A 277,673-nucleotide genomic window follows, 5' to 3' on the forward strand; every position below is an offset into this window, starting at 1 on the left:
ATTTCTCTTTTTTCTTTTTTTCCCTCTAAATTTTACTATAATTTTATACAGTGCCCAACAAAACTCTTAATCCATGGTTTCAGTTTCCAAGATCTATTATAAATCAATTATGACTGATAACTATGTTTCATAACATTATGTTGAAGCTGATGGAGTTATAATCCTCTTCAAACAAGAGCATATAAAAACTAGTTTTCAATTACTATGAAAGGAATTATTTGTTGAGCAGAACTGAACACAGGAATCTAAATTTCTCACCTGTTTTCAAAAACCCAAAGCCCACAGTCTCTTCTTCTCATGGTCACCTAGCATGTTACCTGTCCTGTGATCAGAGAGAGATCAATAACACACGGCAACATTACAAATAAGAAAAATATACAATGCTAAATGTGGGAGGAAAAACTGGAAAACTGTCCAGTGTCAGCATTCCTTTAGAAGTATGTTAATGTCTCCTGCTAACACGTCTTACACTGCAGTTTGCAACAAAGGAGGCAGTTTACCATTTAGAATATGGCAGGGGGGAAGAAAAAGTGGGAAAAAAACCCCAAACAAACCAACTTGGAAAAAAGATTTGTTGCCTGTTGCAGTCAGATTCTTAAGGATCCCTAAATATCTCCATGGAATTTTCATTTACTATAAATCAGGCAAATAAAGAAATACATATATGTACACAAGTACGCATATACATAAGCCCTCAGGAGGATATTTTAAGATTTTTTTGTCTTGGCTGAGACTATCAAGACATGTATTTTTAGAAAACATGAAAGTATTTGGTAAGAATGTCAGAACAGCAGTGAAATTTTAAGGTACTTTCCAAATGTGACTCTAACATATGTGAAGATGTAGCACTATTCTGTACAGATTGTAACAGTAGCCAAAAAGACAGAAACATCTCTGCTCTTCTCAAAGGAGCTAGACTATTAGAGGCTGAACAAAACAGTTTACATTAATTTATATTTTAATACTGAACACCTACGCAGAAAAAAATAAAGGTTAGAAGGCTTTGGGATAATACCTGAAATATTAAAAAATATCACCACCACTTTTTCACATTCCATTCAAATATAGAAACATAAGTTTCTCTATTACCGCACCTTTTGCAAATAAAGGTTTTACTCTTTCTGGCAGAGCTCATATAACATACTCAACAGATATTATACATAAATTAAGGCCAAGTTTCAGATCTTAAGTTCTGGTCATTTAAGAAGCATTTCTGGTTATGTAGAAGATACACATTTGGCACTAATATTTCCAGGAGTTGGATGAGACAAACTCAGAGCTTGGCAAGAGTTTTGGCCCTTCGTCCTGTCCAGTTGATCTATGGAAAGATTTTAATGTTCTAACTTCTAATCATTGTCTCAGCCAAATGGCATGATAGTTGCCAAGAATAAGTAAAGTCTATGAAAAGTAAAACTTTGTAAAAAAAAAAAAAAAAAAAAAAAAAGAAAAAAGGAAAGGACTTGAAAGTTTGGGCTATTATAAAACTTACCAGGCTGTTTATTTGGAAGCATATTAAGTTGCTAGGTGACATAATGGAGAACAAATCCTTGAACTGCCAGCTCCAGTATATAATAAGAGCCGTATTACTTCTTTAATTGGAAGAAAACTAAAACGGTAGAGGCAGACAATGAGTTGTAATGTTGTAACTACTAATTCAGAATGCAATGGCTGACCTTTTTGAATCATGCAATTGCCAGATCCTGTAACTCATATAGCCACATAATTGTTTGAAGACCATAGGTTGCTCTTGTTCTATTGTGCACTTTTTCAAGTACTGGAGCTGAAGGAAGTTTAACACTTATCTCTGAAGTTTATCATAAATACAACAGCTGAAAATTCTTAAAGTGCAAGGCAATTTCCCAGGCAAGACAGAAAGAAGATCTTAAACACAATAGATTCAAAGCTAACAAAAACTTTTCAGGCCTTCAACATAAGATGCAATCTCTAGACCAGTACATTATTTGGCATGGTTAGCTGTCATCTTCAGACTCCATTTTCCAAAACTTTCTTCAAGCCTCTAGGAAATAAAAATGGTGAAAATGGTTCTGTTTCTTTGGTAAACACAGAAAGATGTCCTACTGTTCCTGCCCCTTTGTATTCAGATCTTCTCCTCTGAAAACAGGCCTCTTTCCAAATCTTAAGAAAATTTTTAAACCCAATTTAGTTCTTTAGCGAGGCCTTGAGAGGATTTCTGTTAATCAGCAGCTCTGTAATTGTAGATTTAAAAAATTGCTTTTAGTCATCAAATTTCTATCTTTCTACTTTTTTTTTCTCTTTGAGGTCAGAAAGCTGCTGTTCCATAAAGGAACTCTAAGTCTTCTTTTTTTTCTCCTTTTTTTCTTTTTTTTTTTCAAGTGTGAAAAAACAAACTAGCACTAGCAAGCACTGGAGGACATGATCTGTACATGTCACAGTGGGGGCTCTAATTAAAGTCCCTGTTCATATGAAACTTATGTTACATCATGAAACACTGAATAGATTGGGACAGATGTCAATCTCCCTTGGCTAGTGAAAGTTCTGTGCTATTTTGGATATTTTTTTTTAATTAGTTATTTGTGTTATTTGTACAGCTTCAAATAAAAGAATTAACACTTTAACTAGCTTTTAAATGTACAGAATTATTTCTGTCCTCATATACATATTTGTACATGCTACTTTGATCATTTATGTAACTTTTATGGAAAAAACACGAGTTCAGAGAAAATTCCCCTGGGACATGCCTATGAAAATATAGCAGTCATATTAATACCTACATTACTTCAGCAAATAAAATAGTAGAAGACAGTAAGTATCATGAAAAGTTATTAGGATATGAGGTATTTTAATAGGTCTCCCTATTTCTTCATTCTCAAATGTGTATCACCTAATAGTTGCAAAAATGGGAGCCTACTACACTTTCATTTTCCACAATGGCACAAATTTTCCCTGACTTGACACTTTACAAATCCTATAAAAAAATGTTCACATATAAGCTAGTTATAACGCAAGGCTACAAAAAGCAGAGGTTATCTAGCTAGAAACTGGAAGTATCTGTCAAGCTTCTGTACTGGACATGCTGAATTAGACAAATATCTTAGAGACTACAAAAATTACAGTCAATAAAATAAAAGGAGAAAGGCTGATTTCCCATAGATAAAATTAAGAATTATAGATGCACAAAAAGATAAATAATCAAGCTGCAGAAATTCTATGACTTGGTGATTTTTATTTTCTATTTTCTGCAAAATGTACAGCTGTTCACTGATCTAATTAGGAGCAGTGTATGCCTTGTAGTTTTTCAAGCTGTATAGGTGACTGAAGGTTGCCTACAGCCTAAAAATTACAACTGAAAGTGTAATTTTTTAAAATAATTCCACATTGTTCACTGATAGTGACCTTAAACAGAAGATAGATACACATTAGGCCCAGGCAGAGAGCATGGTTAAGATGATACAACAGTGTGAATGTTTTGTTTCCTTTGTAGGACACATTCCCAATTCACTGAAAAACCATAGCTTCTTTTTTTCATTGACAGTTCACATCTGAACTTCCACAACCAGAAAATCTTGTGACACTTCTACCTGAATGAACTCCAAATTGTAGCAGAATGTGTTGTCAGTAGAGCTCAGTCCAACAGGTCTGCCTGATTTTGCAACTTACACTACATTTAATGGTTATCCATATCTCCTCCCTAATCTGCATGGTCATGTATCTTCTCCTAAACATCTTTATCTTCTTCAGCACATATGACTCTCAGCCACCTCATCAGATATGCTCCTATTTTTGGCTCAGTTATTAATTAAAATATTACATAAGATCTGCCTCCTCACAAAAGTCTAAAAATATTAATTCCCTTGCAACTCAAGAATGCCCTTGTTGCAGCTTTTGTTTTGCAGAAGGACCTGTATGTCCAGAGTGCTAATTCTGAGCTGGGTGCCACTGAGCTAACACACCGTTCTTAAAGGCAGTATATTGCGGAGCACAACACAGAAGTACTCTAACATTTCTCTATGTGCAGCTGTTTAATGAAAGGCGTATTCGAGCAGGTAACTGCATGCACTTTCTGTTATCTTTGCTCTTCTCTTGCTGTGCAAGTTACCATTCTGCAGGTGGCCCAGGTTTCCTTCTCCCCTTTCAGACTATGCTTTTATGCTGGAAGCAGCCTGAGATAGCTCCTTGGCTTCTCCAGGCAGGCCAGATCATATTCAGACTAGTCCTATGCAAAGCCAGTTGGGTGTCCCTTCACTGAGCCATTGGTTCAGAGCTTCCAACTTAGACTTCATGTCAAAGGGCACCTAAACCCTTTGGAGATCAGACTTCATCCCAAAAACAAAAGTCTCACTCACCCAAATCTATATTCCAGCTACCAAACACCAGCAGACAGAAAATGGCTTTCCACACAGTAAATTGCAGTGCTTCAATGTTCACTGCCCAGTTAATTCACAATCCAGCTAAGCTGCTAAATAATACAGTTGCCTAATACATTTGCTGTCTGAGAATACTGTAGTCTCCTGCATCTGTTTCAATATAAAAATAAACACAGTTCCTGGACCTTCAATTAAAAACCCCAGTTCTTTCAGAATTCTGGGACTGAAATGATCTACTTTTCCAAATCCCTATTTCCCAGTCTAAACTGATTGAACTCATCCTTCCTGTTAGTCACTTCTGCCTCCAACATCACATTCAGCATACTCATACTCCCTACCGACAACAGGCAAAAATTTTTTGTAGTTTTAGAGCAATGTTGAGATGATACAACAGTATTTATTTCATTATCCCATTCCAATGTCTTGTTTTCCCCTCACTCTCTATTTAATCATCAAGTAATATTTTCCATTTGTTTTCATTTTTACCCTTTTGACTTTTGAATTTGACTTAAGTTGGTGATTAGTCCTCTTCCATTTCATTCCCTGAAGGCTCACTATTTATGCCTCATATGCTTTCTGAGACAGTTGTTTGTTCAGTTGGGACAGGAAACCTTTCCCCTACTGTGGTTTGGTTTTGGTTTTTGTTTGTTTGTTTGTTTGCTTGCTACATTGATTTTTGTTTGTTTTTTTGTTTGTTTGTCTTGTCTTGTTTTTTTGTTTGCTTTGTTTGTTTGTTGTTGTTTTGTTTGCTTGTATTAAAAAAAAACCCACACCAAAAAATAACAAGTTCAACATACTTTTACCATATCTGAGTTAAAGACATTTCTATCCTTGTCCATAATCGAGTCCCTGATTTTCCACTCAATTTGTACCAGTGGCCTTGTAATCATTGTTATCCTACCTTTACCACTATGTCTCACCAAGACCAAGGGCAAAAGACGATCATGTTGTTCGTATGACCGGTAAACACGTCACACAAGAATGGGGTCCTACTATTACTTCTGTGTAACTTTAGCTCTCATAACAAGACACCACCTTCTGATTCCCACCGGTAGGATTTTTCAGAGTGTTTTCTAAATATACTTTTTTTTTTTTTAAGTGTATCTTCATTTAGTGCAATCTATGCGTTTTCCCCAGTTCCCCTTCCAGGGGTTTCAGCTGGTTAACCAAGCACACTCCTCTGGAACCAAGCGGCCTTGAAGGGGGGGGGGGTTCAGCTAGTGGAGGGCTGAGTGAACACACAGGTAACCCGCAACCCCACAGATCTGCTGAGGGATTTCTGGAGTGTCAGCGGCCTGATCCACACGCGATACGAACACCGCACCTCCCGGCCGGGCACTGTTTCTCACAACCTCCCTTTTCTCACCGCAAAGCCTCCCTGGCCTCGGGATAAACAGCTCGCTGGGAGCTCCCGTGACGGGCCCGCCCGCCGCGGTGCAGGCTGGGTAGCGTGGCGCAGTTACCGTTGCTAGGCGGGCGGCGCCGCCGGCCGCGATGGCCAAGGAAGCCATCCGGGTGTACGCGCGGGTGAAGCCGCTGGGCAGGCGGCAGCCGGCGGGGGTAGGACGGGGATGCAGCCGCTGTTCTGCCGGGGGGGGGGGGGGGTGGAGTGGGGCGGCTGGGGCGAGCCAAAAAGGCGTTCCGTGGGGCCGCCGGAGGACGGGAGGGAGCAGGCGGTGACCGCGCCCCGCACCTTCCCCCGCGCTGGAGGCCCTGCTGGCGCGTGCCGCCTGCCGGGTCTGTAGGGGATGCGGTGCGGAGCAGAAAGCCACAGCCCCGCGCTGCTCTCCGAAGCCTTGAGAAGTGAATAAAACCGCGGAGTACAGGAGGTTTAGACTCTTTAACTGTTGGCGGAGGGGGTGAGGAACTTCTTCCTTGCGCGGTTGTTAAGAGAAAAGCTCCTCAGGTGAAACATTTAACGCTGGTCACTGGGTTTGTGCAGTTCAGTCTTAACTTGGGAGGGGGAATGTGTAACCCCAGTATTCAGCTGTCCTTGCCCATAATAAAGATAAATAAATATAAATGAAGGTAATGAAAGCAATCCTCAGAAATCATGTGTTCAGGTCTCTCCGTTGTGCTGTCGCTTTGAACCAGCTCTACTCATTCTGTCACAGACTTCCCGAATGTATTCTTCCAAGTGTTTGTTTTGGAGGGGGTTGCAATGGGGTCTATGTGTTGTTTTTTAGAACAGCTCAGATGTTAAAGTGGTGTAGTTAGTAAATTATGTCGAAGAGGCCATGTTTCTGTTTCAAATCTTAGGGTAGTGGTGACATGGTTTTGTTGTATGATAGCTGAAGAAGGATGTGCTCATGTATTAAGGGCTTTTGAAGTAGCCAGAACTACTCTGATTTCCTATGTTGTTTTGACATACTGATTAAACATGGTGCATACACACTGCAATTCTGAAATGTGTGTGAAGTTTTTCTTCAGGCAGTTACAGGTGCTAGGCTTATGTAAGTGCTATACCTAAGGGCCATGCTATTCTTTGTAAAATCACTTTGTTAATTCATATCTGTGTTTTTTAGATTTATTCAGTTGATGATTATGAGAAATCCCTGTCTGCTCTGGAGATTACTGTGCCACATGATTTAGCAGAGGGGTTCGTCAATAATAAACAGGAGAGCTATAAGTTCAAGTAAGTGGAAGCCTTACCTTTATATCTTCTACCTTTAGTGATGGATATCACTGTGTCAATAGAACCTGGAAAAGCCTATTCCTAAGATCAAGCCTCAGTATAAATAGATTTTTCTACTACTCCATTAATAAGAGGAATACTCTAGCATATTATGCTCTGCACCTGAACAAGTTTGCTTGCATTTGATAAAGTTGTGGGGTTTTTATTTATCATTTCTGGAATTCATTCATTTCTGCAAGTCATTCATTTCAAACTTTCATCTCAAAGACTGCATCTTCATTTATCAGATCTTCCATCTTTGCAGCTTCATTTGAGTTTACATATGAAAACTGAATGCAGGACTGAATGTTCTCCTGTGATCTACTGATTTGACATCAGCTGGCTAAAGATGTCTTGATGTAAAACACTGTTTAGAAACTGCTTCAGACAAAACCCAAATACTTCAGAGAAAACCAGAGATTGTTGAAAGAAGCAAAACCACGGTTGTAGAATTTAAATAGTTTTTAGAAGTGAAAAGTACGTACCAGTAATATCAATAAAATATTTTTATCTTTCCAGTAGAAGTCTTGGAGGCAACATTTTAAAATTTCGGTTACGAAGAAAGCTAGATGTGTAACCACCTCATGTGACTGGATTGAGATTGTCTTTTTTCCGAGTTGAATGTTTGAGGTTTTTTATGATACTAAATCAAGTAAATTTGTTGCTCTATGCTATTCTAGAAGAGAGCCCCGCTTAAACATCTGCATCTCAGACTGATGTCATTTTATATCAGCTAAGGACATCTGTTCCGCTTGGGAAGAGAGTGGCTGACCTCTTCAACTAGGTTAATATGTGAAACTAGCTTAGGCTGCAGATGCCCAAGCCAGCTGTAATGAATGCAGATTTTTTTTTAGATTTTTAAATTTATTAAAAGTCTGTAGAGATGGATTTTTAGAAATACTATTATTCTCAAGGCAATGCAAAAACAATGCTTTGGAGCAAGCATTCATTTTTCCACCATAAAACTCACAGTTTCATGCCGTTTGTCTGTCCTGGTCACCCCCAACGTTATTATCCTTTGTTCTTACTTTCTTATATGGAAATCAAACACAATTATTTGAATGACTTGGCTGTTTAAGGGTTAACAGGATAGAATATATGCCTCAATACTTTGTGTGTCACATTTCTCTGTGATGATGTACACACTGTATAACCCCTTGCAGTCTATGGTGCCTTTCTACATACCTGGTGTCCATAGTGCCTGTCTATATACCTGGTGAAGTTCTGTGTGAGTATACAGACTCAGACAGGAGGGACAACACAGCAGGGCACAAGAAGTCCAGGAGGTTTCTGGGCTGTGTGAATCACAGCTTCCTACACATATAGTTAGAGTCTTTGAGGGGAGAAGCTCAGCAGCAGCTCTTTGAAAACTTGGAAGAACTGATTAGGGATATGAAACCTGGGGGTATTCTTGGCTGCTGTGGCTATGAGATAGTGAAATTCAGTATCCTGAGAGAACAAGGCAAAAAGCAAAATTGCAACCCTGGAGTTCAGGAGAGCAGACCTTGGCCTGTTCAGGGAGGTAGCTGGAAAAATCCTGGGAGACACAGACCTGTAGAGAAGCCTAGGAGACCTTGCTGATTTTCAAGGATCACCTCGTCCAAGCTCAGTCCATCCTGAGGAGAAAATGACAAAAAGGCAACAGGAGGCTTACGTGGATGAGAAAGAAGCTCCTGACTAAACACAAACGTAACAAAGAAGTGTCCAAGAGATGGGAGCAGGGTCAGGTGACCCCGGGAAAGCTGAGTAATGGGATCAGGAAAACACAGATAATACACAGTGAACAGTGTTAAAAATTAGCTGAGCTGCTTGGCTCAGAGGATTGTCATCAGGAGTACAAAGCCCAGCTGGAGGACCGTCACTAGTGCAGTAATCAATACTGTGATCCAGTACTGTTTAGCATTAATGACTTGGGTGGTGGGACCTAGTGAAGCTGCAGCAAGTATGAAAGTAGGAGGGATGGTTGGTGCACCAGATGGTTGTGCTGCCATTCAGAGGGACCTCAAGAGGCTGGAGAAATGGGTCAATAGGAATTTCATGAAGTTCAACAAAGTGAAATGCCAAGTCCTGCTCCTGGTGAGGAATAAACAGGACAGGCTCAGGGTTAACAGGAAGCAGGTTTGCAGAAAAAGACCTGGAGTCCTGGGTAACAAAAATGTGAACATTAAGTCAGCAATACAGCATTTGCAGCAAAGAAGGCCAACAGCCTCTGGGCTACATTGGGCAGAGCATTGCCAGCAGGTCATGTGAGTTGATCCTTCCTTTCTGTTCATCACCAGTGCAATCATATCTGGAGTTCTGTGTCCACTTCTGGGCAGCAGCAAAGGGACACAAAGATGGTTAAGGGACTGGAGCATCTGACATGTAAGGAGAGACTGAGTGACGTGGGACTGTTTAACCTGGAGAAGAGAAGGCTCAAGGGGATCTTATCAATGAGTATAAACACCTGATGGGGAGCGGGAGAATAAAATGGAGCCAAATGCTTTTTAGTGGTGCCCAGTGACAGCACAAGAGTTAAAGGGCACAAATTGAAGTACAGGGAATACAAAATATATTTTTTTTTTTTCTGTGGGGTAATCAAATACTGGAAGAGGTTGCCCAGAGAGGCTGTGGAGCTCCCACACATTAAGATACTCAAAACCTGACTGTACGGATCCCTGCTCTAGCTGACCCTCCTTTGAGCAGGGGGTTTGGAGCAGATGGTCCCTTCCAACCTAAAATACTCTGTTTTTCTGAGGCAACTGCAGATATTTTATATAGAAAGTGACAAAACCTTGATCAAATTAAATATCCCCTTGTGACTTACAGTAACTGCAGCAGAATGAAGGAAGTAGTTACAAAAAATGTGAGCCTGGCTATACTGGTGGGATGCTGTATTTGGTTGTAGTGTAATCTATTTATCCAGGTTTCAGCATGGTGCCAGTTGCAAACACTGATTCTCTTGATGGATTTCAAATACAGTTTATTTTTTTCTAAGCCACATCGTTTTATCAGAGGATTTTATTGTACAGATCTCATCAAAGCAGCACTGTGTACAGCGTATTTATGTACAACAGCACAACAGCACGCTGTGGTTAAGACTACAGGGAAAACATTGTGCTAAGTTATGTAAGCCTGGTGATGTAAACATTGACCATTGCAAACAAAAACAAAAATGTATGAATCAAGTAGTGTTTTAAGATTCTGAGCAATTACTATTTGCTTCATATTTTCAGATTTCAGAAAATTTTTGATCAAGAGGCAAAGCAAGATGTGGTTTTTGACAGCGTTGCCAAGCCAGTAGCAGAATGGTACGTTGTTGATCTTGCAAGTAATAGGGGTAACACAGGGTCAAAAATATTCTTTGTATTCCTTGGAGGAGAACTGGCAAGTGTTTGTCTCACTGTTGTAAAAGTGGATTGATGTTTTAATTTTCTAAATACATTTCTGAAAATAGGAGATATGCAACAAGCCCCTGATATTTATATATATGTATGATAAGGTGCCATTATGAACTCCTAAAATATCTCTACTACTGTTGCCTCTTTTGTTGCATAGGCTTAGAATTCCATGTCTAAGTAGTTTTTTGTCTGTAATATGAGCTCACTTGATTGCATTAGAAAAATATTCCCTTTATAGTTCCATGAAGGGGAAAACCTAACAAAAATATAATTCACTTGTTTAGTTTCCTTTAAGTTAGGGGCACTCATGAATTAATACCTGTGAAGACATTCTCAAATTATGCCCTCAATATTTTTGTGTGAATGAGTAGGGCAGGAATTTTGGCAGTTTTTGTTTTTTCACCCCCATATAATAATCAAACAATCTTCATTTTTTAGAGCTTGCAAAGGCAAGCATTTCCGACTGATGTAGAAACCCCCTTCATTCATTGTGTGGATTGAATTCCACTCTGGACTGGGTGGATTCCAATACACTGTTGACTCTGCTCAGCTTGTGCCTACATTGCTGAGATTAGTACTGGTTTTAGTGGGGGAGAAAATCCCACACTAGAGGAAGCAGAATTTCTGCATAATGTTTGTTTATCAAACTCACTGCTCAGAATCCAAACTTGTATTGAGTTGGGAAGTATTGCTTTGGGTACCAACTTTTCTCATTCATTGTCTGACCCACCTGTTGATTTGATCTATGACTCTGCAAGTTACTCTTCAGCCTATTGCACTACCATGTGTTTTGCACTGGAGAAAAACTGACATCCTCAGTTGGACACCAAAGCTCTTTACAATTTCATTTTCTTCATTTTCCCCCTCTATTTTCTTCTTCAAAGTCCCACCTAAAGCAGGAGGGTATTTGACAGTGAAAATGAAGACACAGTGAATTTGAAGCTTTACTAGAATAAGTTAAATATGTGCTTTATAAAATTTTGTTATATTCTTTCACCCAAAAGGGATTTCTTTGCTTATCTGACTTTATAACATATACCTTCAGATTAATTCATTTACTCAATTTAAAATATTTCTGAGTTTAATAGTGACTACAGACAAAAAATTCTGTATCTTTTTTGACTGTACTTGGAGAGAGAAGTGTTGTAACTCTTATTGTTACATGCCATGGATTGAATTAACTCTCAACTCCAGAGTATCGAAGCTAACTAGCAACAAACTGACATGTTTTTCCTTTGGTGTGTGGTGTAGTCCTTTGCTAGAATATGGAAAGGTTTTCCGGTTGAATAATTCACCTATAGAGTGTTCTACTAACCAGGAAGTGGTATTGTTTTCCTTTTTTTCAGTGTTGGCTGATACAAAATTTTTATACATTGATTTGCTCAATTACATAGAGTTTAGCTTTCATTTTTAAAGATTTTTTAGTGCTTAAATGCTATCAAAATCAGTTGTTTCCACATATAATTATCTCCAAATAGTGCAGTTTTTAATGCTAGAACTGATTTATGAAATCATTCTTAACTGTTTTTGCCCTGAGTGTTATAACATGTTAAAACTTGTATTGATGTTTTTATTGTTACTGATAATATGGAAGGATAATTTTGCTTGTGTTTTTATAGGAGAGTAGGTAATACCTGAAGTATGTTCCTTTTTGGCTTCCTCTTCCTTCATTTTTACCTTTTATTAGACAAAAAGATGTATTTCAAAATGTCTTCAGAATCCTGAGGTTCCCTGGCTAAACTGTGCCAGAAAATTATTTCACTTTATAGTTAATGAATCAATTTTCCTTACCATTGTGGGACAGTAAGAATTGCCCTGTTACTCTAAAATGCCACAGTCTTTCATAGCAACATGTTCTTCACTATTTGTTTCTTTCTAAGTCAATGTTCTCTTGCATGGAAGAACCATTAAAAATGCACTCGTTTCTGTTCCTGGAGCCACTTTGCTAAAAGAACAGTATTTGTCTGTGTATTGCCAAGGAAAAGGAATTATCAATTAAATCGTTCAGTAACATATTGAGGCTCTTTGCCATGCTTACTTAGCAGTTGTGAGAAAATTCACTTAGTCTTGAACACTCAGAAAAAAAATCCTGGGTTTTGTTTAAACTAAGAACAGCAATACAGTGTTAAGAATTATAAAACCTTTTGCATTTGTTCTTGGGTGGATGTAACTTGGATGCAACTTTCTTTTTTCTTTTTCTTTTTTTTTTTTTCTTTTAAAGTGTGCTTTCTTTGATGTTGGGCCACTAGTTTTCTCTCTCTAAGTCCAGTTACATTGTCATCTTGCCTGCGGTTTCCGAGGCACCAGACATTAGTTCATTTAATTTGCTTCTTCAGTCAAAAGTGCCAGCCTCTGCAAACCATTATAAGCATGTGTTTTACTTGATTATTTTTTTGTGTGTGTGAATTTGTTAATGTTTGAGTCATCCCTTACTTTGTTTCTTTTTATTATTTGTGCATGCTTTCTTCTTTTCCTTTTAATTTTAAATATATATTCTTGATTATTTTTTTTTGTGCAGAGCCAACTTGATCTTTAAGCACTAACTCTATTACTCTACCATAAAAACAGAGAAATTAAATAATGTCCTTCTTTTACTGTTTCCCAACAATTATGCAATGCTTAATTCTAATAATAGAACAAAGTTACTCTTACAATGCTTCAAATATTAGTGTTATGACAATTTGTGCAATCAGAAATTGAGCAGAAAATCTTAGTGCCTTAGAATTAGTTCTGTTTTCAGTTCTAATATGGCCAATGCTTTGTCTTGATTTAAAGGATAACATTAAAAATATATTCTCTTCAGAAGTATCATGCAAATAAGAAACAGCTCAGCTGTTTATAAACCTAATGGCAATCACCTATAGTTTTTTGAAAGATCTGATAAGTCTCCAGGATCACCCTCCCCTTTCCACTGATTTTAGTTTCTTCTCATGTGCTCTGTTGTCATGGTTTTGCGCCGAACATGACAAAAAAGGAGTAGCCCCATGGCCACTCACTTAACTCCCCACATATACACACTCTGGGATGAGGAGGACAAAGCTCCTGGGAGCTTGGAGGACAAGGAGGATTCTTCACCGATTAGGGTCCCAGGCAAAACAGACTCAACTGGGGAAAAAATAATAATCTGATTTCACACTAATCAAGCACACGCAGGACACAGACAACACACGGAGCAGGGCTTGCATATGTTACCCCACCGCTCCCTTCTTCCCAGGCCCAAATCACTTTGTTCCCGGTTTCTCTCCCTCCTTCCCCCCAGTGGCACAGGGGGACAGGGGATGGGGCTTAGAGTCAGTTCACAGCCTGGTGGTTCTTGCCACTCCTTCCTCCTCAGAAAGGATTCCTTACAGTCCTTCCCTGTTTCCCCATGGGGTCCTTCCCATGGGAGAGGGTCCTCCACGAACTTCTCCTTCATGAGTCCTTCCCATGAGGTCCAGAGCAAGCTGCCCCAGCGTGGGCTTCCCACAGAGTCACGGGCTGCTTTGGAAACAAACTCCCCTGGCGCCAGGGTCTTCCAAAGCTGTGCAATCCTCTGGCCGCAAAATCCAAGTCCACTGGCCAAGTTCACCCCTCCTGGTGAACTTTCCCCTTCAGGGAATGTTCCACCACGTTCCTCCACGAGTACAGAGGGACAGCCTGCCATCTTGCCATGGGTTGCAGGGAAACTTCTAAGGCACCTTCTTTCCCTTCTTCCTCACCTACCACCAGCACCGCTCTCCTCCTCCTGCACAGGTCTTCTCCCCCCATGTGCCTCTCTGCTCAGGTGTTATAGCTGTTCTTTCGTGTGTTAATCTCTGAGGCACATCTGTTGTCCCTCTAATGGAACTTTGGCTGGTTTTGGAAGCACGGGGAGCGTCTCATCTTCTTACTGGAGCCATTCCTGTGGCCCTTCCCCCGCTGCCAAAAAAATACCAAACCAAACCAGAACATCTGTTTATCCTAAGAATTAACATCAGTAATATACAAACTAGTTCCCAGTACTCTATTCTGGTGTTTTTTGGTGGGTTTTTTTTTTGCTGCATATTCTTTCAGAAGATGTAGACAAAATATTTTGCAGAACGTTATAATGTTGACTGTATTTTGTAAAGTCCCTCTTACCAGTTTTAGAAAATATTTCACCAGTAATTGAAAATGTTTGGAAAACATATTTACATCATTAGATTGCCTTGTAATACAAATCCACAGGATGTAGACTAAACATCCTAGTAGGGCATTTCTAACTTTAGTGAATATACTCATAGAAATGTAGTGACCATCCATTGCTTTGCTTGTATTGTGTTTTTTTTTCTCTTCCTGTTTAATTCTGTGAATAAGTTGATACAATAAAAGTATTTGGACCTGCTGTTTTGTGGTTTGTTTGGATTTAGGTGGGGTTTTTTTCTTCTCTCAATAACAGTGCAGGGATTTGTGTTTTACTATGTATTCAAGGAAATTTTTTTAAAAAGAACTTTCTTAAAACTAATGAAATTTCAATAGTTTGTGAAGAGATGATCTTGTTATCTCAAATTGTGCTCTCTTTTTGACCATCTATGCTAGAGTAATACAGCCTGTGCTTTACTTTAACTGACTTCAATAGAGATGTAGATTAGTAATCAGTCTGAAGTTTGAATTATTAGATAAGAAATTGCTTGAAACAAGAAATCTGACTCTACAAGGTTTTGTCATAAAAGTAGATCTTTATTTCAAATAAATGGCTCCAAATAAATTATGACCTCTGTTGTTGAATACCATAGAGTAAAAAAAATGAAGACATTCTAAAAAACTTTAGATTTTTGTTACTGATTTTTTAAATGGTGCTTCATTACTTTTAAAGCTAATTATTTGGGATAGGTAAAAGACATACCTTTACATCTTTTTACAGCAAAAGGAAAATTTTCTCTTTTCATTTGGTTGGAAGACCTTACCATATACAATATCTCAGCATTAATTTCTCCTAACAGAAAGAATGTGAAATTTGTGAGGCTTTTCCTTTGATAGTACTTAAGGTGTATTTTCCCTGTGATTTAGACCTTAAACTGTAAAAAATTAAAAATCAAATCCACATACCTGAAATCTTACAGTAATTTTTTTTTTTCATATGGAAATATGTAGCTCTTTTAGCTTTGTCATGGGGGTATCAGAAACTCTGTAATTTCAATTCTTGTATGAAGTTATGCAAATTTTGGCTTCATGCAGATGTTTGTTTTTTGAGGAAAAAATCCTTATTGCACAACTGAAATACCAGTTTATTTTTTTACTTGGCTTTATTTTTACTTTCATCTAATTTGAAATACAAGATTTTCTTTTTTTCCAGTGTTTAACAGTATAATTATACATATGTAATGTTAGATGTTTAAAATAGTTTTAATAACATTAGTTGTAAGAGTACAAACTGTCTTCAGGAAAACTTCAACCTGCAAAAGCAGAAAATAAATGTGACAGATGAACGGAAAAGTTCAAGTCAGTCATGGTAATTTATTACCTAATAGACAGAACCTACCATTTAATTGGTTATTGGTTGTTTTGCATCTCAAAAAAACTTAATAAGAGCTATTTTCCACTCTACAGAAATTAAATCTCAAAAGAAGTGTAATCCTTTTGAGGGGTTAAATAAAGCAGGGTTTTTTTATGAGATCTGAAAGAGGTACATGTTCCTTACCTGTATCTCACTGCTTCAGTGATAATCTGAATTAAGTTCCTTAGAAGATGCATTAAACTTTCATTCTTATTTGGACTCATTTAAGAATTCCAAAAGTTTTGCTTATACCTATGTATCTTCCTATAAATATGTGACATACAGGAAGCTATTTCTCCACACTATCTATATTCACTTCCTCTCTGCCTCTCTGTTCTTTTTAGGCTTGTTTCATCGAACAGCAGCAAATTGCCTCTGTATTTGTCCGTATTGTTGGCTGATACAGGAGGCTGCTGCATGCCCCAATAGGAAGAATTGTTTCCAATGCAGTGAGCTCAGTGATGACATGTACAGTTTTGGTACTGCAATGGCAATGTAAATGTCAGCTTACTGAAGTTTTCATACAAAAGGATTGAATGATTAAAATGTTCTAAGATGCTTGTGATACAAGTCAATTGGTTTGCTTTATAGTCCGGACACAGTGACTCCCCAGCCAGGTTAAAATCTCTTAGTATTGTCAGCGTGATACAATATTAGCTACCATGATGAAAGCTGGCCTTTCTATAAAGACTTTCTAAACCTTCATGCTCATATGATTAAAATGAATAACACATAGCAAAACAACTACACTCTTGTAGTGGATGCTGTTGTTTGTTGTTTGTTTTTTTTTTCTGAATTGTTAAATTATAAACATCAGGCCTGTAAGCATGTGAATTTTCCAGAAAATAGTCCTTGTTAACTAATTAAATGATAGGCTTGTGTGAACAATTATCTATTCTGAGCCAGGTATATTTGTGACAGTGTGGGAAGTAGTGGCTTGGCTCACCTGCAGGCAACCTTGCATGACAGCTGTATTATTGCTAATGTGGGTGATTTAGATACAAAAGACATGTAGAATCTATATATGTTAAAGGACACTTTTTTTTTTTTTTTTTTTTTTTTTTTATGTGACCTTGATATAAATGTAGCTTAAAATTTCCTCTAAACTGATATATTCGAGCAGTAATGCTAGCAGTTCTTCCTGGAACTGTATACAATTATGAGGCAATAGAAAGTGAGAAACATCATAAGTGTTTCATCTCAAGTGATTATTACTTGCTCATGTTTATTTAGACAAAAGTTACACCGTTTGGAATTGCTTAAGGCTTCTCATAGGTTAGTTTGATAGCTTTGCTTCAGAGTATCCTTGTGTCACATCTGCAGTGCTTATGGTGAAATTCTAGAGACATTTAGATATTTTAGTTGAAATGAGAAATTGTAATGCGCTTTTTTGTTCTTGTTTTGTTTTGTGTTTGGTTTTTTTTTGGAAAGCCTTTTTGAAATTTCAAAGGAAACTTGCTTGCTCTAAGTTCTCAAAAACAGTTACATGTACCTTTGGAAACTGGTAGTGTTTTTGAAAGATGAGGCATTACCAAGTTAGAGTTGTTCCATAAATCTGGAAAAGTCATAAAGAAAAAATGTCACACCGAGATACTTTGTTTATTTTAGTTAAAAGAAACTTTAATCTGAGCTCCAAGTGACAGAAGATGCCTAAACACGTGATCTCTGTAAAGACAAATCCTTCCAGAAAACTTGTTTTCCATATCCTGCAAATGAAGTTCTTCCTTCTTTTTATCCTAAATATCATGCCTGGGGCCTGGTTTTGCCAGGACAGTGTTGAATATTTTTATTTTTTTTCCATAAAATATCAATTGAGGTTTTCTGAGATAGAAAGAAAGTGAGGAACATTGGCAAAATATTTCAGGTCAGGAAGAACTGAGATGAGGAGAGGACTGACAGTATCCCAAGATCAAAGATATTGGTGTTTCATTAGACTGTTATTTTATTAGCTGCTGAATATTTGTTCCAACCACATGCCGTTATGTTACTAGTCATTTAAATTGAGGATGTCAGAACTTAGGTTAAAATAATAATATGAAATATACTACCAAAATCAAAGCAATTAATCTTTAAATATTGAATTTCTTTCTTGTTCCCAGGATTTTCTCTTATCTATATATAAATACTCAAGGAATTTAGTCCCTACTTAGTAAGACCTTTTTTTCTATTTAAAAATTATTAAATTTATTGAATAATATTATTCGTATTATAAACTTAGTAAAAACCTTTTGCTTTTACCTTTTCATTTTAAAACAATAGTAAATATTATAGATGGTTTAAATGCATCTCATTAATTGAACTTTTAAATCCTTTTGAAGACTGAGAAGTATGTCTTGCAACAGGAATTATGTGTCAGAACAAGAAAATCTTTTTGCTTAGACTCATATTCGTCATTGCAGTGATGGCTGTTGGTGTTCTGGATAGGCTTCATTTACCAATTGCTGAGACAAAATTTCCACACCTGTCTATAATACCTGCCAATGTCAAAAATAATGTTGTTACTGTTTCCTTGTCTTTTTTTTTTTATAATCAAATTTAGAGTGACACAGAATGAATCCAAACATTCTGACTTCCTTGAGGAAGACTGTCATGGTGGTGGTTATAAAACTGATGCATTGAGATTAGTCTGAATTAGAGCTGAATTTGTAGCAGTTTGTAGCCTGTTTTCAGGAACTGAAAAGGATTGTTCACTTTTTCTGTGTTCTGCTGATTATTCTGTGGGAATTGTGTCTGCTGCTAACAAATTACATCAGAAGATGTGTATGTTTGTCATCTGGTCCAACCTCTTCAACAAAGCATCTCTAGCTTCAATTTTAGTTCAGGTTGCTAAGGCACTTGTCCAGCAGAGCTTTGAAAATGTCCAAAGATGGGGATCCCACAACCCATCTAGACACCTGTTCCAGAGCTTAACTGCTCTCACTGTGAAAAATATTTTCCTTATCGCCACTTGGAATTTCCCATCTTGCAACTTGTGACCACTGCCTCTTGTCCTATCACTGTAAGCCTCTAAGGAGAGTCTGAGGCCAGCTCTGTGACATTCCATTGCATAATGGAAGGTGGTAATGTATAGCTTTCTTTTGTCCAGGTTGACAGAAAACAGCTCCATTGGCATCCCCTTGTCCAGGAAGTGATCTAGCCTGCACCAGGTTGATTCTGTCAGACTCACTCCAGTGTCTTTATAGCATCCTTCTACTTGGGAGTCTGAGACTGGATACAGAACTCAAGGCAAAGAGTTTGTTTTATTTGTTGCAAATGTTGATGGTAACTGTTCTATTTGATGAAGCAAAACCAGTGTAGCAGCAGAGGAAGCAGAGTTCTTCGTTATTCTTAGACACAAGACTGCCTGAATTCTCATTAACAATGAACACAGAAACAAATGAAAAGTTCTGTGTCCATAAAGTTTAAAAAGAACAAATGATCTTCACTGGAAATTAAAACAAAATGTAGTCAGAAAAATCAACCACAATAAAACAACCTCAGTCTGCTTTCAACCTCTGTCTGCTGTCACTGGGCTTTATACCACTATTTATATTGTCTCAAATATTCAAGGACAAAGTACTGAATGCTATTTTAAACTGTGGTAACTACCCATAAATTGTCTAGCTCTCACATGAACAATTTCTCACTTGAGGAATGTTAAGTAGATGTAAGCATAACATATCTAGCGATTTAAATGGCATTACTTGCATGAGTTGAGACTTCTGTATCACACCCTTTATTTAGGAATTAGACATCTTTCAGGCATGAGGTATTTGGGTGACAGAAAATGCCAATACACAACTCTCTGATAGCCATTTATTTAAATAGGAGTCTAAAATTAAATTTTAAATGCAAAGTTAATTTCTCATTGTGCATGTTTTTAAATCACCACTAATTATGAGTAACTTAGAAAGTGCAAGTTAACTGATAACTGAATAAGAAAATTTGAGGGGAGGAAACCACATAGCTTTGGCCTCCTTTAAATACTTCCATATAAGAGTCTAGACTAGAAAGACTTGTCCAGTTTCTTCTAATTGATACAAAATTGTGCTGACAGCTTTTGTTTAGAAAGAATATAAGGGAAAAGGCAGGGTCTTTCTAAAGTAGCCCAAAAACCTGATAATCCTCTGAAGCCCCAAGCCTAATGTTGCTTCCTCCCATAATATTAGCATGTCTAAGACCTCACTCTAAATACCTATTTTTCCTTATACTTCTAGACCATCATAGCTGCAGCTCCAGTGTTGCAGCATTTGTTTTTCCACGGCGGTGAAGTCCTTACATGTAATGACCATTTCTTATTAACAATTTTTTTAACCTGAAGTCTGAGGACTTTTTAATTACTGTCTTACCATGGATAAGAGAACTTTTAAAATATTTACCCCTTGATATTTTAAAAAATGAGTGACTTTTTTAAAATCAGTTTCTCCAGGTCTGAAGGACAGAAGAGAAATCATGTTCTAATTAATTTGTCATAAAGCCAAAACTTTTTGTCTTGATCATCTTACATCATCATGTAATCTTTTGTTTAACAGTACTTGGGTTATGAAGCAGCTTTAAGTTTGTGCTGCAAGTCGTCTAATTAAGGAATATTTACTTCAGCTGGCTGCCTTTTTTTTTAATGTGTCTTCTTCCAAAACAAGAGGAATAGTAAAATTAAGAGTATTTCAACTTAATTGGAAAATATAATTTGTAGAATGTATGTTGGGAGTTCATAAAGTATTAGAAGTACTTTTGATACATGCATGTATATTTTAATACTGTAGTGTGTTTAAGCATTTACTCCAGCAAAAAATCTGCATGTAGTTGTCCCACACTTTAGATCTCACCTAAACTTCAGAGAATATTGTAAAAAGTGGTCACTGACTTGAACAAGCTTCGTCTTACTGATATGTTGCAGGTGGAGAACTCTTTCTCAATGTGTTTTCTAAATTTCTGCTGATTATTTAAATATTCTGGTTAGAAAAGTACTAAAATTAGTGTAATTTCTGTCTCCATGATTGTCATTGCAGGAGGTTTCTTGGTAGTACTGTCACAATTATTAATTATGCTACAAAATCTGGGAAATCCCAGATTTCTGGCTTCATGAGCTAAAACTGAAATATTAAGATTCAATTTGTGTAGTTCTGATCCATTTGAATTTGCTGAGTGTGACGTTTTTAGGCCTTTTTTGGCAGTCATGTAACAGAGATCTCCTTCATGTTAGTAACAAGACATGAAGATGGCTCAATATATTAAATGAGATTGAAATATGATTGTTTAGAGAACTACTATATGTGTGTGTTTTCCCAAAAATATAATCTTTTTCTGGAAAACTTGTCTTCACAGAATTTGATGTCTTGGGCAATTTTTTTGAGACTTCTTCACGTTCTCAAGTTCAAGCCAATGACACTTGTCCATACTCAATGGATTTTGTTGTTCACACGTGTGAAGTCCAACATATTGGACTTGCTGCTCATGCACACAACAACTTAGTTTTTTACTTTACACATTTAGATTGATCCATATTTTCCAGATGGGAACATGGCATACCTGGTTTTAAAACAGTAACTGAAACAACAAATTATTTTTTAGAAACTGACTTTTTATATATTTTTCTGCATTTTGTTTGTTTTAAAGCTAAACTGAAATAGCTTTGCAGGTAAAATTGATGCACATTTTACTGTGTAAAGATTCCTTTATGTGGCTTGTGATGAGTACCATTGTCTCATCTTTTTATAAAAGCTACATCTGTCACAAAGTCTTACAAATGCACGCCTGCATGTTTTAGCTGTAAAGAAAAAGAGCTCTCTGAATTTCCTAACCTAATGAAACAAATGTACAAATTTGGACAAGTTTTAGTCTTGATATTTTTAAAACTTATTTTTCTCCATCGTAAGCTTTGCAGCCCTGAGCTTGGTAGTATTAAAAAAAAAGAAGGCCCTCCAGGAGCTCTGACAATCATAACAGGAGTAACTTTGCGAAAATATACCAGAGACAGATTTCTCCAGCAACATTTTAGCTAATCTGTCTGGAAGTAGTCCATGAACTTCTGAACAGGGAGCTATACAACATTGCATAAGTTAATGAAATATCTTTTCAGCAAACCCTGTCCTTGAATTATGTGTCTTTGATGTGTTTTGTTTGAAGTAGTAAAAGAGACAATTTATTCAACAGTCTCTCCTTAGTTATGCCACAACTCAGCTTCCTGGGAGAAAAAAAAAAACACCACAAAATTCTACATATTTTGACAATATTGAGGGGCATGACTGAACCTACCATTTTAGTGTATGATTTTTATATATGCATATTTTAAAGTGTATACCAGACTACCAGCACTAACCAAGTCAACCTCTGTGCTTTCAGATTCTAAATTTAACAAAGGCTTGGGATTTCTGTTCAGGGACTTTGAAGAGCAAAGATGCAGACTTTGCCTGCATGAACTGACATCTTGTGAAGTAGATTCTGCGGAATAGGCAGAAAAGAGCTGCTGATTCTCTAACGCCTTTTCCTGTAGAGAATCAGTTCTGCTTATGTTAGGAACAGCTTTAATTTGCAGATGACAATCTTCAAGGATCCTTTTGCTGGGCACTGTTTAGAAAATACACTCTCTTCTTGTCATCTCATAAATGGTGTTGCCAGCTTTTTTTAGATACCTGATGCAATTATGTGTTGTGATGAAAGGGAGAATGTGTGTGTTTTCTGCTCACTATATGAATTAGTAGCATCTGAGAGACCCTTCAGTTTGTCAAGGGTAATTCTGCAGTGTAGTTTGTTGTTGTTTTTTAAATAACATTTTACAGATGGATAAAGGATTATAAATCTTTCTGTGTTTTTGTTTTTCAAAGGAGTTTGAGCATCATAGGTTGAAAAAGTGCGTATCTTACATTTTCTGAATATTTTGTAAGAAGATATTAATTTAAATTATTTATGATTGATAAAATATTGGTCCACCTACATATTCTTTTACCATTTCAGTGTAAAACTCCTTGGAGCAATGAACAAGAATTAGATTGATAAAGTTTGGTATTTATTTTGGACTTGAAGTTCTTATAAGTGGAAAATGAGCAAAGTATACTTTTAGCAAGTAACATCCTGTAATCCTATTGATTCCAAGAGAACTTCCTTAAAAGAAATGTGAATTAGTAACATCAGTCATAGATTTTATATTATTTAATCAATGTAGACTTTATCACATACAGAAAACTTCAAAATTTTTGCTAACATTCAGAATATTATACCCAGATTGGTGGTTACACATTTTCAGATTAGAAATTTGTTCTTTCATAAGCATATAGGTGTACACATAAGCTTTAATTCTGTTTAGTTCACAAGTTAATTCTTTGCAAACAAGCTGTTCCCATAAAAACTTTTCCTTTTCAGTGTGTATTCCCGCTATCCTTTTCAGGAGATGAGATGACAGCCTTCAGATTGTTTCAAAGCCAAAGGAGCCCTGTCAGTCCTGCTTGAATTCCTAGTCCCTTGTCTTTTATAAAGGTGGCTTTCTTCTTAGATTTAGAAAGGGAATTAATTCTCTATCCTGTCTTTGTGGGGTTGCAATTCACACTTAGAAGGCTGTGCGAGCAGTTTCGCTGATAATATTGATAGTCCTCTTTCTTTACAGTAGGCTTCCTTAGCATTTCAAGGAGGCTTTCCTTAAATTGGCTTGGTTGTATATAAAAAAGATATTTACTTTCATCTAGGATTTCAAAGAACTCAACTGTGGAACCATGATCAGCACTTTCACAGCACATCTATGCAATGAAATATTAATATTACCTACTATTACATTGAACTATGAGAATACATTATTGACATTAAGATGTTCACATTTTCTGAACTTTAAAAGATTTCTGGAACTACTATGCACTGCCAAAAATGTAAGAAATATAGGAATCGAATAACGAAGGAAACTCACTGATTTTTGTAGCTGTTTTGACAATGTATGGTATGTTACATTTTATCCTATGTTCACATGTATGGTAATCCTAATAAACAGTTTTTTGTGAAGGACAGGGACCTCTAGTTAATACTTTGCAGGCACAGTAATTGAAAATATATACCTTTAACAACTTTAAAGAAGAGAAGGAAGAAGAAAACTTAACAACCCAAAAATGCTATATCTGGAGGAGCCAAAGAACAGAGATATACAAAGGAGCAACTGTATTGGGCCCGACCAAAGTTCCATCTAGTTGGATCTAGAGGATGTTATCTCTAACAGAGACTAACAGCTCAGGGTGAATAAACACAACAGTGAGCATGTAGAGCTACTTTCACAGAATTATAGAATCTTAGGAGTTGGAAGGGACCTCTGGAGATCATCTAGTCCAACCCCCCTGACAGAGCAGGATCACCTAGAGTACATCACTCAGGAATGCGTCCAGGTGGGTTTTGAATGTCTCCAGAGAAGGAGACTCCACAACCTCTCTGGGCAGCCTCTTCCAGTGCTCTTGTCACTTTCAGAGTAAAGAAGATTTTTTCTGATGTTTATGCAAAACATCCTATGTTCCAGTTTGCACCCATTGCCCCTTGTCCTATCACTGGTCATCACTGAAAAAAGCTTAACTCCATCTTCTTGACACTCACCCTTTACGTATTTGTAAACGTTGATGAGGTCACCCCTCAGCCTCCCCTTCTGCAAGCTAAAGAGATCCGGCTCCCTCAGCCTTTCCTCATAAGGGAGATGTTTCACTCCCTTAATCACCTTTGTGGCTCTGCGCTGGACTCTTTCAAGCGGTTCCCTGTCCTTCTTGAACTGAGGGGCCCAGAACTGGAAACAATATTCCAGATGCAGCCTCACCAAGGCAGAATAGAGGGGGAGGAGAACCTCCCTTGACCTACTAACCCTTTCTAATACACCCCAGGATGTCACTGGCCTTCTTGGCTTACAAGGGCACATTTCCTACTTTTCCTAGGTATTGTGTTAGCCTCTAGTCATTTGTAGTTTAGGCACTTTCCAATTTCTCTGTTTTTAGTAGTTCTGAGAAATTTTTATTTTCATTAGTTAGTCTAGTCTCTTCTGAAGCCTGTGTGAAATTTTAGTATCGAAAACATCCCATTGCAAAGAGGTTCACAGCTTAACTACGTTTTTAATTAATAATAATTGCTTGTTTTGAACCTGCCATCTCTGAGCTTCTTTTGATATCCTGTACCTTCTGACAACTCATTACTGTCTTCAGTATTCAGAAACTGAGACCCTGGGCACTAGAAATTCCTAAGATAGATAAATGAGGTGTTTTATAATAATAATTGTTTTGATTTTTAACATCTGGAAACAAAAATCTCTATATAATCTGTCTTTGGGCGTTTTGGTCTTTGGGAGCAGATGTTCACTGTAGTTCCTTTCAGCATGTTTCTCTTTTTGTCTCTGACATCCAACTGTAATGGATTAAAATAAGCAATTTGGCAACGACTCAAGCTTTTCAATAAACTTTAGTAAGTTGGAGAACCTTTGCATCTCTGGTGGCGCCAGACCAGCAGCTATCTATACATAGTTGTTTTCCTCTTAAGCAAGGTTTGTTTCCCCCTTTTTTATTTTTTTTTAAATCTTAGCTTATTTATCACTTTTTAAATAAATAAAATGCAGAAGAATAATATTAGCTTTTCTTTAGAAAAATTAGTAGATCCTTAAGCATAGTAAATAAAAAGCAAAGTAAATTTTGCTTCTGATAAATTGCATCAGGAAAATAATTATTTCTTGATTACTTTATTTGTTTTCAAGTACTCTCTTCATATATTTTGTCAGGCAATGCTGTAATTGTAGAACAATTCTGAGAAGGATGAATCCAGGAAACATCTTATAATTGACAGCTGATGAAAGAAAAGAAAAAAGCCTGATAGTCTAATTTGATTTCTTGATTCTATATTCTGCCAGCTGTAGACTCTCATGAGTCTGGTTTGTTGGACATCTGAATATTACAGTCAGTAACTGATTTCACCACTATTTCATTTGTGACTCTAATAGTATTTTATAGTTTTCTTCCATCTTTGTTTGCTATGACAGACAAGTGAATAGTCAAAATAATTTTTATCTCGTTTATAATCAGTCAGTATGAATCATAAAATCTTAGAGCACTTAAAATATTTTTCAAGTTCAGGGCAGTTCATGATAATTAACACAAAATGGAATTGGAAATGTGGAAATAGATTTTTAGTTTCTAACTGTGATATAGTATTTTCTGATAGCAATTAGTAAAGGTATATGTGCAATATTTCTAGATTCTTTAGCTGTAATGTGTTAATGGTCACTATTCCTGACATCTACAGTCTTTCAAGACCCTAAATATCATCCTTGCAAAAAGTTATTAGCCAAAGAAAAAAACCATATTGAATCTAGAATATCTTGCAGTGTATTACGGAATCACTGAAGACAGCTGCTATATATTTAAGAATTAGTGTTAATTATATTTTGTTTCTATATAAAGTTGATAATGGAAAATATGTTATGCCTTATATATTAATTATCTCCCTGATTTTTTTATTCTGTAGTGTTTTGGCAGGATATAATGGTACTATCTTTGCATATGGTCAGACAGGTAGTGGCAAAACTTTTACCATCACAGGAGGAGCAGAACGTTACAGCGATAGAGGCATCATTCCCAGGACTCTATCTTATATTTTTGGTCAATTGCAGAAGGTATGGGACATTGTTTTGTGTTTATTTTTAGTGTCTGGTTTACAAATACTTAACTATATTGCAAAAGACTGCCTTTATAATATTGTTAGAAGAAGCCCTAATAATAATGTTGAAAAAAATATTTAACTGGACATGATACATTATGCAAGATGTTGCCAGTAGTTACAGTGACTTGGTTTGTTGCAGTAGACTGAAAATAATGAACTTCATTGGAGGTTTTTTTGTAGTTTTACAAACCATCCTATATTTAGTTGATGCAACATAGATGCAGATCATGTAGTTGTTTTTTCTTGTCTTAACACTTATATTACCTACACTGTTTTTTTACTGCATGTGTTGCATCTCATTCCTCTGTTGTCTGATTCCTATATAAACCAACATTTTATGAAAGATGGAATGTTACTTTCAGTCTACATAAGTTACTTTATTTCTTTGTGCTTGAGTGGTGCTTAGGAAAAAAAACCACAACACAACAAATGACAAAATAGTCAAATTAATGTGATGCATTATAAAATATTCAGGTAATTATTTTACCTGATGCCTTTATTGTACCTAATGTTACTCATCAGCTAGGGTATATTATAGAATGATTATGCCAAGTACATCTAATTATGATGAAAAGCAATTTTTAAAGTCAGTAATACAAATCCTTGAAAGTATTTGAAAGACAAGAGGTATCCATATTCATTTTCCTTCTCTACTGTTTTCCTTTTAACTCCAGTTATGCATTTGTATGGAATGTTTTTATATGTATATGGTATTAGTAAAAGTCTGATTTACTGAATACGCTTGGATAGAAACATTGTTAGGTAAATTTCTTAACATAATTATGTGTGTATAACATATGAACAAGTAAAGATGTAAATAGTGAAATGACACAGATGATGATGATGATAACTATTATTATTATTATTGTTGTTGCTATTATTGCTTTTATTAATGCATCATTTTCAAAATGAAGAAAAAAGAAAAAATAAAGCACCCTTTGATCTGTTTTTAAAACAGTATCAGGACCTAAGCAGTAGTTAACAATGACTAGAAAAACACTTTAAAACCAAGTAAACTGTATTCTGAAAACCAGTTTTGCATGTGCTTTACATCTGAAACCTCTAGTGGAGAAATAGTCACTACACCCAAATAAGTACTGATTTGGCTTAACCAAAAAGTTGGCCAGTAGTAAATACTTTAAATAGTTATATGATTTCTCTGTCACTTTCCTTTTTCCTCGTCTTTTAGTATTTCTGAATCTTACAGTTCTGTCCCAGCTATTTCTTAATACTGTTCTGTTCATACTTTAAATACTGTGTGGAAGATTTTCCTGCCACAAACAGCAACTGTTGTTTGCATATTGAATTTTATATCGCTTGTAGGGCAAAACGCATCACTTCAGTGTGGTAACTGACCTGAACCAAAGAGCTATAAAATTACTTTTTAGATGAATCCAGTGATGTAAAAATGAATTCTATATTTCAACAATTCTAGCTGAGCCTTCAGAGGTAGGGAGGCAAACAATGCAAACAATGCAAAGTCTCAAAATAGCTTTGTGATTATGAAAAAAAAAAACAAACCCTTGCAGAATTAATAAGCATAATTGTTGCACTTACAAGTTAATCAAGTTGATTGACTGATCTCTGACAGTACCACACTAAATTTGAAGTCTTTTAATCTTACTTTGAATCAAAAAGCCTGCCACGTAGCCTCCTGTGCAAAAAAACCCTGCAAAAACACCAAACAAACAAACAAACAAAGAGAAGTATCATGCGGGCAGAAAGAGAATTGGCAGAATTTGGGAGAAAAGCTGACTGTGATTTAATTGTATGTTTCTTGTGTATATACTGTGCCCCCCGAAAAGATACTCAGAACTTAATTTGCTATCTTATTTTTTTTATTTTATGTACAGAAAACTTGTCATCAGTTCAGTTTTACAGAAGGTAATAGTGACATTTAAAATACTACACCATACTGACACAGTACACCATACTGTCTTAACATCTAAGACCAATAATAGAAACAGAATAAATGCCTATTATTAAAATCCCAAAACTTTAAATTAGCTTGCCTGAAATATTCCTTATTATATCCTTTCATTAATTTTTCTAAGAAGTTAATGATAATTGTCAACTGAAATGCTTCAGAAAATCAAATAAGATGTCAGCAACAAACTTTCGCATTGAATAGAGAAGTTACTTTTAAGTTAGTCCTTCCAGATCTTAAGTCTTCCGATTCATCTGAGAAACAACACTAGCCATCTGATGATATTATGACTAGTGTTCAAGGTATAAGAACTTTCTTCTAAAGGAGGATGTGGGAAGGTGTGTATGTATGTTAGTTTATAACCAAAATATTATATCTTTTTTTCAATTTTATGTCTGTATGCAGTGAAATGATTGAGTAAGGGAAAGAATGTGCCACAAGTAAGCACAATGATGACTATTCATTTTGTTTACAAGAAATTTCATTTTCTTTTACTGTTTGTAATACTGGTATGAGTGAACACAGTCAAGTGTTTTGGTGCTTTTGTAGCTATAGGAGACAAAAGTGAAGAAAGGAAAAGAGGAGTCTAGTGTACTGTTTTTTTCTCATCATTTACTCCACCAAACCTATAACCCAATTAAAATTAATTGTCACATTTTAACAAAGCTCTTTAATTAAACAAATTTAAATGTTATTTGATGTTAACATCAAGTTGTTAAATTGTACTTTTATACTCAGTCATTCAGCTAATACAGGGTACCAATTTTTATTCATAAGGATTTATGTCTCAGCCACATGAACATGATATGGCCAGAGTAAGGGTTAACAGATATTAAGTAATTATCTTGGATCTTTCAAAGTATGGCTTTTAGCTGGTAAATGTACACAGTGTATTGCAGGTGCACAAAAGCTTGCTCTTGTGGGAGTGGAAATTAAATAAATGTCACATTCTCATGTTGCTTTAGACCTTCTACTGCACTCACACAACCTCATGGAGGACACTTGTAGTGGAAAGTTAAGAGATTGATCTTGCAGTTGCCAGCAATGTACAGAGTTAACACTTCAGCATTGTTTTCTGTTACTACTATGTAATAAAACCAAAACAGGATTAAAAATTAGTTTATTTGCTGCCTTCTCAACAGGTAATTTCTGTAAAGATAAAAACATTTGTGTTTCTGTTTTTAGACTGGGTTTTGGATCAAAAGCTCTACTTAATTATGCTGCTCTTGGTGTTTCATCTTTCCGCTTGCCTTTCTTTTCACACCTTTCCCTCGTTTAATTTATTTTTATCTACAGCTGTGCTTTGGAAAGTGCTGAGATAGTGGAGAAGAGTCATTTGACTCTTAACTCTAAGTAGGAGAAAGGAAATTCAGGGACACAAAATATAAGACACTTTTACTTGCAGTGAGACAGTGCAATTTCAAACCAAAGAAACAAAACTTTATACTCAAAATGAGAAACAAATCAACCCCTTTGTTTTTAATAACATCTTCTTTTAACTTATTGTTCAGAAATTCTCCTATTTCCACAGCTTCCTGTTTGAACTGTTCCTTACTACATTCTTTCCATCCATCTGTAGTGTATCTTTTTAAATGGTGTGCCTTGAAGCAGTGAACTGCCATTATCAGTAAAATAAAATAAAACAAACAAACAAACAAACAAACAAAAAACAAGGGAAATAACTATTCATTGAAGATGAGAAGTTAATATCTCAAAGTAGTTTGCAAAGCAACTGCAGTGCATTGGATTATTAAATTGCTACTGTGAGTGTGATATGAGTGCTTTCACAGTGGCTTCATCTACTGAAAAGAAGTGACTAGTTTTCTTTTATTTTGGAAATCGTAGCCCATTATATTGAGGTTTGTGTTGTTTGGATTTGGCTTTGGGGCAGAAGAAAATTCTGTCTGCAAAAAACAGTTGTGTTAAGTTACATTTTGGCAATGTATTATACAGAAAAAATAAGGATTACGGAGAACAGCCAACATCATATACAGTGCTTAAATGTTATGATAAAGAGAGTGGAAAGCAGTCTGTCACTGATGTTTCTAAATGAAGTAGATTTTTTATTATTTTGGGGTTTGTTCCTTGGGGTTTTTTTAAGCATAATCTTCATAATATGAGGGTTTACCTCTTCATCATGACATGATTTTTTTTTTTTTTTTTGTCATAGAAGTGAAAAATGGCATATTGCATGATTCTGCAAGCAGGCTGCCACATCTAAGTGTATGCAGACTTTTCTAGATACAAGGAACCAATAAAAAACCCCAGACTAAACTCACGAGCATGGTGGGGTTTTGGAGGGATTTTTGCTTTGGGGTTTTGTGTGTGTGTGTGTGTGTTTTTGTGGTGGTTTTTTGTTTGCTTGTTTGTTTTCCTTTTTCTTCTTGACCTTTTATGCATGTGGTAACAGAAGACATAAAAGTATCATGAGTTGAAAATGTAAGCCATACCCAAGAAAAGAAGAGACAGAGTAAAGGAGCTATATGAAACATGTAGTGATAAATGTCTCTTCTGGTCTGGCTCTGGCTTCTCATTATAGCTCTTATTTTTTCCTTTTTTTTTTTTTTTTTTTTTTTCCTTTTCTTTTCTTATCCAGGATAGCAGTAAAGTGTATACAACTCATGTTTCCTACTTAGAAATCTACAATGAATGTGGTTATGATTTGCTGGTCCAAAGAGACAAGGCCTCCAGTCTGGAAGATTTACCGTGAGTAACAAAGCTTCTGAGAATCAACAAGAACAATAAAAATACATATACATATTTAACAGGAAGTATTTCCTTGGAACAGTAGAACTCCCTGCTTCTACTTGGACCTCTTCCTGAAATGATAATTATTTTTTGCAGAGTAATCAATTATGAAATAAGGTAAATAACAGATAAAAAAGGCCACAGGGTACTCCAAAGGACACAGAATGGATGATTGGTACTATTGTTTCATTGCTGAGTTGCTGGCACCTGCTAACACTTGGAGAAGGGTAGTAAATAAAGGTTTGCATGTCATGAACATATAAGCCTGGTCAAGTTTTAAACATCTTATGATTTATGGGAAATTAAACCCCTAGTTTATAAGGTCCTTCTGAAAACATAGTTTATAGCCTGTGTTATTATTAAAATAACTTAGCAAAGAGTAAATGTGTGTAACTAAGTAAGTTGTTGAATGCTTGGATTTGCAAAAGCCCTGAAATAATACTGGGAATCATAAACTTTCTCACTTAATATGATGGTGACTGAAACATGTAAATAGCAAGTAAATCACTGCTGATACAAGAGCAGGAAATGTACTGAGAACTGCCAATAGAGAATGAGCACAGAAAATCAATAGAAGTGTATATCAAAATAGCTAATTATATTATTAACATATGAAGCCTATTCTATTAAAAAAAAAAAAAAAGAATTCTTCCAGGTTATGGTAAAAGCTTTAGTTTTATACACAATATGTGGTATCTAGGACGCTTCTCTACAGAAAACTTTCTAGGCTTATCTTTATAAAACAAGCTACTCCTGAGGTAACAAGGGCAACAGATAAAGTAAGACTGGGCTGTAAGCTGGTCTTGTTGCTTCACTTTCTGTATCTGTAAAACTGAACTAAGTTTTATCACTTTATGGCACATTGACACTATAAAGACTATATGTATTTATTGATGTCTTTCATGGTAAAGTTTAGGAATTTAATTTATTTTATTATCTGCTTCCTCTACTATGCAAATAAAAATTTTGAATGAGAGACTGATTTGGCTAATTATTTCATTTTTGTGCCCATTTTTACAGGTGCAGATTTTTTTGCAGTTGTGTGTAAAAAATAGTATGATATTTGCAGTTTTATTCACTTTATTAAAGTTAATGCTCTGAAACTATTCAAGGTTATTTAGTTATTAATGTAATTTATTAAGTTATTTGCAATATATTATTTGAACTCATTCCATTTATGCATTTATATAAATTTAATTTATTCAATTGATCTAAATTGAATTTGATTGCAGCTTTTTTTGAAACAGTTACTTGGGGGTCATAGGCACTGGAAAATGTGTCGCTTTTTAAGACTAGATTCTAAATGTTTACTAATAATTGAGAATTTTATAACCTTGAAATTTGTTTATGTATGATAATTCAATTAAGCTAATTAATAGCTCCTTATTAGGTCTAAGTCTATTTTTAAAAAGCAAAAGTTATCAGATAATTTGATTGTGAATTAGGGATGAAACACACTTTGGTAATCCTAATTACCTGTAAACCTCTGGAGTGTGTAAAAGTATTTAATTAATAAAATATTTTTTGCTTGATTTTGAAAATAATAATTTACAGATGCAAAATTTAAAAATATATATAGTGACACTGAGCTAAAAAGGGAGTACAAATTGCAGGACAGGGTAGTTATTACAATTAACCATACTTTAGTTACTTGTTTTATTTTTACAAATGACAAAGTATTAACTACACATAAAGTAAATAGTAGTCACATATTTTAAAATGTATCAACTGTTTATTACCTAATATATATTTCATTTTTCTAAGAATTTTATGTGCTTAAGACTTTTTAAGATTGCTGATACTCTCCCAAGTATGTAAGGTGGACAAGAAAAGTGTTAAAGAAATGTCTCATTTTAGAAGAGTAAACAAAAGATTTGTTAGCCTCATAAAGTATGCAGATTGATTCAGAACAATATTGTTATTCATACTTCTGCGAAAGAAAGGGGATGCAGTTTTAATCAGAGATATACTTCTGCCCAGCAAACTCTGTGTTAATGGCTTTACGTTATCAGTACTCAGTGGAAAGAATAAGCACAGAGTGATGACATTCAAGTGGTAGAAGTTATGAAAAGCACACAACAGACACTTCTTGATAGTACTTGAAAAATGAGACATTAACATCGTATTTAATGTTTAAAGCAAAGTGAATAACAATAATTTTTTAGACAGTTGCCCACTGCATCTAGTCACTGCATGATTAGGTATGGAAGCCCAGATCCTGAAGTCTGTGTTTTGTATGTAGCCATCCTTTGCATACCATAGAATCATAGAATCATAGGGGTTGGAAGGGACCTCTGAAGATCATTGAGTCCAGCCTCCCTGCTGAAGCAGGAACACCTAGGGCAGATCACACAAGGACACATCCAGATGGTCTTGAAAGTCTCCTGAGAAAGAGACTCCACAGCCTCTCTGGGCAGCCTGTTGCAGTGCTCCATCACCCTCACAGTAAAGAAGGTTTTCCTCATGTTGAGGTGGAACTTCCTGTGTTGTAGCTTGGTGCCATTTCACCTCATCTTATCACAGGGCACAACTGAAAATGCACTGACAATACACTCTTGACATCCACCCTTCAGATATTTATAGACATTAATAACGTCCCCTCTTTGTCTAGTCTTCTCCAGACTAAAAAGCCCCAGGTCTCTTAGCCATTCCTCATGAGCAGGTGTTCCAGTCCCTTAGTCATCCCTGTAGCTCTCCATTGGACTCTTTCCAGCATATCCCTATCCCTCTTGAACTGGGGAGCTCAGAACTGGACACGATACTCTAGGTGGGATCTCACCAGGGCAGAGTAGAGGGGAAGGAGAACCTCCCTTGACCTGATGGCCACTTTGTTCTTAATACATCCTGAGATACTATTGGCTCTCTTGGCCAAAAGGGCACATTGCTGTCCCATGGATAACTTGTTGTCCACCAGGACCCCAAGGTCCATCTCCATGGGGCTGCTTTCTAGCAGGTCAATCCCTAATCTCTACTGGTGCATGGTGTTTTTTCTCCCCAGGTGCAGGACTCTACACATATTCTCATTGAACCTCATTAAATGCATCTTTGCCCAGCTCTCCAGTCTTGTCTAGATCTCACTGAGTGGCCGTGCAACCTTCAGGTGTATCAGCCAATCCTCTCAGCTTTGTATCATCAGCAAACTTGCTGAGGATACACTATGTCCCCTCATCCAGGATACTGATGAAGATTTTGAGTAAGACTGGGCCTAGTATTGACCCCTGGTAAACATATTCTCTAGGCTATTAAATTTTCATCTTAATACTGCTAAACCATTTCATTAGAGTCTGCCAGATGAGAAGGAAAGAGGCTCTCACAAAAAAATCTCTAATTTTCTGGAAATAAATTACTGACAAATATGTGAATGCAGTTCATGTATGTATGTCTACCTATATGTATATGTATGTAGATTCACATAGAAAATTACATAATTATTTATGTATGCGTATTTAGTTACCATTTGTTTATAAATCTATACATAAATGTGTATCATGTTTCTAAGAGGTACAAATACTTATGTATCAACTAAATTTGATTTTGGAAATGCACTGAACTTTTATTTTCACAGGAAAAACACATTTATCATAGTATTTATTTGTAATTATATTACACGTTAGCCCATAAAAAATATTATTTGATATACCTTAATGTTTCATATGCATTATGTATAAGTTTACAATTGTAACTTGTTTTGCTTATGCAGAACTGATTGTCTCAATGATGTGACACTGTAGCTGAAACACAGCACATGCAGATGCAAAGACATTCAAAGAATGAAGAACTATTGTTATAAAATATAGCTGGTACAAGGCTATTTGAATTCTTACTGCCATCTCTTGTTTTTATAAAAGATTTGCAGGACTGTTCAAATTAGCAAAATTTTACTGATGCTTTTCATGTGTTATGAAGTTGTGCAAGATGCTTTCTCCTCTAGCAGGTTCTGTCTACAGTCTATGTGTAATTTATGGCTCCATTATACTGAATCAAATCAATTTAATGTAGTTATAGTCTATCCGTGCAAAGTCTTCCTAATTAGTTTAATTTATTAAGATATTATTTATTTATTAACTAGTATTCTTTACTAAGAACTAAGCATTTTCTTGGCATTAGACAATAACACAAAAATAAAGACTGAGGTTATAGAACCATTAGCCATAGATTAAGTCAGGACAGGCGTTAAGTTACTGCATTACCCGTCCAAACTACAGCAGGTGACACTCTTGCATGTAGAGGCGAACTAAAATTAGTGGGGTTTTACCTCAAAATGGCAGTTTTTAAAGAGCAGTAGTTGAGGAGCTACTTGACAAAGAGCTCAGACAACCATTAATCAGGAGTGATATGTTCGGGGGAAAATGTAAACTAGACTGCCAGCTAACATAAGTGATTCCGTCATTTTATGTAAAGATTCTTTAAAGTTCTCTTTGGTAGGGAAATGTATAGGATTTAGTATCATGTTGGCTGACTTAAAAAAACAACCAACCAAAAAAACCCCAAAAAAACCCCAACCAACCAAACATAAACAGCTTATAATCCAGACATGTGAAGTTTATTTAAGAACAAGAAGGAAGACACTTTAAGCTAAGAGCCAATTAATTTCAAATGTCAACAATGATACCTATATCAATATATATTAGTTATGTCCATAACTGTTACGTTCCATGGTGTCAGGGTAAATATATGTATATATTTTTTTTTTAATCTGTAAATTAATATTGGTTAACTATCTCAAATTAGTTTATATTCTAAACCAACTAATATGGTAATTCCTGTGCTGCATATCAAAAAAGAAGAAAAACAAGCAAAACAAAACCAAACTTGAAGTAATCTAAAGGAATAATTTTCAATATATAGGAAATATATTTTACGGTCTGATTTTTTTTAATACAAATGCACCTGTTGTCCATCTCCAGGCTCAGCAGTGTTAATGTCAGCCCTTCCCCCTTTCAATGGCTGAACTGTTTCCCACAATAGATTACATATTTGGTTCAGCCATTGAAAAGGGGAAGGGCTGACATTAACACTGGCCACCATCCACAGATCTTCAGAACTAAATTTTCAGTGTTCTGAGAACTACCAGTATTTTAAAATTTCTAAGTCTAATAATAATAGCTCACTCTTTCATGTGAAATGCATCCTTTCAAAATGAAGTTTTCGGTGTGTTACTACTAAATATGAAAGATTAGAATAATCTTAAGATTTGTAAACTTAAGCTTTCCTCTTTTTTCATGAGGAATGAGCTGACAACTATTCTGAATAATTCCTTCAAAGATTATGTTTTGTTCATTACAGTTCTAACAAATTACACTTTAAATGTGCAAAATAATTTTGGCATACATTATGTATTTTTTATTCCCATCCAGATTTTATGTTGATTTGTTTCCTGAAAACCAGTAGGGAGAAATCAGTGAAATTTTTCTAAGGTGACTTTTCTAAAGACATAGATGAGTAAATTAACTCAGTTAAGATTATTGCTGTGCTATTCAAGGCAACTTTACATTTAAAATCAGTGTATTATTTAACAAACATTTTTTGTGAGTGAAAGTATTGCAGTTGCCTGTAAATTCTAACAGATCTTGTATGATTATTTGTACATAAAAAACCAATCTCACTGTTTCGGTTCCAACTCCTTGCTCTGCATGACAGGGTAGGGGGGAAAGAGAGCTAGTGCAGGGCTCTTACCAGATCTCAGTATGAAAGGCTCAACAACAAATGGCTTAGTAAAGTATCTGCTTTAATAATGCAGAATAAGAAGGTGGCAAGTAAATCTTAAACCCCGTCAGATGCAGGGGACCACATGTTCATGCAGCATTGGATGGAGCCTGAATGAATTTCCCCATGGTACACAGTGCAGAGCAACACAGATCCTGTCCTTGGAGAGAAGCTCTCTCTCTCTTATGGTCATTCTAACTTCCTTAGAAGAAAAAAGCTCCATTTCTAAAAGGTGTTCTCATTAATACTTTTTGCAGCACTTTTTGATAGAGGCAGGGCCACGTAGGTGTTGTAATGATCACGAGGGAGCTGCCCACAGGCTCTTGTATTGCAGTGATCTGGCTGAATTTATCCTGCAGCCAAGGAGTCTGTGCAGCACAATACAAACCTGAATGCCATGCTGTGCATGCAGCACAGCACAGGCTGTGCCTGCTCCGGTTAAATGTAACGTGGATCACTAATCCCTAAATGTCCCGCAGTCTCTCAGTCAGTATCAATAGACTCCTATGTCCATAAAACGTAGAACAAGAAAACTGCATTTTTCTTGTCTTACATGTAAAATTCATTGGAGACAGTAGTAAGGATTTCCTGTTACAATATGTCGTGTCAAGAGAATAGCCTGCACCAATACTTACTCATAGTTCTGTAATGTCTCACAAGCTAAGGAAATTATGCACTAGGTCTATAATCCAGTGGAAAATCTAATCTCTGTGCCATTGAAAGCTGTTCTGGTGCCTGAATAACTTTGTAACCTTGCCTCTGGAAGAGGTGTTCACTTTGTCCTCAGATGTGGTATTCAGGAAGCTATACATCTAAAAGATAATTTTTTTGGATGATGCATAAAATTTAGATCTTGGCCATTCTTTCTTAAAAAATGAAATCTCTTTGCAACTTTACACAAAGATTAGCTGTAATTATCCATTAGTTTATTCTGTTCTTCTGGACACACTCCAAGATGCACGTTTGCTGCTTTTCTGTTCTATCTTTTTCCTAAATTTGTTATTGACTTTATATTCATGCTGAAGTATCACAGAATCATGGAATGTTAGGGACTGGAAAAGACCTCAAAAGATCATCTAGTCCAACCCCTCCTGACCGAGCAGGATCACCAAGAGTAGCTCACACAAGAACGCATCCAGGCAGGTTTTGAATGTCTCCAGAGAAGGAGACTCCACAACCTCTCTGGGCAGCCTGTTCCAGTGCTCTGTCACTCTCACAGTAAAGAAGTTTTTTCTGATGTTTACATGGAATCTCCTATGTTCCAGATTGCACCCATTACCCCTTGTCCTATCACTGGACATCACTGTTAGTAGTATCATTATATTCTGCTAATGCATTGTCATAGAAGATATGTATCCTCACGTATGATTTGCTTACATAATTACAATTAAAATTTAAGTGTTTGTAAAGTTCCTGAGATTATTTTAGATTTCTTCAGTTCTAACCCTTAGAGACAGATATAATCACAAGCAACTTGATTTTTAAAATCTCCATTTGCTTTCCAAAATCATTTAAGTTGTTTTTATTTATATTACAAAAATTAATGAGTTGGTATTAGTTAATCAAAGGAAGCTTTAACCTCATTGTTTGTCAATAAGACGAATTTCATAAATGGAAACATTCATTGTCTAAGGCTCTATTGCATTGATGGCAGCTCAGCTGATGCAGGAAAGGGCCTGAGTTAATAACAATATTTTAAAAGCTGATCCCATCCTACAGGTTTCCTAGTCATCTATGAATTCCATCCATCAAGCCAAATGGAAAAGATTCTTTGTTTATAAAGAAAACAAAATTTTGTCTCTGCCTTCTTTCAGTCAGAATGGATAACTTATCAGAGCTTTTACACTTCAAGATCCAAGTTAGGGTGATGAAATTTAAAGATACCACTAGTACAGAGAATGTTCTGTACAAATCTATAATCAGATTATACAGTAACTTTATACCAGTATAAAATAAATAATTTTGTTGTCATTTTGGAACATGTCCTTCTGAGGAAGTTTTGACAGATGCCTCTCAAGATGTGCAAACTTAGACTTTCATCTGGAAATCTTCCTAATAACTGCAAGGCCACCGTATAGGAAGCTCTCACTGGTTTGTGATGTCGCCACTGTCTCTTTTCTGATATAATAGTCCTCCAGAGCTTTTAATCCAAACTAATATCTTGTTGTCTAGAAAATATTTATAACCACTGGTCAAAGTATAATCTGAAAAGATACTTAAAATTTTAAATACCATGCCAACTGTGCATGGTAAAACAAGATTGTTTTCCTAAACTATAAAAGATAATGCTTAACATGCAATTTCAAAAGACTACAATTAGTCAAAGCATCATCCTGTAATCAGATCCACTCTGGGCTTTAGTGTGTGATGCACGCACAGATGCAATTGCCGACAGAATACAACTTGACATTGTCAAAACACTGTTACCCAACAGCAGAATTATGCTTTTGAGTTTGTGCCCTCAATAGGGGAAGCAGTGTTTTGTCCCTGTGCGCATGCTGTCGTACCCTACCACACAAAAATAAGGCTGTAAGTGGAAGGCATACTTGAAAAAACAGTTGTTATGACTATTAAAGAAGCATTGTGTGTACTTTTTCATGTACTTTTCTTCTTGAAAATAGTGAGGGTATTGCAATGTGTTCGAATTACTTCTGTATACCCATTCCAGTGTTTTAAGCATCAGAGAGTGAACTACTTCTCTAATACTTAAGAGTAATAGTGTGGAATGCTGCTCAATTTGATTTATCAGTTTTGGAAGAAAAAAAAACAAGAAAAGAAAAGCAGAACTAACCTTAACCTGTGTGGTTTTGGGGTAATTAACAGGCAAGATCTGGAGTCAAAAACTCAAGCCCCATACTCCCTCTTGTGGTTAACATGGAAGAATATGGATAAAATAGATAATAAATACACACACATGCATACATGTGTATACAAATATACATATATGTGTAGTGTATAGTAACAAGGGGAAAAACTAATGTTTGGGGTTTTTTTAAACCTCCTAACTTCTAAAAAAATTCTAATTTGCTTATGGTAAATTGTCTCAGAACATGTAAATCACCCCAAAGAACATGTCGTTCATCCTCAGCATTAGTGTACTTCAAATTTAATAGTGTTCATTTGGGGAGTTTTCAAAATCCAGTGATGCAACTACTTAGCTTTCCTGTTGCATGCTAGAGAAGGTCTTAACTGAGGAGATGGCTACTTAGTAAAGCCCATAAAGCTTAACTGTCAGTAGCCTGATCAAAATAACTTCTTATGTAAAAGGACAATTTATGGAAGAGTAGCTCTCCTGGGGCTTTTGATATCCTTGCTAGTTCCATCTAACTTCCTTTTTTCAAACTTTAGGCCTTAAAGTAGTACAACTAAGAGCATTTCTAACTTCAGTCCAAATAAATGACAATATTCTGTTTGCTTGTCTTTAATTAAAGGAAGGGGTAATTTACACTTGTAGTTATTGCCATTTGAGAAGAATGAAAAGAGAAATAATTTTGACAAATGCAAAGTTATTAAAATCACATTGACTACAGATGTGTTGGTTCTGAAATATTCCATATCTATCTGTTCATCAAGCTTATGGTATGCTTTTTGTATCATTTGTGCTTTAATAGTTGTGGCAATGGCAAACAAACCTGTACTTGTTATTTGTTTGTAAAGATTCCTCTAACCTCTTGCTCTTAAGATTTTATTACATGTCATGTAAAAAAATCCCAAAGCTTTATTTGATAGTTTTAGATTTTATATATTCCTTTTCTACGTGGGGGTTTATAATAAAGGAGTAGAAAGGAGATGACTTGCCTTGTTTACTCTTAATATTTTAAGTTATTTTATTATGATTGGTTTGGGGTTTCAGATGTCATATTTTAGGCACAATTGAAATGAAACTATGGAACAAAGATCACCTTACAACAATTCTGGTTTTCTCTTTGTTTTGTTTTGTGGTTTTTTTTCATGTAGAAAAGTGACAATAATGGAAGACGCAGATCAGAACATTCATCTGAAAAACTTGTCTCTTCAGCGAGCCACTAATGAGGAGGAAGCCTTAAACTTGCTCTTCTTGGGAGACACCAACAGAATGATTGCTGAGGTTAGAATTGCTGCTACGCATCTTACTTAACACTACCAGAGCTAAAATGGTGATTAATTTCTCCACATAAGATGTATAGTTTGGAAGCTAATAAGTTTGGAGATAAATGAGTATGTATCTTCTTTCTAAGTATATTTCCACAGTGAAATTAAGTAAGCATTGCTCTGATTATAGCTTTTACTCTGTAAAGAGCTTTCTGTTTTTCCTTACTGAACCTCATTGGTGATTGTTGATTTCATAACTTACTGCAATTAAAAGAAGTAAGAAAGGAATTTTTTTCATAAGCCATAGACTGACTTTTGAATGTGACATGTATCAACATATGTACACATTTAAAGGTTAGAAAACATGGCCTTACAGAGCACTGTCAAACAATCATACAGAAGTAATAAATTGCCTTTAAAGTAGTTACAGTAAGAGTTAGCAGTCCTCTCTTTTTTCTTCTTATTGCATAAACATTTGGTGTTATATGTAAAAAAAGAAATGGCAATGTGAAGCACATTCAAGTAAATATTTGCCAGTATGCTAAGACAAGAGTGTTTTTACTGATTATAGAAAACTCACATGAAATTGTTTCCATATCTAGTTAAGAAAATCTGCGGGTTTTTTTTCTTTCCTTATCTTTGTATTTGGAAATGGAATGTAAACATTAAAAGTGTATTGTATAATGTGAGCACTGACGGTGTGTCTTTACTACAACACAGCTAATTATATTTTAGAAAATTGTAGGGTTTCTTCCTCTCTCTGATGAAGAAGATACATAATAAATCCATTAAGAGAAAGATATTTGAAGTATATTAAATAGTCAGTTCTCTGTGCCTCCTAGCTGACTATGTACACCTGGGAACAGGGAAAGAAGGATTTGATTGCAAAATATGAACATGCAAAAAACTGATTTGTTCTCTGTTTCTCAAGGGAGACTGTTTCAGCAATGACATTTTGAGAGGCACAAAAATGTAAAGGCAAGAGATAATCAAGCTGTACTTAAGGGCTGTTAATAAGAATGTTGAGGCAAGGAACCCTTTAAAGATATTGAAAAGGAAAAACATACAATTTGAGGAGATTAAATGAAAAAGTGTAATAAAGGAGACAAAAAGATGACACTGAGTTCAAAAGCCTGAAAAGCTATTGTGGTAGTTGATAATGAGAACAGAAAAATAAAGTTCATTGCATGGAGAAAGATCTTTAGGAAATCTCTGATCAGTTCTAGAGGAGCTGTGTACAAAAATGAGACATGATATTTAAGTGGTGTCATAAATCATCAATTGCAAAGGGCAACAGTGTTACATATTTGGAAAATGTTGCCTAAAGAGAAAATATATCCCAAATGCTGAAAGTCATGAACAAATAACAGAACTAATGAAGATAATAATTCATTAAATGTCAAGAGGAAGTAATGCTCAGTAAAACTAAAATAATTCTTAGTAGGTCAGACCAAAGACATGTCTACTTCAGTTTCCTGTTTTGAACAGTGGCCAATAGCAAATATATAGAGATGAGTAAAAGATACACCAAGTAAATAATTATTAATATAAATATATATATTTCCTAATCTTAATTGGTTTGTATTTCAGACTGTTTTTAACTGATAACTTCTTTTGTATTTTTGCTTTACATGAATTTGCCTAGATGCTTTTTTTAACCCCAGTAAATGTTTATAAAAAATCTTGTGTGACACAAATATTCCATAATTTAACTTTCTTGTGTAAATTAAAATTTCCTTTAGTTTATTTCTTAATCTACAACTTGGTAGTTTTATTTTGGGCATGCTAGAAAACATGAGAATGAAACAGTAGACAATTCACTAATCTGAGTGGCTTGGGTTAGGAAATATTGTGCCATTGTCATTTCTGCTGCTTTTGCCACAGCAAGAGCTTTTTGTTGAAGGAATAGTATAAAGTTATTGTTTTAGGTTTGTTTTTTTTTAATCAAAGAATACTTTAAAAAAATACAGGGAATACTTAGAATCATAGAATCACAGAATATGCTGAGTTGGAAGGGACCCACCAGGATCATCAAGTCCAACTCCTGTCCCTGTGTAGGGCACCCCAAGAATCATACCATGTGCCTGAGAGCATCACCCAAATGCCTCTTGAACTCAGGCAGGCTTGGTGCTGTGACCACTTCCCTGGGGAGCTTGTTCCAGTGCTCAACCACCCTCTGGGTGAAAAACCTTTTCCTGATATCTAAGCTAAACCTCCCTTGATTCAGCTTCCTGCCATTTCCCTGAGTCCCGTCACTGGTCACAGGAGTGAAGAGATCAGTACCTGCCCCATCTCTTCCCCCTGTCACAAAGCCATAGACTGCAATGAGGTCACCCCTCAGCCTCCTCTTCTCCAAGCTGAACAACCCAAGTAACTTTAGCCACTCCTCATAAGTCATCCTTTCCAGACCCTTCACCATCCTTGTGTCTCTCCTTTGGACACTCTCCAATAATTGATGTCTTTTTTATATTGTGGTGCCCAAAACTGCACACAGTACTCAAGGTGAGGCCGCACCAGTGCAGAGTAGAGTGGGACAGTCACCTCCCTTGTCTGGCTGGCAATTCTCTGCTTGATGCACCCCAGGACACAGTTGGCCTTCCTGGCTGCCAGGGCACTTGCTTGAAAATTGCAGCAATATTTACTTTGCTTAATCTAAATGCTACTATGATTCGTAAAACTTCAAATGAGGTGGATTTCATTGTAGAAGTTGTTGGGTTTATTTGATATCTCAGACATTGTTCCTTTGCAATCACAGCAGGTATGTTGCAGTACAGTTCAGTGAGCTTACTGAACTTTCTCTTAGGTATTACAGAATTTATCACCCATTATCATTAAGCATTTTTGGCTTTAGTTGACTGTTGTATTTTATATGATGACTTAACAGAATGAGAAAATAGTGTTTGCAGAAATGAGGGATTAGTGTAGATGTCTAGGAAAAAGGACTTATAACATCAACCATAACTTCTTCTACAGAGATCCATATTTCTAAACCTTAATTGAATTATGATAACACTTCTTGATCTCAAAAATTAAGACCTCTTTTGAGTAAACTTTAAAAGATCCAAGATGAACCAACATAAGGAGAGTAATCATATTAAAAATATTCTAAAAGCTACATTCATTCATTCATTCATTAAATATCAGGGAATGTTTATAACTGAATATTTCTTTCCCATGCATAACTGTAGCTCATGAGAATGAAAAACAGAGGAAGCTAACCTACTTTGTGCAGTATTGGTTTATAGGTCAGTATAGGACCAATCCCTGCTCTACTTTTGACAAGTACAAGTTGTCTAAGTGGTAAGATGGGAGAAATCTGTGCACGAGCACTTCATAAAGTAAAAAATCAAATAAGAAGTTTTTGTCTCTATGTTTTGCCAGGGAGAAATGTGTAGAGAACAAACCCAAATAAGTTGTTCTTTTATTGGCAGCTATATTTTGTTTGTTTGTTTTTAACATAAAACACAATTTCTTGTTACATTTGAAAGCAGAAGAATCTCAGCAACAGGTTATTAAAAAAATAATAAATATTTATTTTCAGTATTTTATTTTTCTAAGCCAACTTTATGCTATAGGTATCTCAAACACATACAAACAAGAGATTCCAAAATCTAATACGCACATATGACACAAGTTGTAGCAGCAGTATCTGAAAGCTCATGTATATAAATAGGTGGCTATTTAGGTAGTGTTCCCAAACTATTTTATTTTGACAGATATGCTACTAATATTTCTTCAGCTGAAGTGGTCTTTTATAAATTCTTGTGATAGGAATCTCTTGTGACCCCTGTCCTTTGAAATAATATGCCTGAACCTCTGTGATTTAGAGAATTCTTAGTACTTTTTTAGTATTTCTCTAAAAATACCAAAGTAAGGTAGACCCAGTAGCTTCCCAAGGACATGCATCCATTTCAAAACTGTAAAATCTTTGTGAGATTGATACCTCTTAACAATGCAGTTGCATGTACATTTAGCATTGTTTTTCCTCTGATGAAAAATTACTTCATTTTAACAAGGAATTAAGTGTTTTAGTGCATGATTTTATACCTACAATAGCCCATTGTTTAAATTTGGAAAACGGTGCATACTACACAGTATTTTTTGAATCATTTAAAATGTTTGAAGTATACATGTAGGCTTTTGCAAATGTTTAAATGTGTTTACTTCAAGAAAGAGTGAAACATTTAAAGATAGTTGTGGGGACTGACCTGTGACCTCTGAATTAGACTCATTCCCTTTGTATTTGTTTTTATTCTCCATTAGTATTCTCTAGAATATACTTAGAAAGCCACTGGTAGTGTTTGGGATTTTTCTTGGATTAAATATGAAAAATAGGATTTGATGGTGTGAAAACATGAGATTAAATGACACTTTTGCCAAGAAGACATGTTAACCATATTAGAGCTACATTCCAGAATGAATTACAACTTCCTGCTTTTCTAGGTTCAATTGTTATTTTTTTTCCACTTGGGCAAACCTATTCTATAGTATCATTAGCACCAAATGGCATCATCGTTTCAGCACAGGTGCTTTCATTTCTGTGTGTGTTAAAACAATCACTGGTCATACATACTACTTTGAGTAGTCCTTAAAGAGCTTTGGGATTTATGTGGATAAAAGGCACTGTATAATATGAATGTTTAATAGTATTAATTAATTTAAAAGTTGCCTCAGTTACCATGGTCTGACTGTGAAACTTTACTTGTAGTAAAGTTATGGTTAAATATGGAAAGGTAAAGTGATGCTTTTAGAAATAAAGGAAGTGTCAGATTCCACCTATTCTGATCTTTATCTTTTCATACACATTTGCAATTTCAAGTGTGTCAGGTGTACTTGCATACACCTGAAGAGCCCCTTGACTTGTATCATATTAATCAGAAAGGAAACTAAAGATCTATTAAGGTCCAAGTCATCTACCTGATATAAAGGCAGGAGCTTCCTATACTTTACTTACATACCCTTCAGTGTAGCATAGTGGAGGAACTCATGCGATGTTTTGTTGCTCTAATATAGGTAATGATTAGATTAAGATGGATAACTTAGGCAAGTCTTTGGACCTTTCATGAGCTTGTATTCCTTGCAAGAAGCATCTGATTCAGATGTTTCTGTAAATATGGCTGTGCTGCATGTTCTCATTTAAGTAGAAACCACCTTTTTGCAACCATTGTGTGAACAGGTGTAATGATTTAAGTCACAAAGCTTGTATACAGTTTATTTAATTTTAGCAAAAGCAAGTGTGTCCTCATCCTGGAGACAAAGGAGACTGGGTCATATGGCTTGAAATGTCTTTTTTATATATTTTCCAACATCAAACAAAACAGTGATGCTTTACCAAAACATGACCTTGAAAGATTATTAAATTCCTCTTTTACCATGCCACAAATGAGCAGCAGCAGATGACCTGGCATTAATTCCTTTGTAGTGTTTGTGTGATATCACAAAGCATCTGAAGCCTGCTTATGTGGTTTATGATGCCACAGAATTCCTGGAAAAAACTATTTCTTTGTGAGAAACTGCAGTTCATCAGTTTTTCTATATATAACCTTCCCAATAACAACCATCTGCTGAGAGCCAGGCCACTCCTCTCTTTCTTTTTTTTCTTCATCACATCAAATTAGTGTGAGGATGATTTCATATACATATGGTTTGAATACTGCTCCCAAAGCCAAAATGAACTCTGAAAGCAACTGAAGAAACCTTTTAGTAGTCTATGAAGCACTGTCCAGAAAATTCAGTTTGTTTGTTTTCAGTTTGTAAACTTTCTGAACAGCTGAATGGTGATACTCAGAAGTTGCATCTGTAATACAGAAAGAACAAAGACCAAAAAAAAAGAAGAAAAAAAAGAAGAAAAGAGAAGCTTATTTATTAAATGAAGATGCTAACAAGTAATTTATGTTACTGTGTGCTTTGTGTCTACTTGTGTGGTGGAAGTAGCAAAGTGTGGGGGTTTATGACAGCAATTAACATTTCATGATCACATCCTATTTAACAGTTTAATTTTTTATTGCCTTACACTTCCTTCAAGAGTTTTAATAGAGCTTTTCATGTATGGGAACTGCAAAGTAGAGATAGAATCATTTTGTAAAAAGGAGTATTGGTGTATTGATTAAAGCATAGTTCTACTCTGAAAGAATTTATGAAAATAGCAGTTTAGGATTCTAGCCAATTACTTCCAAATCAGCTTTGCTCATTTTACATGAAGAAAGAAGTTGTAGAGAGAAAACCAATGGAATTTCTAATGACCAGTCCAGCAGGACCTGCTTGAAATGCGGAAAAACAAGTTGTGGCTAGTGCGTTGCTATAGTCAATAAAAACAGATAGGCCAAGTATTGCCCTGAACTTTGTAACTCAGAGTCCAGGTATTACTTTCTTTTAAGCTTTAAGGCTTTTTTTGGTTCTGTTGAGGTTAAACAGGTTAAACTAAAAGCCCATTTTAAAATTCATGATGCTTTGCTGCATAGTCAATCTTGAATTTGCTTACGAATCTTTATTCTGAAATATACTGATATCTTCTGCTTCTTTCATAACAACCTTTACTTTGTGCTTCCATAGCTAGACCTCTACTGACATTCCATCTGGCTTAGGCTTGGTGTAATGTGACTGATGCCACAACTGTAATGCAAAATGTCCTCAAATATCAATTCCGTTGAGGAGAATGTCCTTAAATATTAATTTTGTTGTGGATTTTGAGAGGGAAAAATAAAATGCCCAGTTTTCTTTCACAGATCTGTGAGTAGTAAAATCATAGCTCTCTTGGTAAAATAAGTGAAGCTGGGTCTGAGTACTTATGGAGTCAGAATTTCTGAATAAAGTACATTTATATAGCATGTAATTTTTCCTTAATATAAATGCATTTTAAATATGGCTGGGAGTATTTTCTTACTTTTAAAAGCTAGAGATACTTATACCTTTCCCCGGGCCTGTTTTCATTCCCATGTTAGAAGTCACTGCCCCCTCATTTGGTAAACTTGGCGTCTGAAGACAGCTTAGCATGTGACTACAGTCCCATGCTCTGATGTGCATTTCACAGGATTGTGAAATCCTTAGAAGCCAGGCAGTTAAGCAGAGCCAGTGGCTTGCCTATATTGTTCCAAAATTCCTCATCTGTATAAGCTAGATGATCAAAACTGTCCTCACTGTCCCTCTGAGCTTAGCTTTATTAGATAAAGCAGCCCAAAATAAAATGGTGCTGAGGCTCTAATTTCATTACAGAATGTCCTGCACACCACCTACTTGTTCACATGCTGGATGCTGCCATTTTCAATTATTTCAACAGAATGGCTTTCTAAAGCTGCACTGTGACTGCATTGGGAAACTAATTCAGCTTAAATATTTATGGCTTGCAGAATTGTTGTGGGTTTTTTTACTTTTTTTTGAGCTGCATCAGTTCCCAAAAACAGTTCAGTTGTGCTGGAAAAAAGTATTGGGAAGTTGAAGGAGGGACAATTCAACCAGGAGGTAAGGAGGTATAGCTGTTCATCTTATTACTGGTAAAGGAATATTCAGCTTGCAGTCTTTCTGTTGAGACCCGTCCTTTCTGGATTAACAAGACAACACCTTAAACACCTGAAATGGGCAGTCTGTTCTAACTTCTAGAATGTTTCATGCCAAAGCAGACTATGGAGAAAAAAAAAGTAATATGTTGGTATATCTAGTCTGAATCACAGGGTATGCCTACATAAATAATTACTCTAGAATAACAGAGTACTAAAGTATAGACAAAAGATTAAATTGACCACATTTTTTTATTTTCATTTTAAGCAGCTGTAAATATGTATAATTTAGTTTCTAAATCAATAATATTTATTGATTTATTTGTTTGTTAGTTTGTTTCACTAGCTTATTTTTATGCAAGCGAAGTATTTATGCCTAGATAACATATTTCTAATGATTTCTAAATAAAACTACTTTTTGTGTGGTATGTCCTTCATCTCGATATATCTTCTGAAGCTTTAGCCATTTATAAAATTGGCATAATAAGAAATTATTCTAGTTTTAAGTTTCCAACAACAGCTTGATATACCTAATGAAAGAGGCTTTAGATGCTTAAAGAATTATTATATGTTAAATAAAGAAAGGTGCATGTGTGATGGCATATAGTCACTTGAAATCCAAAATGAAATATCTGAGAACTGTTTAGATTTTTCTTTTTCAATTAGATTTGGAACACCACTAAAGTCATACCAAAGCTAAGTATCTCTAAAAATTGACCAAGAATTTTCATGTGTCTAGTTACCGAAGGATGGCAGTAGCTATTTCAAATAAATATATTTAAAGCCAAACCTGTACAAAAACTCTGTTGTGCCATGTAAAATCCTGTTACTGTTTTTGCCAAGTTGTTTTTTTTTCATAAAAGGAGCAAAACTGTGAAAGTCTAAAGCCTCACAGGAAGTTCTAGTCTGAGTTACACTGGTAGCTATCTAGAAAAACAAACAAACAAGCAACAAGAGGGCTTACCAATGGGGAAATTGATAAACTCTTGGAGATCAGGAATGAATATGTTTCCCTCTGATCAAGGTGCCCTTTTCTAGTGCTATTTATCAGCATAGTAAAGCCAGCTGCTTTGCTAATGTACTGTTCAAGGATCTTGGAACAAGGATAGTTGCTTGCTTGCTTGCAGTACAATTTGCCCAGATTAAAGTTATCCAAGTAATTGGCCAGAATGTGAATGCCAGGTAAAACCTTTTTGGGTTCTGCTAATATATAGTGTGTGCAGGCATTAAAAAAAAGGAATAGGTGATTTCAATTTCCAGATTTTTTAAGCTAAAAAAACGTAAATGCATTTATTTAATGAACATTGAGTATTCTTCCTTTCTTTTCCTTGTAGACGCCAATGAATGAAGCTTCAACCCGATCTCACTGCATTTTCACTATTCACATCTCCAGCAAGGAAACCGGATCTGCAACTATTCGACGCTCCAAGTTGCACCTGGTAGACCTTGCTGGATCAGAACGTGTTGCAAAGACTGGAGTTGGAGGTCACTTATTGACAGAAGCCAAATATATCAATGTGTCATTGCATTATTTGGAACAGGTAAAAATGGAATAGTGTGAAACTTTTCTCCCTATACTGACTGCATTTGTGTTTAGCAATGTGCAGTGTTCTGGAATTACCATATTCAGTTAGTTTTAAAACTGTGTATTCAGTATTAAAACTGTGTACTTCAATTTTTTAAAATGCTTGAGTTGGTAACTCTTAATTTGAAATAAAATATTTTAATTTAGGAAAAGGTTAACAATTAAACAGTAAGGTTAGAGTAACTATACAGAGTAGTGTCCCAAACATAATATTATTTTTTTTTTTTTTTGAAATACTGAAGATATGTACGAGATTGCAGCTATTTCTATGAAAACTTTTATTTGTGATAATCACCCCCTTCCACAGCTGAGATCAGGATGTATCACTCAAGAATCACTGAACTAAAGTGATTGACTTTTATTTGCTTCAAGAATTGTAATATTGTAACGTATTAAGCTCTTCACTCATTTGTTGTTTTATTCCTCTCTCAATGTGAATCTTTAATCTCTTTCAGACAAGAGTTACATTCTTAATGTATTCATGGAGTAATTACCAATAGGGATCCTATTTGCAACTGCAATAACAACAACAACAACAACAACAATTGTAATAAATAATATCACCACAAATCTTTATTTTTCAGCTGTTGCTATGGAAAAAGGTTTAACCTGTTGATTTAAGGTATACTAAAATCCATATCGTCCTTGCACTGTTACTTTTTGTTTTTCCTCCTTGGAAAAGGCAAATATTGAGAAAGTGGGTTCATCCAGACTAATCTTACTAATTTATTTTTTAAAAAAAGAAAAAAAGAATGAGTAAGAGAATGATGGTGAAAGGAAACTTTGAAGAGCAAGCATTCCTATAGAAAAGTTTGTTTGACAGTTGGGGTTTTTTTTATTTTTTTTTTTATTATTATTAGGGATTTTAAAATTCTTTTTCCTCCATTGATCTGACATAATAATTTTCCATTCAGGATTAGAAAAATAAGATGTTATACTTAGGATCCTCATAATCGTGGTGAATGTGATATGTGTGAGAGTGAAGGCTGATCACACTCACTAAGGCTTTCTACACTTTGCATAATAAAATAGTAATGTAAAATTATTTGGATCAATATGACAGTGGGAACACAGTTATGTGTTATAAAACTTGACCCAGTCAGCAAATACCCACAAAGTGCTAAGAAATCTTCAAATGAATCATTTGCACTTTTTCTCTGAAAATCTGTGTGTCCAGATTAAAATGATGGTGAGATGGCATCATGCAACTTATCTACAGTGGCAGTAGAGACAATTCTAATTTCAGTATCAGTATCAATTTGATAGACAGGTGGTGTTAAAAATCCCTAGTACCACATTTTAGCAGCTTTTGTTGTCCATAAGGCACAGTAGTATGTTCTGAAATTACAATTGCATTTGTGTGTGTGTATGTAGATCTTTCCATCTTACAGGATATCCTGGACCAAATTTAGATTTACTAATTAATAATGATACAGCCACATGATTTGACATTACAGTGGAAATAGAACTATATGTATGTCCCACAAATAATAGACCATAATATTCCCACTGCTTTGAGGATTAGGCCCATTAAGTGTCATGTTACATGCTCCGTTTAGGGAATGTGAAGGATTATATTTGTTGGTGAATATTTGCTCCCCATACTACTGAAGTTTTTGCTAGTGTAATTTGAAATCACTGCCAGCCATCAAATGCTAGATTTATTAACATCCTACAGAAAAGTAACTTCTGTTTTAATTGTTTCCTAATTAACATATATAGAATTAGAATAACAGAAAAATGGGAACTTTTTAATAATTTAAAGTAAAGATGTTTAGTTTTGATAAGCAAATCATTATTTTAGGCTGAATTACTTCAAGGAAGACCTGTAGGATGTACTTGAGAGAAGTGTATGTTGTCCAAAAAAATAAGAATGCTTGTAATAAACTACGGAACACCAGCAGTAGTGTTTGGACTTTTTGCTGTGAGGACCAGAGCTTAAACTGATAAACTTAACTAAAAATGGAGGGTGGGATGGGTTTCAGTAAAGTTGTTTGTGAATGACTGTTGCTGTTCTATGCTGTTGTGTTTCACATTGGATTCCTTTAAACAAAAAAATAACAATATTTCTGACAGCTTCCATGTTTAAAAAATTCATTTGGTCTTTTTTTAATCCACTCAAAGTGAAACTTTCTGTCTTAAATTATGTTGATTTAAATCAGCATATTAATGGCCTGGTTCAGTAATATCATTAAGACCTTTTAAGCTTAGACCTACCAGTACTTAAAAAAAAATAAACCCAGAACTTTTTTATGTATCAGAAGGGTAATAACTCTTTATTTTTTATCATCTGAAAATGAGACAATTTTGTGTTGGTCACATTTGATTGGCTGTTAAAAGATCCAGGTTCAGATTGTGTACAGGTGGTATCTGTCACTTTGTGTAAGAATGTAATTTCCGTGTTCTTCAGATTTTTCCTCGTTTTATTCCAGATTCCCTGATTGGATTGTAAAGATTGACTTAGTGATTTAGGTGGGGTTTTGCTTAAGGAACTTAAAGCCATTGTCTTCTGTGCTACATGGCTCACATGACAGCACAGTGGCTTCTGCATCATGAGAGCTGGTCACATAAATTTCCAGTGCCAGTGTGGGAAGGTTCAGATTCTAGCTGGGCTACAGTCTTTCTGCATGAACTTCAGAAAAATTTAACTTCTCTGTGACACAGCACCCATTTCTAATAGAAATAGCATATCTTCCCTCTGGCTCTTTTTCTATCTTTTGTATTCAGACTGTAGTCTCTGTGTAGCAGAGACTGGGAGTCTGCTTGGATAGATGTGGTTCTTAGGGACATGGCAGTGTGCTAGGTTAATGGCTGGACTTCATGATCTTAAAGGTCTTTTTCAACCAAAACAGTTCTCTGGTTCTATGTTTCTGTATGCTTGACTACTGTGAGGTTATATGCAATATTATAAACTAACAGATTTAACATATTTCCATCTAACAAGTTGTAATGTACAAGACTTGAAAACCTTGATCCAGGACTGGGTTTCCAAAAGCCTTTAAAGACAGTAATATTTGTATTACGCATTCTCAAGGCTGCCAGTGTAAGATCATAGTAATAGGAAATTTTAACTTTCTGAAGACCATTAAGAGAAACTAGTGCCAACAAAGAAGTTGCTAATAAATTTTCTAAAATAAAAATCTAGTGCCACATAATCAAAATGTATGCTGGTGTGTAACATTTATTAAAGGAAAATCAACTCCTAATCATTTAGGATAGCTTACACAACTCATATTGCTACAGTTTTTCAGTACAGTGCCTTGCCAGTTAACAGATCAAATCTTTTATGTCTCAACAGATCATGAGGTAATGTAGCTTTTTATTTAATAATAATTAGGTCCCATAATATAAACAGCTGAGAAGAAAAACTGAGAATTGTAGGTGTACCATTTCCTTTTTGGCCAAGGCACATATATTCTAACCTGAATTGTTTCTTTCCAGCAGTACATTGTAATCATGCACCCTTTTATTTATGTTTTACTTTTCAAGGCATTTTCTCAGAATTAAATTTATTGACCCCTGTAAGAACCGTGTGCTTTAAGAATGTATAATTTTAAAAGCATGCTTTAGCAAATACTAAGGATTTTTTTACTTGAATGCTATCCTTTATTTATGATGATGGAAAAAAATATCAAGAAGATTTTCAGTAAGTTCCTGTGTCTTAGGAAAGTCTCTGGTTTTTAGTGTATTATGTTCAGTTCCCATGTTGCAGAGAGGCTGTGAAGCTAGGCTATGATAAAATTAAATTTATTTGGTCTTTCAGGTCCAACTCCTACAAAGACATAGGAATGCACTGAAATTTAAGTCTAAATTATTTCAAAATCAGTGAGTTTGCAACTAACTGGGTGCATGAGCATAATTGTGTCAGAAGTTTAGGTTTCTGAGCAGGTTGGTTTTGTTCTCTTTTGTGTCAATCATTAATGGACATGCAAATTTAGAAGTCTTTTCCCTTTTTACTATTGTTCAGGTAATGATTGCCCTTGCAGAGAAAAATCGGTCCCACATTCCTTACCGAAACTGTATGATGACCTCAGTGCTAAGAGACAGCCTGGGAGGAAACTGCATGACTACCATGATAGCAACGCTCTCTATGGATAAAAGAAACATAGATGTATGTTATTTCCATCTACTTTCAGAAGAAATGTTTCACTTCTCTAAAGATCCTGCTCTTTTTTTATTACAATTTGCAATTCAAGTATATATGCTTTTCTTCTTATCCTTATTAAAAAAAATATTTTAACTTCACTTCCAGAAGATAATTTAATCAGTGAAAATTGCAGTAAGATGTAGATGAATCCTTTAGGAAATATACTTTTCTCTAAGTAATCTCAAGTCAAGGAGCAGTTGGGAAGCTACTTACACCTAGTAATAAACCTTTTTTTATTTATTTACTGTGTTCTTAATTAATAAATCTTTGAGTTATGAAAAGATATTTCCAAGGAAATTTCTACAGAACGTAATGGTAAGATCTATATGTATATTATAGATCACACTGAACTGCTTGGCAGAGCTTCTGTAATATTATTTGGAGTGCCACTGGAAGAGTTTATTGGAGTAAGAGAGAAGTGGGTGAGATTATTTAGGATTTTTGGAAATTTTTCAAAAAATTTACGTCCCTTCACCAATTTCCTGCCCTGGAATTGAATATATTAATGTTTTCTTCTCTTTGTTTACTAAAACATGTTGCAATGTGAATACATAGAGCCCTGCTTAAAGCTATTCATAATCTGTTTATTTCCTGATTTTGCTATAACATCAAAAGTGGTGCAAGAAAGAAAAATATTGAGCCTAAGGTTGTTTTCTAAAATACAGTGGACAGCATTATACTAAAACGACATTATACTAAAAGCATACTTAATCTGGTTGAAGACTTTTTTTTTTTTCTTTAGAAAATTGACTGTTAAATGAAAACAGATCTTTTATATTTGTTAATTATACGAGCATGATGTCTGGTTACAAATGCACCTGGGTAAATTGTGGGGAAGACACCCTTTCATACATGACTTCAGAAGTGTATATATCTCACATTGCGATCTGGGTTTCTATTTTGGGAATGTTTAACCCAAACAATTATCTGAAGTAGGCTGCTGACAGTTTTCTTGTTCTTGCTTTAATATATACAATCTAGAAAGCAGACCTGCTCCAAAACCGAATTAAAATCTCCCTACCCTGCTCCCCAAATTCTGATAAATTTGTGAACCTCTCAGGTGCTGTAACAGTAAGCATGGCAGAAAAAATTATTAGGAAATTAGTAGCTGTAAGGTTTGATTACCATTTTGATGGCATGGAAAAAATAAGAGCTTATGTATGAGCATTTAAGACAGAATTGTTTAGCTACTCATTAATTTAACAGAAGTTTCACACTGAACAGAGCTTAAATGTCAGGTGGAAATGTATATAAGTGTACTGTGCATAAAATTGTAGTTAATATATATATATAACTTAATTAAAATCACTTTGGCTGATTGTCATCACACAGGAACTGTACAGCAGAGGCAAACAGAGAGTCTGGCTAAAACTATGTGCAGCTCTCTTAATTGTGAGGCCTTCCTTTCCTTTCCTTAAAAACTCTCTGATTCTGTGTGTATATATTAAGTCTTTTGCAAGAAACACTAGTGTCTTTCATCATGTAACCCTAATTCAGATTCCACCAGTCAAAGCACTGAAAGGTAGATAAATCCTGGGTAAAAAGGAGTACATGATCATATGTTTAAGTCAGTATTTTCATGTTGGAGGACTGAAAAATGCAGGATTGCTTTGATTCTGAAATACAAGTCTGTAGCAGTAGTAAAGTTCTCTTAGTGTAGGGTTATGTATAAATTCTTATATTTTAAATGCAGACTGGCACCTCTCAGAAAATTGTATTGTATCAAGCATTATTGGAACTTTTAACACTACTGCATGATGTTTTATTCTTTGAGAGAACTGAGAACAATTGCTGGCTTTTTATTTATTAGGTGATAAGTTCTCTCGCAGAGTCTGGCATGTAAGTATCAGCTGAACTCAAAGGATGGAACAATGCTTTGGGATTCTAGATGGAAGTATGCACTGGTTATCACAGAGTTTCCTCCAGAACCTTGGTCTTGTACCATCTTTTTTTCCCCCCCCTACATTCTTGTCCTGCTGCACCTCAACTTAGCTCATCTGACAGTTTTTAATGGGGTATCATAGTTCTCCTCTATGCCTCCTAGTTCCAAGTCTCCCAGCTTGTTTCACATTTCTCCTGGACTTCCACTCTTCTTACTTCATCTCTTTTCCTAGCTTCTTTTACATATGCTTCTCTAGTACCATTTCTTTTTTCAATTGTTTTATTTCATTTTCTTTTTCTCATAATTCAAAAGTTTTTACCTCCAGAATAGTATGGCTGTCTTATCCTTTAGTGCCAGCTGGGGACTCATTTGAAACACATCAGGGGATTGACTAGGTCAATAAAATATGTAGTATGATTTGACAGTTTTATATGTCACGATCATTAATATGACAACTTAATTTATGTTGAATATTGTTGTTTTGGAATATGAAATGGTAGATTAGTTCTGTATAATACATAAAAACCAGAAACTTAGTTTTATTACTTCATTAGCAATCTATTCTAATTACTTGGTGCAAAGCTAACTGATGTTTCTTTTTTTCTCTCTTTTTTTTCTTTTTTCCCTTCCAGGAGTCTATATCAACCTGCAGATTTGCACAGCGAGTTGCTCTTATTAAGAATGAAGTTGTTATTAATGAAGAAATTGACCCCACATTGGTGAGAGTTGACTGGGGGTAGAGGGAAGGAGATTGCATGTTTTAAATTTTAATAATAAATAGCAGTCAAATGGAAGTTGAGGATTTTATACTGAATCATCCAATTGATATTTTTAAATGCAATTTTCTATTTTTCCTTTTTTTTCTATAAAAATAACACTATTTTTATATTTTTCTTCTGGACATAATTGTAATTAAATGGATCTTTATAAAATCCCTAACGGCTTTCTTTGCTCTTAAGACATCTGAGGAGCAGTGATCACTTTCATTATCATCTTTCTGTTGCTTCTCTTGGGTTTTTCGTTTCTAAATCATAGTCATGGATAATTGTTTGTCCCAAAAACTCTTTAAAAATATACTAAGATTGCTAGTCCCTTGATGAAGGCATGCTGCTGCACTGAAACTGTTTGTGTATTAAAAAGCCAAGAAAAAATACAAATACTTCCTTGAGTTTGCTCTGGGGAACATTTCAGCTAGGAAGAAAGAACTTTGGTTCTTCGGTTAATGTAAGAAAAAGGGAAGATAAGGAAATGAGATGTAGAAATAAGGTTTTCACACTAAAGCATTCAGCTGATGTTCACATCCCAAAGAGCAGCAGAGGAGCTCTGCAGAATGGATCAGGGATTTAGGAAGTATGGAGAAGGACAGAGGTAATAATCCATGTTGGTAAAGCACAAAGCATTGACTCATAAAGAAAACAAGTTTCTTCTTTCAATGTGCATAACAAAAATGTACTTTATTCTTTCCTTTGAAAGATTTTATATCCTTCTAGCTTGTTACCAGATTTGTTTGAAGATGTGCTCTGTGATCTAAGTTCTAGTAGATGTAGATGCCTTTGCTTGTTTATTTAATGTACTTTTTCTGCTACATCCCATTTACTTGTCTTCCCTTTTTCCTAATGGTTATAGCAGCAAATCACGCATATAATTTCTTTCATGGCTACAGAAGCTTGCGATTGTGGTGGAAAACTTGTAGACTCCTGAATATGTATTAGATGCTGTGGAGCTATATTCCACGAGTGTGGTATGTCTTGCTATGCAGGATCATTTAGCAAGTAAAGCAAAAGTGGACTCTTAAGAGTTAGAAAACCATCCCCTCTTTTAGAAACAGCAGGGGAGCGTGAGTAACTAGACATTATATGGTTCTGGGCTTGTTGTGAAGTTTTGTGCAACCTGTTGCTCATCTTAACTACCTAAAGTACATTCCCAAGGTGCAAGTCTTTATTCAGTAAAGTGCTGGATCTATGATTTTTTTAATAAAATCAAATGCCATTTATTAGCAGTATTTATCACCTCTAAGTGGAATGCATGTTTTGCAAAGGGAGTGCATAATACCTCTCAGTAGATCTAATTCCAACTTTTCTGTAAACTTTATTTTCTGTAATGGAGACTTCCTGACTGTGTATCTTACTAAAAAGATGAACTTGTACCCATTATAATTTTTAAGCAGCTCATCTGTGAACCTCTCTCACTCATGACTAATGGATTTGGTTTAAACTGAAATCAAAACTGCTGAGCCTAAATTAAATGTAATCTCCTCTGGCATAGAAAAGAAAAGAAAAGAAAAGAAAAGAAAAGAAAAGAAAAGAAAAGAAAAGAAAAGAAAAGAAAAGAAAAGAAAAGAAAAGAAAAGAAAAGAAAAGAAAAGAAAAGAAAAGAAAAGAAAAGAAAAGAAAAGGAAAAGAAAAGAAAGAAAAGAGAGAAAAGAAAAGAAAGGAAAAAGAAAAGAAATTATTCTTCTGTATATTTTTGTTTGACTTCTAATACTTGAAAATCAATCTTTTATCCATATCCTGAAAATTGCATTTATGTTTTTGTCAGGTTGAGGTTAATCGTGCTAACAGGTTTGGCTATTGAACAGGGATGGTGCTGCCGGTTCAGCTTTCTGCCTATTTAAACTTCAACCCCAAATTTTATTTTATTGACTCAGCAATTGCCACAGGCTTCATCAGAATGTGGCACCAGAGTGAAACAACCTAAAATCAGATTAAAATGTTAGGCCTACAATACTCTTGAAGCACTCTTGCAACATCTGTAATTGACAGTTTACCACCTTAATACATTATTGCATAAAATACTATAAATCAGCTTTTAATTTTTTACAGTAACAAATGTGTTACCAGTAAGTTTAGAGTTCAAAGAAATAATCATTTGCGTGGGGAATATTTTTTATTTATAAAATAAAAATACCCATTCAATGTTTAGGAAGTAATTCTAAAATTTAAACATTAAAAGAAATAGAAAAGTTTGAAGGAATTTTAACATCCAGAGAAAATATGTCATTAATTTCATCAATCTTATTTCTAGAAAGTATGTGCAATCAAAAATTATTCCTTTTACCTTGAAAGCATCCTTCTATTGGAAGCTTATTTTGCACATGGAATCAGTGTGTTCTTATCCATCTACAAATACCAGTGGACTCCTCATACATTTGAGCCATTATAAGGCAGTGCATCATTAAAATGATCAATCATAAATATTCAAGAACTTTCTCATTTGTGCTTTAGTCTTAGGGGTCTGTGTGTTATCCCTGTAGTGTAGAATTTGGCCTTAGGAGGCTAATGATTTGTGAAATATGGTTTTATACATACATTTTTTCCAATGGGCTATTAGAATTTTAATATCTAGTACAATTCTCCAAGTCACTTTCTCAATCATTACTATTCATTAATTCATTAATACAATTTAATTGCATTATGTTGATTTGTGCTATTCATTTAGCAACTGATGCATCCTACAACTATAGTATGCTATAATTCTAACAAGAAAGGAATGTTACCTGAAAAAGATTAAAATGCTAAGATACTGTTTTGGAATTGCTGTTTGTGAAGTGAAGGTTAAGAAAAAATCACTTTGAGTGTGTAGTTGTCCTTTCTTTAGCAAATACATTGATTCTGTTTTAAATGTCTTTTCATTACTAACATGCAAACCTAGTCAGAAAGCTCTTTTTATTCCTATGGCAATTTTTTCTCTTTTGCAAATAATTTTTTGACCGCTGTCTGGACAGCCATGTCTTCTAACACATAGAATTTACTGACTTTGGAAGACTTTTCTTGGTTTTATAAATGGAAAAGGAAAAAAAGTGCCTAGTGTATTAGAGGCATTTGAACTGTTTTTAAAAAAAAGAAAAACAAAGTATAATATTTCCCTACACTCAGCCTTCTAATGTAATAATCATAAACTAGTTATTAATTTGTAGGTGATGCTTGGTTTATGCCTTGCTGTTTGTAGATGATTGTCCAACTGAAAAAGGAGATCCAGGAGTTGAAGGATGAGCTGGCGCTGGTGACTGGCAAGCAAAGAACTTCAGAGCTTTCACAAGAAGAGCTACTTCAGTAATGGCTTACATTGTTTTCATTTTCTTCTTTTGTAGTGATACTTTTCATCAGTTTCTTTGTTGGCATAAATATTTAAATTCATCTCAGAGTTTTAAACTTCTCTGAGTGAATAATAAAGTTAGGTGCCAGGTTAGAATGGCAGTTTTCCATGAAAAGCTGTATGAGGCTGCTGGCTTTGTTTTTGCAGCCTCAGCTTTGAGGAAGTCAAGTAAATGCAAAGGATGGGAATGCCTGTCAGATGCCAGGCAAAAAGGAGTGTTGTATAATAGTGCAGAATTATAAAACAGTCTTTCTCAAAACTGGTTATATGATCTGAGCACAATTCAAGAAATATTCTTTGTGCCGAGAAGTATCCTGCTGCAGTGTTAGTTCAACATATGCCAAGAGAAATCTTGCATTTCTGTTACACAATTAATCAATGTTTTAAAAGCCAGATATTCACTTTTTGTTTTTTTTTTACTGTGCATGCTATTGAAAATGCACAATTAATTCACATAAACGTTGTAACATCTTACAGCTTTTTGTGACAGATCAGTGCAGCATGTAAGAACTTTCTATGTGTAATGTAGAAATATTTACTTGGTTCTAGGTGTTTGCCATAACTAAATTCAGTTCCCAGTTTTGAAAAATTAATTTATTCTGTAGGATGAACCTATTTAATCTCTGTGCCTTAGCTGCATAAAGAAGGTAGTAACAGCCGGGAGCTTTTGTTTGGTTACTATATTAATGGTAACTAAGTTGAACCTGTAAGACTTTTTAATCTTATTTTAATTTCACTTGCAACTGGTCCAGAAGAAAACTACAAGTGCTAACAGTTTCCCCTGACATCCAGGAGATTCTGGAGACATGGGGACAAGCTGCTACCTTGAACCTTGAGTTTCTCATGCAGATTTTTGTCATTCTTAATCCTTGATTTTGATTGTTTAGGATTTTTTTTTCATTCAGAAACTAAATGACATTTATATCAGAATGGGGAGCTAGATAGCGTTATGTATATATTCCTTTTACAACATTAAGCTGAGTCATTTTCAACATAGGCACTTGCTAGTAGAATATTCTAACCAGAAATATCCCCTCAGTTCCTACTGGGTTAATATTTATTTACCCTTCTCCCAAAAGTATGGGAGTCAAATGCAAGATCATTACAGAGTAGCACTGAAAGTGACAAAATCAAGCCATAGAAAGGAAAGAAATAGCAAGAGAAGGGAAGTATCTTTTTTTTTTTTCTTTACATGCAAATTAAATGCCCTTATTAGCTAGTTTCTTTTAGAACTGAACCTTCAGAAGATGACTCTCAGTGACATTATTAAAATGCCCTTCAATAATCTAGGTATTAATATAAATATAACCTTTCCTAACAGTATTACAAAAATCTGTGATGTGAATTTTATACTCTGGTCTTGTTTGCTGTTTAGTTTGTATAGAGAAACTGGGGTTTTGGGAATGATTTTGGGATTTTTAGGCCACACCCTTAAATCTTACTTCCTAAGATTTCCTACCTGACTTTTTTTGCCATGAAAATGTCAGTCTTATAAATGGGAATGTGTTCAAAACTGATGAAAGCTTCTATGATGAATATGCAAAAGAAAACTAGGAATGTACCATCTGCATACAGTTGCACTATAGCATAAATCCGGGAGGCTTTGTTTCAGAAATGTGTGACTAAAAACAGTATCAGTTGTATATTTTTCCTTTTTATCAATATAACACAATACACAGTGTGTTATATTCTCAGGAATTGGTGCTTCTTGAGATCATAGCAAGGAATTTTGCATCCCATTCCTCCAGAAAGAAACAGGGAAAAGATTTTAATGGGTTACTGCCTGCAATAAGACACAGGAGAAATAGCTTTCAAGGACCTCAGCTGTATTAGGGCAACACAAAATCATAATTTTTTCTACTTACCATTTATTGTGTTTACTCAAGTTCATGCAGTACCTGTATTCATTGTTTCAGAAATGAGTTCTTAATGGCGCACATGCTCTGCAATTAAAATGCAGGAAAAAATGTGAGTACTGCTGCCTGAGATACAATATTTTTCCTGAGAATTAATAATAAACAAGAAGGACCTCAAACAATTAACCACATCAGTCATAAATGCTGCATAATGGTCTTGTTCAAAGGCCATTATTTTTATTATAGACTTGAAATGGAAAAAAGTGTTTGATATACAGAGTTTTTAATGGCTAGCCTAGTTTCAAGCAGAGAGCAGAAAATACTACTGGAGAATAACTGTTGTATACATGAGTCAGAATGGCTTATTAATGCTGTGTGCTGAAGTTGAATGGAATGATGAAAAAGTCAATCTTTTTTTAAACAGTTCAAGTGGGGTAAAATGCTGAAGACCAGCTTTTTTACCCGTTTTGTTTTTGTGTATGTTCTTGTCAGCAGAGTTTTCACAGGTGAACAACTGATGTGGACTAAACACCCAAATGAAAGTATAAAGAAATTATGGTATAAAAAGTCACAACTGCAGGGAAAATACCTTTTTGTGGTTTTGAACATATATACATTTGAGCTCCCTTTCATATGGCTATAGTATTTATGGCCATATTGATTTACATCTGTATGAACCTCCTGTCCATAAATATCCTGAGCATTTATTAATATCAACAGGTAACATATAAATGTTCTGTCTTCAGTTAGAGTACATAACACAGCCAATGTTTATGTCACTTCTGTTTATTGAGACTAGCTTTGCGAGTTTGAAGCTACCCATTATCTGGAGTGTTTATCCCATAAAAAACAAATATAAAAGTGATTGTCCAAACAGAAGTATTGATCTGGATGAGGGCTGATAAAATAATGATTTACAGTTACTGGAAAATGTCTGTGTTGTGGTTTGCATCTAGTTTTGCATCTGCAATGAAATCTAAAATATTATAATTATCAGGAGACATGTGTCAGATTGTTACAACAGAACAGGAAAAGAAACATTATCTAGGGGATAATGCAACATACAGTGTTGCACTTTATTTGGAACTGCCACCCAAGAATGGTTCTTAGGGCAGTGGTACTGTAGAGGATTCCAAACAGTATAATCTTTTTTGTGTTGTTTTGGTTTGGTTTTTTTAATGGTGATTGTTTAATATGCCCAGAGAGGAAATTATTATTAGGATAATTATGGATTTCAAATAATATTTAGACATTTCTGCTTAGTTAGGATATCTTTGTTTAAACTTAAATAAAGTGTGTCTCGATATGTATATGCATATATATAGATATATATAAATAATCCAAGTTTACATAGTTCTTTTCAATGTTCTTAAACTTTAACAGAATCTTACCATCACTGATTTTATTACAAATAAGGTAATTTACCCATAAGGAGAAGTCTTACTAAGTATATCTCATTAAAAAATGGTTGTGTTTTATTACTTATTCATAGCACATATTTCAAGGGATTGCAGAGCAAAATTAATCATTTGAAAGCATTCCATGCCATTTAAAAAAATTTATTCTTTGGTTCTGTGCACATGCTCGAAGTTGCAAAGCATGAGAATGAAAAACTCGATGCATTAAGTTCGTATTTATTTTGTTGTTTCTGCACAAGTCTTGATCTCAGACACTTTTCAGTAGGAAATGGATGCCAAAATGAAACTGGGTCCAATGGTATATGTATATAGTCTGATAAATTAAGAAATTATGGTAATGCATGGCTTTTTTGCTCTCTACGTATGTTGCAGGAAGTGTTAGTGATTGCCCTGCAAATAAGTATTAATATTATGTTACAATGATACTTTTTATGTTTGTTGACTTGCTAAGTCAAGAAATGCCATAAATTTCTTACAATAATGAGTTTAATTGCTCTTGTTTACTTTCAGGGCATTCCAAATGAAATCAGTGGGCCACTCAATGCAGTTTAAATTGCTAGGTGTTTGAAGGTAGTCTGTGAATAAGCGGTAGTTCGTTCTTCATTGTTTTTTCCTCATTTAAATCATAGTGTATTCAGAGATTTTTTTTCATTATTATTCGTTTAATGGAAGAGAAAAAAAAAATGTCAAATAGGCAGTCCTCATAACCACTGCAATGTCACGTTGTCATTCCATAAGTTTAAAACAAAATGGAAAACAAATGCTCTTGACTTTTTTTGTCAATGCTAAATTATAATGCAACAGAACTTCCATAAAAAATTCAGCTAGACTACATAAGTAGTTCAGAATGTAGTTCATAAAATGCTTCCAGAATCTGAATTGCTTGCTTTGGATCTTACCATCTACTTCCTCAGCTGTAAAGGGCTGATCTCTAAATATTTCTTTGAGCTGCAGAGTTAGTTTCTTTTTTAGGAAAAACAAAACAACAAAAAACACCGATTTGGACTTTTTTTTTTTCTTTTTTAATATAGAAAATAATGTCATGCATCCCAAATAGAAGGAAAATATACTCTCACAGGCTTTTGTATTATGCTTTAGAATAGAATTAAATGGCATTAATGTTTTTTTTTTTTGGGGGGAGGAGGGGGGGAGGGTTTGTTTGGTTTTGCTTATTTTTTTGAGAAACATGCCAAAAGTAAAAGGGAGAGTTCTTTTTCTTTGAGTCATTTGGGATTTTTTTTGTTTTAAGGGAGCTCACTAGCAATTTACAATGTGTGCCCAGAAAGAAAGGATTTCAAATCAAAGACCTATGTTCCAGAGCACCCACGCTTCCAGAGCCTTTGCCAGTTGGAATTCTCAAGGAACAGGACCGGAATACTGGCTTAGCAGTATTTAATAATACTTTAATTTATTAATAACTTTACCTTATTTCTTTCAGATACATATGTTATTGCAGACGCTTCTATTTTTTGCTTCAACAGTCATACATTGTTCATCTTACTCAAGTTCTGGATTTCTCATTACTTCTTTCTGTCTTTCATTTTTCTGTTTCAGCGTTGTGACATCTGTATGCTATCACGGTATTAACAATATTGCACTGTTGTACAGTACAGAGCTTTAACAGTTACTCATACTTGAGCTGTTGAACAAATGGTTTCAGTTACAAAGCAGAGCAAATGTTCTTATTTGCTGATGTCAGTGCTCAGTTTCAGTTGCAAGGTGGAAGAAATAGAAGCGTATTACCTTGCTTTATGTCAACACAGCTTTGCAGACAGTGGATTTGTGGAGAAGTTAGCAGACAGGCTGACAAAAGCTGAGTAGGAAATAGTCAAGAGAAGAGAAGCTACCTTAACTCTCAAGTAGTCTTAATACATCTCACATTAACATCTAGCTTAGATGCCTGATTTAGAATGCTATTAAATCAGTGTATTTCTCTAGAGGGCATTTTTTCTCTTGCATGTTATAAAATCTTTAGTGACAGTGTAGGAAGTTCAGATTCCTAGTTCAAGGTCCTATGGTGGATGCTTAAAGTATGTATAAATATTTTGCTTTGATATTGCTATTTTGTTGCAAGGTCACTGACCTAAGAAATAGAAAAATATCTTTTACACTAAAACTATTGAGTGATAATTTAAAGTTCTTTTCAAAGGTGAGCAAGTTTGTTCTACCATGGAGAGGGGGGGTGTGGAAAAAGACTACATACTATTTTCTGCTCTCTAATGTTCGAAAGTATACCAGCTATGCAATGTCACATTGTTTCAAGAAAGATAATGGAATATAGTATAGCTCATATTAATGAGGTGTGTGGAGAAAAGATAGCTTAGCTGAATTTTATTATTTAGCCCATTTCCAAATACATATGTTAAAAAAATGTCTGATTATAGCAGCCTTTTTGAATCTCACTGATTTTCATTGAATGCTTGTTCAGCTAAATTGAAAGTGCCATTAAATACTTGTTAGCATCTTTTGGCAATTAAAATACTTTTTGAAAGCTTTTTACTTCTGAGCTTTTACATCTAATTAATAACCTGTTAGTGACACTTTACACTATTTTTTCAAAACTACCTCTGTCTTCTATACTGTAGGAATGTCTTGGTGTTTATCTATATGAGTCCGTTTACTTCCTTAAATAGATTTTATGCTTATCCTGTGTTCTTTATTTCATATTCTTGCTACCTTCTGCTTAGAGATCTTCACATTTTTTCAAATATTGATAAACTGAGCCTTAGTTTTCTCTTGCTACTTTTGGATATCCTGTAGTGATTATTATATGACTACCATTATGACCACAAATATTAGCTGGCAGTGAGTAGTGTTTCTTTATATATGTACTTTTTTTTTCTTATTATAAAGTGCTGTTAAAGGAAATAATCTACTCTGCAAGCTACTTGACACATTTATTTGCAAAAAACATTTGCATGTGTAGTATTAGTGAAGTTTTTGTTTTGCTTTGCTTTTTCCCAGTATAAACCAGTCTTAGTCTTTTTATAGTCCATGCCAAATCTCTCCTTGACTGACTTATAAATAGATTTAGATCTGTGTGCATTTTATCATTGGAATGAGCGATTTTTCAACTGTGTAGAAACTCTTTACATCTGTTTGCCACATTGTAGCCATCTAATTGAGAAGAATCTGCTCACATAAGGAGGTAGCCCTTATATCTAATTAAAAAAAAAAAAAAAAACCAACAACAAAAAAAGTGGATTATATCTGTAGGATTATATCTGTAATAGGAGGTGTATGCTTCTCTGCTATGCAGTGCAAGTATTTAATGATAATCATTCACTTGTGTGTATGATACATTTGTTTGATTGCTTTACAAAATTAGATGCCCTGATTTAAAAATCTTTACCCTCAAGTAACTGCACTTGATACAATGGAGAAAAAAATGTTCCATGCCAGCTTGAATTTAGGTAATGTCTTTGGATGCCAGCCTATTGGCTTTGTGAAAAGGCAGCATATAAATTGTAATAGTTGCCTGTAGTACTAACAAAATGCACATGGTATTCAAAAATCCATTTGTTTCCACTCCTTATTAGTAGGGAGGAGTGTGCCTTAGCTCTATTATGAATTATTTTATAAGCACTTGGCCCTTGCTGAAAATATTGGATAATTAGGAATAGAAAGTCCATCTGTCTCACAGACTGTGCCTTTGAAAATGACTGCGGTGAAGTGGTGCCTCAGAACCTCACCATTAGTTTCCAAAGATTTCCATAAAAAAAAAAAAAAAAAAGAAAGAAAAAAGAAAAAAAGCTGAAGTTGTACGACTTGGAGCAATTAATTTAGTTTCACACATAATATTGTTTCTTAAAACAGTTGCTTGTTTAATTCAATTATTTACAGATTGGCTTAGAATACAGTTTACTGGAGGAAACTGAGCCTTACAAAGAATTTGTAGTTTGCAGCATTATTATTGCTTGACTTCCTCATACATACACATGTAAACACTTCATTATGAAGTGTGATATGTTTAGACTTTCTCATTCTGTTGCTATCAGTAGCAGAAAGGGGACCTTAGTCTTTATTGTCCTATAATAGACTTTTTCAGTTGTTACAGCACTGCAGAGATATTTGAAGTGGAAAAAAAAATATGTAAAAAATCTTCCAGACTGTAGAAACAGAAGACACTCAATGACTTACTGCTCTTACTTCCCTGCTCTAATACTGCACCAAAACAATGCAGCCTATTCCAGTACTTTGTTAATAAAACTAACAAGTATCAGCTGAGGCATTTGTACAATGGCTCAGGTAGCCAGCTCTACTATTTAGATAACTTTATTATTTCACTCAGGACATAGGCCACTTCTGTTAAATTAGAGGTTCTGCAGTTATTTCTCAATATAGAATACAGCATTATCCTCTATGTATGTCCATTATGTGTTAGGCAATTGCTGCCATGTCCACTACCCATCAGTAATGTATTACAGTTTTCTCAGGGCAAGGTGTGTGTGTACTGTATCATCTTTGTCATGCCATTAGCAAAAATCCCTGGAAGTACCTTCCCTGTTCTTTCCTGCCTTCCATAGCATTATTGATAAAATTTCCTGCTTAGAGTCTCCATGGTCTTCCCATACTGATGCACACCCAAAGCTCACTAATATGGGTAGCTCTTATTAAATATAATGGCAATTCTGCTTCAAATACATGGGGCTGTGGAGTTACTTTCTCTTTAGCAACATAAACATAATTATTAAACTCAAAGATAATTTTCAAAATGAAAATATAACAAAAAAAATTGATATGGAATATGTTACCAACAAGAGAGCTGTTGCAGCTCTCTAAGTAGGCAAACTTCTTTAATTGAAGCAATCTCTCAGATTACTGCAAGTGTTTCAGTAGCTTGTTTGTTTGTAGCCTATTTTTCATAAAATTTGATTTCCATTTTGCTTGTCACAAAGTTCACGGTTGACACACATAATTAATTGTTCTTTAAGTGAACATAATTTTGATACATAATACACAGTGTCAGTGATCAGGGGCTAAAAGGCAAGCTCTCTGAAAAATGAATCATGGCACATCAAGCAAGGTCAAACTGAGTCCTTCCAAAAATCTTTATTTTGAGACCATGCATCCTGCATGCTATTGAGAGCTCTAAACCTTAAAAACATACTCTCAGTTGACTAAGAGTGCTTTTCTCATGCACTTCAGCTGTGGAAGTTGCATTCTATTTCATGCAAACATGACTGATTTGGAAGTAAATTTAAAAAAAAAAAATATGGAAGTCTGTTATTTAATGAATGGGTAAAATTGAACACAGTGATCTAATCATTCTGGAGTTGGCCTATCAGAAAAGTTTCATGTAATCTGAAGTAATGTGGATAGAAAGCTTTGTCATTTCTGTGTGGTCTCAGTGATAAGAAGGCTTCATTAAAAAAAGAATTCCTGAAGGGTGGAAAGCAGGAGAAAACAGCTAAACTTGAAAATCTAAAAGCTGTCTGTGAGCTGCAGTACAGTGTGTTTACTCTATGTGCAAAAAAAACCCAAAAAAACCCAAACCAAACCTGTAAAGAGGGAACTGCTAGATCAATTCAGGACTGATTTGTAGTCACCATCCAGAGAGCACAGCTAAAGACATTTCCATCCCAAGGACTGTTAAGGACTGTTTTTCTGTGAGTTTTCTTCCCAGTAAGAACAGACTTGTGCTTGGCACAGCTTGTGTTTGCATTCGGTCTGTTATCATAATTCAAACTCACCTGGATCAGCACTGCAATAACTTTGTTTTTGTACTGTGTTAATATGTGTAAGGCCACTATCAAAATGAGTTTTAAATTAATCTCATAAATGATGTGATACTGTGACCTTGGCATTGACTTAGAAAATTATTTGGGGTGTGCATGGAATTTTTTTACTCATGTTTTCTCTTTGCTCTTTTTTCTTTTTTTTTTTTTTTCTGATGAGGACTGAGAAAGAAAACCCCATTCTTTGTTTACTGCCAGTTTTCACAGAAAATGGGTCTTTGTTTGATACTTTCATATGCTTCCTCCTTTGGGGAATTTCTGTTGGGAAAACTATTCTTCCTGATACAGCAGGGTTCTGGCAATAGGCTTCAGCACACATTTGCTCTTAGTGTGTTAGGCCTGCTGTTCTTAAGGCAAAGCCTCCAAATCCTGAAAGGAAGAATGAAGACGTATAAAAAATCCCGTTTTTAGGCTTCATCAAATGTAAAGACCTGAAATAATTAATATTTTATGGTCTATAACTTCCTTTACCTAACAACATACAAGAGGAAAGGAAAAAAGGGAGCCATTTTGGATCTCCAGAAGTTAGAAGGGGCATCTTCGTCTGATGCTGATTTTAAATATTTCTTCCTGTCACAAAATTAGCTGTGATATCCATGCTTCAGATCTGCTTTGCACAAATTCTGCATGGAAACCTTATTGAGAGCTTTGGGAAGCTAAAACTAATGAAGAATGCAGCAGCTGGCTTGCTAATGTTAGTAACTAGAACAAATAAAAGACTATTAGTTTAATATTTGTTTCTACATCAAAATAGAAATTGTAGCATTTGTAAAATATAGTTTTAAGGTTTTTTATGTTAGTTCAGTACTTTCAGTGCAAGTATCTTGTGGCTTGGTGCTTCTATTTCAGAGTAATGCATCCTTTTCTGATGTACTCTCCAGCATATGAAAAACATCTTAAATTTAAATAACCTAAATTGACCTATCTTACAATAGAAGAGTATCAAATTCTGAAATAAAGATAAACATTGCATATTTCCGCTGAAGTAATTAAGTGTGACTTGTAAGCAATTCAGTAATTTTCAATTCTGTGTTTGTAGTTAACCCCATAATTAGGTTTCCATTGGATTTCAGTTAATTGACCAGTTTCCTTCTTTACTTTTTCACATCAAGCTGAGTAACTTTGACTTTCTAAGCTGAGCAGTGAGAAGACTGCAGGCTAAGTATTGTTATAAAGGTCTCGAGAGTGAAATAGAATTCCTAATGTTGATCTTCAGATGATACTATAGAGACCATCTCTTTATTGAGGTTTCTGCTCCAGTGAATGAGAATGAGTTACCTGTTACTAGGCTTTTTTTTGTTGTTGTTGTTATTTGTAGTTTTTAGACTGGGTTAGTCTGTTCTTGTTCTAATGTAAAGATGAAATTTTTAAAAATTATCTAAAATACACTTATGATTCATTCTCCTGTTTCTTAGAATTGGCAAGGAGGCTGAATTGATTTATAGTTTTTTATTTACATTCTGCTTTTTCTGACTGGACTGTTTTCTGGTGCTCAAGTCTGTTTTGGCTTCTGTGTAGTCCTTGAGACAACAACAATCAATTTGCCTGATTTTTTTTTTTTCCAGACACATTGAAGATAATGTAAGAAGGAGGAAATATCAGCTCATAACTTTAACTACAGTTTGGCTAATCTGTTGCTTTTGACAAATTAACCTTGACTCTTGACTGGCATATAGTATTAATTTTCAAAAATGGAGCATTATTTTACAAAAAATATATATTCCCTTTCTTCCTATTGGAATAATGTAACTTTCTGCAGTGTTATTCTAGTAATGATGCAAGTTACTGTAATTTTTTAATTGTTAGCCTAAGTCTGTGGTAATCTTAGTACCTTGCAAACAGGTAGTCTTAGTAAGCTTAAAATATCTCTTTTCTGTTATCTCATTCAAGTTAAAGGCCAATTTTTATAGTTGTCTTCATTTAGTCAGTCTAGAGTCTAGTTATAAAGAATATTTTTTTATTTGTTTCCTCTTACTCTCTGAAATAAGGTGCTTAAGATAGTGACAAAGACTGACTTTCTGTCTGTGAAATCACTATAGCATTCTCATTACTAGTATAAATGCCTCTTTTTTCCCAGTGCTTACACAAATGACTATGCTATGTATGAAGGATTAATTCTGCTCATTGGGCTTAGTGTGTCTACAGAGAGTATGAATAACCTCTCGTACTACTCTTCTCTGTTCTGTTGGACTCTTAATGCAGAAAAAATCATGTAGCAATAAGTAAAATTTTGTTCTCTCTTACCAGTAATTTTGTAGTCCTTTAACTTGAGAAGCAAGTCAATGCCAGTAGTGCTTCTGTAATGTATCTCTTTAAATACTCTCTCCTTTAAGCCCTTCTCATGTACAGCTCACACTGACTTCAGGGAGTGTTATATAAATTCAGAAGTTGTGAATTTGCACATACAGTGCACATACACTGCACATACAGTGGTATAGGCAAAATATTTGTATCTTGTTCTTTAACTGAAGTAATGGAAATGGGAGAGCACAGTTTATCTGAAACTAACTGAGGGTCATTCTCATCTCTCCTTTTTCTCCTGTTTTAAGAATTAACTCTTAGCCATGGTGGAGTCTGGAGGACATAAACAACAAAACCTATCTGTTACGTTTTCAAATTTTTATTCCAGTCTTAAAGCTCCAGATTTTCAGATATTCATTTCCTGAAAATAATGATTTTATTTTTTTTCTGTTTCTTGTGCATTTCTTTGTTTCACCTTCCAGCAGGGAATTGTTACTACAGTTTAGCAAAGTGAGGAATCTCAGTGAGAGAAATCTTCAAAAGCAGGGCAATATCCCAACCACCTACTTTAGGATCAATATTAGATACTATGATATTATAATGATTAAAATTTTGCTATGTGGTAACAGCAAAGTGACTCAGATAATCAAATGGCTACAAGGTTCCCAATCCTGTAACTGAAGAGGGTAAATGACTATCAGGTGACATACAATAGCAGTCCAAAAGAAACACTAGGCACAGAGATGGTTCTATAGTCCTGTCCTCTGGCAGTTGGGCACTCAGTGCAGGTACCTTAGGTGACTTGGCTTAGTCAGGCTCAGAACCTAGGTTCATCCTCTGAGGATAGTAGCCTAAACATTTAAAATCATAGAATTACAGATTTACAGGCCATATGGTTGTCATTTTTGCCCACCATTTGCCTAAGTCAATGGTAATAGTATTTGTCAGGAATGAGGAAGCCTTTAACCTAAAACCTGTTGATGGAGTTCAGACTTTGCACTTCCTGTTTTCCAGAAACATACCTTAGAAGGTGAACTAAAGGCTAGTTTTGGTTTAGAAATCTGCTGCCCTTTTTCTTGAGGATGATCTGCCATGCATGCTGGAATGCAAGATGTGGAGAACTGGCAAGAGCATGCAAGAGGAAATCTGACTCTGTATAGCTGTGACAATCACCCCACAGGCATGGTATATTATGCCTGTGTAGGCTTTCAGTCTGAATATTTCGATTTGGTTTTGAAAATGCAAGAGGGTGCTTCTGTGTGCCAGATTTTCTTATGAAGATTGAGTTACAGAAACCAGAATTGCTCCTTTCCAAGGAAGATGTTGTCAGAGGTTTATTAAATAAGAAAAAATTGCAAGAGAATAAAATGCTGGCTATATTTCATTAATCGGAAGAGCAGTTAGTCTTAGAGAAATCTATAAATACCTACATCAAAAGATAGGTTGCTTTGCTTGGTGATAGGAGCAGGTAATTTTATGTATTAAAGCTGTGGTCTCTGCTGGTGCTTGTAATAGAAAAAGAAGTAAATTTTTCTTTTGTACAAATAATAATGTTGATTAAAAAAATCCAATGACGTAAGCCTCTAAAACTCTAGTCTTCTAAGAGGGCAAGCTTTAGATCTTTTTAATTATGAGATGGCAGAAGGACAGAAGGTTATAAAATAAATGAGAAAAAGAAAATATTACTTCTTAGATGCTTTTAGTTCTAGAACTTTTCCTTAGAATGTGCAAGTATTTTCTAATTTTGTTGTAAAGTTGTAAAATCTCCAGTATCAAATCCACATTTTAGTTTCAGGAACAAAAATACATTGTGATTGCTATGACCTTGAAGGAATCACAGAATTACCAAGAATTACCAAATAAAATAAAGTAGTCTGCTAGTATAAGTCAGCTTGGTAAATATTGTATTGTATTCAACACATTACTTCACAGAATTGCCTACTTGTTTGTGATAATTTTTTTTGCCTTAAAAATGTTTTTTCAGGTTGGATGAGTTAATTGAAACATTTCTTGAAGATAATGATCCTGATAGCACCCTGGATGTTGGTGCTGACATGCGCAAGATCAAGTATTGCTTCATTCGTGTAAAGGTATTTCTTTTAAACATTGATGGAAGTGCGGCTGGCACTGAAAATAACTTTAAGAAAAACACAGCTGAAAAGTGTCAAAAATAATGTAATACAGTGGAGAGGCACTGGAAAAGAGTAAGGGGAGGACTGATAGAAATTTGAAAATTAGTTGGAAAAAATCAGTGGCATTTTGTGCAAGGCCCAGCAAGGATCTCAGCATGCAAGAAATTGTAAGAGAGCACTGGAATTTGTTGGAATCAACACAGACATGCTATTTTTATATGGATAGATGGGTCCATCTCATTCCCAGCACTAATGGGGGCTTCATTTTGGACAAAGTATTTTGAAAGAGAGAAAAATAACGAGTAAAAACACCATATCCCTGAATCTGTTACACTAACTCTCCTGATGATGTTGGAAGCCCTTCTAAATCATCGAGCAAACAAGGTACGCTTAAACTAGGAAGAACAAGTGAAATTAATAGGAAAAGCAATATAGGTTAATATCTACTTTTCTATATATAGTAAGGCTTTATATGGGCTTTACCTTTTCTGTGATAGCTACACAGTCTCAGAGTAGAATAAATGCATAACTGGAGGTAAACTTATAAGAATATGCTTTTTGTTTTGTTTTGTTTCTCCTAATAGCAGCTAAAGATTTCTGATAAAAAACTGCTCTCACAGAACATCTCTGAAGAAACAGTTGCTAACAAAGAAGCAGAACTGAAAAACTTGAAAGAACTTCTGCAGCAAAGAGACAATGAAATCGGTATCCTTTGTGGGGAAAAAATAATATTTGAGTTTGAGCTGATCTGGCTACAAAGGTTTTTGTGTGTGTGAGATAGGCATTAGCTACCGATCATGCTGTGCTAAAGCAATTACGCAGTTCCCAGATTTTATGTGGCAGGACTCCTACTTTGCACCTGCTTCTGTTTCAGTTGTAACCAAAAGCAAAATCCTGGATCCAGGCACCACTTAGCTTTAGAATGGTCCAGCCAAGATCCAGATACTCTGGATCAGACTACTCCTAAAACACTCTCCTCAAGCAAATTAAACAATTTTTTAGAATGAGTAACTATATAAAGGCTGATACTATATAAAGGCTGATTTATTACCTTACAAAGAATCAACTTTCCTGTTAGTGTTATTTTTAGCTAAATGAAGTGCTACTTAAGACTAGTGGACTATTGCCTTTAGAATACATACAAAACTTGTATTTACGTGCAACTTTAAAATTTATATTAAAGCTGAAACTTCTTGCATATAAAAATACTATGCTACTCAAGCATGCTTGGTCCATTTCATTGCCTCACAGGAAATATGTCAGTAGCTGCACTCTTGCTTGATGGGTAGGAGGTTTTTTAGCAGGTTGACAGAACTGTGGGCAAACCACAGCATCACTGTGTCCTTAATTTTGTGGCTACTTCGTGGTTAAAATTTGAATATGGCAGAAAATTGAAAAAACAGGTTTGTTTTGGTTTTCAATTTATAGGTAGCAGAGATTCTTTCACAAGTATTAATAAAAAACCAAACTTACTTGCATCCTTTTTCTTTACAGTTCCTGGTGAATTTTCTATATCAAATGAAAATGGCATTTTATATCAAGTTGTAGCATACTACCAATATAATTTGAGACAGCAGGAAAGCTTCTCTGTTTCTGCTCCATCATGGAAGAGATGGTCTTTTTTCAGGGTGAAGTTTCAAATACAAAGAATCATAGAATCATAAAATCATAGAATCATAGAATACCAGGTTGGAAGGGACCTCAAGGATTGTCTGGTCCAACCTTTCTAGGTACTACTATAGTTTTTGTGAAATGGCTCAACACTCTGTGAAGCTGAGACTTAAAATAGTCCCATGTGAGGGAATCTACCACTTCCCTTGAGAGACTATTCCAATGTTTGATTTTCCCCATGGTGAAAAATTTGCCTCTTGTATCCAATAGGAATCTTCCCAGGATCAACTTGTGCCCATTACCCCTTGTCTTTTCCATGTGATTTCTTGTAAATAGGGAGTCTCCATCTTCTTTGTAGCCACCCTTCAAGTACTGGAACATGGTAATGAAGTCTCACCTAAGCCTTCTCTTCTCAAGGCTGAACAAACCCAGTTTTCTCAGCCTCTCATATGGCAGGTGCTCCACTCCTCTGATCATCCTTGTGGCCCTTCTCTGGACCCTCTCCAGCCTGTCTGCATCCTTTTTGTAGAGCAGGGACCAGAACTGAACACAATACTCCAAGTGTGGTCTGACAAGCACTGAGTAGAGCAGTATGATGACTTCTTTATCTCTGCTGGTGATGCCCTTGTTGATGCAGCTCATCATCCTGTTGGCTTTCTTTGCCACTGCAGCACACTGTTCACTCATGTTGAGTTTGTGATCCATCAAGAGCCCCAGGTTTCTTTCCACAGGGCTGTTATCCAGCCAGGTGGATCCCAGTCTGAACTGCACTCCTGGGTTTTATATTCCCAGATGCAACACCTTACACTTCTCACTGTTGAACTTCATAAGATTTCTTCTAGCCCACTCCTCCAGTCTGTCCACGTCATCCTGGAGGGTGTCTCTCCCTTCTGGAGTGTCAGCCTCTCCACTTATCTTGGTGTTGTCAGCAAACTTCATCAAGGTGTTCTTGATCCCAATATCGAGATCACTTATGAAGATGTTAAACAGCATTGGGCCCTATATTGATGCCTGGGGGAGCCCACTTGTGACCGGTTGCCAGTTCAAAGAGGAGCTATTTACTGTCACCCTCTGGGTACTGTTTGTCAGCCAGTTCCCCACCCACCACACAGACCACTTGTCAGTTTCTCCAGAAGGCAGCTGTGGGGGACTGTATCAAAAGCCTTGGAGAAGTCCAGGTAGATGATACCCACTGCTTGCCCTGCATCAACCAAGCATGTTACTTTGTTATAGAAGGTCATCAGGTTTGTCAGGCACGATTTGCCTCTGGCAAATCCATATTTGGCTTTTCCCATTCATGTGCTTCAGTTGACTTGTGGCTCTCCCCAGGACGATTTGCTCCATGACTTTCCCAGGGACTGAACTGAGATTAATGGGTCTATAATTACCTTTGAACCCTTCTTATAGATAAGAGTGACATTAGCCTTCCTGCAGTCCTCAGGGCTGTCTCCCAATCTCCACGACTTCTCAAAGATTATGGAGAGTGGCTTTGCAACAACATCAACCAGCTCTCTCAATCCCCTCTGGTGGATGGAATCCATACCCATCAGTTTGTATTGGTCAAGCTCTTGTATTAGTCGACACACCAACTCTTCCTTCACTGACAGTCTTCTTGAAAAGCTCCCAGCACTCTTCTTTACCCTCCATGGAAGCTTCCCACAGGATCCCTTCCAACTGAGCCCTGAGTGGGCTGAAGTTTGCTCTTCTAAAATCTAAAATATTTGTCCTGGAATTAAGCTTCACTGTGCTCAGCAGTATCCCAAACTCCACAGTACTGGGGGCACTGCAGCCAAGTCCGTCACTAACGAAGATATTACAGAGCAGGTTCTCTTACTTAGTGAGTAGCAAGTCTAACTGTGCCCCATTTGCTGGTTGGCACATCCAACATTTGTGTGAGTAAGCAGTCTTTTACACATTCCAGGAACTTGATGGATGTCAGGTGAACTGCAGTGTTCTTCCTCCAGCAAGTGTCTGGGTAGTTAAAGTCTCCTACAGGGACCAGGTTTTGTTGACCCAAAGCTTGCCTGAGAGACCCTGAGTATTGCTTCATTGGCCACATCATCTTGGTTTGGGGGTCAGTAACAGATGCCTGCTGTAAAGTCTCCATTGGAGACAACCCCTCTGATTTTTTCACACCATGGCAGTATGACAGTAGAGTTTGTAGTTCTGTTTGCCTGTGACTGCTTTTATCAGGATTTGACTGAATGGGATCACCAGTTGTGGTCTATGTTACTATTTAGTAAAACTGAGTCTGATGTTTGGAAAAACTATGGTGGATGATGATAATTACGAAGAATATGCCCAACCCTAAATGCACATGCACATGTCGGCTTCCATAATGTGAATTGTTCCACTTAGAGAAAGAGAGTCTTGGGGATAAACAAAAATTATCATTAGTTTATTAAAAAAAAAAAAAAAAAAAAAGAGAGAGATCCTTAATTATTTCCTTAATTTATCTTACAGTTATTCTGGTAAATATGCTAAAAGAAGAAAAAAAGAAAGCAGAAGATGCTCTTTTCCAGCTTGCTGCTGCCTCTGCTGGCTCTATAGTCTCCGAAAAGCCTCTTTCTATAAAGCTGGAAGAAAGTCAAAGCCGATCTACCAGTATTAGTCCGAAAGAGGCAAAAGATTTCATCTCTTCAGTTCACAGACTACCTTTCTTTTCCAGACAAACAGGTTAGTGTAATTACTTAAGTTCTCAGTTATTGGATTGTTACAGTCTCTTTTAAAGCATATAGTTCAAATGTGTACCAGAACAGGAAAGCTTTATTTTCAGTATCAGCTGTATTGTGCTAATTCTGTATCCATAAATGCAGGGATTTAGATTTATAGCCCTCTCAATGTCCTCATGGCTCTGTTGAACAGTCCTACAAAACCAGAGTATAAATTCAGTTGCAGAACCTTGAATCTTTGAGTGAGTTTTCAGAAAAAGAAAAAATAAAAAAATGAGCATAATTCCTTAAAAAATGCTAGGAAATAATAATTTTCCCTGAAAGATTTTAAAATAATGATTTTTTATTTATTTTTTTTAACTAACTGCAGATACTGAGAGAATTTTTGTGCTGGCATTATTAATTACACAGTATCCTTAAACACCAATAAACACTTACCCCCACTCTAGCCCCTTTTTTTTTATCTTCCTGCCAGGAGAGAAACCTTATATTCTGATAAAATGAAATGTCATTATTTATGCTTCCGGTTCTGATACCAGATTGCACACGCAAAACCTTCTGTAGCTATAAGATTATTTTTTTAATAGTATACATTTTAGATATCTCAACTTTATTTAGCATTTTTAATAAAACATGGTGTTTCTTTCTGGTGTTAAAAAAGTGAATGTGATTAATTGAACTGTGATATTAGCTCCAGAAATTACAACCAGCTCCCTTTTTGTGCATGCGAGTAGCTTTAGTGTAGTGGTTCCTTTCTGGAGCACAACTTCAGTTAATGTGAACAAAATTCTTAAGCTCGTGTATTTTAAAAATATGTTTCCTAATTCACATAGTTTGTGAACAAGCTAGAGCTGAATTCATAAATAATGTGTTTGTTTGGAACAGCTAACACGCTCAACACCTTTTTATCATGCCTTCTTCAGCAGATGGATGTTCATAGATCACTTATAAAAGGTTTTTGTCTCTTCTAGTAAAGCCATGTGTTGTTATTAGTACTAATTGAGCTGTTAGTTTTGTAAAATTTAATAGGTGAGCATACCAAATACTGTTCATTGAAAAAAGAATTATTTGGGATGAATGGTTTGCACTCCATTCTTTTCAGTCTGCTTTTCAATCAGTTTTGGGTCAGTTTCTTATATCCTGTGTCTTTCCATGTGGACATGAAAACCGTTAAGTCCTCAGTAGCCAACATGCTAAGTGTGAACATGAAAGTACTCCCTTAGGTTCACTTATAGTTCTTTTACTTTTAAACTTTTCAGTCATATTGTGTGAGATCTACAGATAAATAAATGTTATTTTGGGATTATTTTAGGTGGCCCTATACGTCTGCATTCCTTTGGAGTGGCCTGACATTCCGCTGCAAGTCTAGTCCAGTAATGTTGGACTTGCAAACTTCTGTAATGTATAATTGATATAGTGATAATGCCTTAAAGTGTTTTTTCTTAAAATGCTTGTGTTGTTGTCCTCAGGGAATACTTAGAATGGCAGATGTAAAAATGTAGGAAAAACACTGTTAATAATACAACATGTACAGCCTTGCCAGCATGCCTTAAACCCAAGCTTAGCAGACCAGTTGTCTTTACAAGAATATAACTGAGTGTCCAGGCTCTTTTGTGCCTTTGTGTCTCTGTAAATGACAGTATCTTCTCCCTAATATATAAATAACTTTATTTTTCATTTTCATTTATTTTTCTTTTGTTTTATTACTTAAAGTAAGTAACCAGCTTCAATATTTATCTTCATATAGCAACTAACACTTACATGAAAAGTTCTTGTAGACTGGAGATTATATATGTTTCTAATCAGCGTGCTGGGTTTTCACTTTTTGATTCTCCATGCTACCAAGTGAATTTTGAGAAAAACTCACTATAAAACACTTGTAAGCATATGCAGACAGTTCATCAGAAAATCTTGAGAAAGATCTGTGTGTACTTATACATAATATACAGAAACATATCATATCATATGTAAAGTTTTGCTACAGGAGAAGAACTTTAATGAAATGGAAGCAATTTTTAGAAGCATTAGAGTTTTTTCTGTAGTCTTTAAAATTGTGTTAGAGATTTTAAAATTGTATTTGAGATTTTAAAATTAAAGAAGTTTGCTAGGGACCACTATGAAAGTATGAAATGCTCTTCTCAAGAGTTAGGGATTAGTGTAGACCTCATCAGGACTCATAACTACTGCTAATATTGTCTTGCACTCTTCAATTAATATGGTTATTAAAGAAATTCCAGAAACTTATATTGTCATCTCCAAAATTTGAATCATGCACCTTGAAAGATAAGATTAAATATTCATATAACTAGATTCCAGAAGAGTGAGTTTTAAAAGATATGGAAGTACAAGCAATATTTACTGTTAATATTTTGGAAAATGCGTTCTTCTGCATCAAAACTACCTGAAACCATCCCTAGAATCTGATTTTACAAGTTTTTAAGGATATATTTCACTTTATCCATATAAGGAATAGTGCAGGATTTAAGCATGTGCTTAAATTGTTGTAGAAAGAGCAACTCAAAAATGAAAATGACCAGTTAGCATGGACTCTGTAAGTAAGGGAATTTTTATAGTGGTTCATTGAGAAGGGTTAACAATTAAGCATTGCAGTTATTTTTCCTTATATCATCTGAGCTGGTTATTTATGACAATAACTTTATAGCAAATTGTTCATTTCAAATCCCATGTAAAACAACTTCCAGTAACTACACAGATTTTTGTTGCATTTTTTTTTCCAGTTGAATTGTTCAAATAAAAAGATCTCTGTGTGTCAGTAGATTGTGAAGTACGAATGTTTTCATTAGCAATGAAGAACATGCCTCATCCTACATTATCATGTGTAACTTTTACATATTTATTACTTAAATTTCCATATACTTTTTTTTATGCAATTTGTGAGGGTTTTTTTTAATGGAGAGAGAATCTTCACCTTGAAATTCAAACAAGACAGCTGGCAAGTAGAAACTTAGATTTTCCTAGTGTTCTAATGTGAATAGATTTCTTTAAACTATTTCAGGTTGCTCATTATCCTCTAAAATTGCTTAGTAATTGAACTAGCAGTTGTCACTATTGCTGTTTTGTTTGAGGAGACTGCATTCAGGAATGGGAAAGAAGTTCTCATAGACAATAAGGAGGAGAGAAGTTAGAAGGAACAAATTAATGTATGAGAGTTGTGTATCATGAGCTGCATACATCTGAAAGAACTAGAAATATGTCTAAGAACAGAATGCTGAAAAAATTAGGAATTGAAATCTTACATGTTCTAGTTTTCTCATTTCTGCATAAGAAATACTCCTTTGTTAAATGTTTCATTCAGGAAGATATTTAAGAAGTTGTTAACAAAATGAGACTATTCAAAGGCACAATGAGATCCCACACAAGAGGCAACTGACAAAACCGAGTAGTCAGGAAAAGGGCATAAAATACTGCTTTTAAAAAATATTAGAGAGTATGAAAAGAGAGAATATTATTATTCATGTTTTATACCAGTCCACTGTTAAAAAAATCAGATTAATCCCACAGAAGTTTATGTAATGGATTTTTACAGTGGGTGCTTTGCAGATTCTTTAGAATTTTCTAGTGCTGCCATGCTGCTACTTACTATACAGGATACTAGGCTAGATTGATCTTGCATCTGTTCCCTTATGGCAATGCTGACGTGCGTTAGTTTCTTTCCTAAAACAGAGCTGAGTATTTGTGTGGTGATTCCTTTCTCATACATCTTATTGGGTTTGTGCAGAATGCTCTTCTGTGTTGTTTCTTTCCATTACAAGTTACTCAGCTGCTGAGGAAATTCTTTTGCTTCCTAATTTTCCTCCTTCTTATAGCAAGAATTTGCTTGATTCGGTGTCATAATAGCATTAACTAAATACATTTATGTCTTCAAAACACAAAGCTTTTGTCAGCTCAGATGACTAGATTGTTGATCTTGATCTCCTGCGCTCTGCATTGGAAAAGACTAGTATTTCAGAAAAAGTTAGCATGATGATCTGACTTTGTATGCTGTCCTGACATTTAATCAAATAGAAGGAAAGTGTAAATGAGACATCATTGTCTCTTGAGCACAGAGCCTTATTTTTTCATATAGTGCAAACATGCAAATAATATTAATAATTATAAATTTATGTATTCCTTTCAAAATCTTTCTGAACTACATACACGCATTGTCTTGTCTATAGGCACTAATGATTTGCTAAAAATGTGTGAAAGAGCATTAAACTGAGCCAGGGTAAAAAAAATGTAAAATGTTTAGTGTACTATTAAAGCTCTTAATAATGTAAACACTTTCCATATCTTACCTCATCTATGAAGATTTCAGCGTACATATAGGCTATGCATGTTAACTATTTTAACAGTTTAATTACTTTGCAAGTGTTCTATTTTCTTAACTCTTCAATCTGTCTGTTTGAGCGGGATATAAAATATCTAGTATCTCTGTCTCTAATCATGTCTGTAATGTATTTTCGATTTTCCTATGCCATTTGCTTATCTTGAAAACAATTAAACTAAGAAATCAGCAGAAAGTAAGCAAAAAATATTTAGTTTAGTGAAATAATTGTAAGAGAGTTTCTTAAAATATGAATGATTTAACTTACAACCTTTCATTTATTTTTTTTTAGTTGGTAAGTTCTGAACTTTAACATATCTTTGCCCAGAAGCAGATCTTTACTATTCTGTGATATGAGATAGAATAATTTCATTCTGTTATTTTCATACTAGATTTGCTGCTGCTTTTGCTTCATGAAGTCACCAGATTTACTCACCTGATGCCCAGTCTATCAGTAAAAGTCATTTATGCTGCTAAATTTATGAAAAGTACACTAATGTTAATGGTACAGGCTGCCTTGTCAACATACTAGCAAATTTTCTTTCTCTGTATGGTAAAAAATGTATTGTCTCATAGAACTGCTGTTTCTGAATGGTGAAACTTATTTTTACCATTTTTTCCCATGTCGCTGAGGGCCATTTCTCTGTGGAAAGATATGGGTAATCATGTTTTTATTCTATCCTGTCAAGGTGCTGATTTAAGTAGGCAAAATGTAGCCATACTGTTTCACTACTGAGCTTAAGGTAAAAATCTATGTTAAGAGGAAAATTATCTTAAGCTCATTGAAGTGGTAAAATGACTTATGGACCAAGCTTTTCCCAGAGCAGACTGACATGGAAGGTGAATTACGTATGTACAACTGTACATATCTATATAGGCATGCCTGTAGTTATTTTTATTACTCCATGATGCATTTGTTGTGTATGATTTCTCCAAAGAAACTGTGTCAGCGCATTGACGTATTGTAATATTTACCTTCCTGAACATTGTATCTCTTCCCAACCTCCTGTCTGCCTGAAACTCTTACTAGCAGCTTTTAATGGTGATAACTGTACAAACACAAAAAGAGACAAACCCTCACACCCCAGATTTGGTTTTCAGGTGGTCTTTGGGTACCATTGTGTCATATGTTCCAACTACTAGTAAACACTAAATTTTAAAGAGCTGATTTAATGGTAAACAGTATTTTTTTCTGAACAGATACGTGTTTAGCTGTTTGGTGAAATATCAGGGTTCCAATTCAAAATAATGTTAGAAAAATATTCACTGTTTAATACCAGTGACAAACTTAGTAAGAATTACTGAAATTGAGCATATGGGTTGTTGCTCTATATTTATTGGGGTTTTTTTCAGTGTATCTTACAGTCTGTATTAGGATTTTCTTGACGACTAGAGCAGAGGAATACACAAGTGCAGCATTCTTGTAATGCCCTAGGTTTTGTGGATGACATTGGGTTACACAGCATTGAATTCTTCAGCCAAAAATTATACCAGTTTATATGCTGACAGATTTGTTTTTCTTGGATCTCAAAGAACTTCTTTTATGAGGGAGTGGTAGGTAGGCTGCCTGCAAGCAGTGGAAGGCTGCCTGCTGCTGACATTTTGGCAAGTCAGCTCCTATCACTGAAGGGCTTTTAGAGATTGCATAAGACAGTTAGCTTAGAGTGAACAGGCCTGAACTTTTTATCTTAGTCCAGGTGTTATACCATGAAAAAGGATAACTTACTTTTCAATACCGATATTAATCATACAACGTGTTAATTTATAAGCCTGTAACTACATGAATAAGAGTGAGCAAAACACTCTAACATACTCTGTAGCTGCTGTTATTTATTATATCATAATGTCTCTCATAAATATGAAACAGACTCAGCTCTCTATGAATTTAATTTATGTTTCAGATGAACAGTCCAGGAAATGCAAAGATAAGTTATTGGCATAATAACCTGGGCTTTATAAATGCTTCCGTGATTTTATTTTTAATACAATAATTTAACTCATCATAAAGTCTCTACTGCAGCTTTAGTTTTATTCATAATTCATCTTTGTTAGTGATATTGTATGCAAAGTCCAAATTCAAATGTAGCAGTACATACAGTGTTTCTCAGGAGATGATGTCAGTTATTACAAATCAGTAGGTTCAGAGTAAATCAAAGTATGAATAAACCTGGCAAACCAAGAAAAAATCAGACGTCATCATGTATTTCACTGGAGTGATAAACATGGTGTTGTATTTAATTTTATCAGTATATCAGTTCTTCTGTACAGGTAAGTCTTATTTTGAAGTCTCAGACTGCTGCTTGCTTGCTTCTAGCATAACTCTCAGTGTAAGAGATGTAAAGTACCACTTTTCCTCCTGCTGGATTTGTTTTTCTCCTTAAATATAAACAGTTTAGTTATAAGAGAACAGTGTCAATATTGTGACATTCAGAGAACACAATAAGTCTGACTAATAGCTTCAAATAGTTGTATACGCTGATGGGCTTGAGAGGGATTTTTTTGGTCTCTCTAAAGATTTTTTTAGGGTCATGTTTTCACCAGTTTTAGCACTTTTCTTTCCCTTTCACGGAGATGTTTTGAGGGGTTTTTGAGAGTTTGTTGAAGAATTTACCTGTTATGTATCCCATTCATGGTTTAAGATCACTTTTTGCTAGGCACTATGCAAACATGTACAAAAAAGAGCATTCCTACTGAAGAGCTGACAAGCTGACTTTAAAATGAAAGGTGAGAGATGGTTTCTATAAACAGATGGTGGTTATGAATAGCAGACAAGTAGTGATGATAACACACCAACTGCTCAATTCTGAAAGCTAAATATTTTCATCTTGTAGTAGGACTTCTCAAAATATTTATCTAGGCTATTTTATATATTTATGTAATATTTTTGGGAAAAAGCTTCCTTCTATTGTTGGAAAACCCACAGAAAGCTTCCTAATGGAAAGTATAGACTGAGGTTTTCTATCAGAATCTCTTCTATGTCATTCAGTTCAGAAAAAGGCAGGTCTAACCCTCCAGAAGAAGTAAGTGCTTAGCAAACTTATATGTTTCTTGGAATCTTTCTGTCTGTAGTGCTTTGGGATATCTGGGGACAGACTCTTGACACTGTGCTCGTGACAGATCTTTGTGAACTAACTGATGTACCTATTTTATTGCTATTTGGTCAGCAAACAAGCTCCCTGATGCATTTAGGGCGTTATTCAGACTTACTGTTGATCTTCCTCATTAGTCAGAAAAGAAAGTATGTGCTACATTTTCTTTAACAGGTCCAGGAAAAAGTTTATATTCCATTTGCTCTCCAGCTGAACTTCTACTAGCACTTAGTAAGATGTAGTGAATATTTCATTGCTACTGTTAAACTTTTGTAACTAGAATTTAAAATAAGATGTGGGGTTTTTTCTCATTTCTTAAGCATCAAAAGTTTTCTATAACGTGGAGTGATTATTTGCTACAATAAATCTTCCATTATTGCCAAGCTTAAGGACCAAGTGGAAAGTGTAACGCTTCACTGCTTAAGATTTAGGTATTTTTAAAAGCCTTCAAATAAATTTGTCAAATGTTAATAGTCAGCAGATGCTTTTGAACAATTTTATGGGGCTTTAGTTCTGGTAAGTTTAACAAAGTTATTTTCTGGTATTTCAAATCACCAGATAAAACATGTATTGCTTAGGCTCCAATTTATGTCATAAATATCAACACACATCTATCTTCAGGCACATGTTTTGTAGTTGTAATTATGGGAATTTTTTTATTTGTTATATGCTTTTATAATTGTGTGTCTCCTTGTATGTCTTAAAGATCACAGTTTAATTTCCCTTTATAATTTTGTGAAATGAACAAAAAATTAAAAATAAATGTAAAAGTCATTTCTAGAACAAATTTACTCTCTTGAAAATACTGAGAAGACTAACTCCAAGAATTTATAAAAGACTCAACTAACTTCTGGGCTTGTTTTCTTCATTTGTTTGGGGTTTTTTTCAGAATCTGCTCTTATATCTGCACAGCTTCCAAGAGCTTTATTTTGTCAGAATTCAGTGAGTCCACTAAGAGTTTTGCTTGAGTGAGGACATTGAACTGAACTCACTAAGATTAGTGAACATTCATAAAAACCTGAATACATTTAAAAGTTTGACGGACTGTAGAAATATCTATGTAAGGAACAGATGACTATTCTTTGTTATGAAGAAATATAAACACATGTTGTAAGACTTAAAGTTAAGTGAGCTCTTGCAATTGGTATTCCATGATAAAGCCTTGTGTGTTAGGATTTTTGTCATCTTAACTAAGTGTTTATAAATATGAACATGGAGTTATTTTTAGCAGATGAAGCCCAGATTTTGCATTTTGGAGCTAGGTCTCCATTTGCAACATCAAAGACAGATTTTGTGAGCTTGAAGGATTCAATGAGAGTGGGAATGGATCATTACAGCACTTTCATTAATTTTTCAGAGACACTGAAATTTAGTTATATATTGAAAATACTGTTAAGGAAAACCACTTACTGCTTATATGACCATCAACAGCTTTTTCTTTCTTCACATTTACTTTGTTTTACAAAAGATTTCTGTTTTTTTAAGATGCCCATCATGTCTTTCCATTTCTCAGCTGGGAATCTCTTCTGATGTGGAATGTGTGTTTGGAAGCTTGTTAAAGATACTTTTGGCAGTTTTTACTGCCTTCCTCCTGACTCTGTTTAGATGAGGAAACTTTCCAGTATTTTTATGCTGGTTTACTGTTCTCTTATCCAGATTAGTCTGCTGAAATGTAACCTAGTGTTCTCTGGAAGTTCTCTACTGTTTCAAATATTTCTAGCTTCCTGATTCATTAGCCATGCTTTGGCTGTTTAAAAATGCTATTGGATCCTTCAGACTAACTCCTTAAAGATGTTTCTAGCTTTTGTTACTGAAGCTCTTCATCTCTTGATATTTTAGATGTAAAATATGCCTCTGAAAGTTTCTGTGTACTTGAAGGCTGATTGAATTTCTTTGTATATTGACTGTCAGGTTTGGCAAATGCGTCTCTGAAACATCTTCCGTATTGTTATTCTTATCAACATCAATCCCAAGAAACTACGGTGCCTTTTATCAGAACACAGCATACACGTGTATGCAGATGGGTAATACAAAAGGCTAGAAAGTCTCCCTGTTAGCTTCATCTTCAGATATTTCTGTGCAGGTACTGCTAATGCTGCTAATTAATAGAATACTCGAGAGTTCTGGTTTACTTTTGTTTGTGTATTTAATCTATATAAGCCTTTTCACATCCTGTTCCTAACAGAAACAAGTATTGTCTTGAGAGAAGCATATTTCAATATAAAACCAAACAAGAAATTCTAGATCAGGTAAAAGCTCTTACTGGTTTTCATTACAGGGCTTCTCCTACAGATCTATGACTGAGATGCTCTGCTGTTACCATCCACCAAGCTACGTTGAAACCAGTCTTTAATCTTTTTATTCCTCTAAGCTGGTAGGAGCTGGTCTAACACTTTCGTAAATTAAAGCATATTTGAAAGTTGGACTGATTACACAGTTACACACAGAGCTGAAAGTGGTTCTTTGTAAACATGTGTGCAATCAAAAATCCCTGAGATGTAGGTAATTATGGCCACTTTCCTGTAGCAGAAATGGTGTGGCTATTTAACATTGGTAAGCATTTAGAAGGAATTCCAGTTCTTCTTCAAACCTCTAATATCTGACTCTGATACAATGCATGCTGGAACTAGTCAGGACAAAGTTCTAAGCTGTCTACTTTTGTGTTGTATTACAGCATTTAAGATTAATCTTCTCCCCTTTAGTAGTTTTCCTGTTTTTCAGTTTTTCCTGATAATTCACTTTCTATAAGAGAGTAATTTGATGACTATTAAGCAAAACATTTACTGAAATATTTTGTTATTGTTTTTAATGATGCTATGACAAACATTTGTACAAATAGTCCTGCTCCTAGTGTGACTCTCGTACCTGATATTCCACACACTTCTACTAGACCCACATTCAAATTAAAGTAAATTTTAACTTTTAGTGTCTTTTCTAGTTTTCTAGTCATCAGTCTAGTTTCCAATAATTTTCTATGATCAGTATCTTGAGTGTAAATTTTTTACATGCTCATTTTCCAGGCACAACAATTTCTGCCTTGTCAAGCCCTCATGATAAAAATATCTATATGGCTTAAAGAAGACAGCACAAAACATCTTATCTCCTAGTCTTATGGGGGATCTAGACTATGGATATATAGCCTATAAAGCTAAGAAGGTTAATGAGAAAAGGGATGAGAGCTTAGAAAGTGAATACATCGAAGGCCATCACAAGCTTGTTTCATTGCGTGACCAAGCTGGATTTATTGTCAAGGCTTCTGTAAACCACTAATGCTGTTTTAGTCTCTGAGGAAGTATATATAAGCATGTTGTTATTTGCCTATGATGTCAATCTGACCTAGTCACCTATTAAACATGTAATGTTTTGATATTTTTTGAATTAAAATTTTCATTTATCCTGTTTTAAGAGGCAAGTCAATAAGATCTCTTTTCCATGCCTAATTTTCATAGTGAACCATCACAGGTTGCTCTCATATGTTCTTCTTAGGTTTGTCTTCGAGTGAATTTCATATTAAATAAAGCTGAATATAAAAACTTAAGGTCTTTTTCAGAGTAAAAAAGCCCTCATATCGATTTCTGAACTTTCTTAATACTTACAGAATGGATTTCAATTAGGGCTGCATATTAGGATATGACCTATTTGGTTCTGATTAAAAATTATGAATATGCTTCTTTGACATTGGGATTTAGTTGAGAATTAATGTACCCACTTCAATCCAGCAATTATTATGCAGCATTATGAGAACAATGGGAAGAACTACTCACAGCTTAGAGTACCACTCTTGAAGAATGTAGTTTGTTATACAACTTCATAGGTTTTTAGACTCCGAGCTCATTTTGAGTACATACTATAAATAAGCATGTTTTAATCTATGACTGGCAAGCACTGAATGAATTGTGATTTTACCACACTTTTCCAGCATTTGTTGCTCTAGGTTTGATTCCTACAGTGTACTCTGTTTACAGCTACAACTTTAAACTGTTTAGAAACTGAGTGTGGTGTCAAAAGTCACTGCCTGTATTTAAACAGAACTGGTTTCTGTGCATATGTGATGGCACAGTTCTACAGTATTTGTTCTTTGCAGATATTTCTGAAATTAAGCCCTTGACCTGGAAATATCAGTCATTCAGGACCTGGCTTCTTAAGATACTCTACTAGAAGTTGCACCTATTCCACAAGGGAAGATCTGTGGTCAGGCCATTTTTTAAGAAGTGTCTTCTTTGTTGGCCTCCTCATGAGATGTCCCAGAGCTTTGTAGTACCACCTTTCCACACTGTTCAAAGTCTGCATTTCGCTGGATTTTAGAAGGAAGGAATAGATTGAAGAGGGCTAACTATGAGAGGAGATATATATGTTTCTATAATCCTATGAGTGAACTTGTTAGCTGTGCTTTTCAATGTTAAATTATTGAATTCCTATTTAAGTGAAAAAAGCTTGGGTAAACTGGGTCTTGTCTTGGTCTTTTGAGTAAATTAACTTTAATGATGGATTTTAAATTTCCATTATAATGTCCAGAGTGGTGGAGAGGGACTCAAAAAAAAAAAGAAAATTAAACAGATGATAGGCCTTTTATTTTCTCTCTGGTTCTGTGCTTTTTTATTCAAATGTCAGTAATCTGTTTGATCTGTTTGGTGGACTACAGTAAGACACCATGTGCTAGTTACAAATAGCCAATGTGTTTCTAAATACTATCTTTTGTCTTTGTTGTGAAAATTCTGTGGCTGCCAGGAAACTGTAGTAGGAACAGACAGTGACAGCAATTGATATTACAGTAGATTTTGTGTCTCACACTTGACTGTCTAAACAGTGGGAGGAGAAAATTTATGTGGAAGGGGTAAAAAGGGAAAGGCAGGGATGGATTTTGAGTTATTTTTGAGAAACAGGGTGGAAAAGGGCAGAGATGTGTGATGTAGGATGTATTCCTGATGAAGCTGGGAATGAGATGAGGAACAAGAGAGACCATAGTTGGAGGGAAGTAAGATCTAAGTTGTTAGGGAACAAAATGTAAATGCAAGAGAATTATTGAGTGGAAAATAGCTAGAGAGAAAAGACGCTAATAAGTGTTTTGAAATTATATGTGCAATAAAACAAAAACAGTAGTTGGGAGCTCACTCCTTGTCTGCCTCAGGGTTCGGGGACACCTCACACTAGACCAGGCTGCACAAAGCCTCATCCAACCTGGCCTAAACACCTCCAGGGAGGCACTTCCACAAACTGTCTAGGCAACCTATTCCAGCACCTTACTACCCTCATGGTTAATAATTTCTTCCTAATCTACCCTCATTCAGTTTAAACCTGTTACCCCTTGTCCTATCACTATCTTCTCTGGTGAAAAATCCCTCCCCAGTTTTCCTGTAGCCCCTTCAGGTACTGGAAGACTGCTATAAGGTCTCCCCGGAGCCTTCTCTTCTCTAGGCTGAACAGCCCTAACTCCCTCAGCCTGTCTTCATAGCAGAGGTGCTCCAGCCCTCTATTAATCTTCGTGGCCCTTCTCTGGACCCTCTCCAACACCTCCATGTCTTTCCTGTGAGGATGGCTCTAGAGCTGTACGCAGTATTCCAGGTGTCTTGTCTCACCAGAGCAGAGTAGACAGGCAGAATTACCTCCCTTGCCCTACTAAAATAAGATTCAGTCATTGACAGCCTGTTCAGTTCCTCTGATGACTATCGTGTATTTGATGCTTTTCTGTTACAGCAGCCCAGGTGTTTCTTATAGACACTTTCTCATAAAATTTTCCTTTGCTACTGAATGAGGTGTAAATAGTGATAATGCTGAACATAACAATGACTATGTTATGACATGTTCCAATCGCTAGTCTCTACAGCATTTTCATAAGTTGCTCCTTACAGTGCATTCATGTGCTAGGCAGTACAGAGAGAAGAGAGGAAAAGCAGCAAAATACCAAAAAATGGAATAATATCTGGTCATGGATGAAACACTCAGTGTGTCTGTTATTTGGAACCTGTTTGAAGCCATTTTTCCTGACAAATGTAAAATTGAATTTATTATTACTGGATTGTAATACTTTAGGCAGTCAAATATATAACACTGGCATACAGTTCTGGGGCTAAATTGAGATTTTGTGTGGCTGAATGGAATGCCCATCTTGGTTGTATTGAAAAATGTCATAAGGCTTTTTTTACCCAAGCATTTCTGCCAAGTGCGTACAGGAAGTGGCTTTGGCAGTTGTATCCAAACAAGTAACTTCATTTCCTGGAATCTGCTTTTTTGCAAAATGTGGACTTTGGGAAAGAAAGTGTAAAGAGGGATGTTAAGGGGTAAAGGAAAGATCACCCCTAAAAGCCTCTGAAAATGTTACCCAAAATATCAAACTCCATTTTTTCTAGATATAGTCACAAGTATCATATAATTTATTTTTTTCAAATTGATTTTTCTTTATATATATATAAAAAAATAAAAATCTGTTGAGCATAAGTGTGCATAATTACTGAAACTATTCTCTTTCCTGGGGTCCATTTTGCAGTGGTCCATTTCATGTCTGGAAAGAAGGAGACAGTGTTTACTGTTTAATGGCAAAGCAACCATGAAGTAGTTGAGGTACAAGCTGTATGACCACATGGGTTGTAGAGGCCTATTAGAAACTTGAGGTTTAGTAAAGCTTCTATTTTCTGCCATATAAAAAAATATAAAATTGGAAAGAGATTAGATGTAGTCAGGTATCATTTTCAGTTAAAAAGGAGACATGAGTTGATGTAACATTAAATATATTCTGCTACAAATATGAAAATTTTATCTGGCTGGTCAGGTGCTATTTTTTCTGCTGTTAACAAATTATTTTCTAGACTTACTTGCTGGTTTTGAATCACACTTTTTTTTTTTTTTCTTTCTCTTTTCTTTCTACACTCTTAAGGTTGCTATCCTGAATATTTCAATAATAGTTCCTACAGCCTTCCTCACAGTGATGGATAGCAGCCTGTAATATAAGCACAGCATTCATCTTCCTATGCTCTTAATCTTAGGGGCAAATCATAGATTTTTTTCAGGTGCTTGAAAAGCAGTAGTTCAAAAGCTGTTTAGTATCGAATGATTTTTTAAAGAGTTATATCACCTGAGGGGCTATTTCAGAATTGCTAATAAAGAAAAGAGTACATTGAAAAACACAGAAGCAGTGACTCACATTGTGATGCATCAGATGGGAATCTTGGGGAAAAAAAAAAAAATAAAAAAATGCCATTTTCATATAAATATTATTGTAAAATCCTGAAGTTTAGAGAGAAAAGTAAATGCTTTCAACAGAAGAAATCAGTGTCAGAAAAAAAGCTACAAAGTTAACAGATAATGGAGAAATCAGAATATACTTTTTAATAATAGATTTAGTTGAGTACTAATAGACAATATATGAAACAATTAGTATAACTGTTGATGTATGTAGAATTTTTTCAAGTCATTAAAGATTCTTTCAGAGGATGAAGAAACAAGAAAAAAGGCTTTGGAAGCAGTTCAGTGACTACTTTTGCCAGTCTTGTTATTCCTAAAGAAATGAAACTACTTAATAAAAATATTTCCTGAATAATATAGGAGCTTCTGTTAACATTTGCCTTTGTATGTTTCTGATTTTTCACTGAATACTTTTGATAGAGTATATTGTCTGACTGAGGTTTTTAGGTGGCTTGGAGCCTTATTTTTGTTAGTCATATTTTTCCTTCAGGTTCACGTGCTTCTACTGCTGTGTGGATTTAAAATATAAATTAAAAAATTCAGCTTTCCATTGCTTTACAGAGGCAGTACGTTGCATTGAGTAAGATCCCAGACTGAGATGCAGGGCATCTGTTTTTTATTTCAGTCTTTATTATTTACTAAGTTGGTGAACTTATACAAGTGACCTCATCTCTCTGAACCAGTTTCCTCAACTCTAAAATAAATTAGAGTGGCTTATCTTTCTTGAGAACTTTGAGATTTAGTGTTCAAAGGCCATCTGTAAGTGCAAAGTCTTGTTTTTCTAACATTGAGAAGCAGATGAAATGATTTGTGAAAGTAAGACAGTGAATTAGAAGCAGAAACCAATATAAAACCTTGGAAGTCTCAACTCTTAATTTTCAGTTAGCGTAACTGTTGCAACACAGTTCTTGAAATTGCTTCTCTTCATTGATAGCTAATTTGTTTGGGAAACTTTGTTGAAAATCTGGGTTATGCTGGCTATTTAGAATTCTGTGCAGCCATGGGTGAACATTTCTCTTTATGGTGTGTTTGATATTTATTGTAAACTCTAAAAGCTGCATACAAATATATTAAATGCAAAACCATCTCCATTTGCTCAGTAAAAGAAAGCAAATTAAAGCACTCAGAGAGAGAACTGGTAAAGTTCTGAGTGTTAAAATTATTGGGGTTTTGATTATTAATCCTTTCTTCTGTGGACCCTCCTGACTTTGTTCACCTGTCTTTATTTATGCTGTTTACATCCAGCTTTAGCACTGGGGAGAAAGAATTCTAAATATTTGAGAAATTTCCTTTAATCTGTAACTGTACAGAGAGAGAGTGACATCAGTTTGAATAATGGCTGGTGTTTGGGAATAGAAGGAGAATGTCTCAGTTTTGTATCAGGAGCACTAGAACAACTTTATATAACGGAGCTAGAAGAAAAAGTCAGAGCTTCAGACAGACATCCTATTGATTTTCAGCAGGTTAATGAAATAAACTAAAGCCTAATACAAGAGCTCATGGCTCTAAGACACAGCACATTTAATATTGAAGTAAGTTTGTATGACAAGGAATTTCCATAATCAATTGTCCCATTTTGATCTTAAACAATACAAGCATAGAATCATAGAATCATAGAATCTTAGGGGTTGGAAGGGACCTCGAAAGATCATCTAGTCCAACCCCCCCTGCTAGAGCAGGGTCACCTAGAGCACATCACACAAGAACGCATCCAGGTGGGTTTTGAATGTCTCCAGTGAAGGAGACTCCACAACCTCCACAACCTCCACAACCTCCACAACCTCCCTGGGCAGTTTGAAGACATGAAAAAAACATAGTGTACTTGGCATTCAGAAAGAATTATGCTGTTTTTCTAGTGATAGTAACTTATTTCAGCAGTTTTCCAAGGGGCAAAACCACTCTTAATTCTATGTCTTGACATACGCAGACTTAGAGCAACAGAGGATATTGGTGCAAAAATTATCTTTTGATCCTTTGCTGCATATTAATCATATGTTTCAGTTGGTTAGAAATTTTGGTTAAAAAGGAATTGAAAGAAGTAGCTTTTCACAGTAAGAAATATGTCAATATTAAATGAAATTTCACTTTACATCACATGATAAGGGAAGGTTCCTAATATAGCTACCGAGACCATTGAATAGTCACCAGAAAACCTCTGCTGTAAAACAAGCCAGAGAGACAATAAGGGAGTCCTGCCTCTTTGAGCAATTAGCTTTGCCATGAGTATCACTGGGACAAGAATCATAGAATCATAGAATCCTAGGGGTTGGAAGGGACCTCAAAAGATCATCTAGTCCAACCCCCCTGCCAGAGCAGGGTCACCTAGAGTACATCACACAGGAAGGCGTCCAGGCGGGTTTTGAATGTCTCCAGAGAAGGAGACTCCACAACCTCTCTGGGCAGCCTGTTCCAGTGCTCTGTCACTCTCACAGTAAAGAAACCCATGTAATGGGTCTTGATTAAACCAAGAGTTCTTTGAATCACAGAAACAAAAGACAATAAGTAACATGCAGAAGAACCCAGATTGCTTGACTTTTTTTGATTCTCAATTTAGTACAATCAGCATCATAAGAATAATTAGTTTTCCTTTCTCTTTTAGGACTGTGGAGATTATAGTCAGAATAACTAAAGCTGACCATACATTAACAGTAACAGACTGTAGAGAGTGTTTTTAAGTGCTGTGAAATGTGTTGCATGTTATTTTGCAGTTGTATACATGTTTTATAAAAGAAAACTAATTTGTATTTTTAATAAGAAAGGTTGCCTTCTAATACTAGAAGTGTTGTTTTTTTTTTAAATCGTTCACTGTCAGGAGGGAGAAAGATTTTCCATATCTGTCGACCGGACCCATCCCACAGGGAGGTCTGTTGCCTCCCTGGGCTAGGATTAGCGATGTTAAAAGGAAACTCCCTAATCTTGTAGAGTCCTCCGATTACTACCCACTGCTGATTTTTCAGGTTGGCAGTGACGAAATCATTACACGAAACGTAAGGGCAATGAAGAGAGACTTCAGGGCCCTGGGACGGCTAATTAGGGGGTCTGGAGCGCAAGTAGTGTTTGCCTCCATACCTCCTGTAAGAATGGGTGGGGAGGTAAATAGGAAGAGGTTACAGGTCAACGAATGGCTAAGAGACTGGTGCCAAAGACAGGGTTTTGGTTTTTTTGATCATGGGCTGATATATGAGACACCTGGCCTGATGGTGGCAGGTGGGATACACTTGTCCCAGAGGGGGAAGAGGCTTTTGGGGCAGGACTTAGCAGGGCTCATCGAGAGGGCTTTAAACTAGGCGTGATGGGGGAAGGGGAGAAAACTGAGTCGGTTAGGGACAAGCCCAAGAGGAACACACCAGGGCCCGAAGGCAGGTGGTCTGAGGAGGATTTGGTCCCACCAGAGTGCTCTGTTTGCTTCCTGAAATGCCTGTATGCTAATGCACACAGTATGGGGAATAAGCAGGAAGAGTTAGAGGTCTGTGTACGGGCTAAGGGTTATGATCTGGTAGCAATAACAGAGACATGGTGGGACAGCTCACATGACTGGAATGTGGTCATGGATGGTTATGTGCTTTTTAGGAAAGATAGGGTGGGGAAGCGAGGTGGTGGAGTTGCTCTTTATGTGAGAGAGCAACTAGAATGTATTGAGTTTTGTGCAGGGGCCGATGAGGGACAAGTTGAAAGTCTGTGGGTAAGAATTAAGGGGCAGGCTGGTGTGGGTGATACAGTTGTGGGGGTCTACTACAGACCTCCAGATCAAGATGAGGAAGTTGATGAGGCTTTCTACAGGCAGTTGAAAGCAGCCTCACAACTACAGGCCCTAGTCCTCATGGGAGATTTTAACTACCCCGATATCTGCTGGAAGACTTACACAGCCAGCCTTTCACAGTCTAGGAGATTCCTCCAGTGCATTGATGATAACTTCTTAATGCAAATGGTGGACAAGCCAACTAGAAGAGGAGCGCTCCTGGATCTTGTATTAACTAACAAGGAGGGCCTTGTTGAAGCAGCGGTGGTCAATGGCAGCCTTGGCTGCAGTGATCACGAGATGGTGGAGTTCAGGATCCTGTGTGGAAGGAACAGAATACCCAGCAGGATCAGAACCCTGGACTTCCACAAGGCAAACTTTGGCCTCCTTAATCAACTGTTAAGGGAAATCCCATGGGACAGAGTGCTAGAAGGTAAAGGGGCTCAAGATAGCTGGTCAACATTCAAGGACCACTTCTTGCGAGCACAGGATCACAGCATCCCAGTGGTTAGGAAATCTAGTAAGGGAGCTAGGAGACCTGCATGGTTAAAAAAGGAACTACTGGGCAAACTCAAGTGGAAGAGGAAAATCTACAGATCATGGAAGGAGGGGCTGGTCACTTGGGAGGAATATAGGTCTGTTGTCAGAGGATGTAGGGAGGCAATTAGGAAAGCTAAGGCCTCTTTGGAACTTAACCTTGCAAGTCAGGTTAAGGATAATAGAAAGGGCTTTTTCAAATACATAGCTAACAAATCTAACACTAGAGGCAATATTGGCTCTCTGATGAATGAGGTGGGAGCCCTGGTGACAGAGGATATAAAGAAGGCAGAGGTGCTGAACGCCTTCTTTGCCTCTGTCTTTACTGCAGGATTTCCCCATGAGCCCCAGATTCATATAGCCCCAGAAGAAGTCAAGATAGAGGAGGAGTTTGCCATGGTAGATGAGGATTGGGTTAGGGATCAGTTGAGTAATCTGGACATCCATAAATCGATGGGTCCAGATGGAATGCACCCAAGGGTGCTGAGGGAGCTGGCGGAGGTCATTGCTAGGCCCCTCTCCATCATCTTTGGTAAGTCATGGGTAACAGGAGAGGTGCCTGAGGACTGGAGGATAGCAAATGTCACACCAGTCTACAAGAAGGGTAAGAAGGAGGACCCGGGTAACTATAGACCGGTCAGCCTCACCTCCATCCCTGGAAAGGTGATGGAACAACTTGTTCTTGTCACTATCTCCAGGCATATCAAGGATATGGGGGTCATCAGGAGCAGTCAGCATGGTTTTATCAAGGGTAAATCATGTTTGACTAACCTCATAGCCTTCTATGAGGAAATTACTAGGTGGATAGATGATGGTAGAGCGGTAGATGTGGTATACCTTGATTTCAGTAAAGCATTTGACACTGTCTCCCACAGCATCCTTGTAGATAAGTTGATCAGGTATGGGTTTGGAGATCAGGTAGTGAGATGGATCAAGAACTGGTTGAAAGGAAGGAGTCAGAGAGTTGTAGTCAATGGGGCGGAATCTGGTTGGAGGTGTGTGACCAGTGGAGTCCCTCAGGGGTCGGTACTGGGACCGGTGTTGTTCAACATCTTCATCAACGACCTGGATGAGGGTATAGAATGTACCCTCAGCAAGTTTGCTGATGACACTAAGCTGGGAGGAGTGGCTGACACACCAGAAGGCTGTGCTGCCATTCAGAGGGACTTAGGCTGGAGAGTTGGGCGGGGAGAAACATGATGAAGTTCAACAAGGGCAAGTGTAGAGTTCTGCATTTGGGGAAGAAAAACACCATGCACCAGTACAGGTTGGGGGCTGACCTGCTGGAGAGCAGTGTAGGAGAAAGGGACCTGGGAATCCTGGTAGACAGGAGGATGACCATGAGCCAGCAGTGTGCCCTTGTGGCCAAGAAGGCCAACGGCATCCTGGGGTGCATTAGAAAGGGTGTGGTTAGTAGGTCAAGAGAGGTTCTCCTCCCCCTCTATTCTGCCTTGGTGAGGCCACATCTGGAGTATTGTGTCCAGTTCTGGGCCCCTCAGTTCAAGAAGGACAGGGATCTGCTTGAGAGAGTCCAGCGCAGAGCTACAAAGATGATTAAGGGAGTAGAACATCTCCCTTATGAGGAGAGGCTGAGGGAGCTGGGTCTCTTTAGCTTGGAGAAAAGGAGACTGAGGGGTGACCTCATTAATGTTTACAAATACATAAGGGGTGAGTGTCAGGGAGATGGAGTTAGGCTTTTCTCAGTGTTGACCAGTGATAGGACAAGGGGTAATGGGTGGAAATTGGAGCATAGGAGGTTCAAGGTGAATATACGAAAAAAATTTTTTACTGTGAGAGTGACAGAGCACTGGAACAGGCTGCCCAGGGAGGTTGTGGAGTCTCCTTCACTGGAGACATTCAAAACCTGCCTGAATGCGTTCTTGTGTGATGTGCTCTAGGTGACCCTGCTCTAGCGGGGGGGGTTGGACTAGATGATCTTTCGAGGTCCCTTCCAACCCCTAAGATTCTATGATTCTATGATTTCTATGCTTATCCATATGTGCATGTACATATGTTAGCTGCCTCTCTGGTTTCTATGAACATACTTGGGGGTGGAAATTCCAGTGCATGTTTATTTGCAGGATCAGGAATTTAGCTTCTAAATGAATTTGCTTTCTATCAACAGCTTTGAGGATGGCAAAATATGTGTAATCATATCACATAGATACCCATCTAATGGTAAGTGAACTGTAACCACTGTAATCTTTCATAGGGTCATGGAATTTAAAAGAGAATATATATTTCTATGAATAGTCATCCTACAGTAAGACAAAAAGAAAAATGGTAAAGAAATTGCTAAAGATGCACTGATAGGTTTCTAGAAGACAAACATTCTGTGAATTATTATACGCAAATAAATGTTGCCAAATCTTAGGCTTTATTTTACCACACCACAGTATCAAATTGCTCTCTGACTTTTATTTCATGTGGAATGGTTGCTGCACATAAAGACACAGAATGATTATTTTGCTGAATGTGTATATTTATTGTTATGGCAGCAGGACTTGCTGTTAATGGGATAGTCTACACTAACCCATAACTACAGGGTAGAAGGCACTTCTTGCCTCTAGGGATAATTTAAGATGGAAACTTCATCAAAAGTTGAGTTCATTTTACAATGGTGAGTTTTCAGGGATTAAATTTACAGTTAATATGTACACTTTAGATTCAAAATTATATTTGTAAGCCCTGACATGATTATTTCCAATCTTTTCTCTGAGGAAAGAAAATAATGTGAAAAGCCCAGATCTTCTGGCCAACTTAGCAGCAATTATGAGGTCTTAGCTGTCTGTGCCTATTCATTTTCCCTTTGGTAAAACAGATGGATAATAAATTTTTAATGAATATATTCATATTTTGTTCTCTTTTATGTTCCTTCTTGTTCTGAGAGCAGTACTGTAGTTAGACATAAAAGGTGTTTCACATTCATCATCCTGGAGTGGACGTACTGTGCCCTAAAACAGATAGGCGAAGGTCCAAGTGAATCCCTGGATTGAAGGGAAGAGGATTTGAGATCTGGCTTAAAAGGACTGGACATACTATATAGTAAACAATAATCTATTTGTAGCTGTTTGAAGATGACATGACTGGCAGGGGGGAGCTCTCTCACTTTCAGTCTTATTAATTTCAAACCTCGAGATACCTTAACATTGGAATGGATATTTTCACAATAATACTGTAAATGAAAGATTGTACTTCATGTGTGGTTTTTTGTTTGTTTATTTTGTGTAAGGCAAATTGTTTTCTCATTTTATGTAATGATACACTTCAAAATACATAGCAGTGAAGTTTGGGAAAATGACAGACAGAACTTACACCATTTCTGAATTAAAGCTAAGTTTCCAAGTTCATTAAGTGATAGCTCTAGTTGGGAAACTTAACAGTAAATTAGGAACTTAACATTCCTGTTTTAAATTACATCTTCAAATTCAAATGAAGAGAGCTTTAAGTATTGCTTCTGAATCACATGAGTGTAAATGGCTGACTGGCAAGAAGAGATAGCTTACTATGGAGTATCTCTTACAGTTTTCTCTCTCAGCCCTCTACCTCAGCACATGACATTCTTTTGGTGCTGGAGTTCCTGCTGAAAACAAGCAAACAAACAAACAAAACCACAAACAAAGCAAAACAAACAAACAAAACAAAAAAATGAACAAAAACCCCACAAACAAACAAACCGATTTCTCATGAAGTGGCCCCTGCACTCCTTTTGTTTATAGCCTAAAATATTAAGATAACCCCAAGCTGGTACTAATTGATGGTGTACCCACTACAGATCTTTTTTAAATTGCCAATCCTGAGGCAAACTGTGACATCTACCTAAGATTTCTACTTCAGAAAACCTCAGGATCTTAATAAGGAATAAAGCTAAAATGTAATGTGAAATTAAAAATACAGTAGGTTTCCAAAACTGGATTGATGTGTATAACAGGACATTTTTACTCTGCTAAACTGCTCTGAAAATGAAATACGCCTCTTTTGTGGTTTATGGTGTTACCGGCAAGATTGGTGGTGGAGACGATTCTGCAGGCACCAGAAATACATAGAGATCTCTACAGATGTCCCTACAAAAAAAAATAAATTAAAAATTCACTTACATTTGGTCCAAGCTCTCAAGACTCCGTTGACTTGTAGGTTGTCAGTTGGTAGAGCACTTAAAATATTCTTATCCCACCATTCAGAGTCATTTTTCTAAAATTGAGAAAAATATATGGAAAAGGAGAATTTAATTACCATATCTATCACTCAGAAAGGAATAGAACATATAAATGATGCAAATTTTTTTGAGAGTATTCTATCTTTTTTTAAACATGTTGGTATAGTTGAAAAAAGCAGACAAGTTTTTTTAACATAAAAGGCCTTTTTCAGGTGTAAAACAGAAGCAGCAAATGTTGCTAATGCAACATGGCAAATACATAGAATCATAGAATGGTTTGGGTTGGAAGGAACCTTAAAGATCACCAAGTCCTGATCCCCCTGCCATGGGCAGAGACACCTCCCAGTAGATCAGGTTGCTCAAAGCCCCATCCAACCTGGCCTTGAACACTGCCAGGGTGGGGGCAGCCAAAACTTCCCTGGACAACCTATTCCAGTGTCTCACCACCCTCAAATTAATGATTTTCCTCCTGATGTGTAGCCTAAATCTCCCATCTTCCAGTTCTGATCCATTACCCCTTGTCCTCTTACTACAAGCCCTTGTAAAAAGTCCCTCCCCAGCTTTCCTGTATTTCAGGTACTGGAAGGCTGCTATAAGAAGCATATTTATACATGAAGAATGTCAAAACACATGCATATAATTTATTATTAATCATACCTGAAATCTTAATCTTCAGAACAGTAGTCTAATTTAAAGTTGAAAGATGATCCAGGTACCTAATGTTTTAGCCCTTTCTTATATTTAGTGTAACTTTTACAACTTCATCAGCTGTTGAAGAGAGCAGATTTAGACTCCTACAAAGACAGGGAAATGCAAATCTGTTTCTAATATCTGGTATTTAATGTAAACTGCACAATGCAGTATATATGTCCTTTTTTTTTTGAGAAGTTATCTTAAGTGTGTGATTCTGGGATAGGCAAAAATGAATCTTATTTCTTTAGAAGTGGCAGCACCATTGGGTGGGTCTCCTAAAGTTCTTGTGGGTTTGACTTCATATTTTCCTTTGCATCCACCCCCTGAGCTTCTGCCAAACCTACCATGCTTCATTTCAGGCTCTCTCTTTATACCTACTAATTAAGGACTTTCAATGTGTGTATGTATTATACAATCAAATATGATCTCACAGCAGTTTTAAAGAAGTAAATGGCTACCAATAGTAGCTGAAAAATATTTTTTTCTCTTTTGAGACATACAGGCTGTCTTATATGAAATGTAAAATATTTCTGTAGTAATATCAGTATCAAAACATGAGGAAAACTTGGTTGTATCAATAGATAGACTTCTTTATTCCTCACTGCTAATATCTGCAAACATTCTGTTTGTGTTAAATAGCCTCTAAATGCACCCTTGACTTCTCTGCTCCCACTTGGAATTTGGTACCTCTGCTGCCCATTGACTCTCTAAAGAAAATATAAAAGCACAGCAGTAGGCACAGTCTAAGTAATTAATGCTAGTGCAGATATTCTACAGCATCTTGAAGTCATGCCATGTAATCTGAGAAATTATTCAAATCCATAACTAACAGAAACAGAATCAGACCAAAATAGTCCTCTTAACTGTGTCTAACACATCCTAGGAAATCTGTGCTCGTGATGACAGTATATTAAGTTCCTATTAACAGTTTTCTTTTGTCCTATAATTCTCACTAGCACTGGGCTTCGTAACGTTTGACAGGTAGACAAACTAGGTATATTAGATTTCCAGAAGATGAAAATGAGAGAAAGATATTTCAATTGTTTCAATTGTTTCACACTGAGAGCACTCTAAGGTTCAAGCTGGTATCACACTTAGCACATGTCAGTAAGGACTCTCAAATTGTATTTCTGAGTATCATTAGGAATTAAGTCTCAAGATCATTTTGTTGCAGAAGTAGAGCTATTAAAAACATACAGCTAACTTAATATGAAAAATAATTTTCATACCTGTACTGTTACCTAAGATTTCTTAAAATAATGAAATTGTAGAAAGTCAACATCATTAAATTCAGCTATCATGTATAGATTTGTTGTTGTTCTGAGGTCTTGGACAATCTTAAAATAGTCAATTTCATCTTGTTTTAAAATAAGTTTATACTTCATTTAAACTGGTTTTGAAAGAAGGTTCAGTATTTCCTGTAGAGGAATATTAATTAATGTAAAAACCTACTCCTAATGGAATTCTTGTTAGTGGTTGTGTTTTAGGGGTTTTTTTGGAAGCACTCTGGTTGAACTATATGAAAATTGACTTTTACAAAGTTGGCATTGTGTGTAACATTTCATTGCTGATCATGGAACTGTCAGAGTTGGAAGGGACCTCTAGAGAACATCTAGTCCAGCTCCCCCACTAAAGCAGGATTGCCCAGAGCACATCACTCAGGACTGCATCCAGGCAGGTCTTGAATACCTTCAGAGAAGGAGACTCCACAGCCTCCCTGGGCAGCCTGTTCCAGTGCTCTGTCACCCTCATCATAAAGAAGTTTTTCCTCATATTTAAAAGGAACTTCCTGTGTTCCAGCTTGTGCCTATTGCCCCTCATTCTTTCACTAGGCACTACTGAAAAGAGTCTGGCTCCATCCTTGCACCCACCTTTTAGATACTTATAGGCATTAATAAGGGCTCCCCTCAGCCTTCTCTTCTCCAGGCTAAAGAGTCCCAGCTCTCTCAGCCTTTCCTCATAAGCGAGATGCTCCAATCCCCCAGTCACCTTTGTTGCCCCCTGCTGAACTCTCTCCAGTAGTTCCCTGTCTCTCTTGAACTGGGGAGCCTAGAACTGGACGCGATATTCCAGATGTGGCCTCACCAGGGTTTTAGTGATCACACATCCTCTAATATTATTCATTGCAGTAGAAATGGTACTTGTCTTTGATTTGTGTCCAAAATACGGTTATACAAGTTTAGTCTTTGTTGTTGGGCATTTGCAGTGTTCAATTTAGTGGTGATTTCTGTTTATAAATAATTTTGGCATACATGGAATAGTTTGTCCTGTCAGTCAATTAATTTTATGTGGATAAAATGATGCCTAAGTGAATGACTCATCCACCAATTAACTCAAAGATTTGCACAGTAGAAATTTCCACTTGTGGAGTACAGTCCAACCTACCTAGATCAATGTTTGGTACCACAATAAACATGCTTATAATCTCAAGGAACTGTTCATTTTACCCTCTTCTTCTCTTGTTAACAACAAACTACAGAGCCAGAGAAATAAAATGTTTATTGAGTCTGAATATTCTGATTTTTCCTTTGAGGCTTTTCACTTTCCCAAAGACTATGTTTTGAAGTTCAACACTGCAGGGGTACCATGAAGAACGCTGTTTTATGTCTTTCCCATTTTTGAATCACAGTCTAATGAAGGTAGCCATATGTAACACACATGCTTTTAATGAAGAATTTAGCTGAGCCGTATAGTGGGGAGTTATTTGTTGTATATTGGTTTGGGGATTATTTTGCTATTTTTAAGTATTTATTCTTTGTTAATTCATTACTCCAAAGCTCTGCTACATCTATTTTTTTTTTTTCCCATTCTAAACAGATGGTTATGTTGTCTTTAGGGATTCTGGTAAAGATGTAATGAATTATGGCTGCATGCAAACACTTCTAATATATTAGTTCTATTACAAAGAGTTGCCAAACAATTTTTGTTTAGTTTCATTTGGAAATGTCCCCTTTTTCTTATTTGATAATAAATGGAAATACATTATAGCACAAACAGGCCGACAGTCATTATAAGCATGAAGACTCACAATTCACACTAGCTGCCATCCTGAAATTCCTGAAATTCTTCAGACAACCCTCACTTGAATGAGAGCTTTCCTTGAGCCAAGGGAACTTTTTGCTCCTATTGATTTCAGTCAAAGGAGTGGCAGTTCTTCTCCAATAGAGTACTTAGTAGGAATGGAAAGACAAAGTCTTCTACTCTGAAAATGTAGTTTCTGCAGAACAGATATGTGGGCAGATATGTGAACAGATGCTTTTCTCAACAGAATACATGGTCTGAACAGCTATTCCCAAGAGTTTGCTTTTGTTAACAGTCTTAGTGTTCTTCCCTCAGAACAGCTCTACTTGTGACCTTAGCTCTTCTTTCCTGGAGGGTTGTTTCCAATTCTTTTTTTCAGGTTAAATTGGCAGCATCTGTCATGAGGGCTGCTGGAACGCCCTTGGAGCTCTCAAACCAGGATCAAAATCTGGTCACAAGGTGGGGTTGTAAGGAGACACTGGGATTCTGCTTTCTGACAGAGAAACCATGTTTAATCACTTGTGGCAACAAAATAAGGTCCTAAGTTTATCCACTTGCATGCTCTTACCTACTCAGATATAGTCCTTGAGTAATCCCAGTGGATACTATTTAACTTCAAAAATAGCATTCAGCCCTATAATTTCTCTGCTGGCAGTTGAGTATCCAGTGCCACACTGTACCCTACATGTTCCTGTAACAATTCAAGCTTGTGAAGCACTAAACAGTTGCTGTTTAGGATGGCTGTAAATAGCATTTGTATATGTAACATTATAAAATAAATTATCTCTAAATTAGTGATAGAATAGGGTTTATGCTGGTCTTTGGGCTTATACCTGCTGTAGACATACAACTGGGTCTTGAAATTGATTTGATCTTGCTCTATCATCTCAAAAAGCAGTCAACCACATTCATAAGCCTTATTTCATTTTTTTTTTCTCAGTGTATTTTGAATTATTCCTTATTTCAAGAGGTTAGCCCATTATCAATACTACAGTGAGCTTTCTGCTTCTTGGTCATTTCAGATCTCATTGCTCTAGTTCAGGGTTTGTGATTGTTCATTGTCATTCTGCTTTCTGACTTTTTATGAGACTAACCTATTGAACCAAAAATTTTGTTTAATGTGAAAGGTGGTGGAGTGCACTGGATAGGAGTACAGACTGAAATTCAACCTTCAATGAGATAATTCTTAAACATTTAAATTCGAGATGTGGATCAAGCGTGAATTTTCCCGGACTTTCAGATGTCTGAACTTGCTGTAAATAATGATTGGTTTGCCATAAATTTCATGGTGTGAGTTAGGCATATTTGTGAGTGGTTTAATATTAAAGCAAATTTACACAACCTAACAGGAAAGGTATAATTAAAATTGATATAGATTTCATCACTTTTTAATGCAATGCTGTCAACTGGGGTTTCATGAATGTGATTGCAAGAAAATGGTATGCTTTTTTCTGATGATGTGAATTCTTTTTATGCTAATGATCATTCCAGTTCACATTATGATGACTTGATGACATGTGATTTCTGGTTCTCATCTTGCAGAATATGATAATTCTTCCTTAGATAAGAATTTTCAGATACTTCCTTTGTAACACCATGCCACAGCCTTAAAAAAGGAAAGGAGAAATTGTTTGGCCCATAACAGCAAAATAGTTTTCTGCAAGTCTAACAGTTTTAGCTGAAGTGTTTGATTACCTTGTCAAAAATGTGTTATCCTCAATGGTTTCTTCTCTCAATTCTGCTCATATTCCTCTCATTCACGTATTGCTATACATAGCTTTCAATTTACAGCTAGAAAAAACAAACAAACAAACAAACAAAACCCCAGAAATTCAATAACAGCTTGTTTTAAAAGAATATACAGTTTATTTGTTTGAATTAGGCCCAGGAGAAAAAGCATTCCAATAATGTTAGTTCACCTTGGCACTTGGAGGCCTTTTGAAAGAAGGTGAAGCTACTTTGTGAACTTAGATTATTTAAAGAAATGTAAACAGTGTGATGAAAGATATAACCAACCACAGGGAGAGAATAATCATAATTACTGAGCAGAATGTAAACACAACCACTCCATCAAGCTTCTAATGTTTCTTGCAGTCTTTTACAAGTGCTACCATCCTAAACATCTCTGTCATTAGCCACAGGCTGCAATGTTTTGTAGCTGGTCATATATTCATATTATGCAGAGGTACAGTATTAAGTCCTTTTTAGGCTCTTTTCCTCAGATATCATTTTCAGAATGTGATTGTTCACTACTTCATGTATTTCTGTATTTTCTTTAAATGGACTTTATAAACCAGAAAATTTTTTCCTTCACAAGAGTTCTGGGGAGCTATTTTTGTGTGCTTTGTTTGGCTGTACCAATCTGCTGCCTCCTAATGTAGTGCTGGAAAATTATTATCAGATTACCTTTAATTTTGGTTGATGCATTTCTGCCAGGCAGAAGCAATAATCACTGTAATAGTTTTGTTTTCCAAACTTACTTCTACTGTTATTGCTTCAGCTCTCAAAGGCAGCACATTGCCAGAAGGGTTAAATACCTTACATTGCAACGTTATGTATGAGTAAGGGTGTTTCATTGTTTGTTTTAGGCTCAGACATTAATTTTGTCCAGGCTTTCTGCACTTAATACAGACCTTTTCTGCAACAAAAGCAATTCTAGAGGGTCAATTCAGGCTGCATATTAAAATTACTGCTAGTGATGGCATGAATGTGCTATAAAATTCTGCTTGCAAAGCTGCCTGTTTTTCTTCAAGGCAAACATGAAACATGAACATTATATTCGCAGGTCATCATCACAGAAAAATACATTTTTCTAAATCCTCTTGCTCCTTTGAATCACACACCAGTAAAGCCTGCACTGTATCTTTCTTTGATTTTCTTATTCAAAAAGGGTGGAGCATTTCTGCATGCTTTGCCATTCAAACATTCCTGGTGGTTCTATTTTCAACTCAAAATTTTTAAATTAGTAACAGATGTGCTGATTCTTTTGACTGAAACAGAGGGCAAATTTTTCTACTATATTTTGAATAAAGTTTTTGAAACTTTTACTTTTTTTATTGAACCCAAGTGCTAGTTTTTGGTACCAGCCTTCACTGTAAACAGTATCTTATGGCACAGAGATGTCACAAAAGTTAATGGGGAGCAGAATGTATTTGGATTGACTATAAAATTCAGCTTATGGAGATGCACCTCAGTAAGGTGTATTGCCTATCCCAGCCTGTTTAAGTATATTTTGTTAATGTATGATCCCCATTTACACCAAAATTGCAAAGTAGGTACCCTGGAAAATATTTGGCATACGTGCACACATATGTTAATGGTAAGGCTGGTCCATTGGCACAAAACATAGAAAACTCGGGTGGCAGAACTCCCGGGAAACTTTGTAGCTCTTGTGCACAATGAACTTCAGAGTCTCAGTGTCTCTGAGGCAGGAATGAAGGGTTGTGAATAGGACAGAAGAAAGGACTCTAGAGAGAAACAAAAAAAAAGGAGAATCCAAATCCAACTTAAGAAGTATCATTTTGAATTGCAACCATTAGGCTGAATTAGAGCTGGAGGTATTTTGCTTTTTTTCACACAGTTTGAGTTTGAGATTCCACCTTCTTTCTGCTCCTGGACCATCTTCATTACTGTAATTTATTTAAGTGCAAGTCTCATCCTTTCTTCTGCTTATTTATTAACGTATATGTACTTGTGACAACACATATGCTGATGTAGTTTTTCGTTCTCCTTGAGCCTTTGAATTTTTTTGTTAATGACAGAAAAATGCATTATTTATTACTTGGATCTGTAGATCATCTAGCAATGAGAATTGATGGATAATACAGATTGTAATAATTTTCCATGGTGATTTTTAAAAAGATTTGAAGGCCAAATAGGTCTCAACCTTCTGGCATAGAAAAGGAAACACTGTATTTAAAATGTAAAAGGCAGGAACCAACCAGTTTTGTAGGTACCATATGTGCTTAAATTAAAAGGGGCCAGAAAACATCCACTAAGTTGGATGAAGCTTATCTATAATTAAAAGATGCTGAACTTCTTTCTTCCAAGAACAGTGAAAATATTCAAGTTATGTTTGGGGGCCAATCTGAAACAGGGATGACAGAAATTGCAGTTTGCTGTTGTGAAAATACCTCTGGCACACACTTCAGAATATTTCACATATTTTAGATTTTCAAAGTTTGGTTTTATATATGAACATTTTAAGTTACCTTGAGAAATTATACAGCCCAAACATTCAAATTAGAGAGGTCAAGTGAAATTAAATGAACTTGTCAGATAAGAGAAATCTTTTGTCAAAAATGCTTTTCAATTGGTGGAACACTGATCTTTGTCTTCCAGGTGCTTTAAGACCCTTAGGCTGACTTGCTCTATTTGTCTAAATAGGAGTTAAATAGATGCAGAATGTCTGTCTTTTGATGACTCTAAAGTAGTTCCCTTTTTTCCTTTTTTTTTTGGTTTTTTTGGTCATGTTTTGTTTTGGTTTTTTTTGTTTGGTTTTGGGTGGTTTTGTTTGTTTGTTTGTTGTTTGTTTTTTTTTAATTCTTGGGGTAGGAGGAAGGATGTCACCTGGATGTCAGGAAGCTTTCAAAATTTTCAAGCAAGACCATGCTGACAACAGAGCCATTGAGGACAACAAAGAGATTCTGAAACAGAGGTAAGTGTCACAGCAAGATACAGCTAGAGGGAGAAAAGTGAGAGTTCATTATGAGTCTGGGTAGGTATGTGTAATTTTACACCAGATATCCCAGGCTTCTGTTGAGATCTTGGTACAGAAACTTTGACATTTCTCACTGGGGATATTTCTTATTCAGAAGGCACTGAGTGGTGATAGAATAAAAATCTGGATAGAATATGAAAGTGCCATGAGGAATCTTAGTGCATCTTTCTTCTGGTTTTATTCATCATATTTTCATAGCCATCTTGAAGCAATGTGGTAAATGGCATTCATCACAGACTCACAGAATGGTAGGGGTTGGAAGGGACCTCTGGAGATCATCTAGTTCAACTCTCCTGCTAGAGCAGGATCCCCTAGAGCAGATTACACAGGAACACATCTAGGCAGGTTTTGAATGTCTCCAGGGACGGACACTCGACAACCTCCCTGGGCAGCTTTTTCCAGTGCTCTGTTGCCCTCAGAGTAAAGAAGTATTTTCTTAAATTTTGGTTAAGCCTCCTGTGTACCAGTTTGTGACCATTACCCCTTGTTCTGACACTGGACACCACTGAGAAGAGTCTGATCCCACCCTCCTGACACCCACTCTTTAGATATTTATAAACATTGATGAGATCTCCCCTCAGCCTCCTTTTCTCTAAGATGAACAGACCCAGCTCTCCCAGCCTTTCCTCGTATAAATTAGAAGAAGTAAGACCCATGTGACTGAATCGATTACTGCTATTACCATTGACAAAAATGCTTTACTGGCTTCAGTACTGAGTTGGACAGTAAGCTAGGAGATGTTTAACATATGCTTTTGTCTGTTGTTCCTAACTTGTTTGCCAAGTGATTTTAGCTCCTCTCTGCCAGTTTTGCACTCAAAAACAGAAATAATGCTTTCCTCCTCCACATTTGTTGTTAATACTGGCAAAACACTTGAAAATTTTCAAGTGAAGATGTTGAGAATGGCAAAACATTGAAAATGTGGATTTTCAGAAAGCTGATTTTAAACATCTCCGAAATTAAGCCACCGACACTTGTTCATGTTGACTGCATAGCTGCACTGCTTCAGTGTCTGTTTTTCAAGTATTAACCCTCCTTATACTCCAAAAGAAATGCAAGGTTTAAGATTGGAGGTGCCAAAAGCAGATCTCTCAATCCGCCTTTTTTTTAATTTTGTCCTGGGTTTTTCTCCTTCCTCAGATTTCTTCTGCTTTCTTAAAAACATTTTTTTCCTATGTAGTAGACATGAAAGACATTATTTCGGAGTCTTATACTCATTTACATCAGTGGAATTGAGGCAAGAAATTATCTCCACATCTCTGTGACTTATTGAAGGTCTTATTGAAGATAAGCCTTATAGCCTTCTTATTGAAGGCTATTTATCACTTTTCTGAACTGGTTATCTTTCTACCTGGGTCTAAAACTTAGCCACAGAGACACAAATTACCAAGATCTTAGAAGTATGCATAAATTTATCCATGTCAGTTGGATATTTAGTAATGCCTTTCTTCTGATCAATATAAAAGATGATGCCACATCATTGTGTCATCACTGCATACATGATTACACTTCAGTCATTTCTGGCATTGCTGTCTATTGAGCAGAATGCTTTGTGGCCACAGCATGATAATGGGAGCAATACAATTGTGAGTCATGCCCTGAATTTCCTCTAGTTAATCACAATTCTTCTATATTTTCTCTGTTTGTTATTACTATGAAGCAAACCAGTATTTCCTTCTGGTTTCATAACATGTAATAGAGAAGGGCAGAACCCACAAAGTTTGACACCAGATTTGCTGTCCATAAAGAACAAAGAGATTCAGAGTAATGCCTTGGGTAACCCCTCCCATGCATCAACTGATTGCTGAAATCAGCGGTAATGTGAATGTTGATACCCTTAGAGCAAGATAGTTTTACCGTGCTATTTGCAGTCATTTATAGCAAAGAATTCTATAGCTCCAAGTTTACTGAGTTCATTAAAATGGATTTATAAGAAGTCCAGTCTGTAATTTGGAATGCAGCCTCTGAACTACCAGTTACACAAAAGCTCAGTTACCCAGCCAGTGTTGAAATTGCACAGGAAGAAGTGTGTGGACACCACATGCTTAAAGATTACCATTGCTTCCCTTTATCTCTAGGCCTCTCATGTTAATAATTTTGTTTATAGTTCCATAACCACTTCTGTCATACCACAAACAATGTTTGGTTCATGAATTACTTATTTTTAGCTGTCTTAATTTTCCCCTTGGGAAGATTTTCTCAGCTTGCTTATTATATCATTCTTATATTAATTGTGAACTGTCAGACAGCCTAGTTGGAAGTTTGACTGTGAAGGTCACAAATGTTGCACGGGATTTGAAATTATTTGTGTACATGTGAATATACATAGTCATACACACTCAACACACATGTATTTTTTTCTGTAACTACCTGTGTATAAGAAATAAAATGTAATCAGCTGATTAAATAAAAAATGTTTGTCTTGTTTTAAAAAACTTACATAAAAGAAAATTAGATTTTAAACACAAAACTTTTCACCTACTTCTTCAGAGCTCTTTCCAGGGTCTTTACCTCAGAACTGTAATTTGGTACAATCTCTGGATTTAAAAAGTGAGGAAACTTGGATAACTAAGGATAATTTCTTTCTGAAGCTCATTTACTGACTTACTGTTCACGTGAAAGACAATAGATTGAAGATACCCCCTTAGGACACTTGCTAACAGGAAGTGGCTCTGTAAGGTAGAAAAGGTCATCTTCTTCAGCTTAGTTTGCAGTTAATACAAAGCAATTATTTTTCATTTTTCTTCTGTGCATTAGTAACTGCTGCTTTGCTTAAAAAAAAATAAAAAATAAAATACATAAATCTGTGTTTAGGCCCAGAGAGAACCAGATTTCTGCAATTTGAACTTCCTATCCTTGACTTCCCGATAACTTAATAATATTCTGGTTTTCAATGCAACTATATTCTCTTAGCATTGCTTCTCTGAGAAGAAGAAAAATGCTTCTAATTTTATGGTGAAATATACTACCAAGAAATCTTCCCAGCTGAGCCACTCCAATGTAATACTGCATATTGCACAAAGCTTTTAAATCCCATCCTAGTCAGTATTTCTAGTATTAGAATTCTACTGAGCTTATAGATGTGATGTAAATCTAGTTTCCATTTTGTTGTTCTCCTTTATTTTTTCCACTTTCTTCTTTCCTTGCTTTCTGTGTCTCAGCTGGTTAGCAGCTAACTTGTTTTTTCTGTACCTATGGATGAGTTTCATGGGAAGGATGAGTTTCACGGGAAGGATGAGTGTCACTTAGGTCACTTGTTTTTGTAATTTCTAATAATTAAAAATGAGTGACCTTTCATTTAATTCACTAAATGTCTCCATTTTCTCACTGGACAGACTCTGAGTTTGTCTCGGTTTACATTATGAGTTAGAAATTTCTCAAAATGTTTATTTTTTAATTAGTGGCATTTGCATTCAAAGAGTGAAATCTATGCAAAAACACTTGTTCAACTAAAATGAGTGGCTAAATTCACTTTGAAGTTTCATCATGAAATATTTATCTTGTGGGTAATAGAAGCCATGATTTGGCAACTTCAGCCTTTCTATGGAGTGATCTCCTTGTAGGATAAACATGAACTATTTTCAGCTGACAATACAATTGTTCCCTCATCACTATTTGTAACAATATCATTTTTATGCTAGACAATATCACCTTTGTATTAGAGAAGTATCAGAAATAGCCTTTTCTCTTTCAATATTAGAGTAAAATCTTATGTCTTTATCTGGTTTATTTTGTTTGACTGTGATTCATAGTCACAGATGGAATCTGTTGGACTGTCATAAATTAATGCCAAATTTCAGTTTATGTTACTGTGCCTGTTTATAAACTGTGGTGTTTGAGAAACACATGCATGGCCCATTCAACTATTGGCAGTAACCTTTGAATAAAGGCTGGATAGTTAGCTGGCTCCAACTTACCCAACTAAATCTCTCTCTGAACATGAATCAGAGTCAACAGTCAACAGGAGATTTGCCTCAGGAATTACTAAGTAATTGAAGAACTTACTATTTGGCTCATGGAAACTGAGAGAAAGAGAGAGAGAGAGGTACTTTGGGGTGTTTCCCTTTGATCTTTACACAATCTTCAGGCCTGCTTGTGTGCTCTAAGTCAACACTAGTGGAAAAAGCTGATTTAAATGCCTTACTGATGCTTCAAAGTCTTCTGCCTTCTTTATGTAAGAAGCAGTAAGTGCCGAGGAACACTTCAGCTTCAGCCATTTAGCCATGTTGAATTCAGCCTTGAAAGCAGATGTTCATGAGCAGATACAAATACGGGTACTTGAAATGCTAATTTGTTCTAGTTTTACAGGGAAATGAACAAATTCAGAAAGCACAGTTTCCACATCCTGCCTCCTCAGGGGAAATTCGCATTTCTTGACACTGTTTTGCCGTTACTTGAGTTAGGTAGAAATGCAATTTGTGGATTTCTTCAATTACTTTGGCTAGACCAAGACCCTTCCAGATCAGCTGAAGGATCACTTAACAATTAAGTATCCCAGTTCTGCCTCCACATCCAGCAGCATTCAACTGGTACACAGCCAAGTAACAATTCAGAATTTCACATCAAGTTTATGTCCTACAACAAATGACACAATGGAAAAACTCATCCTTCTATGTTTTAAACTATTGATATTTATACTATTACAATGGATATTTCCTTGAACAAGCCTCAGTTCTCTCAGAGACTCTTCAGACTGTGCCATGGTAGATTGACTGTCATTATTTTTACAGCAGAATATACTTGACATTTGAAAGCCTGATACGTATGCCATTTGTCCTAAACAGTTTTATGTAGTACTAAGTTAAATAAATGGAAGAGAATAATTATGACAGCAACTAAAGTAAAATGATCAGAAAACTGACAGGAAAAAAGCACAAAAGAAAACTTCAAGTTCTAGCAGACTGTAGGGAATGCAGAGAATAGAAGTAAATTCATAAGCCTCGTAGGCAGCTGTTTTTTAGAAACAAACTTCGTTCTGACACATTTTCTAAGGAGTGAGTATCACTGCAACGCTATATGAACATTAGAATACATACTATGTCAAGATTTGATTATTTTAACCTAATGGTAGTCAGCGAATTAATTTAGAAACATACCTGGTGGGAACTTCATATTAAAAAACTCATTTCCATGTTTGATACAAGGTCAAGCTACTTGCATACTACAAATAGGGAGTTTCCAAAGCCTGATTCATTAATTTGCTTCAGTCCTTCTCAGCCTGTTTCTTGCTTACTATTTGCATATATTCGTGTGGCTAGCTTCAGTTTATATTGTATTTGGGCAGTACCTGAATATCATCTGAAAGTTTGTGCTCACATAAGGACTATCTGTTGTAAAAACAATAATCTAGTTTTGTCACACCTTCTTGTATTTCTGATGGTGAGGTTTCTTAATGACAGAGGTGTACATTTTCATACTGCACAAAGAGTGATCATCAGCAATATGCAAATTATAGGCTGAAATTTGAAAATTCTGGGTGAGATGAAGATCTAATACTTCCAAATATTTTGATTTGACTTTGCTTGGATTTTTTTTCTTTTACATTTACACAGCTGTATGTTAAAACACTGCAAGTACTATAGCATATTAAAATTATTATTGTAGTGTAATATGACTATTTAATATAATCCAAACATTAGAACTGAAATAACATAATTTTTAAAACTTATAAAGTCAAATAATTTTGTTTTGTCTGTCTAGCAAGCCTATTTGTTGCATGGTTTCTTTCAGAAACGGTTTATTTTAAACTAGGCAATCTTTTTTCATGGAAAATTGTTTCCAACTAGCTCTTCTTACAAACCAAATGCAGTCCTGAGTTAATCTGTATTTTATTGTGAACAATTCTTTAACTAGTTGTTCTTTAAATAATTCTGTATCTTGTTACATTGACAGGTTTGCTGAAGCTAAATGCCTTGGAGATAAATTAAATGAAGTGAGAAATAAGATAAGTGAGTACATTTCAGCTTTGTTTTACATTGTAGCTTATGAAATCACAGCATTCAGAGGAGGAACTTCCAGCTTCTAATAGAAAAGACTCAGTGCATTACTAAGATTCCAAATAAGGTAAATTGTTAGCTGATTGTAACAGTAATAGCTTTATGTACCAGTTTTGATTATTTCAAATATCATGATATGAAAAACAGCTTCCTTCTAAAGAGAACGCCTGAAATGTTTTGCTTTAGATCCCCAACAGATATCCTTGGGTCCTGCTTTCAGATTGTTCAAAACCAAAAATCGCCTGTAGATACATTCAGCCCCATAGGGTTTATCTGATCCTGCTAGCAGCTTTTGACATTTTCCTAGTTGATTTCTAAGTTGATTCCAAGCCTGTAGTGTCTTTACTAAAAATTGGCTCTCCAGGCTCTCTGTTAGATGTAAAACACAATTTTGTCCTCTATCCCTGAGTCCTTGGAGATCAGGTCCATGTCCTCCTCTAGGCATACATTCAGGTGAACCAAGTCCCGTCAAGCTTCCAGATGCAGACTGCGAGGGATTAGATTTAAATGTAATTTGGTGTCCACATCCAATGGTGTAGACCTCACTCTCAGTTTCTATCTCCTTAGTCTTTGGGTGGCACCACCACAGACATGGACAATGAAATCATTATCACCACATCTTGTATTGTAACAGCAGTTGACTTCTGGAAAAGGTCAAAAATCTCATGGCACTCCTGACAAGTGCTCTTTTACTTTCGCCATAGCTATGATTATATCCTCTGTGGTCATGAATGGTAGCTACGGCCAGATTCCTTTGGGTACACCTTCGGGTACACCACAAGTTCCTCAGAGATATTATGCAGTATATTTAAAGTTATGTCAGCTGTGAGGAAAGCCTCAGCCATGTTGGCACTGTGTTTTCAAACCACAGCACAAAGGATGGTTGGAAGGGATCCAGAACCATAGGCATCAGGTGCTGAGCCCTGCTGCAGCAGCATTCTGAACAGTGGGTAATTTTTATAAGACATGACACTTAAATCAACCTGCCTTCTCTCAGTAGACTCATTTGTCTTCTTCAGACTGGACAGAACATAAATGTTAGTACAGAACTGGTGCATGGATATCCTCAGATTGGCCCACACAAGTAGAATTTCAATATCCAGCTTGCAACTATGGGTATCTCCAGTGTCCATATAAACTCACTTAAATCCTGTCAAGTAGGCTTTTTGCTCTAGTAAATGGAAAAGCAGCTAAACCTACTATGGAGGACAATGTGTGTTACTCTGCAAGTAACAAGAAACATCTCTAAGATTAATAATGTCTGCAGCTTTTGGGCAGTGTTGTGCATGGGTTTGAACATGAGCCATCACATCAGGATACAATCTCTTTCTCTGCCGCCATCTTGGAGTCCACATTGTCCTGATTTATTTCTGTCTACTAGATTTACTTGTCTGTGATAAGGCCAAGAGATTTCTTGCCCTAAAGGTAGATCCAAAGTCAGCACTGAGTGTCAGACTCGCTGAATTTGAAGTCTGTTGTGGGGCAAGCACAGCGAACACCAGCGATAAGCAGCCATACACAAGCACATCTTTCTCAGTGCCTGGGGCTGCAATGGTGCAGCTTGAAGATGGGAGCCTAGCAGCCACTTTACATACACCTCATATCTCTTGCAAATGTCTTGGGGGAGAACAAATGTTTGGAAGGTGTGGGAGACAGTACAAGAGGTGGTGGGACATGTGCCAGTCCTGAATGTACCACTTACAGTGTCACATTGGGTCAAAACTTCTGTGGTCTCTTAAGTCCCTTGAGATTTGCAGGAGCCTGCTACAGCAGCTCTCAGAAATAATCATGTAACAAAGCAGTGTAGATGTAGCCTCTCAAGACTGTTTCTGTAGATCCCAGCAAAATGGAGAAGAAATCCTTGGTTTGGACTGAATCACTGTGGGTTTTTCCCCAGTAAGTCAGGCGAAACTTCTGATAGCTCTAGTGCAGTAGAGTATGGATTTTGCTGCAATTAAAAGCATCTGTTTTAAAATTTGGTTTTGGTGAACTTTTTCAGCATTAGAAGTGAAACAGAGAAGTATATTTGGGGAACATGAACGATACAAAAATCTCAGTGCATATTTCTATGCGCATGTGAAGTCAAAAAACAAACTGATCCCCTCAATAAAACAAGCAGCTCTATAACAAAACATAACTTTTGCACTGAACTTGACAATGCTTATATGCTTCCTATAGGAATTTGTAATAGCTTGTAGACCACATGAATATTGAAAAGCTCCTTTAAGAAGCAAACTAGAAATGTCTTCTTAATTCTATGAAAAATTGCACAAAATTTGCACATTTTGATTTTGTTTTGGTATATTAAGTGTAGTCACGAGTAAAGTGTTTCCAAATTGAAAATTAATTTTGTTACTCTCTTTTTTTCTTTTGGTAGTAAAATGGAAAAATAGTCTTTTCATTTAGTTCATACTGTAATCCTACTGTATAAGAAAGAGATTCCATCCATGTTGTATCTTTTTATAGCTATCCATATGCTAATGTATACAGATTATGCAGATGTACACTACTTTGTGAATGTTTTTTAAACACTGATGTCTGAGACTTGAGAGTGGCCATATTGTCCAGTCCCTCAATTCTTTCTGTGTAACTTTACGTAGCCTATGAAAATTAGCAATCTGGTTATCATATCCTTTTCTCTTATCCACCATTTTTGGTGATATTTGTTAACAAGTCTTCCTATTGGCACCTCTCTAACAATTATGAAATCTTTGCATCCAATATGACACCTTCTGGTTTATTCAGCTTAGCCAATGCACTTACATGAATGTATATAGTTTAGCAGCCTGAAACAATTTTTCAGTTAAGTTTGTCTCATCATAGCATACATCCTCAGAAGACCATTATAGATGCTAAGTAAGGTTACTAACCTGCCAATTTTTTACTGAAAATGTGGTAGGAGAAATAAGAGTCATCTGCGGCCTGCAACTAGATCTTTAATTTATTTTTATTGTTGTTTCAGTTTCCTTAAGCATTCCTGGCTGCTGTGTTGTGCACAATCAAGAACAGATCCCATCAATATCAGTTTCTGTTATTTCTAAGCTACACTTAATAGTTTAAAACTATGCACCACAGAGGACATAGAGCCCATTTCATGCAGTCTGATTATATTTTGAGATAGTGACAGCAGTTGGCTGTAACTTTTATGTCATAAATACCCTTTCATTCTAAGTTTGGAAATATCAATGTTTTGCAGTAAAAAGTACACAAAATACTCCAACCACTTCTCAGTTACAATAGCATTTCAAAAACATCAGGAAGTTGGGTATGGAAAAAGAAATTTGCAGTAAGATTTTCGTGGTAGGCTTTCGCTTGTGTTATTGCTTGCATAAAAAGATTAAGGAAAACAATGTCTACATTTAGGCTCAAGTTTAGGTGCAGAGTGACTATAATATCAGAAATGAGACACTGTGGCTAGCATGCATCTTTGCTACTATACCACACATTCCTGGACTCTGTCTCCTTTTATGTTTAATAGCACTGCCGAGAATACAGAGATTTAAAAATTATTTTAATGGAAAATAAAGTCTTGTATTTTTCATAATGCTTAGTTTTCACAATGGCCTCCTAGAAATAAGGTGGATTTTACTGTGGGGTCAAAATTGTCTTTTTCTGATGCTTAAGAAGAAGAAGAAACAGATGGAAGCTAAGCCAGGTCATTTTAGTAATCCTGTTTGCTGCATTATTACACAAACCTCTGTGTAGGCACCAGTAAACAAGCAGAGGGCTTTGGCGCAAGCAGTGAGGGGTACTTGCCTTTGGAAGTCAGTATGGTGCATAAATATACCACCAAAAGGCAGAGAAATGAAGTATGGATTTTGAATATGTAGACATGGCTGGCTTGGTTTGACCGAACAATTCAGAATTGCTTGCATATGACTGGGGAATGTACCCAAGGACAAGTCTCTAAAAGACAAAACCAGAAAACCAACAAAAGTAAAAGTGGGAATAAATAACTGAGAGGTCAGGAAACTGATGAGAACTCTGTAACCAGTAGAGGAGAAATAGAAAATGGACCAGCACTGACATACAATCAAATTTTTGCTTTTCTGGTCCCACATTAAGAATTTTAAAAGTGTGTATTTCACTGGCTAAAAATAAAATAAAATAAAGTTTATCTTCTTGTGAAAAAAAACATGCTCTGCCACTGCAAGTATTTTTGTATTGTATCATTTCCAAAGAGTTAGGGTCTCTAACAGGAATTATAGATCCAATGGTTTTGTTGGAAAAGACTTAATAAAAAAAAAAATTAGTGCTGAAGCCAAAGAGTTGATTTCAGATTAATGAAAGTATAGAATTTCTTCTTGCAAATAATGGAGTGATAGTGCCTAGCACATTGCGATGGGTCAGCCTTGGCTGGCTGCCTGGTGCCTATCCAGCTGCACTCTCATTCCTCTTCCTCAGCAGAATAAGTGGAGAAAATGAGAAGAAAAAGCTCAGGGCTCAAGGTAAAGATGGGGAGATCACTAAACCAATTGCCATCACAGGCAAAACAGACTCAAGTTGGAGAAAACAAATTTAATTTATTGTCAATTAAAATAGAGCTGGATGGTGAGGAACAAAGACAGAACCTCTGAAGTCAAAACTTCTCTCCTTATCAGGGTTAGCAGGAGTTTTATTTCTGGGACACTGTTACCAACAAGGTGGTTTTACACCATTACCAAAAACATTCTGTGTGAAAGGATTCTGACAGTAAGGAGAAGTGTACATCTAAACAAACTGCAAAGCATTAAATAACAACAAAAAGGCCCAACTGCTACTACATTGATAACACACCAAACTAGAGCTGGGGGACTTATAAATAGTGTTTTCAGTGTAAACTGACATTCATTCTGAATTTAGTGACTAAAAAAGTTGCCTGTGTACAAGCATGTGCTATGTGTTAGATGCATTTAAGATTAGTAAAGATTTCCAGTTCATTCCTATGAATGTCTGCCTAATTTGAGGTATTTATACCACTATTAGATTTAACTTTTTCCTAAAAGGAAAAAAACATACTAAATGGTATTTAATGCCCAAAGGGAAGCAGCTGTTGTTTTTACTCTGTCCAGAAATCAGCTAACGTTATGATTGAAGCTGGGAGAGGAAGGGCAAGCTCATGTGGGAGTAATAACTGTGTGAGGAAACAGGCACTCTCGGAATGAAAAAGGGTAGGTGGGTGGATTATGTGCACATGATGTTGATGATGCAGCTATACCCACAGGAATGCTGAGCTGTTGCACTCCTCTGCCTCATTTCAAGCTTTGATTTTAGTGCACAAGATCATTGGATACCAAGGCAAATTATAATCTTTAGTAAGGAAATGTCCTAGTATTGCAAAGCAAAATTATTGAAAAGTCTACATATAATTTGCCAGCAAATTATTTAAATACTTGATCTTATGTATCACAGTTAATGGAATGCTACACTCAAATCATGGGGATGGAGGACAGTGAGGACAAGACACAGCAGTGTTCAAGGATAGTATAGATTCTGATTCACTGCCTTGTACCTCCCACTGTTATTTCTGCGAACGCAGAGTGAGATGTCATAGCTAATCAGAACTTAAATAATGTAAAATCTGAATTTATAATCACCTTTTTCTCTATGAACAAGATTCTACATATGTATACATAAGACATTGTTTCATTATGGTCACTCTACCTCCCCATGGAGATAAGCCAAGTAGACCTACTTTTCAAATCCAAAGTAAAAATATTTTGTGCAAGGTTTTTCTTTTTACCTGTACAACTTTATGAAGAGAACTTATAGCAACTTTTTTGCTAGTTAAGAAATTATGTAAGATTAAGTGATTTTTTTTTTTTTGGCAGAGGTAGTCTAAGAGCACTCTGTTGGTTGCATTTTATATCTACATTATTTTAGCTTCATATGCAGACAATAAATTTTTTTGAAAAAGGAGAATCAGTTAGTTAAGAACTAGAATCCCAAGGATGACATTAGGAATGTTATGCATATTTTAGCCCATGGTTATATGGACTGAAAGAATTGAGGGAAGTCATGCATGAACAAAAAACATTTTTTAAACTTTTACTGAAGTATTTTTACTTAGGAAGGATAGAATTTTTTTCTGTTGAAGAAAATTCCATGCTTGACATGAATCCTGTATGAAATTAAAATGCTTTCATAATTTGCTATATGAAAAGAAAAATCATCAAAATCAATGTGTTGCTTTCTTAAAGCTCAACACTACTCGTAGTGTTAACTATTGATTTTATATCAATATTAATATCAATATTCTGAGTCAGAGCCATTAACTTACTGGACATTGTTTCAACCATGAATAAAGTGAGGCTATAATAAGGGAGAAATTATTGTGCTTTGAAATGCATTCCATTCTTCGGTGTAATATTCTGAGATACTTATTTTATGAAAATATGCATTGAGACTTCATAGCTGCTGGTTAGTATAATTCACTGTTCTAGTTTAATTCCAGACAATATCAAGTACTTACACATACTTTTCTCTGATACACGTGCTCAGTGAATTTTGGAAGTGGAAATGACTAGTGCAGAAAAATTGCAAAATTGGATGTGGAAAGGGGCTGAGAAACTCCAAGAGAAAGGCTCCATTCCACAGGCAAATCTGGTTCAAATGAGATGTGAACAACTCATAAATAAATGTATTCAATATGCAGATTTAAAGAGGAGATAACTCAGTAATACCATTCCGCAGCATTTCATTCCTCAGGTAGCTTATTATGAATTGCTGTTCTCAGCTGAGATCTTTGAAGTCTTTGGAACTTGAAGTCTTGAACTCCTCACTCAAGAAGAACTCTAGCTGAGGTCAGTTCTACTTGGGTGAGAACTTAAAATAAAATTCTTAAACTATTTCCACATTTGGCTGTATTGTTTTAGTTGATGAAGGGCAACAAGCATTAGATATAGTAGTAATTGTTTTAAGCAGACAAATAGTATCACTTATTCTGTGAAATACAGAATCATAGAATAGTTTGGGTTGGAAGGGACCTTAAAGATCAACTAGTTCCAACCTCCCTGTGTGGGCTGGCACACCTCCCTGCTCACCTTCTGGTGAGCAACGAGGTTGCTCAAAAACCCATCCAATCTGGCCTTGAAGACTTCCAGGGACGGGGCAGCCACAACTTCCCTGGGCAAGCTGTGATAATGTTTTGCCACCCTCACACTAAAGAATTTCTTCCTAATGTCTAACCTAAATCTCCCCTCTTCCAGTTTAAAGCCATTACTCCTTGTCCTACCACTACAACCCCATGTAAAACATCCCTCCCCAGCTTTCCTATAGGCCCCCTCAGGTACTGGAAGGCTGCTGTAAGATTTTACCAGAGCCTTCTCTTCTCCAGGCTAAACAACCCCAACTTTCTCACCCTGTCTTCATAGGAGAGATGCTCCAACCCTCTGATCGTATTCATGGCCTTCCTCTGGACTCCCTCCAGGAGCTCCATGTCTTTCTTAAGTTGGGGGCTCCAGAACTGGACTCAGTTCTCCAGGTGGGGTCTCACAAGAGTGGAGCAGAAGTGGAGAATCACCTCCCTTGACCTGCTGGCCACACTGCTTTTTATGCAGCCCAGAATATGGTTGGCTTTCTGGGCTACAAGCACACATTGCTGGCTCATGTTGAGCTTCTCATCACCATCACCCCCAAGTCCTTTTCCTCAGCAATATAGTCTGTCTTTGAGATCTTCAGAGCTTCCTGCTCGAGCTGCGTTCACAATTGCATTAAATTTTCTACTACTACGGCTGCTCAGCCTTCTTCTGATGTTTAAAGCAATCCATGGTTGGTGCTCAGCCAGTCACTTTAGGACTGTCCTCTATTTAATAGGTAGTTACCTTTAAATGTTTTCTCATTCCTGATCTTCAGGAATTATATACAAGAGGTGTGACTTGTGGTCTTTCAAGTGCTTTTTCTTATTTTACAAGCAAGTATTTTCCCCTATAGAAGTCTTGTTTACTGCCCTTACTGAGTTCTATGTCATGAGAAACAAAACTTACAGCAAGAGAATTTGCTGTTTGCTGTTTCTCTTATTCTTTGATCAGAGTCCGTTCTTGATTTGGAAAGCTTCTCAGAGTCAGTTTCAGGACACTACAGTTGTGTCAGAAAAAGAAACAGAAGTAGTATTTCTACCATATTTAATCTCGGGTGTGCAACTATGCTGTTTACTGCTGAGGCATGGCACTTATGACTAACATAACAAAGCACATTAGCTTTGCAAAATCTGCAGCCATCTGTGAGAAAAATAGAAGAGAAAACAGGCCATGGGGACAAACAGTCCCCCAGATGTAATTTCCCAGCTGGGATGTTATTCAATGTGGCCCAGTGCCTAGAAGTCCCAGTCTGTTTCTGCTCTCCAGGTCAGTTTCAAAGCAATTTTGTAATAAATGAGGCATGTTTATGTGTCCACCAAAAATAGCAGTAGCTGTTAAATTTGAAGCCATTCAGCATGGCTGACACAGTCTTCAGATTCTTTCTCCTTACTTTTTTGGCCCAATTGTTTTGCAAGTTAATGCTGAAAAAACATAGTTCCGATGTGTGTTTGTTTTGGATAAATACCTAATCATCGTGCCATTATTACTGCAGTTTTGAAATAAAGTTTTTAAATATTGCATTTTGATTTTTGGAAGCATGGAATTGAAAACACAGAAAACCAGCTGAGTTTTTGCAGATTTTATTTTCTTAACCACCTTGTCACCATCTGCAGTTTATTCTCTGTTAGAAATGTGATTTACTTTGCTTTGCAGGATGGATGCTGCATCGTTTGGTTTGGTTTGATTTGGTTACAACTTATTTCCTCCTTTCCACTTTACTTCCTCCTTTCCCTGATGAAATGTAACTTAGTTTCACCCTGATTCTGTTAAGGTTCTTTTTCTACCAATGCCCAACTCACTTCAGGCATGATTTCTGTGGCTCAGTTTAGCCAGGGATCTGTGGAGCACAATATAAAACTGCTGTGATCTGTTATAAGATCTCTCTCAAGGTGCTATAGTGGAGAATAGGTGTCATGTCATTTCACGCAGTCCTGGCAAGTAGTGGGAACTGGAGCAGCACATCTTGGGGCAGACTCAGCACTGTTATGAAAGTTTCCACAGCCTATTTTCTTGTTCTAGGAGCAGACAGTTGGCTCATAATGTAAAGCAGAGGATGTCAGGAATATTTATTTCTTCCCTGCTAGCAGTTCAGTGAAACGTCCATGTTAATGAAATTTGTGTTTATTTTTTGTTTAATGAGTCAGAGTAATCAATTAACTGCTTTATTTGTAATAAATATATATATATATGTATTTTTTAGTTACATGAGAATTTGTGCTTAGAATCTCAGAATTCACTGCAATGTGAGCAGCGTTCACATTGTCTTGGAGTAGTGTGGTTACATTTGTGAAGTCTAATTCTTAACACTCTGTGATTAAGCATAGAATACTAAAGTAATATTTTTGCCTGAATGAGAGTCCCTGGAAAACTGATAGTAAGATGTGCAAACATGGAGAAAAACAGTCAAGAACATAAACTCTTAACATAATAGGTAAACCATTACTTGTGTCTTTCTGAAATCAGGAGAGACAATCCTTCTTTGTTGTATTTACTGTTGGTAATGTAAACATAGATGTGTTGGAAGGAATCCAGAGAAGGGCCACAAAAATGATCAGAGGGCAGTGAAGCACTAAAACAGGTTGCCCAGAGAGGTGGTGAAGGCCCCAGCCCTGGAAGTATTCAAGGTCAGGCTTGACAAGGCTCTGAGCAACCTGATCTACTTAAAAAGGTTCCTGTGCACTGCAGAGGGACTGGACTAGGTCCCTCCCTAAAGGTCCCTTCCAACCCCACACATTCTATGATTCTATGATTCTAACTCTTGTCTCCCTTCAGAGGTACACCTAGACTGATGGCAGCTGTAACACAGCTGTCTGTTCTGCTACTGCTCCAGCATCGGCTCATGCTTGAGCAGTTATCAGAGAAGAGAGAAAGGATGATGTAATTGTTCTGTCTCTGTCAGTCCTTAGTTGTTATAGGATTTGTCTTTCCTGCTCTGTTAGAGCTGAGACTTTACAAGAGAACCAGGGAGCCATAAGAGCTCTCTGGCTGCCTTTCTCCTTTTTCTGCATCTCCTAGAAGGGGTTACCATCTTCGGTAATATAAAATCATCTTTGCAGCAGCACTCAGGAAACTTATTTTGGAAGAAACAAGTCTTTTGGCTTCATGGGGCAATGCATATGTTTATGCCAATGCTAAATATTGTCCATTGTTTCAGAGTAGCTTGCATATGTTTGTTTTTACTTTCAAACAATAGGCAATGCCCCTGGGTGACAGTGCATAAGCTGAATGGGTGCTTAGAATGAGAAAACACGATTTGACAAATGATTTATTCACAAAATACCAAGCTGAATGAATTCATTTTAACAGCTTTATTATGCTCCCCTGATGTGCTATTCTTTAAACAGAGGAACCTTATTAGTGTTAGTCACTCCAGGCCTAAGATGTTAATGTTTTCTTTGGATCTGTGTTGGAATCTACATATGTAGGAAACATTTTCATTTTCTAATTATTACAAATGATGTTCTGTTCTTTAGAAATGAAGAATTTTCAGGGGAAAAAGTTATGCTTAGGAAGAAACTAAGTAAATACATTTTACTGAAGGTTTTAACTAGAAAACTAAAAGCAAATGGGCCAAGCTTATTGGATTTAAGCAAGCTGTGAACTTCCATGACTAGAAACTTGAAAAAGTACCTCTCAGTAAGAGATTTTCTGCTTGCAGGCTGTCTGCAGACTGAAAACGGATAGTCATTGCTGGATTGCTACACTGCATTTTGTTTTATTAAATTGATAAGTCTAATAAGTTCTTAAGTCAGTCTGTTAAATTTGCTCTTTTAAAGAAAATTATTATAATTTTTTTAAAAAAATCCTACAGTCTTTTATACAAAACGTGTTCCTTTGCCATGTCTGTCTTTAGTACTGGCTGGCCTGAGATTTTATGAGTGAAGAATCAGACCTGCAAACTTTAGAAAAGTACACCTTAGCTTATTCAGAGTATCACTATCAAAGAATAATACCCCTTCATGAGCACAGAAACAGAAAACTGTTTTTCATAGGATTTTGTAGTTCATTTACACATCTGGACAGCATTCATGCAGACTTGCAGTATAGGCATACTTAGTTACATGTTCTAAAAGACAATAGCTGGTTTTTTTCCAATTAAACTACTTCCAAAGTCATGTAGTACTAGTGATGTCATCACAACTCATGAATGTTGCAGAAGGAGTAAAATAACAGAGAATATCTGTGTTATGAAGGTGTTCTCATGGACTTTAGTTAAGGCTGAGGGAAGATGTCTGTTCAGAGCTGATTGCATCATCATGCCAGTTCGTTCAGGTTGCATTTTAAATTGCTGAACACTTAAAGAGCAGACAGGTTTATCCACAACAGTAAATATATACTGTATCTTTACAGGAAGCTATTTTGGATTTTACTGGGGTGCTAATATATGCCTAATACTTAAAGACATTTCTCAAAAGTTTGGTATATAAATTACAAATAAATATCTGTTACAAATAGACGATTCTCCCTCTGACTTTGTATCTGTTACCCTGAAACCTTGACGTGCTTCCATTTCACTGAAGTCACTGAGGGGGAGGGCTCTGGAGTCAAGGCTCACGTCACCCTTCCTAAAGCAGCAAAAGCGGCGGCAAAAGCACAAGGAGACAGAGGGGGCCCCAGCACCACCGTCCCCCCGCACCTCCGAGCAGGCAGGATGAGCCCCTGAGGAGCAGCAGCTCTTGACTCAGCATTGGGCAGGGACACAGCGACGGCAGCAGTTTAAAACCCCACCTGCCCACCATTGCATTTCCTCAAAGTCACTGAGGTAAAGGGCTCCACCCCTCAAGCTAGGAGACAGGGATCAGGAGCAGAATGACTCCCTTCAGGCCAGGAGGAGATGGTCAGTGACCTGCTGCACCACGTAGATATATACAAGTCTATGGGGCTGGTTGGGATACACCCAAGGGTGCTGAGAGAGCTGGCAGGGGTGCTCACCAAGCAACTTTCCATCATTTATCAGCAGTCCTGGCTGATGGGGGAGATACCAACAGATTGGAAGTCAGCCAATATGACACCCATATATGAGAAGGGACTGAAGGATGATCTAGGAAATTACAGGCCTGTCAGTTTGACTGTGGTGCCAGGGAAGCTGATGGAGCAGATCGTCCTGAGTACTATTATACAGCACATGCAGAAGTGATGAGGCCCAGTCAGCATGGGTGTATGAAAGGCAGGTCTTGTTTAACTAACCTCATCTCCTTTTATGACAGGGTGATCCACTTACTGAATGAGGGAAAGGCTATAGATGTTGTGCATCTTACCTTTAGTAAGGCATTTGACACAGTTTCCCAGAGCATTCTCTTAGAGAAATCGGCTTTGAAGGGCATACGCTTTGCTAGGTTAAAAACTGGTTGGATGGCCAGGTCCACAGAGTTGTGTTCAGTGGAGTTAAATCAGGTTGGTGACCAGTCACAAGTGGTGTTCTCCAGAGCTTAGTACTGGGGCCACTCCAGTTTAACAACTTTATCAATGATCTAGACTAGGGGATTGAGTGCACCCTTAGTAAATTTGCAGATGACACTAAGCTGGGAGGTAGTGTTGATCTGCCTGAGGGTAGGGTGGCCCTACAGTGGGATCTAGACAGGCTGGTTCAATTTGACCAAGGCCAATTGCATGAGTTTCAAGAAGGCCAAATGTCAGGTCCTGCACTTTGGCCACAGAACCCTCAGCAACGCTACAGGCTTGGGAAGGAGTGGCTGGAGAGCTGCTCAGCAGAGAGGGACCTGGGGATGTTGATTGACAGCCAGCTGAACATGAGACAGCAGTGTGCCCAGGTGGCCAAGAAGGCCAACAGCATCCTGGCCTGCATCAGGAACAGTGTGGCCAGCAGGGCCAGGGAGGTGATCTTATCCCTGTACTCGGCACCTGTGAGGCCGCACTTTGAGTACTGTGTGCAGTTTGGGGCCCCTCACTACAGAAAAGGCATCAAGCTACTGGAGTGTGTCCAAAGAGCAACTAAGCTAATTAAAGGTTTGGAGCATATGTCTTACAAGGAGCATCTGAAGGAACTGGAGTTGTTTAGCCTATATAAAAGCAGGCTGAAGGGAGACCTTATCACTCTCTACAACTACTTGAAAGTGGGTTGTGAAGAGGTGGAGACTGATCTGTTCGCTGAAGTTACAAGTGACAGGACATGAGATAATGACCTCAGGTTGTGCCAGGGAAGGTTTAGATTGGATGTTATGAAGAATTTCTTCACTGAAAGTGTTATCAGGCATTGGAACAGGCTGCCCATGGCATTGGTGCTGTCACCATCCCTGGAGGTATTTAAGACATAGTACTTAGGGGTATGGTTTAGTTAAGGATTGTCAGCATTAGGTTAATGGTTGGACTCGATGATCTTGAAGGTCTTTTCCAACCAAGGTAATTCTGTGATTCTATGAGAACATGGTAGCATATCTAATCTATCTAAGCTGCTCCAGCTCCATATTTTTTATTTATTTTATTTTTAATTTTGTGTCATATCTGTCAGATTCCTAACAGTCTCAGTATGTCTCATTCTGTCACACAGCGATATAAGCTCAATTCCAGGGCAATTTCTTGGGTAAGATAGCAAAATTTTTAAAGGTTGTGAACGTTGAGTATATAATGAGTTCTGGGACTTCTGTTGGGCAGCCCTGGCCAGAAAAAATATCACAAAAATGAAACTAGATATCAAACTGTTGCATAGAAATTACAAATCCATGAAGGCGGTATTGTAACAGAATATTATACTTATACTTGGATATGCTCACTCTGTTCAAAATATTAACTGAAACAAATGTATTATTACCAGAAAACTTGTTGGGGGTAAAATTCTTTTACTTTGCCTGTTTGTGCTCTAAGACCCTTTATGTATTTTCTAAGCCTCTTAAACTTAAGCATTAAAAAAAAGAGAGAGATAAATTGTATAGAAATCTGTTCCTCTGGCTTTATATTCCTTATTCTTTCCCTTCACAGTAATTTCTCAGAAATAATCAAGATATAAGCTGCATTCAGTCATATGAGCATCCAGAGTACTAAATTCACAGATTATGATTCCTTATCCATATGGCATTGCTTTTCAGCCATGCTTTTTGGGCCAGCTTATTATTTAATTCATGAACAAATAGATGTGATAAACAAAAGAGCAACAGTTTCCAGATGTGCATAATTTCTGTCACTTTTCCAGCATATGGAAGGAAGATAGATACACAGATTATTTGTTAACTTTGGACAACACCTAAAATAATGCTTTGGCATATAAGGTATAGCTTAAATGAAATTTGGGCTCCTAAATTTAGGAGAACTATCTAGGGGAAAACAAACAAACAAACAAAGACAACAGAAAAACCACTATTTGCTTTAACTTCTGAAAAGCAACAAACATTGTTTGCTAGCACATACAGAAGCACTACTTTATTCACTGAGCTATGTATCTCCTACCAATTGAGACTCCAGAAATTATACGTTCTTCTGCTGAAGTCTCTTGGAATGTGCTTGCTGCCCTTAAAACAATCTGGAAAAACACAAAGCAGAAGTTAAAGGACAGACATATTATTCAAGTTATGGATTCTGTCATATTTAGTCAGCATATAGGATACATTCCTCTCCTTGAAATCAGTCTTAACTGGACTTCTCTGTTCCATTTTATCTTCTCCCTTTTCCTCATGGCTTTTGTCTCCTGTCACAAAGCTGAAGTTCTATGTTACCAGTTCATCGCTTTTCCATACCTCAGGATGGTACATGTGTCCAGAAACACAGGCCAAAACCAACAGATTTATCACAGCCTTAATGACAGCTGGCTGCATGCTGAGTGAATTCTTAAATTCCCCAAAACTACTTTTTTTGCCAAAACATGTGGAGTTCCAGTATTCAACATTTTATTGGGACTGTTATCTCCAAATGAAGAATGACTCCACTGGAAAAAATTATTTGGTATCAGCTGCAGACCTATATTTAGCTTCTTGTTTGGTGAAACTTCAGAAAACATAATTATCCATATGTTGAGAGATGTTTGCCAAGTCCTAAATTCAATTTTTGTAAACCACATTTAAGTACTACCTTGTCTACAACTTTACACTGTTGGAATCAGAAGACATGGGGGTTTTTTTAATGAGAATGTGATTCTTCATATTTCTTTGAGTAAATATTTGTGTTTATGAAGGCTGTAGAACTGGCAGTACTAAAGACTGAAATCTTCAATTTGTTTATATGGGAAGGTCTGTGCAGGCAACAGTACTGGAATCATCCCCTACTTCTGTCACTTATGAACTTCAAGTCATGCATTGGGATGATGGTGTTCTCAGAGGCAGAAAAGTAGAGCAGGTCAGAAATGTTCATTCTCTTCCACAAGTATTTGTAGTGAAAACAGAACAAGATTACTTTAATCAAAAACATGTACCGAAAATGTTACAATTTTGTAAAAAATAAGAGTTTCTACATGAAAACTTTTTTTTTTTTTCCAAAGGAAATCTAAATAAACTAATTTCAAATTGGATTAAAACAAATTGAAAAATTAAATCATATCTGGCTGAGTCTTGGTATGGAATTATAGTCAGGTGCCTCATGACACCACTATGTCCTCTGAATCAGAATTCCTGTTTAGGCTACTTTTCCCGTAATGCAAATACAAATTCTCTTCAGGAAGTTTTCTGCAAAATGAAGTTCAGTTTTTGCTGCCCTGAAAAGGCAGTTTGGACTCTGTGAATTGGATAAATGTCACCTTCGTCTTTCTATTCATAGCAGAAGTCTTTTGCTATAAGAATGGTAAGACTGGATTTTTATTTTTCTAGCTGAAGGAGAAGTTTTCTTTGGTTCCCTCCTAATTACACGTGATTGCTTCTTATTCTTTTATTAAGCTGCCAGAATAGAGGAAGGACAAGATTTCTTATATCATCGTGGTCCGTGTCATGGATGGAGCAGAAGTGTATGAAGGCTAGAACAAAGAGAAAGGGGAGCTTTTAGGACAGTTCCACACTGCTGGCTGAACTAACAAAGGCTGCAATAAAAGTAGCTTTTTCTGCAGCCTCTGTGCTCTCTGTCCCAGCTGTTTTGAGAAAATTCTAGCTAACTGGAAGTCAAGTCTCTTGGCTATAATAATTAAAAAAGCAGTCCACATATTCTTCTATTTCCACATAATTCTGTTGACTGCAAGCTGTTACCTGTCTGTTCCATCTTGCTTTCATTGACTTGTTTGGCTTACTGTTTTTAGGTTAACCTCATCAGCAATTAATAGAAATTTATGTAAAACATTTTGATTAGTCCTGATCTGTTTCTAGCAAAGCTAAGGAAAAGGAAATAATGCTACTAAAAACAGATATTGACAGGATAGAGAACTCAGATGTCACCTTTTTTTTCAGTTGATTCTTGATGAAAAGCATATTCTCACTTCTAGAACCATTTTTCAAATGACAGAGGTGTTGCCTTTTGCAGCTCACAGTGCTTAAGAGAGGGAGCCTCTGAGTCTCTACATGAAGATATTTGTATAGATAAGATGGCTTTCTGAAGCACCTAAGTTAATGATAATCCATTGAGATGAATCTCAAGATTGCTACAAATTGTTTCACACCTGTCTCATGGCTCAGTATTGAAGGAGTAACATCACCCTTTGCAATGGAATAGAATACAAGGACACAAATATCCAGAATAGGAAAAAGCAATCTGAGGAAAAAACTGGTACATTTAATCACATTTCACTGAGTGTTGAAATCAGCTGAATCAGTTGCTATACAAAGCTTTCAAAGCATAAATAGCATGAGTACTGACTATTTAACTGGACTTTTATTGGTAAAAAGTATTAATCAAGGGGGTTTTGTCTATAGTTACAGAAATCAGCATCTTACTTAATTGAATGGGTTTTTTAGTTGAGTGTTAACACAGCTGAGATGGAAGATTTATTTGATATAGCTGGGACAGGTGTGGTTAGTTCTTTTAGTTCACCTGTTTCTCAGTAGCTGAAGGCTTTTCTTAGTTTTCCAGATAACAGTAAATACAGAATAATTCATTGGTCTAAATAGAAATAATACAAAATATTAAAAATTCCCATGCAGAAAAATAGGAATATGCAATATTTATTTATTTTTATGGACAAAGAGTAGGTAATGGTTTTTGTTTTGTTTTGTTTTCTAAAACCACTCAAAACAACATAACCTGGCTGTTACACTGCAACGTGTTGCATATAATGCCTATTCTAAAATGCTACAAAATACATAATAATTGTTACCATAATTCTCAAAGAAGTTTATTTTTCATGGTTCTTTTGTGTTCATGGAACAGCCTAATTCTCATGACATGTGAATTTTTAAAGTTTTTTGCATTCTCCAGTTAAGCATTTGACAGCTTTTAATTACTTAATTTGCTCTGAGTAGCTTACTCTGTAAGTTTTCACTTTTAAGCAAAAGATTATTTTTAATTCAGAATGCGTGCTAATATAATATACATAATCACAGGTTTTGGGGGAAAAAAAGTTAATCCAGCATTGTTTGGTTTTTTTTTTCCTTTTCCTGGTATCCAGATGTATAGCTTAGTAAAGATAATGAACAGTTCTCTGCTTAGAAGTTGTTTGAATTTGAAAACTTGAAAGATACTATCCCAGCCTCCCTCAGAACACATATACTGCTGAAATTGCATCATTTAGGGTTGTATTTTTCCTTTATTGGTTTCATTAAAATGTATGAATAATGGCTTCCCATGTGGTAATCTAATTATGGTTTGAAATAATTGGTGAACTGGAACAGTGTCATAGATCATGGAGAAAATTAAGGAAAGGGTAAAGGTGAATTATATGGAGCATGGGAGCTTAACTAGGAAGAATGAGATAATGAAATGAAATAAAAATTTCAATTGAACACCCCTGACATCTACACTGTGAGTTCTGTTGAGTAGTAGAACTTGCAGAAGCTCTAGCACATGGGGTATTTAAAACTGAGCTGGACAAATAGGGAAAAAATGGACTGTAGGGAACAAATTAGGACTGGATGTCCTAATATCTAGTTTCCACTGCTAGTGCCTCTAAGTCTGTTTGAACAAGTACTTGAAATTCTTTATGTCTTCTAGCCTCACTTGGACTTCCTTTGTTTGTAACAGCAGGGGATCATTAGCCTGTGAAAGTGCTTGACATTAATAGCTTTATTTTCAGTCCTTCTTACTGGACAAAGTTAAATCTGAGGATATGTAGAGGCAAATTGTGCCTACTTGTTTACTTACAGTAGTGAGGAGACAGCTCAGAACACTACTTACCCTGTGGGTTACAAAAATCCCCTTAAATTGGCCAGCAGCACAGGGAGTTCAAACGTTGGGAAGTAAACAATGACTTCATTGATTTTTCATATTTTGAATTCTAACTATTTGCATTTTGTGTCTTTTACAGACCATCTGAAAGGAGCAATAACGCAGAGGCGGATTCAGAGAGCAGCTCTAGGTAAGAGCAAAATATTTCAGTTACAGTAGGATGTCTTTTCTGTGACAGTTTTTGCCACAGTATTTCTACAATAGTCCATACCATAAAGAACACAGAGTCTGTGAACTTTGCCAGAGATTTGGCTCAAATGACTTCTGATTTTATGGGTGGTGAGAAAAATAATGCAGAAGTCTTGAGTTTGGATGCTTGGTATGGGCTTGCTTTCTTTTCAGGGTGATCAAAACAAGTACAGAGACATCTAATCTCTCCTGATTTTTAGGGTGTTTGGTTTTTTTTGCTTTCTGATGAGTCTGATTTTAATTCCCATAAATACATATTGATTTGTCCTGAGACTGAGCTTCTAGCCATGTTGCCACAGTCTGTCTAACATCTTTTTCAGTTTTTCTCATTCCAAGAGGGACTGAAGGCATATACAGGTCATTTCTTTCACATCTAGTTATAGAAGTTGAGAAGTTATTTCTTGCAGTTTCTGTTGACACAGCTGTGAAGCTGAAAGTGTCTAAGTTGTTCACATAAGTGTAAAGTCATCCAAATTTGGTTTAAGATTCTTTAAGCTGACTCCACTGACTTTGTACTGAGACAGCCTAGGAGCATTCATATAAGGATTCCACTTTTGGGACAGTAAATTTCAGCTAAAATCTGTCAGAAAACTGCTGGGGCAATAGAAGTTTAAGTCCCCCCACTTAGATCCATAAAAGATTCCCAAAATGTGCCTTCATGAACCTTCTTCACAAATAAGATGGAGTTAGCTTAGAACAGATTACAGTCAATGGTTGTATACATAGCACAGTGAACAGTATTTGTCTCTTAATAAGAGAAAATTTTGGGCCTTTCTTTTCTCCCAAAAGGCAGGAGAATAGGTTACTACAGAGTAGCAAAATAGCTTCTCCTTACTCTCTAATTTACCTGTGCAATTCAAGCTCTGTTGATGATGTTATTTGTACCTTTATCCATTTGTTATTTTTATTTAAAAATCAGCAATGGAAATTAATGGTGTCCATGTCATGCTGTTGGGGTTGTTTAGCCTGGAGAAAAGGAGGCTGAGGGGAGACCTTATCGCTCTCTACAACTACCTGAAAGGAGGTTGTAGAGAGGTGGGTGTTGGTCTCTTCTCCCAAGTAACAAATGACAAAACAAGAGGAAACCAACTCAAGCTGTGCCAGAGGAATTTAGAGTGGATCTTGGGGAAAATTTCTTCACAGAAAGGGGTGTCAGGCCCAGGAACAGGCTGCCCAGGGAAGTGGTGGATTCACCATCCCTGGAGGTACTTAAATGACATGTAGATGTGGTGCCTAGGGACATGCTGTTTATGAGAATTCCTTATTCAGTGTTTTGAAAACAGGAGTGATGTATTCTTACTGCATGTTTCAATCTGCGTTATAACATCTGGTCTTGTATACTAACTTTCTTTCTGTATAGAAAATCATGTTAAAAATGCTGTTTTCAATAATTATCTATGCTGCTTTTCATAAAATAGGTAAGCATAATTTTTTCATGTCCTTAGGAAATGACATAGTATTGACTTTACCAGCTACACATTCACATTGTAAATATTCTATTGGTATTCCACAACATATAGCAGGCAACCCATGTGTTTTTTGGCTTTTGTTTTGAGCACTGCTGTCTGCTTATCATCACTAAGTCTGGACCGCACAGAGTATTTTCCAGACTTTTTTTCCCCTTCATTATTCTTATGAATATCTGGATATTTTGACTTAGTCTATGAGTTGGGGAGTGTTATTTGCCTGCCTGCCTGCCTTTTTAGATGAATGTTCTTCCAAGGACTAACAGGTGTCAAGTCTCCCAGGATCTTCTTGATCACCAGAATGTCATCAAGATATTTTAAAATGAAAACTGCATGGTAAAAAGTCTAATTAAGAGTCTGTTGAAATCCCAACATGAAATAAAACAAACCATTGTTTCAATTAGAAACCAAGTTAACATCTTGCAGCTGCCTTTTCTTCTTTTTTTTTTTTTCCCTTCTTTTTTTTTTTTTTTTCCCCCGTAACTTAAAGCATTTTATGGTTAAAACCCTTTAAGAAGCTATTCTAGTTGGATTTTAAACAGTGTAGATCTGTTTCCCCCATGGCTATGCTTAAGATGTGGATTTCTTCTTGAAGGAAAACTCCACTGCTTAGCTCATTGTTCTTAGCTATCTCTTTTAAAACACCATGTGCTGGAAGTTAACAAAGGACACAAATACATGGAAGGTTTCATTGAAGGCAAGAGAGTGCTCCTTGTCTTTCGGGACACAACCAGAAACATCAAATACATTGTGTAAAATTGATAGGAGTCACTCTCTGGGTGACTTTTATCTTTGTTAATTGTAAGAATACCTTAGTATGCAAATAACATCATTTATTCAGTAAGATCTTTCAAAACTACATGCTTACCTGCAATTTTAGGCAGAATTTAAAATTAAATAATATGCACACTATTGCAGAACTGACAGAGCAAGAACATTGGGTCACCAGCATGCTTCTGGTGGAAAAAATGAAAGAAAAGGATGAAAATAAAAGCTTTCCCTGGGGTTTGCAGTGTTGCAGAAGGAAAACACATATTTTATATTATTCCAATGAAGGACTATCTTAGGATGCTTTAAACTAGCATTTTGGTAAAAAACAGGAGCTGATTCTTCATCATCTTATTCCAGTTTTGTGTTGATACAACATGATTACAGACAATCAGGCTGCTGTTATAGTTTTTACCAGCAATGGGGAAAAACATATTTTAATGGGAAGATACTTCTATGGGGATGCAGCCGTATTAGTGAAGGCACGTTTGGTGCTATAACCTTTCATAACAGAAGCAACTGAACTGATACAGTTTTCCCTATGCAAGTCTGTCTCAAGTAGAGGCCTCTGTTGGGTCAGCTCTGGAAGTTAGGGAGAACCCTTGAACAGACTCCTGACTAATCCACCCATACCAGCAGAAAACAAAAGCCCCCAGCCCCCAGGCTGTTCAGCCAGCTTCAAAGAGATGCTAACAAATCTTCATCCATAGAGGGGTCATTCATTATCAGCAGTATGAAACATGTTTTCTAAATTAACGTGAATGATAGAATCTGTGGCCAGTGAAGTAGCATCTTCAGCACAGCGTGTCCCATCTCATTATCAATAATTGCAGTTACTTCATCAGTTTGGTTGAAATGCAGTTTTGCAGCTTTCCATTTCAAATATTTTTCTTATTCATATTGTTCTCCATGAACCTCCCTTCTCTTTCTTTGTAAGTTTTGAAATCTGGGCTAGTAGCAATCTATCAGCTCTTTTGAGATCCTTCTGAAAACATCTAGAGATGACAAAACATTTCTGCTTCTGGGGAAGTTTGTTGGGACCGAAATAATCTCTTTCTGTCCAAGTCCATTGTCTCTGTAGAACTATTTGGAAAGAAAAAAAAATAGGTACCATCTAACATGGGTAAAGATGGCAAATATTCATTCTTTGTTATGAATCTGCATCTTTTGTAAGGATTTCAGCCTTAAGGCCCCGTTTTATCAACATTTTATTAAATAAAAAAAAAACAAACTTGTTTTCCCAGGTTTTGTAACTTAGCTTTTAGAAATGAGATTTTATATTTCTGCTGTTATTTAAAGATCTGTTTCCAAGTCCTTTTTTGAACAAACTTTTTTGAAAAAGCCCATTCCTCATAAAAAAAAGATGAAATTACTAGGTGAGTCAGAAATAACAGATACATTTAAATCCCTAAAGATGCATACCAACATTTGATTTAGAGTGGCAAAAGCCTGAGAGCAAGGATTTTGGCATCTGTTATATTTGTATTTGGATATGTAGCACACATTTGTTTTAAGAAAAAATAGGGAGCTTTCTTATCTCTTTTCCCTCTATAGTTTTGGTGGGTTTTTTACATCATCTCTTCTTACATTTTCAAAGTTACATACCTGTTCTAAAAAATATTAGTATCAGTTTATGCCCTTGCTCCTTCCCTGCTATGTGTTTCTTAATATTGTGTGTCATTCTGCTTCCTCACCTTTTCTTGATTAGAAATGAAAGAACAGTGTGGTCAGCTCCAGAATAAAGCAGGGACGGTGCTTTATAATGCATGAGGGTACAACTGCAGGAGTAATCCAGCCATTGTTACGAAACAATTGACACATTCCTACATTGGGAACTGCTGCTCCTGGTCATCCAGAGTGAGATTCCATAGAATCACAGAATGATATCTTTTGGAAGGGACCTTTAAAGATCTAGTCCAGCCCCCCTGCCATGGGCAAGGACATCTTTCACTAGACTAGGTTGCCCAAAGCCCTGTTCAACAAGACCTTGAGTGCTTCCAATATAAACCATGCCAGCAGAAAAGCTGGGCAACTGTGTTTTTTTATCTGAGAGGATATAAGGTGTTATTAGGAAGTGTATGGTAGTTCTCTCTGCAACCATAGCAGCATGCTACAGACATTAATTACGCTAATAATGAATAACTGTCTTGAACTCATCTGCTGTGAACTGTGTGAATGGAAAGCACACAGCACTTCCAAACTGCTGGTTTGCATCAGTCTCTTATTTAAATAAATCCATATTTAAATAAAATGAGCTCAGTTTCTTTCACTGCTTTATAGCTTGTAGCTGAGATGCCTTTTAACTCTGTTCATATGAAGCACGAGAGAGTCTTGATCTGTATTAATGCCATGAAATGAAGAGACACAAGTGTTTTCAATCACAAAATGACAGAAGCTGAGGAAAGTGGCAATCTGTGTTTTCCCACACAAATCCAACGCAGTCTGTGGAGAATGATAGATGGCCTGTTTTAAGGCCATCATTCCTGGTGCTAAAAAGTGATACCTTATGTATGGTCTAAATAAAGCACATTAGAGAAATAACCTGAAGTTCAGAATTTTAAGACTTTTTTTTTTTTTCTACAAGAGATAAAGCAACATGTCCCGAGTGCTGCTAGACATCCAAAGATGCATCCTCTAAAATCATGTATGTGGGTTCATGTAATTCCAACCTGCAAAATGTGACTACAGTGTAGTCAGTTTGCAGTGACTTCAGAGTATGGGAAAGATTTCTCATAGAAATCCACAATTTTGATATGCGCAATGTTTCTGTAAGTTATGTTCTTCTATATATTTGTGCCTGAAATCTCAAGCAACAGCGGCGTTTTTTCAAATTTGCTGCTCTTGTGCATGTACAGCACTGATTTTATTCCTAGGGTGGCCTCTAGTGGTCTCAAGGCCAGTCTTTTTAGCAGTGAGTTTCTTTTCTTCAGTTTCTCTCTTTCAAAGGAAAAAAAAATCAGAAATTATTTTTATTAAGGTTTATTTTTTGAATTTTGAGACTGACGGAAAGCTGTTAAGGTTGTGCTTATTAAAAATGATTATGATTGTTCGTTATTGGTAAGACAGAGATATCAATAGCAAAATGGGCTGAAAATTCAGTAAGAAGTGTCTCTTTGCCTTTTTTAAAATAAGAGCTGTACTCTGCAAAGATAAAGATACTTTTGAATTTGTTTTGTGCAATTATTGCAACATTAAGTGCTTTAAGAAATATTTACCAAATCAGTTTTTAAGCAAATGCTCAAAATACTGATGAACAATTAATTTTGAAAACATATATAAGCAGATATATGACATAATATAGGTAGATTCAAGGAACTTCATAGCTTCTTGTTACTGCAGTGTTTTTAAGTCATTGCAGTTCTTACAGATTTGTCTTGGAGGAAAAAAGCATAGACTTCAGCCTGTGATAACTGTGAAGTTGCATGTTACAACAGTCTTACTCCCTTGGTTTCACATGTTGTTTTGTACTTCTAGTCAGCACAGCACATGGCTGAAACTCTAACCTCTTGAAGAGCTTCTGTATTTTTGTATGTACCCAGTTCTTCTGTAAAGATTATCACAATCAGGAAAAAGAATCACAGATTTGAAGCAGCAGCTAGACAAGTAATAATTATTCCATGCAGCAGTTCTTGAGGTTTCTTCTTAGGTAAAATGTTTTGGGTTTTTCCCAGTATTATGTATTAATAAATTTTAAAACTGTAGGATTATATTCTAATAATAAGACACTTCTTAAACCTGTCCCTTCAGGCCTTGATCACACGTAGACGTTTCTTTCCGTAAGTTTGTCTTCAGCTTTTCTAGGGTGTTTTTTAGTAGTTTTATTTGTTGCTGATTTTTCTGTTACTCTTTTTAGCAGATTTTACTAGATGCAGTGCTAAATTATAGAGGCCGTTGTTAGTTTGATCTTTCATTGTGTCTTCAATAGCTGTGTCTTTCCTGCAAATCTTTGCAAAAAAGTTCTCCAGAACTGTAAGAAAATTCTGAGATTACTCGTGTTCCTATTCAGCTTCCCATGTGATTTGCTTCACTTCAGCTTGTCAGATCTCAAAAAAGAGCAAAGACATCTTTGGATCAAATGATATTTTTATTAGGAGTCATGAACTTGTAGCACAGCTATCCAGTTCCCAGTTTTATTGACATTGACTTCAGCATTTCACTGTTGTTGGAACAGCTTGCAGCCTCTGTAAGCTTCCTTGCCATAAGTATTTTTTCTGAAATACTGAAAGTTCAGTGTAAATTGTGTTATTATTTATAGACTCCTAGTGAATAGTAAGTAAGCAAGACATAATCTAGAGATGAAGCTCTCAGTTCTCTAATTCGGTCTAATAAAATTAATATCTCAGGAAAAAGATGTCATGAGGATAGCTACACACTGAAAGAGGTACTCAGAGAAGTTTGCAGGATCTCTGTCCTTGGAGTTTTTCATGGCTTATCTGGAACACTTTCTGATTCAGTTTTCACCCAACTTTGAGTAGTAGATTGGACCAAGCAGCCTTCTAATATCCCTCCAACCAGAGTGATTCTGTAATGCTAAAACAGGATTAAGGTGGAGTGAGCAAAAATGTATTTTTTATTATGCACACAGTCTACTGATTCTAGGCCTAAGCTTGTCTGCTTTAGCTTCAGTGTATCTCAGAGTAGCCTCTCCCTGTAGGCTGATAGGATAACTAAGAGTAACTTACAGTCTAAGGTGCTTTATCTTCTTTCTTCTGGACATGTCCTCTTTTATTGTCTAACTTGAAGTGACATGTCAGTTGCATGAGACATCTATACCTATACACAGCTGAAACAGAAGCAGTTAAGTGTAAAACATGTACCCCTCTTTTTCCTTACTGTTCTTTCAAGTGATATTGGTATAAATTCAGTGTAGAATCCAAAGTAAATGCTTTTGTGCATGGTCATGAATGTACTGACAAACCACAGCCAGAGTTTCATGCAGAATGCAGGAAAAACACCAATTATTTTAAGAAAGCATTAGACTTCTTGAACTGATCCCACAGTTGCTGTGTGCATTGCATTCCCAAATGTGACCTGCAAGCACAGGATTTACTGTGCATGCCTGCATATATTGCTCATGCACAATAGGGCTGGCACTTGTCAGAACTGAGAACTGTAGATCTGCTTATCTGAGAATCCCCAGCAAGAAATAGAGATGCACTAATTTCCGTGTCTTATCTATGTGACTCTCAGTATGACTGCACCTTTAGCACCCTTAGATATTTCTTATCCTCCGTAAAGTTGTGCTATATTGTTCTCAGCCAGGTTCTTGTCTTGACCAGGCATCGCTTTACAAAAAGTATGGTGCTGTCTTATTGCAACTGTGTTCTACACATTGATGGCAGTGTATTCCTAATGTCTGAGGTTCATGATAAGCAACTGCCTTCAGAAGTATTTTCCATCCTTTCAATAAAAGCATGACAAAACTTAGCAGAGACCTTTTTTTGTCCATTAAAGCTCTGAGATGTTGTAGAAATGAATGCTTACAAAGCCTCAAAACTTGTGGATTACAAGCCACATCCCTGCTTGGGAGGTCAAGAAAGATCATTCCATGTATGATTTTCTTTAATATTATGAACAAGATAAATGATGCAAAAATTATCTCATTTAATGAAATGGTAAAATGCATTACATGTAGGCAAGAATCTGAGTTTATAGGGACTTCCTAACTAAGACCTCCACTAGATGAACTGCTGGGTATGGAACACATTAAACTTGCAGCTTCTTTCTGTCTTTCTGTCTGTCTGTCTTTCTGTCTGTCTTTCTGTCCGTCTGTCTTTCTGTCTGTCTTTCCCTTTGCCCCCCAGTATATTATACTTGTATATTTGGAAACCAACAGAGTATTTTTAGCTGCAATGGTTTCAGAAACTTTCACGGCTTGAAAGCAGCTGATGTGAAGGCAACGCCTTCTGTTTCATATGCCATGTATTTTCAGAAGCTAATATATAGATGTCTAGTTTCAAAGAGGAAACTTAAGGGAATTGAAGTGTGAGTCTGTATTTAGCCAGAAGACCTCACAGAAACAAAAAAATAATAGCTCCACATTCCATGTGTGCATCAGAATATTAAGCCAGTAAAACAAAAAATAATACAATGATACGAGGAAAAACAGCATAACAATGGCCACTTTTACTAAATTCATTTAGCAACATAAAAATAAAAATCAACAAAATACACATCTTTAATCCTCCATGCATAAGTCACATGCATAAACTTGTAAAGTGCTGAAAACAGGACCTTTTGTTTCAATGTATGTTCATGACCAACTGGCTGAAAATTTAAGAAATCTATTAGGGTATTTTCATCTTCTCCTGAGTTTCATCATGCTGTTGTAATAAGGTACACACGTGGTGCCCATTGACAAACATAGACTGACATGGCCCAGAGGAGGTATGAGGGGAAGGGGAGAATTACTTATAAGATGATCCTGAATAACAATGGATGGGTAATTAATTTTAAAAACCTCAAGTGACAGCATATGTTCCAGTTTGAAAGCACTAAAGCCCAACTTTGCCAAAAGCTGCAAAGCAGATAAATAAAGCAGTAAAAATAATAACTGGATACTTAAATGAGTTCTAAGTTTGGTTACTTCAAGAGACTATAAATTTAAGCAGATAAACACAAGACTAGTGAAAAAATTAAAATCTTTGACTGCAAAAGTACAACTGGCAGGCAGGGCACAGTGCTACTTGAGGCACAAGACAATAAATCCCTGGGAGTTTGGCTTCTGGGATACACTCAGGTCAAGAAATATATGAGTGCCCCGGACAGTATAAAGTTTAGGGTCACAGAGAGTTTCATGCAAAATTTTCTGACAAGAATCTGCCAGAGCGTTTCAACTTGTTGCCAGCTTGCAGTTAACTATGGTGATAACACTTGGCCTCTCATTCTAGAAATAGTGCTTGCTATATTGCTTTGAAACAGTGATCCAGTTAGCAGGTGCTATCTTTTCTTTCTGGTACTGAGTGATTTGGTGATACAGAATGTGTTGTAAAACTTACACTTCCTGTGTTCCAAAATTGTCCCTTTCATTAGAATAAAACCATTGTATCTTAAAATGCCTCTTACAATCTTCTTTATGAAAGGAACAAAAAAACAAATCCAAATCCCACAAACCTTCATGGTATGAACTGAGAGCACCAACTCATGCAAAGAACACCTTCCTCTCTAAGCAGGCAGCTGATATCAATTATATCCTGTGCCTCGCTTCAGCAAATGGGTTGTATTTGAATATAAAACAAAAACAGTTAGACTGAAGGTAAGTGTTAAAATTGCTAGCTCTTGCACTACTCAATGTAGCACTGTCAAAATCTCTTTTTTACATCATCAGTTATCTTAACAAAAGGCAGGATCAACAATGTCCTTAACAATGTCAGATTTACAAGCTTTGCCACTCAGCTGTATGTGCAGTTACACTGATGTATAGGAACTAATATTCCTTATGAGTACATTGCTGACTTCTGCTATAAAGGACTCTTGTATAGGATCAGATGGAAGCATGCCAATAGAAACCCCTAGCACATACAGAGGCAATGTTTTCCTAAACATGCACATCATACCTCTCCTGCACTCCTGAAACCTGGGTCTACATTATCAAGGATCAAATTGCACCAACTGCATTTGTTTCCCAGGAGAAGTCACTGAGGCACTAAAGTGCATGTGATTATTGCACATCAGCTGAATGGCTCATCACAGCTGATGGACTAAAAGCATAGAGCCAGACTGTACAATCAAGTTTCACATGACAGACTGTCAATCAACAAATTAAAAGTCAACCCTGAGTGGACAAAGCAGATACTGCTTTGTGTTCTTCTGTGCAGTTGCAGAAATGGTATCTGAGAGTTACTATTGCACCATTAGCACCTCTGCACTTTTTAAAGTATTGTAAATTATTTTATGTAAATGGGCAGAAGTTGGTCTCATTAATTTTCTGTTTTTCATATTTTACATATCACAGAATCACAGAATCCTAGGGGTTGGAAGGGACCTCGAAAGATCATCTAGTCCAACCCCCTTGCCAGAGCTTCATATGTATACTTCATATATATGCAGTCAATACACAGATAAAATTATTTGATGTTTTAATAAACATTTTCTGTTTCAGCCTGTGCAGGCAGATATATACAATAAATAGCAACTCTTTAGAGGAATAAAAGCCTGTAGCAAAAATAAAATATTTCTTCTTAAGTAGCTGTCTTAAATTTGTGAGCAAATGTTATGTTTTCTATGTTTTACTGTCTGTTCACTCAGTTGTTCCTGTCATGTTATTTCAAAATAACTGAGCCTGCATATTGAAGAATACTAACATCAGGCATGAGAAGCAATGAGCCAGTAACCTCTTCCTTGGCTTCCTATCTTGAGCTGTAGCTGAAATTGCTTGGGGTGGTGGGAGGAGCGGCTGTGAGGCAGCAGCAGCAGGAGCATAGGGGCAGAAAGAGGCCACGGCAGGGATTCAGGAAAGGTAAAGGGGAGAAAAGCAGTAGCAGGGAATGAGAAGGCTGAAGTAGCAGCAAACAAAAGGGTTGAAATACATTCTACCAGACCATAGATCTCTTTTGCTTGGAATATCAGGAGAGAGCCTGTATATATTACAGTAGGCAGATTCAAAAAGGTCTAGTATTTAGAGCAGAATGCTGTTCAGTTTGTAAACATGTTGCAAGGAGCAGGCATGAGAAAAAGCTGAAATGGAGACTGCAACAGCATGGAAAAAGACACCAGAGAACTTTCAAAGTAGAGTCCAGGAAGGCATGTCCTAGACTTGACTTACAACACTGTGATCAGTTCTCTTCTGCTTTTGTGACTGAAACAGAGTGATGGATGTGTAACTTTTAGCCATTTACTTGATGAGATATCCATGCTGATTTTGCTGCTGAGGCCTCATCAGCTTGCAGTGTACTCAACTCTTTCCATTCTGTTCATATACAAAACTTTGTGCTGCTCATCTTGCCCACAGCTGTGTTTCTTGCTTTTGTCACCAGCATATTGCTTGAGATAATGGGCATAGCTGTATTCAGGGTTGAGGATGCTGGGGCTCTTTGTGTATTTTTCTCATATAAAACGCTTTATTATTATTTTTGAAGGTAATTTGCAACTAAATAAGCTCTTCTACACTGTGTAATCAGCAGCAGAAAAGCATTTTTCTTGGTATTTTTATATATAAGTGACAAAATTCTGCCTAAGGTCATCTGCCCTTTCAGAGCTAGTGACAAATATTTTTTCCAAGTATTAGATGTCCAGATAAATCAGGAAATGAAAGCTGCAATATTATGGCCTTGTGTCACTCTGTATTGACCAGCAGAATTTGGTGATGTTTCCATGTAGGGAAGTCCTCACTTCAGAAACAGCATCAACATTTTAAGATGTTACTGTCTTCCACTCTGTATTATTTTCCTTTATTCTAAGGGCCTAGAGCTGCTACCTTCTGAGCTCAGACACCATAAAAGTTTGTCTAAATAGGAGCACTTCAGTGTTCTCAGGAGAGTCCCCTTTAACCACTGCTGAAGATGACTCAAACTATGTCTGGCTGGCTTTGCATGGAGACATATTAAGAGCACTCACATGCTCCACGAGCATGGCTCACTTGGGAGGCAGTGACATAAGTAATTTCTTTTTGTTCCACAACAGCACATTGTTCTCAAGCCTGGATGCTGTGTATTCATGAAAGTCAGAACAAGTGTGAAGCCTCAGCTCTGTGGTGTCACCCCACAAGTTCCTTGTGTAGCTCTGTGCTTTCCCACATTATGGCTACTCCAGAGGCTGACATCTCACGAATCAGAAAAATTTGATTCCTCTGTAACCATTGCAAGGTTTACTGCTTTCCTTAAAGCCTTATTATCTATCGTGTTTGGGTATAACTTGTTACATGATGCCACTGCTGTAGCATCTCCTCTGCTGTGATGTTTGCATCACCACCTCCTGGCTTGCACTTTCACTTCAACATTCCAAGCAGTTTATTTTTTAGTCTTTTGCAGGTATCCACTCCATCACAAATGTCTTCACCTTTCCCTCTCCAGCAAAGCCTTTCAGTGTATGAAATGAGAATTGTGCATGGGCTTTGTTCATGTTGACTGTCTGTATTAACATGCCTGACCTAAGTACTCTAAATGAAATAAAATGCTTTTCAGCTTCACCTACATTAAGCTACAGGGTGCTACAACAAAAGATGAATGGTTTCAGCTGACATTCTGTCAGGAGAAGAGGGGTCATTACTGCCCTCTTGTTCCAGACAGAATTCCTCTCCTTAAAGAGAGGGTGTATTCCTCAGGCTTCATGACAGGTTGACACATAATTTATTTTCTTGGCAGAAATAATAGTCAGGATGGAAACTTGCATGTATTGTGTAGCAAATCTTTTGTTTCTTTCATTTGTCTTCAGTTAAAAAGGTTAAATATATTTTCTTGGAAACCTTACACTGTTCTTATTCATCCTACAAATAGAAACTTGTAATAGTAGTAGGTAACTTCACATTTCCTTTCACTGCAGAACATACAAACCCATGATGGAAAGACTGTTTTGCCATCTCTCAGAATAAGCAATTTGTGTATTGTATGCCAACTAGCCCTGTTCTAGGATAGGGAAATCCAAACCTGCTTTCTTAGGTTATGTTAGGCTACTCTTAAGGTATTTCCTCAGTTCTCCTTTACATTGAAAAATATCTCACATAGTTTTGGGGCATTTCCCTTATTTGTACTAATTGTCTCAATTTATTGCTTACCACAGATCATTTCTCCTTCAGGATTTGTCTAACACTCCTCTGTTACTCTGTTTCTACTCACCAGCACAGCTACTGTTGTATCTTCTTTTTGCAACAACTTTGCTGTTCTGGTCTTGTCTTCTAGCCAAAACTGTCAGGTTGAACGCATTTGGTATGATTTTATGCCAAAGACCAACTTTTTAAATGGACTAGCAAACTCACTTTTATTCATATAAAAAATGAATATTCCAGTTTTTAATGTGGGACTGGGGATAAATAATTAAAAGCAACTTAATTCAAGTGACTAGTTATTCAGTGATTTCTACACTAAGTAAGACCTAAGTAAGTAATTTGAATAAAGGTTTTCAGAAGAGAGAAATGGTTACTAACAGCCATGTCATTACCTACCTCTTGGAAATAGTTTTCATTCTAATTAAAAACTGCTTCTTTTGCCATCATATTGTCATTGCTTATATCTTATAATTTCTTTCATAGCTGTTTCCAGTCCTTCTGAAGAGCTAAATATGCTTGATCCAGTAGAAGAGAAACTTCGGATGCAAATTGAAGAAGAAAAAAATAGGTATTATTTCTCCCTCAAACTTCTGCCATCCTTCAGAAGATAAATTATACTGATAGTATATCCCAGTTACAATTCTGCACACAGAGCTACCTTCAGGGTTTTCTCTGACATTTTAAAAATGTCAGCTTGTGGTTCACTGATGATTTTTAAACTTCTGTATATGCTGTTGGTTTGTCTGTAAGATGCCACAGTACGTGAGTGGGGAAAATTTATACTTGGGCTAATGGGTAGAAATAAATAGAAATACCTTAATGTCCTCCCTGAGGATTTGTGCTAGAAGCACGTTGATTGAATGCAAGTGCGTTCTGACCCTTATTGGTTGATTCAGAAATGTTCCACCTTCCTTGGCCTAAGGAAAACCTTTAGGCTGTACAGGATTGACTAAGTATAAATAGTATGCAGAATACGCATTGGTTAACCAGTCCTTGCTCTAATGTCCCTGGAGGAGGATAAAAGGAGGATAATGTCCCCTAGGAGGATAAAAGAGATGCAAGGATATCAGTTCTAAGGATTTTGCTAGTGTTTATGTTATGTGCAATCTGTGAGGAAACTTCTGGCTGTTTCATACTATGGGTAAATCTCTGACTATATGTTAGCTAAGAGTCCTCATTAGTGAAGCTTCCAACTGAAAGGGGAATCAGTCTCAACTCCTGCTGAATCCAAGCTCTAATGACCAGTTGTTTATTAATGGTCACATGCTGAGAAATCAAAATATATCATTGATGTATTTGATTGAATCTGTATTTTAATTGTTAATCAATATTGGTCCAACTTGAATTTCACTTTTTTTTTTTTTTTTTTTTTTTTTTTAATGAAATAACAGCTTTGGGGGATAAGTTTTTTGTACTTAGTGCCCAGTGAAACTCTTTCCAAATGTGAGATGTCACTTCATACCACCACTCTGTCTGTGTCTCCTGCTTTTCTGATTATTGTATATTCTTTTGTAGTTTAAATCTATAACTATTCGAGCTAGCAAAAAGCTTTGTTCAGATATGCATTAGAAGATCTGTAATGCAGTTTTTCTTCTCAGTTATAAAACAATGTTCAATCGCTTGAAAGTTCTGAAAGTAGAGATTAAGCACCTGCAGTTTCTTGTGGAAAAAGTCACGATGAAGATGCAAAAAGACTTTGAAGTCTGGTGGTCTGAAGAGGCAGCACATCTACAGGTATGAAATAACTTTGTATTTCTTCCATTTTCATGTAAATGTGATATCTTTGATCATTTCTTAAAGAAGAAGTTGATTGATTAGATAGAAAAGAGTATGAAGGATGGAATGTGGGGCCTGATTCACCTATGCTTATGCCAATGTAAATCAGACAAAACTCATGTGAATTATGTTCATCTGAAGCTAACACAAGCAAAGCAAAGCCCTTGCTTTCTGCTCTATTTTCTGCTTAGGCTTTCCCCCAGACATCTAGATTGAAAGTAAAGAATGGTCCTGAAATGCCGAAAACTCTGAAGGGACATAAAACAAATAAAGGAGATTGGAAAAAATAATCTCTTTTACTGCTAGCAAAACTATGATTTCATCAGGTTTATGATGTGTATATTAGAAGATGGCAGTCATAGCTGTAAGATGGACAAATCCCAACAAACATAATTGGTTTTTAGCTTCCTTTGTTTACAAAGACTCCAGTAACCTTTCAGCTTTCCTAATCTCCCAGAGGGTCAGCAGCTCTCACCATGGAGCTTGCATCGCTTCACTCTCTAGCCAAGGCCCACCACTGCCACCATTGCCTGAGCAGAAACAGAGTGCTCTGATTTAATGACTTATATAAAAACAAACTAAAGAGATGTCACCTTAACTAGTATGTTAGAAGTTCATAACACAGTTGGTCTGAAAGCTACACAGGTTCACAAACATAGGCAACAGTAGGAGGGTCCAGAGGGGGATCAACTGAAACAACAACATAATTTTCATATGCTCCCCTTCTGACACTTTTTTAATGTCTTCCATGCACTGACATGGCATCTCACAGCAAAGTGCTGCCATGAAATGCACATCAACCCAATGAAAAAGAGTGCTGAATGCAGTCCATCCCAAATAATTTATTATTCATTGGAAGAGGAGATTCACTTCTTGAGGAAAAATTGTTATAAAAGAAAGAAGTGTTTAGCCAGTACTTTGTTTAATATAGTTTAAACTTAAACTGTTTTGGTGTTTTTTTTCAGAAAACAGACTAAAGTAAATATGGAACTTAACACAAGGAACTTAGTGCCACCTTACTAGCTTAATTTCAAGTTATCATTGCAAAATACTTTTTGGGTTAAAATCTCTAACCGTATTAGTGGCAAAGAGGATCATGTTTTAGTCACCCTCCTGTCTAAATATTTAGGCTTTTCAAAGCACTGCAAGTAATATTCTTGACTTCACCAGAGCACATTTTTCTCTCTCCCTTAACAGGAGAGGTCCAGGATTCAGCCTCTCATGATTCATCAGTAGAAGATTAGAAAACTGAAAAAAATAATTGGGATTGATTTCTTGGATATTGACCTATCTGTACATCTGAGCTCCCTAAGAAATTCAAATCGGCTAACACATGCTGTTACATATTAAAAACCTGTAACTTGAGCTTAAAAATACTTGAACCAATGCTAAACCCTTTTCTCTTTGTTCAGAAGTGTTTGTCCAAGTGAAGAAAATACTGTGTGATTCAGACTCTGTGTTTTCTGAATGAGTCATTGCCTACCTCATTATTGCTGAGACCTGTAGGCCAATATTAAGCACTCTAAAGAAAATCCTATCCTATGTAATTTTGTTTTCCAATCTATACCCAGCAGGAAAAGCCAGAGATGGTTAGCTCACCAAATAGCGCAGCTGTTTATCCTCAGTTTATAAAATCCTCACAACGTCGAACTAGCAGGTAAATTGGTCATTTTTCTCTTTCTTCCTTACTTGTAGAGAAAATGCAGTTTCAGTAGAAGTGTAGCTCACCAGAATGCTTTTATAAGTATCACACTCAAGCACTGTATTTCCAGTTCTGAAAGAAGCATCTGTGTAGAAAATAAATATTTTTAATTCAGATATTTTGCAATCCTGTTGAGCTTATTTTAGCTCAGGTCTTTTGACCTTTCTGACCTGAAAACCTGTCACTGGAGGCTCCATGACAGATAGCTAAGAATAGCAATCCTGTTATCAGTAAATTTTGCTATATGAGTAGACTATATCTTATTTAGGTTGCATTCAGGAGGCTGCAAAACAAAAAAATAATTTACAATTATTTAATATATAGCCTAGATAAATCTGCTGTTGAAAAATATCCCGGTGCTATGTTCAAGCAGTATATTATTCCTCAATGATATTGCATTTGAAATTGTAAAACACTGGTGCATTTTCTACAGTAAAAAAAAACACATAATCATCATGGTTGTTTAATCATTAGTCACTTCTGATTTAAATTGACAGTAATAGATCTTCCATAGCTTTCAAGAAAAGTAGAGTGCAGAAAAACACATTATTGAATGTGCCGGTTTCCATATTAATTTAAAAAAGAATTGAGGTGTTCTCTCTGCTTCCCATTTCCTCTTTCCTTCCCCACCTTTCTCTTGCTCTTTTTTTCTCCCTCTCTGCCTCCCTCCTTCTCATTATACAGCTAATCTCTGTCTTATAAGTGGCTTTACCTAAAATTTTATCACAATACTCCACATAAATGATGTTTCCTGTTTTGGTGCAAACATAAAATATCCTACATACCATTAAATAATTAATACTGGATTTTCTTAAAACTGTAAAATATGTTCTTTCATCTATCTGTAATAAATGGCCCATTACCAGTTCAGAGAATGAAACACATAATCCCCTACATTTGTCTAAGAACGCATTTTCAGATGTCTTGAACTGATGAAAACTGATTCTAATCTTCTCTACTGTGCTTTAACTCTTACTCTGTGTTCTCTCAGGACTTTGGCACTATTTGTTTTGCAAATGGCCTCCAGGTTTTAGGCCTAATTTGAGCTGCTAATTTCTGGTTTTAGGCTGAAGGTTACTTGTCCCACAGAAAAGCTGATAGAGCAGAACATGAGAGCATTTTTGGTCTATCTTTGCACAGAGTCATCCAAATTAACTCAAGCAATCTCACTCTCTTTAACTTTGTACTGAATTGAACTAAGGACCTCTTGCACAACCTCTCTGCCCCATTGTTCTTGGGAACAACAATTTCCAGTTCATGTGCTGATGGATTGCTCAGGAGAGTGAAATTTTTTGCAGTCTAAGCTAGAATTAAAAAAACAGCATAATGCCCAGGCACTTGCCAGTGTGTGGGAGAGTGGCCTGCAGGAGCAGTGATTTCTCCTTCCCCCACCCTAGCTCAGAAGCAAATTCCGTAACTGGTTTCAGTAATGGACAGTAATGGACATGTCGACTGAGATTGGCTGGGTGATCCTTGCATGCATGTCACAGATCCAGAACATTAATCTTCTTGAACTTAAATTGTAGAGGGAGTCGAGATGAATACAGTTTTGTTTTCCCATCTCTATCAATATTCTTGCAGTGATCTTTTGGAGTTAGCTTCTCCTTATAGTTCCAGAAAGTTGATCTTATTTTATGTTAGGGTCTTTAAGTATATTTTACACAGGTACATTTCCAGTGTGATGTATATGGGAGCAGAAACACTATTTCAACTTCTTGTGCTACAGGAACTGCAGGCTTAACATCCCACTGTGCATGAAAATTTACTTTTCCCCCGATTTGAGGCAATAACATTTTAGAGTAAAAGTTTCCAATTTTGCAGGCTTTAAGAGTATAAAACTGTAGAATATTTATTTCCCAAGGATTTCCTTGACCCCAGTTGACACAGGAAATTTACTTACCAGTTCCCATGATTGTGTAGGATGAGTCCAGGCTACAGTTGGTCCTTTTGGTTACATAGTCCCGAGATAAAAATGGCTCTTTGTTTCTAACTCACCTAGGAATCAACAGTCTCTTTCTCTGAAATTATATTGCTGTCTTCACCCAGCAGAATAACTGCTCACAAAAGCAGAAACTGACATAAATTATATTTGATATAATGTGGTGTAAATAAAACCTATCTCCAAGATAGAATTCAGTTCCCAGGTGTGTTCAATGGATATGAGATCTAAACTTAGTGGGCTGCATGTCAGAAATCTAAGACTGCTGTTGACAAAGTAAGTATGTGGTAAAACCCTTCAAACTCCTGAGTGTGAGCAGATATAAATACAATCTTAAGGATTAGAAGTAATAAATTATCAATCTCAGCATATAAAGGATACATAATCTTTCCTGAGATTCATATATGTGTTTGAACAAAAACTTTTGATCACCTTTGAGTGCACAGTTCACATCATATTATTATTGTTTGACACATATTAGTTGTGTTACCAGAGAAAATTAAGCCTTGGGAAGGGGATGTAATAGCCTAAATTAATTTTAAATAAAATCAATTTATAACTAAAATAACAGAGAAGGGAAGCTGGTAATCCTTTTGAGGCTTAAGAAGGATACACACATTTAAAAGACATTTGATTCATGGCCAAACGTGTTCTCTCTTTCAGTTGGAACAAAATGGCTAAATTGTTAAGTGTCGAAAAGAGTCTCTGTTCATACAAGAGTTGAACAGTGGGGATTTCTGCCTTAGTTAGTAAGGTTTGAAAGCCATTGGCTGTATCCTACTCCCCCTAGAGTAAGAAGCAAAACATTGATTTCAGTAACCGCAGAGCTGAAGTGGGGAAAAGGATGACTAAAGTGTTATCAGTGGGTTTGACATGAGAAAAGACATTTCTGCATAAGAAAGGTAATTTCTTGATCAGGTTAATCACATTACCAAATCAGATATACTTAAAATAGCTGAAACCAGTAGTTTTTATATTGTTGAGGCTTACAGACTCATGCTCTTTAACTTGTTGAGTAGATTCAGAAGGTTTCTAAACTATATTTATCTTTGCATATGTCTTTCATATGAAGGTTGCTGAAACATTAAATCTCATCTGATAGCAACATGTTACTTAAAAAGAGGAGCAACTCTTCAAAGAGGAGAAAGAATGACCCATCTCTGTATTTCAGTCAGAAAAGGGTCTAATCAATAACCCCAGAGTCACAGTACAAAGAGAAAGGAAGAAGAACTTAACATAATCATCAAGAAATTATTTTATTCAAAAGGAATGTCTAATAACATCCCTCAAACTGGAAAGTGAATACTCTACTTGTCCATGTTGTCCCTACCATGAAGCTGTGGTGCTAACTGCAACTCGTACTGAAAAAGTTTTAAAATGCATGTCAAGTTCACGACTCCATGTCTCTCCACTTCAGAATTCAAGCACAGTGTTTTGTTCATCCTCAAATAGTCTCTTCTCCCACATTGGCTTTCATTTAAGAAATTTGTCAGATCCTTTTCTGTTCAAGTTACTACTTTCACTGAGTATTCGGTTTCAATAGTGTTGAACTGTTCCTGTGTTCCCCTTGAATCAAACAAATGTTGGATAGTTATTCAAACCTTGTAAAAATATTGGATTTCTTTTTTCTTTCTCTGAGAAGGATTGCATTCCTTCTTAATTCAGTCGGATCTTTCTCAACCTCACTCATTCCCTTTTACTGAATCTCATTTGTCCTATTCCAGCAAGCACCACAGTACATCCAATTGCAGACTCCTTGGCTCTCCAGCTTCTTCAAAAACTTCCTGTCACTTTAGATTCCCTTGGTGATATTTTCAGAAAGCTCTTCATGTTTCTGGTGACTTTGAGCATCAGATTTTTTTAGCATTTATTGTCCTGGGTTGCAAAATCCACTCCCTATATTAATGCTGTGTGAAACAGGGGGAATGTTTACATATTTTGCAGCACTTTCTGTTGTAATCCTGTTTCATTCCTGCCAAATTTCTGCAGTGTTACATGATGACAAAATGTAATCTGGGAATAACATAATTGATTAATGACATTTCAAAGATTTTCACATTCTGTTGGTAACAATTTAACTTTTACAATTTATGAACAAATATATGAATTTGCGAGTTAGGCCAAATTTGATTTTGTAACCAAATACTAGAATGTACAGATTTTAAGCAGCTTGAATCTTGATTGCCTTTACACAGAACATCTGTTCTTCTCACATCTGAGGCTCAGATGACTGGAGAACTGCAGCTGAGGGTTTTTTTGGCATGGCAGAGGTTGCACACATTCAAATTTTACACTTTCCATTTTAATCTACCTGATTTTCCACTTATTTTTTTTTTCAGCTGGAAAATCAAGCATTCAATATCATGACACCCATCATCCCTCCAGTTCCTTTACCCTATGTGCTTGATGGAGCTGGTCAGTCCACGGGACAGTCATCTCTGGCCCTTGAGTTCCTGCAGCAGGGGATACTGCCACAACACTGTGTACATGTCTCTAGCTGCTGTCCCATGCCTGACTGAGACACATACTCTCAACAGATGACCCCTCCCCCCAAGAAAAAAGCAAGTTGTTACCCCCTGGGTGAAACTTCAGGTACTAGGTTAAAAAAAAATACAGACACATGTGAACTTGCCAGACTAATCTCCAGAAGAAGCTGGAATTTTACTGAAGCTGTCAGGAAGCAGTACTTTGAGAGTTCGTAGATTCATCTCAAGTAAAGGTCAGACAGATTCAGAATGAAGATGAGAATTATACATTGTCAAAAGAACCTGAATAATGTTTGAACTTAGGACCCAGACAGAGACAGGACTTCTACACCTTGTATGTCCATCCAACTCCTAAACTGTGATTCAGGAGTACCTATTTACACATTACAGAAATGTTGGTTGGGAGGCACCTCTAGAGATCTCTAGACCAACATCTTGCTTGAAGAAGGACTATCTTCACTCAGGTCAGCTGTGGTTTTGTCTGGCTTTTTCACATATCTTGAGATGTTCAGTCCTTCAAGCTTAACAGACAGAGAGGAGGAATACTAACCCCCACCCCATGCTTACATAAGTACTTTCCATTAAATTTAGAGCTGCTTTTTCTCATCGCTGCAACAGCATCTAAGATGAAAGAGGAGGGTCCTGGCTTCTGAGAACAGGCTAGGAACAAGCTGCATCTGAGCATACAAACCACTGCAAAATTACACTCCTTTGTTCCCTTGTGATTCAACGTATCTTGCAATGCCATAGAAGTGTTATCAGAACTTCAGTATGTAGGATGTAAATTAGCCCCATACAGGCCACCCCTCTAGCCTAGGGATTAGAGAAATATCTAGGATACATAAAACATGGATTTGAGTTCTGCCAAGCTGAGGTACTCATTTGTTAGACCAATACTCTTAATTGTTAACCTCTTCTATGAAAGCAGCACTTTGAGTAATTACAAAAAACAGTTATAATTTTCTTACAAATTTCCTTAACCTGCAAAGGAAGAGTTTGCATCCCACAGATGAAAATGTCTGGCTGTAGCACCACAGGCAGAGGGTGAGAGTTTAAGGTCCATCTCTGAGCACAGTAATGTTAATATCCTGATTCTGGGCATAACCTCACTCAGTCTTTTTTTTTTTTTTTTTTAACATAACCTTCCTCAGGTGCCCAGTTCTCCCAGAGCACTCTAATAAAGCTTTGGCATATTGTCCAGGGTCCAGGAACCCTCTTGAAAGTGAGATCTCTAAAAGTGAAACCCTACCATACCTGTAGCATCTATTTTTTGTAATGGATCTGCATCTAAGGCCCCTTTAAAATGGGAATTTATCAATTCTGAAGAATAATTTTCATTTAAATTAAATGGAAAAAGTTAGCTGAAACATATAAACTGCTGCAGCTTTAAAATAAATTACTTCAGCTGACCTGCAGTATTTATAAAATTATACATTCTGTTCATTGCAAATAAAAAACAAGCTTATTTCAGTGAAAAGAAAGCAATTAAGAAGGATCATGTTAAGTCACATCGCTCAGTCTAAGAAAAGAGTGATGGACAGTTGCTATGGTTCAGTTGATGTGTAGTGATTTATTAAACCATAGTTGTATGGCTGGGATTTCTAGGTATGTCAGGGTACAGATGCAGAGTACTTTTAGAAAATTGAATTTAAGACCTTAAATCACTTAGTTTTTAAGAACTGCCAAAGCAATGGAAAAAATATTCAGGAAATCCTAAAGCAGAACTATGATGTGGAGTTCCCAGATATTGTTGAACCAAGTAGTAGGTAATAACATCACACATCCTTTCTAGATCTTGTAATCCGTGGGTGTAATAAAGTACAGAATATGGTTAACATTAAATAAGCTATTGCTTTAGTTGAATAAGGCTGGGTCTTGAGGTTATTTTAATCCATTTAGGCAAGTGTAAATGGTAAGGGACTTGAGGAGTTAAAGAGAAACATTCAGTAAACCTGGAGCTGTTCATTTGAAAATTACTTATACTCTTGGGCACAATATCTTCTGCAAAACTGAACCTGGCACAGTGTAATACAGTAAAATTTTAGTAATAAATTTCTTTCCTTTTTCAAGTTCTTTGCCAGAAATATCAATTCATCAGCCAACGATGAACAGACTTCTGCAGAGTTGGAAAACTTGCCAATCCTGCCATCTACTGGAAAAATCCTAAAACTGAGTAATTCACTGTTTCCACTCTAAGATTGGCACCAGATCCTGCAGCTTTGCAACCAACCCCCGGAGAAAAGAGAGAGTCCCTAGACATCCCGTGGCAGATATCTGCCTTCCTAGTGGAGAGGGTCCCTTGTAATGATATCTGCTCACACAACAGCTGTTTGCAATATATTTAGCTGTCATCAACAAGCCACATCCCAAAGTCCTCGCTGAGTTTTTATCCAGTCTCCCACTGGTTTTGGTAATAATTTTGCCTGACTAGAGAAAGAATGGAAAATGAGCTAAGGCTTCACTTGGCTAATAGTCAGTTTAGAAACTAAATATACCATTACAAACTGTACATCAGATACATCAAAGTGCTTTACAAGCCCTGCTTAGAAGGCAAATACTAAAAATGTAATCTTTATGAGCTTATTTGTCATTCTTTCATAGGCACATTTTTTACATAAACCTACCTATCACATGGATTCAACTGAAGATCCTCTTCCAGCAAACAAATGCTTTATAGAGATAAAAGAAGTCTTGAAGAACACCTTCTTTGTAGTTATTAAGCATGTATTAATACTCCCTCCACAAGGGCTATACTATTTCCTTCATTTCCACTTCCATTCCAGTTTTTCAGAGACCATGAGAGTCGGCCTTAGTGAAGATCCAGCTGACCCTACCTTAAAAACAAGGTAAGAGGTGTACCTAGGCTATTCAGAGGAAAAAAAATAAACCAGTAAGTAATATAATGCTTAGATAACCCTCTATCAGTCTCCTTAACAACAGACTCATTGAAAAACAAATAAAAAATCCTGACAATGAAGATTTTCCTCTGACTTTCAAAACAACCCTAAAGCTGTCCCATACCTTTACACCAAATAGCTGCATTATCAGCATTAAAGAGGTGGTTTCTTGTTTGACCTGAGGCTTTTTTCCCCATGAGATTATGACTCCTCATGACTGTGTCTTCTCAGGAAGAGAATAGGGCACTGAAAGAGTAAATAAAAACAACTAAAAGGAAGAGAGATCAGAATATGTAAGTATTGCAGAATGCAGGAACCATGCAGAGATTTTTTCATTCTTGTTATTTTGTCCTTAAAATAGTTTGAATCTCCCTCCTACAAATTATTCAAGAAGAAGTAAAAAGACAACAGCAGGTTGGCTGTGTCAGGCATGGCAGAGGTTATATGTCATGTTTTCTCAAAAGAGCTACTGCACTATGAGTATCAGCTTAGCAGGTTATCAGAAATTGTTGAGGTTTTTTTCAGTTGTTTGTTTCCTGGGGTTTTTTTAGTTTTTTGACAGCTTCTGTATTTTTTTAATGTGCTCATTTCTATGTTCTTTTTTCCCCAAAAAATATCATGCCAAGTCAGTATACTTTCAGAAGTTACATTCTTATTATGCTCAAGAGTTCTGGCTCTTAAGGCCCTTAGGAAAATATGGTTAAGGTGCTGTTTTTCCTACTGCACTAGTAAAAACAAATCACAAGGGTTTTTTTCTTGCATTTTCCAAAACTAGAACAGCAAAACATGGAAAATTTCACCCCACAAAACTTATTATTTTGAATTGCCTTTGTGTTTAAGAAAAACAGAAGAAAAAGAAAAGCTAAAATGAAATTTAGACAGTACCTTCTCCATATATATACTGTATTTTAATTTTTTATATTGCTGCTAAGCAAATGAAAATCAGTAAGATGCTAGTCCTGGTGTTCCAAGATCACCTTGCAAATTACATAAAAAGAGATATTTTACTAAGTTCATAGTCCTTCCTATATTATTTTTCCAATTTGCTTCCCTAATTCAGCAACTGAAAATTAGTAGCAGAAAACCAAGGATATCAAACTTCTGTTTATGTCAGGCACCATTACATTCTACAGCAATAGTCAGGAAGGAACAGTGGAAATAACTATCATTACAATAGTAGGTTATATACCTATCTTTAATCTAAATGTTTCTCCCTTCAGTTCTACTCATTTTTTCATATTGTAATTTTTATCACTTTATTTCTCATTTCACTGTTAAGTGCTTAATCTATAAACAAGGTTATAGACACAAGGCCAAATTCTTAGCTCTCTTAGATGATTAAAATGGCTTCATTGTACTATCTCATCTTACACCACTGGGGGTTCTACCAAAAGCAGAGGTAAGTTAATGATTTAACTGCATAGATATGAGATCTCAGCTGGGACTGGAGATTCAGCAGCACAAAGAAGTTGCACCTGTCAGCAAATGTCATGAATGTCATGTGATTGTTTACTTCTATGTATGTACGAAAACTTAATTCCCTTACAGTAGGCAAAAATACAATTGAACTGTTCCAATAAACAGCAGCAGTTTATCCTGAAGGTAACAAGCACATGGCATAGTCACATCCTTCCTTATTTTAGTAAACTCAGTATATTAGGCTTTCCCTCTTGGCAAGAAGTCTTTGACTCAGCAGGAAATATTTTTAACCCTTTGTGAGTGATTTTTTAGCTGATAAGAATGTAGCCCTGCCAAGCAAAAAAGATATTGGCTAATCTTAAGCATATGCACGAGAGCATTAAGAAATCCAGAGCTTGATTCTCCTCTGAACTGTGCCATCTCTAGAAATGTATCTGGAGAACAAAGTTCTCCATGCTGAAAAAGGAGAGGAGACAATGGAATAGAAAAATAACCTTCTTACTCTCTTTGGTCTACAAGTATACTTTTTTATTTCAGGACCCTACCAAGTTCATCTATTCCTCTGACTGGAGACAGCCAGGCTGATGCTGACATCCTAGCTTTCATTAAGGCAAGACAGAACATCCTGCAAAAGAAAGGTAAATCCTGCCAAAAAAATAGGAAGCCAAACCAAAATCTCCAGTACAGCAGTTTAAAGCCAAAGGAGCTGTAGTCCACATTAATACTGACGCAAGTGAGAACTGATTCTGGATTAAATTATATTACATTATGTTCCCAGCCATTCTAAACACTTGAGGTTCTTCACATGTATTTATTTTAGTAGCTCAATGCTGCAGTGGAAAACTATGAAGGCTGTCTATTTTTCTCAACCTCTGTCAGTGAACTTCCTGGGGCATGCACGTCTATGCAGCCAACGCAGTGTATTTCTTTACACTGTGCATACGAATGTGGTTTCCTGATGACTAAAATACTTCCAAAATTTTCTGTATACAGTTCCTTTAAACTATCTGGCCTGGTTTTCCACTGGTACAAATTTAGCTGTAACAATTGACACTGAGTAAAGATTACACAAATGATTGCACTGTACCCCACCTCATGAGGCAGATTCATCCACAGTGTCTAGCAGAGCATGTCCTTTACAGGTATTTCACCATATCAAGGTCTAGGAAAACTTTCTATGGGTATTTGTCACCAAATCAGCTACTGAGAGCAATCATAGGTAGGCAATAAAGTTCATTCTGCAGTGTAGGTTAGTAAAATTGGCAGAAAGCAGAAAGCAATAAATACACAATGGTAGCACTGCAAGGTAGCCTAAAAGTAATAAATCATGATAAAGAAAAATGACCCATGATTCAACCAATTAGGCAGAAGATGAAAGTGTTAGTGGTTACAGAAGCAATAACTTTCCATCAGCACTTGAGTGCTGATGACAGCATTATTCAGCAAGCTATCAGCACCTGGCAGATGGTGTTAGCACTGTCACAAACTGGGGTTTGGGTATCGCACTGCTTATCAGAAAACTGTCAGGTAAACACACAGTGGCTGAAAAAGCAGCCTCTCTACACTAGTCCAAAGCAAACACTTAACACACTTAGGCTTTGGGATCCCTTTTGTCTTTATTTAGAAAAGCTGTTGTCAGGTTTCTTCCGCAAATGAAATTAAGTTGAATTTACAGGCAGCTCACCAGAAGGAGGTTAGAGATAAGTGTCTTACAACAAACATCTCAGGCCTTTAGAAGGTCCAAATCTGACTCATTCTGTGAAGTGCAGTAATCTAACTAACAAGAGCACATCTTTTCCTGTGATCGTCTCCTAAATCATACCGTATCAGGAATGGCTCTCTTGAATGTCAGAAAGGAATGGAAGTAGCATTTGGTCATCTGGGCAGTGCAGGGCTGGATGTCTCAACCAATCACTAAGTATAGGGAGGGGAATAAAAAGTGAAGAGGCTTCATAAGTGCAACTGGCATATTACAAACATGTAGGGACCTGATGTGTCATAGACAAGAGGCAGCTCAGCAGCAAGTTCTGACAAGAACTGGAGTCAACCTGGCAGATTTTCTTCTTTCCCTGTGAGGAAAGGGAAAACCTTCCAGATCTAAAGGATGAAACCACTGATAGCAGGAGCCATTGATCCAAAAAGCTTGTAAATTCTAATTTAGGAAGTTGAAGGAGAGTAAAATCTACAGACTAGTACTACTAAAAGGAAGGACTTCGTGCTTCAGCCCATAGTGAAACCTGAGGATGTTTACGAGGTGCAGTGGTAGCCTTTCTAATTGGAAGAACAAAACAGTCTGAGAAACTACTATTTCCATGTCTATGATAGTATTATGTGTTCCCTTTTCCCATGAACATATTGCTTTACTCTTACCTGACTTGCTTCTAGACTAAAAGGAGATGAGAGATGCAGTAACTGCTGTAGTGTTTGTGCATCATTGGCTCTGGATTTTCCGGTAACAGTTGCATCCAAAGCAAAGGAGAACTGGAGGGTTTTCATCCTGGGAGTGAGGACAGGGACTTGGTTTTCTTTATAAAGAAAAACTAACAGAGGTTAAGTAGAGTTAAGCAGAGAGGAAGAGTAAAAGAAGGAATGTATTCTGACTGAATATTTTGAGGGGGAAAAGTTATGTGCTATCAGTCTCACACAGAACTTTTCCTCAATAAATTTCAAACATATGCAAAATGAACCAGAGAGGAATTATTTTCTCAGAGTCACTAAGCTGAGTCAGGCAGCTTCATACAGAAGCTATGTGTGCTGAGTCCCAGTCCAGTGCTCTGTTGTCTCCTTCCCAAACTCTCTTCAACTGAGATGTTAAATAACTCCCTGCATGATTGTTACACACAGCATGTCCCACAGAAAACAACAGGAGAAAGCATAAGTTCAGCCAAACCAGAGTCTGCTAAGCCTTAAAAATGTCAACATACATACTGCTCTTTCCTTTATTGATCCTGACTCATTCAAACTGTTGTATCAGTATCTTAGAAGCAAATTGAGGGCCTCACTTTACATTAGCAAGGGGCAGGGAAATAAGAAAAAAAGGATAAATGTGTGCAGAGCCAACAGAGTGGAAAATAAGTGTCATAAACAGAAAGCATGGGAATGCTCAATATCCTTAGTGGCAGTAATGCAGGGGAGGGAATGAGATATATCAGTGAAGATTACTTCAGGGTTTGCAGGTTGTTACCATTTGCTTTCCAAGCAGGGTGGAATTAAAGCAGGTAAATTCACAGGAGCTTGCTGGGATTGTCAAAGCATGGTAATAACTACATTAGAAAGCTTTTTACAAAGGGCTACTCTGCAAACATGCTTTTGTTGCCTTGTTCAGTCTTGAGGGAGAGAAATGAAAACGCAGAAAAGAAGATCCATGGGTTTTTTTGTCTTAAAGGTTTTAAATTAAAATATTGTTTTTCTTCCTTTCTTTTGTGTTTCTGTAGTTAGTTTTAAAACACAATCTGAAATATAGTCTAATGTATTCTTTATCTCCTTTCAGGCTTGGGGAACAAATGAAATTATTGTTGCCATCCACTATTTCCTTTTAGAAACAGTTAAAGACCTTTATTCTTTCGCTTCCTCTTCTGTTTAGAAACAGGTATGAGTAAGTACTTTAGACATGCAGTTTTAATTGTTAAACATATATAAATTATTTGTCTTTGACAGCAAATTCCCTTTATCTGGGGAATGATATTTGAGTATTTGCACTCAGTATCTTTTATTGCATTAAGATTAGACAAAACTAAAACAACCAATTGGGAGTTTGCCAAATATGTTTGTTTGTTGAGAATTCATTGTATGTTTTCTAAATGTTAAAATTATCTAATGTGTTAATGCTCTTCTACATCTTTAATCTGAGAAACACTTATTACCACCAATGGTAGTTTTGTTTGCATTGATTTGCATAAAGCTTTATTAACTACATCTAGTTGGCATTCAGAAATGTCTGTGCAAAAATATTACTTATATATATTACAAAATTCTGTAATGTTTCATTTCAGACCTTTTGCTGATTTCTTCCCCACAAGGAGTAATAGTTTTTGTATCAGATTATTAGAAAACTGAGATCACACTATAATATGAAAATAATTTTTTATTAGAAAGTTAGAGAGTTAAACATTTCCCAGCAGTTTTTCATTTGAGTACATTAAATGTTGTGCAAAATATACACACTCCCAGAATATACAGTTTTCAGAACAGTGACACTTCATAGTATTAAAGTGGGGCAAATATTTGTAAAACAAATTAAATGTGAAAATTTAGATGCAGTTATGTATAATGTCAGTTCACTCTTGACTCAGTACTACGTCATTGCATAATATCCAGTTATGCAACAATTTATTTTACACATCAGACTAAAACAAGTTAAAAAATGCACTGCAAAATCTAGTCTATTTCTCTGAAATATACATACTTTCGATTGAACCCATCATTTTTCATGCTAATGATAAGCTTATAGTCATGCATTTGGAAGGGTTTGTGTTATTCACATAAAAATACAGCAATGTATTGGCAGAAGTCACCTATCATTCTCAAGAATGTCTCTTTCCTTAAGGTGTTAACACTTAATTCTGTGGCAAATTCATAATTATTCTGAAGTAAATTGAATTGCTATGATCAAACCTACAGAAGATGTATGTTTATCAAAATGACAACGAAGATGCAATCAATTAAGAAATATTAAAGTTATACCTTTTTCTGCCTTTTAATTTTCTGTAAAAGTCAGCAGAGCTGCTACATAAATTAGCAAGCTTTACATAGAATTTAGTGTGTAAAAGGTGATATGCAAGTCAGATCTACTGTTGCTTTAGGAAGAGAAAATTCAAGGATTTGGTCAGAGGTGGGAAAATACACAGGTTTTGCCCCTTCTCTAGGTCTGCTTTGTTAGACATCGTATTAAATTGTCCTTCTTCAATCAGACTCTTTATCTGTCTTTATTTTTCTTCTTCTTACTTTGTTAAATATAAACTGATTCAACGTTTATACAGCTTTGTTGAGGAGAGCAGGGCCACCATCCTGCCTCTATCCAACCTAGCTAGCTGGAGAAGAACCAGAGTTTCCAAATACTGGATGAAACACCTGACTCTTGGTTTTCAGTAAAATTCCCATTATGGTGGATTTATTTGAAGGTGGCCAAAGCAGAATTACTGGTACAGCAGTTCATTTCTTTTGACATATGTGGCTGACATACCAGAGGGCTGTGCTGCTATCCAATGTGACCTGGACAGGCTGGAGAGGAATCTAATGAACAAAGGCAAGCGTAGGGTCCTGCACCTAGGGAGGAATAACCCCATGCACCAGTACAGGTAAGGGGGTGACCTGCTGCAAACCAGCTCTGCAGAGAAGGACCTGGGAGTCCTGGTGGACAAGTTAACCATGAGCCAGCATTATGACCTTGTGGCCAAGAGCTGGGGTGCATTAACAAGAGTGTGGCCAGCAGGTGGAAGGCCTGTTTGTCAGCTGGAATGCTTTCTTGAGCTGAGCTGAGCAGAGCATAAGGGGACCTAAAGAAGTTCAGTGCTGTGTTTTTTCTTTTATAACTTACTTAATAGTTTCATACCCTTAATTGTGAAACGTACTTCAGCTGTGGGAAATTGTCTCACCCCAGCTATGCACATCCATGTGTTTGCATCCATTCCAGAAAACCAGTTGGCTAGCATTCTCCTGGACTGGTAGATATAGGTCCTATAAAATACAACCGGACAAACATCTGGATGTCTCACCAGAAACAGCCGTGCTAGCTGTTATACAACAGGCAGTTATACAACATCCCAGGCTTGTCTACCCATGACATTTCACAGGGTATGGAACAAGCAGCTGTACCTTTTAATTATGGAAATCAGACACAACAGAAAAGTCCTTATTAAATGCTCTGAAAGTAATTGTCATCCTTAGCACAGACCAAGAGAAGGCCTTCCATCAGTGATAAGCTGGACATCTCAGTTGCTTCGGATCAGTTTGGTTTACAATGTTGTTGCAGTGCTCAGTAATATCAATGCAGTTGTAGCTTCTATCTCCCAAATGTTTCACTTCAGATGAAAAGAAACACCAGAGTGCTAAGGCTCTGAGTCCTTGCACGTTGCACTTCTCTACGGAATTCTTTCTGTCCCTCAGTCACAGTAACAGAGTGGTCCCAGACAAAGCCCAAGTTGTTATTCTGGGAGATCTCCACAATACTTTTCACTTTTCAGAGTGACAAGTGGTCTGCTGCCAGTTAGTCATCCTCTTCTGGTGGGAGATGGCTGGCCCTAGCCTAGGAGCACAGTTTGAATGGCAAGTACAGGATTTTTCCCAGGTACAGGTGTGAATGAATCTGTATTTTCAGTCTTTTACACTGAACACTACCGCTTGTTTGAAGGTGGGTGAAAAACAATCTGAATACTAAACTGTATTCAGAACATTTTAATTGGAAAAGAGTTTAATAAAATTGCAGCCCTAGCCACATGGTCACCTTGTTCTGTGTGTGGGTGTGCGTGTTTTCTTTCAGAAGCAGTGTGGCATAGATGACAATAGCCATAAAGCTCTTCCTACACAAAAATATGCAAGCCCAGCTTATTTCCAGTGCATGATAAACATTAAGGCTCCCATGAGTGAATCTCTGGTACTTTTTTAGCTAATGATTAACCCTAAGCCCTCCTTCCCACTTACATTTGGATTAAAAGGGCAATACAGAGACTGAAAGCAGAAGGCATTAGTGGTTCATTCTCTATGGACTAAGGGGTGGTGTCATCTGACAAAGAGTTCAGGAGCAGCAGGCCAGGCAGCGAGGGGACTGATCTTCCTAGGGTGAGAAAAGAAAGAGAAGGTCTGTCGTGTGACCAGGCTGAATTCAGGATGTTTATGAGCCTCATCATGCTGCTTTCACTGATGCCAGCAATGTTTGTATGGTATAGATGGCAGCTGTTGACTTTTCCATTTCCTCAGCTCCATACTCTTCTTTGCTCTGGAGAGTCTGCTGTAATTAGAGAGTTTCTGTGTTTTTCTTGTACACAAGTCTAGTGTTTATAGTGAGGTTTTACTTGTCAAAACTCTAGGAGTCTCTCCGTGACTCTATATTCCTATGACCCTGGGTTAGTCATTCAACCACAGTTTTGCTTCAGCTTCCCAGCCTGGAAAACAATAGCAGTCTCAGAGGGCTTTTGTCAGGCTTCATTCATTTGATTGAGATCTTTGGGTAAAAGTTGTATTGATAGGAGAAAAAAAATTATAATTCAAATTCTTATTAAGCCAGAAATGCTCTCCCTTTATTTTGGATGGAGGCATAATGTGGAGGGATAAAATTTATCTGCTAGTCTCATTTTGTATAGGCCTGATATCTGAATGTTCTGTTAAAAAATTCTCCAGAGTGGTAGCTGGGAGTATGAGTGTGTGATTCCTGGATAGCACAGATCTTGGGACAATGACCTTTTAAGTACTGAGCAGGGACTGGCAGCAGCAGAGCAGCAGCATGCCCCTCCTCACCATTCCTAACCAGCAGATCAGCTGGACTCCTCTCCTGGTACTGGGGTATCTCTTTTACCTCCTCCTGGGTGCTATGGTGTTCCAGCTGCTGGAGAAGCAGGCAGAGACCCACTTTCGGGACCAATTCCAGCTGGAAAAGCTCAAGTTCCTGCAGAACTACACATGCTTGGACAGGCAAGCCCTGGAGCAGTTTGTACAGGTAAGAGGAATGGGTTCTCATTATTTTGGCTCAAGCATTGTTTTACTTAGAAGAAATTACACTGTTGTGGCCAAACGTGTCATAGATTGATCTGCTATCCATGACATTAAAAGACTAACTGAACAAGAGAAAGGCAGAGGTTTTCTCAAGCCCATTCATGTACTTCTTTATTTCAATCTATTGCACTTCTTTATTTTTCCCAGTCATGAACTCCGCAAACCTGCTAATCTGCTTATGCACTTTTGTGCTACCTTGGAATAGTTTCAACTTCCTGGTTTTCAGATTTTCATTAGTTATTACATAGAAATTATGCATGGGGACAAAAAACAAGAATCAAATCTACAAGAAGTAGGCTACCCTTCCAAGGCTCTCCAGTCCAAACTTGCACAAATTCTGCCCTTCTTTTGTACTAGAAATTAGCTACTGCCTTTGAAGGTGGTTCTGCACTTCCAGGCCTCTAAAGAAAAGATAAAGTCAACCATCATGGACTGTTTTATCTATCACTTTTATAAGAGATAAAGGGCTCTTGTTCAATATGGGTTGTCAATTAATGACATCTTTAATTACATTTTAATCTATTCCTCAGAACTGGCTGGAGATAAATTACTAGACCTTTCTTGGTATTGTTATAGACATATTCTAGTATTGCAAGAACTGGACAAACATCCTTGAACTATCACTTTCTTTGTGCTCATAATTAATTTAGTTGCAGAGCTGAGTGCCTAAACAGTTTGATCTCTTTCTACCATGTCATTAAACCTAAACTCTAAAAATGCTGCAAGTTTTTACTGTCCAAGTGAGAGGACTTCCACAAAGGCATATGCTTTTAATCAGCAAAAAGCCCAGATTCTGTAAATGGATTTAAGCCATTTACAGGCTTAAAAAGAAAGGGAAGAGAAGCTACCAGAACCTCTATCTACAAGGACAATGTCCTGATTACTGACACTGTGATATATTTCTTGTGGAACATTAAATGACTAGAGATTTCAAGAACTTACATGCCTAAAAACTTGTTTGGTTTTTTTCAGCCTCACCAGTTGGTGACATTACGTGTCTTTCCCTCATCTCTGTGATAGTAATTGGAGAGGAGAAAACCTTGATTCTCATTCTAAACTAAACTGGGATACTTCATAGGATTGAAAAGCTTAGTTAAATCTCTGGTACCCTAGAAACCTTATGGAGGGTTCACACATGCCCAGATTCTCCTCTCTCTGGCTCCAGTGGAGCTTCCTTAGGATTGCCATGCCACTCAGTGAATCACATTTTGCTGCTTCTCTGCTGAATCAGACACAATTGTTTCACTGGTAAGCTGTTCCAGACAAAACCAGCTGAGGGCACCAAGTTATCATCTACAGTGCTTCAAAGTCAGACTTGATAGTCCTCAAGGTGAATGTGAGTGCGGGTGCACTCTGACTCACCTGTCATTTAGAAGAGTGCTTAAGAAATTTGTCCAGCTCTTACTAATAGCACAGAATAGAAGTCTTTCCACATTAAATCTTTAACTCTAAAACTAATGCAGGGAAGTAACCATCTCTCTGAATGTTTTAACGATATGGTTAAGGAGGCCTGTTCAGGATGTCAGAAGTTTCAGTCTGAAAAGTCACAGTATTCAGGCTGTGGTGAAACACAGACACAAGATTCAGTCTGTGCAGCTGACAAGGTGTCTTATTGCCAGTTCTTGAAACTTAAATCTTGGAATCTGAGAATCAACCCAGGTTTATTTTGCAGATCCATTATCAATATTAATAGAGTTACCACTTATAATTCATTAACTTTTGACTTGATGGTGCATTAAGCCAATTCTTGTAATGCCATGTCCATAAACTGTGTTGGCTCTGCTTGGCTAAAGCTCTCTAGCCGAGAGGTGGCCCTGAGCTGCAGATCCTAAGCTGAACTGCCTGAATCTTTGGGAAAGTGCAGATCCAAACTCTGATCTAATGTGTCTCTGCTAAACATACTTTGGTCAAGGAATTATGCCATTCTGACAGCATAACTGAGAAGCAGACTCATTGATTAAGGAAGTACTTTTTTTAAGCCCCCATTTTGATTACATCTGTACGTTTTCAGCCTCAAATGAACGGATAAATGTAGACCAGGAAGACCAAATCCTTGTCTATGACCACAAGTGGCTGCGATGTATATTGGCAGGGGAATAAGAGCAGAAAGGGCAGGCAGTTTTAATCCCCTCACAACCTACTATAGCGTTATGGAAGCTTCATACTCATACTGTAAATTATAGCACATTGCTTTTACTCATTGGCTAGTTCTGCTTCCAAAGGCATCAGCCAATGTTCACCAACCATTCAACAGCTGCCCTGTTCAGACTGCACATTCAACTGTTATTTGAGGTATAGATGGAGAGGAGCTAGGAGCAATTATAACTGTCCCACATGAACCTGTTTGTGTTTTTGAACAATTCTCTTGGGCACCAGGTTGCCATTTCTTTCATGGGGTTTTACTTTCAGGCAACAATAATACCAAGAAACTGGCCTTGTCAGACTGTCTGAAGTGTTCAACATTCAACATTTGCTTTAATCTCCCATGCTGGCTTTCATGATGTATGTGAATGTAGCTCTTCTGAACTCTTGTGCAGTGAAATGGATAGAACTGACAGTTGTTCCTTACAGGGATGAATTCAACCTGTGGCTATTTTAGACATTTCAAAAGACTCAAACCTCAGTAGCTTCTGTGTGTTCCTTCCAGCCAGCAAATAAAATGTAGATAGTTCCTCCCATTCTAAGAACACGATTTAATGGATAATGCAAAATTCTTTGTCATATTGAAAAGAAACTCCACTAACACTTCAGTCGTGAGTTCACATGTGACTATGCCTAGCAGCCCTATCTGATGGGCTTAACCAATGCTGTATGATTTTATACTGAAGGAATAACATTAGCTATTACACTTAGGGTACTCAAACCACCAGCACAGATCAGCTAATATTGCAGAACATATGCAAAATCAGATACCTTGTATGTTCATCAGATAAGCAATCCTTCTGGCAGTGATCAACATCTGAATCAAGAAAGAGTAAAGAGTATCTTCTTTGGTCTCATACTTCTGGAACCATCTAAAGCTGGATTTGTTGTTGAATCCTGCTTATGTCTTGCATAAGTTTCTAGAAGAGATGTACAAGTAATTCCTTCAGGCATTTGGCAAAATGATGAAGGCTGTGACCTAGACCTTAAAATTGGAATGCAACAAAAAAGGCAAATCCTGAAACTCCAGTCACGGAGCAGAGGGTAACTAGTCTCCTTCTGAGAAATCCTTAGGGAGAGTAAAGAAACCCAATCTTCACTAAGGCAGTTAATAAGATATTTGATGCCTAAATAGGAGCAGCATTTATTTTGCAAATAGTAGTTTTGGTCATTTGGTAAGAGCTATTTGGAATAGCATAGAATGTTTCATTAGCCTTTTAGACTAGGAGAAGCCTAATATTCATTGAAAATTATTGGGAACTCATAGCCAAAAATAGTAAATCATCCTCACTACTACTTTCCCGGAGTAAACAAAAATGAGCATGTTTCCTATGCCCCTCCCCACAGACACAACCATACATTTATGCATGCCCAGGTTAAAGACTGGAATGAGATGTCTGGACTACGGAAGGAGAGAAGAGGAACTGTCTTCATTTTTTATGGCATAACTTCAGTTTCTTTTCCCAGTTTGATCACTTCAGGGTCTCCTTCTGCTCCTTTCCCCTTAACCTGCAGCTAGTTATGGAACCTGTCCTACTTCAATGGCCAGTTCTCCAGTGATGAGTTCAAGTTCATGGCCAGCTCAGTTCATGGAAATATCCAAGTTTTGCCATGTCAGCACAAGGCCATTTTAGTAAAACTCTACAGTGTTATCTACACTGTTTATTGCTCTGCTTGCTCAAGATGAAAAGCAATATTGATTTTTTTTTTTTTTATGACATTTTGTCTAATGGGTTGCTAATCTGTGCTCCTTTGACCTCTTCTGCCTCAGGTCCTCATGGAAGCATGGGAAAAAGGGGTCAATCCAGAAGGAAACTCTACCAATCCCAGTAACTGGGACTTCAGCAACTCCTTCTTTTTTGCAGGAACTGTTGTCACCACTATAGGTGAGGTCCTCTCTTCCCTTATGTATTGGGGTTTCCTCCAGCTGTGCTGTAAAGCCCCCAGAAGTCTGTGAGTGGTGGACATAGCACACCTGTAAGACAATCTTGACCACTGTGGGTTACAGTTTTTTATCAGTTTCCAAATATTCCTGTTATTCTTGTGTATCAAATATATTACACCTGCAGAAAAAGCTGAGTGACTGCTTGGTACATGCAATATAATTTTGTCCATGCACAGCACGTCCTAATGTTCCTTTGAATCACTCAGTTGCACTCACCACAAAATCAGAGACATATAGAAAAATGCAATACTCTTGAAGAGTAATAATTTTTGCGTTAAATTTTGTATTAGTAGTGAACGCACAAGGCTCCATCATGAACTGTGGCAGTTTGTAAGCAGATTTAATTACAGAAAATCAGAGTTCCACAGGTCCCTGAAGCTTAACATAGTTTAGTTCCTAAGCTTAGGAATTTCCCATGATGGCCTGCAGCCTGACTGTAAAGCTTTTTCATGTAGCTGTTTTTTTCTTTTTTTCCAGGTTATGGTAACCTGTCCCCCAGCACAGTGGCAGGACAGATCTTCTGTGTGTTTTATGCTTTATTTGGTGTGCCCCTCAACCTGGCTTTCCTTAATCAGCTGGGGAAAGGCCTCAATGCTCATCTGATTACCCTGGAAAGATGGGTGCAAAAGCCAGGCCGTGCCCAGGTACAGTGTCAGTCTATTATTTATTTCTGTTATTTTAAAACTAGTTAAAGTTCTCAAACAGGTACTGCTGCTAGATTGGGTTACCTTGTCTGTGCCTACAGTTTTCTGAACCACAGCAATTATGTGGCCCTCCATATCAGAAAACTAATACAATGTATTTATCTACGGTAGCTTTAAAGCAATTTACTTTTGCTTGAGGGACTCTAGATTTGCTTTTTTAAAACCTGACTTGGCAAAACTGCTAGGGAAGCGTGGCCTCAATTTTGAGCAGGGTCCTTAAGCTCTGGTGACCTTAGCAGAATACATGCATTGCTGAATCAAGCTCTTATTGCCTAGCCTATGCTAACCTCTTTCAAGAATCTAGATCTGCACTGTCCAAAGACAACTTATTTTCATTGGCCTGCTGATTTGGCTTGAATTACCTTCATTGATTGTGCCAGCAATTTAGCATGTTCTTCCTTTTCTTTTCTTGAAATACAAATAAATACTCCTCCTTAGTTATAGTTTATTGGTGAGTCATTGAACTAGTCCAGATGTATTGGAATAAAGGAAGCACTGATAATAGACAATTCATTAAGATCCTTTACAGCAAAGTTAGAGCATGTTTCTGAGTAAAGGTTCAATGAATTGACAAGGGAGATTAGATATGTTAGATATGTTGAAACGTTTCAGAGTTCTGGCACAAGTTTTTTTTCTCTTTTTCTTTTGTAAAATCTCTGAGTCACTGCATTTTGGGAAGGCTATAAAGGTACTGTCAAATGCAGAGTTGGTTTATATAAGCAATAAGTTCTTCAGCTGCATAACCTATGTCTGTTACCAAGATACATGCAGCTCTACCACCAGAAGGATTTTCATGCTACTATTGCTGAATCTTTCCTGAGATTTCTAACAGCACCCCAGGGATGTGATAGATAGATAGATAGATAGATAGATAGATAGATAGATAGATAGATAGATAGATAGATAGATAGATGATAGATTTTTTTTATTTTTTTTTTTTTTCCCCACTCCTGAATTAACATCTCATTTTTGGCAGAACTCCTATGATCAGGCAGAGCCTTGGATCTGCTTGTTCAGTCTGACCAAGCCTCTTCCAGGGATTTGGTTCACCTCCTTTTAAACACAATTTAGTTATGCTTTGGAAAATTAATCAGTCAGTATTCATTCTTGACTTACTGTCCCTTACATTATAGCTTTGTACCAGAAAGTCCTTAAAAGCCAAGATTTAAAAACAACATTCTGTATTTCAGTATAAACTTTTATGCAAACTTCATTATATAACTAAATGCTATCACACACTTCTGGAATGAACTAAATGAGAACAGATATCAACTACAGTAATTCTCAAAGTGGTTTACAAATGAGGTAAGTATCATTATACAGCTGGAGAGACATGGTATATAAAATAGAACTGATTTGTCAAAGTCATCCAATAGACTTATGCCAAGTTTGTCAAGCTCAGTGAACCATTTTATGTGTGAAATAATACACAGAAAGAAAGAGAGAGAGAGGGCGAAAGAGAGAGAGAAAGAGAGAGGGGGAAAGAGAGAGAGAGAAAGAGAGAAAGAGGGAAGGGAAAGGAAAGGAAAGGGAAAGGGAAAGGAAAAGGGAAAGGGAAAGGACACCTGGACCTACTTTATAAGAAGCCATTTGGCTTTTCATCCAGTCACAACAGGCACATGCATAGAAAGTCACACACGGGTTTGATTGCGTCACCAGAGTGTGTGTTCCCTGGAAATCCATGAGTTCCTGATCCTCAACCCTAAACTCCTAAAATCTCATTTTGACCTATCTACTGACCATTCTGTGTACTTGCCTATTGCAGCCACATATGCTGTAACACATCTCCCAGAAGGCAGATGTTTGTACTGAGAGCCACAGATCTGCCCTGTGCTCACAGAAAACAGTTCTGCTCTGAGTGCTTCAAAATTAAAAATAAAAGCAGGCAAACTGACTTCACTTAGATTTAATCCAAACATATTTTTGGCTAAGCTCTGCAAGCCAAATAAATCTGTGGAAGCAGTCATGGTAAAGCAATCATGGTGAAGAAAAACTTGTTCTTTCCAATCTTTGTGTAACGAGTTATACAATACTTGGTGATTTTCCTCACAAACAGGAGCCAATTGATTACGAGAAAATCTCCACCTGAATTAAAATTGTAAATACTTAATTCCTACAGTTGCCATGATAAGTTTGAAAATATGACTTGAACATACTTCAAAACTCATTGCAAAAAGTTTGGAAAAATCCTCCTTTTTTTTTTTTTTCCTAATTTTGAGATTTTTCTGATTCATTATTAGGTAGAGTATCTACGTGCAGCATAAACAATGAGGTCAGCTTGCAGTGCATGGAAGTGTTGGTTTATCCCTCCTTTTTTGGCCATTGGTCCCAACTGGAGTGGGTTTGTGTGTTTCAAGAACAAAACAGACCCAGCAGTTTCTACTCAACAACTACTCAGTGCTGTTTAGCTGCCATATTCTTTTTCTCTTACAGGTGGTTCAAACACTGGCGGTGGCCATCTTCCTGACCACTGGGACCTTGCTTTTCCTAGTGTTCCCACCATTGGTTTTCAGTTACGTAGAAGGCTGGAGCTACGGAGAAGGCTTTTACTTCACCTTCATCACCTTGAGCACCATTGGATTTGGGGACTATGTAGTAGGTAATAAAGTGAACCAGATGGAGCTTTTTTGAACTTAGTTACTCTAGTATAAAGCTAAATACAGAAGGCAAAGATATCCATTACACTATAGATCTGGTACAAGGGTGAGCTGAGCCATGCTGGTAATAATGAGCTAATGTATTATACAACATGGGCATTTTTATCTTGGCAGCTACAGTGACAGTTGCCAAACTCATTTCACATGTGCCACTGAACACCTGCTCAACAGTGACTATGTCCAAGCTGGTACAACTCTGATCCATGAGTGACAGGTGCTCATTGTCAGTATTAAGCCCTTGAACTACCACCTACTAACAGTGATTTGTCATTCCCAATAATAAATCATGTCAAATATGAGATGATCAGTGCTTACAACAGGGAGAATATTACTGACACCCCAGGGATGCCTGAGAAAGAAAACAAAGCCAGTGAGATTACATAGTCTTTAGAGATCTAGGATGAGACATGGCAGTAGAGACGTGAGGAGCTATCTTTCCACTCACTTATTTGTACAAATGCTCTTAACAGATTATTTATAGTGTGTTTATTTGTTAAAAGCACTAGGGGCTGATACTTCAGGAGTAGGAGCTCTCCTTTCCTAGAGGTTGTAACTATGTCCCAAAAGGAATAAAAACCCATCCCATGCTGAATCTGGGTGCTGTGGACTTTCATGATGATCTGGATGACAGAAACTAAATGGGTGGTTACATTGCTGTCCTGTGCCTGGATCAGCAGCACGAATTGTCCATGCTGTGGAAGTATCACACTGGAGATTTGGATTCCCATAACCATTTATGTCAACTGTCTCATTTCCCACATAGTATTCTCCAGGTGATTTTGAATTCTAGTTACTAAGGCATATCAGCAAAAAATAATCACTGTATAACTGAGGTAGCAAACCATATCTTTCTAAATCATCTGAGATCTATTGTGTCTCTTCAAGAAAACATTACTAATATTGATTCAGCATTAGGTTTCCAAGATTACTTTTTTCTTTGTTGGTGGGTGGGAACACTTAATTTTTTGCATCCCTGATTAACATTGGATATTGTTATTTTTATTATGTAGCCTTGGCTTCAGAAATCTTATGCCAACGGTGCTAAACTTAACCTGAAATTTGGAATGCAAAGAGAAAAAAGGAAAAAGGAAAAACAAAAAAGGAAACAAAACAAACAAACAAACAAAAAACAGGAAAAAAAAGAACGCTCATAGATCAGAACAAACTTGTTAAACATCCATTTTTGCAGAGGGTGGAGGATGTATAAGTATGTATGTTGTCTGGCAGATTGATGCTGTCAATATTAATATGCAAAGTTTCCTGGATTTTTTAGGCACAAACCCCAAGAAGCACTATATCCCAGTATACAGAAGCCTAACAGCAATTTGGATTGTTTTTGGCTTGGCTTGGCTGGCTCTAGTCTTCAACGTGGGAGCTGACTTGATGGAAAAATTTCTTCAGCTAAAGTGGCACAAGCCTGAATTAAGCTTGGCAGAAGGAGCCACCACCAAATTGGAAGATGAACCTGAGCAGCCTAGAATCCACATCCCTAGCTGAGCAAGGTACAAAGAGCAGTTTTGAAAGTGTATCTTTCATCTGTATCTCACATTAAGAACCCCTGTGCATAACAGGCTAAAGCACAGGTTGTGGACTGTTTCCTAAGGAAGAAATGTTTCAGATACATTGACATTTCCATATGCTGTGTAGGCATCAGCCAATTAAAACCTCCAAAAAAGTAGCATGCATGGTAAAGCAGCTGCCCCAGGATTCATTTTACTGGGCAACTTCCCCTGAAGTAATCAATTATTATCCTTTCTCTTTCTCCAGTGGAATTCAGTTCATATGGTCACTCATTTTCAAAAAATCCCGAGTGACTGCCTTCCAGCTCCAATGAGAAGTCATGTCACTATGAATCTCAAGTGGAAAAAATCAGGTACAGAAACCTTTCTTCATTTCCAGTCAGACAAACAAAACCACAGAGGAATATTGACAGTAATGACCACCTGCTTAATGACATCCATCCAATTAAGATTAATTTGATATTGTCTGAAATTAGCAGCTTTCATATAAAATGATAACATTAGTTAGTTTCTGGGCTAGAATGCTTCTCTCTTAAATTGTGCAGAAACCATATGTCTATCCAGCACTGCCTGGACTGTTACAATTCATTTCAGAGTGAACCAACAACTCGAAGCAGGTCCTTGTCCTTATCACAGTTAATTTCACAGCACTTGAAAACATCACTTTAAACTAAATCTAAATGCAAGCAGACTTCCTTATTTCCAGCCAGATCACAAACATTAGTCTGGCATTTGCTTTGGGTCAGTTCGCAGAACAGCTATCATGCACAACCCAGAGATGATCCTGTCCAGTTACCTCTAAACAAGGCTGGTGATAGGCTCTGGTGTTAAATCTGATCCTCGGTCATGCATATAGTGTCACCTGTGAGAAGCAGGGAGTTTGATTTTATCAGTTATTGTAAGTCAAAAGTAGCAGCAGCCACCTCCAAAGAAGCAGAAAAGTCAAAGAAGGACATAAAAGCACCTTACAACAGGCTAGTGAATGAGATACAAAGCTGTAGTCATACTCTCTATTAAACTATGGAAATTTGATAAAATAATTATCCATCCATTAATTCCCATACTAGATTGTTTATAACCATCACTGACACACTCCGTGGGTGTACTTGTAATTATGTGCTCAATGCTATTTTTTCAGTATGTTTGTAACTCTTACTAAGCGTCAATTAATCTTTAAACTCATTTATAAGTAGAACTTTAATGTAAATTGCAAGAGAAATATGAGTGGGCATGTAGATGTAGACTAGCCCCAAGCTCACGTATGGCTGACAAGTTACAGTAACATCAAATGTCAGCCTTTCAGCAGCTGCTTTGATACTTCATTTTGAGGAAGTGTCCATAAAACATGCAGAGACGTGTAGGTCACAGATCTGTTCCCACATACTTTCTGGGCTAGATTTTTACTTCTGAGGAGCATCACAACAGATGCTTACTCTTACACCTGACTTGGTGTTTTCTTTGCTAGTTGCCAACTCCTGGCATTGTACAGTGTGGCTGCTCAAATCTGAAATGCTGGCATAAAAGAATGCCACCTATGGTTTATTCAACTCATTTCAAAACTAACTTTTCAAATGCTTATCCCATGTGAGATTTCTCTCATGACTTAGCACTGCCTACCTCACAGATTTTATCTTCTCAGTTTAGCCCTTAGCTATTCCCATAAATTTTTGCAATGGCTTTCTTTGTAGCCTCTTTCACTGAGAACAGCCAACTTGCTCCAGTCTGGCTTTTTGTATCTTTACAAATCTCGCAGAAAACTTTCTCAGTATACTCTATTCTTCAGACACAATGTTTGCATATGCACTTGTTAACATCATCACCACCACTCTACTCTGTACCTGCCTTGTGTCAACACTACAAGACATTTTAGGCCTGTTTGTGTGAAAGACAAAACTAAAGTTTGACTGACTTTTGTATCTGGCCTGTTCCCTTTACCTTGCCTTTTTTCCACGCCTTCCTTACTTTATCTAGCCACAGCAAGCCACACAACATGCACTAGTCTAAAGGTGATCCTATGCAGCGTTTTACACCACGCTGTATGTCATAAAAAATGATAATGGGGTTTATCAGAGATAGAAAGCATGCATGCACCACTTACTGACAAAGTGTTTGTTAAAGTCATTCTTAATTGACATCTGACAACAGGGAGTTTGGATTGCTTTTACTGCAGTCCAGAAAAGCGCTCCTGTGCCTGATACTGCTTGCGCAAAGTAGCAGTGTGGTGAGACTATCTACTGAATTTTTAGCTACTGCTGCTTTTAGTAAGGCTGAGAGTAGCTGCAGCTGTTCTCAAGCTGCCTGCTGGAAGACTCAGAAAGATCACTTAAATCAAGCGTGTGGCCATGTTGGAACAGAAAAGAAAAAGATCCTGATCACCTCTCCCAGGTTACACAAGTGATAGAAATTTATTGCTCACTTTGTCAGTTTTTCAAGATCCTGAAAAGATCTTAAGGGTCATGCACATCTGTAATCAGTTACTTAGAGATACATACTGGAAGCACAGGCCGAGTTCTTGAGCATGGGTGGATCAAGTGCTTTCTAGTATCCTTCCTCTAACAAACAGGTAGTCAACAAGTAACAACTGACCAGCTAAGAAATATGTGGGAGAACTGTACAATCACAGAGCTTACTAGGAGTCAGAAGAGTGCACAAAAGGGACTCTTCTGCTCTTTTAATGACCCGTTTTACCAGTGGTGCAATCCTGCACAGAATGGAGATCACACAACCTGCAACAGGATGCTCAGCTCAGATATATGGAAAACAGAACTTCTGAAGCCTCTGAATGGAGCTCTGCAGCCTGGGGCAGTAGCAATGGCACAGGCAGTGCTCATGTGGAAAAGTAGCACATTGTCCTGAGCAGCTACTACTTGCAGTCCAGAGCAGAACAAGAAGCAAAAGTCCTTCCAGGCTTGCACTCGCTCTTTAAGCCTACTCAGCAAGCCCATTCTCATCCTCAGATACATTGGTACCTTCCAGACAACACCAAAAATACCATCTGCAAATAGTTGAGCCATGCTCTCTGGATACACAAAGAGAAGGCTGACACACAACTGACATTTCTGAGAACACTTGAGAAAATCAGCCATTAAAATATTCTACGATTCTGTGAAGATGTGTTGTGAATCTTGATCTCTTCTTTCCCGCCCCCCCCCCAGATTACTTCTAGCAAGCATATCTTCAATGCCCTGAGTTTCCAGTCTTGCTTGTAGTTACAAACCCTGAGTCTCACCTGTAATTTGGTTTATGTATCTTTAGTATAAACATTAAATGCTATATGTTTAGTCCATAATGTTCCAGCATGGTTATACTTAGTGTGCTTTGTTTATACTATCTGATTTTAATGTAGTTAAAATGTCAAAGTGTAGCTCTGATTTGTCTCTTTTCTGATCTTAAATGAAAGAGGACACTGGAGTGTATGTACTTTCTCATATCTTTGCATCTTTTCATTCTCATATTTAGAAGGTACTTTCTCTTCCATTTTAAACATCATTCAATAATGAGTACATTGAAAAGGCAAAGTTAAGACTGAGCAATAAGTAGCATAACTTTTTTTTAAGACTATGTTCAGGGTGATATCTTTAAACTGGAATTGGTCTGTCCTTTGCACGTTAACTTTTGCATCTTGCCAGTAAAACCATGAGTTTGGGCTTGTCAGTTAAAAGCACCTCCCAGAAAAACCAAAAAATACCACATAACCAGAACTATTCCAGTGGTGCAATACTTATTTGAAGGCTGCCTTATTTGTAGTGGTATGAGCACTCCTCTGGACAAAAAAAGAAAATCACAGGGCAGTGTGATAAGACATCACCATCTGACAGCGTATAACGGCACCCTGCTCAGAAATGTAGTGGGTTTATTGCTCATATTCTGCAACAACATAGGTAAATTACAAACTTTTTTAACACCCAAAGCGATTTGGTTGTGGTGTGTTTTGTTTTTTCTACTGGTGAAAGAGCAGAGGCAAGTATTTTATATAGTCCTATACAAGAAAATGATTCATCAAACAGGTCTCGAGAAGTGCCAGCGTTAAGAAAGGGCTCCCATATTCCATAGGAAACCACAAACGCTAAAAAGACTCACAAACTTGCTACCTTTGCAGTTGTTTCCATTGAAGAGCCGTTATCAGAAACACCTGTTTACCGCCTTTTCGATTAGCTTAGCAGCTGAATAAAAGAGGAAACTAGATTTATGCACGCTGCTGGTAGCGTGCTCTCTCCCTGCTACCAGCTGGTTAGACGAGCAACTAACTGGGCTTGCTGGGAGAGGAGCTGGGCAGCGTTCCGCGGGGGGACACCCCTGTGTCAGCCCTTACGGAGACACGGAGCCCCGCGGCAGCTTGGCGCTCCGGAGAAGGCAGGTGGGAAGCGGAGCAGCGGGGCGGGCGGGCGAGCGCGCTGCCGGAGGGGGAGCGGCAGAACCAGCTGCCGCGCAGCCCCGCTCCGGCTTCCCCCCGCGGCTGGCGAGGAGGGGCAGGCCCGGGGGAGGCTCTGGGGGCCGGGCAGGCCCGGGGGAGGCTCTGGGGGCCGGGCAGGCAGGCGGCCGTCCCGGCGCAGCCCTCCTCCTCCTGCCGGCGGCCCCGCTCCCGCCCCCGGCGCGGCGCTGGCTTCAGGCGCGGGGCGGGGGCGGCGGCAGCGGGGCCGATGGTGGCGGCGCGGCGGCAGCAGCAGCAGCGGGGGTGGCGGCGGCGGTGCGGGCTGCCGGTGCTGCTGGCGGTGTACGTGGGCTATGTGGGGCTGGGCGCCGGCGTGCTGCGGGCGCTGGAGCGGCCGGCCGAGGTGCAGGCGGCCCAGCACCTCCTGCAGCAGCACTGGGAGCTGCTGGCGAACTACACCTGCCTGCAGGGGCCAGCCCTGCAGCAGCTCTTCGAGGTGAGCCCGGGGCTTCCGCCGGCTCCTCCGCCTGGCTGGGAGCTGCTGGGGCAGGCGCTGCGGCCTCGGGAGGGGGGCGGCAATGGCACCAGCCTCGTCTCCAGCCTGCGAGTCATTAAAGATAATCATTCCCCTCCGCCCGTCTGTGTCTACGCGCACACGTTATCCTGCCCCAAAGCTGCTCACGATGTGGGAAAAGTTTTCCGACTCCGTGGGCAGCTTCCCGGGAGCAGGAGCCTGCAGCGCCGCGTCTGCCCCCGCGCCGGCTGGGCTGCCCTTAGCTTCTCACCGGGTGTTTCGGTAGCCGCCTTCTTGCTGAGAACGGGTTTCTGCTGCTCTCCCACAAGTTGGGGCGCTCTCGAGTTTTTTCTTCGAGTCCCGAAGGAAGACGGTGACAGAGTTACCCGCTATATGATAATTACGTGGGGTTAATTACACCTGGCTTTGTCTTGCTGTTGAATTTACACAAATAGGTTTTAGTGTGTGGTAAATTCTAATGGAAAAGCTTTGTCGTGGTAAGTTCAGGGTTTTTTTTATACTAATGTTAAACTTGTTTCCATTTTCTACTTGTTATTTGAAGCAAAAATGGAAAAATCCTGGTAATACTTAAGATATCCTTAAAAATGTTTCTGGCTATATTTGCCCAGTGGCTGTAAAATGTAAAGCAGGAGCAAATGCAGTCTCATTAAAGTACAAGTGGATGCATTTTATTACACAGATAAGAGCAGAATGAGACAAATGTGTGTTTTCCTGGTTCATTCTTTTTTAAAAGAAAAACCTAATATGCTGAAGTGTCTTGAATATTTATCCAAACCGTTCTAGTTCAGTAGGGTGCTGGTGCTGAATGTGTACTGCTTGCTTTGGTCTCTCTGCCTCAAATAGATGTTGCCAAACATTTTTTTTTCTGTAAAAGTGTGTTTGATGGTGGCTGAAGCTGTGGTAGCTGGCCATTGTACCTTAAAGGAACTGTGGGATAAGTGTGGGTTTTTTTTCCAGCAAAGAGAAAGGCACAGAAACCTGTCAAATAGATAATCTTGTTTCAGCAGGGCTCTGGTGAACAAAACTAAGCTGAGAACTGATGACAGACTTTCATTATTTGGCTTTCTAGATGGCAAATTCTCTGGTGCAGTCAGCAATACAAGTAAATATGATATAAATTTGGACCCTTTAAAGCTACTGTGGTATCTAGTCTTATAATTTATAGTGTGCTAGCTGTGGAATATAATAGAGAGATGTGAGAAATACATCAGAGAAGACCAGCCTGGCACTTCATATAGCTCTAAGCTGAGCTTCCTTCAGCTCTGGTCCTCTGGGCATGGCTGGTGCCCTGTCGTTGGAAGGGTTTCTCTCTATGAAGGACAGTAGCAAGGTGAAAGTAGAGGGGAGAAGATGATCACAACTGAGTTAGGTAGAAAGATATTTCCAGTGTTGTTCTGATGGGTTGCTTTAAATGTAGGGTGACTTCTACTAACTCTTGATGCTGTCTTGTAGTCAAGGGAATAGGTGGGCCACCCAAATCCCTTTAGCCCAGACACTGTTATAATAAGCCATGGGAGTATTTAAATGTCACCTGAGCAAGGAAATGGGATCCTGGAGGAGGAAATGAAAAGGTTTTGTTTCATTTTACAAAGTGTCTGTGCATGCCTCCATGCTTTCAGAAACCAGTCTGAGTTTGAATGGCTTTCTGTGTTATTTTTAATAACTTTCATAGTGAGAAATTAATCTTAAACAGATAATCCACAGGATTGCTTCTTTTCCTACAATCTTTTCTAATTTCCTGTGTAGTAATTGCTTGGGTACTGGAAGTGTGCTCAAAAGTTTTTCTGTGCAGTAAATTGTAATTGCAGTAAATTGTTATTGCAGTAAACTGCACATAGTTTATCAGGCAGTATCATCACTGGCCCTCTTTGGATAACAAACTTCTAGATACACAACTGATTATTTGCTAATTAAGAAAGACATATAAAGAGTGTTTGTGAAAACACAGAGCAGTGTGTGAATTTTAATTGCTTTGACATTATTGGCAACTCCTCATTGTGTTCTTACAGCTCTTTCATCCTAGATAGTTGTAAACTCTGTTTATTTTAAGTGTATAGGGGCCAATATGAAATAAAACTCTAGTTTGCTAAGCAATGTACAAACATAATTTTACAACCTGTTTATCACTTAGTTCCTAGTTACCAACCGGGAGTGCAAATCCACTGTTCCAGCATTTGCACAGATGGAGAGCGATAGAGAGCTGGCAGGAGAGCATGGCTTGAGGATGGGCAGGAGGAAAGGCAGATAGACCATGCTGTGGTAGCTGCACCAGTGAATTCTCATTCAGTAGTTTCTATGGTTCAAATCCTTTTCAGGGAAGAAGTAACTTTAATGTTAGAAAAGGCAGAAGGAGATGGACATAGCAGGTCAAAAACAAAAACTGAACAGCAGAGGAGGAAGTGTCATCTCTGTGGTGGTGGGTCCATGCTTCCCACAGTTGGGTTTTTTGCTTGGAGGGACTAGCTGGCTCGTGTCCTGTGGTATGCTGAACAGGTCCACACTTCCTTAGTTGAGGGTAGCATGTGCAAACATTTTATGTATAAGCAAATAAAAAATGCATGCTCATGTTTATACACACAAATGTGTGTATGTATATTTGGAAAACTGATTTGCACTTTTCTTCGCTTCTGTTACTTATGCTTAGAATAGGGACAACAGAGGGACTCTGGCCACATGTTCCCCTACTGTGCATCCAGTAACATCTACTCAAGGAAGAGAAGAGTTTGGTTTTGTTGACCTTTTATCTCTAGGCTCTTTTTCTAACATTGTATACAGTCTGTGACATGAATTTGTGTTCACCAGGATCAAGACTGAGAGCAAACAGTTCCTCAGGAGCCATTAGGTAATGTACGAAGAGGGCAATAACTGCCTTTTTATTACAAATTTGGTGTTGGTCTTCACATGGCAGTATTACTGGCTGTGAGGTCACATCAAAGGAAGTTCTTGGTGGTAAGGCTCGCAGAAAATGGAGATGGATGCAAAGATAAGGCAGGTTTCAGGGTACTTTCAGTACAGTAAAGAACAGTAGCATGACTCGGCTGGGAGGAGAAAATTCGTAAGAGTCTCTGGCCAGGAAAAAATTGTTGATTCCAGTTTTGAGAAGTGTCCAAAGAGTGAGGCTGCAAAAAGAGATGGAATTTTCTGTACTGGCATATCTCTTAGAGCTGATATGCTCCCTGACCTTTTGGGGTGAGGGTCACCTAGAAACACTACTCAGCATGAGGCACTTGTAGTTCACAAGTCTCTCAGTTGTACTGCCTAGGGTGAATGTATGTATACCTCTGCTCCAGATGAGCTGTCCTCTGAACTCTTTCTGCATCATTTTCAGTGGTGGCAGGCACCAGTGTGGCTATAGCTGCTGCTGATTGGCTGTATGACAAGGCTTGGGAAAGTGTGTTTTCTGTGTTAGGCTGTTACCTTGGTATCTTCTTCCTTTTTTTTTTTTTTTGCTATGAACTTTGTTGCTGTTATATACATACTTGCCTAATACAGCTGTTTCCTCTATTATATTGTTCTATCCACTTTCAATTGTTGTAGAAGTGTAAAGCTATATCAACCCAGTTACTTACATAAACTGGGAAGGAGAAGATGGAAACTGAGCTAATTGACTTTTTTTTTGTCTAGCAAGACTTAAGGTATAGTGAAAGGGCCTAATTCTAAAGGGCGTGCCATAAACTAAAAGCCTGCAGGTGGATCTAGATACTGTTATCTCCAGAGTCAACAGCTATAGCTACACAGAGTTTGAGTTCATGTTTACAAAAGCAATGAGATTCCATGTGACTGAAAGATCCTCATCAATACTTTGGCTTGCACTGAAATTGAACCAGCAAGAGATTTGTGCCAGCTGTCAGGAAATACAACCCTGCAAATACAGTTCACAAAAAAACCATCTTGCCCACAGATGATGCAGCAGAGAGTGACTGTTACAGGGTTGCTCTCCTGTAATGGTTCTTTCCAATTTTCTTGTTACAAAAATGTGCTATTAACTTGTTAACTCTTTTCCAGACCTATTAATTAAAAAGAACTATGGTTACCTTATCAAGACTGTGCATTCTGTGCTTGTAATATCCTATTATACAACACCTTTGACAGAAGAGGTTAGAGAAAATCTTCATAAGGCAGTAGGCTAGCACTGTTTTGTGGACTTTTCTTTGAAAGAGAGGAGAAGATGTACTGATGAACTGTTGTTTCTGATTATTTGACTCACTCCTAGGTCTTCTGGTCAATTATGTAGTGTCTAGTACCTGGGTTTGAAAAGGGAAGGTGGCATGGGGGAGAGGGGGAAGCACAGAAACATATATTAATACATCTTTGCCTAAAGAGAGATGTTCTTTGATATTATCAAATTCTTAGTTACAGTTGATAAAGCCTGGTGGGAAGTAACAAGAAAGGAAGTGTGGGAAGCTGGAATTAACAGATAACTCTCTCTAACCTGTCCAACCATGAGTGTTTGAGACACACCACTAGTAGTGATTATCTAAAGACTATGGAGTGCCTTCTAAAATGAGAAATGGTAATTCCTGTCGGTTAAAGATGTGGGTTATTCTTCCAGGTAGTTGTTCATCATACTCTATCCCACCTCCCGTACCCCCTGAAATATAAGAATTTTTGACCTTGAGAGTCAGGAATTCTTAAGGAGATCCTTGCTAGGGTCAATCTTACAGGCTTCACTTCCCCCTTTTCACTTTGTATCTCCCTGTTTTTATGGGGGGTCAAAGATTAGCATCAATCTGATTAATAATTTCTATGAAGTTTATTTTTTGCCATTAAGATTACAGAAGGAAAGAGAAGCATAGTGTTCTGAACAAAGTAGAGACTGCAAGGAAAAAGTCATGTCTTGATTTACATGTACACATGCACTTATTAATTAATGCTGATCTTAAATGCCTTTTTTGAAAGCTGTTTCCTAGTCACATGCAGTTGTGACTTGGCACAGAGGTGAAAGGGAAAATTTTTAGTCATCTTAAGGAGGCCAGAGTAAATAATGTTTCTCCCTTTTGCAGCCCTTGGTGGTCAGAAGCTGTGCTACAGCCACAAGCTTGTGATGCAGGGACCCAGATGTGATAAAAGGATTTTAAGAGTGGAAGTGAGTAAGCTGAGAAAGCCAGAAGTTTCCCAGAAACAGTAAAACAGCACATATGGTAAATGGGAGACTTAGGGGTATGGCTGAAGGATCAAGGGACTCCACAGCAAATAGAAAATAATAAACCTACATTTTGTAGGGAATTAAAGATGTAACTCGAATGTCAAGAGGGAACTGAACTCTCTAGTTTGAATCTGCATTAAGATTCTGGATACTCACTTAATCATCCTCATAGCCCTCCCATGGACTCTCTCAAGTAAATCCCTGTCCCTTTTGAACTGGGGAGCCCAGAAAGGGATGCAGTACTCCAGGTGTGGTCTTACTAGGGCAGCTGAGAGAGGAAGGAGAACCTCCCTTGACCTGCTGGACACACTCTTCTTGATGCACCCCAGGACACCATTGGCCTTCTTGGCCACAAGGGCACATTGCTGTCCCAGTGATAACATTGTCAACCAGGACTCCAAGGTCCTTCTCCACAGAGCTGCTTTCTAGCAGGTTGGCTCCTAATCTGTACTGGTGCATGTTGTTATTCCTCCCCGGGTGCAGGACTCTACACTTACTCATGTTGAACCTCATTAGGTTCCTCTTTTCTCAGCTCTCCAGTCTGTCCAAATCTTGCTGAATGGCCACACAGCCTTCTGGTGAAATCAGCCAATGCTCCCAGTTTCGTATCATCAGCAAACTTGCTGAGGATACGCTCTGTCCCCTCATCCAGGTCATTGATGAAGATGTTGAACAGGACTGGACCCAGCACTCATCCCTGGGGGTCTCTGCTGGTTACAGGTCTCCAGCTGGACTCTGCACCATTGATCACTACCCAATCATTATCAATCATTTATGGAAGTAGATGCCCCAGAGCTGTGAAGGGCTAAAAAGCAGTCAGGCTGGAACAGTGACTTTTTTTTATTAACTCCAATAAGGAAATGGGGACAACATTGCATTTGGATGCTCCTGCAGCAGTGATTATGCTAATTGACAGTAGAAGAGAAGGGAAGAAGGGATACTGCAGTCCTGAAACAAGTTTGATAAGTCAGAGTTACATTAGATAAGGGAGTCAGCAGAAATGCCCAGCTTCCTTATGGAGTTACCAGTGAACTTGAATTAAGGGAGGCAATTCCTTGCAGAAGGATGCCCAGAACTAGGTTTTGGGTTATACTGGCATATAATGATCTAATGTGAAGTATGCATTTGCAAAAATTATCTTTTTATGTTAACTGAAACTTCAGGGTTTATTGTTGGGCAAAGTAGAGGTGGAGACCAAATTTGGTTATTCTGAAGCATGTTTTATCACAAAGGTAACAGGGCAGGCATCTACAGCTAAATAGGCTACTTCGAATAGAGGTCATGCTCATTTTTAATCACCAGCTGTAACAATATTTGACCATGCAAGTAGGCCTTGCATGGTGCTATCAAGAAACAGAACATCCTACTTGATGAGAAAATAGGATGCCCTGCAAAGAACGTTTCATTGACTCATGAAGGCTTAAGAATCTAGAAGATCCTAATTGATAAATCCTATAGCAGTTACAGTAGTTTTCATAGAAACTTTTATTTGCAGCTTAAAATTATATAAGCATTGTCAGCTAGGGATAAAGTAGTCACTATCAACTGTAAATTATTGTCATTTTGGAAGGGAGGCAAATAAATGCAGAGAAGGGAAATTACTTTGACAGTAGAAACCAAAGTGGAACTGAGTTCTGTTTCATTCTGATTATTTTAGCCACCACCTGTTTCCTGTTCTTCTTTAAGTTGCACACATGACCTTTCAAGTTCCCAAAATATCAAGCCCAAGCTTTGCAATTTCAGGATTCATTTCTGAGCAGTTGGTGGTGTTTACTGGCATCTTAGGTAAATATCTGCTATTGAATGTTGGACCTGATATGCTGCTTGTACTAGGTGCTTTTTGATGCATTAGGTTTTGGAGCAGACTGTATAAATGACTAGCTTAATTAAGAAAAAAAGGAAACTGCTTAGCATTTCACCTCAGGATCAGTGTAAAGAAAAAGTCTGCTTCTCAAAAAGGCAGACTAAGGGAACCAAGCAGATGTGACCCAAGGTGTACAATTCCACTCATATTCTGAAAATCTTGAACCCACAGACCAAAGGCCTACAAGAAAGTTGGAGAGGGACTTTTAAAAAGGAAATGTAGTGATAGGGTGAGGGGTAGTGGTTTCAAGCTGAAAGAGGAGAGATTTAGATTAGACATTAGGAAGAAATGCTTTGCTGTGAGGGTGGTGAGGCACTGGCACAGGTTGCCCAGGGAATTGTGGGTGCCCCCTCCTGGAAAGTGTTCAAGGTCAGGTTGGATGTGGCTTAGGGCAACCTGATCTAGTGGAATGTGTCCCTGCCCATGCAGGGGGGTTGGAACTAGATCATCTTTAAGGTCCCTTCCAACCCAAACCATTATATGAAAAAATACTTCAAGGTGGTTGCGGGTTTTTTTCTGAAAATCAGCAGCAGATACACACCAGTGTTTCTTCAATGGGAAAAGCAGGGAGAATTTAGCTTTTCTGTTAGTGTGCATTAGTGGGTTTTTCCTGTGTTCTGTTAAAAATAAACCACTTAACTTTTATATTTAAAAGAGTACAAGCCAAAAGCAGAAGTCTAAAGGGACACATTAAATTAGGACAGATATGCACTGATACCTTCCTGAATGCTGTCTCAGCCTTCAGTAGATTGTAATACAGTGACTTCCTGTGCCATAGGTAATTTCTGTGTGTTAATAGCTACCTATGGATTTCTCTTTCATGAATCTGCATCTGATCACATCTGTAGGAAGGCAAGCTCCATTAGTTCTACTGTTCTCAGAAGAATTCATCTGTAAATTTCCATCGATATTGTTGCTGTGTCAAAGGTTGATTGTAGATATTATAATGAAATTTTTATTACCTGGAGGGGGGAAGGAGGGGGAACCAAACCCCAAAAGCCAGTATCCTTATCTCTACCCTCTATGAATCCTCTTCTTTAAGGATGACATCAGGTAGCCCTTTCTTCCTAACAGTAATGGATGTGACATTTCTCCTGGGAATGTTGGTTTATTCAAGTGGCGTTGATTTGCATAAATGTTCAATGGTCCCCATATTGGGCTGTGATGGTGCAATGGGCCTAATTGTTAATGATGGTATCTAGATGTTTAATAATAATATTTAACAAAGAAAATCTTAGCCAGAGGCTTGCTGTTGAATGCTTTTGAAGACCTAGCACTAATGTGCTAAGTGCCTCAATCCCAGAAACAGAAAACAACTGGCATCTGGAAGTTTAGTGCTTGCTCTTTGGCAATGGCTAATAGTTACACCAGATTCCTTCCTTCCCTGTGAGATGAGTGCAGGACCATCCTGTGGTTTAATGGAAGTACTTAGGCCTATCTGCAGACTCTTGACACACAAGCTGTATTTCCTGGCAGTAGCATCACCTCAAAGCAAAGTCAAGACTACCACCAAGTCACTGCACTGTAATAAATCACTGTAAAGTCAGCATGGCTGCTCACAACTGCTTAGTCTCTTGGTCCTGAACCACACAGGATGGGAGTGGTGCAATGTGATGTGAAATTAAACATTTACTATCTTTGCTGCTTGCTTCTCACATGTCTTGTGCAGGCTGCTTACTGCATGGAGACATTTCCATTTCTTTGGGTGAATTCAGCCACAGTTTCTTACTATCATCTCTAGTTCTTGATGTGTTCATTGTTGCCAGCTGCTGAGCTTGTGTCAGCAGGACGTCAGGTAGGAGAACAGGCAACAAACATGCTGCATGTGTAGGCTTTTGAGTCAATCTGATCAAGCTGATATTTTTTTTTCTGAGAGTTGGACTGCTGCTGTTCCAGGAGGTATATAAGTCTTCAAGACTAGCTGCTTAGAACTGCAGAGATTGTACAAACAGAATGGTTTGGATTGGAAGGGACCTTAGGTATCACAGAGTAAAAGTTTGATAGAATAACAAGCTTTTTATTTTCAAGTTTAAATACTAGTTTTGAGAGGGGGAAAAATTCAGATAATCTGTATAAATTTCCAGTCTCCCTTGCCATAGGATTTAGTTTGGGAATTAGTTCATGGGGACTGTGATACCTGACTAGGCCGTTGTCTGCAGAACTTCTTGCACTTCTTAAACCTGAAGTCAGGTATTGTCAGAGATCTAGGAGAAGAGAGAAAGGTCAGAGCTTGCATCCCATACAACCTTACAAACTTCAGCCTTGGAAGAAGACCAGGGTGGGAGGAGGGGTGGGGGGATTGGAGGGTTGTGTAGAGAAGAGCGTGTTGTCAGGCTTTAATAGATTGTAATGGGAGCCTGAATGGTTTAAATTGCCTTGAATTAAGAGTAAATTAAGATATTTCTGGAAATGGAACTATCAAAAGTATGTGGAAGGATGTGTTGATCTGAGCTGCTCCTTCTTCTTAGTATGACAACTAATAGTGTTGTCCCAAAACTGGGTTCTTCACCTGCTGTGCAAAAAAAGAAGACAAAAAAACCCCAACAAACCAAAACAAAACACTCAATAGACTTGCTTTATTCCAGTGTGCAGAAAAGGATGCTAGGTTTCTAATTCACAAAGGTAGCACCTTTCAGAAACAAGAAGGGTCTTATACTCAAAATAACAAAAATAAACTACAGTAAGCTAAACAATTGTTTACTCATTTGCCACTCCTAATCTGACATTTAAAATTCTCTTTTCTGAGGATGATGCTGTCTTTTGTTTGAGATTAGGTCAACACCACTGAGGTGTGGTACCCTCCCCCCCATCAACCACACAAGCCCACACAGCAGCCCAAGGTGGTGTTTTGAGTTTAGGGGTTGTAGGGTGGGCAGTTGGACTTGGTGATCTTGAAGGTATTTTCCAACCATGATGACTTTCTGATGGTTCTGTGATGTTTTGTAACTGTTAACCCTTTTCTTTCAACATCAGTAACTCTGGAGAAAAGAAATAGGTCCTTGTACTTAGGCTGCTGCTTTGGTCTACAGAAACGTGTTTTAATCCACAGCCCCGTATAGTATTACATAAATCACTTAAAGCATGTTACATCAGTAAAATGGGGCAAAACACCCTTCCTCTGCAGGCTTGATGAATGTTTAAACTACAGCTTCTTTGTAAAATCCACAATTTATGCAAATCTACCCTGATCCCTTTTATTATCAGTGGTAAAAGCTATATTGGCAACCTTATTCTTAGGATAGGGATCTTTATATTGAGTATCTGCATGTCTGTCTTACAGGTGATAAATTTTATGTATTCTTGGCTATACTTTGCATTAAAGGATAACCAACTTTCAAGGATTCTTGCTCAGTGGGTGTGAAGTGTTTAGCATATGTGCTGTGATTAATGCTTTGAACATAACTGAGTTCACCGTCTTTAACTTTATTGACATGTGAAGGTGTATTCATATGACAGCTCTAATAAGACTTCTGGAATCTTTTTTTGGCATAACTCTGCACACTTCATCATAGTGACTATCTACCAGATGTATTGAACAGAATCAGGCATCAGGTTAATCTAATCCATTTATTCACACTTAAGAATCCTAATGTGGGGACATATTGCCCAATACTAGTAGACCGGTTGTCCTGTGTAGTTTCCATCTCCTATGTTACACCATATATATTCCTTCCCCAGTATAGGGAAGGGTTCTGTATAATTTGTGTGTGTATGTTCACTGTTCTGGGAATTTTGCCATCAGAATATCACATCTGGAAAAAAAAAAGCATTTTCCTAATGAGTATGTCATAAGGCAGTCTTAATAACTATCTGGCTAGGCTTTCTCTAGGTAGTTCTTGCCATCTAATCTCTTCCACTACTACCATGTATAATCTGCCATGTGCATGTGGAACTTTATTCCGTAAGTCTCCTTTCCTTTGAACTGGTATGATGGCTTTTGCCTTTTCTGACATTTCAGCTCTTTGGTCTCTAAGGCACAGGATATTACTCATTGAAAAAGGAACAATGGAGTCAAACATAGTTGTAGTTCATTATTTTACCAGCCAGCACTGGAAATGCCAGTCAAGTGAACTTGCCATGAAGGAGTTTGTGGAGCCTCACACAGTTGTCTCTTTGCAGGGTATCATCCAAGCCTACAAGAGTGGCATAACCCTCCAGGGAAACACCACTAGCCTGGGCAGGTGGGACTTCAGTGGGTCTTTCTTCTTCTCCATCTCTGCAATAACAACCATTGGTAAGAGTTACCTGCTCCCAGGACTGCCTTATAGGTGGGAAGGGAGGGGGAATGAGGACCTGTGCTCACTGCACAGGAATGCTGGACACTTCTCCAACCCCATGGGATTTCATGTAGCTTGTTTTTGTCGTGCAATAGGTAAGCACCTGTGAGCCTAGCCCTAGAAATGCTTTGTCATCAGCAGCACAGTAATGATCTTTAATTTTTAACATAGATTATTAGCTCGATCCATACCCCTTGCAAGTTATACAGCTTTTTGGGCCTGAACCAGTAACACTTAATATGCTGCACTGCCTGTACTTTCCCAAGCCTAGTGTTCTTTGAGAGATCTGAGGTGAATTTGTGCATTGAAATAAGCTTTTCCTGTCACAAGGAGAGTGAAGAACTTTGAAAAACTCTTAATATTGGCTGTTAACTCTTTGGAGGCTGTATTTATTATTTTTTTTTCTTATTACTGCTTGTATTGGATGACGACCTGCTTGCTTAGGTGAAAGTCAAATAGCTGGATAAATGAAACAATTCAGTTGAGTCAAGTTTCAGCAAATAAGTGATGCAAAGCTGTGAAGGACTGATGGAAATGAGGGGGGCTGAAATAGAAAAAAAAAAACAACGTATTTAGGTAGAGTGTTACTTAAGGTAGTTGCTATAAATTATTCTCAGTGCATCTCCCTGAAACAGTAACTTCAACTGATACCTTCTTACTTTGGGACCCAGTATTATAAAAGCCATTGGGGGAGAGTATGTGGAGAGATGGTTGTCGAACAGAAAAAAACCTAACAGATTTCCTGGTTTGTGTTGAATCTGTCAGCTCTCTTCAAGTGCATTTTTAGATAATGAATTTTCTTTGTGCACCCAGGTGGAGGATTCTTTTGATTTCTCTGATCGTTATTGAAAGTACCTTGACTTCAGAACACTGACAACCCAAAGAAGAGGTCAGAGAAAGAGAAGAGGGTTGTTGGGTTTTGATTGTTTTCTTTTTTTTTGCATGGGCGTAAGCAGGGAGGGAAACCCGAAGCCTTCCTGTGACCCAGCGGGTCTTTCTGTTGCACGTGTTGTTCTGCTTGGGAACTACGTTCGGTGTGTTGTTCTTGCAGGTACCAGATGGTGGCAGTGGAGGCTCATTAGACAGGCTGCTGGTTTCCAGCGTAGGACCTGGGCAGTTCCTTCCAGCCTTCGGTACAAGTCAGCATCTAATCCGAGCTGCTTTGCTTGCCTCAATAGTGAATCCTGATCGGTTTCTAAACTGCCATAGAGACTGTTTTACTGCAACCAATTTAATTTAACGACATACAGGAAGAAGCAAATTTGTCATGCTAAAATATAAGGGGGTTTTGTGGTGATGGCAGAGATGGAGGCTAAACGTTTCTGTCTGTTACTCCATGAAAGCCGAAGCTACTCTTTTTCCTTGAAGTAAACTTGCCCAGATGGAGGGGGCCAAGGGGTGAATGACTTGATAGCAGCGGGCAAATAAAAAGAACCAAATACTACAGCTCTCTATCTGAATTTCAAAGTTGACACTGTCATCCTAAGGACTTGTTTGTGGTTTTCCAATTCTGGAGTTGAGAATGCCATACAAGTGAGCAAAAAACTTCAGAGAATTGGGCTGATTTTGCTTTTTCATGTTAAATTATTAATTTCTCTCAGATTAGTGTCTTAATACTCAGTTAATAACAATGTTATGGAAGAGGAAAATACTGATGGCCTCACAGAGCCTCACCTTGAATCTGTTACCCATCTTTGTACAAGTTATTGAGATAGTGGCTTGTGTAGCCTCATTAATCCAGACATCACTGCATTACTGGGAAGAATAATTGATGGTGTCAAATAGATAAGGTACCCTTGAAAGAACTTAATGAAGTTTAGAGGAGTGATTCCCAGTAGGAAGCTTCATGTGCTTGGCTTTGGGGTGAATGATTTGGATGAGAAAGTTTGCTAGAGGAGAGATTGTCAAGTTTTTGTGTACTTATGTGGCAAGGAATACCTTATCTCAGGCTGTGAGTATGGGGCCATTGAAAGCAGGTCCAGCTTCACAAGATCAGTGCATAGGTGTTTTAAAAAAAAAGGCATTCTGGCAAATTAGTTCAGAAAGGATAGAGTTAAAGTGGTAATGGAGAAGAGACATTCTCAGGAATTTAGGGGTACTACAAGATGTTGCTGAAGAATCTGGATGGACTCTACTTCCTATGTTCAGGCTGCTGCAAGTCTTTGTCTTGTTTCTTTTCCATAGTCTTTCTCTGCTACTAATGCTATTTGTGCTTTGCCAGCCTCTTATGTGGTGTAATGTCCTTGTGGCTTTTGCATTAGCATTTTTTCCTTTGTCTTTTTAGATAACGTGGCCAAAGCCATCATTGTTTTTACCTTAATTACTTTTCTTTGAGATGCTCTTTGCACTCTGTTGGCTTCTGTTCTCTACTTTAGGTGCTTTATCCCCCTGCAGAAGGCTTGGTGCATTTCTCTGATCTTTACCTGAACATTCTCACTAGGATGTGGGAAGGGATGGTAGCTTCTTTCCCCATTAACACCAGTCGAGGGACGTTAGGTTCTTTCCCCACTGGCACATTTTGAATCCCCATGTCTCCTATTGCAGCATCTTTGTTGCACCCTTCTTCCATTTAAATAAGTGCCTTATCTTTTTCCACTAGTGATTAAAAGCAGTATGCAAATTTTGCTTAAAAAGCAAAGTTCTAATTGCAGGCTGGACACACTTGGTACCCTAATCTCAAAGGCTTAAAGAACAGATGTGCATGAACCCAAATCTGTTGTTTAAAAAAGTGTGCCAAAGCCTATGTTGGTTTTGCCAGTCATAATTTGAATGGAACTGCATTTATAACTTTAGATCATGTGGGATGGGCAGCCCTGATCTGCTGATTCACTCTGCCCACTGTTATGCTTCTATGCTTTCTTCGTAACTGTCTTTTACATGTCGTGTCATCCCAGATCTTGTATGTTATCTCACTTTCTGTAGTTGTTTCCATAGGAACCCTCTCCAATGCCTTGATGAAGAATTATCTTCAGAGTTCCTTTAGCACTGTAGTATTAAATATGATTAAAGAAAGAGAAGCTTAACTTGCTGCCTATTTTCTCTCTGGGACATCTTTAGCCCTTGTTGATACAAAGGTTCTCCTTTTGTATTTACTCTCCTCCTAGTTAGCTTGGAGTAATGGGGCAGAGGTCAAAGCAAGTTCAAAGTGAAGCACGAGATGAAAGCTCCCAGAGTCAAACCACCAGAGGGTGGTGTAACTTCTGAGAACGTGCTAGGGAAAGGATTTGTGGTGAGACTGAGATTGTCCCTCTCTAGCTTGAATGTCCCCCTTTATCTTGGGTGAGTGGATACCATTACCTTGTGCTGCCTTTACCATTTACTGGCAGAAAAGCAAAGTATTCATTTGTATGAATTTCAATTGCCCTTTTTAAAACATAAAATAGGGCACATGAACCATCTCACAGGGAAGAAAAGAAGGTGAAGACCTTCCTCCTGTTCTTCCCTTCTCTGGTTAGGACAGTGTAATACCTTCTAACAGGAATCTCCTGAAGGATTGGGAGGGGCAGTGAGGAGCCAAAGAGCAGGCTAATGAGTGAAGGGTAGTGTTTAGTATGTTTCACAGACATTTATTATGTTGCCTTGGGGAAAATCCAATGGGAAGTTCAGGGCTGTGTAGGGCTTTGGGCCAGCACGACTTTCTCTAAGACTTTAACCCTCTGTAGCGTTGACCAGTATGTGGTGGATCTCCTGAGAGATGGTCAGGCTTCTCATTGCTGGCTGACAATCTGGTTATTGCCAGGAACTTCATAGGTCTAAAACTGTTAAATAACTCTGTTAAAACATGTTTTTTAGCCTACCAGCCTGAGTTCTTGGTGTCTCCTTCATTACATCAACAGCTAAAATGAAGTGATGGGCACATCCCACACACCCTGGTTCAACCTGCCAGGGTCCCAGTGAGTTTCTAGCTTTTAAAATCAAATTGTTTAATTATTTTGGTTGTTCTTCTCATAAAGCTTAGATGCCAATGCAAGTACTTGGGCTGCCTGGGGCTTCTTGAGTCCCTTTTGTCTCCACCACAATTGGGAGGCCTTAGCAAAATTATCCTCCATGGATGGATGATTTGGAAATAACTGACTTCCCATGTCAGGTGTTCTGAACTGGGTGACTGTGTCTAGCTGACAAAGTGTTCCTGCACTTAAACCATACTTGGTGGGTATAATGTGAAATCTTTTAAAAAGCTAGAGCAGCCAAGCACATTCCCTTGGTTTGCATAGCTAGTGCTTGCAAAGACACTCAAAAGCATGAGGGAGGATAAGAACCCCAGACAGTGGTGCTGGTGTTTAGTTGCAATGTGAGTGGTACCAAATGACCTTTGAAAATCCTAATGCTTGTAAGGACCATAGGTTAATTCAGGTTTCCTGGTACCTCAGAAGGTTCATAGTGCAACCTTCTATTTAAATCAGTCAGCTATGAGGTCAGACCAGGGTACTGAGGGCTTTGTCAAGGACACCTTCCAGCTAAGCTGAGCCGTTGCTCGCATTTGCAGGAGCAAGACAAACATATGGTTAAGTGAGTAATTTATACATTTGTTTGGGTTTCTTGGGGTTTTTTCTACTTGGCTGTATTATAAAAAGGTACCTTTTCAATCTAAACTGAATATTTTTTTCTAAATTCACACTTTAATTAGTAATGAACAAAAACATTAATTTAGCCCAGATTAAACATTCAGATTACTTGTAAGGAGCACCAGGGAAAGAAGACTTTAGAACCTCTGAAAAGCATGAGAGGAGGAGCTGGTCATGGGAGCAGCTTGGTGGTTCAAACACACTCTGTGTATATAGGAGACCAGTGTGCCATTTCCTCCTGTGCCTGAGAGAATAGGGTAGTGGTTCGCTGGAGATCAGATGGAGTCCTCCCAGGACACCAGCTGTGGACAAAGAACTTAACCCTTGTGTTCCCTCAGCTTTCCACAGAGTATAATGCATATGGGATGGAATGCTTGTTTGGTCAATTTGGGTCACCTATCCAGTCCTCCCTGCAGGAGGAATGCAGGTGTGACCCCTTTTCCTCCTTTTCATTTCTGGTGCTTAAGAAGTGTAGCAGAACCAAGCAATGACCTTGGTTTCTACAAGAGTAAGTGTAAGCAAGAGTCTTTCTGCATACCACTCTCCAGCTATAACTATAAACAATGAGTGTTATCAGTCCTAGAAGCAGACACTGACTGAAAAACATGCTGTTAATTTTGGAAAGTGCAGCTACTTAAGGGACTTAACTGGAAAGTAAAATTACTAAAAGGAAATATGATTCCCTCCTGGCACAAGCCAGGGCATTGTGTTAGGCAAGTCACCTGGCTTCCAAGTGTTGCTGAGTGTCTAGATGTTCAAAGTAAAATACTGTCAACAAGAACATTCTGCAAATTTGGGATTAGGACATTCCTGTGGGAACTGATGGCTTGTATCCATTCAGATAGGAGAAAGTTTTGGGGAGACTTGGTCAAGTTCTGTTTGAATGGTCAAACCACTGATGAAGTTACTGGTTAATGAAAAAAATTCTTCCTCCAGCTCTTTTGTTGGTTTTTTTTTTTGATCTATTTGTTTTTCCCACAGTTGAAATTATTTGGTGAATTTGCAGATTTTCAGCTTATGAAAGACATTTTTAAAAAGCACTTTTTACTTAAAATACCGTTTTGCATCCAGGCAGTGAGAACAGGAGCCAAACAAACATCCCATTGTGGGTAGTGGGAAGTCACTGTTGCCTCAGCTGAACCAGACTGTCTTGTGAAGAAAGATCTTTTACTAATAATGAGTTAATCATATATCAGTCTCCACCTCTTAGCAAGTCTGCAGAGCCTCTGAATTCCTTATGTATAGGAATGTAATGGGCAAGCAGGAAAACAGCTGAATTTACTTAATATGTGTAACAGAAGCACATGAGTTCAAGTATGTGGATATGAATATTTAGAAATTAAAACCACACTTATTTTGCTGCTTCTAAGGAAGATTATGTTGTACTTGATTTCAAAGTAAGAGAAACTCCATAGATACTTAATTCTGCTGATTCAGTGAAAGCAATTGCACTTTGGCCTCTGTAGTTTCTGGTGATCATCCTTCTGTGTTTTGGTACAGGCATGTACTAGGTGACGTCTCAGTAACTGGCTTGTGAGAGGTGTGACACAGATACTTGTGTAGTTTGTTGCAATGTTCAAACTTGGTTCAGGTCTTCTAATGTAGCCCACAATGGTATAGGACACCAATTACCCTTATTCCATTTACTGAAGTTGGTAAGGCTCATTTAGCCATACCTGCTGGAGTTTTGACAACAGTTGAGGTTTATAAAAACTATGTTGGCATCTGTTTGTCTAGTCCAAAGGCAAAGGTGTCATTAGCCAGACCTAAACTGCTGGCCATTTTGTGTAATCTGAAGTCTCCTGTGCTGTTTGATCAAGCTTTGTATCCTGTATAAAAAGCCAACGGAACATGGCTCTTTAACATGTTTACTGCAACTGCTCACCAAGTCTTCAGGAAATTGTCTTGAGCTGCTTGAGCCCAAGGGGAAAGGAAGCCAGATAAATAACATGCAAAGCACATCTGCTGTTTGGTGTACTGGGCTTACTGTACACATTGCTCCTTCTTACATTGTTGAATTTGCTGCTCTAAATGAAATGTAATGTACAGCTTAACTCTCTCTGCTCTCCAGTCAGCTCAATGTGGGGTTCCCAAAATCGTGAAGGCTGTGCTTCACACAGTGACCTGAGATCATGGGCTTTTCTTCCTTACTTATCTGATGTTTTTCTCCAGACTGGATAACCTGGAAAGCTATGGTAAAAAGAACTGCCCAAGCCAATTACACATTCTTTTTAAACTTGATACAGAAGAAAAAGAAGAAAAAGGAGAGAAAATTGGGCATGGCTGGCCATAAATCTATGTGGCTTGTGTTCAGACTCCAGCCTTACAGTAAATGCTCCCCTGCTCTTTCTCCTGCATCTAGACCAGCCTGCAAGCACCCCAATTCCATAAAAGAAAAACTGGAACCAATCCACTGAAATTTGGCACAGACAGTGGAAAACAGATCACACCAGGCATATATCCCTTAAATTCGCTTAAATGGGTTAATTTACCAGATGTACTTGCCTGTATGTCTCATTTATCACATCTGTTAGTCTAGAAATGATGAAAGCTAGTGCAAGTCAGCAATTACACATGGGGGAAAGTGTCATCACTGTGAAGCTGCCCATAAGTGAAGAACACAGCACTGGAATTAATTTTGCCCATTTGTTTAGGGGTTCTTTTAAAATAGTTACATAAGGGCATCCTGATCTTTCCAGGGGATGCTCTGCTGCCTCCCAGGGACAGGCTGCTGGGACCATAGCTTTGGAGGTTTATTTTGTGTTATCACATACATTAAACCCAGGGGCTCACAAATCATTCAAGCCTATGATTATTGGAGGGAAAGTCCTCCAGATAGTAAAACTTTGATTCTGTGGGGGGTAGGTACAAAATGAAAATGCAGCCTGTATGTGTACTGTGAAATAGCTTGTTGCCAGACCTTTTTCTGGGAGTAGCTTGCTGGTGCACATGCACAATTAACTGTTGGCAGAATTGTCTGTGGCAAGAAATTTTGCCAGCACAAAACCTGGGACACCAAGTGTAGATATCCCAAGCTTATAGTCACACACTGTTCTATGGTGTTGGTCAGTGGCTTACAGCAGTTGGTGTGGGAAAGAGGTTAGTGAAGGGATGGGACTCCATCTAGTCAACCACTGGTGTTTGTGCTCTCACTTATGTATAGAGCCCTGCCCTTGGACTTCTCTCTCCTGGGAGCTGCTCACTTGCCCTGAGGCTACACCACCTGGGAGTGCCTCTGTGCTTGCACTGCATCAACAGTTGGGTGTTGCTGGGAGGGAATGGCATTATTTATGGTGAAAAGGTAAGCTGTGCCAGGTTATGGACATGCACTCTATTGAGTGGAGGTGATTTTTGAAATGTAGTCAAAGTCATAGGTCTTTGACTGTTAAGGTGGTAGTCACGTGCTAGTCCTTCCCCTGTCTTAAAAAGCATTCTGTGAAATAAACCAAAGTTAAACCTGATTTTCCTGTAGCATAAACCACCTGAAATTGTAGAATTGCAAGTCTGCAAACTTACCTGCCATTTTTACAAGAAAATGTGGGGAATAAAGACAAATGTTGCAGCTATGAGGTTGAAGCCATGACAGTCTGAGGATGCAAGCAAGGCTATAATTGTAGGGCAGTATCTTTTATTAGACCAGTTAATAGATTAGAAGAAAAAGGCAGAATTTGAAACACTGGTATGAAATTTGAGTATTTTTAAAATAGAATTTATCCAGGTTTCTTGACTCTAGGCAAGCATTTTGACAACTTAAGGTGTATTTGGTACTTGTGATGCAAAAGAGGAGTATAAGCAAGGGGGCAGTGTAAAGTCCACTAGTCCTGTAGGACAAAGGTAGAAAAAGTTTGTTATAATTAAAACAGTATTGTGATTCAGACCATCTGACAGCTATGTAGGATCATTTACTAGCAGCCCCCATGCCAACAATGCTTACAAAAACTGAACTAAACGGAAGTTTTGCATTTACGTCAGATCCCAGCCAGGACAGTGGGCAGCACAGAGGAAATTCACTGGTAAATGGGAAAGCAACTAAACAAAATTGGCAGGGAAAGAAATGTTATTTTCCAGCCTACAATCGGATATGACAAACAATGGATGTAACTTAGTTATTTATAAAAAAGGTCGTTTTGGAGCAGTGACCTTCTCATCTAACTTTTATAGAAGATGGAGGTTGACTTCTCAAGGAAGGAGGGCAAGGAGAGAATATTTTAGATTTAATACCTTATTCCTTCTCTGCCTAGGTTATGGAAATCTGAGCCCCAGCACTGCAGCTGGTCGAATATTCTGCATTGTGTTTGCACTCTTTGGGATCCCCCTGAACCTTGTACTCCTTAATGAAATTGGGCAGCTGATGCTGTTAGGGGTTCAGCATTGCACCCATCGCCTGGAGGAGGTGTTTCATGGGCAGGTAAGCAGTGTGTATGTCTCAACTTCAAGTTCAGGAAAGAAAACATAGAGCATTGTCTGGTATTTGAGATCCTCTGACAAACAACAGCCTGCCCAGCTATTTGGCCAAAAAGGCGATAATGCTCAGGAATAACTGGAAGCAAACAAATTTAGTTTATGACAGCCTGATGAGGTGTAAGATAACGTTGTTTATTAATTGAGGGAACATCTGTGATGAATGACTTCCCCTACAGCAACACAAGTGCCAGAGCCTTTACAGGTTTTCACAGTTGTAGGATATCTGGTCTGTTGATTATCATTCATAGTTTGAACTGCACATATTAAGTTTTATGGGAACACTTGTAGAACAGGCTGTAAACTGGCATGAATTTAGGATTCATGAAGGTAGTGCCCAGATTATGTTGACTGAAAGGGCCACACCATTTATTCTAGTGAAATATCACGAAAGTTTATATTTTTTAATGGAGTCCAGCATCATCTTCAACCAGAAGCTGAGCTGGACCTTCCCTTTCATCCCTGTGACAGTTTCTTTTCTTTGTTGGTTTTTTTTTGCTTGTTTGTTTTTTCTTTGTTTTACTAGAAAAAAGCTTCGCTTCTGATTAAGACCTGTGCACTTGTAACTGGCTTGTTATTGTTCCTCCTGCTACCTCCCTTGTTGTTCTCTGACAAAGAAGGCTGGTCTTACGAAGAAGGTTTCTACTATTCCTTCATTACCCTCAGCACTATAGGGTTTGGGGATTATGTGATTGGTGAGTAGTTCACATTTCCTTGCTTTCATCTACTAAACGTCAAAGTCAAATGTGAGGGATGTGAAGCTTCTGACCTGGCAGTTTTTACCCCACTAGCAATCCACAGACATAATGATAAATGTGGAAGGCATTTAACAGGTTGGAGAAGACATGATTTGAGATAGCAATGCCACCTGTGGAAGAGCAAAGAAATAATTTCCCATGTAATTAATATTCTTCCAGCATTCAGGTCATCTGTCCCTTGAATGACTACACCACTAGTCTGGAGTGCTATGCTTTTAATCACAGCAGTCGTTGATGATGGTGCACTTGGTGTGCTCCGGTGCTGTCAGCAGCAGTTAGTTTTCAGCGGATGCTACTTTGCCTCACTATTAACAGGCAATGACTATTTCCTCTGTCAAAACCCCAGACAGCTGCTTTCTAAAAGGCAGCTTAAGTCACTTAGGTGTAGACTGTCAGGCACCAGGCACAGCCTACTTTTGGTTGCCAAACCCCTTTGCCGGAGGAAGTGGGTTTGGACCCACGCCCAAAGCGTTTGCTGAAACACAGGACACACCTTTTTGATAAAGACTTTCTTATTAAAAAAAATTGATTATAGAAACACATGCACCCTCGGATCACTGGGAGACAGAAAGGCACACAGTCTTTTTGCAGGTTATTTATTTTCTTTGCAGTGCTTGCTTGATTCTTAGACAACTTGGTCATTACTTTAGAGCTTGTCTATAATTCATCAAAGTTACGGCGTCCAGCATTTTCCTGTGCTGGTTTTATAGATGATGCTGAACTCCATGCTGCAGCAGCTTTACTTCTCTCCATTGCTAATAACTAATTTTGAAGCTCTTCACTAGTGTGCCTTCTACCTGCTTCCAGGCATACCTCCACTGTGTGGTACCTCTACAGCTGTCACACTGCAGGAGACACACTAGGTTCAGTATGAGAATAACTGCATTTGTCAGTGACATGGTATGTAGAGGCCAAACTATTTTGGCCTTACAATCCTGTATTTGAGGTTTGTCTCAACTTAAAAATCAGCAGGGCCAGGGCATGGGTTCAAGTGATTGTCACTACTTTGTGACTGTCAGTTTCCCCACCAGTGTGATCTCTGGTGCTTCTCTGGACCAGGTAAATTCTGGGGAATATTGTATGCCAGGAGTGATGCCTGATGTTCACTTTAGACACAGCTGCTCTCTTTTGGGGGAAATACAAGCTCATCTATGGTGCTTGGATTTGAAGTCATAGAGTGGCTCCTAGCTCCTTTTATGTAATAATTTTGATTTATCTTCTCTTACTGGCCTTGAAATCTGTTTTTTTGCACACTTTGTAAGCCCTTCTACTGGACACAGGGTGCCATGTAGGTCCTAAGCTACTTCTGATCTTCTCATCCTCAAGACTGCACCTATTAGTTTCTTTGGATAACGCATTCTCCTTGGAAGTCTCAAATAACCCTTCCATCTTGTTATAATTTATTATTTAGAGGAAAACATTTTTTAAATCTTTAAGTTCAGCATTGGTGAAAAGTGCTTGTTTGAAGGATGAATATAATACTCTTCCTGGTTGAAGTTCACCTTGATATAGAAGGCCAACACAAAGACTAGTTACCATGGAAGTGGTTGGTAGCTCCCAAACGTTTACCGGTGGCATAGTGACAATCTCAAAACGTCTTGTGGTCCCATTATAGTGAAAATGCATACAATATGTATTATATGATGCATAATAATACCAAGTACATGAATGTAAAGGATTGGCTGTTTAATATGACTCCACTGACCAGTTACTAGTATAAACCTCCCCTGGCACTACTTGAGGCCATTTCCTCTTGTTCTATTGCTTGTTACTGAGGAGAAGAGACCAACACTCACCTCGTGGAACCTTTCCTAGAAGTTTTAGGACTACTCAGGACCCTTCCCCCCTGCTATTGGAGGCTTACTCACTGGCTTATGGCTGGCTTAAGAAGATACACATAGTATATAAAATATACGAGTACATAAAACCCGCTTACCTCTCTGCCTGTAGGGGACCCCTGTTGCATACTAATACAGTGGTATTCGTGCTGAGTGATAAGTAGCAATGAAACTGCTCAAATGTGAATAATTTCACTTTGACATCAATGTAAATTGGGATTTTTTCTTTCTTATGGGTAATCTTTACAATTCTTTGGGAGTTCCAGACTGTTGCTGATGCATCATGAAACATACTTGCTTATAGCATCTATTCAAATGCTAACTAGATGGCTTACTGATGTTTTACATAGGAGTCACTAATATTAGGTCATATTTCCACTGAAATGCTTTGGGTGATTCTGTTGTAGGGATGAACCCAGACCGCACCTATCCAGGCTGGTACAAGAATGTAATTTCTCTGTGGATCCTCTTTGGGATGGCCTGGCTAGCTTTGGTTATCAAACTTTGCATCAACTTTCTAGAGAGCTCGAGTGACTTCTGCCAGTGCAAAAAGAAGAGTACAGACGTGGTGGAAGACCTAGTGGGTGGCAACAAAAATAGTATAACGGGACTTCATAATGTGGAGATCTGCAATGACAAAGACACAAAAACAAAAGGACCAGATGAATCTCATAACTACAAAGCTCCTAAAGAAGCACAGTAAGGAAGAAACATCCCTTTGTGTCTCAGATTTTAGTGCACAAGAGGTGCACCACTTAGAAATGTGGGAGTGAGGCTGCTCTGATGTTCACATGGAGTAAAAGCTTGTGTATTGAACTTGAGATGCTTCTATTCTGAATTGAGCAATGACAAAAAAGTGTTCCATTTGCAGTACCACAAATAATTGCCAGCAGGATTCTTGGTTGAAAGTAGATTTACAGAGCTATTACCTACCCCTTCCACCTCAAAATACGAGGTAAACTTTGGCAGCCATATGCAACACTACCTGTTGTCCTTTCCTCTGCATGCAAAGTTCTTGTAGCCTCTAGTTGTATGTATGTCACTTTGCAAATACCAGAACTGGGAAAGCAAATGCCGTTAAACAGTTTGCATTAGCAGGAAACAAACTGCATGTTGCTGAAAGACTTAATGAAAAGCACTGTTTAAAGCCACCTGGCTTTAAAGCACTGCAAATGTGCTCCATCACCTATATGCTTGTGCTTGTCAAAGGCAGTAACATGCTTTTGTCCTCTGAGTATTAGCACATGGATGGCAATGAAGCAGAACTTGTATAAGTGTCTAATGAAACAGATAATTCATTTTTTAAAATTAATTTCTACATCAGAGGTCCACTACTATTGAAAAGAGGCTAGGTAACTGGGCTATTTCTTATTGCAGAACCAAATGGATCATCCTTTGTAAGCTATTATGTAGTCCAAATGTTCATCAACTAAACATGACAGTTCATTTAGGTAGATTTTATTTTGCCACATCTTGAAAGCCAGGAAAGGAGGACTACAGGCAGTGGTTCCAACATTATCCCTTGGCCAGTGTCAACAAGGGCTACTTTAATCCAGAAACAGACTGAAGTATCTTCAACTAGGATCAAGAGATGCTATTCTGATGAACTTCTCATGTTGTAAATGTAGCTGTTCTCATGTCTTTTATATAAGCACAACTGTCTCTGGAGCTGTGGAATGCTAGAGTTGCCTATTTGGCCTTTGCATCTATCATGAAAAGGAATTGTTTCTTTTTAATTCCATTAAATTCTGATAAATCTTTTGATCAAATATGTCATTTATGAAGTCCCAAAGAGTCTAACTCCTGCTGCTGCTTATATGCCCCTATGTAATCTTCTCTTTCTTATTCCTGTTCTGCTACTTGCATCCTGGAGTATTAACTTCGAAAACTTGACTGCAGAATGGAGCATTGGGGTGACTCTTCAGCTTCTGCATGGGATAAAGATTCCACGTGGACAGAGGAGAAAAGACTGAAAACACAGAATAAGAAATTCAGGAATTAAAGATATCTATACCTGGATTCACAGAAATGCAGTGAGTGAGAAGTTTACAGTCTTTAGGAACCACAAGTTCTGAAACATAATGACAAAAGTGTTTCTGAAGTAGGCCAGTCTGAGTGTTGATATGTGGTGGAACTGATTACAGGAGAAAGTGCGTGGAAGAATCTGCCAGCATTTTTATTATCTTTTTGCCAACTACATAGCAATAAATGTTCTCTAGAATAGTGTTTCAATGGGCAGCAGAGATAAGAAAGGGAGGTAGTGGAAATCGCAGGTCATAGTTGGAAAACTGGTGCAAAATAAATACATTTCCATTTTTTGAACATTGGGTAATTTCTTTAACATCTTTTAGCATAAATGTTTCTGTTTCTTCTGTTTTGTCTTGTTTATTTTCACTGATGGATACACAATGTAGGGTTTGCTAATACTCATAATGGGCTGGAATACAATAAGACCAAAGTATATTTCTTTCAAGCTAAGTGAATCACAGTTCCACAGTGTAAAATGTGCTACCTCTTATGCTATCCTTTGCACCTCCTTTCAGGTACAAAATTTAGTAAATCTAACTAGATTGTAAATTCTGGGTGCCCAAGATGTAGTAGGAATTTCAACTGTCAAAGCAAGGGAATGACTATGCTAAATCTATTTCAACTTTAACTTGAAATGTCAGAGACTCTGGGGCTTTCTACCACCTCTGCTCCTCGATGAGAAGTTCTTTTCCATTTGGACATCTATGATATTAATCACATAAACCATATTTGCATGTATTTATAGTTTGTGGATGAGGTTTTCAAAAGTTCCTTAGAGATTTGAGCATCTTGGTGACTCAATATCTTACCCAGCAATCCTTGTTCATCCACTCACCACCAGTGTAGTCCTGCCACTACCTGTCTCACACAGCAAGCTTTCAGGAGGCACATCTGCAATGCTTGCAGGCCACATGTAACTCCAGAGCTGCAAGTTGCCTGCTTGGGTCCTGGATCACCTAAAATAACATTAAATAAGTGCATCAAACTGAAGTTCTCTGGTGCCAAATTAGCATGTTGTCATTTATGACTATCTTTTTATTGACTGTTCTTCAGCTAGCTTTTGATATGGATGACAGATAGTATTGTGTTGAAGTGCCCACAAACTGTTGTGCCTCTGGTCTTTCTGTTCTTTATAAATCTGTGCTGTGGTTAAATGACATGGATGAATTTGATGGATGAGAAGAAAGGAGTTTTGCAACATCACAGAAATGTCATCACTGATATGTCTACTCTACCAAAATATGAAAGGTTATCTCCTCAAGGGTAAAATAAAGAAAACAATTGTGGGGCTGTTATTCTTGTCACAGCTGACTTGCAGCCTTCTGTAATCTGCTTTGGAAAATTACAGATGCTTTTTTTTTTTTTTTTAAATGTCTCTTCCTCTTCAGATGTGTGCAGTTTCCATTAATGATTTTGGGTTAGACTTTCACTGCTATTATTCTTCACATGTCAATTCTTCCCTATTATCCTCTTTTCTTCCTTGGGAGGAGCATGGGCTGGAAACAGGTTTGATTAGTAATGATAGTTGTAAATATTTATGTAATGCTAGTGTCCAGAGGCGGCTTTTTCACAATCACATAGAGCTTAATGTGCTTCTGACCTTTATACAGTTTCCCAGCAAATCAATCCCTTAAAAAAAGAAAAGAGGCCTCTCTAGCTCCCCTACTCCAAGAACAAGTCCTTGCTTCAGCCTCGTTGTTTCTCATTCTGGCTCTTTCAGCTACTCCAAGAGAGATGTTTACCCTCTGGGGAGAGATATGTCCAGAAATATGTAATAAAATATTACAGCAGCATAGTACAGACTGCTCAGAACTGCAGTTTAGTTGACTACAGTTTTAAGATCCCTAGACTATGATAAAAAAAAGCCCTTTTTCCACAATGTCCAAGTTGAAAAAAAGGGGATGTCATTTTTCTCACAGTGGTGGGCTGAGGAGCAAGTATCTTACAGCTGATATCTTACTGTACAACTGGCATCCCAGCTCAGTTTAGAGCTAGGATTATGTATCCTGGACAAGAGAGAGCTCAGGGGCATCTCATCAATGTGTATGTTAGACACCTGCCAGTATAAATATATGCATTGTGAAGAAGACAGAGCCAGGCTCTTTACAGTGTTATCTTGTGACAGGATGAGAGGCAGTGGGCACAAACAAACTCGGGAGGTTCCTCCTGAACACCAGGAAGCACTTTTTTCATTATAAGGATGACCAAGCACTGGCACAGGTTGCACAGAGAGGTGCTGGAGTCTCCATCTTGGAGACGTTCAGAAGCTGTCCTGGACATGGTCCTGGGCAACCATCTCTAGGAGACCCTGCATCAGCAGGGGAGTTTGACCACATGACTTCCAGAGGTCCCTTCCAAACCCAACTACTCTGTGATATTCTGCATTTCAAAGTCAAGCCATCCTCCTCCTCATGCTCCATGGTCTGCCACTGTCTCCCAGCTAACTCCATAAACATTTAGGTTGTACTTACGGTAGGCCTGGTAGACCTGATTCTTCTCGGAGAAGAAGTGGATTTTTCCAGTCTTAGGGGCCTCAAAGGGGTGGTTTATTTATGTAGGGTTTTTATTAACAAATACAGAGTTTTCTTTTATCTATATAGATATCAGCTGATATTTATGTTCCCTTGTACTGGGCAATTTGTAGAAGCTAACTCGTTTTCAGAGATCTCGCAACCACAGAACAGCTTTATATGAAGGATGGTGCAGAGAGATACAATTAGTTGGGGAGTTTTCCTCCAGGTGTTTAGAGTGCATTGTGCAATTTCAAAAATGTGTAATAAAGCTCAGCTTGGTGTAGCCTCCTGTCATTGTTGCACACCTGCCTACAAGCTCCAGCAAGGCAATTCAACACTTCATCTCTGACACACTTCAGGTAAGGCAAATTATACCTCACATCAGTTACCCTAATTTCTAAATTAGAGCATTATGTTTGTACATTGGTACAGATCAGCTACTTACCAGTTGAATCAAGGCAAAATGTTGTAATTAGATCTTGCAATATGAGCTTGGTACCTGTTATCTCTGTAAATAAATATTCTGTCTAATGGAAGAGGGTGATGCAGTTTTAAAAAGTGTCTTTTTCAGTACTGTTATGCTGTGGCTTAGGAACCATGAACTTGGCAGTGTCTCCCTTTCTAGTAGTCCTGACTGTGTGTGAGGTAGCATCAGAGCAGATCAGTTTTGCAATTGCTGTTGAGCACCTTCTTGGTTTTGGAAGGTTTCTTTTTTACTTTTTTCTTTATATATGTATATATCATATAAGTATCTGTCACGCTTTGCAATTTTGGGCAAAGATTCAAAGATTTCTCAGATGAGTGATTATAATGGAGTAGAATCTATGCCCTTAAAAACTCTTGTATCTCAGAACTAAGATTCAAAGAGCTGTTTGGGTTGAGTTTGTTTTTTTCCAGAAGTAAATTGGTATACATGTGTTAAGCTAGCACAAAGCAGCTAGAGATGGTCTCTGGTACTTCCAAGGTCAGTGCACGTGGCAGTAAGCTGCTGAAATGCTGTCACTGTTGTTGAAAGAGACAGCAGTAATGTGGCATTCAGAAACTATGCATACGGGGATAGGACAAAATCAACTTTGGGAAAACATGTGAAAACTAGTTTAAGATCTTCAGTTATGAACAAGGTTTCAAAGGCTTACTGTATTGTAAAGCTGTATTAATGTATGTGCAGATATGGTCTCCAAAATGTTTTGTTCCTTTTTCAAGTTTTGAGCTAAGGTACTTTTATTTTTAAGGGTAGTTTTACAAGAAGACCTTCCCAATAAAAAAACTGATATATCTGTAGTGTTTGAGTCTTGGTGCTGGAGCTACCTCTTGAGGCAGAAACAACACAGAGTAAATTAGAGAGGCTTTGAAACTTTTTTATTGTTTATGGGAATATGTAACCTGCTTCTTCCACGTGCCCTGCTAATGACTTAAACTCACTGGAACATAAGATTTAGTTCCTGAGCAACGCAAGTTTCCAAAATCTCTAAATGAAAACAAGAGCATGCTTACCAAAGCAAGTTATAACTGATGAAACAGAAAGGGAGGCAAAGCAATTGGAGAGAAAATGTGGAGAAGGAGAGAAACCTGTGAAGTTTGTTACCCAGTCCTAAGGAAGCTGCTTATCAAATTTCATTAGGTTCATCCATTTCTTTTTCTTAATGCCTTTAAAAACCACCTCTTAAATAAATGAATCAGTCTGTATTAAGTCAGTGATTATGGAAAGGCTTCAAACAGCTGTGTATATGAGTAAATAGGAAGAACCAAGGCATAAAGTCAGGGTTGTACAAATCTGCTGCCTCTGTCATACAAATCTGCTACCAGAGGCACAACTGAAGAAGACACAGATGTCAAAACTAAACAAAGAGGCACAGAAGTAAGAATTGGGTCAAAAAGAAAGGATGAGTTGAGGCAAACAGAAATCCAGTGAGGCAGTATTTGCCCAGCTGACTATGAGAAATGAAGAATGGATAATTTAGGGAACAGTAAATAATAATTAAGAATTAGGATTAACCTAATTTGAAGAACTACTGATGAAAAATTAATGATTGTATCATCATTGCTATTACCCTATACATAATTCTGTTGTAGGTTGGAGTTGCAAGACAGTGTTTTTAAAGTGGTTGTTTTTTTTTTCAGTTCCCTTCTAGATTAATGCTATTGTTAATCTCTTTTCCCTGTAGTCTTTTGGATCTGCCCAGATAGAGCATTCCCCTGGCTACGAAAGATCCCTTGCACCTCAAAAAGATAAACAGGGTGCCTTCCAAATACAAGTTTAAATCAGTAAGCTTTGGGTTAAAATGTAGAAATGCTAATTTTATGAGGTATAGCACAAAAAAATATAATCCTAGAAGACAAGTGGGATGAATGACTGTGTGATGTACTGGAACTATCATAGTGCCTGGCAGCTTGGTTTGACATGGCTTTGCTGTCAGCAAAGCACAGTGAGGAGTTTAATTAGTTATGTGCCTCAAAATAAGGGAGAATTGCTCCTTCATAAGCAATGGATATATGTCAAGACTTTAATGGAACATAACCAGTTTGGGTGTACCCCAAATTATGCCATCTCAGATCTTACTTAATAAGGAGACTCACACATCATGACTGTTTGCATGAGAGGACTTTTGAAGTCTCACAGCACTTTCAATCCCAGACATTAAAAAATCTTGAGTTACTCTTTTCAATGTCTGCCCTTTGAATTTTCAATGGTTATTGCAATGCACAGCATTGTGCCTTGGTTCATTTGTGTGAAAGAGAGAGAGAAATGGTGCTGCCAGTGTTCTCAAGTGTATTAAGGTTATGTTAATTCTTACAGCACATTATCTACACAGCTTCGACACCTTTCCCAGCAAATAAAACAATCTTTTTAAAACAATATTTTATTGTTTCTTTTTCATAAAGCATTCTTTTATAATCCTTTCTTCTGTTCTTGCTTCTGCCTGATCAGTCTTGCTCCTGCATAGGTTTCCTCACCACTCCTGGGCCAAAATCAGCTCTGTTCCTCTTGCATTTTCTCTGTGTGCTCAGATCCTTCTCCTGTCTCATGAAGAAGTATATACAGAAGAGTCCCTCTCAGCCATGCTGGAGTAATGTAAAAAGCAAAGAGAAGGGGAAGGAGCAGAGGACTTGCAGGGGCTATTTTTTTCTGCTTCCACTCTCTTAATGATGATAACTTTAGGATGTCATCTCTGGAGAGGTTTGAGATCTCCACAGTATCTGCACCAGTTCTAATCTGCTGGTCTTCTCCATGAGGGGAGCAAGGGGTCCAGACAGTCTGAAGTGGCTTGCTTTCAGGTTGGTTGTAATTCACTGGAAAGCTGAAGCTTTTGGTGTCAGCTACAGCCATGCTCCGAACTCATTTGGCTTGTGAAGAATTTGAAGGAATTGGCAACACTTCAGGAAAAGCCTGAAGGAAGGGAGTAATGGCTTCAGACAAGTTTGTCTTCCTTTCAAGACAGCATTAGCTGTGGTAATACAGGAAGAGCTGTCCTGCAGTGAGTGACCCAGAGAACTGAGCAGGGAATAGTCTTCCCCAGGGATCTTTCTTCCGATCCAGCAGCCCTGGATGTTTTTACTATTTGTTCCATCATACTGTTGCTTTTTGAACTCAGAACAGAATGTTTCAGCTGAGCAATGAGTTGAAGGCATAAGAACCGAATATGAGGGTATCTTTTGATGTGATATCAAAGATAATGATGACAGCCAGTAGCCACAGAAGAGCGGACTGTATAGTGTTCTGGTTATAACACTGGAGTAAACCCTTGGGAAGTTTGGGAGCTGTCAGAGAATTTCTTCATGTTTTCACAAATAAGGATATTTATCACTCTATCTGCATCACCCCTTATATAACCACTGATTCTCAGGGTAACAGTACAATATTCCTTTCTGTTCATGGAGTAGCTAACAGTAGGATTTACTGAATCCAGAAAATAATGAAAGGAGCTAACCAAGCCAGTAAAAATAGAGGAGGGGAAAAAAAAAAATAAAGAGCCGAACAGGTGGTAAGGACCCCAGTCTTACTCAAGCACAGTGAAGTCCCTTTGTCTGGACTAAGTCCAGATATTAAGTATAAAGCCAGTGCTTTATTTTGAAAAAATTAGAAAAGTGCTTGGGTCTCCTATCTGGGAAGAAGGGACCTGTTTTCAGGTGTCCATTCTGACTTAGGTAGGGCAGGTCAGAAGCTTGACATGAATGCCATCTAGCCAAGGTTCCTGGGCAGGCCATCTGAGCCACTCTTGAAGCTGTTTCAGTGCTTACAAATTATTAACTTGGCTGTGAGGTGGGTAATTATTACCTACCCTCTCTCTGGATTGATGAATCACTAAGCATGTAAATCTTTGTGTGGATTTAGCCCTTAGGCTACAGAAAGAGAGAGAATAGTCTAGTGCTGGGGTAGCAGTAGCCAGCAGCGTGAAGAATTGCTGTTGCTGATGTTGTTAGCTCTCATGGGTCTAGGTGCTTATTGGTTCTCAGGCATTATAACATCTTGGTATTAGATGGACTTGTCCTGTAGTGGAGCCCTGAGCCCTTAACAAAGCTAATCATGTTCCCTGTATAATGTATGGGAACGCTTAGATACGTAACTGGCAGACCTCGCTCGTTCTTTAGCAAGGAACTGTCAGTGTGAGACTGCAAAAACAAGCAGAAATTAAAAGAGCAAATGATAGATGTAGAAATGTCTGACTGACTCAGGCGCCTGTTTCCATACAGCATTTGGTCACAATTTCCTTGGCAGAGACAAACACCTACATGCTATTTTTCTGTTTGTGGAAACCCAAAAGGGACAACTCAAAACAGCCAGTAGCCAAATCGTTTGGGAAGTCACTTAGTTCAAAGCAACACAGGTTCATATTTCTGTGTTATTCAGCTCGAGGGTTTGAAATCTGTTTCTCAGCAAAGGCCCCAAGCTAAAAAGAAGTTAGCCTCCTGAATTAATTATTTGTTGCAGGAATAAAAAGGATACTCACTTGTGAATGTATGGGGATGTGAAAATGTGATGTTTAGCATCCATTTCTGTGAATATTAAATAGTTATAACAAGTGGGAGAAGTGTATCTGCAGAGACTGAAAATGTCTCAAGGTACCTAGCAACTCCAGTTCAGGAGAGGCAGAGGCTTCAAATCCTGGCCCCGAATCCCAAGTGAGCATCTGCTGCGTAGCTAGTAGTGATTTTGAGAAGGTCACTAGCCCCTAAATAAGGAGGCTGAGGCACCTACAGGGCAATTATCACTGGAGAGCCTAAGGTTGCCAGCTAAGGTGCAGAACTGCACAGCATGGTTGAGCTCTGCTGAGTTCAGTCAGGTTACATCAGACCTGAAATATCTCTTTTAAAGGATGTAGCTGTACATACAGCTGGAACAACTGTGCAATGCCATTACACAAATAAATGACGTGCAGAAAGAAAGTCAAACTGTGGGTGGGTGAGCAAGTTTCTCACCTATAATCTTCCATACCATTTGCTTTGCAATAAAAGGGAGCTGTCAGAGACTGCCAATAGGAGCTGCATTTCCCAGCCTTGCCCTCCCTTATCCTATCTCTGAGGAATGCCAGCTGATTAAGCAGAGTCTGGTGTGACTGACCTTACATCTGGTTTGAGACCTGCACAGCAGTCTGTTGATTTACTAACAAACACAGACACTAACTCTGAAGTTTGCGGCCCTGGTTGCCTTCCTCAGACGGGCACAGGAGGGTTACTTTAGGTCTCTGTTTTGATGACTGTTAACTCATGGTACAGTTCAGCAAGTTTCTGTAGGTCAGGGCACTTGTAACCTGAGACATGAGGGGAGCTGAAATGTGTGTACAGACACACGCAACAGTACACAGCAACACAGGAGTAGGATTTTGAATGCAATAGGTTATGTCGATGAGAAAAGATTAAGTACAGAAGAGGGAAACATAGGATCATCCTGTAGGAACGTGTGTTTCTGGAGTAATTCAAACCTTATCTGCACAAGGAAGTGTTTGCCAGTTAATTTGAATTGGTATTGCTATACCAGGAAACCCTCCTAACAAGTATAAAGCTCATATTACTTTCCCCAAGGAAATAAAGGCTTATCTTATTGGAATAACTGCTGTATTCATTCTCTGGACCAACAAAGTCAGGCTGGCAAATCTTGCAAGGAGGAGTAAAACCTCTCTTTAGGCTTTCCCTTCTCTTTAATTCAAGTTTGACAACTGTAAAATGGAATTAATATTCCTTATTCTCTGGCTCCCAGAAATACTGAGAGAAGCCATGACTTCAGACTTGGAAAATATTTTCAGAAATAAGATCTCCAGTGTGCTCCACTGATGCAGCTGAACACTGCTAGAAATGCTGTGAGCACCCACACAGCCCCTTAAACTTGGTGCTGTCTCTAGCTGGTGGCAGCATCCACGTAGTTGTTGAGGTAAGCTGGACATGGTCTGCCTGGCTTCCACGTTCTCACAGGCAAACTAGTTCCCGTTTCTGTAGGGAAAAAAATGCCTGAAGCTCCATCAGGCACATCATGCTAATCTCTAGCTAGTGCAGGTGGCTGTAGACATACAGTGCCAAATGGCAAGGGTAGCTTTGGCAAAATCTTTTGGTGAGTGAGAAACCCGGGGATTCACTGTCACTGCACAGATACCATGGGGCAGCTGCAGCCTTCCCTTACCTCATCCATCTCTAAAATCTTGTTCTCGTTTCTGCTTCTGCTGTTCTTTAAAATGCTGTGTTCGACTGAAAAGAGCACTGAAAAGTTGTGGAATTATATTTTTTAAAAATTGGACAAAGAACTCATCTTACCCAATGTTATACATCTATATATATATATATTTTATATATATATATATAAAAATTTAATCCAAGGCACTTCAAGGATATGATATCTCTGAGCCACTTTTAGGGTAAGATTAATTTAACCTGAACAGCCTGTGTGTTTTCCAGTTGCTTGTCGGGGGGGCCTTGGCATTGTGCACATTAAGATGTTGGATAAGTCATATCCTAGAGGCCTCTACTCGCCCTGTGTCTAGGCCTCTGATTAGTTGTCTTCTGTGCTGATGGAAATAAAGCAATCACTTTTGCTTTTATTTTAGGTCAGTTTCACATTTTTGGTTTTCAGGCAGTTGGCAGCTGTGTAATGTTTGGTTTGCAAACACTCCCAGGGAAGGGCTCAATCCAAGCCAATTATTTTCACTACAAAAAGATAAAAATGCAAACATTTTTCTTTGCTCTTGCATTTGGTAAAACAGTTTTCTGGTTTTCTACCCCAAAATATAAGCTCCAGGGTCAAGCTACTGATTCCTATACCCTTCATATCTTTATATCCTTCACTCAAAATTTTTGTGTAGTTCTGTGCTTGGTTATAGTGAAAGTGAAATTTTTAAAAAAAAGTTTTCTGAGCAGTTCAGTCTTTTTGGGAGCTGGAAAAGACATGGACTTGTGTACTCCATGCAGCACAGACTAACACTGACCTGTTCCTGTCTAAGCTGGTACATCTGAATTATGCATGCAGCTGTGTTTGGAGAAACTAGCTTTGGTTTAAAAGCAGCAGGCTTCTGTGGTAAGACCCTTCCTCCCAGGTGTGGTGGAACACTGTAGCTGTCATGCTTGTTCTCCTCACCCCAGTGCGGCTGGATTAGGTGTGTCTGTGCCCATGCTCTGCTCTGTGATGTAGGCATACCAGCAGCTTTCTGTCACCCCTGCTTCGTTACCATGTAATGGAAAGTGCTGTTCTCAAGAGCCTCAGTATGTTTTTGGGAGCCTCCAAAGAAGAATCATAAGGAGTGTTTAAAGCCAGCACTCTCTGTAAATTGTTTATAAATGCCAAGTCTCACTTCAGCCATTTTCCCTTTGAGAATTTCTTAGTTAAACTGCAGATCCAATCTGCATTCTTCCCCATTTCCCCCTCCTTGTAAAAGTCTAGAGATCAACACTAAATACATGCCAGATACTTGATGGGATAAATGAACATATTGTGATTAAAGGCAGCGGATCATGTCTTCAAACAGTGTAGATTTGTACAAACTTATCTCAGCCAAGAATGTAGGTCCAAGGTCACATTTTCAGCTGAAATTGAAAGTTAACTCATAAATGTAAGATATTTAGATAGCAGGTCAGTCAGGGTTGTCCAGTCCTTCTCGTACTGTAGGCCAGGTGGGAGCTCTGGGCTCCTTCTACACAAGTCCCAAATCAAGAAGAGTGGTGTATTTTAAGTTCCTGGTACAGGAGAGTGACTCTGATTTCCACTCTCACTTCTTTGTGGATGCAGCAGCTGCTACGTCCCTTGAAGCAAAAGAGGCTCCCTGAGACACAAAGCAGGCACTGGATCTGGATTTACCTGTTTGAAATAGTTTGGTCAGTCTATGCTGTTGTTGTTTGAGGAATGTCTCATGTGGGATGTGTACATTCTTATTTACACAGTATAACCTAAATATAGGGGGGGTTGTAGACAGCCCAAGAGGCACTTCCAACCCATTGATGAGTTCATCTGTATCTTCAGCAGTTTCTCTTTTTTTTAATTAAATAGTTTTAAATTAGTTATTTATCTGGCCAGCTGTTCCAAAGCTGGATAAACCTGACTTACAATGTTGGTTTCTGCAGTCTCTCTTAGGACAGAGATACAAGTTACAGGAATATATCTGTTGTGATTCTTTCTTAGTTTTCTATGTTCCATATAGAGACTGTTGAAAGGTTTTGCTACCCCATATCTTATGAGCGTGGAGTTACCCTTCATGGGATAATTAAGACAGAGGAGAATAAGGCCTGCTGGATATCTGTCTCCCTATGGATAAGAAAGACATAGCAATTCTAGCGTCACCAGAGATCAAAAAAGCAGGTGAGAAAGAAACAGTTCAATGATAACACTGTCAGACACCAAAACCATATAACATAATCTGTGGGGACTGGTATTTTTTTTTTTTCAGTAAATGCATTAAATGTTTTAGCCTCTTTTGTTTCTTTGGCTAAAATGTTTTCAGTCTTTTTCTTTAAAGATCATTATCTTTACACTGTTGGAGAATTTAGAAATCAACATGTTGATCCAGCTTGGTTGCCACTGCACTGAACAGCAGAACTCCGGCATTAATGGAAAGTGCCAATTTAATTGCAAAGATGTAATTTCCATTTCCTGGATCCATGAAATGTCATTTTAAATATAAATGAGAGTCAGACCCAAGGGGATTAACCAGATTGATTCATTTAAATTAACATCAGTGTCTGAGTGGATGCTCTTGTGTCAGTTTCTAAGTGATTTTTAAGGTGGATAGATCAGGAAGCAGACAAGACAGATGGATGAGCAGGTTAGTGGCTAAGATGTGAGCACAGTGCAGGAGTCATGGTTACCTGACAGAACAGAGTGCAAAAGGAGCAAGCTGCTGAATGCAGGGGTGCCAATTAAACCACAATGGGCAGTGGTGGTTTTAGATCCATCCCTCTTCTCTTGATCATCTCACCAAAATACAAGAGATGTCCCTGGTACCTAAAATAGGTCCCTGTCCCTCTCCTGAGATTTCAGCTATGGGAAGTGCTTGAGAGCTGCCTTATTTGACGCATGCTCTGCTTTGTGGCAGAGGACTTCTTCCCCCCCACCCTCCCGGGCAGCCCAGGCATTACAGAGCAATTTGACATGCTGAGGATGCTTGGTGGAATGGGAGTCTGGTAATGGCAGAGCAGCTAGTCAGAGGGGAAGCAAATTAATGCCTGTGGCAAAGCGCATTGAAGTTGATAAGGCAATGATTAAAAGTAATTCACACTCTGTTGCACAGTTTACAGGTGGTATGAAGTGAGGGCCTGTGGCAGCATTGTCCAGCTTTAAATTATGTACGTTTTCCAGGCTGTAAAATCCTTCATTTTCCTTTAAATGATTTCCATTCAACAGCCACTAACATGCCTTTCTTTTCCCACTGCTCCATTTATTGCAGCCAGGCCCAGGTCTGCTGTTATTCCACTGCTTATTGCTACTAGTCTCAGCGGCTGAAACAAAGACAAAACACTCTGTTCTTTGGAGCAGGCATCTGAGAAAGGATTTTCCATTACTTTCAGTATCACTGTCTTTTCCCTCTCTTTGTAAATACTCTTTTGAGGTCTTGCAGCAGAAAGGTTACCTGATCCAAGCTTTTGCCCATCTCTGGTGGGATTTTCTTGATACTCTGGGATTATATGGGTGCTTGTGAGCTGTACAAGCTGTCTGGCTCTTGTTGGGGAGGTCATATGTACTAGATTTTGGTTTATTACCATAAAGTGATTTGTGAATGCTGGGCTATGCCTACTCTTCCATTATTACAGAGCTGCCCACAAGAACTGGCCTGTATGACATTTTGTATTTTGCTGTTGTTCATGAACACCATATTATACATGGGTTAGTTTATTATTCCTAGGTCACTCATGCCCACTTGCACAGACAAGCCAGATACCAATTTGGATCATACTTTGTTATGATAACATGCATGTCCATATGTAAACCTACACCAAAATGATCTCCATATAACTTGAGACCTTAAGGCATAACTTCTTGTGTTAGCCTCAGAGGTGAGTTGTAGGAAGATGAGTGCAAACTGGTAAACTGAGTGGCTAGCTGGTAGTTTAGAGGTCTGGATTCTGTTCTGTGTTTTGGTTTTGACCTACTGATTGACCCTGAGACATCTCTTTGTTCATTTTGTCTATTCAGATTGAATAGATTGGTTTCACTCCCAGTCTGTGTGGGATGTAAGTACTCAAGGCAATCACCGTTTCAGGGTATGTCTGCCTTGCAGTCTTAAACTGTGCTCTTGCCTGTGCCTAAACCGCCTACTGTGTCTGCACAAAAATCCTGCTTCTGTGGCTTGGATTAAGTGATAAAGCTCAAACTATTCTGAGCTGTTAATCAGTGAATTCCTGAGAATGCCTTTTGTTATGTATTCTTGGGTTGACAAGAATTGTTGAATAAACTGATTTGCATCCCAGAGCTCCCCCACACCACCACCACCCCGCTGCAGGGGAACAAGTAGCTGCTGGCTGCATTCAAGCAGGAGCCAGGTAAGAGCAGCAGGCACCAAAATTATTTGTAAAATACATAGCAACGTCCCAATTCCCTGCAAGCCATACTTAAAAGAACCATGGAGGTGCTTCATGAGGGCAGGAAGGCTACAAAGTCCTTCCAAAACCCTCCCATCAGAGACTGGGACCTACCCCACAGGAATCTTTCCCTAATTTGTAACCCATGCATGTTATCTAATATGAACTTCTTTGACCATTAGCAAAGAAATCTACTGGTTTGATATAAAGGCCTTTTACCTCTCAAACTTTGTGATATCTGAGTGTTGCAGAAGGTCAGTCTTTCACACCCTTTCTAATCCGTGACTGGTGCCGGTTTGAGCACCATTTCTTGGCACAGCAGGACAGGAAGTTGCTGTTCTTCCGTATATTTCTTAAAACTACAATAATATTTAAAATGTTAATATTAATCATGCTCACTATCATACGGTTTTTGTCAATAATTATTGCTGCCATATGTCAAGAATTTCATGTCTGAAAATTAACATTTTTGCTGTGCCTAATTTCCCACCTGGTGCCTGAGGTTAGTTACTTTGCCTCCTCCAAAGCTGAGATTGCTGATTACAGTTTTGCTAACAGGTTGCGATGTAGGAAGACCCACCTGAATGCCTTTATCTGCTGTTTCCTGATACCATTATGTAGGGGCCTTAATAATTCAAGATACTAATGTGACCAGTGATGTGTTCTGTCCATGAAACAAATATCTGTTATTCACCATTGTAAACTAATCACTCTTTTCAAAGTGACTTGCACATGGGATTATAATTTAACCCTTATCTGGAATGAGAACCAGGAACCCGAACGATGACCACAAAGTTAAGGAAAATGAGTGTTGTTTCCTCATTCCTCCCAAGTGGTTGTGTAGAAAGTCGATACTGTAACTTTTGCTCAGATTGTGTCCTCCTAAGTCCCTCTCGCTTTCCTTCTCCCAAACCAGAGTTTGTGTGGTACTACTAACATAATTAAAAATTGCAGCATCTGGGGACTGCTTCTACAGAAAAGGGTGGAAAGCCAAAATTCCTTCCCTTAGAAGGAACTGGCTTCTGAATGGTGCATTGGCAGAGCATGGCAAATGGCACGTGGATTTGGCTGCTAAATTCTTCCAACAAAGAAACCTATCTGTTGAACTGTCCATCAGGTGCCTTGCATTTTGTGGATGCTTGGAATAACTAACGGTTAAAAACAGTCTGGAAACTCAAATCATGCTGGCTGTAATTCTGTTGACATCAGCAGGATTAGGACTAAGGTTGCTATTTCTTGTCTTTTTCTAGGTCACAGAGCATTTTATGGCTGCGATAATTAAGTCTCAGACAAGTTCTCTGAATTGTTTTTCATCACAGTTACGCACTGAGAGTTTGGTTAAACTAATTTTCAAGATACTGAGAATTAGTTTTATTTCTTTATTGTCTCTGCTGCAAGTCCACATTATTTCCTGGGAAACTGGCTAGCTGTGAGTGACCTGAAGGCCACAAAGTTAATGCTACATGTAGGAGTAAGACTCAGGAGTCCTGTCAGTTGTCAGTATGACAGTTCTTCCAGTCTTAAAATACTGCTTACTCAGCGGTGTGTTTTTCAAACATGATACAGATTTGTGATACGGATTTCTTTGAAGAGATATGTCATTACTTTTTTTTTTTTTTTAAATGTTGGCCTGCGTGGTTTGACAACCTTTTCATTCTGTTTTGGAGGTCAGATCTATTCCAATACCTAGATAAATTGGTCATGGGAAGAAAATCACTCATTAACCTCAAGTTAGACCTAACCAATGAGATTTTTAGTTACAATTATGTCAATGAAAACTAAGTTACAATCTGGTGATGTTATGATCACCTGGAAGAGGGAGTTCGATGGGGGGAGATTCACCCAATGTAGACACTCACAACTGAGTGACACTTACACCTGGCAAGACACTAGGACAGGTTGCCCAGGGAATTGTGGCTTCCCCCTCCCTGGAAGTGTTCAAGGCCAGGTTGGATGGGGCTTGGAGCAACCTGATCTAGTCGGAGGTGTCCTTGCTCACAGCAGGTGGTTGGAACTAGATGATCTTTAAGGTCCCTTCCAACCCAAAACCATTCTATGGTTTTATGATCTGAACAAGTTACTGAGAGCCCCTGATCATTGCTGGAGAGAAAAAAAGTATGGCTAGAACATGATTAATTTCATTCCTCAGTTGCTGATGAAAAGACTGCACATAAATTTCATTATAAAAGTATCTATTGTCACTAGCTATAAAGTGAGCAGAGCATGACTACCTCAGATAGAGATTCACATCATAAATATCTAAAGTTGATGACATAAGCTCCCCTAGAGGATTAGATCCCATACAAAAGGTGAGTAGAAATGTGGAGGTGACCCTGTGAACTCTGCCTGAGTCCAAAGTCAGAATGAAAATTATGTTTTCAGGATGCTGGATAAGTTGCTACTAGAAAGACCCACAGTCAGAAGCTGTAGTGTCTGGATGAAGCTTGTACTTAATATGCCAATAACATTATTTGCAAGATGCTTGCCAGAAAAACAAGGTATGACATAGGCCGGAGGGGCTCTGGTTATCCATCGAATTGGTTAACTGAACAAGAGCAAAGGTCAGCAGGTTAAAGTCATGCAGGAGCCTAGCAAAAAAATTTTTAAAAGCCCTTTAGTCAGACTAGGGCACATTTACTGGACTGATACACACAGCCTGTAAGTGCCTCCATTTCAGAGGAGAAGGCAGAAAAGCCCTGTGAGCACTTACACATGTGAGAATGTTATGTTCCCAATAGCAGTGACAGTTTTTGCTCACTGTACACACTGTGATTTAGTCTTATTCCCAGGTTACTGGGACAGCCTGAATTTGGGATTCCCATTGATCTTGCACTCCAGACTGACATTTCCATCTCTCCATTCCTTTCATATCCCAGATTTCAATCTCCACTCCGTACAGTGATTTTTGTACCCCAGAAGAAACATAGGAGTATCAAATATTTAACATAAAAGGAAGCTCCTGAACTTTCTCCCTGGAGAAAAGAAAATCCCCATTTGTAGTCACCAGGGCCCTGCAGACAGCAATGGCTGTAACGTGTTAAAAGGCTGGAGAGGCATTAGAGCAGCTAGCTCATGCTGAGGTCTTTCATGCTACAGGTGCGCTGCTGACATCCAAGGTAGTATCTGCCTGCACCCATGTTAACAAGTTTGAAGCCAGTTCAAGCCCTGCTACATGGCTGTCAGTGCCTACAGCTCAGGCGTCTGTAGAGGTTGCTGCCTCTAGGTTTGCAGATGTTTTATGGCCTGGTGAAACAGCAGCAGGCGAAGTCAAGCCAATCTCTACTGGTGAAGCACAGCTCTGCTGCTGAAACTGCATTGGCACAAGAGACAGTGGTCTGCAAACCCTGCTACTAGGCAGAGGTCTAGGGCTGTGATCTGGCTGTCAACTGTAGCAGGTCAGTGACCTGGATAATCTTGCCTGACCTCTTAATTAGTAGTGTGAGCTGAGTTCCTCTGGTATTCCAGAGAAATCTAGCTACATTAGCAGGCCTTTTATATACCCACATAAGGACAAGAGTACTTAGCAGGCCAGAAAAGGTCTAAGCCAATAGTTCCCAAATGCTGGACTGGTGGGCCATACTGTGCAAGTGAGACCTGTTACAAGGTTTGCCACATGACCAGAGAACTGTCTGCTGCAGCTTGTCTTGTGGAGAGCGATGGGCACGGTGCTGAGCACACAATGCAACTTGTGATCCAGCTGCAGACTGTGCATTGGGGTTCCCATCAGCAGCTTCAGATGCCGTTTTGGGACATCAGCATAACGCTTGGTACCCTGGAATTCTGTCCCCTCACTCTGTTTTTAACTCATCTCTGTAATTCGTAAGAAAAAAAAAAAAAAAAAGCAGGCAGCAAATAAAACCTGTTGTGTATTCCTTAAGAACCATTACTTTAGTGGGAGACTGTTAATGCTATGAGAGACTTCCTGAGCGCTAGAGAGATTTGTCTGTTAACAAGAACTTTATGAAATGTTCATTATCACCACCTACCTACCAGGGGAGCTAGCAATTTCACACCCCTTTTTATTCTTAGCTGCACATTATACCCTCTTAGCAGCATTTTAAAAATAACTGCAGGAAGAACTGAATCACACATAATTTGAACAATTAGAAGTGACAAGCTGTTTTTCTCATCTAGTAAAATATGCCCATTTGGCATACTTTGCTGTCTAGCAGAGCTCTTTTATTCTCACCACTGCAGTCACTAGGGAAGACAATCTATTATTATTATTCCATTGAAGAAATGGATATCTGAGCTTTCAACAAGATTAGTATTTTGAATGTGCAAAAGTTATTTTATAGACCCTGAATTTATTTTTATGAGGCAGATCTGGGAAACCGAAGACACAAGGCCAAGCCAAGTGAGTCCTTGTGAAAGGCCTCCCTCTTTGGCCCACAGAGTTAGGCAGACAAAATTAATCAGCCCTCCTGTGTATAACATCTTCTGCTTATATCCAGAGCCTTGAAACCACATCTGGTCCTTCACTTGATAAACCTTTAAGCAGTTTGAGAAGGTAGCGTACTCCACATCAGAGGTGGCACAGCTGTTCTCTAGACAAAGCAGAGGCCCTGAGTGGTGAATGTTATGCAGTCATCTTTATGCCAGCTAGCCATTTTTTCTTTCCATCTGTGAACAGCCAAACTAAGAGTTCTTGCTGAGCAACTAGCTTGGCCTACCAGGCAAGCTGAAAGTCAGGATGACAAAGGGTTTGCAAAGACCCAGATACCTAAGGAGGCTTAAAGCCTAACTCCTGTGACCTTTCTCCCTGGAGACATGCCATAAGGCATAGCTTTAAGCATCTATATCTCTTTTAGAAATTAGTCACTTGTGTCTCATTTTTGAAGGTATATATATGCCTAAAAAGGCAGGTAAGTGGTTAGTGGATATTTCTGAAGTCCTTTCATATCTAATTTCTTTTGAATTAAACAACTGTCAAGTGACTTAGTGCTTTGAAAAATCCTAGAAAGATGATTCCTATCGCTGAATACATTTATGTCTTTGACCTTTTTTACCCCTTAAATGAAATGAAAGCTATTATAACTGCCCATTTCCTTGGGGACAACAGCAAGAGTTTGCTAGAAAATAAAGAGCTCTGAAGCAGTAGAGCTGAGGGAGGTGAGAACATCCTAGTTTCTGATGTTATGTCTCTTGCCATAGGGAAAAGAGGAGGCAGGGAGCAGAAGCATGGGGTTTTTTTTTACAGGGCCCTTAATTGTAATTTTTTAATGCTGGTTAGCTTCTTGCCTTCACTCCTCCCACCTGCCACATACACAGCTTATCTCAGGCAGCCCTCTTGGATGGTAGTGGAAGGTTGATTATCCAGTGAGAGACAGTATGATTTCTTTTTTCTAACTCTCCGGGCACTGACGTGGTGCTCATAATTATAATACCTACTTGAAATTGCATGTTTCAGGAGGTAAAAAATGCTTTCTATTTGCTACCAGCAAATCCCATTCTTTCCTGCTTGATCTAAATCTTTTTTTCTTTGTCTGTTTCCTAGAAGCAAATCAGAAACACTTTCATTGCACACTCTATTAGCAGAAAAGCAATGTCTAATTCTTTAAAATGTAATGTTGTTTTCCTGCCTCTTTCTGTCCCTTGAGGCTAAGTAACCCCTTGTGAAAAATCTGACCCTATTATGATGGAACTGTAAGCACAGAAGAAATCACTAAGTGTCTGCTTGCCAGTGTGCCAAATAAATCTGCATAAAGCACAAGAAAAAGAGGGGACTGATCCATTTCCATGAGCCCAAAGGGAGAAAACTTATTGGATTGCCATGCTTCTTTTGCATAAACTGTAGTGACTACAGAACAGGGATCTGCCCAGTATCCCCGAGTTTCTCCCTTTCTACAAAGCACTGATCCTATTCATCTTCATTCTTCACAGAGCAAATCTTTGTTCTGTAGCCCAACAAATAATCCTGTTAATACTTGGGTTCTGTAATGTAGTATAGCTGAATCCATGAAACACTGGTGATCCTTCTCTCTTACTGAGGGCAATGGGAACTGATAGCCCTGATTACTTTGCAGGATCAGACTGCAGATAAATAATTCCAGCAATTTTAACTTGTCCCCTCAGCATCAAGTCGCCTTTTTGTTTGTTATTGGACATAAAATTCTAGTCTTTTTAACTGTGAAAAAGTCTGTTGAAATGCAGGAGAATTTCAAGGGAGGTGTTCGATTCTGTTTGAGAAAGGTGGGAAGGAGGACTATAGGCTTTGCAGCTGAAGGAATTGGCTGCAGGAACTGGGAAATGAATGAGTTTATAAGATACAGTTGTAGGATGGCAGAGATTTGGAAATTCATTCTTTGAAATGCAGTGAGATTCTCTGTCTAGTCACTGAACGGATGTAGGAAGCAGCCCTATGTTGGTCAGCCACACTGTGACTATGTATACCTGCCTCCAGCAAGGAATATGTGTTAACAGCACTATTATCATCACTGTTAAGGGAATGATCAAGGCAGTTTGCCTCAGGAACACACAGGACAATAGTAGCCTTCCTGCCTTCTCTTCAGCAGAAGCAAGTAATAATTTATAGCTATATCAACAACAGTCACTGCAGCTTCCAGGCTACTGGAGTACAACTTCAACTAATGCAAAGGACTGAGCAAAAGCTACATCTATTCTCTACCATATATATTCTAAAAAATTACTTAAAAACTTGTCACAAACCCTACAAATTCCCCTGCATCATATTTCTAATTTAGTTAGCCTGCAGAGGGCTGTGAAGTCGATGTCTATTGCTGATGTATTTGTAAAATACTTACAATTTGGTGGGATAACCTAAACATTGAAACCTGTAGTGTAAATTATCTCTGGTTCAGTCCCCAGTGAATCCTGAGAGCTTGGGCCAGTGGAGCTTGTGTCTTGATGGCTATTGCAGCAGCACAGTCAGCACTGCACTGAGAAACCTGCTTGTCACACCCAGAGTGAGGCCATCTGCCCTGAACCATTCATTTGGGTCCCAAAGAGGCTGGAGGGTGCCAAATTCACAAACCTGGAAAAGCTCACTCTACAGCTGTGTTATGAAACATCTGTGTTTTCTTTTTGTGTTGAGCTATAGTCTCGGGAATGAATTAAGGGTTGTTTGGTTTGTATTTTCCTTTCCCTTGTATAATGATTTTTTTATTATTTTTTTTTCTTCTGAATTTAAAAAATGGGAATTATTTGCCATTATGTGAGGAATACTCTGTTAACAGCCCCACAAGAGATCATCTCTTTGGGTCCGTAGCTCTCTTTTTCTGCAAAAATTCACATTCACAGCCTTCTGCTTTCTTTTCTCTCACAATTTTAAAATTGAAATTATGCCAGAAACAGCCCAGATTTTCAAAAGTGACAATTTTTAACAGAACTTGGACACTCAGACCTCTCCTGGAGAAAGCATTGCCTTCATATAGCAGGAAAGCTGTTAATGGGGGACCCAGAAAAGGCTGAAGATCTCATTTCTGTTCCTCAGTTTTCACTGTCAAAGTCTGTCTTCAGCCTCCCAGAGCTGCATGCCTTGTGGCAGAGACTGAAGATGACAAATGTTGTTAATGGTGGGGGAAGATTAAGTCAGACACTGCGTAAACAAATGCATCAGCATAAGCATGGGGACGTACATGTACAAGTCCTTGGGATGGGATGGCATGGATCCAAGGGTTACGAGGCAGCTGTCTGGTGTCATTGCAAGGCCACACTCTATCATGTTTGAAAGATTATGTTAATTGGATTAGGTCCCCAATGTCAAGAAGAAAGGCAAATGTCACACCTACCTCCAAGAAAGGCAAGAAGGAGGATCTTTCTTAGCAAGAAGCTTTCTAGCAGGACGATTAGCTCAAATTGGTATGAGCCTGCATGTGGAGAACTGTGTCCAGCTCATAGGAGGGAGTCTAGCAGACTACCACAAGGATTATTTGGGGCACGTGATAAAGGAAGAGACACTGATACAACAGGGCTTGACAACATCAGGAAAAACATTAGGAAAATCTAATTGTGGAGGGGGGATGAGGGGGGGAGACTACAAAGGAGACAGCCAAATTCTTCTCAAAGATGCACCAGGAAAGGTACAAGATGCAATCTATGCAGTTAGTGATAAAGCAAACCCTGACTGAATATAAGGAAGAAAATTTGATCCTGAAAGTGACTGTGCACTGGGGCAGGTGCCCAGAGAGGCTGTGGAGCCTCAGTCCTGGGCAATTTTCAAAACTCAACTGGTCAAGGCCTTGGACAACCTCACTTAGCTTTGAAGTTAGCTCTGCTATAAGCAGGTAGTCTGGTCAGATGACCTCTGGGATGCCTTCCAGCCTGTAGTTCTGTGACTCTTAAGTGTTAGGACTGGAGAGTCTCTCATGGACTCTCTTTCCTGTGTGTATTCCTGAAGAGTAAAAGAGAACAAGAGAGTCAGGAAAATAAGGCTATATTAAGCATAACTGTTGAATCACAAAATAGTTCCCTTATCCTATTAGACAAACAAGAAGAGTAAAATGCTTATTTAAATAGACCAGATTATTCTCTTCTTAGCTTACTGTTAGTCAGAGGGTTATGATTCCAGGTGAAGAACATGGGTACTACCACTTCCTGTGAAAGTGAGAGTATTTTGCAAGGCACCTTCTAGGTTTATAGCAGTAGGCTAAATTTATGTGCAATGACTGGAATTTCTTCCAGTGTGTCTGAATGCTTTCAAATATAAGGAAGTCTGAAGCAATGCTTCTGATGGCTCAGTGAGGAGATCGTGACTTCTAGTGTTTGGAAAACAGTATCATCTGACACATCTGTGTGCTGGTCTTCTGCTGGGATCTTCTTTTCCTGCAATCCCAACATTGCATTGTGTCATCAGTCAAAGCTGTTCTCTTTTAACTCCTAAATTTAACAAGGGTCTAAAACCTCCAAATCCACATAAAAGATGCTAACCTCTAAACATTCTTCTGACATCCTCTTTTGATGCTAGAGCTAATTCATCCTAGGTCTTTCTTCTCTGAAAGTGAATACGCTTGGGAGAATAAAATCAACATGATAGACAGACAAATACTTATTGATTAAAAACACTGCTTCTTCATGCATCATCAGTTTGGTATGGACATTTACCAGCAAGCATAATCTTATTAATATAGTGAGGCCAATACCAGTCTATAGCAAAGGCTTGTGGAAGAACCATCTGGTTGCACAACATTTCTATTACTTTCATGCAGCACACAGTAATTTCAGCACTTTCTATTCCACTTTCAAATTTCCGTTCTACAAGAATCTGTAGGAACATCTTGTATGCATTCACCACCCACACAAACACATGCATGCACATGCACAGTGTAAAATAGTCCATTAATGCTTGTTATTCATATGGTGTTTGGTCTCATATTCATAGTCAGAGGTTTTCCAGCTAAGATGAGCAGCCAAGTTAACACAGTGACAGCACAAGTGCTACCACACAGGTATTCATTCCCTCAACTGGCACACTGACATTTCCACCAGTGCTAGTGCAAAACTGAGAAATTGCATGAGTTTCTGAAGGTAAAGCTAACGGTCTGTTTCTTCTGAGTGTGAAATGGCACCAAACTCCTCCATGTGTCTCAGTTAGTTTTGCCTGTGTTTCAGCTGATCTTCCAGACTTGGAGGAAATGGTGAAGTGAACATGCAACAGGCATATTCCCAAGGGTTTTGAATGCCCTGTGTCATTCTCAGCCAGCACTCTGCAAAGCACAATAATGGCCTTGGGACACTCTTTTATAACAGGACGGATCTGTGCAGTGCCCCAGGTCAGGTCTGTCTTCTGCATCTTCTGCAGAGTAGTGCCATACACAGAGTCCTTGCAGCAGTCAGCTCACCTCAGTTCCTCGGTGGTGTCTAAAAACCATTCTTGCAAGGCTGATTTTTCCCAACTCCACACTTCCTCCTGTTGGCCAAATACAAATTCAGTCCTCACTGAGCAGCCTCAGTTCCCATGTCTTCCAGTGAAAAAATCACTTCCAAAATGTTGTCATTCTTTTCTGCCATGTAAAGATCCACTCCCATGCACCTCCCTTGAGAGCCTTACACACACACTGACCCGTGCTTCAGTTCACCCTGCTTGGCTAGTGTGCCTGATGATATGATGCTGTGCACTCTACCTTATATTAACACCCAGACTTTGAGTCCAGAAAAGCCCCTTTAGCAGCCTCCTGAACTAGTAATGATTCATCTCTCTAATGAAATGTTAATTCCATTTTTCCTTGTTCATCTTATCTCTTGGCCCAGAAACAAGCTACAAACATTTTTTGCGTACAAAGCTGCCAAAACCTAGATGTCTTACACAAGAGCAGCTGCTTAGGACTTTGTCCTTAGCTGGCTGGCAGTGCAATGCTAGAGCAGAGCCCAGTTTCCTCCCCTCCTGGCTGCAGCACAGCTTCGATTACACAGACCCTTGAACCGGCAGGTTCCCACGTGGCAACAAGATCTCTGCTTTGGCTCTGATTGGGTCGTCAAAATTTTAGTGGCATCATTGCCATGCACCTCATCTGGGGCTGCCCTGCAGTCCTAAATAGAAAGCTCTTCAAGGAGGATACTTGTATTTAGCTACATCTGACAACAGGACAGTTTCATCAGTTTTAGGGCAGTTCTGTAATTAACTTCAGCCTAAAACAAGTGCTATCAGTTCACTTGCAATGTCCTCAGCTTCTCTGATGGTCACCTTGATACTACATATACTGTAGCTTAAAAGTTCACATCCTTTTCAAGCTTTTTGGGTTATTTGAGGGTTTTTTCCCCTCTAATTTATAGAAAATATCATGTCTTCCTCCTTCTTCCCAATGAAAACCATTCTGTGATTCTCTGATTCTTCTTCCTCCTCCACATACTTTTAATACTTCACACTATTTCTTGTTGTTTATCAATATCAAACCCTCATCAGCCTGTGTATAACTAGGTAACAGCTTCATCACTTGTGAGTGTGAGTGCAGTTCCCACCCCTGTTAGTGTTGTGGCTGACAGCCTGCAGTGCACTGCACGTGGACAGCCTCTCCAGCCTTGCACTTCTTTCTCAACCCAGAGGACTGACTCTCTCTTCTACACTACCGTACAGAGAGTTTAATAAAAAAAGGTAAGACATCTCAAGGATGCAGATGTAGAAAGCAATATTAAAGCCAAACATTGTGTGTTTCAAGAATCCAAAGCAACAATATATGCAGGAATTTCTGTGTTCAGTGGCATTCACACTCTGGGATTCCTTCCAGATTGAACATTTGTTATTTGATCACTGTAGGAGTTGTCTGTGCAAAAATATACTGCTATTTGCTTATCAACATATTTACACAACTGCAGTAACTTTGCTAGTGTTCTGTGTGGAGATTTTTGTACTGTAACAAGGCCATAAGCAAAGGGAGTTGAGTGGGACAGTACGTCCCTGTGTTCCTTGAATAAACCTGAGAGCACTTGTGCTCACAGTGAACTTCTCTATTTGGAAAGAAGCAAAAGCATCAGATTTTGTCCATCATCCTTCTAAACTCTCCTCTATTTTCTTATCATTATTTTGAGTCCTTGATACCCCTGTGGATACTCTTTGTAACAGTCTCTTCTCATGCACTGATTCTGCACTCTTAACAATAGCAGCAAGCCCCATATCAGGCAGAGTCCACAGGCTTGTATGGATGCAAATGTAATATTAAAAACTTATCTCTCAGGATTGGAGTGCTAGTAAAAGTTGGGTCTTTTGGGCACTTCCACTCAAAAATACATTCCTTACGAGGCACCATACTGTAGGAAGCCAGGAAACCGTTACACCATTAAATAGGGATGAAGCCAGTAGTGTCAAATTAAGCAGGGCTTGATAAAAATTGCTGCTAGATTACAGGAGAAAGGAAAGAGGAAATGGTAGTAATCAAGGTGTGAGATGACACTAGCCTAGTAGAAAACTTCATCTGTGTAAGCGGAGGTATTTGTGAGAAGCTGCAAGATGTAGTCTCAACCATCTCAAGAAGATAAACAATCACATAGAATGTGAGTCCAGATTACAGGTCTATACAAGAAAATGGCATAATAAGAAATGAAGGCAAAAGATACAATACATTAGTTAATATTAAATAAAAATAACAGGGTAGCTAGATATCACAAACAGAAGTTCTCTTAGAAAGACAGAGAACTCAGCAGGTATGCAATAACTTTTCCAGACTTCTATACTCAAGTCATTACTTCCAGGTAGGCAATGCATGCCTGCACCAGCTCTGCACAGCACTTTGTCAATGACTTTTCTCCCTGCAGTAAATCTGCATGTGTCTCAGAACTAAATAAATAGAAGTGATCAATGAGGGCTGTTTAAAAACTAGATCTGCCTTTTCCCTCCCTCCCACTCAAAAAAAAAAAAAAAAAAAGAAAAAAAAGAAAAAAAAAAAGGCCAATACTGGAGGACAATTCTGTGTTTCTGTATCAAGGATTCCTACAAACTGTGAATGGCTTCTTCTGAGTCTAAACCAGTGTTCACAGAGGATGTACTATGAAAATTTATTTGCAATAGCAGTGGTGCTTGATGCACTCATGCTAGCTCACCCTTCAGCCTGAGAAAATAGAAATCTGGCTATTGAATAAAGACCACTTCAGGTGGTTTGCTCTTCTTTCATGTCTGTCAGGGGAGGGGAGTTGTTTAGATGCAGCAGGATGCAGGTGCATATTCTCTTCATAAGCATAGTCCAGTTTGGTGTGCAAGGTCCTGGTCAAGTTACACAGACCCACAAAGGTTACTGCACTCACCCTTTTCCTTCACTCTCCACATGCAGTTTACTCTATCTTCATAAGCTGTCATGAGGTGAGAACTGGCACCTGCTACATGCCTATTTATTCTGTGAGTGTTTTCAAGCAGCAGAGGAGGTGCACATCATAGCACCCATTCTGAAGATCTGCTGCCAGAGTTTTACTCCCATCATAGAACACCACATCCACATTTGCTGGCTGTTGAATTGCAGATGAATTTGAAGGCAAGGGGGTTTGTTGTCATTGTTGAAAACTTTGAATACTGTTTGTGCTCCTTTGCATTGAGAGAGTTAAAAATTGTGGTATAAGTTGATGCTTTTGTTCTATTTTGGCCCTGCCATCAGGCCGTCACTCCCCTTCTTTTTCTGAAAGCCCCTGTAAACTTTGCTTCTGGCAATATCTCAGAATGTGACTGCATAGTTGCTTTAGCTGCCTCCCACTACTCCATTCCCTTTTCCAGCACACTGCTTGTTTGCAGTTGAGAGGGTGATTTTGATTTTCACTGCCTCATGTGTCAGCATGCAAGTCTGATGGGACCTTTTAATAACTGTAATAACAACTCTCAGAAAAATCAATGGCACTTTCGTTAATGGTACGAAACATCTATTTTCTTTTGCCCCCAAGGAATGGATATCTTATTGCAGAATGATGTTACAATAGAGACTGAAAATCAGCAGTTAAATCAGAGTGAAGCCACATCACAAGACATCTCTGTCATGAGGCTGCCTTTAATAGGCAGCCAGCAGAATCTGGCTCCCACTTACACTGAATTCTCTTATCAACAAATTTGGCATCAGAGGAACTACAGACTTCTAGATTTTCTGAGCTTGCTTAAGCCTTACTGATCTGCTGGCCTCTTGCTATGAGTTGGACAAGTGTTGCTGTTCCAATTTGATAAAGGAAAAGGAGCTTCTTAACCAAATGACTGCCTGAGGTGACACACCAGTGAAGGGATGGAAATTGCTCAACTTAATCTTTTGGCACTTGACTTGGCTCACAGTATATACCTGTAGATTCAACAACAGATGCCAGAGGATCTTGCTTCTGCACCATTGTGCAGGAACACACCCCTGTTCTGATCTCACCCGTGTTTCTGAGTTTCCCTCCCATGAACCACAGGGACAATGGGAAAAGAAAGCCAGAAGAGAGAGCCTAGTGCATGCTCAAGGGCCTTGGAGATAGCTGTGACATGTCTCAGCCCCAGAAATAAGAATGTTTTCCAGAAGCAGAGGCAGATTAAGGTGCTGTGGGACATTATTACTACCCTAAGCCAGTGCTGTTGTTTCCTCCCTCTGCTGCTTTATCCTGCCCCTGATGAGGGTGCACCAGTTTTGCTGATAGAGCTGCTTGTGTGGTCACTGTGTGAACCAGATTGGGATACTCCATCCAAAAAATAATTTCCTTTTTGTTATTTTCTCACTGGAGTGGTTGCACAAGACTGTTTACAGCACAGCTGCACTACTGATGGATAGCCTGCCACTGGATGGGTGCAAATGAGAAGGCATCTCTGGGGAGGGGTCTGAAAGGAGAGGAAGGAGGTGATACTTTAAACCAGAATAGCTGTGCAACTCCTTGTAATGCAAAACTACAGCCCTAGTCAGTTAGCTCATCTTCTTGGGCTTTCTCTCTGGTCACTAGGGAGAGATAAGCTCTTCAGAATGATGGAGAGCAGGAGTCCTTATCTCTCTTCATTGATTATAGAGGGACCCCAGACAGTGAAGTGCTTAATGTTATATGATACAAATACCCACAAAGCAAGCAGTGAAGCCAGACCTCCACCATCTCAGGCATTTTTCTTCATGTTCTCTTTGTATTAAGGAAATAACTTTCATTCTTGTGCCAAGAGCCTGCCAAACAGCAGAGCCATGCTCCTGACTGTAAAACTATTTTGTAAATCTGACCAGCCAAACAAGCTACCAGCCCTGACAGTCCTCATCTCCAGGTTTGTGTTTTTCTTTTCAGAAATTCTGCAATGCTTAAGGTAGGGGCCTGCCCCATTCCTGCCTACGACAGTATTTTAAAGTCTGCCTTGACTTCTTTTTTCCTTCCTCTGGATAAGCCTTTCTTAGTCTGAAAGCACACATTTCACCTCTGAGGTTGCTTACCCAGCTTCCACTCTGACCTGAATTATACTGCAAAAGACTCCTTCATTAATTTAAACAGAGACTAGGCTAAAAAGGAGGGGAAACTGCACTATACCCTCTTCTAACTGAGCTGGAACAAGGAGGCTGCATTTCCCTGTCCAGCAGTACCAGTTTCTGTGCTCTGCAGGATCATGTGGCAGTGCATGGACGACTCATCAGGTCAGGATGCTATTTTGGGCAGATTAGTTGCAGGAGAGCAGATCTTACCTGCTGAGCTACTTCTTCAAAACTTTTTTAACACCTTTGAGCCAGCAAAGAGAGGAAGTGTTAGTTCAGAGCCTCACATCCTTACTGCAACAGTTTTGATCCATGACTATCTACCCTGAAAGTGGAATTACCACCTTAGGGAAGCCCAGCCTGGGAAATGTCTGCCAGCCAAACAAGCATCCTGTATTTTCTTTTGTGAGGATGGGATTTATACTCACAGACACTCTGGACCAGCCATATCAGACTTCTCAGTGTTTATTTATATAAGCTGAGAAAAGACCACCCAGCTGTTGCAACCACACAGTTGTCAGCAGCCATCAACCAAGCAAAACGATTTTGTGTGTTAATTGACCACTGAATAACATGCTGTGACTTTCTGTATTCCTTTGCTTTGCTCATTCTCCATGTGAAGCACAGACCAAGAAATCCACCATACCATAGGTCTATTTTTCTATTTTTCAGCTGACAGACATGCAATTCAGTTCACACACACTGCACCAAACATGATTATTGCACAAATAAGACTGCAGATTTGTTTTAGTTAAGTTATTTTGCCGATATAGATTATACAATTGCTACACTAAGATACAAGTACCTGCTTAAAATATACTACATAGAAGTATTTCATGCAAGGTCAAGATATAACTGTATCAAGAACCAATCAAATTCCAGAAGAAGATAATAGTTTCCTTATATGCATGAGAATTAAAGAACGTATTTTTTCAAGGGTTTGCTGTATTTAAATTGAAGTCATTATGTTGTTGTGTCTTAGAAAATTCCAACCTCAAGTACTGGCACACATAGTTACAGTTTCTATCTGTCTTCTGTGACACACATCCAGTGAAAACAACACATAAGCCAGTGTCAGAATGTCCTTATGCAGAATTGTACTGTTTAAGTAAATCTGCAGCAGTGTACTGTTTGTTAAACTGGCACACCTTTCTATTTAGAGCTTGCTATTCCCTTCCCACTCTCACACTCAGATAGGCTTAATTGCTTTTTCTTGTGTCCTACTTCAGCCTGTGTTTAAGGAAACCCTCCCCATAAAACTATGAGCAAAGTAATTCTTCTTATCACAAAATGCAAGACTACCCTCAACCTACTAATGGGAGTTTAGGCTATTTATGGTCAGTCAAAAAGAAGTAATTAATAGTACGTAAAAGTTCCTTTTTAAGTCTTTGCTTCTTTCTTACAGATTTGCACATGCTGACAAGATGACCATTAGCAATTTCCTTCCTCCTTTTTCTCTTGTATTTGGAAGAAACATGAGGGAGCACAAGCAGAGGCTGTCAGGCAGCAGTGTAAGCACTTGGGTGACAGCAGGTGGAGGTGGCCCTCCCCTGTTGTGGTCTGGGGAGCACCATCCCCACACGTCCACAGGCTGGTCCCTCACTTATGCTGATATAACTATTCATGGGGCCATGCTATGAGCAAGACCACTGAAAGAAGACGAGTTGCACCCCTCTCTTCCCACAAAGAGCCATTTTTATTGAGGTCCGTTTCAGTGCTCTGATTCCCAGCACAGGTCCACAAATGGTTGCTCTGACACAGTGGAGGGGCTGGTATTAATGAGCCACTGGAGATGGATGACGTAGGAGTAGGAGCTTCCCAGATGCGTTCATTGCTGAAATCTCCACATCATGGCAGTGAAGCCTAGGCAGACAGTGCCAAAGAACCAACACCCAGGCCCAGCTGAATGTGAGGTCTGGCTGGTTAGGCCTGAGTTACTGGCTGGCCATGCTTACACAGGAGACATAAGGAAAAGATGTGGGCTATCCCTGTGATAGTGAGATTGTCTATTAGGCAAAGGTGCTGAAGGAAAAATATAGCTTGTGTTTTAAGGGCTGTACAGTGATACAGAGTTGTGTTACAGTAGCACTAACAGCAGAATGCCCTTTTCCAAACACAGAGAGGAAGACAGGCCCTATTCCAAAGGCTTCAAAGGTCAGCAGGAGATGATGGAAAATACTGTGTTTGCCCTTAATTCTCCCCATATGTCAGAGAGGTAAGCCGCCTCCTGAAAGATGAAACATAATAGTTCAGTTTTCCCGTTTCAGAATTTCCCCCTTTTCTATAACTCACCTGGGAGAGGTCTCTGCATCTACCAGTGACCCCCAGTTTGGGCAGATGGCTGCTGGCTTGCAGTGTTGCTACCAGTGATACTGACACTGGAAAAGTCAAATGCCATCAGTGTGTAAGGTCTATCAATTACAAAACATGGGGTCTGGAAGGAACTTTCTGCCATCCATCCATCCGTCCATCCGTCCATCCATCCATCCATCCATCCATCAATCCATCCATCCATCCATCCATTTTGTCTTCTGTAATGTAGGGCCACACTCCTAAATCTTCTGCATATCATTTGTCTAATATATCCTTTATAGGACAATAATACAGGGCATTAGTAGTGTCCTTTGATACCCTGACATCTGCCTATGCACAGTGTATGTTGTAGCCTTCCCTACAGAAGTTTGCTGTGAGGTACAGTAAAGAGCTTTGTGGTCTGTGGTAGGTTGTGGAGCAGATGGCAAGTAGAGTCTTTTGGAGAAAAGGTATCTTAGAGGGTTGCCTGCAGCAGCAGAAGTACTGAATCAAGGTTGTTAGCAACAAACCAGACACTTTTTTGCATATTAAAGGGAATAACAGAGCACCTCAACATTTCCCATTGCAGCTTCTCTCTTCCATCCTTAGCCCTTCACAACACAGCTATAAGGAATATTTCAGGTTCCTGAAACTTTACTGCTGTTTTACCTTGTGGAGTGACAAAGAACCTTTCATGATTAGCACAGTTTCCTGCCTTAAAATGATTATTTTTTTCAAGACCCCCATTAAAATCCCTTAGGAAATTCTACTGGCACTCACATAACCCACTATTAGACTCTCCCTTCCATGCCTCAGACTCCTGATAGTGGTGCCCACATGACCAGCTCATGAGTTGGTCTACTGATTGCATTACCCCACATCACCACTTTTCCATATTCATGGTCTTCACATTGTGGTTTGAAGTAAAACACTATCTGGCCCAAAACAAAATATCTCTGTCAGGCTTCCCAAGTCTCCCTGAAACTGAATCCTTTAGTATCAGTGATGAAACTGAAGCAACAGCTTCAGTCCAGTGCAAACATCCACACATCTGCTATCCCCATGGTCTCTTCTGACTGCCAGACCCAAACCAGAAACCACACATTCATGTTACCATGGTCCTGCCTCTGAGCACATAAGCCTTGCTGAGAGGCAGAGGATCTGAGCTCAGATGGAAGTGTCATGCTAAGGCCCTTACTTCTGTATCAGAACTGGCTCACATCCAGGCAGCTTGGGGAGCAAGCAGACCAGCCCAGAGGCCATTTGCACCTGCCTGTCTGGAGACACCCTCATCATTGCTAGCAGGCAAAGGGCTAAATGTGCACAGCAGAATGTTACTTCAGACTCTAATGTCCAGCTCTCCTGACTGAAAGCAACACCCAGCCTTGAGTCCCCAGGTCCAATGCAACCAGAATACTGACTAAAGAACCTAAAAGCACTATTTCTGAGAATCACATCCTGGAGAGGAGAAACCCATTATATGTGTAATGATGTGAAAAGGAATGTAGTCTAAGCAAGCGAAGGAATACAGTCTAGCAGTGGATCTTGTCCTAAAACTAAACACTTAAATTATGTTAACCCTGTTTAAAATAAAATAAAATGAGAGATCACCTTCAAATACTTTAGGCAGAAAAGTTTATCTGTGGATCTGGGATCACTATTGGAGCTTCATCCATTACCTGTACAACTTGGCAGCAGTAGAGAAACCAGTTGCAGCATCAGTGGTGAAATGCTTGCTTACTTAGGTGGAAAATTATTAGCATAGTTTTCTTGTTACCTAACAGCAGTCTGAATTCCTGAAAGGGATAAAGGAAGAAGATCATCTTCATTCTTTCCAGCTGCACCAAATAAACAGCATTCCTCTTCCATGTTTGTTATTGCTTACAGAACAGGCAGAGAGACGCGTCTCCTTCTCCAGTTATGATGCTTATGAAAAACTGGAAATTGTTGGGACACACCCTGCAGCTGTCTTCCATCAACAAAGGGTTAATTGCAATTGCCCCTCCATTTGGCACTCAAGAGAAGGATGATAAAAACCTTATCTACCCTGAAGAAAAAAAATCTAGCCAGATTAACAAGCATTGCATTGAGGAAAAGGAGGTTCAATGAGCAAAGGCTTCTTAGTGGCAGGAAGTTTTGCAGCTTTTGCTGTATTTGTACAGTCAAAGCAAGCAACCTTTCCCCACACTTTATCACAAATATAAGATATCAACTAAAAGTGCTGCACAGTTAATATTGGCTTGAGAAGCAATAGAGTTTATATTAGTGCAAGATAAATTTATCTAGGGCTTCTAATAGCATAAGCATTTGTCTCGTAAAAAACAAGATCTTGCAACTTTGATCAGCATATTTATAATTTGCCTAGGGTAAACCAAAATTCAAAATGATGAACACTGGTATGGCTCCCCCTTTACACTTGTCTAGTGCATCTGTAATTACAATGTGTAAATTGTCTTAAGGACATAGTGATTCTCAAGACATTTGTGGAAAAAAGCCCTTAGGAGACTCATCTCCAGGACTGAGTTAAACCTCAAGCCATGTAACTGGGTTGAGTATTTAATCCTTACCTTCTGTAAATTGCAAATTTATGGAAACAGGCATTGAAAACAAATACTGAACTGAAATGAATGAGTATAGCCACTCAGGGCTTTGCGTCCTTATAAATGTAATAATCGGAAGTGAATCCAAATAATCTCTGCCTCTGCTCATCCAGATGAGTGCAGATTCATGCCACTGCCTGTCATTTCAGCTCATCCTTTTTTGAGCTGCTGACCTCTTTGAAGTGGTAATACTTCTATGTGGTGTGTGTCTCCAGAAGCCAACTTACTATACAAACATCAATAACTTAACTCCTAACACTCCAGATAGCAAGGGAAAGATAATCAGAGTCTGTTAAGTAGGATTTAGCTCCACAGGATCAAATGGCTAAGATGGGTGTTGGACTGAAGAGGTGGGGAGAATTTGTATCTCCTCCTGAAGTGTTATCTACCATATTCAGCTGTTCTCAGATTTTCCAGCAAATGGCTCACTTTTTCCTTCCTTTTAGAACTGCTTTCTTCTATTTGTGGTCATGTAACTTTCATATGGTGTCTTTGAGGACTGACATAAGGAAAGTATTTCATGCATTTTACCTAAAGCAAGTACTAAGGTTATTTAAAGACTTCCGTGATTTAAAAGGTGACAGAAACACTTTTCTATCTCATGAGGTAAATTGAACCAAGTTAGGTTACTTTGTCTGCTTATGCTCTTTTAATGCAAAAGCAGATCTGGAATAGTACAGGAAAAATGTTATTCAGCTTTTCATGTCAATATTTAAATTCATTTTGTCCATGAATATAATTATACCAGGATAACTACACTGGCAATCTTCCTAAAGGAGACATACCTTATGGTTGTGAACTAATTAGCTGAATTAAATAAACTAGATGGCCCAAAGTATTAATTCCCTGCCCTCTCCCCTCCCCTCCGTTTTAACTGCATCTATATCTGTAGGAGTGTGATTTTTATCTTTCAGTCTTTCTTCTGGTGTTGAATCCTTTCTCTTTTGCTTACCATGAAAATTCTCACCAGCAAATTCAAGTGGTGTAATAGAAACAGTCATGTTGCAGCAAATATCAGATAAATAAAAAATGAATATAGAACTTGAAAATGCAAGTCACCATTCCTGGAACAATGATTGCACACAGGGACTGAAAAAAACCCTGACATATAAAATAACTGGAATAATTAAATTAAACCACTTTGAAAAGCAGTAGCCAAATACTCGTAAAACACATTTCAGTTGGGGAGCACAAAGCAATACCTATAGTATGGACACAGTGTGAGAGACTACATTGGCTTCACCTCTTCACATCCTCAGGCACAGAGTGACCTTCCCCATGGCCCATACCCTTGGAAGAAGAGGGGGAAGGAATGAAGTCTGATAGGGGAGGTACAAATCTTGGGATAAGCAATGAAGTCTTCATGCTATCAATATTTGCCTTTTTATTCCTGTCCCTCTAAATAAATCACATACTCAACAGGTTTCTGCAGGTTTGCTTTTATCAGCTGGGGGAAGGAAAGAAGTAGGATTCCTTGCCAGTATGTGCTATGCCAGCAGATATCCTAGGGTTGGCCCAGTTATTCCCCAAAGTGCTTTTTTGTCAGTGCAGTTAATAGGCAGCTCACCATATCTGAATGTAGGACCATTTTACTGCTATAAATATGGCCTCACTAGGAGTTAGTATGGTATATAGATGCCTTATCCCCTAAAGTAACTCCTAGAATAACATAGCCCACCAGAATTCAGGCAGAAGCAGAAGTTCATCTAAGGCCCCAGTGCTGCTGAAAGCTGAGGGCACCCCTACCTCTGCCCATCCTTTGGGCTGCAACGATGCTCCCTAGGCAGCTGTGGGAGCTGCCCCTGCTCAGTGTGAGTTTTACCAATGAAAAGGTTTTGTTCTTTCTAGATCAGCCCCCTGGCCCAGCTGACTGTGTGGTTACACAAGGGCTAACAGCAGCACATAGGAAGGGACAGAACTGCATTAAAGAAAAATAATATGATCGGCAAAGTATATGTTAAGTCAACAAATAATGTTGATTGGTGAATTAATATGAGGAAATTCCTTTCTATTCATGACAGCTATCCAAGCAGAAAGACAAAAATGTGTCAGAAATGTTAGTTACAGCGAGGAATTAGTTCAGTTCTAGTTAAGAAGTTGCTCACATACAGAGTAAGAGAGGAGTGATAAGACATATTAACCCTTGAATTAATGAACAGAATGTTTCAATTTTCATTTGGTTGGAGCAGAAACATTTTTTGAATGCAGCCCAAGAGTGGGCGGTAACAAAGCATCAAAAAGGTTGCAATTGATTTGGAGCATATGGCAAAACTCTTTGTCAAGGAAAAGGAAGGAAAAAGTTGTTTTGTTTGCTGGAAGAAAAATAAACGAGAAGACCAAAGCAATTCAATCTGCTAAGTGTGAAATGCATTAGGAGGCTAGGAGTGTTGCACAGCTGAATGCTACATTGCCACTGCCAGACACTTTTCTGCTGGCTCCCGGTCCTGCAGCTCTGAAATAGGTCTGGCAGCTCCAGCCCTATCTCGATGAGAACCACAGCTCTGGGTTACAGGGATAGCATCGTATTGTTCCAGCCAACACAGATGGAGAGGAGCTGACGGATATTTTATAGGTATTTTTGAAGCAGAAGGAAAAAAATATTGAAAATATTTTGAAAGAGAAATGCAGGCAATACTGAATTGACATTCAGATATGGATGGCATTCACATCTGGAAAGAGCACACCTGTAGTAAAAAATCTAAAGTTTCTCCTGTGTTTCAAACTCCTGCATCACCAACACCACCAGGTATCAAGCTATCCTTGGCAGGAAATGAGAACCTACTTTGTTAATTCTTTCCATGTACCAGAGCATGCTTAGTTTAATCACAGGCTCTGTCTTGCTTCTAGTTAAAGAAGATAATTGCCCTCTTTTCTCTGTTTTAGAAGACAAGAAGGATCTGAAAGATATCCAAAAGTGAGAGCTATTCTGTAAAGCTTTCAAAACCTGCCACATGCAATTACACAGTGATTAGGAAACCACTGTACTTTGTGAGAAAATTTAAAATTTGTTTGCAAGTGAAGCCTCAGGCAGAGACAAAGCCACTGACTGCAGAGCCCAAAGCAACCCTGCAAACCTTATTGCTCTCAGTGGACTGCTTTGAACTTCAACTCACTGGGAATGAATAGAGACAAAACTTACTCTGTCATGTAGGTTTTGTGATCTTTGATCAAAAGTAGTATTTATGAAAAGGGCACTGATGGTCTTGGTTTAGGTATACACCTTCATTAAACACACAAAATAGATACAATTATATCATTGAAATTACAGCTGATAATCAGCATTGATCAAAGTGCCATGAGTGGAAAACAGTGTATGTATGGTCTAATGAAGAAGTTTAGGAGGAAACATGAGGGAAGAGGGACAGATGTCAGCCACAACAGCTGGTGAAGGGATGCAACTGTGAGATGTTAGGAAGCCCCTAACATCCCTTTTGACTCATTCACTAAGATTTTGTGTTCCACCTAATGGGTTGGAAAGTTTCTGTGGACCTTTTGCTGCCTGAATCTTTCTTTGTCCACTTTGCTCACAAAAAGTTTCATCTTTCCTTTAGTTAAAATATTTGCTGCTACAAAGTGTTAGATAAAATGTTTTGAGGATACCACAGTTAAAAATTAATGGATAATGATGGCAGAGAGATTGTAACAATTTCATTGTTCAACTTCAGTAAAATCCACCTGAATAATTTGATTTTAGCACAACAAATTCATCTCCTTCATAAGCCTATGGAGCTCTTTCTATACTGTAATCTTCTATTACAAGATGCTGGCACACATCCTTCAGAAAAGAGAAGCTTAAATCTTTCCCAGGGCAGATACAACCTGGTAGTGAATTATTTCTGCAGAATGTTACCTCTGCAACTTATCTGGGGAGCAAAGAGGAAAAGAGGTATTGTAATTCAAAATAGCCAGACAGATTTTTTTTTTTCCATTTTTTCCTTTTTTTTTTTCCATTTTTTCCTTTTTTTTTTCTTTTAATTTTCTTTAAATTATTTTTCATTTTCTAGCTTGTCTGAACATAATTTGGACCATTCCAGCTTTAAAAAAAGTTTTGGATTGCCTGGCATCTAGATACACCCCAGACTCTCAGATGAAAAGCTTATAGTAGTCATACAAACTATTCATCCATTTACCATGGAGAGAGCTAGGAAAACAGCTGGACTTTCTGTTCTGATACTAGCTAGAGGGTCCTTAAAATGAAGTCCATAATCAGTCTTTATTATGTTAAATGTGTTTTAGATTGTTAATATACAATTAGAACTTAATCATTTGAAATACTTCAGCTGCTGACCAACTGCATGCAGTCTTTTTGAAATACTTTAAACAGGAAAGAAGTTGTGAGTGCTGATAAACCTATGGTGTGTTCAGAGTAAGCTCATACGATTTTAGTGTCTGCCATGTTTTGTTGTTTGTTGCTTCTCTATCGTGTTGGAGGGAGAGTGGGAAAAGAAGCCCATGAATATACACATATTTTCTAACAATACATTGCATTTGTCATTTTCTTCAGATAATCTTGTAGTACTATACCAGAATTAATCTATTTGATGTCTCTGAGATACACCCTCAATGGCAGAAGAGAGGAGGATGTAAATGCAGGGCTGTGCTTCTAGGACCTTGCCTTAGGATCTGGGCAAGGGCTTTGTCCAAGGATGCTTGACATTAGCAGCGGACCAGAGAACAAAGCCTGGCTCTTAATCTTCTGCTCTAACCTCGAATTTACTGAAAAGGTGTTCATATTACTTCATTAGCAACTTCTACATGATAACCTTTAGTTTCCTCTGGCTTTTTGTTATATGCCTGCAAAAGCTGGAAAACAAATAACAACACCTGAATGTTCTCTTTTGTGCTAACGAAAAAATTGATATATCAGAACAGCTCAGGAAGGGTATTGTTTTATAGCAGCCTTAGCCAGCAAAAGATAATGCTGGTTAATGCCCTTTAATGGCAGGTACTTCTCAATATTGCCTACATACCTGACAGACATAAAAAACACAAGCCATTTCTAAACTTAGTAGGTATCTTAATTGTCCAAGAGGCTGACACCTGCTACAGTAAACAACCAATGTGACCACAGGGGAAACGTTGTGTCTGTTTGCTTTTATGTATTTATAGAGCACATACCTCAGTGGTATGCAAATACTTGGTTGCCTCACATTGCCTATAACATCATTTATAACACACATTGCTCACAACACAGCCTGAGTTCTGGTAGATAATTCAGCTGTTAGCAAACTGTCCTGCTCACAGTGACTCATAAGAAAGAGGCCTACAGTAAGCAGCCAGGTGATGGCAACACCGGGGAGCAAGAGGCTATTCTTACTGTTCTAAACAGTTGGCTTCACTTATAATTTCTTTAGCCCACACAGCTCCCAACGTGCTCACTGATGTACTGCAGAGGAAACACAAACTATCATTCATATGGTTTAAAAACAGGGAGAACTCTAAAATAGTAAAGGACTGTCATAAGTAGAGGTACATTTAATCTTCTTTCTTATTCATCCTCTTTTAAGTCATGAAAACCATCTAAAGCTTCATTTTTATCTAAAAACTGATGCATACTTTTAAGAGACACGGTTAAACTGGCCTTTCCAGACAACAGTGCTGAGAAATGGTTTGCCATAGACTTATTGAAGATTCATTCTTTTCATCTAAAAAATGATAGTAGAAAAAGAATCCTTCTGCCCTCAGACCACATTAATTCTGCGTACATCTAGTTCCCCTGGTCCTCTAATCCTTGCATGACAAGGATGAAGCTTTGATGATTTAGCATCTTCCAGCTCAGCTTTCTGCATCCTTTTAATACTTCTACAGTGGCAGACAAGATCCTTGGCCGGTTCTCGCATCGAGGTGGTTCATAAATTCATTGACAGATCTTCTGTTCACCGAGAGAAAGCATCATTAACGCAGAGTTAAAACTGTCCACTGGTATTTCATACCCTTCAAGCATGTTTCAGGTTTAACTCCCACATCTGAAAAAAAAAAGGAAATAATATCTGTGAAACCTTGACACTCTCCCTTCCCTGTCAATAGTACCGGAATTCTGTGCAAAACATCAAGCTGCCTTGCCTGTGTGAGGTGTGATTAGCCAGAAGGATTAGTCACAACCATTCAACAAAGCTGTGATTCAGGTGGAAAGGTGATCTGGATGGACCATTGCCATTTGTGAATAGGGAGCAAATTCCTTGACAAGACCCTCAATTGATCAAAGGAAGGCTTGGTGTATCTTCAAGAGCTCCCACACACCTCACTTAGGTACTGCATTGAATCAGCTGTCTGTGCATGACAAGTTTAATGGAAGATGACTGTAAGGTTAGACTGGTCAAGTGCATAAAGGTGAAGAGACCATGGAAAAGAAGCGCAGGGCTTATCAAATGTGAGAGATCTGGTGTTCTAGGGGTGAGGTGCGCCAGGAATTTGGCTGCAGGGCAAGTGTAGCCACCTCCCCTGCACAGTTCAAAGACACTCTCCGGTATGGGAGCTATTCCCAGAGCAAGGGGTGCAGAAGCCAGGCAGGGCAAAGGTTGTCTGAACATGTACTCTAATTCTTCATTCCCAGTGTTCATAAACTTGAATTTTTCTGACTTGATGCTTTCTAAAAAGGCACGGCACCTCATCAAATGGCCTTACTTGCAAAAGATTATTTGAAGCTAAATTTCCTACCCTTGTTTCTTTTATCTAAGGAGGGAGAGAGACATGATTGACAAAGGTTAGGCATCCTTTGGAGAGCCACAGCTATCACAGCTTTACAGTAGAGACACTATGGCAACTAGTTAAATAAAGGAATATATGTGATCTCCAAGTGATTTTTCTGTTAGTTATAGGAGTGGGGGCTGAAATATTTGGAGCTGATGATACTGATTCCTTTAAAGGGACAGTGATATGAACTAGCTGAGATAACTATTGTATGACTCAAAAACTTTGAGCTACACCCTGCAACAGTTCATGTAAGTGCGCCTCTAGTTCAAATAGGATCACACCAGTGATTGCGGGTCCCCCAGATCTGCTACGTATGTCTGGGTTTCAGGGTTCCTGTCAGGGACAGGCAGAAATAATCAGGGTTTCCATCTGAGTATGTATCAAACAATCCTAGACTGTCCACCAGTAGCTCAGATGAAGAACTCAAGTCTGAACATCTTTAAAACAGGCTAATCCATGATATTCTCATATACCTAATTCTAGTCTTCTCTCTCTTCACGCATTTCTTTTCTGTTTGTGCTATTCTGGTCTTTCAGTTTCTTCCCATTAATGTACAAGTCACATGCTTCATCCCCTTCATTCCAACTATGCTTAAATCCTCTCTTTCTTTCAAGTGCCCTAAAACCATAGACTTTTCCATTTGATCCTCAGTGTACTGGCTAGAGAGTTAGACTGCATGTGAAATCAGAAAGCACACTGCTTTGGGGTATATTCATGCCTCCACAGCAGCAGGAATTTTCTCTTGGGCACCCAGCATGCTGCTGCTGCTCTATTACTACTGTAATTTCACTGTGATTTCAAATAATAAGAATGACCAGCTTATTTTCCCAGGATGTCAGTGCTAAATGTTCCAATTTTATAGTGGCAGAAAGAACATTTATAAGACCTATCTGGAGGAATAAGATGAATACTGTGTAGAAAATTATGCTGCAAAATAGCTTAACTGAAGTAGGGTACTAGAAACAACAGAATGGAATCAATCTTACATAAATGATAGGTAAAAAATATCTGAGGATTACTTAAGTTCAACTTCAAAATGAGAGGTGATGCAGGGCATTGCTAGATAAAGCAGTTAGTTTTTCAGAATTGGTGACCTTTGCCCAGCTGCATCTTGAAATAGAATACTTGACTGTACCAAGGTTCAGTTGAGTTGGTTAATTATCTTCTAGTACATTTGCAGAATATGATAAGCGTGTGACTTCAAGACACCCCTATAAAATGGATGAATGTTATTAAAGAAAAGTTTGGTGGTTTCCTCTAAATGAACAGTAAAGGCAGGCCAGTAATCTGAGTGAAGTCTCTCTGGTGAAAGGTCTCTGCTGATCTAATCTTTTTTGTTTTGTTTTCCACCATGAAACACCTCCCCTTCTCTCTCTTTGCTAAGACTGTTCTCTCTCCTTCCAGACCTCTCCCAGAACCTTGTTTCTGTAACATTATCTACCAAATAAAAGCTTTTAAAGTGGTAGAAAAGTACTTGGGGATTCACTTTCTGTAGCTGTCCAGCTGAAAAATGTCACCTCTGTGCTACCTTTCCCTTCCCTCCATTTACTTTGTTGCTTTCATTGGTTGTCTGACACTTAGCCTGTTGGCATATCCCTTCTACACACATGGCTGCACTTGATCTCTTCTGAGAAACATCAACACATCTCCTGAATGATGTCTGTTCTGTTAATGAGCAAAAAATGAAATTGCTCTTCTGCTTTGATTTCAAGAGACTTGGAACCATGCATGATAAGGGTGGAAAAAAATAAAATCACTCATACAGATCCTGATGTTCCACTGATCAACATTTTGGCATCACCTGTGAAATGGCTGGACCTGACAAAGCTTGGATCGCTGTGCTCTAGAAACGTAAGATATGGAAGCAACCTGAGTGTGATGTGGGTGGTCAGAACTGAAGTTTACATTTCAAGACATGTAGGAAAGGCTGAGGCAGGCACAGCTGGAGAGTAGAGATTCGAATAAGAAAGCTTTGATCTTGTAAAGCTCAAAGAATTTACTCATGATTTGCTAAGTGTGTCTCCAGAAGCAGATAAACTGCTACAATGTGACAGCAATGTGACAACGTGACAATGCCCAGACTAATTAAAAAGCCATTTCCAAGGCAGGGCTTGTTCACGGTGATTTCTTCCCATGCATGTGAGTAGCTTCTGTAATTTGATTTACAATCACCCAGACTATCATTTCTGCTTTGACCTTTGTTCCCACTCTGTCTCTACACTTTGATTGATCCTCACGGCACTGATGTAGGACACACCAATACTCTTCTTCCTTTTGCAGAGGAGGAACTGAGGCATTGAGACATCAATTGCACATAGCTTCACTGTGCCAGAAGTAATAACATGAATTGAGGTTTTTGAAGTCCCTGACCACTAGTCCAACCATTTCTTCCACAGAGACTTCCCGCGTCCCCTGATGATTAAGTGCTGCATCCTCTCTGAGTATTAAAGCCCTTCCTGGATGGCCTGGGGGGACCTGAAATACAGTGCTTAGCTACCAAGGAGTCTCTGAAGACTTTCTAAAGAGGTTTAGAGAGCTGTGATATTCAGTATCTAAACTGTTCGTGCCCACCTCCAGAAAGGGAACTCCTGATGCCGAGCGAGGTGTCCCACACAAAAAGCAAGAAGGGGCAGATGTTTAAAGTTGAGGCTGATAACAGGCATCCAGGTGTTCAGAGCACTGAGCCAGGCAGTAGGAGATGCTGAAGAAAGGGATGTTTTCAAAGTTCTTTCTCTTGCCTCAGTTTAATAGTTTTACTCAGCTAGGCGTTTGGTGCTTTTGTGAGGCAGAACAGGAAACCCATCTCTTGTGCTTCAACTTCTCAGTCATGCACTTGAATGCAGACAAGTAAGGTAGAAGAACAGCTCATTCCAGTGGCTTCTTCTTGCACAGACACTTTCTGGCCTCCTTGGCCTCAGGGGCATTGAACCCAGGGCTACCTTTCTGCAGGACAGCCAGTCTCCAGGCATTGGCCACTCCTGGTGGACACTTCATACTCTCCTGTTGAGGATAAGGGGCCAGGACTACAAAAATCATACGGCAAGGAGTGACAAGGCAAGAGGGACACCACAGTGACTGGGGACTCAGGAAGGTAGGACCTGTGTCTCCTAGGCCACAGTTCGTTGGGTATTCTGTACTGCTGATCTAATTTATGGATGTAAGAGTTAAAAAAAAAAAAAAAAGTTAAACTCTGCTGCTCACCCCAAGAGGCAGTTTAGATGACTTGATGACTTTAAGTAATTTCCCTCAAGTAGTTGGGAAATTGTCTTAAACTGCTCTTTACATGGTTAAATGCTGTTATGGATCTCACCATCAGTTGCTGTAATTCAGAAACTGTAATTTAGTGAGAGTTGGGAGATCTGGTTTCTTTTTTCTATTTTCTTTTTTTTTTTTTTTTTTTTTTCACAGATTTCTAGCATGACCTTGGCAATCAAATCAATTCAATGTTTTGGGCACTGACTATCACAGGAAATTGGAATATTTCTGCACCTCCTTTGTGGAATCCAGCATTTACCCATTTCTTATATACCTCAAGCAGACAAGTATACTCACTTTCTTATATTTTCTGAATGTGCTGACCAAACATGGTAGTTTATCCTGGATTTAAATTGAGATTATAACATTTTTATACATTATAGAAAGCCAAATAATGTTTGCAAAGCAGTTAAAGATTTTCAGAGGTATCAAATTGTGTACAGATGCACGTGACTTAATGCACATACCTTAGCTAACAATTTTTAATCTTATGAAGTGTCACAAAATCTGCCAATCTGTGATATGGATGCTACTTTAGGCAAATGAAGTTCACAAAACTGTGCCAAACTCTGTTTCTGAATCTGTTCCAGGAAGATCTGGAGCAACCATGAGTTCAGACAACTGTTTTGATTATGGAGATGTCTTGACCTCATCTCTGTGAAGAGCCGAAGAGCCACAGACAGTGCCACCGCTTAAGACACAATGATGTGTCAACAATATAATTAATGATTAATGTACTACTTATATTGTGGCAATGTTTACAAACCACACTCATACAGCAAGACTCACTCCTGCTGTAGAAACACACACAAACATGATTTCTGCTCCAAAGAGCTTCAAATTTAAATTGGGAAATAAAAGCAGCTTTCAGAGCCTGGAAAAGGAAAAAATGTCAAATTAGTGACAATGAAAGACTGCACAAAGCAATTTACCTACATTGCAGCATGAAACTCATGGTTTCTCTGCAGGGGAAAGCTACACTTGTAACTTGAAGAGATTTTAAATGAACATGAAAGCTTCTGTAGATAGTTCTAGTTCAAAATATTAAGTGTCGAAAACTAATTTGAGTATTAGATGAAGATTTGCCTAAGTGCTTGTCTACAGGGTAAATATTTTCCTGAGTATCTTAATATAGTTAGCTAATGAAAAACTTGGTACTGTTTCCTCATGTAGGAACCCGGAGGGAGTACAGAGGTAAGCAATTATGCAACCAATGCAGGGAAGTAATATTGGCACAATCAATTATACTCTGGAGGCTTCCTAACAACACATGCCCATACATCTAACTTGGATATCTATGTTTCAAGAGTTGCCCACACATTCATGCCTGCACACCTGGTGTGTCCTCTCTTTCTGCCCAGAGATTGTGTCCAGATGCCCAGACGCCCAGTTACTGCAGCAGTCCAGCTCTGCCTGCTCTGTGTGACAGGAACAGCCAAAGAAATTTCTACCAGTTTTGTACAGATCGAAACTGTGTAGTTAGTCTTGTGAACCTTACTGCATTGGATGCTGATGCAGCTCCTGAGGGAACTCCTCTAAAGAATAAAAGGGAGCTCTCCTTAAACTGGAGTATATGCTGGCCACATACTTTATTTTATAGAAGAAAAATGTCTCTTCAGTTTACAGTAAGTTGAATTATTCAAAGCACCAAGAGCTAAACTGGAGAAAAAAAAAAAAAATAAAATATCAAAATTACTGTCTGAATAGGGATTATGTCTATCCTGAGGGTGGGAGGGGATAAAATAATTGCCCATCATGGTTTTCTTCATACTGAACAAGGCAACCAAGAGCAAAGGGAACAGCTTCATTAGTAGTCTTGAACTTCAGCAGTGAGTTTTGTTGTTGTTCATCTATCAAAGCTGTGATGGCAGTGTCTGTATCAGTTTCCCCATACTGATACAAATTAACTTCTCAAGTTAAATTAGGATGACTTTCTCAGGCCATCCTTTTGCTATCACATGAAAGCCATTGCTATTTGGTGGATGAAACTAAGATAATCTCACCGTGCACAGGATGCACACGGATCTTTTCAGACACAAAATGATGTGGCCTCACTTCAGCTTCAAATTAATGTTACAAATTCAGGTGGATCAAGAAGATGGGAAGACCAGAGCACTGGCAACTGTTCAGACAGGATATCATATCAGAGCTGGGGGCAACTCCAGCATGGCAGTAATTGCCATGGTGCTGGCATGCCACTAAATGCTTTGGATTCCTCTTAGGTAACCAGCATGTACCCAGGACATGCCCATTTGAGTGCCGAAGGGCTGGCAACAAATGAAAAACATTTGCTGTAAATTGAATATGTGGGATTAAACTTTGCCTCAGGTGTCTGCAGTTAAGAACACTGGTTTTAGTGCAGTTGTCTTGTTGTGGTGTCTGTGACACAAGGCAGAGAGCTGTGGAAGGGACCTCAGCTGTCTGTCGTTGCTCCAGGCTGTTGCTGGAGGGCATTCAGCCAAGACAGGCACTTGCAGCTGCTGAAAGTCTGGACACACAGACACAATGGGAATTATCCCGCCTTGGACTGTATGTTCCTCAGTCTGAGTCCTGAGCATCCTTTTCCACCATGTCACCACATGTCTCTGATATGCCTATAGTTCCTCCACTTCCACAGCCAGACTCCAGCGCTGCCACCTTCCCACATTCAGGCCCTCAGCCCAGTCCCCCTGGTATCCTGGCCCCACTCTGCCAGTGCCTTGCTCCTGCAGATGTGCAGATTGCTGTGGAGCACTCCCAAGAGCTAGTTGTGGCAGCTTGCTTCATCCCAGGTCAGGGCCTAGCTCCCAGAGTTGTTATTTACAAACATATCATTGTTCACAGGAATATCTGATGCTCTCTAGACAGGGCTATTAAGATCCAGATTGTCCCAAAAGGTCATGATAAGCCTCATTTGTTGTCCCAAAAGCGGAGTCCATTACCTGGTGTGCAAGAAGCCAACCCACACACAGAATTCAGATGTTTGCTTTAATATCCAGTTCTGTGCAGAAGAGAGAGAAGGGTGGTAATCCATAATGCAAGCCATTTCCCAAAATGCAAATGCTACTTTTGTACCTCAAAACATGTATTATTCTACCACTGGCACATATGACTGCTCAACTAATCCCTCACCTCCATTTAAAGTGGCAGTGCGCAGGAATTTCATAGATCCAAAATTGTGTAAAGAATTATTACAGTTGTAGTTCCTAATTGCATGCTAAAAATGCCATATTCCTGATCAGGACTATCTAAACTGCTTAAGTCCCTGAGAAACCCCACAACTTTGCCTTGCAAGACAGAAACAATATATTCTCTCACTACCACCCTGACCACCCACCAACAACTAGGGACCTTCAGCCATCAGATTAAATTAATGTATCAGTGACCTGTCACAAAAAGAACTCAAACATTAAGCCTCAAACCTTCTGTATGAAGTAAGAAAATACCTATGCTATACACATAACCTAGGATCATGATTAGCTAACACAGTTAACTAATGGGATGATAAATTTCTACTTGGCCTTTTGGACACTAGGAATAGTGAGGCTGGAATTGCATTAACTAATTAAGCACCCTCATTGCCCGGCTGCACTGAACTTCCTGTCCTGGAGTTCATCTTCCAAAATGCACTTTTATTTGCCTGGGCTTTTAAAGGCAACTGCATTTCAGACCATTAGCATGGAAGGAAAATTACTGCACTGTAACAAAGTTAAATCAGGCATATATTTTGTTTTCATCTGTGTTTACAAATATTTATGTTATGACTATGAACCTTAAACATATTTTTAGGGGAGATATTTCGGGATTTAAAATCAAAAACACATGGAAGTGCCGATTAATAAGAATGGGCTGAATAGTAATTGTTTAGGAAGTATTTTCCTCAAAGCTAAACAGCAAGACCTGGAAGAAAGAACAGAGATGAGGAAAGACGGAAAACCAAATTCGGAACCAAAGTACTCCACAAAGTAAAGCATCCAAAGAAAAATATGTGCTTACTTTTCCCTGTTGCTTTCTTCTGCCCAGGAACTGCACGTGTGGTGCTCTGCAAGCCAAAAAGAGACACCTCTATCCCTGCCCTAGGTTAAACAAGCTAATGTTGACCTGTTTTCCTGACCTCACTCGGGTTATTTTTGCTACCTAAGGTCTGCTATGTATACAGACGCTCTCTGTAGAGACATTTCTGCAAGAGGCTTGCCTTTTAGAAAGCTCCCCATGGCAAAGAGCAGCTGAGGCATCCTTGGCTTTGTGTAGAATAAAGCCACTGAACTGGACTTGGTTTTAGTCCAGGTTTTGTCTCATTTTAGGTTTGAGAGCTGGTGACAGTGTGATTAGGAAGAAAATGGGAACAGCAGCAAGTTAGGAAAATCAAAAGACTGGAAAAGCATCTCTGCTTGAAGGAAGAGCTTTGAGCCACCTTGTCTAAATCCCTGTTGTAAAAGAGGGTTGTTCATGCAGCATGAGGTGGAAGCCAGCCTGAGTCTGGCTTCATTTGCTGGCTATTGCCTTGCTCCAGAGGGGTGTGCTGTGAGTTTTTCACTTCCCTTTTGCCTCCAGGGGTGGTTTTGAGGCTGGTTGTTGCAAAGGTTAATTGACTGTTTTTATGAGCAAGGGAGAAGTGAAATGGGGAAACAAGTGGTGAGAATATCTCTGGAAAAGGACCAAGTACAAGTGACTGAGGATAGTGGGGGGTGTCTGTGTGGCCTGAGCAATGGTTATAGCTTGAAGATCTCATATCTTTCGTGTAGAATGAACTGAAGGGTCCAGGGTTGGCTAAAGCAGAAATCTGAGTTGGAAACAGACTTTAAAGAATAGAATTAATGGTAGTCACTTGCTGTACCAATATATGGTGCAATACCATTCCATGAAAACATAAAGTACAACTAATAAACAGTAGTACAGTGTGTTGGGTTGGTGTGGTGCAGTTTTGGTAGCAGGGGAAGGGCCCCAGGGATGGCTCCTGTGAGAAGCTGCTGAAAGCTCCCCCAGCTCCAAAAATCCAGCCACACCTCTGGCTAAGGCCGAGCCCATCAGTGACGAGGGATGTGCCTATGTGATTAAGATATGAAAGAAGGGAAATCAACTGCTGTAAGACCTCAGGGTTGACTCTGTGAGCAGCCCTTGCTGGAGCAGCCTGTTCCTGAGGGACTGTACCTGGTAGGAGGAACTCATGTCGGAAGGGTTGGTGAAGGACTCTCTCCCATAGGACAGACCCCATGTCTGGGAGCAACAGAGAACAACATGTGACAAACTGGCTGTAAACCCCATTCCATGTCCCCCTGTGCCACTGGGGGGAAGGAGGTAGAGAAATTGGGTACAAAGTAATTTGGGCCTGGGAAGAAGGGAGAAGTGGGGTATTGAAGCTCTGTTTTTTGTTTTCTCTTTGTCGTATTTGCATCTGATCAGTGATAAATTAAAATTATTTTTCCCCCAAGTCAAGTCTATTTTGCCTGTGACCATAACTGGTGAGTGAACCCTTACTGTCCTTGTCTTCACCCACAGGCTTTTAGTTGGATTTTCGCCTCATCCCACAGTGGTGGGGGGTGCGGGCGGAGGTGAACAAGTGGCCCCGTGGCTCTTTGTTGCCTGCTGGGCCTAAGCCACTGACATACAGATACAAACCAAGTATTCATGCATCAAAGTCAAACACCTGCAGTCAACTTGGTTTCTTGGTTCTGGAAGCTCTGAATTTATGAATTTGGCCTGGATGCCTAAAGCTGTCGGGCTGGGCTGTGTGCATGTATGTGTGTATAGCACAGAGGTGCACCCACCACCCCTAACAGCTGAAACTCACAGTAGAATTACATTAGGGAAAGTAATCTATTGTATTGACATACAACAATTTTTTTGTCAGAGACAACATCATAAAAACTGACTCTTAAAAAGAAACTGCATTTTTTACTAGAAATACAAGGTAATATTCATGTTAAAAAGCCCATTCAGACAGGAAAGGCATTGTTAATGTAAAAAAGCAAATTATTTAGAATAAGGACAACACCTTCAAGCTGGAGTGAATTGCCTTCATAGTGTATTTTAATACAGTTAGGAACGTTTTTCTCTCTCAGATCTCAGCAAATAGCCACAGCTGACAGGGATGGACTTATTTTGTAGATACTCTCCACATGACTTGAAGTTCTGGCAAAACAGAGAAGTAGCTGTGACAAAGATGACGCAGAGTTAAAAAAATAAATAAATCACTAAATAGTGGCATTCAGACTTTTTCGTTAGTGTTGTCATGGGGATACCCATGCTGACCTCTCAAATAATGTCTGCAAGAGCTAAAAGAAAGAGCTCCCTGTGTTGTAAGATGATATGTTTCCAGCTAGTTTTTAGGACAGCATGTTTAAGTGCATGCCATTTCAAATTTTTATTATTATTATTAATTATTTATTTTAAAATTGTAGACAGTTTTGGCTCTGGATGAAATTAGCAGGAGTTTCAAGAATTCTCTGAGTGCAATTTTAGGGAACAGCAGGATCTGAAAAGCAACAGCTTTCAGCCCAAACGCGGTTCACATTACAGGTTGGATCTGTAGTTATATCCTTCAAATCAGTAGATTAATGCAGGTATCATCTCCCCATGTGGGAGGAGGAACAAGAACAGGCAGACTACAACAGGAACACCCTCAAATATGAAAGAAAATAGAGTGCTCAGGAACACAGAATTACTGGAGGGGCAGGCACAGGGACACATTAGAGATTATACCTCCTGCTGCTTATTTCCACTGGAACAATGCTTTGCACGTGTTCATTGCATCAAGGAATATACCCAAGTCACACTCTCCATCAAAGTCTTTGGTCCACATAGAACTTGAGTCTTACACAATGTCAGTTATGGTAGATATGTGAATATGAGTTGGTGTAAGTGGGAAATGAACATCTTGTTCATTATGTTCTAACGTGTCAGCCTAGGAAAAAAAATTGCTGTCCTGTGTTCAAAAGCACATACTGTCAGGTCTATTGCAAGCACGTATTTCCTGGAAACTTTGTCAAAAGCTCACAAATAAAATCAGCTTTGATTGTAATGGCATCTCAGACAGATGTACAGACAGAAGTGAAAGAAAGCAGACTCTTTTTCTTTAAACATCTTTTTCTCTTCTGCAATACTTTGACACTCAGCATAGCCATTTAGAAGTTCTCATTAGAAAAAGGGAAAGATTATTTTTTGAAAAAATGCATTAATACAATTGATGTTCTTAATCTTTATTTATTCACTAAGTTCTGTTTTTCAGAAATCTCATTCCTGAAGATATCCTGGACAATTAGCGCACTTGGTGTCTAGCTACAAACCCATGAGTTTAGGAATCAATTTTTAGAAGCAGGTGAAGTTTTTATTTGTATTTAAGTCCAGCTGAAATGCCTGTTTGCACATTGTGCAGGTGAACGGGCAATGACAATGCAGTGAAGGCACTGGCTCAGGTATCAGGAGATCTGGATTCTGTGGCTGGCTCTGCCAAGCCTTCTTTAAATGAGTTGCATCATCTTTGTGCTTCATTCTTTCTCATCTGCAAACAAATCCCAATTTACATTGGCATTGTGAGGATTAATTCATTACTGTCTGTAAAGGAGATTAATTCTCTGATAAAGGGTGCTAGAGGAATGCAAAGTATTTCTGTTATATAAATATAAAAATGGGGATACTGTCAAGGTCTGACTTGGCTAAACCAAAGGCTCCAATACTAACTGCAGTCCCTCTGAGAGATAAAAACTTGTTGGTCTTTGGATATGTGGCAGGATTTGTGAATTCTGATCAGGGCAGGAATAATAGTTAGCACTAGTGAACATTTTCTTTAAAGTTGCTGGGTTTGGGTGACATAGAGCACTTTACTGTCTAGCTTGTCATGGTTGTGTGATTTGCACTGCAAAGACTGTGCCTCATCTCTGCTATATATTCCTGCTGGCCTCTTTCAGTGGAAAGTACACCAAGGCACTCAAGGGCCCACAAGTGGTCCATCAGAGTTCAATGGCCCCTTTTATTTCTGACTATCTAGTTCCATAAAGTTCTAGTGACAGCCATTAAGTCTTTATGACACCGTATGGAAGCATCATAAAAGGAACATTTAGGAAGAAACCAGTGGAGCAAATGAGAAGAGAATATTTCTATTCAATACTCACCCCAAGTGAGGGTCAACCTAGGACATACAAATAAGCAAGCCAAGTGTAGGTAATAATAAAGGGCTTGTTTTACAGAAATAAAATGTCCAATTTTTGAACTGTGGCTGGAGTCAACTGTACCTCAGACATGTGTACAGATTTTTGCTGTACTCCTGTTACATATTTAACATACCCTGTACTGAGTTTGTAAATATTAGCAAATGCTTTTCTTTCCCTGTATTTGCAAGAATGCAAATTTAGAGGCAAAATTTCTCAAGTGCTCTAGTCCCATGGGTAAGAACAGCTAGCAAGGAAAACACGAAGAACAGTAATTCCTTATTCAGTTGAGTATCATTAGCAGAGTAGGCTCCTGTGCATTGTCAGTGGCTAACCTGTTGAGTTCTACTACCCTCTGCCTCACCAGTTAGTCCTTCAACACCATGTACTGTATTTCCAGGGTGTACCTCCCCTTTGGCTTCAGCATTGTTTTGTAATTATTCCAAGCCTTGGGCAACAGAGACTGTTTAAGCACCATACATAGAATTACCTCTCGACCTGGTCATAATTTTTCCACCAACACACATCTTCCACAGGCTAACTGTTTTTCACTGGTAACTTTTTAGCCTTTTTAAAATTTTATTTTCCCTTTTTTTTCTTTTTCCCTGGAGGCACAATGGCTCTTTGAAAACTTTTGGTAGAAGTCAGGCAAGTTGGCTGCTTAGCTAAAGGTGTGACTGATGGGCTCACAATCTGGTTAGTCTCTTAGGGAACTGGCCAACTTCCTTGGCTTCCCTGCTTGTAGCTGAACAGGTATTTTGGCTGGCCAATGGATGGATTGTTCCCATGTGCTGGAAAATTGGCCACAGGTGTTTTGTCCTAAGTACAATGTTAACAGCCTGGAATTTTACACCAAGCAGAAGCTGGTTTGGTTGTGGGTTGTTTTAGTTTTTTTTAATTCCTGCCATCACTAGTCACCTGGAATACACAATAGCACTGTCCTGGTTATAAAGAGGTTGCATCCAAGTAGAAGATTCTTGATATAGTTTTTGACCAGAATCTGTGTTTCAACCTGTGTCTAAAGATGGTGGCAGCAGACTGCAGTCATTTTTAGTGTGGTGTAAAATATGACATTTTTATTGATTGTTTTTTTCAAGAGTAAAAAAGAAGTTTAAAGCCACCATGTGCCCTCTTTTTCCTTCTCATCTTGTGATTTCAAAAAGTTTCCTGGCTTAGATCCTTGACGCTCAGAAAGTATTCGAAGTCTTCCTTATTCCTACTACATGTGAATGCATGTGATGGTCTTATCTATGTCATGAAACATCAGTGCCCCAAAGGCACTGCTCATTTATCTACTTAGACCAGCATTTTTAACCCTGTCTTGGCTTCTTCCAGGCAGTTTGTTGTGCATCAGCAGCAACATAAGAGACAGCATGCCTTCTTAGATCTTTTTCAATAGACCATTTAAAAATGTCTTTTATTTGCCCTCTCTACACAGTTTCAATAGCTAATTGACAACTATTTTGATAAGAAGTAGAGAGATGTCATATTTTAAAGGTTAGGATCACTGTATTCCAAAGAATTTGCATTAATATACTTTTCAGGAGATATGACTCTCTACATTTGAAGTGTAAAAATATTTAATGGCAGTCAGTTTAATATAAATTTTATATTCAATTTGCCTTGCCCGGCCCAGGAATGTATTTTATAACTAACTCGTGTATCTCTCATATATTCACACAGACTATATATATATACTGCATACTTTCAATGCAGTTAAAATTAAAACTTCTTTACTACAATACAACTCCTTGGATCCTCTGAGCTTTACCCTGTCAGACAATATATATACACATGCACTCCTTCCTCAAGAGCTTGCAAAGAAATTACTAGAGCTAGACAAACTTTCAGCAAAGTATATTTGGATTATTTATCCTGGTCTTATTTGGAATTCGTACAAATACAATTGAAATTAATGAGATACCTTTGGCTAGAATGTTGTCCTCCTCCTTTTGCCACAAAGATAAAGGAAGATGTGACAGATACTGGATTGATCTATCTGACAGCCTGGGAGTAGAGTACTTACCTGGGCTGTGAGAAACCCTGGGTTAGCATCACAACTCCAGTTTCCATAAAATATTTAAATATTACAAAAGAAAAAACACACAAAGTGTCCAGGAATGAGCCTTCATCTGATGTGTGATAAACTCTCTGGAAGGCTGGAGCTGCAAATGTTTATGCAAAGTGAAAGTGCATCAGCAGATAACTGGAGAGTAGCTCTTTAACCACATGTGGTGATTATGCCACTTTTCTGGGAGGTGAGCAATGGAGATGAACAGAGCTGAATCTGAATGGTTTGTGTCCTATGTAAGTGCTACAGCCCTTGAGAATAAAGGGGCAACTGTCTCCCCAGCAGTGTTCTGGGAACTACTCTCTCTACATATTTATATTTCTGCTTCTGTGAAAATCCTTCAAATGAAATACTTCATGTTACCTAGAAGATGGCATGTCAAATTAAATACACATATAGTTTTAGTGTGGGAAGAAGATTTGAATTCTGACTTTTCTCCCAAATTTCTCCCAAATTCTTATCTGACTGCCAGGCCACAAAATCAGTTATTTGGTAGATGTGTTGGATGAAATTGCACAGCACAAATTTTACTGAAAAAAACCCACTGTTATTCTTTGTGTGTGTATAAAAAGATAACCTCATTGCCAAACAAATATTTTTAACAATTTACCTTCCCCTTAGCTCCCACATTTCTGTAAGGTTTCAAGTACAACCAAAATATTCAAACATAGTTTGCGCTTTTCTGCTGGGATTTCTATGCTCAAGATGTGTGTCCTGTCCTGTGTTCACTGTCTCAGGGAGGTTGTTTTTGATTCTCTGCATGGCACAAGGAGGGACCACAACAACTTGCAACATTTTCCCTCAGATGAAGTATTAACAACAAACAAATGGATTGTCAAAACTTATTGTGGTGTTACCAGAGTATAAGCCCAGAGTGAAGTTGAAGATAAGAAGAAAAGAAAGGGAGAAACAGAGGGCACGTGACTGAGAGAGAGAAAGGAAGAAAGAGAGCCAGAGTATGTGTGAGGGAGTATGTAAGAGTGGGGTGGGCAGAAAAGCTATCACCACCCTCAAAATCCTACGCTGGTCTTCTTTTGGTCTTTCTGGTTGTGATTGTCAGGTGGTAGACCTCAGCGTCCTGGTGGACAACAGGCTGACCATGAGCCAACAATGTGCCCTTGCAGGTAAGAAGGCCAATGGCATCCTGGAGTGCACTAAGAAGAGTGTGGCCAGCAAGTCCAGGGAGCTTATTCTCTCCCTCTACTCTGCCCTGGTGAGGCTGCATATGGAATACTGTGCCAATTCTGGGCTCCCCAGATCATGAAGAATAAGGAACTACTGGAAAGAATCCAGTGAAGGGCCACAAAGGTGATTAGGGGACTGGAACACTTACCCTACAAGGAAAAGCTGAGAGAGCTGGGTCTGTTTAGCCTGGGGAAGAGGAGACTGATGAGGGAACTCATAAATGCTTATAAATGTCTAAAGGGAAGGGTCAGGATGATGGCTCCAGTTTCTTTCAGCAGTCCAATGACAGGACAATGGGCAATGGGCACAAACTGAAGCATAGGAAGTTCAAGCTAAACATAAGGAAAAACTTCTTCACTGTGAGAGCAACAGAGCACTGGAACGGGCTGCTCAGAGACGTTGTGGAGCCTCCTTTGCTGGAGACATTCAAAACCCATCTGGGTATATTCCTGTGTGATCCTGCTCTAGCAGGGAGGTTGGACTAGATGATCTTCAGAGGTCCCTTCCAACCCCAACCACTCTGATTCTGTGAGTGAGAGAGAGGAGAGAAAAAGCCTGGGGGACTGGGCTTGGTTCCCTCTATACTTAAAGGATGACTTCTCCCAGCTAGGGGTACAGCATGCGCAGTAAATTGGGTTAGTGGGCGTGCAATCTTGAGGGTCTCACCACCCCATCCCCACAGGGTTGACTGAATATAACTCCCCGTAGATGCACAGCTGCCTGAATTTAACTTTTGTGGTCATGAATGCACAAAGAGCAGATTGTCTTCTCCTGACAGCAGGGTTCCTAGAAGGGAAGATTTTATAGCTGCACATGTGCAAGAAACAGATAGACTTCACCTGCCCCTAGAAAGAGAGAAACAGAAACTACATGACTTAATGCCCCACTCCTGGTGACAAAGTGTGTTGGGAGGTGGGCACGTGACACCACCATTGGAGAGGCACCAGTGCTGAGGCAGCTCTTTTAAGGAAAGAAGTGGGTGCATGCCAACTTCCAATCTACTGCCCAGTCCAGCTTGGAAGTATAGAATGGTTAAGGTTGGAAGGGACCTTAAGGATCATCAGGTTTCAACTTCCCTGCTATGAGCAGGGACAGGCTGCCCAGAGAGGTTGTGGAGTCTCCTTCGCTGGAGACATTCAAAACCCGCCTGGATGCCTTCCTGTGTGATGTACTCTAGGTGACCCTGCTCTGGCAGGGGGGTTGGACTAGATGATCTTTCGAGGTCCCTTCCAACCCCTAGGATTCTATGATTCTATGATACTAGACCAGGCTGCACAAAGCCTCATCCAGCCTGGCCTTGAACACCTCCAGGGAGGGGGCAAGCTGAGCTGCAGGAGTATGTCAGGCAGGGAAACCATGTGAAAGTGAAGAAGCTTCTGAAAAACAGGTGTTTTTCTTGGTGCTGTAAATTCAGTGGGCTAAACTTTTCTCTTCACTGCGGCACTGGTAGGTCTTGGTAAAATAGTGGATGTGCCATTGTATTATGGCTCAGACGCTGTTGACGGTCCTCGGGATAGATTTCTAAAAGGTGAAGCTAATGCAGCCCAGAATGTTTACAGCTTTGGCCTGCAGGCAGTGGGTATCTTGGATACATGGCCTCTCTCCCTGTTATTGGAGAAAAAGATGTGGTTCAGACAGATGTTGGACCATACATGATTATGACAAGCCTGATGTCAGGAGGCAGAAGAATTACAGAGCAGGAGCTCAGCTTTGAGCCCCATCAGAACTGTAGTAAACTATGCGTAGCTGATCCTCTCATTGCAGAGCAGGAGCATAGTAGTAAACTTGATCAACCTCATTTGCTACAGCTGATGTCTGCTTGTCTGTCTAGTAACTTGAAGAAAACCCATTTAGCATATTAAAGGGTTAACTTTGGTTCCTTGCTTGCAGGTGGGCAGCTGGGGCAGCATGGGCAGAGCCCGCACCACCCCCTGCAAAAGGCAGCCCTAGGGAGCATGAATGACCAGAGCAGGAAAACAGGGTGTGCCACACCAGGCAGGGTGCCTGGGCAGGGCGTTGCCACTCGGCCAGGGAGCAATGGTCTCCACCCAGAAGAAAGCTTTGGTGTCCCGCAGTTCTGCATCCACCAGGACTGATGCAGCTTACCAGGCAGAGCTCTGGTGGGAACATCATGCCACACGTGTCAGGCTACAGGCTGTGTCCTGCTCTCTAGACATTCATTATCTGGTGGCAGCAGTGAGAACACCTGTGGGAAGTGTGCCCAAGTAAAGGAGCTTCTCAGCTTGGTGATTGAGCTCTGGAAAGAGGTGTGTAGGCTGAGGACCAGAAGGGAGTGTGAGACTGAGCTGGACCGCTGCTGCCATCACTTCGCTTCCCTGAAACAGGCCCAATAGCCAGGCAAGGCTCCTGGCACAGAGGGCTTCCTATCCTCTTTTTGTCTGGCTGAGCACGATGATCTAGAGGATAGCGAGCAATGGCGACAAGATCCTGCCTGGCGCAAAATGTGGCGTGTCCCTCCAGTAACTGTTCTACCTCCTCAGGTGACCTTGCAAAGTAGCTAAGATGCTCTGCAAGGGGCATCAAATAGTGATAAAGACAATGGCTCACCTAACTTGAAGGTGCCGTTGAGGCAAAGTCAGACTACACCTTACATCAAAACAGCTTCAGTTAAGTAAAAAAGATGGGTCCTTGTCATAGGACTGCCGAAGGGAGCTGAAGGCCCTATACGCCTAGGGCATAGGGGGTGGCTAGCCCATGTTCTCGTGGGGGTCTCCAGCTTCCTGTATGTGTGCTGGAAATACAACACAGCAGAGAGGGAACAGTCCTGGAGGTTCCTCAAGTTTGTGGAAGTGTAGAAGATAACTTCCTGACACAGCTGGTGAGAGACCCAACCAGGGAAAGCACCTGCTCAACCTGCTGCTTGTTAACAGAGAAGGTCTTTTGGGGGATATAAAGTGTGGAAGCCATCTTGGGCAGAGTGATTATGAAATGATAGAATTTCCAAGTTTTGGAGAAGCAAGGAGGGGAGTTAGAAGAACTGCCAACTTGAACTTCCAGAGGGCAGATGTGGGGGGAGAGAAGATAGACCATTCCCCACATGTGGTCAACATGGATTCACCAACGGTAAGTCATAATTGACCAATATGATAGCCTTCTATGATATCATAAATGGCTGATTAGATGAGGGGAGAACAGTAGAGGTAATCTACCTTGACTTCAGCAAGGCTTTTGACACTGTCTCCTATAACAGCATCATTAAGAAACTCAGAAGGTGTGGGTTAGATGAGTAGACAGTGAGGTGGATTGAGAGCTGGTTGAGTGACAGAGCTCAGAGGGTCATGATAAATTTTCATAGAATTTCACAGAATCACTTAGGTTGGAAAAGACCTTTAAGATCACCTAGTGGTGCAGGGTGGAGTTGGAAGCCTGTAGCCAGTGGCATCCCCCAGGGGTCAGTACTGGGTCTGGTCTTGTTCAACACATTCATCAAATCTGGGGAGGGACTATTTACAGGGGTGTGTAATGATAAGATGATGGACAACGGTCTTAAACAAGAGCTGCATAGATTTAGATTAGACATTAGGAAGAAGTTCTTTACTATGAGGGTGGTGAAACTCAGGAACAGGATGCCCAGAGAGGTAGTGGAAGGCCCATCTCTGGAGGCATTCAAGGTTAGGCTTGATGGGGCTCTGAGCAACCTGATCTAGTTAAAGAGGTCCCTGTTAACTGCAAAGGGAGGTTGGATTAGATGACCTTTAAAGGTCCCTTGCAACTCAGTGTATTCTATGACTCTTATGACTGCAGAGTGCAAATTAATGTTCCTGATCAAATGAAGATGGAAGACAGAGAGTAAAAAAGAAGAATCTGAGATAAATGAGAAGTTACAGTTTATGGGCTAATGAGTCATTTACTCTAGCAGAGGAAATAGAAAGCACTCACTCTGCTCTTGATAATATTTTAGGAAGAATGCTCCATGCAGTTCCTGGAGGTGAGGAGATCCAAGAACAGCACTAGGCACAGTCTTGGACACATGTCCTAAAGACCAGAAATCTCACTTCTGACACCAAATAAATATCCTGTCCCATGTCCCAGTCCCATCCCTACTGTCTCAGGGAGATTGCTTTTGATTATCTCTGCAGTATGAGGGACCACAAACATCCTCAGGAGGTTTCAACAAAGCAGCACTTTACTCAACCCCCCTCCCCCCCAACATACAAGGGACAAAACTGGTAACATAGGCATTTTCCCTCTGATTAACTGAAGCATTAACCCATGCAATGCTAGTACTGGGATTCCTCAGTGTGGTACCCTTGCAAGACCTGGAGAACAATCTGTGTTTCTATGGATGATTTTCAAAATGTATTTTCTCATTGCGTTCCATGCACCACTGAGAAGACAGATGTGTGTTATCACTTTCTTTTGTAAATACAGAAAATGAGACAGAGCTAGACAGATTGTTGGCTTGACTCTACCCAGGCAAAGCCTGCAGAAGTAGCTAATATGGAGAGTCATATGTTCTCTTATCTTCAGTAAATTTAAGGAGGCAGCAGCCTTCAGAGGCTAGTTTCACCCCACTTCAGCTAAGATAAAGTGACTGATCACAGCCATAGTAACAGTTACAACACTGCAAGCTAAGCAGACAAGTCTAAATGTTCTCTAGAAGGCATCTAAAGCTGTTCAGACTCAAATAGTTATGCTTTTTCAGCTGAATGGGCAGCAGCTGCTACTCACAGGGCGGTAGCTGGAAGCTGAGCACTGAAACTATTGTACAAAGTCATATACCCTAGTGTTTGGTCTCAGATACTAGATGCTACTAGCAGCATGAATTAAGATGGTTAAGCTAGTAAAAGCATTGCCTGGAAACTGGTGCAACAGCTCTAACAGTCCAATGACTGCAAGAAAAGTGAGTAATTCAAGCTTCTATTGGAATTACATCTGCTTTCTCAAACCTGTAGTGCTCCACTTGCATCGCAACGCTGAGCATCTGCCCAATCCCTTTGTTTAAAAGACCGACCTCAGGAGTTGTTTCAGATAGTTACACAGATTAATTGAGCAGCTGGTTTTAAATAAACATCCACCCGAGTTATCATGTGCTAATCAACCCAGCGGAGCTAACAATCATATGCCTCCATCTTTTCCCATCCAGAGCGGCCACAAGTCTGTTCTGAAGAGTAGTGCAACTTCTGCAGTGCCCAAAACAGGCACCAACATAAACTCTGGTTTAGCAAGGCATTTAAACATGTGTTTAAGTATCACCACAGCAATCAGATCTGAACCTCAAGTGAAGAGCCTTGTTCAATTAGAAGAATACAGGAATTTCCATGAGAAATCAGACTGAACATCCAGTTAGTCCAAGCCTACCTGAGACTGTGGTCAAACCAGAGGTTTACAATGCAGGCAGAAGAAGCTGCAGTAGGCAGATGAAAATCCATGTGCTCCAGACTGGTTTGGGCTTTAAGTTCAAAGATGCTCTCCTGTCCCTTTAGTTTAGTTTCTAATCTCCCTTTTACAGACCAGTTGCTGTATTGCACACTTTTCTTCTAATACCTCTTCCTTATCTTCTATATATAAAAATATCTCTTCTTTTGAGAGTTTTTGATAATTGATCGTGATTTTCTGATCTCCAGTCAGGATGTGCAGCAGCCTTTGCAAAGTGGCTTGCCACTTTGGGCATCCTGTTTGGTGCCTGGCGCAGCAGAGTACCTCTCCACTTTTGATTCCTGCTGGTGAGCACTGGGATCAGGGAGAAGAATGGGATTTCCCAGGCCCTTTTATTCATCATGTGTCATCTTATTCCTGCAAGCTTTGATCCCAAATGCAGCTTGTTGTTAAATGTGTAAAGGTTTTTTGAGTAATAGATGTAATTTGAAGGGTGCTCAGACCCTGGGAAATGAATGAGGGTTGGCTTCTCTGATACAATTACTAAAATTATAGCTAGATCAGCTCAACAAGCATGTACAATTTCATTTCATTTTGCAGTGGTCTCAAAGCAAATATAATACCCTGGAAGGCATATGCTGAAAATTAGTGCTCTTAGTGTGCAGAGCTGAACTGCATATGAGAGCACTGTATCTGCAGAGCAAGCTCATAAAGCTAGAATCAGACCATACTTTTGGCAAGATGCCACTAGAGCAGAAGTAACAAACGTATTTATAATAGGCATTTTGTCCATCAGAAGAATGTCAACAGACACATTACCATAACCTGCCTGAACCAGCTCAGGCCTCCTGCAAATCACAGACCAGATTGTATTGGGGGTGTTTGTTTTGTCATTTTTTAAATAAATGAAGAAATCAATGGTGTATTGACAGCAGCCAGTAGAGCAAGTAGTCAGTTTAGATGGACAACCCCAGAAACCTTACTGCTGGCACTAAGTGACTTCAGGTCTGGGTGGTATCAGCATTAATCCTACCTGGGTAAACACTGATTTGCCTGACTCACAAATTTAAGCTGTATCAGCTGCCATGTTTTCATCTACTAGTTTCAGGAATGTGTTTTCTGCACTGGTTCCATCTGGAAATTACTGCCCCAAGACAGATTTCTTGTCTGTATGTCCTGAGGACTTTCAGTGCTAAATGCTGCTTTTTCTACCTTTTTTTTTTTTTTTTTTTTTTTTTTTTGTAACCTTTCTGTAGCTGATGCACTTCAACTACCCTCAAAGGAAAGATAAAGAGTACCTGCAGCCACAGGAACACTTGCAGTGGGACAGGGGAGAGATGCTGGCTGTGGGGTACAGCCTTAGTACAGCAGGACTTTGAAATCTTAGAGACATCTGGGAACTGTGTACCATGTCATCTCATTCATGCCGGCACATGTACTAGGCAAAGGAGATAAGGGGTAAAGGCTGTTCAGAATGCACAATTTTTTAAATCATTATTTTGGAGGCCTGACTTTTTGATCTGTAAAAGAATGTCAGTTCTGTACTTCTCACACTGTTTCACACACAGGTTAGTTTGTAGTTTCAACTACAGTAAGGTCTTTCTGTACCTTCATCTTGGTCATTTTATCATATGATAGCACTTTTCACTGATAGAGAAATAGCTTACTGCTGTTAATATTTTCAAGGCAGTGCACTGGAGAGGAAAACTGACTATAACAACATTGCCCAGATGTCCTAGATCCTTGAACAGAATCCCAAAGCTTCACAGTGCAAATATAAAGGGTTGGTGTGGCCAGGCCACCAGGACCATCAGCAAGCCTTGACACATTTGGCCGTGTTCCACTAGCAAGACACAGCAAGATGATACCCTATGAGTCTCTTATGTAGATATTTAGATATTTTTCTGTTCAAATAGTCTTCCCTCCTCTTGGAAAATACTTGCCTTTCAGAAATCTAAGATTAATGCTAAAACTGTTGTTACTCACATTATTATGAGGGAGGTATTTCAGTTTAGCCAAGAGTGTATGACGATGTACTTTTGTGTCTCAGATTTTGAACTGTTACCACCATGTCCAAGAGAGGTAGAATATGAACATATGAAATCTCCTTCTCTATATTAAATTATTCAAATTAATGTATAAGGCAGGGATGGAAAATTAGGTTGATTAAGCTGCCTTAAGCCATGCTAACATTTTGCTTTCTCAGTGTATTAACTCTGTCAGAAGATACCTCTGCATTCCTAACTTTCCTGAGTCTCCGTACTACAGGATAGTTTAGCCACTGGCCTTTTAGCCTGCGTGTTTGTAGATCTCTCCTTGAATTCAGTTTCACTTTGCATGCCATCTTTCCCACTTCCACACCCTGCTCTTTGCCCTCAACAAGAGATGCAAATACCAGATAACTGACAGTTTAAGAACTTGTGATCACCACTAGCTTTCATGGTTGGAGGTCATTATTGCATGAGACATTAGAAATCCCCGGGCATGGAAATGTGTAGCTAAATGGAGTTCAGGGCTCTCCACAAATCTTACACCTGGAGATCTGGGATTGCTTAAATGTTAAAATTCCTGTCACTTCTGACTGTGAAGGTGACCTCGAAGTGGTCATAGCTCCTATCCTGCAGCCAGGCAAGTTTAAACAATCCTAGTCAGGAGTGCGAGTCCTCTCTTTGATCTGTCTGAACTGTTAATTGTTTATCCTCAATTAAATATTTGCTTTGGACTTGTTTTTTAATCTAGGACTTTAAGCCACACAACACAGGTGCAGCCTCTTGCCATTTTAAGATTGTTGATATTATTTTCAAGGTAAGCTCAAGTTTTCGTGTCTTGCAAAAAGACTAAGGGTCCCAGACGTGCAAGTAATTTCTAAAAGGAGCCTTAGGCTTCTAAATCCCAGAAGACTTAACATCTATACAGAAAAGAAAACTACAGTGATTAGACAGAATACACCCTGATACACAGGAAGTTATGAGTGGCTTTAAGGATTTAGCTTAAGTCAGTAGGCAATTAACTGAAGCTAAATCAACACAGAGAAAGCTATGTCCACTCAGATTACATCAGTTTAACATCAGAGTCTATACAAATACATTACTTACTTGCCTAACACCTTTATAGCTGTGTGAATATAACTTTACACAAGGAACTGCTCTGAGAAATGTGAACACCTCTTCCAGTGACGCCAGCCCTTAGATGATTGCTGTAATGTCATGCTGCACCCTAAATCAAATGTGTATAATCATTTGCTGTCACATATACTTAAAAGGAGAATACTGATGTGGTACAATATGATCACACATCACTTTAAGTTCTTCCAGGCAGAGAGACCTCGTTTTAAATGGACTCCCACATTCCCAGCAATGGCACTTGGAGGCAGTCCTTGAGCAGAGCTGGCTGTCAGTGCTTACAGTGCTTGACCTGGGAGGCAGGAAGCAAGGAGACTTTTAGACCACCGGTTTTTCATCAGAAGTGCACTGCAAATATTTTTGAGAAACTTTTTGGAGTTTATGAGTATATATGTTCTGATAAAACCCTTTTACTCTGAAAATCTCTCACTACTCTCAAAAATTGTCACTATCACCTTTACTCATATTCACGCAATCTGTCCCTACATATTTGTTTCATTTGACTCTTCTACTGCTTGGAGAGCACCTAAAAATCCATTTTCAAGGAAGAAGGACAATAAAAAATTAAAGGTAACCTTTACAAACATTCTCATCTGCCTTTGAGGTCTGAGTAGAAAAAAATATGTATGTTAATACTACTCTTTGTTTCAGCATCATGCCACCTCCCAGAGATTTTATGTTTAAACCATATATACTATTTCCCTCTCTATAATTCTTTTTAAATTTTCTATCTGTCTTTAGACTATTGCCTTCTCAGAACAAGCACACTCCTTCTCTGAATTGCATCTACCATATAGTGGGAGGCACTATAAGAATAGCATAATATATCATTAATATCTATTATATCATTTAATGTCTTTCCCAGTAGAAATTATGTATAATAATAATTGTGCTGAATCATCAGTAGTTCTTGAGCATGAGAATGCATAATCTGAAAGGAGAATTTTAAAAGCATGTAGGTATTCAATACTCATTGGTCCTGATTTAGCAAAACTCTTAAGTACTTACCTAAATTTCTGTGCAGCATGTCAGTTAATCTTAGATTGGCTCAAGGTTTTAAACACATTTCTTTTCAAGAAAACACTTAAACTACATATATACATAATTGAACTGAATTACAATTCCACATTGACCAGGATAGCCAACAGGGTTTAAAAGGAATAGTGAAAAATCATTTGAGCCATGTTTCCACACAGAAACTGTACTGTTCCAACTATCTTCTAAAGTTCAGATGAAGATATATTGGTACTGAAGTGTTTTATATGTAACTCACTACCATATGAAAATCACAACATTATATCTGCTTTTTTCAGCAGCATTTTTCCTACAGGTTTCTGCTATGTAGTTGTGCTGGTAAAAGTCATGCCTCTGACAAAATATTATACTAATATTAAATAGTTCACACTGGAAATCATAGAGAAACAAAAAACCTCATCTGTCAAAGACATCATGAGGTTGCAAAGATAGAGCTGGATGGAAAAATACTTGCTGCACCTGAAAAAAAATGTTCCTACTTCTTAGTTAACCAAAGGGTTTCCATATGATTAGGCTTTTTGTGGATAAACACAAATGCAGTATATCAATGTAACAAAGTAAAATAAATATCAGGATAGTAAAGACTGAAGTAGGGGACTGAAAGGAGATACAGATTTGTAGCATTATCTAGATTGTCAATGTCTGTCATGCCGTGGTTTCTGATTCCATTCATGTATTGCAAACATAGACAAAAAACTGAATAAATTAACCAGGAGTACACCAGTAGGAAGCAGTACTATAACACAGCAACCGCATATGATAAAGCTATTTTCCAGCAGCAGGTAACACAAGGGGAGCTAGCAGCAGCCAGAAACCAGCAAAGGACAGAGTGTACCCACAACAGCACGTCTTCCGCACTAAGCAGTGGACAGGATTCACATTATTTTTGATGCTTTCTTTTTTTTAGGGTTGCAATTTTCAAGCAAAGTAACATACCCTGACCTTAAAGTGATTTACAAAGGGAAAAGAATAGTTTTTCTCCTTCTTGTGATGTTCTGGAACTGAGAGGAATGGTCAACATTATTTTTTAAAAAACTGGTTTACCTACAGGGCTCTCTGGGGATCTCAGATGTTTTATAGTGAGCTTTTTATTTTTGTTTATTTGAGTCACTGTCATCAGTCTCTGATTAAATACTGTGACAGAATAGGAAGAAAGGGAATGTAAAGTCTTGAGCAAAGACTTTTTTTGCCTCCTAACCCTTTATGGGGCGTTAGAATCGGAAATTCACAAACTAGAAACTGAGTTGTAAGTACGCAAAAAAGCCACCCTATCACCTCAGATAATCAGCATTGATTTTTGAAGTTAGCTAATGCCTTTTTCCAGTAACTGCTCAACAGTATAATACTTTTTCTAAAATTGTAGCATTCTTAAATTTGTATTATGTTTTTTCCTAAAAAATAAACCAACAAGGTAAAGAATCTATGAATTCAGTATCCTTCTGCTCTTTTTTTCTAAAAGGAAAAAGTACTGAAAGATTTTTTTGTGTGTTCTGATTGAAGAAGAGTATCTGCAGGGTTGTGGGGTTTTTTTTTGTTGTTTCCCAAAATTTGCTGGGAATCTTTGAGATTAAAATATTAAAGGCCATGTGGTAATAGAATTTGAAGTAAGTACATTTAATTTAATCTAATCCAAAACCTCATCAGTACGAGGGAGGTACCCCTGGAGAGTTAGTTAAGTACTTTGATCAATTCTTAACATCTTACACTAATTAATATTCTTTTATCTGACAGGCAATATTCAAATATATAAACCTTAAGCCTATAATATAAACTTATGCCCACAGGAATATAGGCAAAGCCACATTAATGGTTCTTAGTAGTAGCCCTGTGGTTCCTAAGAGGAATTTGAAAAGTCTGGATGTGCCACTACTGCTACCCAAACTTTAACCTGACCACTAAACACGAAATATGGGATGACTTGTAAAAAGACCTTTCTTGGAATTCTGAGACATATAGACTCTGAAAATCATGTTGGAAAACTGTCTTGTAAACATGTGAGATGAAGGTGCTTTAAATGTATGAATATCTGGAAGATATTTCTGTTTCCACGAGAAATCAATGAGAGTTGAATTCTCTAAGGTTAGATGAAGTATTGGTCATTGTAATCACCCAACTTCATCCTGGACTGTTCATGCAGAAACACTTTCATTTTTTATTGTACTACAGAAACTGATAATACTGACAGAGAGTTGGCAGACTCAAATGTAAAGCCACTTTATTTTCCTGCATTCATCTGTGAAGCTCAAAACTGTGTTTGCCTGTTCTCTAAAGAAAAAAAAAATTAAAAAAATTGATTGGTGCCAGAAACCCAGCACTCGCACAACCCTCTGCTAACAACTTGGTGCCAAGAAGTGACCAGTGGGACTGGTGACACACTTCCTTTCTGAGGCCTGACAATACAGAATTTGAATAGTGCATTGCATAACCTCAAGATTTGTATTCCAAAAAATAGGGTAAGAGTTGCAATGATGAACAAACTGAAATCTAAACACCCAGCGTATGAAATCAGCTATTCTCCTAGGCCACTACAGTTTGAAAAAATGATCAGTCTTGCTGCCCTACTCCCTTTCCCAAAATGTGACAGGCAAAGGCTATCTTGTGCAGAGCTCCACTGTCCCATTCTCAACTGGCTAAGCACTGTTACAGTTCCAGAGGCAAAGTGAATGCAGCCAGATATGTTCTATGCATATTTATATATCTTTTTATATACATGATTATGATTTAATGTGATAAAATCCAAGTATGAATGCTATAGAACAGATTCAGATTCCTTTCTTAACTATCCATAACACATATGAATTTACCTGTGAATGCAAAATTAATTTACACATGCAAATTGCACAGCTGGTTTCTGTGCTCAGGTGGGGGATTACTTTAATGTCTACTTCAAATTGTGTGCATGCACCGTAGGCGTTCTCCTGAGTTCTTCCCTCAGGGAAGAGCTATGGAAGGGAGAAAATAATCTGTCAAGAACATACTTAACTTGATTAGTTTTAGCCTAAAATTTGAGCAGCCTTTGAATCTGAGCTGAGATGGTTCCAGGAAGCTTCTCTAAGATGAGCACTTATGACTGCAGGTTCAGGTTTGACATCTCTTCCTTCTAAAAGGAACATATTGTACAAGTAAAAGGATATTATTCTGGAACTAGAAAATATTTTACAATTATGTATTAAGTGTGTGTTTAGATACTTTAATACTACATGTACTACTTTCAGACAGTATTGTGTATTTAGGACATGACCCTGATCCAGGAGGCTATATGTGGCAGGGTTTGTTTGTTTTTCAGTTCCATTGCTTTTTAAGTTTCTGCTCAACAATTTCATGTCTAATTGTTCCTCTTGCCTTACACATCCACTGACTGCATGCTTCTTCTAAGAAAGTGTAGGCAGTCTATCTCTATGCAAAGAAGGGACAAATAGGTTTGTTTGTTGTTAATGTGTTGTTTCTTCTCATATGCTGGACCTTGAGAGGGGAATGTACCTTCAGAAGTGACCAGCACCCTTCAAATTCTTATCTAAGGGAATCCCACAAGAAACCTTGGAGCTCTTAAAAAAATTTGGACCGTCTGTTATTTATCAGATTCACAAGGACACTAGTCTTTGGCTATCAAGCCCTCTTGGAGCCACCAGCTGCCCTCTCCCCTTCCCACTTTTAACAGTAGAGGTAACTTAAGCCAAACATTGGCTTAAGTTTGCTTCATATATCAATCTGTTTTAAAAACAGGTTAACTAGAAATGCTGGCAAGATCTTAGCTCAATATTAGCCCTGAAACCCTGACATCAGTGCCTGATTATGTCAAGTTACAGGCTCTCTAGCAACTGACAACAAACATTTGGACCCAGCCTTTATGGGGTGGAGAAACTCTAAGAACATCTTTCTCACCAGCAGTCTGCTCTCACTTCCCTGATTTATTAGTCAGCCTTTAATGGCTGCACATCTCTCAACATCATCTTAGTTACAAAGTTCTCAGTATTAATTTTTCTCTCATATGAAAAGACCCATACATTTCCTACATGGCTGGTTCTTGTGACAAGCCAGAAACTAAAGTAACAGCTCTTGAATAACAATCCAGAGGCTTATTACAAAGGATTTTTAAGCGTGTTTCAATTGTGTCAGTGCACGGCACAGACATCCAGTGCTTGGGAAAGTTAAAAGGAATGGCTTGACAGATACAGCTTATTCTGGTATTTAAGCTACAACTGAGTTAAGAAACTATTCCTAGAGGAATATTCCTAATATTCCTAGAGGAAATATTCCTAAAATGCAGTTTGGGTTTCTCTAAGGGGAGATGTTAGTGTCCCTCCCTGAGTGAACCTGGTATTCAAAAAGAAGACAAATAAAAATCTCCAAAATAAAATTATGTAGAGACATGACAATATGTTACCTCACATCATGTTAGTCAAGTAAATTACTAAGAATTATGGTGACAGAATTATTTTTTGGGGGGGGACCTAATTCACACAACCATGTCAGAGCTGCCTGTGAAAACACAACTCAAAGCTGTAGTTAGTGCTAAATAATGCTCAGGAATTAATTTGAGACCATTAGTCAAAAGGTATAAACCCACTATATTTCTATTTGTATACTTATTCAAAGAGCTTCTGATGGTATATTTTAGGCCAAATCCTGCTCTTTTTGCAACTCAGAGCAGGGTAAAAGCTTTTCTAACCTATGATCATTTTTTACTACTTCCTAATGACTGAAATACGTTCTGTCCACAGCTGAAGAGTTCCTGATTAACCCAGCCTGGTTTAACCTAAGAGTGCTTACGTTTATGATGTTGTTATCTGTACAGAGTGCAGACCTACATGGTTAAAGTTCACTGTTTTAAACAATATATCTTCACATGTACCTGTCCCCAGATTTCTTAACCATATAATTTAAATATTTTAAACAATGAAATTATTATGACCGCTGCACTCACAACTCATTTTTTTACATTTTTGCCTTCGTGCACACTGTTCTATAATAAACAATCCACAATGACTTAAGTGGGTTGACATCAGGGCGAGAACAGTCCTGAATGTATCTGAATTTCAGCAAGTTCAAAGTGAAGTGCAGGGCAATGAAACTCAGCCCTTTCTTAAGCCCTTCTTTTCCTGACTTTATGGGTTCCTTCCATTTTCGGTGATACAAATTAGTCCTTACATGGGGCATTTGCATGTACTTGTCTGAAACACAAGTTTAAATTGAAGCTGAGACTGGGAGGATTATCCTGTTAGCACAGAAAAGAGAGGTAGTGGTTCAGAAACAGAGCTGGTGGTTCTTCTTTTTCTCATGATTGAACGGGGACCGCTCATCTCACTGCCTCTCCTTCCTTCAGCTGGCGCCATGGGATTTCCTTTTCTCTTTCACATTTCTGTTAATGCTGTCACCCTTCTGAGAGCACAGAGAGCCACAGTTTCCGTGTTTGAATAGAAGTGCTTTTCAGTACTTTGGCTCTGAAACACATGAACCCAAAGAACCAGTGTATTCTCTGACCTCTTCACTATAATAATTTTGTTAACTCTTTAATTTACATGAATGCCTTGACAATTTTGATGTTTTTTTCTAAGGAAAAGGAAACATTTGCTTTGTGAGGAAGATACAAGGAGCTTAGTAAGCTGTATGGTTGTTGGGGATTAAAACGAATATTGAGTTTGCTTGCAGCCAGACATTCAGTGTTCAGCCAGACTAGGCCCTGGTTTGCTTTTTGCTCAGCTAAGTAGCTGAGATATTGGAACCTTGGGCCACTATTGAAACTACTATTGAAACTGTTACCTGGAAAAGTACTAAGGATAGATTAATATAGTGAAAAAGCACTGAAGCAAGCCCCTCGTGACAGTAAGACAATACCACACAACAGCAAAAGGACCAAGTGAAAGCAGAATTCCAGGAATTATAATTCTAGGTGCAGATAACGAAGAAAGGGACTATTCTGCCTGGACAGCAGAAGACCAACAAATTTCAGGTACAGATGGAACAAAAGATTAAATCGAAGATGCAGAAGAGACATGAGAACAGTCACCTTGGAAGAAGGTGAACCTTAATCAGACTGATTAGATGATGGATTGTGTGCACATCATGTGGATGGATCGTGAGACCTTAGAAGGCACCCGGCAAGATATGGGCAGGGATCCTCTCTGAGGCACCCAGCTCAAGCCATACATAAACTTACTCTGTGAGAGATGTGAGGGTCTGAACTTTTTACATTTGGAGGCTAAGACTGGGTCCAGCCACACCCAGGTTCCTCTCTGAGAAGTTTAGAAAGCAAGGGGTTCCAGTCTGAACCTCATGACTTGGAGTGAGGGTCTTTCTGGGGTCTTTTTAAACAATGGTAACATGTTCTTGTGGAAAGAGCCTCTCTAGACTAACATGAACAAGCTAATCTTTAACAATAAGATACAAGACAGCATTTTTAGGAGATTAGAGAAGGCCTTGGGTTGATCTAGTAAAAATAAACTGGAGGATTTCTCCCCTTTTACTCAACTCTCATGAGACTCCACCTGGAGTACTGTGTCCAGTTCTGGAGCCCCCAACATAAGAAGGACATGGAGCTCATGGAGAAAGTCCAGAGAAGGGCCACAAAGATGATCTGAGGACTGGAGCACCTCTCCTACAAGGACAGGCTGTGAGAATAGGAGAAGCCTGGAGAAGAGAAGGCTCAGGGGAGACCTTAAAGCAGTCTTCCAAGGCCTGAAGGGGGTCTACAGGAAAGCTGGGGAGGGACTTTATACAAGGGCTTGTAGTGAGAGGACAAGGGGTAACGGAAGAGGGGAGATTTAGGTTAGACATGAGGAAGAAACTCTTTAGTGTGAGGGTGTTGAGACACTGTAACAGGTTGCCCAGGGAAGTTGTGAAATCCCCATTCCTGAAGTGCTCAAGACCAGGTTGGGGGGTTGGAACTAGATGATCTTTAAGATTCCTTCCAACCCAAATAATTCTGTGATTCTATGATTCTGAGTTACAGCCATTTGGCAAGCCAAGCATCCAAAAAATGTGTGGTTTGCTATATCGCAAAATTAAATTTCTCTATTTTTAAAAGGAAAGGTCAATCTTGGTCATTATTTCTGCGGTTGTGATGGTGGTGACACAGTCCATTGGGAGATTTCAAGGGGAGTCCTGCTGAACTTGAGGCATTTTGGGTGAGATTCACCCTGCTGCTCTCCTCTGCTGCACCCATCCCTCCCAGTAGCACCCTGCAAGGCAAGAGCTGTTGCCAGCCCCGCGGCTGCAGAGAGGAAGTGCTCAGACCCAGAACTGGAGCAGGTCAAGGAGACCTTGCAGGGGCCCACATTCAAAGCAACCTCGTTAAGCAGCACACATCTGCCAGCAGTAGCTTGCCCTCTGCATCTCCTCCATGCAGGATCTGACATGCCCTGTGTCAAATCATGTACAGGAGCTGAGATGTGAGCATGCATTCTCAAGTGATGATTCCCTCCCACCTCCTCCCCTCTCACGTCATGCAAGTACTTGGGAGCCTCGCTCTTCCAGACTTTTGACAGTTCAGTGGTCTGCAAAGGGTTAGGCCAGATTCATTTTGTATTGAGGATGAAATACATCTAGGAAGATGGTTAGAATGTCTGTCTATAGGAACTGGAAGATTGTAGAGGTATGAAAGGATTGTATCCATCTCCTGAATAAACAGAAGTTCTTTTTATAGATAAAACAGGATCCTGTCTGGACAAAGAGGAGAGGAAAAATCTGAAAAAATGAGCAAGCTCTTTGTTTTTAACGATGCTTCTTGGTTTTTCCTTATCCTATTCTCACACACTATTTTTGCAGAAATACACTTGCAAGTGCACTTGGGAGCCTTGACCCATGTCATCACAGCCACTGTAGTCAGCTGAGCCCTTTTGCAGCAGGTTGGAAAGGCAGACCAATGTTCTGTGCCAGGCACCCTATCTGGCACAATGTTCTGTTAACTATTGCTGCGTGTAACAGACACTCAAGCAGGAGCATTTCTGAATAGAAATCACATTGTTGAAGCATGAACAATATATGGAGGTGGACCACTCAAGCAGAACAGAGTGATGATTTCCTCTGCCTTAGTAGTTGCAACCTTCTTTCTTTGCCTTCATAGTTGGGTAGGCACATGGGCTTCAGTGGTCCTTTCCAGGCTGAGAGGAGGTAGAAAAAACAAAGATACCCACTCCT

At 38.3% G+C, this 277,673-nt stretch overlaps 3 protein-coding genes across 3 annotated transcripts; all 3 read left to right on the forward strand.

Moving 5' to 3' along the window:
- Nucleotides 1-5,840: 5,840 nt before the first annotated feature.
- KIF6 (kinesin family member 6) lies at nt 5,841-163,204 on the forward strand. Its single transcript, XM_051613336.1, has 22 exons — nt 5,841-5,906; nt 6,872-6,981; nt 10,236-10,310; nt 26,338-26,485; nt 31,056-31,165; nt 40,871-41,000; nt 49,812-50,018; nt 54,030-54,173; nt 56,724-56,810; nt 60,040-60,143; nt 73,424-73,529; nt 74,156-74,276; nt 77,646-77,858; nt 109,150-109,252; nt 115,208-115,263; nt 133,696-133,746; nt 147,225-147,309; nt 148,340-148,475; nt 150,089-150,174; nt 157,428-157,490; nt 159,498-159,598; nt 162,451-163,204. The coding sequence occupies exons 1-22, from the start codon at nt 5,841-5,843 to the stop codon at nt 162,465-162,467; spliced, it is 2,319 nt and encodes a 772-aa protein (XP_051469296.1). The 3' UTR covers nt 162,468-163,204.
- Nucleotides 163,205-166,348: 3,144 nt separating this feature from the next.
- LOC127382137 (potassium channel subfamily K member 16-like) lies at nt 166,349-176,001 on the forward strand. Its single transcript, XM_051613335.1, has 6 exons — nt 166,349-166,611; nt 170,581-170,695; nt 171,232-171,398; nt 173,892-174,057; nt 175,389-175,617; nt 175,883-176,001. The coding sequence occupies exons 1-5, from the start codon at nt 166,399-166,401 to the stop codon at nt 175,610-175,612; spliced, it is 885 nt and encodes a 294-aa protein (XP_051469295.1). The 5' UTR covers nt 166,349-166,398; the 3' UTR covers nt 175,613-175,617; nt 175,883-176,001.
- A 4,274-nt stretch (nt 176,002-180,275) lies between these two features.
- LOC127382135 (potassium channel subfamily K member 17-like) lies at nt 180,276-205,773 on the forward strand. Its single transcript, XM_051613334.1, has 6 exons — nt 180,276-180,503; nt 191,672-191,786; nt 200,636-200,802; nt 201,382-201,550; nt 203,859-204,150; nt 205,325-205,773. The coding sequence occupies exons 1-6, from the start codon at nt 180,276-180,278 to the stop codon at nt 205,422-205,424; spliced, it is 1,071 nt and encodes a 356-aa protein (XP_051469294.1). The 3' UTR covers nt 205,425-205,773.
- Nucleotides 205,774-277,673: the final 71,900 nt, after the last annotated feature.

This window comes from Apus apus, chromosome 3 (genome assembly GCF_020740795.1).
Source record: "Apus apus isolate bApuApu2 chromosome 3, bApuApu2.pri.cur, whole genome shotgun sequence".
NCBI lineage: Eukaryota > Metazoa > Chordata > Aves > Apodiformes > Apodidae > Apus > Apus apus.

Bases quoted from the DNA above. Each gene is read 5' to 3' on its own strand.
- KIF6 (XM_051613336.1), top strand. From the start codon at position 5,841: ATGGCCAAGGAAGCCATCCGGGTGTACGCGCGGGTGAAGCCGCTGGGC. The intron at 73,530-74,155 runs GTATTTCTTTTA...TTCTCCTAATAG, and splicing joins ATTGCTTCATTCGTGTAAAG to CAGCTAAAGATTTCTGATAA. The intron at 77,859-109,149 runs GTTAGTGTAATT...TTCTTGGGGTAG, and splicing joins TTTCTTTTCCAGACAAACAG to GAGGAAGGATGTCACCTGGA.
- LOC127382137 (XM_051613335.1), top strand. From the start codon at position 166,399: ATGCCCCTCCTCACCATTCCTAACCAGCAGATCAGCTGGACTCCTCTC. The intron at 166,612-170,580 runs GTAAGAGGAATG...CTTCTGCCTCAG, and splicing joins CCCTGGAGCAGTTTGTACAG to GTCCTCATGGAAGCATGGGA. The intron at 174,058-175,388 runs GTAATAAAGTGA...TGGATTTTTTAG, and splicing joins ATTTGGGGACTATGTAGTAG to GCACAAACCCCAAGAAGCAC.
- LOC127382135 (XM_051613334.1), top strand. From the start codon at position 180,276: ATGGTGGCGGCGCGGCGGCAGCAGCAGCAGCGGGGGTGGCGGCGGCGG. The intron at 200,803-201,381 runs GTAAGCAGTGTG...TTGTTTTACTAG, and splicing joins AGGAGGTGTTTCATGGGCAG to AAAAAAGCTTCGCTTCTGAT. The intron at 201,551-203,858 runs GTGAGTAGTTCA...ATTCTGTTGTAG, and splicing joins GTTTGGGGATTATGTGATTG to GGATGAACCCAGACCGCACC.